A 218,697-nucleotide genomic window follows, 5' to 3' on the forward strand; every position below is an offset into this window, starting at 1 on the left:
GCCAGTGGGCGCAAACTGTTGCATGAAAGGGGTTAATTTTGGCTACAGCCTTAAGTAACTTTTATTTTAATTGACTGCACTTGACATCTGTGAGGCCAAGGCACTAACAGGCACAGTGGAAGTGCTAAGGAATAAGTCCCTGAGTAATTTGTGGTTTATCCCCAGCTTATATCATTTACCTCATTTTGGTACTGCCTGCAGCCTTCAGCTGCTCTTTGTTTGCTTAGAGTTAATAGATTTATGCCTCAGTGCCGCGTCCCTCTCTCAGCTAAACTAACTCTGCATAGGCACACAAAATAACTTCCCCCTGTGTCCTCTGCTGGTGGGTTAGAGCAGAGACAACCTGAGCACTCCGTAACTGGGATACAGCAGCTGCAGCAACCCCTGGCCACAGTGCTTTGCTGGGATGCAGCACATGCCGTGACACGAGTGACAACACAGAAGCAGTAGTACTGCTTTCAAAGAGCAAACACCAAAAATGCTGCCTATGCAGGAGAGAGCTGGGTTGCAGCTGAACTATACCTCAGCTACCTTGGGCTGCAACTACCCTGGAGCAACCCTGGAGCAGAGATGTGCAAACAGCCCCTGTGCTCTGGGCTCTGTCAGGGTTTGAGTGAAGGCAGGTTGTCGCTGTCAGTATGAGCTGCATGCTTCATCACCCTGCACCCTCATCTGGAATCCAGGTCTTGGTATTAGGAGCACAAAATGCGTTGCTGTTTTTAGATCCCACCCATTGCTTGTTGTCTTTGTGCATGCCCCTAGTGCTGCAAAGGGCTGCAGAACACCACTGGGATCCCAAAGGGGCAGCTCCTGCCTGGTGGAAACTGCCATTACTCCCTTGATGTGAACCCTGAAGCCCACCAAGAATTTCAGGATGAGGAGGTGCTCTCTGGCATCTCTAAAGGCTGTCAAGGACCACTTTCTGAATGACAAATATGATTAAGAACCAATTCATGATCCTCCTCTGGGTCATTGTGGAAGCATGTGGTATTTGGAAACCTGGAGAGCACAAAGGAGAAAACGCCTTCATTGCTTAGAGTTTCCTGATGTGATATTGAAGGCTCAGTGCTTGTAGCTCTTGTGTTACGACGTTTGCTTGGCGTTCTTGGAAGATATTTAGCTAATCAGTATAATTTAATACATTTGTATGTGTAAATATAGCTGCACAACTCCTACAATATGCTTTTGCTACAAAGCTGGCAGTTACCAACCCTCTTTCCATTTAAAACTGTGGTTTCTGGACTTTGCTAACTGCACGGATTTCAGTTTGCTGGGGAAATTTGCACTTTAAGAAAATGTGATTTTTTTTTCATACTTCTTCAGGTTGTGAAGCAAAGTTTGAAAGTGTGTCTTGGCTGCACTGTTGGAAAGCACAGCACCAGTGAGCATTCCTGGTGGGTTTTAAGCTAAGCTCACGGCTTTGTGAGGGTTTACGTACAATTCTGAATGTGAGGGGCTATGAATAATAACAGTGGGATTGAGGCAACGGGTGTAAACAATGTGAGATCTTCCCACTGGGTTGAAATCAAACTCCTTCCAAGGCTTTTGTAAAATTTTGACACAGCTCAAAGAAATGTTTTCTGAGCAGCGCGTGGGCTGCAATATTGGGAACGGGTTCTTCCAGTGTTAACGAGCAAGCATCCTGCCTCAGAAATTATATCCAAGCATTTTCAGAGCAGGGTATCTTATAAATATATTCTTTATGTTCTGATATGTAAGGTGGGCCACTGGAGGATGCATCTGTTTTCCAGCAGAGATGATCCGAACAATATGGTTTGAAGAGAGGAGTTTGAGTTCAAAAATAAAGCCTCACTATGGAGTATCCTACAAAGCAAGAAAGCCAGACACTGATTCAGAGATATCTGGGACAAGATGCATGCAAACCACCCCAGATACTAATGACTTCACTGTAGTAGCATGACTATGAGTCAAAACTTACAAGCATCCTTCATGTTTCAGACCGGTTTTGTCCCCATAAAGACAACCTGACATGCAGTCATCGAGTGAAATTTGTCTAGGGCTATTAGCTGAATTTTTGCTTGCTATTCACTACCGGCTACTCAGGCATTTTGGAACAAATGTTTTAAAATATTTTCAATATCCCATCTTGAAATTGTCAATATGCAGTTCTTCATCGCTGCTTTCAAGAGCTGGGCTTGTTCAGCCTGGAGGAGGGCTCTGGGAAGTCCTTATAGCAGCCTTCCAGTACCTAAAGGGGCCTACAAGAAAGATGGGGACAAACTTTTTTGTCAGGGCCTGTTGCAACAGGACAAGGGGTAAACTGAAAGAGGGGAGAGTCAGACTAGATTTAACAAATATACTTTTTATAATGAGGATGGTGAGATGCTGGCACAGGTTGGCCAGAGAGGTGGCAGATGTTCCATCCCGGGAAACATCCAAGGTCAGGTTGGACAGGGCTCTGAGCAACATGGTCTAGTTGAAGATGTCCTTGCTCATTGCAGGGGGGTTGGGCTAAATTCTATTCTATGATTCTGCGAAATCTATCAAGGCCCTGAAGCCGAGCTGCGGCACCAAGTTGATTTGAAGCCTGAATTTTGAAAATATAAAAATAGTCTTTTAGCAGCCTGCCTGACAGAGGCAGAGATGTTGTGTGGGCAAACTGTTCCAGAAGATGGCTGTGCAATGGTTATTAAGAGCTGCACTTCCATAATAACAGTACTGGGAGGTTTCCTTAGTAAAGAATGATAAGCAAGTTTCGACTTCTTCCTCACTGAGACCTGGAGGCAGCACTGTGTTTGGTTAGCTCTGGTGCATTATCCTCTAATAGCTAAGCAATGTATTTCACTTGAAGGATGAATAATAGAATGTTTTCTCTCCCCACACCTCCCCACCACCACTTTACTTTCCGAATAGCATCTTCCATTGTTAGTTATTGTCATTATAAACTAATTTCCCCAACCACTGCTTTAACAATCATTTCTTGACTTCTAGGCATTAAGCAAAGATTGCTGCAGCATAAGTGGGTTAATTTAGAGACTGACTTTGAACAGCATAATTGATTTGAATTTTATTCTGTTTTCTCTAGCCACTTCTCTCACTAAAAATCACAACGTGGCAAGATCTGTGGGCACAGGCATGGGCTCGAGTCTTCTGTAGGCAAAGTCCTTGTGGATGGGAGCCCTCCCCTTTCTGTGTGTGTACCTTCAACCATGCACTATGCACATGGAGGTAATCCTTCCAGGGAGGGATCCCCACTGGGCTTTATGCCCCTTCCTTTTGCCACCCTTTGCAGGGCTTCTGGTGGCGCAGAAATCATGAACTGACTCACATCTCAGCCATCACTGCAGGGGTTGGATATTACAACTGTTAGTGTTCATGATGGGAGGAAGGCCAGAGAGCTGAAAATAAACATGCTAGTATTTAACTGCTGATAAATACCACCATGTGTCTGTGCGATTTGCAAGCTCTGGGACCAAGGTGACAACTGACCCAGGGCAGCAGCCCACACAGCTCTGACATCCATCATGCTGCCTGAAGAGTTTTGTTCTCTGGCACTGTGACATCGGGCATGGGCACTGCTACACCTAGGAGGCTGCCTGCCTGCCTCTCTGTCCCCACGAGGAGCCTGCTTCAGGGATGCTCTGCAAAGGCTCGGCCCTAACATCACAGTGGCATTTCCAGACATTTAGCTGTGTTACTCCAGTACCCAGCACAGGAAATGTTGCATTTTGCCATGATTTTTAACTGGGTTTTGATTCCCGTTGTCTCCAAGACACAGGTGTGGAGCAGGGAATGCCTTGCAGACACTGCTGCAGGACCTGCAGGTGCCTCGTCCCATCAGGTTTCTGAAGTACATGCTCACCAGGAATCCCCGAAACAAGCTTCCTAGTTCACTCCCAAAGCTGTCTTTTTCTGTGTACATAGAATCATAGAATAGTTAGGGTTGGAAAGGACCTTAAGAACATCTAGTTCCAACCCCCCTGCCATGGGCAGGGACACCTCACACTAAACCATGTCACCCAAGGCTCTGTCCAACTTGGCCTTGAGCATCCCCAGGGATGGAGCATTCACAACTTCCCTGGGCAACCCATTCCAGTGCCTCACCACCCTTACAGTAAAGAATTTCCTGCTTATACTCAATCTAAACTTCCCCTGTTTAAGTTTTAACCCATTACCCCTTGCCCTATCACTATAGTCTGCTCTTGAGTTTTGTTAGCATATTCACTGTTGTTAAAGAACAAAAAGCTTTGGAATTTTAATTACAATGTGGAATACAGGCTGAGGTTACAAGAAAGCTGGAGAGGACTTTTGACAAGGGCGGGTAGGGACAGGACAAGGGGAATGGCTTTAAACTGACAGAGGGGAAATTGAGATGAGATGTGAGGAAGAAGTTCTTCCCTGTGAGGGTGGTGAGGCCCTGGCACAGGTTGCCCAGAGAAGCTGTGGCTGCCCCATCCCTGGCAGTGCTCAAGGGCAGGTCGGACAGGCCTTTGAACAACCTGCTATAGTGGAAGTTGCCCCTGCCCACTGCAGGGTGTTGGAACTAAAGCTGGAACTTTAACAGGTCCCTTCCAACCCAAACCAGTCTGTGATTTTACAAAAAATAATGAAAATACCAGCTGAGCAGCATGGCTGCAGCCCATCCTCCTACATAGCTCTGAGCTCCTAGTGCCATTTCAGCTCCTCTCAGCTGACTGCAAAGGTTTGCAAAGGTGCTCAGCATGTGCCCTTCCTGCTGTGAGAAGGGGTTGTCTGGGACATTCGGGCACTAGTTACCTCAAACACAGACCTGCTCAGTGCTAGTTAGGATCCTAGCATGAGACACTCAGGCTCATAAATATTAGCTGGCATGACTTTCACACAATGGACCTTTTGAATTCCCACCAAGCCCAACGCTGCCATCCCACTAATTTCAGCAAAGCCAGGATGTCCCTGCCATGTCTTTGGATAGTTAAACACCAGCACTTGCAGTCTGACAAGCTTTGCACCCACCACAAGAAGCTGACAGCTTGCAAGAGATTCTGTCCCAGCCTTGGTCCTGGTCCTGGCAGCATTCACATTGCAGCTCTGGGTGCTGCTTGTACAACAAAGTCCAGTGGTGGCAAGCATGAGCTGCACCAGAGCCATGACACTGCTGTGGGATTACCTGCACCAGCAGACATGTACTCACAAACCTACGCACACTCACAGACATCCTTCTATGTGCTTGGCTTTCATATTCACGCATGGCAGTGTGCTGCTGTGATCGCAGGGAAGGAAAGGAAAGGAATGGAATACAGCTGTGTCACCACTTCCCACCCTAGTGCCAAGAAATAGCAGCACTAGAAAAGCTGTTGGTACTTAGGGCTTCACACCCTTGTCCTTCCTACTTATTTGACAAAAGAGAATAATGTTGCCCAACATAATGCTATAAAATCTGGGCCTCCCAGCAACCTGGAGCCCCATTTCTAAAGACATCACAGACACTAAGGATGGAGACAAGTCATCCCCATCACCCAGCGATGCAGTGCATTCCCTTGAAAAGTCAGCTGCTCTTCAGCTGTCAGCTCCTGCTGCAGTCACCAGCCTCAGGGTGCATGCACCCTGCCTGCCCTGCTGCCTGCACATGCCACAAGACAGAAAAACACTTGCCCTTTTGCTTTTCCATATGAAACTGAAATTTTCCATACCACCTGCAATTGCAGGTGGAGTTCACGTCCACATGAACACTAGGATCCTTGCAGATATGTCCATAAAAGCATGTTTGCTACAAGGCACATAATAGTTTTACCCACTCCTCCTACTCAGTATTCTCTTGTAATAAATTCCTTAATGGTTTGTTGAGTTAGTGGAAAGAATCCAAAATAACAACATTAGCCATTTCCTTAATGTTTTGCCGGAGTAGGCACCAGCAAACTGATGTCCAGGAAACTTTTCTTCCTGATACCTGAATGACAGCTTATAGGGGTCAGCCTTGCCAGCTTTTGCTAACCTTGCTGCTTGTATTCCTCAAGAATGTCACAGCCACAAATACTTCAGTCTTTTGTGGCTCTTCATCTCTCAGGCTTTGGTAGGAGATGCACCTCTATGGCTGCCTTTAATCACTTGCCTTTTGGGTTTTGCTCCCAGCTTTACAGCTTCTCCCTGGTAACATAAAGCCAAGAAGAGAAAGGGCGACTCCAGAAGTAATACTGCTGGGCTCATACAGCACCCCTACCATAACTCCTCTTCAGTGTGGCTCAGCCACATTTGTGCCAGCCATTTGCCACTGCAGAGCTGGAAAGGGGTTGATGTAAATCACTTGAGAAGATGCTTCTCTTTCCCTTGCTGAATAAGTTGTTGTTTCAAGCATCCAGCCTAACCTTAGCTCTTGTGTTTTAGAATCTCCCTATGTAGCAGACCTGCTGCAGCACTGCCCTCCAGGTGGCCCTGCTGACATCCAAGCCCTGCATCCCATTGGGCCACATCTCAACTGTGTGTGGCATCACCTCAGCTGGGCACAGGCACCTAACAGTAGGTCAGGTGGCTTGTAGCCATCACAGTGCCTTTCCCAGTGCCTGGAAAACTTTATTCTTCTCCAGTGTACTCCTCTCCAGTCTCCACTCTCCCAGTTAGTCATACTCCCCTTCTCACATGCACGCCCTTTCCATGCAGATATTACAATTATGCAGGATGTAACGCATTGGAAGATTTCTTTTCCCTCCTCCACAAATATCTAAACTTATCCCTAACTACCTACCTAATCTGTCTATCAGATCCAAATGTCCCCAACATTTGGGGGTGTTTGGGCTTGGGATTCTGATTCAGGCTTCTCTACAGAAAACATTGAAAGGTCACTGTATTTTACTTCATCCAGCAAATGAAGCTGAAAGCCGTTCAGTGCTACTGTATGAATATACTGCCTAAAACCAATATCTACCTGCAAACAGTGTGACTAATTTGGGTCTGAAAGAGTTTTGTGTAAGTATTGTTTTACTTTTCATGTTCTCTTTACTTTCCATCACTTCTTTAAATCCCACCGAAAGCAAACTTTCTCGCAAATTGATGTCTTGCTATTTTCACTCAATGATTTTGACTCTCTAATGGCAGCAGGGGAATATGCCAGTAGATTAAACTGTCCAATCAATTGCCTTCCTGCCTGTATTATGTGCGTTATTTCCCACCGTACATATTCAGCATTGCACTCTATGATCATTAACACAGTGGGTGCTGTTAGACAATGAAAGCCAGCAGCATGCTAAGAAAAGGTTTAATGAATAACATGATATCCTTACTAACAGCTACAGAAAAGTTGGTTCAGGGAAACAGGAACTGTGTGTTGGGGCACATTGTACATGAAATAGGGTTATTTGTGCTAATAAGCGAATACTCCTTTATCACAAGGCTGGTGCTGAAATGCTGGCCTGGAGAGAAAACTGAGTTTGAGGGAAATATCCCCTTGGATCAGAGGTGGACTGAGCAGATATTACCTCCCAGCAACTCGTTTTCTATGCTATGCAGCTTAACTGCTCAGCAGGGCATTAATGCCAAGAAATTTAACAAGCATTTTTCCAGTTTCAGCACTGCCAGGTTGCTGAGCCACAATGTCACTCTTTGGTCCCTAAATTTGCCATTCAACTCTTCCCCACTGTTTTCCTCTGCTTTATGAAACAGGACAGAGTGCTGCCCTTCTTCCCAAAGAGAAGGCCAGCCTCCCAGCTGCCCAGTCAGGGCTTCTCATTCCCAACTGACACCCTTTCCCACTGATGCTGTGGTACTTGCCAGGCTGAGAAATCCTGTGAGCATCTGCTGGGCAGTCTGGTTTTGGCACAGATGGATTTGCCAAATAATAAACAGTGCCATTCATCCAGCATAGGCTCATTGTGTGACCAAGAAACACTTCAATCGAGGAAGGCAAAGACTGACTTGTGGTGGGATGGAGGTTAATTCATGCTTTAAAGAGTCTCACAGAGCAAGAAGAGGTTAGCCAGCTGTGGGCAGGGCAGGGGCATAGGGGCAGCACCAACCAGGGTTTCCACATCCAGCTGACTTGGTACTGCCTTGTGGCATCACCCCTCTGGCAAGAACTGAGAGGCTGAGGGAGAGCAGGGGAACATCAGTAACTTTGAGCTGTGCAACTGAATCTGCCCACTCCTGGATGTCTTCTCTTATGCATTTTTTCTCAGGTTTGGAATGGGCCAAGTGAAGTTTCTTTCATTGTGCCTCCTGTACAAACTGACAGGATGTACTGTTAGGAAAGGGAAGGTTGACATCCAGTCTGAACTTCTCCTTTCTTAGTTTCACCTATTTACTTATGTTTGCTTTTAATCTGCTAGTTAAGTCCCTTTATCTACATTGTTTATGGTTTTATATATTTCAAGACTGTTCCTTTGTTCCTAAGCTGTACTTGTCTCTCAATCTAACTAATACGTCTTGAAGTCTTTTCATTCTTCCTTGCAAATCAGACTTTGGACCTTGATGAATCTGTTTACTGTGCTGATCTGAATTCTCTACCATTCATCAGATCTTCTTCATCTCATAAAGAAATGAACAGGCTATTCGGGGTGTGACTGTGAAAAGATTGTATCTATATATTCCAGCCTTATTGTATGTTGCTCTGGCTATTTTACCTTGCTATGCTGCATTGCAAATACAGTCCCCTAAGATTCTTTTTGTGTCATTTCTTTGCAGGTTTATCTGATTGTGCATGTCTTAGATTGTTCTTTCTCCTCATGAATTATAATAGCTTTTCATTTTGATTGGGTTTTATTCCATGAATGCTATCTAATTTTCCCACGTTCTCTCTGTGTTTTTTAACTGGGTGAGCTCTTTCCTACATTTTAATGTCTTTCTTGTATTAGTAATTTCCCTCAATTTAATGTATCTGTGACTTCCATTAATATCTTCTTTATCCTCTATTTTAGATAATTAGTAAAAGCATAAAAGAAGAGATGCACTTTATTTAACAAATGTCTCTGCTAGTGTCCCTGCTAACCTGTAAGTCATTACTTCAACCATTTGTTTACAATGTTTAATTTTAATGGTAAGGACATTATCATTTCTCTAACCACAGCAAATGATGTTGAGATGAAGATTCAATGGGCACTCTCATAACAGGAGGAGGAGGTCATATGAGATGACCATTGCAGTCATCTTTTGTCTGCAGAGTCAGTATTACATTATGTTGTTTTGCCACAGCTGTTTGGTTTGTAATTTTGCTGTTATCTATTAACCTATCCAAATCTGGCCCAATATTGAGACACCCTTTGAGATACCCAAAGCTGACCGCAGCCCCTCCATGCCTTTGCGCTGGCTGGATCAACTCTTGTTTAAGGGCTGCCTGAGCTTCTGGCTGCAAATCTAATCTTGCCCTGATGTGCTGATGCTTTGCTCTAAGTGTTTCTACTCCATAGTGCTGCTCTGATTCCTGGCTGACCCCTTGTCTCTGCTCTGGCTGACAGATGAGCTTTGCTCTCACCTCCCAGCTCCCACTTGCCTTCCTACAAGCCCTCCACAGCTCCCTAAATCCTCACCCCGGTCACATCTCCGCACCCTGCTCTGATGGCAAGTGCCTCTTCAAAGCCCAAGCGCAGCAGGCACGGGGCAGTCCTGCACACCAAGACATCAGTCTGTGCTGGGTCCTGCCTGCAGCTCAATGAACAGCCCAGGTCTGCTCAGCCCAGCACACTGTACCCTGAGATGACTCAAACATTGCTTGGGAAACAAAACAATATCGTAAGTTGAAGCACTAGCTGGAAAACCAGCCACACTGCACACAGACCTGCCTAAACCTCTGCTGAAGCTTCACCCCCAGCTCTGCACAGCTTAACAACTGGTTTGATTGGAAGCCTATATCCATCTGCCTCTGAGGTGCCATCTCGCCCATCTAGAAGCTGCCTTGAGAATGCAAGTGCTCTCCTTCACACACAGTGGGTTTCTTTTTGTTGCTCACATACTCTCCTTTTAGAGAATAATAAAATATTTAAGTTACAAGAAAGAAAAGAAATGGAAACACATTCACTAAAACTCCAAGGGCTGGCATGCTTTGTCTTGTATGTTGGCATTTCTCTGCTTACCTCTACTGTGGCAGCTCTCTGGTAGCATGCAGCAGCTTCATCTTTTCTCTTTCAAATCCAAAATCCTTTTCTGGATGCAGGATGCAGCTACCAGCTAATATTCACTTGGATGGCATTCTCTGACAGCTGGCTGCCAGGGTCTACAAAAGCCAAGTCAGAAACACACAGGACCTCAGCTTGTGCTTTAAAATACAATGGATGTGCAAGTGCTCTGATGACACAGAGACAGGGAAAGGAGAGTAACAATCACAGAAGGTGATTTAAAAAAGAAAACTTTTTAGAAGCAGTCAGTAACTGCATTGCACTGTCCCCCTCTACACACAAAAAATTGGTGGTAGGTCCATCATTCCTGCTTCCCAGTGCTCCTACATTAACTCTTTAAGACCAGCAGTGAGCAGCTTTGGAAGTTAACATTGTCAATTTGCAGTATCAGCTGCCCCGGCAGTCCAATAACTACGATGGTGGTAACTGAACCAGAAGACCCAAGAGGGTTTCAGAAACAGGCAGGGACATTGGCTCTTAGCAGCTTTCTGACTCCTACTGTAGAACACCTTTGTTGTCCACAGAAGAGCTCTACAACTGAGCAGTGACCTAATTATTAAATGCTGCTCTTGAAGACCCTGTTTGCTGTTTAATGTCTTTTTGGTGAATTCTGCCTTAAAGGAATTTTCTTTCCATGGTCTTGAATTTTCTTAACTTTGTGCTTATGCCAACAGCCTTCAGGCTTTGTCTATACTGAGTCTGGAAATCTTTCTTCCTCCTCTCCCCAAGCCAACCACGTTCAAACACAGCACTTGCGGAGAGGTGCTAATGTGTTTTCCCAGGCCTCTCCAGACATGATTTAAAAGCTGGTAGTTAAAACCATAATGTAAAAAAATGCATTTGCAAACGATACATTTTTCTCCCACTTACATTTTTTTAAGCGGAACTATCTAATTTTCTCTGAGAAACTGAGCCAGAGCTCATTTTACTTTATGCATATCCTTGGTTATGGCTGAGTTACAATTTAATTGCACTGGTTTTTTTTTCAGTTCCCCACTGTTTAAAAGTCTGTCTGTGATGGCTCTTCTTCAGACTTTACCTGGATCACCTAATGTCCTCTCCACCTGAGGATCAGTAATGTCAGTAATGAGTTATGCATAATGAAACTGCAAGTAGTTTAGGCTCCGTGTGGAAGACGGTGCTTTCCATGTAAAAATAAAATATTTTCCTGATTTTTCACTGGCAGTCCAAGTTTTTCTGTAATATCCATTTCTTCGGACATTTTGTTCTTTCTTTTACTTAACTCTTTCAAACCACACATTTTTCTGTCTGTAACTTTAGTTTCCTATTCAACTAATATCTTGATATTCAGTCTTCTGCAGAAGAACGCTATTTTATGGTCAATTTTGCAATTTTTGGAGTTGAAATAATCTGTTCTGCCTTGCTTGGCATGCACTTAACTCCATCCTTCCATTCTGCACTTTTACATGTGCCAATACTATTTTTCCTCAGGATTAAGCTCCTCCTCTCATGCACTCTTCCAGTCACTGTTAGGCCTACCTCTTGCCAGCTTCCTGATAAACTGTGCTGAGGGGTCAAGCAAAGTGGTTACGTAATAGCATTTGTTTTGGTGATTTTTATTGTTTTCATAGCTGCCTTTAGCCTCTGGACATGGACCGCTGATTTCTTTCATATCCAGCCATCTGATTCAATGTGCTGGTGATTCCCTAGTGTTTTATTATGGCTGATCCAATGCATTGAATATAATTTAGGCTATATGTTGGATCTTGACACAGTATCTATTAGAGCACAAGCATCTTGTGTCACTGTAGGCAAATCATTTACAATGGAGAAAATAACACACTTACATATTTAGGTGTCTAAATCCTGGCATAAAATCCATCAGCTTTAATCCTTAACTCAACCCTCACTGAAACTCACTCTGCAAGGAGCAGGGCTGAAGATAACTTCCAGGGTCTGTGGTGAAAAGTTAAGCTGCAAATGTTGTTCTAACACTTTTTCTGAGTCTAGTTTGATTCAGGTTCTTGAATATGTTCAGCCTGGAATAGAATAGGTTGAACTTGCATATTAAACACTTTCTAACACGAAGTGGAACAGTTTGGAGTAAGTGCCATCTGTACAGCCTAGCCTGGGAAGTGGTGAAGAACTATCTATCATCTTCTTTCAGACCCTGCTTCTGTAAACTTGTTAATCAGTTGCCTGACTCAATGTGAATTTCTCAGGGTGACCTTATTAGGCACATGTTTTCACTGTCCCTTTTAAGGTGGCTACATGCCATGTGTGCGAGCACATATTTCTTATTTGGCAGCTAATGGCCCATAATTCGTATGCAAGAAAGAGCTTCTACAAAATATTTGCAGATAAAAATAATTTTCTTGCATGCTGTAATAAACTGCATGGGTTGGTATCACAAATAGCATAGCACCTTAAATATAAGCTTTTCACACAGGTATCTTTTGCTTGATAATGGTTGAGACGATGTTATTCTGAAGAAAAACCATTTGGTTGGTTTAGTTTACTGAGTTGATTTGCTTCCTGCATATGAACATGTTCATGCTCTTGGGCAATTGCTGTATTATTATTAATTGGATTTAGTAGGGTAGAAAAAGCATTTGAATGGATGTTGCTTATATGTGCAGAACATATAACACTCTTGAGCCCTATCATGCTGCATTTTTTAAATGGATATCCCATCTGAATGGTTTCTTTTTCCCACTGACAAGTCATTCACTGTAGTAGTGCCAGGTTCTGTCCAGTGATGGGGCTCCAGTACATGATGTTCCTTTGACTTAGCAAGATGGTTTCTCTCTAGAGCTTTGTGTCAGGGAGTAGATTCAACAGCTGGCAGACACTGTGGCACGAATTCCCAGCCATACAACTGGGAATCTCAGCGCCAGCTGTAGAAGACCTTCTTTTCCTCACAATAATGTCGCAGGCAGAATGACCTGTAAATGAATTGAGGGGAGGGGTGAGGGGAGGTTGGAACTGGTCATGTGGAGTTGATTAACTTGGTGTTTGAAAGGTACGAAGAGTACAGAGAAATAGGAAGGCTTTAGCAGCACAATGAGAAACACACACGGAACTGGTATAATTCCTAGGTGTAAGCTCAGAAAAACCTATTGACTTCAATGGGATTATAGCAGAGCACATTTTTTTTCTCAGAAATAGGAAATTAAATGAGGGATATCATCTTTGGTAACATAATAAATGAATAAAAAAAGTAAACATATTTCTCTGAAATAGAAATTATAATTAACTCTGGCTTTTCTTCCTAGAATAAGACTAGGGAAGACAGATAGGAGGAAAAATTGTAGCTCTAGAAGGCAACCATGTTGAGGTGGTCACCTGATAGCCAACTGAAGGCCAACTTCTGAAGCTACTTCCAGCCCTTTCACACAAGGTCTGAACCTCAGGTCTTCATAGAAACTTCCTCAGCACCTCCACCTTCCCTGGCAGCTCTAGGATTCTACGGGCCGTAAGATGAGCAAAGGGAGTCTTTTTGTCTGGGCTGAACTGGGGTAGCTTTTTTTTTCATAGTAAAACTTAAATATCTTGTTTTCTCAGTATTTCAGCTCTGAAGTTAGTGGGTACCGAGGTTAAAATACAGTTGTTTGTTATTAAAAAAGAAACAAAAAACTAAACCAAGAACAGTTTGCAAAAAGGAAACTGGGAAGAAAAAAAAAAAGAGAGATTGATTTAATTCAGCTACAATCTGCTTTGCTTGCAGTTTAGGAGCCCCATAGAGAATCAGGTAAGGGTGTCTGACCAGTACTGCCTTGAGAAAATAACAGAATTATTGTTCATTCTTTTTTTTTTTATTATTGTTCCTGTTATCCAGAAAATGTTACATCATTACATTTCAATGCAGAAAAGCTAATGAAAAATGCACTCAGGGAGTGGTCACAGAAATTACAAATACCTGGATGATGGATGAAGAAAGAAAAACACTCTCCTTTTCTTTCTGTATTGACTTCCCTAGCAACATAGAATAATGTTTCAGTACTTTTGATGGCTTTTTTGTTCTGCATTGGGACAAGACTAACACTGTCCCAAAATCACCGGGAACAGGAGTTTCACCCCAGTGGAGCATGCACCCCACCAACTAGGCACTAATTCTCTATAGGGCTTTGATCTGAGCAATCTAATCACCTAGTTTCATGTGTATGTGGGAGTGAAGCCTGCTTAGACGTCCTAGTCAGAGTCTTTGTAAACAAGGACATCCTTCTCATGCTCAATTTTCATGTAGTTTTGGCAATGTACTGGGTGTTTAATCCATTTTAATTTCTGCGGCTTTGAAAGGGTGTTCTGCAGGGTGTGCTGTAAGGAAGCAATAGCTTCCATTTTAGTGAAATGGTGAAATAAGATTTAATAGCAAATTAATCATAATAAAGATAAATCTTGTGGTGATTCACGCAAAGAGCCAACAATTAAAAGCAAAAGTGCAAAGGTAGTTGGTGACATTTAATCTGTCACCTTGGTTTTACTGAAGACAGATAGCTAGAAGAAGGAGATGTCCTTCTATAGGATGACCTTCTTCAGCCAAGCAAACTCCCTGTTTTTACACTGTACCCAGAGCTGTCTCAGTAGGAACTCATTCGAATGTTTCAGGCATGCTCTTGGGCTCTAAATGAGATGGGCTTCCCCATTAAACAAACAAAACCAACCAAACAAACCTCCCAAGATGTTTGTGAACACTCCAGCAAAGATGCCTTCTCAATGTGTACCATCAAACAAAAAGGCTCATGCAATGCATCTTTCTAAATAACAAAGGATCAAAAAACAGTGTGAAAAGGATTGTTGTATTCTGTTTAAATTAATAAAACAGCAGGTCCAAAGTACCTGAAAGAGAGCAATGGATAATGAGTGAAATCTGCCTGCAGTAACTGAGCTCAAGACTGCCCCAGCACATAGCACGGTTTGATAGGGCTGCTGTAAATGCCGTTGGTCAGGTTATAACTTGTATAAATTAGTCAATTTTGCACTCCCCAGCAGCTTCATCTCCATCACGACTATTATATGACAACAAGCATTTCACAAAGCAGCAGCTTCATCTTCTAGCTCAGGTTAAGGAAGGGCAGCCGGACAGCTCCAAACAGCTTAGGACATACTTTTTCCCCAGCTACCTTCCTCTGAAACTGGCAGCACTTCAGACAACAAGCAGAAGGCATCCAAGATGTCTGCTGCTCCTTGACAAACTGCCCCCCTTCCTCTCTTGCTCATCTTTTTTGCTCCGCAGCAGTACCCTACTGTGGAAGCGGAGAGGTTTCCTTCATCACAATGAGGCCGAAGAAGCCAAAGGCAAATGGCTTTTTTGTGACACCGCTGGTGCTTCTGAGCAATCACCTCAATCCTATGAATCCTGAAAATCCCTTTTTTTTTTTTTGTTTTTGCCAAAAATACCACTGGCAACTCTGGGCATTCATTATGTGGTAATGCAATAACTCAATTTCCCTGACAATTGTTTGTTTGCTTGTTTTCAGCAGCTCCTTTGCTCTTGAGCAGTAAATGGGATAAGCAGTGTAGGTAGGACATCATTCTTGTTCTCATCAAGACTAAACAGTGTGAAAAAAAAGCCCCAGTTATCACACAAATCTGCTTAAATAATTCTGCAGGTACCATGACTGAAATTACTCATGTTCTTCACTGCAGTGGCTTTGTTCTGCTTCCTGCTATAGCTCAGCCACAGACATTTGCAAAAAAAAGAGAACAAAACCAAGCATCATTCAACTTAACAACTGATGTAACATACATCAGACCTTCTTTCACAAGTCTTAGCAGCATCCTATTTGTTCTATTTGTTTTTTAAAGACACACTGCTAATGTAAGCCATGCTGGAATTCATGGGGCAACCACATTCCCTCCCTCTTCTCCAAACCACCTTCCTCTGGATATCACCATCTGCACCACCATCCACAAATCCTAGCTCTCCCTTTGTTTTAAATCCGTAACTGACAGGGTTCACAGATGACACAATGTGCATCTTGCTGCCCTAGCCTTCCCTTTCTGACAGCCATTCCCACCTCTCTCATGCTATTGTCACATATAGGAATAAACTGATAATCCAGATGAATAACTTACGAACAGCCCACCAGTGTTCAAAAGCCACCTGAGTCCTAAATGCAACTGTGTCTTAGGTGAATATTTGAGGTTTGTGTACAGCTACTTGGGACCCACTTCTGGCCATCTGTTTTCCACTCAGTCTTAATTGCTATGTAAAGAGCAAAAGCACACTTGCTGAACCTCACAGTTTTCTCTATTTTATGTTGCAAGCTGGTGGAACAGTAGGACTGTTGCTTTCTTATGAAGAAGATGCCAAACACACCAGCAACATGACATTAATTGCAACATGAGCAAACCATTTACCTGATTCTCTTCTTTTTGGTCATAAGTGCACTCAAAGCCAGAAGCTGATACAGCAATGTACATAGCTAAAAAATGCAACACTGAAGCAAAAAATAGCACATCCCTTCCCAAATCCTGAAATTTGTTTCAAAAGTTCTGCATTAACTTCAGCAGGCACAAGGAAGTTGAAAATGTTATTGGTAATATAAAGTCTTTTTAAAGGCCTGGTTAAATTCATTAAGCCCACTGACCTCTTGCTTAGTGAATTCTATGGGCCACATGCTCATTACATATAGAAGTCCAGCATTTCCGATGCTATTTAACTTACTGTTTCTCATGGCAAACAGGCTGAGGGAAGAAGAGCTTCAGGGCCAGTTCTCGATGCAGTCTTTATAATGAGGTTTTCATAACAGAGCACTGTGCATGTTCTGAAGAAAGTCTCTTACTTCTGCATCAAGTGCTGTAGCAGTCTGAATGGTGCCACAGGCATCATGATGAAGAGTGCTTTTCTGCATCTGTTCTTCCATAAAATGGGAAGTACCAACCTCTGCTAACTCAGGGAGTCCCCCAGCCATCCTGTAGCAGGTCTCCAGGCCAGTGGTCAGCCCAGACTCACAGTGCCCCTAGGCTGGCATCAGACTGGCTCTTCCATGGAAGCCATGCTCTGCTTGGGTTTGTCTACAGTAGCATTACAGTTCAGAATAGGACTGTGCTTCTGAAAATAGTTTCTTGATTCTCCCCATTTACTGTGCTTGGGTTCACACTGCCTAACACAAGGTTATTCTGCAGGAGCTAAACTGAATGATCTGCTTCAGCTGCTAATGGGCATTGGGTCCCTGGGAGCACATTATAGCTACTCTGAAATAAAAGCTCCTGAAACACATGGAGTGCAGATGTTGGGCTCTCAGCACCATTTTGGTCCTAATGTAGACACAGCCTTCATTCGCTGTTTGCACTCTCATGCATTTTGTACCCAAAGTGCCGCAATGTGCGCAAAGCAACCTGAATAATACATAAATTCTACCTAACTGGATGCACGTCTATAGTGTGAAGTTAGTGAGTAGGACTGTAAACTAGCCGTATACTAACTCTTTCAGTAGACCACTCCTAGTGGCAGTTTACTCTTCCCCAAAAAATAGTATATTCTCCTTCAATGAAAACTAAAAACCTACTTGACAGCACATTCAATTTCCTATGCTTACAAGCTTCCAGATGACAGGAATGCTGAATGATTAAATATTAATCTGGATCAACTTTCAGAGAGGTTTTGTTAAACTGTTTCAAATTTCGGTGTATTGACATTTAGAATTAAAGGGGATGTACTTTCTTTTTCTTTTTTAAAAAATAAACTGCAATTTACCATGAAAACCTGAGCTCTGAATCAGAGCCAACAGAGGAACTCAGCTTGGTTAAATGGTCCATTTAAAAAAATCCAAAACTGGTCAATTTGAATTATTTTTTTTTTCCTGAGAACCACAATGTGCATGATCACAGAGATCATACTGATATTGTTCTTCTCTCATTGTCCTTGATTTTCAGCCAAATGGCTGAGGAAAACCCTACAGACCGCAAAGCATGTAATGCAGCAAATATAATGCATTTAGGTGTGAGGCTGAATTTACACAATGAATTGTATTTAAGAAGCATTAACCCTTGAGGTTGAAATTTTGCCCAAAGCTGAACAGGATCAAGCTTAACACTGTTGGATTCTTTTTCCATCTGCCTGGCTGCCTGACCATGTCTTCATTCAGTAAGCATCGTTTCATCTCAGAGCCTTGGGTGCTTATGTTTGCTTTGAGAAACAAAACCTGATTTCCAAATAGCCTGCAGTTTATGCTCTGTATTTCTTTCCATTTATAGAATGCTTTATGCCTTAGCATTTTGAGTGGATAAATTCCGACACTAGCAAAATACCTTTTCAGCCTGAGCATGGCTGCTGGGATTGGTTATGCCAACACGGAGGCGGACATATGTTGATTTTTACATCCAAACCTTTGTATACAAGCAATTTCTGAACATGTGGTCTACAATCAGGACAGTATAGCTGCCTGGGTGTGAGGTACACTGCCAGCCACCTGAGTTTGGCAGCTTGGTCAGATCAGGGACAGTTTAATACGTAGGTTTGCATCTGCTTTCAAAAAAGTAGTTGAGATCTAACTATATATGTTGTTCTCATAAGATTCCTGTTTCGATAAAAGCTGTTAACATGTATACCTGGGTCTCATTTTCAAATCAAAGAGCCAAGTGGCTAATAGTTTCTTCCTTGACAGAACACCCCCAATGACACTGGAGATAAACAAAACGAGAAGAAAATATACACCTTTGTACATAAAAAGCTTAATGAGGTTTGTTTTTCAGGGTAGATTTGCATACACTACCTTAAAATTGAGTTTAGCTTTAATTGGAAGGTGGCCTGCATGCCATTGGTTACGACTGTGCTCCTGCAACTGGATACAACAGATTATAGAGACCCAAATTCATTGCTCTGACTCTCAGCAAAGCTGCAGTAACATAACCTGACATCTAATAAAAGAGCTGTAACTCACAGCAATATTATTTCCACACAAAAAAAGGATATGGAGTGTTTATAAACCACAGTAGCTCTGTGATGTCTTCTGTGACTTTCTTAACACCCTTTGTTTATTTGACTTTTGTGATTTTCCAACCTGGGTCATTTTCCTGAAAAAAAAAATTGAAAAATTTGCTTTAGTATAAAAAGTACATCCTGCTTGCAACAAGTACATAATTCATACCTATAGTTTGCAGAAAACCCTAAACTTTCCTTCTCATAAAACAGAAGATAAATACAAAGAAGATGTTATATTTACGTCATATATATACATGACCACTGGTACAATAGATCATTAATATTTTGCACATGACCGCTTTACTCACAACGAATTTGAAGGGAAACCTACTGTATTTTCTCCACTGCTGTCACTGATACAACTATATTATTCTTCCCCACTGCATTGCTACCTGCAGTACCGTTTCTCATCTCTGAGAACTTTGTTCGCATCAGCTGTCCTGAATGGAATGAGTTGCAGTCACACAAATAGAAGTTCAGCTTAATATTTTCCTGTTACCAAAAAAAAAAAAAAAAAAAAAAAAGAAAGAAAAACTCACTCTTACCTGAAGTGAGCAATGCTTCATTTCACTTACTTGGCTTTCCACCATCCTTTTCCCTCCCTACAGCTACAAAAATAATTATCTCCATGACAGGTACCAAAATTTTGGTACCTGCTTCTCTCCCCCTTCAAAAGCACACTCAGCAATACTTTGTGACAATTGATCAAAAATATTACAATGATAGTTTTCAACACAGTCTTCACAGAGACTTTCATTTACCTACCTCTGGGATTTCTGTCTGCTGTGAGAGCTGAGGAGTGGGAGTCAAGCTTCTAGGGGCTTCCTGTTATTCCCAAGTTTCTATACCCATCTCCACAGTCTACACACACCCCAGGTGTCCAAAATTGATGGGGTCCATCACCTTCCCTCGCTTTTTGTGATTCCTCTTTTTTTTTGCATAGGAACAACACATAAACCTCAGGTTCTGCCTGATGCCACGGTTTCTAGGCATGTCCTCTGCAAAGGCTCCCAGTTTACCAATTGGTTCCTTCCAGACACAAAAAAGACAACTTTTTACACCAGTTTACAGCTAAAACAGCCTGGCTGACTGAGGCACCAAGGTGAAACTACAAAATTACAGCAGTAATACAGTTTAATACAGGTACTTACTGCCTAGAATCATGTCCTATTTCTTTGGTCACCAGTGCAGTAATTTCTGGATTAGATGATACAAATCCTAAACCAAAATCATCATGGCAGTAATAACAACTGAGATGATAAAATAATCCAAAGAAATCAACAAAAAAAGCAATGCTAAGAGTCATCTTGTCATGAGACTAGAGGAAAAGGTAACCTTTTCGTCTTCACAGCTCTGGGATAACAATCCGGCTTTTTTTCAGGTTTCAGATAAAAAACCTTTAAGCATTGTATTTAAAGTGCTTTTAAGTTTACTACTTAAAAAATAAATAGATTTCAGAAATTTTAAACTCAATGAAAAAGTTAAACTGAAGTGCCCCAGCTTCTGTGTTTGCCCAGTCGCTGCCATTGCAGTTGCCATCTGTGGAACAGAAGCAATGGCAACACTGGTGGGATGGACCAGGAAGAAATGGGGAAACACACCTGCAAAACATTTAATTGTACTCCCTTTGACATAACTGGGACTTCAAGTGCTGATTTCATTTGGAGTTGGAGCTGGTCCAACTAGAAACTAGACGTTTTAAACTAAATGATCAATGAGGCTATACCCACACTCCCCTATAAAAAAAGCTTCTTGGAGAAAACCATAGAAATGTCTTAATTGCAGTAGGAACGCCTGACTGTAAATCAAACTCAATTGCATTTAGTCCAAGCAAGCCTCGAACAAGAGTGAGAAGGAACAGTAGCTATCCCACTCTTCTACAGGCATGGGCATGAAACAAAGCTGCCATTTTACCTTCTGTGAACCACCTTTTCCTTTTGGAAAGGAGCCTATAGCCTCACTGCTGCAGCTCTGGGTGCTGTGTGAGGCAGGGAATGGCACACACGAGGTTTCCTACAAGAAACATGAGCACAAAGCAGCACAAAAGCAACATTTCTGGGTGATGAAGGCTGGAGCCAGAGACCCAGCTTTCTGCCAAGACTGTACATATACGATCACATCCAAAACAGGTAACTGCTTCATGCAACCTTTTTTCCATCTGTTTGAAAAGGCAGAATTGTATTATTTTGAGGGTAAGTGCGTGCCATGGACACCATAAATGGCATTCTGCTATTGATCTTCACTATCACGCTTCACTATCATGAGAATTATTGCATCTAGTAAAGAATTTGCAACTTGGTGGAATTTGGAGGGAAAAATATTATTTAATACTTTGGACATATTTGAAAGTGGAATTACACCTGTACAATCATGCTCACTATTCACTTCTGGGGACATACCAACAAACACATACAAGCAGGGCTTCATTCAGGTCAAGCTGAAAGGTAACCTCTGAAGATAATAGTACCACATCAGATTGTGCACAGAACTGGACTCTTAATGTCCACAGGCTTGTCAAATTACTGGTTATGAAATAAAAGGTAAAACAAATGAATACCTTGGCGTATTTTAAGTCAAAACATTTTGACAAAATGCAAGCTATACACAAGTGAAGCTAAATGGATAAACAGAATAGGCACAGAAAAGAAAATGCATGAAAATCTCATGCCAATGGAAACACATCCCAGGCTGTCAAGCAGCAAACAATTTAAAATATTGCCATATGAGAAAGGCAAATGGTTTCAAACAGTTCTTTAGTATTGCTAAAAACAAGCTCAGATATTGCAATGACTGTCTCACTTCAAAACTCTAGTGGGAGAGTTGAGGAGAGTGTGAATCACGCTTGGAGAGCATGCAAGAAGCAGAGCCAAGATGGAGCTGAGAAGGACATAAGCAAGGTTGAATGTGTGGTCCTGTTTGTTTGTCTTTTCATAGTGCAAGAACAGTACAAAATTAGAAGGTGACATATTTAAATTAACAATTACTTCTTCAATGTTACCTTGAAAATCAAATAGCCCAAGAGCAATGAACTTGATGTATGCTGTAGTGAATGTAAGCAATAATAGTAAAAGTGTATGTACACACAAAGAGTTTCTAACATCTACAGATAGTAACAACAAAACTATATGCTGCTTTCTTTGAGACATGCAGAGCTGGCTCCTTGCAGAGACAATGGGCTGCCTGGGATTGGCAGCTTTTATCAGATTTGATGTGACGTACTCTTGCAGCTGATCCACCAACTGAGAAAAGACACTAATTAATACATCTATAATCTAAGAAGCAACAATCAAGACAGATGCCAGAACCAGCCAGAAGTTTCCCCAAAGGGGAGGTGTGGGGGGGATGATGTTAACTGGCATGAATGCCAGAAAACACAATAAATAAATTAAAAGGCGTAAAGACTGACAAAAACCTGGACCCAGGCTAGCCACAGAGACATTCTGGAGAAACTGGCAAGAGATACAGCAGGCATCTCAGGAAATGTATTTCAGCCCTTGTAAGTAAGTTGCAACTTGGTGTAGTACCGAGGGTGGTGGTGGTGGTGATGTGTACAAAGCCATCACCATTATTAAACCCACAAAAGTTAGAACCGTGATGTTTCCTGTTTGCACTGTGCAGCGGCATCCTGCGGCGCTGTACACGCGGGCAGACACTGAACACAGGCTATTATCAAAAGACTTTTACATTTTCCCAAGCGCCTGCTCGCAGATGGGAGACAGACAGGGAAATGGCTGTGCACGAACGTCTGTGAACGTCGCTCCCCACTTTCGCTCCCGAGGAGTCCTGAAGGTGCGTGTGTGCCCCTGCACACGCAAACCCCACTAGCGCCTGGACCAGGGTCCGTGCACAATCCCCATCTCTCTAAAGCGGTGGGGGCTGCTGGGCGATCCTTCTCAACGCGACTCCCCGTCGGGCTCCCGGGACGCGGTCAGGCAGCAGCTGCACTGGAGTCAGGCATGAACTCGGTAAAACAGCTCTCCCTTGTTCCACACGCACTGGGAGCTCGCTGACAGCACTCACCTGCCGGAATCAGGCTGCGTCTGCTGCACCGAGCCTGCGAAAGCAGCGCGAAGAAGTAAACTTACCTGACACCAGCAGCGCGACTGGGATAAGTCCATCGACAGGGAGAGCGCATTCGCTGTTTGAAAGTGCGTTTAAATTAAGGCTCGGGTTTAGTTTTTGTGCAACTCAACGCCAGCTGCTTGCGGCCGGGAGCTTACTGGCGCAGGGCCGCTAGCGTGAGCGTTCCTCTGAAGAGGGGATGAGATTAAATATCTTAATAACCATATTAACGCTGTTACCTCCTGGCCGCTTTGCAGCGGGGCGCACCCCGGCGAGGATGATGGCCCGCGGGGCGGATGGGGGCCAGCGCTGCCCCTGCGCTCCCCCCGCCCGGCAGCGGCGGGGCGGGAGCTCTCCCCAGGGATGGGATGGGGGGGGGGGGTGCCCCCGGCGGCAGGCGGCGCTCCGCGGCCGGCACTGGGTGCTGCGGCGGCGGGGCCGCGGCGATCTGCGGCGATCCCGGTGGAGCTGGGAGCGGGGTGCAGCGCCGGGATGGAGCGGAGAGCAGCCGGCTCCTTCCCCGATCCCGGCGGGAAGGAGGCAGTGCCTGAGGTGAGAGGGGGCCGCGGGGCGGGTCGGGGGCACCTGGTGGCGAGGGGCTGTGTCGCCCTCCCGGGTCTGTGCGGCGCCAACTTTGCTGTTCGCAGGCAGCAGCGGCCGCGAACTTGCCGGGTCCCCTCCGTGCCCCGAGCCGCGCGCGGAGCGAGGGGCGCAGAGAGCTCCCCGACGAGCCGCGGCCGCCCCGCCCCGTCCGTCCCGGTCCCTCCCGCAGGGGCTCGGCAGGACCCCGCTCCCCGTCTGCCCCCGGCCCTGGCGGCGCAGCCCGCGGGTAGGCGTCAGCCCTGGGTGGCGCGGTGGCCCCTGCCGAGGCTCCGGGCCAGCCCTGCCCGGGCACGACGTCCGGCGGCCCGTCCTCCCGCACCCACCCCGCGAACGGCGGCAGAAGGTAACGGGTCTGGCGGCGGTAGCGGGGGGGGTCGGTAGCGCTCGGGGCTGTGAGAGGGCACAGCGTCTGCTTGTGCCTTAACTGCCTGAGAATACTTTTCTGTTTGCTTGCTGGCTTGGGTTTTTGGGGTGGCGTTTCGTTTTAGTCACAGAAGCGGGGTGCGTTGAGCTGTCAGTGAAATGGCGATGGTGTGCCGGGGCACGTAACTTCACAGGAGCCCCAAATCCTTTAGTTTTTCGCTTAGACAGAGCTCCCCCTGGGTTCCCGGGTCTTTCGCGAGGTTTACACAAAATTAAGTCTTCAGTCAGGTTGCAACATCTGTGAAATAATACGTGTAGCTAACGTGACTATGAATTTCGGTTTAAACTGTAAGCAAAATGTGTTCTGAATATGCATGTCAGTCATAGTTAATGTTTGCTAAATATGTTACTAAAAATTTGAATGCATATTCTCAGTAAGATCAAGCCATAAATTGTGAAGGAATATCAAGGGTCTGTCTCTATTCAGAACCACACCATTCGGTTTTTAACATACTAGGTTCAGTGTTGGCCCTGAAAACAGGGGTTAAGATGTATCCAAGGAAGAAGGTTCTTGTCTGTAGGACCCTTGACGAGCCACTTCCAGTGGAATCTGAGTGGCGAGCTCTCCTGTTTATGCAGTGCTTCTGCTGGAGTTACTTTTGCAAGAACTTCTTACTGCACCTTTCTTTCCCGCGGGGGGAAGATTGGCTGGGTCTGTAACAGTAGCAAACCTCCACCTGAGTGCTCGTTTTAAGTTCAGCCTCCAGCACCAAAGCTATTTGAGAAGGAAAGGTGTCTTTTTGAGTCTGCTTATTTCCTGCCCCTCCACTCCCCCGGCTATTTCCATGGTTCTTAAATGACTTGAAGATGACCTTGAGAGGAAGAAGTCAGCTTTGCTCAGAGGACTTCAGGCTTCTTTTATTTGCTCTTCTTAAAGCTTCCTTAAAACCAACAAGCAGAGCATTTGGAGGGAAACCTGCGCCCCGTCACTTTCCTTACCTTAACTAAAAGCTGATAGATGTTCCCACTTGTTTTGGAAAGGTTTGTAGCCAAGCACGAAAGATCGGATTTGACACTGCTAAAGTAAAACATGAGGTAAGGCAAGGGAGGGCAGTCCTTTTTCATACATCACCCCTCATGTGGAAAAATTGGGTTAAAAACTATGTGAACTTTCTTCTTTTTTCCCCATGACACTTTTATTTTGGTGGGTTATTCGGTGTGTCTGTTTCTGTGAAAACTCAAGACTTTTGCCTTTTAAAAAATATTAGCAATATTACCATATATTTTCAGGCTGCACTCACTAGGAGATTAACAGCACTTGGCCTTGTGCCTCTGGTCTTGTGCCTAATAATACATTGTGGGAGCACTGCATTAACCGTCAGTAAATGTCTGTCATCTCTTTGGGCTTAATTACAGAATGGTTTTAAAACAGCACGCAAAGGAAAGTTTCAGCTCATCTTTTAGATGTCATACAGCCCTGTGTATGAATAATTCTCATAGTGCCTGGATCTGTTGGCAGTGGCCCCATTAAGGGAATAAAGCCCTGCTTTGTTTATGTGGCTTTTGAAGCCCTAAAATTTTGGGGCTCATTTTTTTATTTCCCTTTAGCAGCTCTGTGTTGATAAAATAGACGAGAAGAGTTGCATTTCTTTGCTGAACAGGATGCTTAGGCAGGATGGTCTTCGGATGCTCCTCGTCTTTCTCTTTGTTGTTGTGTTTGATTCTGGGAGAAATCCTTTTAAATGCCTGACTATGATTTCAGGGCAGCCTAAGAAATTGCTCCCAGGCAATTGTGCCTTACACTGAACCCAGTGTTGTCAGCAGTCAAACAGGATCAGTAATCAAGCTGGTGTTGGATGGGTTGTGAGAGATCATGGAAACATTTGTACTTCTCTAGTACAAGACCTGTCTAATTAGACAGCCGAGAGCCAGAAAAGCTGATCAGAGTGGACAGTGCTATAGCTAACCTGTGCTAACGTTGTGCAATGTTGGTACCAAGTAGGAGTGCTCAGATGGTGAATTATTCCACAGTATCGTCTTTTGAATGCTCAGCATAGCTTTTAGCTTGTGAACTTGCATGTAGACAGCTATTTAATTGCTTCTTTTGAGCAATTGTTGGAAAAACCAATCTGGATGTTATATCACTGTGTCCTCAGATTGTTTGCAAGGAAAAGAGGCAGCATTTTAAGACTAAGCTCATGATAAAAGTAAATGTTCAATTTGAACAGTAATAAGGGAAGAAAGAGAAAACTGGAGGCAGTGAAAATTCTTAAACATTTTTTAAAGGTTTAAGTGACTGAGGAACCTTTCTCCTATTTTAAAAATGACATAGGCAGTCAAAGGCCAGAGTGCTAAATCTGTGATATTGATGGGTCTCACAGGTGGCTCAGAAACCTTGTCAGATATGTGTGATAAGGACTGAGGTTGTTTCTTTGCAAGTTTTCTGTAGCTCTACTAAAAAGTGAAGAAGCCGTTATCAGCTCTGGCCATGTACCTCTTTGAACATTCAGGGTGCCTTGCATTGAGTAGCTTATTTGCTTAATTAAGCCATCAGTTTTGAGTTATGTGACTTGCATGTTTCCCTACTTAAATTAATGTCTTCATCAGATTGATAATTACACCTTTTATAATCAATGGACCTTAATGCTTTGTTTGCATCAGACCTTTTTAAGTACCTATTAATTAAGCCTGACAACTTGGAGTTACTTTGTACTGCTTTCCCAGTGTAGTCTTATTCTGTTTCACAGCTGAACCTACATCCCATTCCAGGAGGCAGTTTAGCCATAAAGGGAAGTGATACCCTGTTGCTTCTGTTTTCTTGAGTAGTGTCTTGCTTGTGGAAGACCTTTTCCTTGCTCCTTGCTTTGTTTCTTTTTCAATGGGTCTGAGATATCAAGGCAAATTAAGGTTCTGTGCAGGTTAAATGGTGAGCAGAATTAAAAAATATTATTTTGGAAGACTCTGGCACTGGTCATATTGGCTGACGCAAGCCAACTGGCTTTCTGCTGACTTCCCATGAGAGAAGGGCTGGAGTCCCTCTGCCCTTCTGCCCTTACCAACTCAAAAATCATCCGTGATTCCTTAATAAAAGCTGATGTGCTCTAGGCTGTGTGCTTTACATTTTAAATCCTTCAGTGCTTTCTGGAGCATTATTCTTATTAAATATTTACAATCTCTTTATGGTCTGTTTCGAGTTTTTTTTTTCCCTGGAAAAAGATGAGAAATATACAGTCTCCCAGCTTCTTAACTGGAACTGGTATCTTTGATAATCATTCTGGCTGTACCAGCATATTTGCTGTCTCACAATCATTTGGTGATAAAATCTAAAATTTTAAAGCAAATCAGAGGTTTGTGGTATTTTTTTTGAAATTACAGAAAACTGAGAGAACAGTTTAAATTACTGAATCAAGTCCCTTTAATGTGTTCCTAGTCCTGAGTAGAAAAGATCTCAAATGATCTCTTTCTCATTGTCTTTCAGGATTCTAAATAACTACATTAAAAATGAAGATAAGTAAGACTGTTAACTGTGATGCCAGCTATTGGTAAAAGTAAACATAAATTCACTGTGTTTGCAGAATATCTACCAGATAATGGTTCTCCATGCTCTGTGCTATTTGGTTAACTAGTGTCTTTTGTTTCACGAGCTCTCTTGGTAGCACTCGTGAAGTTTGTTGAAAACAAGGGATCCAACTAAAGCATGTAAAATTAGAGTTCTTCACAACTGGCAGGAGGCAAATCAATATTAGACAAATGGGAAGGAACATGAGCATTTAAAAGGAAAAATGTACTCAAGATTCTAGGAATATTAAGGCATCAAGATGAAACAACAATAATGTATTAAAAACATATCCTTTCAGTGTTGTTCCAAAAGGTGAAGAATTACACGTGCTGGTAATTATGGAAATTATTCTTGTCTTCTCTTTCAGAGCTTTGTGTTTCTTGAAGAAACAAATAGTGTTCAGACCGAACACAAGAAGCACTTTATAAATATCAGTGGTACGGGTTTTTTTGACAATTGAGTTAGAACTGTTTGTCTCAGCCTTCTATAAATGGCTCCATTAGCAAAATAAAAAGGCTGATACCTACTGAGCAGGGAATAATGCAAAAGATTCAGCATTTCCTATGTGTAGGGTTGTCTTGTGCCAGGGTGCCCACTGCTCACCCTCGAGTGAATAGGAGCTCCATGGGAACAGCTGTGAGAGTGTTGGTGATACCCTTCTCCATCTGAACTCTGTCACTCCCCAGGTGGGAATGGGTGCTGGCACACAATAGAACCATAGAATCATTTAGGTTGGAAAAGACTGTTAAGATCATTGAGTCCATCTGTTAACCTAATACTGCCAAGTCCACCACTAAGTTGGCTTTGCTTGGTACACATGGGATTTGAAAAAATCCCAGGTGTTGCCCTGGGAACTTCAGAAAGGAATGATAAACCTGTTTGTTTTCTGAGAAGAGACATTCTGCATATGAATGCTCCATCCCTGGCAGTGTTCAAGGCCAGGTTGGACGAGGCCTTGCGTGATATGATTTAGCATAAGGTGTCCCTGCCCATGGCAGGGGGGTTGGAACTAGATGATCTTAAGGTCCTTTCCAACCCTAACGATTCTATGATTCTATATGTGTAGCTCTTGCCATCACGTGGATTTATTTATTTTTTAAATGTTTCTAGTCGACTCATTGGAATGAGCTGAAAATGATGTTTCTCAGATGTACTGTAAAGCAGGCATCATATGTTGGCTGTGAAGCAAATTCCTCACACATGTTGTTATTTTATGCATATTTACCCCACTGTCTGAATTACAAGGTATCTGTAATTTTAAAATGTTTAAGGAGAGACTTGACAGATGAAGGAAAAAGGAGAATTAAGACAGCCAGATTTAGGATAAACCATCCTTCATGGATTTGGCACTGCTGTGATAATATTTTTTCATGCCAGGTCTTGTACACCTGAAAAATATACCTTCAAAACTTCTTCAGGTCTAGGTCATTTCTGACACTTTGGGATTTTACCTATCCAGGGTGTTGAATGGAACTGGATTCTGAATGGGAAGCTCATTTTCATCTACTTTTTTTGTTTCTCCAGTTAGAATTGGACCACAGCTATTGATTTTAAATCTTTGTCACATCCAAACAGCTTTGAATCAAAGAAAATACTGCTTTGTTACTCATTCGACTAAAAGCATGTATCCCTTAGGGCAGATCTACTTACTGTGGTGACTTTGAAGGTGTAAAAACTTGCATCACCTCACAATCTCTCCCTTTCGCCTCCTCCTCCCTCTCAGTCCTTCCCTTCCCATGGAGTTCAGCAGTACATGGATCATGAGCCCTGGTTTCCATGACTTATACTGCTGCTGGTTCAGGTGAGTTTGGGATTACTGGGCTGTTACTGGCCTGAGATGGAATGATTTCATTCACAGCTACACCCAAATTTAATCACAGCTGAAACGTCACTGAATTGACTGAGCAACAATATAATACCATATTCAGCATCAACACCAATGGGAATGTGCTGGTTTAACCACACAGGTGAAATTAATGAAGGAAGTGATACAATTCCCATTAGTGGGTTGAGGTCATGAGTGTTGTGAAGCAATGTCAGCCAGGAGACCAGCTCACTGCCTGAAATTGGTCAGCACACCGATGGACAGGTTTTTCTGCTTGTAGAAAAATGTTCTTGGGGCTTTTTTTTATATTTCTAAAAAGAGGAACACCCGTCTTTGGAAATGAGGAGACAATTGCTAGAGAAAGTGCATTGTCAACACTTGTCATTGAACGTTCAAAATAATAGAATAAAGGATAGACTGAGCTTGAGAGAAGATTAAGGGGTTTTGAATTCTTCATAGTGAAGTGCAAGAATCGTAAGTACTCCATGCTGAACAGATTGTGATGGGCAGCAGGAGAACCAGTTGTTTTCCTTCAGATTATCAGTGCAATTTGTTCAACTGGTAAAGCCAGGAAGCCAGAGCCTCCATGGAGACTCTGCAATCACGATATAAATTCATTCAACGAAACTCTGAGTGAAAACCAAGTCTCTTTAGTTTGGAGCTTTTCAAATATTATTCCAAGGCTAAAGCCTGTATGGTTTAGGATTTTACTTTACTCTGACCTGCCAAAATGAAATTTTACTTGGTTCTCAAGAATGAATTCTTTCCCTCACAAACTGCCTTTGATGATGTTACTGAGTTAAGGGGGAAGTAGTTTAAAAAGCAGATGTTTCCCAGGATGTAGAGCAGATCCTCAGAAATTTTACTTACTAATTCTGACTTAAGAAATTGTCCTGGGTTCAGCAGTAGCAGTCATTTTTGTCCTTCTTAGTAGCTGGTGCAGTGCTGTGTTTTTGACTTTCAGCCTGGGAGCAGCACTGATAACACCATTTTTTTTTTGTTACTGCTCGAATGTTTAGTCTGACCAAGGACTTTCTGATTCTCATGCTCTGCCAGGGAGGAGGGGAAGCTGGGAGGAAGCAGAGACAGGACACCTGACCCAAACTGACCAAAGAGGTATTCCATACCGCAGCACAGCATGCCCAGGATGTAGAACTGGGGGCAGCTACCCGGAAGGGATAGAGCACTGCTGGGTAGGGCTGGGTATTATTGATCAGCGGGTGGTATTGTATTCTCTTCCCTTGTTATTTCCCTTATCATTATTATTATTGGTGGCAGCAGCAGTGGTTTGTGTTATACCTTAGTTACTGGACTGTTCTTATCTCAACCCGTGGGAGTTACATCCCTTTCGATTCTCCTCCCCATCCCTCTGGAGTGAGGTGGGGGGAGCGAACGAAGGGGGGAGAGAGAGAGAGACTGTGTGGCTGATTTGTGGCTGACTGTGTTTAAACCACAACAGAAATGATTACTTTTTCAGAGATTACTTTAATGTGCTTCTAGTTAATGAAGATTATGATAGACCATCAAGATTGATGCCATCTTTTCTTATTTCATGCTTCCTTTCCTCTTTTAATTTTTTGTGGTAAATATGCAATTATTTTTTGATGGCAGGGACTTGCTATGTGTCTCCATGGACAGGCTGGTACCACTTTGTTATCATTACTGGACCTTTTACCATCTTTCCATGCTGCAAGACATTGTTGGTCAGCTGAGCAGTTAAATTTGTTTTATAATAATGCACACTGACCTAGTTCTGAGCTTACCCATATGCTCAGAATAATGACTAGTCTTACATGCCAGACCTAAGCAATCAGTGAAGCTGCAGGAAACTTGTTTGTGGTTTCTATTGATGTGTTTGGGTATGCTTACTTTGAATTATATCATTTATACAATGTCTTTCAATATCTAGAAGCACACAGTAAAATCTTGACCCTGTTACATTTAATTATGGAGACAGTTCCTGTGATATTATATGAAGTCTTAGTTTCCAGCCAAGTTTTATGTATCTTTTCCAGCTTGTCATTCTGCTGAAGTTGTGTTTGCTGATTAATGGGAAGTCATGGTACCACATCAGAACCTTAGGGACTCTTCAGCTTACAAGAGGACGGGAGCATCTCCAGTCATACCAGTTCTAGTCCAGATACAGTCAGTTTGCTACATAGTTTCCATGCCTAGAATACTTCTCTTGTTGTGTTCTTGTCTCTCATGTTTTTCAAGGTCATTTATTCAGGTTTGCCTTTGAGCTGCAGTTCTTAATGTTACTAGATGTCCGCAAAGTCATCAGAAGTGTTTCAGGAAGAAATCTTCTGAATATGACTCTAAAACCTGTGAAAACCTTTGAAAATATGTATGGGTTAGAGAAGCTGATCAGGGTTACATATGAAAGAGACACATTTTGCCATACGTTTTGCTGTAGAAAGTCTTTCTGTGGCTAGTTGAATTAGTCTTGAAGGAGGTATAAGGCTCCTTTTTATACCTACTGATTTAGAAACAAAAGGTTAGGTCCTTTGAGGCTTGGAAATGCACAGTATGCACAACCTTTTCTTTACTTGCCGAGAGTAGAAGCAGCATATCCTCTGTGCTTTTGAGAGTTCCAGCATTTGATAATTGTAGATTGTGAATCTTCCCTTTTGTGTGTATATTCTTCAATGTAAATGTCACTAAAATATTTCTTGGTTTAGTATTAAATTTAGTGTTTCCCTAAAACCCTTCTTCTAAGTGCAGCCTCTCCTGGTGGTTTTATGAGGCTTCATGCTGTGAAGGCTTCCTCTGGATGCAGAAGGACTTGAATTTGTTCTGTAGACTGCTGTTAGGAGCTCGCAATGGGAGCAATGCCTGGCTGGATGGAAGGGAAATGTTCTTCTTGGCTGTGCTGAGGTAAATCAAAGGAGCCTGCCCAGATTCACCTCTGGGTGAATTCACATCTCAGTCCTAGATATTTATTCTTGTATTTCTTTGTACTTGTACTATGGTCTGGAGTTAAAACCAGAAAAAACAACAGAGTCATGGGTTGATAATGTACTGCCCTTGGGCTAAGCAAGAATAAAACTTCTGATTTTCTTTCTTTTCTAACTTTAAATAAAAATTTGTGAAAGAGCTCACATTCAGTGCCTAAGCCTGCCAGACTTCACACTTCATGAGTAATTCTTATTCACACAAACAATCCTACTGATTGTATTGGTGTCCTGAAGCTGATGGGCTCATGTAATTAAGGGGTTTCAGGAATGGATCCTTATAGGGCATTTAAAAACCTTTTATTTATCAAATCTTATACATTCTAATTACTAGTTCAGTTAGTATACTTAGTCATGTTATTAAGTGTGTTGAATCATTTTTAATAACTGTTGTGTTTCTCTGTGAGCTCTGATTGTGACTGGCAAACATGTGTTCAAGTGCTGTAAATGTGTATGTGCATGCTTCTCAGAAATACGCTTTTTTGTTTCATATTAAATATGGCTCCATATGCAACAATTTACTACAGTTTTAAATGCTGGATTATTTTTTCCTTTTTTTTTTTTTCTTATATTATCTAGAATTAATTTATTCCTCAAATGAAGGGATCCATCTTTAACTTAAGTGAGAAAACCAGTGCTTATAAAAAGTATTGTAGGGAGCATATAGCTGTATGCATGTATCAGTCTGAAAAACCAAAGTCAGGTGGGAATTCATCATGTATAATGGCAGCAGCCTGATTCTCCAGCAGCTGAAACCTCTGGAGTCAGCATTTCCCTGGGCTTTTCTTGCCTCCTTCTTGGTTGAGAAGATTTTTCAGGCATGATCTAAAGATCAAAGAGAGCTGGTGACATGATTTTCTCCCCCCTGCTTTTTGCTTCCTTGGCATCCTTTGTTCTGATTATTCATGCTTAAATATCTTTGCAAAAAGGACAGTGTCTGTTTGTTCTTCTTTTACTCCTGGAAATACAGGTAAATTAACCAGTTATACTCTAAGAGTATTGTTTATTGCACAAGGCAATAATAATAAGGCAACAATAGCATAAGGAGTGAGATAAGCAGTAGGCTCAATGGTGGCATGTGCATTTGGTGAGCTGTGCAGGTTAATACCTGTTTAAACTCCGTTAGCATCACCCTGGAAGAAAGAAAGAAGCCAGTTACCACCATCTTGGCCTTCATGGTGTTAGCCGTAGCTTAGACAGTGTAGATTTCATCTTTGTTTCCAGTACTCTTCACCACCATCACTTCAGAGATCTCTACAGGGTCCTGGTGTTGTGCACTGCAATCCTTGCCTTAAACTTTGCCACAAGAGCTATATGAGGCCCATAATGACCTATTTAACAGGATTTTGATAATGCTTTCCTTCTCAATAACCTAGTTATTGCCTGTGTACCTTTCTTAGCTCAACCAACCTCAATTGCAGGCAGAACTGTAGAGGAGACAGAGAACGGATCTCAGGGGTATTCACAAAAATAATTTGCAATCCTGACAGAGAGCTGTACTTTCTTAATTATCTTTTTCCATGGATTTGGAATATGCCAGTTTATACCACTCTTGGCATTCTCAAAAGTGGACCATTATTAGAAAGAAAAAAGAATACGTAATTGTACTACAGAAAGATCCTACTCTACAATTTTTAAGTTATTCTATGCATCACTGGAGGTTTCAGTGCAAAATCGTGAAGCAAGAGACACAGCTGCAGTTATATTAAATAGCATAGAAAGGTACAAAAGAAATCAGACCCTTTATTTTCAGAATGTAAATGAAAATGCAGTGTTTGGGTTAGGAGCAAACTGTTCCGAAGAGCAGAAGACGTCATGATTGTGCATTATGAGGTTCTTTGAACCTTCCAGTGAATTGTCTTGTATTAGCTACTGATTTTTCCATCCTATTTCCATTTATGAAAGCTAGTAGAGGTGGCCTGACTTTGAGCTAGTCATTACTGGAATTTCAGCTGACCATTATATGTGCTCAAATAGTCATAATGTAAGTCTAATTATCCACTTTCACTTAAAATAAGTTAGTTTAAAATTGCACAGAGGGGTAATTTGTCTTTAGGTGGTACTAGGTCAAGGTAGAACAGCAGCATTCAGGCTGCTCATCCACACATCTGGCATTATTTTCTGTCTTCTGGTGTCATGAGCATGAGTTTTGTCTCTATTCATTTTGTGCATCCACTTACGCATTCACAGGGATAACAGATATCTCAAAGAAACACCTAAAGTGGCTTCACAGTCATCAGCTGCATATCCATAGGGCTGTCTCTGAAAAAAGGGACAGGTCTTTACAAGTAGGCCCAGCAATGCCTGACTTCAGGTTTCTGAATTAACTCCTAAGCCCCAGGTTTGGTTTCCATGCTGCCCACACCATACATGTGCACTGCAGGTGAGCCCTGGAATGGATCTGTTCTGCAGTGCCCTCCCATCCTGCTCCCTGTTTGCTCAACTTCAGAGTTGTGAAGCATAACCTAAAGCTTTTCTGCATCCTGCACAGCTGAGTTTCCATTCTCTGGAAACCAGAGTACTAGAAAGTCTGGGAATAGGCAGCAAAATAGGCATCTAATGGGATCAAGATACAGCCAGGCTTTGTACCTGTATGCAGAAGGCAGAAAGTGCTCCAGACTCAACATTGTTATTGTCATTTGGGTGGGTTTTTTTTTCTCCACAGGAGTGTTTCTGAACTGCTGCCACATAGCCAAGGCTGAGTGAAAGCTGTGAGCAGGTACCTCACTGAGTCCCATTAAAATGGGATGGTCTTCAGGGGTGGTTGCCTTCAGTCCTTTGAAAGGACAGAGCTGAGCCTGCTGTTTTCTTTGGGGGGGGTACCCTTGAGCTGGAGCCATGTGACTGGGAACTGAGTTGCCCTCTTGAGTGAAAACAACTGATTCTGAACATCTGGGGCAGTGCTCTGACTTTAGCTGGGTATTCCCTTCAACTCCCATGCTGAAGCTGTGCCTCTCATGCCAGAAAATCTTGGGGCTGGATTGAGAAGGCAGAGGTGAGAGGGAGCGTGATACTGTGCCCTGTATTGGTGGTGGTATGTGGCTTGCTTCTCACAGAGTGAGGATGGAAGATAATGAATGAAGGTGATAATGAAATGGGTATCCCTCTGCCACTTTGTAATTTCAGCTGAGCCAACTGATAAGTGTTGGAGTGCCAGGAAACACGTGGGTTTCCAGGGATCCAAGGATGGATTTAAAAACATTTTTATGTTGCTTATTCACCCGTGTTACATTTCTGTTACACCAGTGGGTTCTCAACAGCACAGTAATAAGTATGATATTAGTACAGTTAAGGTTAGGTTTTTGTAATTATGTAAAAGCAATTTAATTTATCAGGTTTTATTTCCCACCTGTATTTTTTTACTGTGTGTTCTGGGATGCCTTAAAGTGTCTTTGAAACAAACAATGTGGTAGCAGTAGAGGTTGTTAAAACTGCCCTGAAGGAAATTAAATGTTTTTAACAGAAAATGAGACAAAACACATTAATGAAGTGTGTGTTTGTGTGTCAGACTGGGTGCTTTCTTTCTTGCAGTTGCATGCACTGACTGATATGGTTCTGCCTGCTGCCAGAGCCTGCCTTTCCCTGGAGGGACAGCATCTCTGCTTCTTGGGGGAAGAGAGGGAAGATGTATGAGACCTGATCTCCAAATTCCATCCTTTTTTTAGTTTTCCTGAGTGGAGTGGCAGGCATGGGTGCATGAGAGAGAGTGGCAAGTCCTTGGGGCTCTGTGGAGCCAAGACGTGTCTGAAAGAATGCCGAAGTCCCTTTGGGTGGGAGAATAAGGCAGGCAGCCAGGTGGGTGGTGTTAGGACTGCTTTCTGTGACCTGTCATGGACGAGGTAGCAGAAACAAAGGCTTAGGTGAGGTTGCAAGAGGGAGGTCTTGGCTGGAGCTTCCATTTCAAAGCTTTTTGCACCTTTGATGGTCTGGGAATGTAGTGGTTGGTTGCCTGAATGGTTAAAGAAGATAGGGACCAAGCTATAGGAGCTTTGAATATTATTGCCCTAGAGAGTCCTGGCTCCCTGTGGGCACTGATGTTCTAGAGCACTTTGAAGAGTCTGCCTCTGTACAGAGGGTACTGCTCAGCCTTGATGATGTATAGTGAAGCTGTTGTTTTGTTATAATGTGTTACAAGGACAGATTTAGGCTGGGCCTAGCAGAGCTTTAGCTCTTCTCCCACTGCCTGTGGCTTCCCTCCATCTCCTCAACCCCATATGCTACTCAAAGCATATGACAGCATCAGAAAAGCAAAATGACAGCATCAGACATGGAGCAAGAGACTGTCACTTCTCCCTATCAACCACTTTGTGTCTATGACTCAGCCTGCCACGGACTCTGAAAGGAGTCTGTGTCTCCATTGCATTATGTGGTGCAGTGTGTGTGGTGCAATGCATTTGCTCCTTTCAAGGGTGCCTACAGCAATGAAAACATGTTTCAGCCCCCCAGGGTGAGGTTAGAAGGCATTAGCCTGCAACTAGATACCAGTTGTAAAGTATACACAATTTTGGGGAAGACTGAGCTAGTGGACTGAAGTACACAGAACTGATTTCCTGCAGAGAGGATGCAGATGAAGGAGGAGTAGACAGCAGCATATGGCAGTTCAGCTCTGAAAAGGCACTGTGCAAAATGGCACCTCCTTATTTAGCGGATCGGCTTCCTCTGTGGGTGCCCTAACTTCATTTTGTAGAAGACCTAATTCTCTCTTTTGATAACTGAATGGATTTGGTCTGGAAATAGAGAATCTCATGGTTCCTCTAACTGAAACTTTTCCAAAGTGGAAAGACACTGTCAGTTTAAGGCAAATAACATACATTGGAAGAGAAGTTTAGGAGGCAGCATACCAAGACTTTAGGCCAAACCCCAAGAAAACGTTTGGAAAGCATTTCAGAAGTAATAAAATGCAGAAGAAAGAATCTTTGGGATGTATATGGGGGTAAGTCCGTTAAATTTCATCCACTCCTGAGCTGGGCAAAATCGAAGGAAAATCTTTGCTTAACTGTGGACACATCTTGGAAACATCTGCATGCTGATTCTTTGAATAACCTCTTTCCTGCTTTTGAAGGATCATCAGGCTCAGGGGGGGAAGTGCAGGAAGGAGGAGACTGGGGCTTAGTAGAAAGGGAAAAGAAGTTGGGTTTGGTCTGGCAAATTGTTCATTTTATTTTCATTTGAAGCTACATTAAGCTTGATCTCATGCTCTGAGTCGCCTTGAAGAAGTCATGAAGCACTGCCATGAGATGGTGAGCAAATGGTAGTATGCCACTGACATTGATTGAAGTGATTGGGGTAGAGCCAGAAGGCCAGATACAACAGAAATACCAGATTTTGGTTTTTTATATACTTGGCCCTTTTATGGCCCCACATGATTGTTTCTCATGTTTATGAAACGAGACATACTAATTCTCAGAGCAAAAATGAGAGCAGGAGGTGTACTGAGTATTTGTTTAAAATTTGACTTTCCAGCATGTTGGTAGTCTGATATGAAAGTTGATAGCCTCGTCCTCCTGAGGAAAAAAAAAAGAAAATAGATATCAAAATAACCTGTATCCATCTACCTAATGGAAAGCAGTCAGGTGGTGTGACTTCCCTCAGAATAGCTGGAGTGTTGTAAAAGTGGTGAGAACCAATCCTTAGAAATGTTTGTTTATTCATTGGCTGGAAAAGGGAAGGAAATACATGTTTTTCTAGGAAACACTTCTGGTTTTATGATTTGTATAGCATGCTCTAGTTACGCTAGGCATTGAATGGCAGATGAAATAAGACTAGTCAAGGCTAACTAGAGAGGTGTGCTCAAAATTTGTCATTATCTCATGTCAGGGTTATAGACTGACCTTGCATCATCTTACACCAGTATTGAATTTCAGCAGACCAAATTTTGACAGCTTTTAGAAATGCCAAGGGTAATCAAATGAGATAAAACTGTGGAGGGAGAAGAAGCTGAGGGAAGATGAAAAGTGCTGACAGTTAACTTAGTAAACTGTAAGCCTAAGGGTTACACATGCCATCTATCAGTAAGAAAGAAGTCTAATAAATGGAAAGGAAATTTGATACCAGTCTTTTTCCTAGAAGGTAAGTGATTATATGAGGAAAAGGGGTGTACAAAAGGTTAACTGTAACTGTTGGAGATACTTACTGGTAGTTTCAAGCAATACAATTTGCAGAATTAGAGAAGAGAGGATGTAAAATAATATTTATTAGAGCATTAAATAACTCATAGGAAAAGGTTTTAAGAACAATAGGAGTGTAAGCCAGTAAAACAGAATGACTGAAATAAATTGTGCATCAACCAATTTTACCAGTTTGCTTCTTCTGTTTGTAGGAGCTTTTTCACATTCTGAATAGTTTTATAGACATTTATAATAGTCTCTGACCAGATTTATTTTCATTGAATCAAGTGTGATTCTTTTCATGCAGATGTATAAAGGGATACTATAGCAATAATTTGCAAAATTTAAATTTAGAATGTGTAACTTAATATGCCATATCCTTTAGATTAAATAAACAAATCTTCATCAGGCTTCTGGTTTGTATGTTTCCGATCATTCAGATATGAAAAATCTATATTTGAGCATATGCAGCTGCACTTGAAAAGGCTTTGGAATAACTGTGTAGTTAATTAGCTGATACAATTATGTGGACATAATTTGTGCTTACAAATACGGAGGTGCTGAAAGTGTAACCTTTAATATAATTTATTTTTGTCACTGTTTTGATAATTTAAAAAGCTATTAGTCATTGCTTATGGAAAGTGTCAGGAAAATGTCATTTGTTGCCCATCTATTCCCTGTGTGGTAATAGTAACTCACCAGCCCTGTTGCATTAGAGCTTGCTGCAGGAAGTGAGGATGGGGAGCAGATGACATCAGTGAATAGAGCAGTATGTGAAAAGGCGGTATGAATCTCAGCTTCTGAACTAAGTACCAAATAAATGTTTCTCAGATGAAAAGGTGATTTAAGTATTGTTTCAAAAATCAATTTGAAGGCCTGCGGGGATGAGTTTTGAAAGTAGGTCTTAGGTAAATAAATGACAAATACTGTTTCCAAAACCCAGCTTCAGTAGTCCATATTCAGCCAACTCTTGACTAGATTTGATGGCTAGAAATAACTGGGATGAAGTTCTGAACTGGGTAATAGTTGTAGGTTAATTTTTTAGAATATATGACCACATGATAGGTGATTTATAGATGCCCTACTGCATAATGTAATTATGCATGTCTCTGGGAAAAAAGAAAATGAACCTGGTAATAAGGAACTGGAACTGGTGCATGGTGAGTGGATACTGTGAGACATTTATTTGTCCATAAAAAGTATGTTGCTCTAGTGGAGAATAACTTGGAGAGAGAGTAAAGAAACTACTTAAAAGGAGAAGATATTTGCCAGATAGTAAGTAAGAAAAGATATCACAAGCTATTTATTCCTTTGCCTTTTCATTATTAGGAAAGTAGCAGAAAGGATGCTAATAGATGAAGGTGTTTATTCATGCTTTATTAAAAGCAAAGCTCAAGATCTGATTGAGGGTAGCAAGCCTTAAACACTGGTAAGGGTGTAAGTGCAGATGTTCGTAAGAGAAGTGCTCAGTAATGACTATGACACATCCAGGAGGATTTGGAGTGAAAATATCTGTAGTATCTATGAAATTCCTCCCCACCGTCTGCCTGGGACAGTTTGTCTGGGGATAGCAGAGCTCGCACTGTTCCTGTCTTTATCATCTGAAATAAAGTTCAGGAGTGTGAGATGGTGTGGAAATGAGGACACACATTGTCTTCTATCTCACCTTGTCCCCATCTTGTCCCTACAATTTTGGACTCAGTGTTCTAATTCTCAGTGATTTCTAATTCTTTGCTTTCTCTTTTTCCTCTCATTTGGTGGAACCACACAGGATTCAGTAGGTCTGCTGGAGCCAAGGAAGTGCTGGTCCTCTGTGTGCAAAACAATGGTCAGTCTGAAAATCTTTACAGGTTTATATGCCAAGAATGAGGATGTTCTATGTTGTTCTGCATCCAGAATTAAAACAAGTCTTCTTAATTAAAGGGAGGTATCCTGTCCATATTGAAAGGCTGCATCTACAGTTCGGGCATTTTTATTAGCTATGTATTTACAACATTTTATGACAGCGTAACAAACACACAATATCCAGGCACTCTGAAATAGCTACCATTTACTGTTCATATGCTCCCTGTACATACCTTATGAAAAGTAGCTTGCTTTACTGTCATGGGCTAATGAATTCAATGACCCTGGCTTTCCTTTCACTGTAACAAATTCCCAGTTGTCTTAAGGCAGTGGGAATGCAGAATATACATAAAACAGAGGCAAAAAGCATGAGATTCTAGCATATATATTACTAAAAGAGATATCTAGGTGATTAGTGTTACTTATTTTTTATTGCTGGGCTTTGATTTCATATAAATATAATAAGTGGTAGCAGTTCTAGGGTTTGGAAGAAGCTGGTGGTTTTGTGTTGTGATTCCTGACAATGCAGTTTTATTTAAAGTCTTTCTGTCCCACTTTACCAGTCTGGGATCAGGAGTGCTATTTACTATTTTTAGACGACAACGTTTATCCAGCAGCAGAAGAGGTACCACGGTCTGACATTGTTTGACCCTTTCACTGGCTTCTCTTTTGCTATTTGGCAGTCCTGTGTGTGTATGTGCCTTAAAAGTGACACATGAATATTCTGGAAAGAAAACCACAGCCCTTTTGTTACATGAGGAGCGTCGGATTTTCCATAATGCCATTGTGTGACCAAGGTATCTCCCTTCCAAAAATAAGGAATAATGTGCTCTGTTTTTCAACTTAGATACACATTCATAGTTATAAGTATGCACATATGTATTTCCAGCTGGTTCCCATCACATCTGTGTGACCAGACACCTGATCAAGCTATAGACTTCAAAAAGTTGCACAACAGGCTGGGTACATGCAAAACCAGTATCTGCAGTGATCACACTTAACTTGAGAATTAAGGAGTTATGCTCCATAATACAAATTGGTGAATATGTTCAGCTTGAAGAAGAAGCATCTAGTAATAAACATAGCTGCCTAATGTGAATCTTATCTAAAGCTTCTTCCAGAATAGTGCTTAACTTTAATTACAGAACATTTCAGGTTTACATGCACCACAACATGGTAAGAAAATCATTGATTTTTTTTTAACAGAGCTTCTGCTTTTCCAGTATCTTATCTCCATGGAGAGATCAGTTGATGTGCAGTGCTGACTTTGGATGTAAGAGTGCCATACTTTAAAAAGTTATGAATATGGAGGATTTTTTTTGCTGCCAAGAAATTAAAAATAAATCCCCAAAGTCTCTGTGTGAAGAGATTTTTAAAGGACCTAAAGGACCCTACTTACCTAGGACAGTTTTGGTTGCTGAAAGATGGGCATCCAGTGTTCTTTTGGATGTACTAGCACATCTTGTTTGGCATCCAGCTGTAACCATTGTGTCACATCTGCCTTCCTCAGGTATCTCAGGGTGTCTCAGATTGCACTAAGTGCCTCCATGCCAGCACCAGATTCAAGCTCCTAATTTGTACTGGAAGCCAGTGAGAGCGGATGACTGATTTGACCCTTGGTGCTTCCTGGCCCTGGACTCCTGTGGGCTGTGCTTGGAGACCCACAACCATTCCATGTCTCTGATTTCATGTCTGCCACTTCCCTGCTTGTTCAGGGGAATATACATATATGTGTATTTATACATATATATATATATACACACATGTGTATACGTATGGGATATTTATAGAAGGGGGGGAACACAAAATTTTGTAAGGTAATGTTTCCATATATATATAATGAAGCATGGGCTTAGTACCAGCTATGCATTTACTTGGTAATGGTTTTCTTAGCTGATATCGCAGACTAGGGTCCTGATTATGAGAGAGGCAGAAAGCTTCTTACAAGCTGCTTGGCACTTGCTAACTTACACGAAAAGTGCAGAGATTCAGCATATGCTTGGGTTAGGCTCTAAAATAATGAAGTATCTGCTTTATAGCATATTTGTCTCTGTTCAAAGCCTTTTATCCTTCAGTCATCTTCCTTCACAATGTTTCAGGAAATCACATATTTCTTTTTGATTTATTAGCTGTTGTAAGCATAAAACCACGAAGTGATCCTAGTTCATTGTATTTTATCTGAAAACAGTGCAATTTAAATTTCTTAGCTGACCACAAGAGGTTTAGCTAAGTGCTTTCTCTTTCCCACTCTCTTTTTATAAACCCATCTGTGTTTGCTCTTGTCTCATTTATTTCACACTTTATGTCCCCCCTAGAATGTGAAGCTCTCCTTTACAACCACAAAAACATCCCTATAATGACTACAGAGACACAGAAACGTATATTATGAGCTGGACTCACTTTACAGCATTGGTAGGATCTTTCCAGAGGTCCCCTGTGCTTCAGCCCCTCAAAAGCCTGAGGATTGACCTCTCTAGGAGCCAACTTCCATTGCCCCTTCAATTCCTGCTGATTCAGTTGAAGCTAGGGCTTGTAGGGTATGATGATACGCTTCAGCACAGGGTTTCCGAGACCAAATGTGGCTGCAAGTTCCTGTCAGGGTGTAGAAGTATTCTGCAACCAAATGCTTATTTCAGGTAGTTAGTTGTATGGGATTGAGTTTGGAGAGCAAAGGGAAGGGAACTGAATGAACTGGAGAGCAGCTGTTTGATCAGAGCTTAAGCTAAAATGGTTCTGTGTCAGAGCGAGCTACTGAGCCTGAATGAATTAAATAAAATGAGGTCATTTAAAGTGTAAAATAAATAATACAAAAAGAATTATGCAGTACAAATCAGATTACATGCTTTCCTTTCAAGAGTCCTCATTAAGTTGCTGTTAGCTACTTATTTACTGATCTTTATTCAGATTTTTAGATGCTGATATCTATGTTTACTTTTTACTTGATGAGCAAGCAAATGGGATATGAATTCATATTTTATGAGATGTTATTTATTGAAATTTTTCAGGAGGAGAGAGAAGGAAAGGGGGTTTTGTGCATGTTTCTTCAATGGCTCTTTTGTGTTGACAGTAGAGGTTGGCTGTTCAGCAAGAAAACAATAATTAAATAATGAAGTTTTGTTTGGAAGTAATGCCCTGAGATAAGTAAAGTTGATTAAAAAAATGAAAAAAGTAGAAAAACAAGTAGCTAAATCTGGGGTGTTCTGTTGTATCAAGGTTCTGTTGTGTTGGTACAAATATCACAGAGCTGTTGAGCACATAAGCCGTGTGCTTTAGAAACACTTCTGTTCAGTGCTGTTACTATGGAGTGAGAGGAAAGAGTTTTTGTAGAGACCAGGCTCCAGATTCTGTAGTGGATAAGATACACCAAATATTTACCAAAGTACAGACTTGAAACTGAGCTGGATTCTACCTTTTTGTTAGTTGTTATGAAACTCCATTATCTTTCTTATTTAACCAAACATAAAGCTTTTCTTCCCTAAGTGTGCTGGTAATGAAGTGCTCCAGCAAACGTGACCTGCTGAATTAGACCAGCTTATACAACTGCAGAACACCTTCTCAGGAGCCGGCTTTGGCAGTCAGGAAGCATAGTCTGAAAGAAAAAGAGGTGCAAAAGCATTCCTACACTTGGCAGTCTCCAGCTTATTTGAGAGCTTGTTGGAACTTCTGGCATCACAAGAAAATTAGAGCAGCTTTCCATTGCTGAAAGTGAAATAGTCATGCATATCCTCTTAGCTGTATAATGAACTGGCTAGCTACTGTGCTGGCCTGTCAGGTAAGAGGAGGAATGAAGAAGCAGCAAGCATCCTGGAGCTGCAGAGCAGGAGGTGTTTAACAATGCCCTTGGGTTAATTGCCTCCTAATTTTCCATTTTTAACTCATAAGCACCACAGACAGCGCGGCTCATGGAGCTGCCTTCACAGAAGGGAAAGGCTGAGTGACAGGGAACTGAAGTACCTTGAAATTCCTGGCCATCTTTCCGATGGTAATAAGATTTAAAGTATGACAACATACGGGGAGCACCCAGCAGCCTCAGTGTGTGCCAGAGATACTGGGATCTGGCAGAGTGGTTTATTGTTTGTAGCACTTGCAGAATAATGTATGCGTTATGAGTAACAACACGTCCTTTTGCTGCATGAAAATAAGTGCTCAGGCACAAACCACTGTCAGTGGTAGTGATGCTGTAAAATGAATTCCGTAGCTATTTTATCCTGGTGTTTCTGTGTATCTACCGGTATTGTAAGCAGAACAATGGTGAGCAATCCCGCAGAAGCTGAAAAAGCTCTGAATAGAAGAGAGCTTTCTCATGGAGAGCATGAACCGCTCATTTGCTAGCCCAATTGCAAAAACAATTAGCAAACAAATAACTGTCCTGAGCATCTCTTAAAGGCCTGTATTGTTTTCTTGATGTTATTTTCTTGCCCATGTTCATTGCCCCAAGAACTCACGTCATTCAGTGGTTCATATTAACCTACTGGGTCAAAACCCTCTGGAACAGAAGGGGCTGTTGTTGAAATTGAGCTTCCTACATTTCTGTCACTGAAGCAGGCCTTTGGAAATAGTGTATAAGAGTGTGTGTTTGTGACCTCTGGTCTAACAACGTTCTCCAGCAAGATACCAGTGAAGAGTTTTCGTCTATTGCACATACGATTAGTTGGCCTGTCAACCTGCCTGTAGTATCTGTTCCAGTGTGTTGAAAACAGAAGTGATTTTTGAAGGATTCAGCATGATGAAGATACTGCACATAACTGGATAGGTCATATTTTACTTGATTTTAAAGACATCCTCTTCACAGTGAATCCATTCATTCCCATTGCATTGCGTAGGTAAGTTTCTTGAAAGTACGAATTCATAGAGAACAAGGTCTAAAAAATGCTGACACTCTTGCTCTGTGAGCTCTGTGAAATGACCAAAATAATTGCATTAGAGAAAGTGCAAAGTTTTCTAATACTTATGATTCATTATTAAACATTAAAATTGAATGCTGTAACATTATCAGATGATTCTTTAAGTGAGCAAGTCTGTTTAGTGAATTTAAGCATTTCTCTACTGAATACAGCAATGGCAATTCAGTGTAGAGGGAAGTGGGTTGCTGGTGAGAGAAACTACAGAGATGCCCTAGACTGTTTAAGGCCATTTTCATCCTCTTCAGTAGCTGGGCAGCAATGGGGAATGCATCTATAACCCCAGACTGTGAAAGGCTTCTGCTATCAGCTGTTTGAGGGGAAAAAATCCAAACAATCTCATGCTTTTCTGTGAGCCAAAAGCATCAATGCTCCCACCCATAAGCTCTGGCTTTGTCATGTCAGTTTTTGTTGGGAAAGCTGATGCCACCACAGGCATCTGTCTAGGAAGAATTCAGAATGGAAAATGTCATGAAACTGACATTTTGAAACAGAATTTTATGTTAAAGTTAATATAAACACAAGGGGTGTTTTGCTAGTTATAGTATTAATTTTCATGTTTAATTCAGAAAAAAAAAAAAAGGTTTTAATGTACTTTAAGCTGCTGCAATATTTCCCATTCATCATGCTGGAAAACTGCAAAATGTAGGTGTTTCTGGGTAGACTGTGTAGAATAGAAGTGAAGGGCTCTGGGAGCTTCCTGCTTCAGGCAGGGAAGCTTGTTTGTTGTGGAAATACAACTTGTGTACAGGGTGAGATCTGGAGCAACTCCTCATTTTAAAACATATCTGGAGATTTGTGCCCATAGAGGGTAGGACAGGCGATGCTCACTGCATCAAGCAGTAGTTATGAGCCATTTGTCCTTATTCCCAGTGCTCGGTGTGTGGTATCATGCCATAGAGTTAAGTACCCCATCTGTTTAAAGGTCACCTCATCCAAGGGCTCTGGAACCGTAGCCTTATTTATCTTATGCTAAAATATGTGTGTGTTCCTGTGAGTATGGGAAGGGTTATTGGAACAAACAAGGCAGAGCTGGCAATGAGCTCTGGAGACAGAGGAGTCTAATCCCAGGTTTTTTGATGTTGACAAGGTACAGACATTGAGTGGTAGGATGGCATCTAATTCCAGTCTTCATTTATTGCTACTCTTTCTTGGAGGGGGGAGGAGGTATAATCTGCACACAGCAGAAAATACAGACAATACTCATATTCTCACAAGTCCCTTGAGAATGATTGATGGGAAAGAAGTGTGAGAAGGAGGGAAAGGGGTAAGAGGTTGATACAGTGTAGAGGATAAATAGAGATAGGATGAAGAGGAAGACAGTAGAAAAACTGAGAAATGTTCATTCTGATCAGGGACATAAGACAGGGTCAGCACATTAGGGCAAGTGGTAGAACTAAATTCTCAGGTCCAGCTTCTCCTCCTTGCGGACTAATATCTGGCAGGACCTGTCCACCCGAAGCTGTTTGAATTCTCTTCCAGCTCCCAGACAGCATAGGATTTCAAGCATACATACTTTCTGGAGAGTTTATCTGCTCCTTTCTCCTTTCTTCCCTTTTCCCTTTTTAAAAAAAGTGTTCTAATGTTCCCTGCTCTTTCAGCCAGGATTTGGAGGAGGGAAGGGAGTAGCAATTTCATAGCATTTTGTCCTTCTACCTAAGCACATTTGAGTTTGAAAGATTTCCTCCAGTCCCGACTTGATCCCAGCCCTAACGTGAGTGGGCTGTATAGGGAACGGAAACACAGCATTTTGGAGGCACGCATCCAAACATGCAATGCAGAGACTGGAGCTAGTGCTGTAGACCAAGCATGCATGATGTCTATATCGTGCTGGAGTGCTGGCACAGAAGAGTGGATGAAGCGTCCCTGGGGTCTGTGTCTGTCAGATAGATGTGATTGTTTCTGAAGTGAGTTGTCATTCAGCAAAACTGAGCACTGAGGTGAATGGGCTGCTTCAGTAGGACCCCAGTGGCAGATATGTAAAATGTCAGGTACCTTTCCCAAAGCTCCAGGATATCTTTTTTTCTCCCTCACTTCTGCTTTCACTTCCCCTCTGACAGAGTCTACTTCTTCTCTTGAACCTGACAGCTATAGCTGGAAGAATGAAAGCTATTTTAGTGGTAGCTTTTGGTCCACATCCATTCCTAAAGTTGAATGATTTCTGCTGCAGGACTAAATCTCTTGATTCTTGGAGCAAGGTGATCTTTAAAGGTCCTTTCCAACCCTAAACATTCTGTTATTTACCACAGTCCTCTTTGTGATGTCCATAAGTTGTCTTTAATTGGGCTTGAATGAAAAGCTGAGGCTAATAGGACAACTTATGAGTGGGATTCTTATGTTGTATAGCTGTAAGCATTCAATTTTGGAGTCAGAATTAAAAATGCAGGCCAAGCTATAGAGGCAGTGGCTGATCAGTGGCTTCCCCAAAATCAAGATTCTGAGCATGTAAGCTGAGAGTGTTTTTCACTGACTACATACAAACTGATCACTCTAATACTAGGCTACTGAAATAACATGTCTGAAATCAGGTGGTTTGTATCCATCCATGTGACAGCGGAAGCCGTTTGTATATTGTAATGTTTTGTTGTCAAAATGAAGACTTGTCATAGTCATCTTTGGTTTTGTTTTACTTTCTCTGTTTCTTTCCCATCTCACCTGTTCTGGAATCATACATGGTATTTCTCTTCTATCCCACTCTTTTCACTGTCGTTTCTCTAACCTGTGCTCTGTTTTGTCTGTGCTCCTCTGCCTTCATAGTGGTAAGGGAAATGGGAGCGAGGACTGCAGTCTCTTTGCCTCATGAATCTCCATTTCTCTTCCCTCCTCTCTGTATTGGAGGGGTACTCGATAGAACAGAATAGACTAGACTAGACTAGAATGAATAGACCTTGAGAGGATTGTCATGGGATAGGTTCAGTTTGAAAGCTGTGTGTCTTTCCCATCTTGCCCATTTTTTGTCTGTGCTGCTTTGATACCCTGCTCAGATAGCTGAGTTTTAAGAAGTCACAATATCTTAAAATTTGAAGTGCTTTTACAGTGTATTTCAGCGAAGGGAACTCACTGTATTCAAAGCAATAATAAAACTAGCAGAGCCTCCAAAGATCAGGCAGCAAAGCTTTTCCCTACAGAATTATTATTACTTACAATAAAAACAGAGCATCACCTTCAAACCATGTTTTGTTTAACTGTATTAACCCTCATATGTTTGTATAATGTGCTTTCATCCTCAGTGCATAGTCCCTGTCTATCTGAACAGAGATACCAGATGTGCACAGAGAGTGGTGGGATGAAGTGAACAGACTTTAGACCGGGAGCTACACTTTAACCAGAGTCTGAGGAAATTAGATTGCATGTGGAGATTTGTTTGATCCAGTTCCAGTTAACTGCAACCGTGGGTTAAGTATGCAGTCTTAAGAGTCTAAAATTAAAAAGTATTCTCTGCAGTGATGATAATAATTAACTGAAATCATGTTGAATTCAAAGGTAGACTTGTGTTGAAACAGAGATGGGAATATTTTTGAGGTCAGTACACAATTGACATATGAAACACATGAGCAAGAACATCAGCTGAGAAAAAACAATGGAGATGCATAAAATCCAGTGTTAGCTAATTAAAGCTAACACAAGGAGCAGGATGCATCTGTCTACAGTTTATCTCCTCTGCAGATGATTTCATGTAGAACTTAAAAAGCCTAGATCTACATCTAAAAACAATGAGCACTTGATAAAAGCATTTATTCGTAGAATCACAGAACCATAGAATCATTTAGGTTTGAAAAGACCTTTAAGATCATCAAGTCCAATGGTAAACCTCACACTGCCAAATCTACCACTAAACCATGTCCCTAAGTACATCTCCAGAGATGGTGACTCAGCCACTTCCCAGAGCAGCCTGTTCAAATGCTTGACAGCCCTTTCAGTGAAGAAACTTTTCCTAATACGCAGTCTAAGCCTGCTTTGGCACAACTTGAGGCTATTTCCTCTCACCCTGTCATACTTTTAAATGTTTATCTAACCAGCATTCATGCAAACTTGTGAATGGCCCTGAAAGAGACATCAGGTATGGTAAGGATGGTACAGCCATCCATTTTTTATTAGGAAAAATGCCGCAGAAGATCATCATGAACCTCTGAATGTGAAACTGGGCCAAGAGAGGCATCGCACAGTCAAACCTTTGTATTTCCAGTCAGAAATCTAGTTGCTACGTTTGGCACTAAATCAGGAATGTTAATCATCTGGGTGGGAAGCGGCTAAGTATAGAATCGCAAAAATCAGTAGGATAGATCAGAAATAAAAGATACTGGTATCAGTTTTAGAGAGCCAGCAAAACTCATGCTAAAAACTGCTTTTTCCCCTGCAGTGGTCTGCGGATCCACTGGAACACCTGAATGATAATTCTGTGATCTGCAAATACACAGTAACTAGTTTGCCTTTTCACGCTTCCAGGATTTTGGCAACAAAAATGCGACAATCTGTTTAATTTCCTGGGTGAAAGGAATAAACAATGCTGTTATCCTACACACTGTCTGACACACACACTGACAAAAGTCTGTCACTTTTGCATCTGACAGTGCTGTTCACATTGTACATTAGGCCAGCTGAGGGCACGTAATCATGACTGGAGTATATATTTTTCAAAACAGGATTTTGATGACTGTTATTTTGAAATGCAGCAGTCTAATGACAGGGCAAGAAACAGATTGGCAATTAACACCATCCTAAGTTTGGTACCACGTATGAGTCTCTTAGACTGGTCAATTAAATGGGATACTAAAATGATTAATTGTTAAGTCTCCTAAAATAAATTTGTGTATGATTCATGGAAGTACAGAAACTTCCCCATCAAGTGGCTGCCAGCTGGGGTCAAAGGTGCCCTGTTAGCAGGGTTCAATCACTGACCAAGCACGTGCAGACAGAATACATTTTAGTTTTAGGCTTTTGAGACTATATACTTTATCCACAGTTGCAGTTAACAGGAACTGGATCAAACAAATCTCCACATGGAATATCAACTCAGACTCTAGTTAAAGTATAGCTCCATGTCTGAACTTTAGCCTATCCCTCACTTTGTACATATCTAAAGTTCAGATAGTCAGGAACTATGAACTGAGCATGAAAGAATATTTTAGAAACTTGTTTTCTTGTAACCAAATGAGGGTTAATACACATAAACAAATAGTGCACGGTTTGAACATGATACTCTGTCTTTACTGTAAGTAATGATAATTCCATAGGGAAAAGTTTTTCTGCCTAATCCTTGTAGAATCTGCCTAAACTTTGCAGGTTCTGGAGGTTTTTTATTGCTCAGGATACAGATAGTTCTCTTTAGTGAAATACACTGTGAAAGCACTCTTTATTTTTGGACATTTGTGAAGTCTGGAAGCTTGCTAGCCTGAACAGAATTCCATAATTAGGGGAAGAATGCAAAAGCAAGCAGTACTTCCTCTCCCTGTACTTTATCTAGCATGATTGCCTTTGCCTGCTGTGCAACTGAAGTGTGCAAGTAGCTTCATAGAAACGATAGTTCAATTCTGTTTAGGGTACCAAGATAAACAGGCACTGAAAGCTTATGGAAGTGCAGAAAAAGTTTGGTTTGTGCTATGAAGATACAGGTAAGGATCCCATAGCTTCAGGTAGTTAGTTGGACCAAATCTCTTCTTTCTTAAAGATATCTCAGAGTTAATGCTTTTACTATATAGCTCTGGCAAGTGCAGTAACACTAGATAACTCATAACCTGCCTAATGGAGACAAATAGCTATGGACACATGTCAGAATAATTAGTGTTGAGTAAAGTAATTTGATTTGTTCATTTAACAAATTGAATCATTTCAGCTAACTACACAGCATGGTACAAATGTGATGAGGGATGTTCAGAGGAGAAAACTATTCCTTTTTTCCTTCACTATATTAATTTAACTGTAAGGGAAAATGTATGCTCACAGTATGCAAACAATGTCCAGCTTCACATTCCAGATTTTGCAACCTCTGTTATGGCCTGACTCTTCCTGGGATTCTTGGACTGGTGCAGCATCCTCCTTGTAGCTCCAAACTACTCTCCAGAGAAGCCTATCTTAACTATTCTGCTCCACCAGTACATGAGAAGCCTGCCTTTCTCTGCTAGATGGGAACATCTCAGCTAGGTGTGTAAGGTTACATCCCTGCCTCCTGTAACTCTGATGAAGAAATGGACAAAATGAAGGATTATTGAAAATTCTAGTACCTTTTCAACTTCTTGGACTATTTTCTAAGCAGGAATGATGGTGGCTTAACAGGTTAGGGGTATTAAATTTTACTGAGAATAAATACAGAAATACATAACATCCAACTTTTGGGGGTTATATAAAATATACTCTGCGTGAAATCAACGTAACTCCCCTTTGTCCTTTGCAGTGTATCTTTTTATAGGTCATAGGAGTTTTACTCTGTTCTGATTTTCTTGAACGTTTTGAGAGTGAAGCTGGCAACATTTATAGCAAACAGGTTGTATGTACATGTCTTCACAATTGTCAAAATCTAGACTGTTTTCAAAATTGCTTTTAGCACTGACTGTTTAAGAAAGCTTGCAGAAGAATGGTTTGATGCTTCTAGTTTAATTAATGTCACGTAATCTCACTTTCAATCTGTTCTACTTGGACATGTGTTGAGTAGTTCCCTTAGCAAGAGGTGGCCAAAGGAAGTGTAATGCAGCCTTTAAAGCTAGGAGTGCTTTGTCCACATTGAAAATCATCAAGCTGTGCAAAGATACCTATGTTGGGTCTAAATGTGTTAATTTGAGGACAAGAAGCAGTAGAGTTGGATATTGTTGTGCCCTAACTGGACTAGCACAGCCTGCACTGATGAGGCCGCACCTCGAATCCTGTGTTCAGTCTGGGGCCACTCACCTCAAGGGAAATACTGAGTTGCTGAAGCTTGTTAAAAGAAGGGCAATGAAGCTGGTGAAGGGTCTGGAGCACAAATCTTGTGAGAAGCGGCTGAGGGAACTGGAGTTGTTTAGTCTGGAGAAGGCTCAGGGGGACCTTATTGCTCTCTACAACTACCTGAAAGGAGGTTGTACTGAGGCAGGAGTCAGTTTCTTTTCCCAAGTAACAGCTATGATGAAAGAGACATTCTCAAGTTGCTTCAGGGATGTTTAGATTGGGCATTAGGAAGCAAGCACTGAACAGGCTGCCCAGGGAAGTGTTTAGGTCACTATCCCTGGAAGTGCTTAAAACGCATCGAAGTGGTTTTGTGGTTGACTTGGCAGTGTTTGTGGTTGGACTCGATTTTCTTACAGGTCTTTTCCAGCCTAAATGATTCTATGATCATGAGTACATAGGAAACCATACTCATGTTCAGTGTAGACAATCTCAGAAGCTAATTCCCACAAATCAGATGAAGAGATTTTTGGTTGGTTGTTGGTTGGGTGTTGGTTGCACCCCATCTGTATCTGTTCTGTATTTTATAAGCCTTGTGGGCAGGTGCTCTCTCTTCGTGTTTCCACAGTGCCTGGCAGTGACTCATAACTGGAGTCCAGGTTCCACCAAAATGCAGTAAGTACAAGAGTAACTTGGATCTCCTGTGAACTACTTTGTCCAAAGTGTTAGCTGTAATAGCATCAAATGTATGGTCAATTCCATATAAACTTTACTATTAAAATAATTGTGTGTGTTGTGAATAATAAATCATGTTACAGTAAGAAGTTGGATTGGATTGCTTTCATCCTAGGTAACGATGTCAGGTTCCAGCATGTCTTTTGACTGGAAATGGCTGAGCACTGCAGGATGGATTTGGTGACTCAACTGTCATTGGACTCGAGACAAAACATCTTGTGCTCACCCTAATCTATGTTTCATGTCTGTGGCTTTGAATTATGACACAATAACCTGTCCTCTGTCAAAGTCTGTTTAATTTCTCAAGGAAAATCTTAAAACATTAATTACTAAAAAGCCTCATGGCTTCCTCTTGCAACTGTAGTACAACTGTACTACAACTGACCACCCTTATAATATCAGTTTCTTCAGTGCAGCTGCATGCAGATCTCTGAATTCTTCCTTTCTGCTCCCCTGGCTGCATGCATTAACGTACTGGTACTTCAGAGGCACCTAATGATGATGATTTCCCAGAAAAGGTACAAGCACTCTGCCCATTTTAAAGCTCTTCTCACTGGGTTGACCAGCCTCTTTTGCCCCATTTTTCTTTCTTATTCAAGCAACTTGAGACCAGAGGAGCCACATGCAAACCCGTATGTGACTTAGGTACAGCAATACTGATAAAAAAGGATGCTGAAGAATATTTGTGTGAAGAACAGTGATAGAAGCAGGCAAGGTGAAAAGTCAGTAAATAGGGAAATAGCCCCCTCTCCACTGAGAAAATATTTCAACAAAAAAGGAGAATATGAAGAGATGCATGCTTCTGACATTTATTTAATCTTTAAAATCTTTGATAGAAATACCTGTAAAGCTCTCAGTTATCAGCTATTGACAGAATTTGGCTGAACTTGTGTGTGTGTGTATACACACGCATATGCATACATAGATGGCCAAAGAAAGTACTTATTAGTGAATAAAAAATATTTGACTCTACTTAAAAAAGAATCCGCAAGATGTATGACTCACCCTGTGTGTGATTATCAAACTGAAACATTTATACAGCATTTCTCCCACAGCTTTTTAAAATTATGAACAACGAATACAGAGTTAAATTCTGTTCTGTATCATGGGCAGCTTATTACAGCCTGTGTTTTAATAGTTCTTCTTGCACCCGTGTGTCAGATTAAATGGTAGAAATGCCAACTGGATGATAGCGTAGTATCATTTCTGGAAGTATTGGCTTTTAAAGTTAATCTTCAATGGGATGCTTTACTGTAGGCATCCGCATACATTAGATAACCTTGGCATGCAGAGAGTATTTTAAGACCCACATAATTTTGAAACACCCTTTAATGTTCATTGAAGGTCATGATACATTCCATACACATAAGATCAGAAATCAGACCTTCCAGGCTTATTTTACTTCTTGGGTTAGATGCCAAATTGGGAGCCCACAGCAATGTATTCGGGTTTTCTGTAAGGCAGTTAAAGTGACAAAACAAGCTTTTCCATGCTCCTCCACAAGCATCTGAGCCCTGGTCCAGGGCAACCACCTCACCGTCTTCACGTGCTTACTTTTAAGCTGAGATTTCCAAAACAAGTGCTGCCAATTAATAATGTGTACTATTGTGGATTTGGGGATCTTGAAGTGTAAGGTTAGAAAATTCACTTTAGTAACTGAACTCCAGCATCTGGTGCTACCAGTACTATCCAGAATCAACCTGTTAAACCACAGGCAATACTATCTATACCTACTTCTGTTATCAATTTCTATTTATCCACTGATTTATCCACAAAAAAATTAATAGATGCTTCCTTAAGCTTTAAGTTTAATCAACATAAATTTTATATCCGCAAAAGACTAATCCTCTGTAATTCAGAGATTTTGTAATAACATGCTTACATATTTTCACGTTGAGTTAGCTGCTTCTTAGAAGAAGGAAGAAGTGCATGTAAGACTAGATTCAAAGTAGTTCCATGAAATGTATCTGTCCCCTTTATGCGACAGCCTGCTACACCAGGGAGAGGAAAAAAGCAAATCCTAGCCTTGATGTCAAAACAATGTAAACTACTTCTTGTATGTTGACTTGTGTAACAAGTGAGGCATGAAAACAAAGCACAGTGCCCTGAGTGGTGACAGTGGATATTTTATCTTACCAGCAAAAAGCAACAAGAGGCTAAATCCTTAAAGCATATGCCATGCTGACAATGCGCTCTCATTGTGACAGTAATGGTATTTGCAGTCCCAGCTGCACTCAAGCCTGTGCTGTAAAACCACCCATTTCTCAGAATGCATGTTGCTGCCTTTTACCCTTTATTGGCCCTTAGCCAGATGAAGGAGCTGTTCTCTGTTGTTTGTGTTGCCCTGTATAAGCAGATGTTTAAACAATTTTTTTTGCCCAAAGTGAAATTGGAGAGATTTTGGCATCGTTAGTTCTTCTGAAATTTTCACAGTGCCAAAAAGTATCTTTAGGTGACTTTAGGCCTTTTGTATGTAAGCCAGCCTTTCTCTGACTTTTTACAAATATCCACCTTGAATGCCTTTCCAAAATTCAGTGGCTGGATCATCACAGAAATGTTGAAGCAGGAGTACCGCTTGCTGTTGCTGTGATTCAGTTGTTTGAGTGTGGTTGGTAAGAATATTTAGAGGGTGACTTTGGTCTGGGAGTAGCAGGTACTCGCTATTTTCTGTTGGGGATTTTTTTTACTAAGTCCAATGAGTTAAGAGTTAATGAGTTGATTAGGGACAAAGGAAGATGCTGCTCTGGGAGTGCATTTGAATGTGTGTGCTCTCTGTTTTTATCTAGAACGCGCTTGTTCAGTGTTCTCTCCAGGCTGAGTCATGAGATTCAAAGGGAATTGGAGAATGTTGCTTATAAATTATGAAGTAACTGCCTCATGGTTACCGTCCTGTCATGAATAACATCAGACTACCCTTCACAACTCATCTTTTTCTCCTGACTTTGTCAACTTGTAAGGTTTCTATATCCCTGGTAGTGTTCAAGGCCAGGTTGGATGGAGTCTTGGGTGACATGGTTTAGTGCAAGGTGTCCCTGCCCATGGCAGGGGGTTTGGAACTAGATGATCTTAAGGTCCTTTCTAACCCTAACTATTCTGTGATTCTATATCCCCTGCATAAGATTGTTCCCCATACTGCATTGATTCTCAGTCCAGGTCTTTTGTGTGGAGTCCCAACAGTCCTACACCAGTTTCTCATTTCCTACTTCATATTTGGGTAATTCAGGAAGTTTTGAGTGATTTGCTAAAGCGATTACATGGTAACATTTCAAGACATCCTAGTACTGCTTTAGAGAGACAGTTTTGGGGAACCTGGGTGGAGAGCTCTCAAGAGAGTGAGGAAGCAATGTGACAGGTGAAAAAATGTGTTCATGGTTTGTGGTGTGGTAAAGGAGGAGTAAGCAGAAGGCACAAATTAAATACTGAAATTATGCATAATTTGTATAATTGCTGCTAAATGTGACTGAGTTCTGCGTTACCCAGAAGTAAGAGCAACAAGTGGATCACTTTCAGCTCCTCTTCATTCTTAGGTTCAGTTTTCCATTTCAGAGCTACTGACAGGCTGCTGGGCACCCTGTCCACTTCCCATAGTCAAAACTGCAGAAGAGCCTCCAGCAGCTCCAGGATCCCAGGCAAGATCTGTGTCTCCACTCAAACCCAAGATGCACACCTCCCTGCAGGAGCTGTCATTAGCCTGAATGGCAGTCACCCCAGCAGGAGAATGAAAGCTTTTCTACCTTTTAGAAGTGGGGCTGCTCAGGTAGATATGCCCAACATAGTTTTAATCCAATTAGTTGAGGTACCAGTGGCAAATGAATCTTGGTAGCACACACTTTATGCTCAAGCACCCAAACCTGCTTAGGTGCTGGCTGCAGGCAGAATTCTTAGCTCCCACATATTCATTGCTCGCAGTACCTAAGCTTGGTGAATTTAAATTGGGAATTACCAGTATTACTGCAGTCACATTTCTGACTGTACTGTAGGTATCCTTTTTATCCACACACTGTAAGCAGCATGATAGAAATACTATGTAGATTTAATAGAAACATTACATAGATGGGTCAAAAAACATTACGTAGATGGGTCAAAATAATAATTAAAAAAAAAATTGCAAATAAGTTTCTTTATTAACTTGCCAAAATGTAAATTACCATGTATCCAAAAGACCAGTTTTCCCTTCCAGTATCCACTGATGTCCTGGATATAGCTCTAGAAAAGAAATTTCTGAATATGGTTTTGTTTCCATTCATTCACTGGCTAAACCCTGTAGAAGTATCAGTGTGGCTTCTGACCCAATTGCTTCTGACCCTAAGTTTAAGCTCTTTTCCCAAGCAACTATCAAGCAAAGATAGTCTTAAAATAATGGTGGGGGGGAGAGGGAACAGTGCCATGGAGAAAAATTTAGTGGGATTGAGAGTACAGGATAGTTTTTCATCTAGCAATGTCCTAAGTTTATTGTAACTTTAAACTTCTGTTTTACAGATTGACTCTCCAGTCAAGCTCCACATGTGTTTCTTGAAGTAGCCTCGATCTCCCTATGGACTGAACAGAAGTATCACGAAATGGCATTGCTTGCTAGGAATGCAGAGCCTGAGTTCAGCTCCTACTCCTTCAATAACTTGGAAAACCTGTGTGAAGTCCAAACCAAGAAAGGATTCTTCTACACAAAAGCCAAACTTCTGCACCCAGGGGAAGACCTGTGCTATTTAGCCCGCCTGGATGACCAGACAAGGTTTGTGATCATCAACGTAGGTGGTATTAAATACAAAATTCCATGGACCACCTTGGAGAACTGCCCCTTGACCAGGCTTGGGAAGCTAAAATCTTGCAACAATTATGATGAGATCATGAACATCTGTGATGATTATGATGTTAGCTGCAATGAATTCTTTTTTGACCGTAATCCTAGTGCCTTCAGGACAATCATGACTTTCCTGACAGCTGGGAAGCTGAGGCTTCTCAGGGAGATGTGTGCTCTTTCTTTTCAGGAGGAGCTTGTGTACTGGGGGATAGAAGAGGACCACCTGGAGTGGTGCTGTAAAAAGAGACTGCGACAGAAAGAGGAGGAGGCAGCTGAGGCCAGACTGTATGAAGGGGAGCTGGTGTTTAGTGAAACTACGCAATGTGCCTTCCAGGACAATAGCCGATTGAGTTTGTGCATGCGAAAGCTCAGGGATATGGTGGAGAACCCCCACTCAGGGATCCCAGGAAAGATCTTTGCTTGTATTTCAATCTCTTTTGTTGCCATCACTGCAGTCAGCCTCTGCATCAGCACCATGCCAGATGTCAGAGAAGAAGAAGATCGGGTGAGTTCAGCTTTTCTCAGAGTAAAGTGTGTTTTGCATTATTATCTCCTCAGGGAAGGTGGTGGGCACAGTCACTCCAGCAATCATGCAGGTATTGTGTTCAGTATTTATGATGTGGAGGCCTGGCCAGGGTAGAGCACAGAAAGCATTCTGCCACTTAATATTGATCGGGCCAAACTCCACTTTGCCAACACAGCTTTGCCAGTCACAGCAGCAGACAGCTTTACCCAACAGATTTGTTTTCTGACATCTCTAACCAGATCACAAACTAGCTGTTGTGGATATAAAAATCAGCTTTGCTTGATGCTTTGTTATGTCAAGAGCTAACAAATAGTTTTCCTTAAAAGTTACTTGAACATACCACTTTGAATGAACTCTCAGTACTCCACTGTAAAAAACACATCTAAAATATTTTGATGCTATAGGTGAGGTAAAGGGCAGGGAAGCTGAGGCAGCAATTTAACAGCAGAAACAAAGCAAATGTCCCAATTTCAGACGTGCTTAGTATTCTCGAGTGTAAGCTATGGATGCTTCATGCCCTTGAAAATAAAGTCTTATGGATATTTTGTTTATTCTTCAGTTCAACAAATTTCCTAAGGGTTTAGTCCCTTATTTGTGCAAGCAGTTCAGTTCCCTAGGATTAGCTGTATGTAGGCCAAAGAGAGCTCCTCTGGAGATAGATAGATGACATTCACATTCTCAGTAAATATGTGCTGAAATGCAATCTATCTGAGGGGTTTGGAGGATGAGGACTTTTCAGAGTTTATGGCTTCTTTAGTTTTACTCAGCTCCAAGCTTGATACTAAGTGTTTGGGTTTATTTCCCAGCCCCATGACCATTAAATGTGATTGTGAACTTCAGCTACTTCAAGTTCTGCCTCACAGCTGAAGGCTAAGCTCTCCTGAAAGCAAGAATCCTCTTGTGTGCTGCCACCAGGTCCTGAGTGGCTCATCACTCACTGCCACTAGCAGAAAAGAGAATGACAGGAAGCATTTACTGTTTTGTAGCATTGAAAGTAAAAAACCTGCTGATGGAAAATTAGTCCATAAGCTCCAGAGAGCCCCCTGCGTTTGACTGAGTACCTCAGGTGCAGTTAAACCCACCCTTTGCTTGCGATGTGTTCTTAGGTTAGATGTCAACTGAGTTGGTTGATCTGGAGTAAGAGTCATTCAGTAGAGGCCAGGAAAGAAAAGGCAAAACGTTTGGTATGTTGTTTGATATTTGGTTTATTATAAGATCTTTGTTTTAAAGGCTTTTATGATCTAAAATTTGAGGATAGTAGTGTTGCGTACTAGGTAAAACGACGTTGTCCCAATAATTTTTTTTTTTAATATTTATTCCAAAACACATCTTTTACTGTAATTAACCATCAGTGCTCCATTATTCTGGACTTTAAAGCACAAGGGATATTTTGCAGTTCAAAACTGAGATGTATTTAGTGTTTAGATGTTCCTGGGTTTAAGTGAGAGCTGAACAATTGCCTTCAGAATTACCAGAGTTTAGGTACCTTATGTTTTTACTAATGATCTGAACATAAATAGGAAGTCACAATAGTAGGCTTATATTTGTTAGGTAGAACAGGGTAATAATGAGAGTAGAGCAAGCATATGAGAGAAGCCTGGATTTCTTGGTAAGCTGGGGCAATTAAAAGGAGCACAATTTCATAGTCAAATGCACAATTGTACAATAAAGGTGAATGCAGACTTGCTCTTGCAAAAGTAGAGCGTGTAATTCCCCAAACAGGAATCTAAATATGATTTAGGGTACAAGCAACTGAATGTGATTTCCTATTGCAGCATAAGGTCAGAAAGGTTAATGTGATCCTTGAACATCTAAGGTGGGGAATAGCGATTAGAAGCTGGAAGATGATTTTGTGCCTATATGCGGCATTGGTGAGACTGACACAAGAATACTGCAGTCAGTTCTCACACTGCTTTGAAAAACTGGAGTGGGTGAAAAAACCTATAAATATTAGAGACCTGGAGAAAGTGCCATATAATAAGAAACTTGAGCATTTCCGTTTATTTAGATTGTTGAAAGGAAGGTGACTGGATTAAGCAAATAAGTGCTCTTTATGGGAGGAGGAGAAAGGTCTAAAAGACCTTTAAATTAGGAAGAGGATGCATGGTTAAAAGCTGAATCCTGATAAATTTGCATGGGAAACTATATGCCAATATTTAATATCATGGTGATTAATTACTGGGCAGTCTAGGAAGAGAATTAGCGAAATTTGGGTTTTTTGGTGTTTTCAGTTCAAGGCTCAGTGCCCTTCTGGAAGGTAGCATTCAGCTAAACGTACTCTACTTCAATCAAAAGTAAATTACTGATTTCAGTTCATGTTACAAAGGTGAAATGCTTGGAATACAGAGGAGTTAAAAATAAACCATATTTTTCTGTGCCCTTATATTCTAAAGGCACAGAACTCCTGCAAATAGGTTTTGTTCTGCCCTTTACACAGGGAAGGTCCGTGGACAGAGCAGAAGTGGTTACTTTGAGACAAACGTGGTTCTTCGGCACAGAGGACAGTTGAATAGTCACTTTTCACATAGCTGAGTTCATCCCCACTTCTCCTCCCTGGCCACTGAATTAATGCAAGTCAACACTCTATTGGAGTTGTAATTAGCCATGCCCAGAGTCATACGCAGTGACTGATTTTGGTCCTGCACAAATGGATGTAAATACCCATATAGATCTTTTCAGCCTCAATAAGGCTAGGCATAGAGTAAGGCATATGCCCACATAGAATTGCTTGTAGTATCAGAGACCTAGGCTGCAAACTCTTTGAGTATCATCCGTACATGTCTCATCAGGCCAAAGCAGCTCATCAAATAACAGGTGTGGAGAGAAGAGAATGAATTTAAAGTAATGTTAATCATCCTGAGTTGTATCTTAGTACCTAGTTTAAAATTTGTTTCCAGGGACAGCCCTTTGGTCTGGTTTTGCAGTCTCCTAACAAGCTGAAAATGTATGTGCATCCCTCTTGGCTAAGGAACAAATAAACAGTAAATACTATTTCAAGGATGCACTGTACTTGGTGTGTAATAATCAATATCAATAATAAATTTTTCATTTCAAAATTTTCAGAAAGGGAGATTTCTGTGCAAGATCTGGATTTAATGATGAAAAGTCCCCTCTTCAGACAAAATACTGCTGAGACAAAATCATAGCAAGAGCCTGCAGGCACTGAGCTCTTTCAAGACCACCACAAAAATGATCGCCAAGACATAAAAATATTCAGAGGCATAGAGTATCCTTAAGGCATTTCAGGCGTATGATGCCCCCCTTCAAGTGGGCTTCTCAACTCTCTAAACAAATGGCAGGCATCAAGTGACTTAAGGAAAGCAGCTAGAACATCACAGGAGTCTTAAACCAGTTGGGGATACATTACAGCAAGAGCTTTAACAATGCAGTAAGAGCTGAGCAACCAAAAGACATGGAGAGATTCAACTGAAAGCCAGATGGTCATCATACTAGACTCTTCATTGTTTTCTTGGTGAAAACGAATGTTGACCATTTCTATCCAAAGAAGAAATCTTTCTTTTGTTAGACTTTCTCACCACAGAGGAAATGTGGTGAACTTTGATTAACATCAAGCATTTTGTCCTGGCTCACAAAAGTGTTTATAGGCCTGAGTTCCACTGAGCTCAATCATTTGTAGCACCACAGTGTAAAGCAGGAGGAGATCAGAGTGTACTTCCTTCTTCACTGTGCTTTCTAACGGACTGGGAAAAGCTAGTCTAATTAAAGATACTGTGATAGGAAGTTACAGTTCAATAACCTTCAGCTGAAGAATGTTATACCAAAAAGAGTCATAAATAATGAAGTTAAGGATAGCTCATAAAGAAACTTGAAACTATTTAACCTTCTAAGCTTAATTTATACACTGTGCTTCAACTTTCGTATCAGTGAGGATGGGGAATAGATGAATTGTGAATGGGAGTTTTAAGTAATCTTGTGACTAAAGATCTCATTTCACAAAGGTACACACAAAAGTAATTTCAGACAAGGTTAAGAGAGTCATATATGATTCTCAACATCTTTTCATAGATCAGCTGTTGGTGTAAGGGCTGGATGAGCAATGAGGTTGGTTGAAAACTGGCTGAACAGTGAGACCCAGAGGATGGTGATCAGTGACACAAAGTCTAGTTGGAGGCCAGTGAATAGTGGTGTACCCCGGGGTCCATACTGAGTCCGTTCCTGTTCAACATCTTCATTAGTGATTTGGTTAGGTTTGTAATCTAAAAAGGAAGCTAAATATGGAGAAGTATAAGTATTCAGGGACTCAGTATGTCAGAGCATTTTGTCGAATTAATGATACCTCTTGCAATTTGAGGTACTTCTGAGTGGGGCAATGTGTCATTTTAACATTAAACTGCTTACTTATTTCAATGAAAAGTAATGTAAAGGAGTAAAGCTGTTGTTACTGATGCTTCCTCTACTAAGATAGCACTCTAAGAGTTTAGAATGAAGCTTTTCATTACGGAAAAGCTCATCTTTAGCACTTTCTCTCCTTTGTGACTGTTCATCTGGTTTTCTGCATGTAATACTGAGACGTTCTTAATTTCAATTTAGAGCCGCATGTTCATGATGTATAGATGGTTTGTTTTCATGAATGGAAGTCTTAATAAAATTGCAGCTTGTGTTTTTCCTTTATTTGTGGAATAAACTGTTCTAGAAATTACAACACAGTCAACCATGTATTTGAAAAAGTCTCCCTGCTGGTATTACAGATAACTATTTTTAGTATATAGGCACCAAGGGTGACTTTTTATAAAAGGCATCTTGGGGAATAGCACTAATTTTCCTGGGGATCATCTGAGAATGTGTTATACCATTCTCTCAGTTCTACTATTTAAATGTAAAACCCATGAGCTGTAACAATATCACCAATTATGCCATTTGATCCAATCTACTGATGTACTCAACCTCTGTGTTGTTAGTTTGCAGTTTGTGCTTGCTCCATGCAGTTCAGGCCACAGGAAAAGACCAAATAACTCAGTAACAATTGTCACCTGCCTTTTCTACAATGTTGTGCACAAAGAAGTTCCTGTACCCACGTGAGATTCATGTTCCCTTTCACATTCACATGCCCTTGCTTAAGGGATGTAGGACTCACAGCACTGCAGAGCTGTATTTTAACTAAAAGTAAGGTGTTTCTCTTTTTTTTTTTCTCTTTTTTTTTCTTTCTTTCATAAGCTTAAAGTAGGTTTTCTGCTCAGATGGTATTTAAATCAAAATAGTAACACACAGTCCAAATTACAAGTTTTGAGAGCATCCTTTACCCACAGCTTTAGTCATCAGCAATAAGTAAAAGTCTGCTTTGTTGATAATGTGTTTAATCTGCTTCATGTAGTTTCATCACTTGTACTGTGTAGTCCTGCACGTAGGTCACAAATGCTGTTCAGGCACATAGGCACATTAATGCCTCAGGCTGTGAGCTAGGTTTCTAAGCAAAGAATTTTTTTTTCTTTCTATAAGCAAGACCAACTTAGTTTATACAAGATGCTATTGCTGCATGATATCCTTAGAGTCAAAAACTGAGGAGTGACTACAAAGTCCTGCAGTGCAAGTCTGAGTCATCATAGTGTGGTCTCCCCGCTCCTGTCTGATGGTCAGAGAATATAGACATATCTAGTTGTTCTGCCATGACAGCTTCTTCAAGAGAAGATAAAGGAAACATGGTCCAGTGAGAAAATGTTTCTCTGTTCTATCAGGAGGAATGTTTCTTTCACTAAAAGTTGCCTATAGACTGGGAGGTAGGCATTTGACACTGTGGAACTGTTTGCACAAATCCCCACAGTGAGCTTGCAGACCTTCTGTTCAATTCCCTACCTCAGCAAAGTCACTGGCTGAGATGTTCATACCTGGCTTTTACCAATGCTGGGTCTCACTGCAGCATCTTTTCACAAGTTGCTTTTATCAAGCAAACACAGAAATCCGTCTGGGACCAGGAGCTGCCCTGGAAGATTTTGAGGACAGTAGGTTACAGCTGGGAACCACCTGAAACTCTCAGTAGTGTTTTAGGCTTAGAAGTCAAAAAATGGAGAGTATTTCTCTGTGCTGTTAGCTTGAGGATGAGGCAAGAGTTGAATAAGCTAAGATTCCTGTTGACTTTTTAATAACTTTATGCTGTACTAATAAACTCTTCCAGTCTACAGGATATCTTCTTATGAATAAGTAGTCGGGTCAGGTCTTCTTTTAAATATTGTATAAATATGCTGCAATATAACATTAGTGATAAATAATTAAACAGCTAAGACTCTTTGAAAGTATTGGTAACTTTGTCGCGTTGTTAAGTGGTTTATGTTTGGTGCAATGTGGCTTACCCACACATATGCTCCATATGCTCACCCACACAAAATATGCTCCATATTTAATTTCTTTTAATGCTTCTCTGGTTCCACCACCATAACTATATCTATATCTACCAGTGCGTTTATTCTCCTGACTTCCAGGTAAATCATCCAGGGAGGCTCTGAAGCAATCTCATGATAACAGTTGCTTGACCTCCAGTCATGTTTTTAAAATCCCTACAGCTATTCAGTATAGCATGCTCTGTAATGTCCTGAGGGTACAACACAGCTTCTTTACTCCGTAGATTGCTCCACTGCCTTTTGCAACAGAGCTTGTGCTCCATGATCTTATTGAGTAATGTCCTTTGTGTTCTTTAAGTGTTCTGAAAGAGTGAAATCTTTCATATATCTGTATATGTATTATATTTTTAATGTAATCTGGAAATTTCATCTCAGAGCTCCAGGATATGTAGCTGTGAATTCTGGAGGTTTGGAATGAAAGAAAGCAACCAGATTTATGTTTGGCTAGACCTCATATAGCTAGGCTGAGTTAATGAGCTGATTCCTGTGTACAGCACTTACTTAGAAAAATTGCATTAAATCATTCAACATCATAAATGTTTACATTTTCATTGCTTAAGATGTGCCCATTGAGATGAAATACAGAAGCTTTTGAAATTGGGGACTTCTTGCAGTGTTGATGGAGACATTTAGATTAAAGACAAATTAAGTTAGAAGAGTGATGATAAAAAAAAAAAGTTTAAGTATTTTTTGCAATAGATTTAAACAAAGGCCTAAGGAAGGACCAGGAGAAAACTGTGAGGTTGTTGGATTCTCTAAAGGTAAGCATGATACTAGTTCCAACTAAAACCATGAAGAAGATGGTACTGAGTACAATCGGCAGCATGTTTGAGGACAACAGCGTAATTAATTCTAGTCTACATAGAGCACCACTCATTGCTCAAACTTAGTATGATTTTTATGAGGTTATGAATTTTCAAAAAAAAACCAAACCAAACCAAAACCCTTCTGATGCAGGTACTTCTGTGAGTACTGAATTGGTGCCACTCAACATCCTTCCTTAACAGAAATGGCATTTTTCAAAAACTTAATTCTCTTGTTGAATGTTTACAAAATTTCTCTTAAATCTTTGAGTAGCAGAAAACTAATATGAGAAGTCATCATCCACTGACAGCATATGCAGAAAGGCATGCAGGTGTCTCTGGTGTTGGCCACAGCTACTGAGGTGTTTTGCTGGTGATTTGGCAGAAAATAAGAAACAATTGCAAATTAAATCTAAAGGTAGCACAGAAATGACACACTAGTCAGGGACTGGAAGTATCTGGCACACAGTTATCCTGCCCCTCTACTCTGCTCTCGTGAGACCTCACCTGGAGTATTGTGTGCAGTTCTGGTGTCCTCAACATAAAAAGGACATGGAACTGTTGGAACAAGTCCAGAGAAGGGCCACAAGGATGATCAGGGGACTGGAGCACCTCCTGTATGAAGACAGGCTGAGAAAGTTGGGGCTGTTCAGCCTGGAGAAGAGAAGGCTGCGTGGAGACCTCATAGCAGCCTTCCAGTATCTGAAGGGGGCCTATAGGGATGCTGGGGAGGGACTCTTCATTAGGGACTGTAGTGATAGGACAAGGGGTAACAGGTTCAAACTTAAACAGGGGAAGTTTAGATTGGATATAAGGAGGAAATTCTTTCCTGTTAGGGTGGTGAGGCACTGGAATAGGTTGCCCAAGGAAGCTGTGAATGCTCCATCCCTGGCAGTGTTCAAGGCCAGGTTGGACAGAGCCTTGGGTGACATGGTTTAGTGTGAGGTGTCCCTGCCCATGGCAGGGGGGTTGGAACTTGATGTTCTTAAGGTCCTTTCCAACCCTAACTATTCTATGATTCTAGGTTTCTATGATTTGAACATGGGGAGGCAACTGCATGTTCATCAGCAGAGGGTGCAACCTGTAAGTTTAGAGAGCATAGAGAACCAAAGACAAAAGACACTTCTGGGAAAATGGCCATTTAGAGACACTGGTGAACAACTGGGGTACACGATTTCCCATCTGATATGTTAGTTAAGAGGCAAACCATGAGACTTGACATACTGTGTCCAAACTCTTATCCAGTAAGTGGCTACACTGACAAAAAAAAAAGGTAAAAAGAATTATTTTAAATCTGAAAAATCTGCTTCATAGTGAGACACTAGAGATGTTTTTAGTGCAGTGAACAGCAGAATAAGAGAATGTCTCTGGACAACAGTGAACAATAACTGGAACTTGGAGTTAAACCAATGCTCTAAATAGTGTATTACAGTGGGTAAATAACAATAGAAATCCTTTTTTCTTAAGATGCTTGAGTACATCTCATACAGTTTTTAAATACATTCTGTCAGTCCTTCTAAACATTGTATCTCAGCTCGGTTGAAACTATGTGCCTGATTCATGATCCACTTGGTGAGATCCTCTGCTCTGCAGAGGATTATTAGTTCCAGATGCCCTCCTAGCCTTACAGGTCAGTGAGTAATTGCCATCCTGTCCCCAGCTCAGTCATGCAGGAGTGCTGTTCCCCTGTGCAGGAGGTGCCAGCAAGGATGCGGTATGTCTGGGGCTTTCTTGGCCCTCATGTATATTCAGACCTGAAGTCATCAGTAAGATGGAATGGACAGTCGCAGTTCATAATTGTGATTAAAGGCAAGGGCAGCCAGAAAACCTCAGAAGCCTGGAAGCTCTCTGATGAGGAGTCATATGGCATCAATCTGACCCCATGAAGGCAGCATCCTGACCACAGTATCATGTCCAGCACTGACTGCGTTTGCAAGGGATGCACAGGGGCTGAGACATGTTACTGATGGGGCTTAGTCCCAGTATTAGCTGCTGTTCAGACTTGAGCTTGTGCGTCACTCATGAGCTGGATGCCACAGCTGGAACAGGCTGCTCACCAGGGTACATGCCAGCCCAGCCCTCTGGACATTCACTGCCAGGGCCCTCGTACCCTCACCTTCCCATGCAGGCATACACATATACATTCCCTTTCTCTCTGCTCCAGTTCCTTTTCTAAGCGGGGATACAAATAGGAAATAGTGAGAATAGTGTGAACGTCCTGGCCAACCAATACATCCTGAGCTGTGCTGGAAACCTGGCACACAGGGCACTGCGTAGAGATGGCAAAAAAACAGCAATTGCAGCACCCTCCTGAAAGGTCCGCGAGTGTCTGTGGGCAGAAGCTGTGGATATTTTCTCTCCATTCACAGCTATTTGCCTTTGTACCCAAGAGAAATATTGGCTAATGCAAGGTAAGTCATGCAGTTCTTACATTCTGCACTGCTGTCGCAGAAAACACTGTTAGCTGTTGCCTTGAGCAGAAAGAGAGACTATGAGTGCCGGCTTTCATGGTGGTCAGATCCACCTTGCAAAAATTCACCCACTTTGGAAGTGCAGGAGTACAGCTGACAGCATTTCAGCGCAAGGGCAATGCGGTAGCAGACTGCCAGCTGTGACTGAGCCACTACCAGCAGAAGAACAAATCTACCCACAGGCAACATCAGCAAATCCTTCACTTGCTTTCAGATAATAGGATAAAGGGAAAGAGAAGGGGACAAAAACAGGTCTGCAAAAAAGACGTAAGAGGCAAAGAGTAAGCTTGACTCTGGCCTCCTTTCCCCCAAGAGAAAAAACAGACACCCTCAAATTTTGTATCAGATTACAGTGTCGCCGGAACCAGTAAAACTAATGTGGGTCAGTAAAATAGAATCTGCAATGCGTGGGAGTGAGGAGAATAGCTCCTAAAACTGGGATTGAAAGAAGGGGGAAATGGGGGGAAATAAGAGGAGAAATGTTTTTAAAATGCTGTTGAAAATCAGCTGTTCTATTCATGCAATTAGAAAGCAAGAGGAAGAAAGAACAAGACTGAGATTTCTTTCTAGTGTGGGACAGGCTTGACAACGAAGAAAAGAGGATGCTGTGTTTAGGAAGACCACAGTTCTACACTGTATATCTGCATGTATCTGTGAGCACAGGTAGGTGCCACCACAGCGTCATCTTTTCCCAGGTGGCGGGTAGGTGTAAAAGTGTTGGGAATGCCACTGCTTCAACACAGCCCTCTCTTGGGCTGGTCCTTTCGGAGGAGCATGTTGTCATTCCTGGGTAGCTGTTGGAACTGCACCTTAAGTGCCCTTCACGAGGACTCAGCCCTGCTCTGGTTCTGCAGTGTTTTGATTTATGTTGCCACATATGGAAGATAACCCCCATCTTTATTTTTGCAGCCCTGCAGTGATTATGAGAAGCAGGTGCGCTCTAAGTGACAAGTGCCTTTGGTTTTTCAAGCAAGAGCTGAGACTTCCTTCTCTCCAGAGCACTAGCATAATAAACACAAGCTAGGTTTATCCTCCAGAAATCAGGAGATGCGCTATTTAGAAGGTAACTGGGCTTCTTCACATAAAAGCTCAGGATCAAGCATTTGCTTAGATTTACAGAGAACAGCTTTTTTAAAAAATCATTGTAGTTTCCAAACTTTGGGGGATATGATACCTCTGTCAGAGCTAGAAAAGAGAGTGGGCTGAGAAGGGAGATTTCTAGTTCATGTAAATCAAGGGGAGAGGGATGCTTGGCAGCGAGGAGGCTTCTGATGCTTAATGAGAATCCTGGAGGTTTTTTTACTTTTAATTTGTATGAAAAAGTGGGCCAAAACTGAGAAAAACATTCTGGAAATAGAAAAGTCCAAGGTAGTTTTTGCTCAGAAACACTAGGAACATCAGTGTTTCTAAAGTGAAGCTGTTCTTTGGAGGATACCATTGCTTGGTGAAACGATCATTCTTTTTTCTGCATTACTGCCCCTGTCTATGGCAGTGACTGTGATAAATAAATCCCCTGTGCTGAGCATCCCCTTGGATTAGGCTGTGCAGGTTGTGCCCTGTCCAAGCCCAGCAGGCTGTGTGAGAGCCATGGACACACCTAAAAGGTTGTGTGACCCATGGGTGTTCTCATAGACGGGGTCTGCTGCAGGGCAGAGCTGCCAGAAGCAAGCACTAGATGGGCAGTGGCCTGTGAAATTCTGCCTCAACTGCCATGGGAGTTGATGAGTTTCAACACCTTGCTCCCATGGAGTGTGTCTTCTTGTGTCGTTGTTTTTCTTCAATTTCCAAATGTCACCGAGGGGTTCTAAAATCACCAAAGCAGACCCCAGGTACAAAACCAGTGTTTTGACTGAGAACATTTTTTCAAACAAACGGCAGTAAATCTATTCTTATTCATATTGGTTGTAATTCTCTAAATAATAATAATAGTTGCTTAATGTCTTACACACATGCACAGATGAAAGCCATGGACAAGCCAGGCAGGGATCTCAGATGCCCCAAGGCTCAGCTCCAGCAGCCTCAAGCACATCATTTTGTTTGCTAGTTGAACACTGTGGGCAGGTGGGACTTGAAGGTGTCCTCTGAGGTTAAGTGCAGTCCCCTGTTGTCCTGGGTACATCACACCACCATTTCCAGAAACTAAGAAGCTTCATCTTAAAAGGTCTTCCCTGTTCTTGCAGGGTGGCTTTTGTTGATTCTCATGTGTCTTCTGGAGTCCAGATTCTGAAAGCAGGTGTAGCTATTTCTTCTCCTGCCAACACCATCCTTTTGCTTAGTGACGGGTTCTCTTTGCAACCAGCTAGTGCAAACTGAGCATGTTGGGTCTCTCTCCTTCTCACTCCTACCTCACGAGCTGATTGCCATTACTTAGCTGATGGTATTGAATTTCCCAGCCACTCCTGAGCAAAGTCAGCTGTTGTACCATAACCAGACAGTGAGTTATCCTATTTCACTCTGCACTGGAGAGGATTAAGGAATGCTTATATGTCCCATTCTGTGGGCTGAGCTGTGGATTGTAAAGAGACAGGTAGTTGATGGAGATAGCAGTAATTTCAGCTATCAGTCATCCAGATAGACCTGAATGAGAACATTTGACGGTGCCATTAAACAGTGCTTTTCATCCCCTTGATATGCTTATAGACAGCAAACATGTTTCTTTTCTGCCTTCATTTGATGACAGTAAACAAGTCAAATGCATTTAATTGTCTGTTTTTAAGTTAGGTTTTCCATTCCACTAGCCATTCAAGTAAGCTTGGGTTACTCTCCCAACTCATTCCAATTTCAATCATCTTTGTTTGACATGGGTGGGTTTTGAACAAATGGAATCCTTCACTTACATATTTGGAACTATCGGGGAGTTCCGTATACAAATGTTGGTTGGTCTGTGTGCATGTGCGTATTTGGTAAGCAAGAAGATTGGTGTCAAGGCTTGTTTCAAGGGTGAAAACTGCAGGTTGCGAGGAGCTATGTATACTCATTGTAGTGAAGCAGATTACAAACCAAAGACATACATACAATGTGAAGGGAATACTAGCCCATGAGGAGGTCACTAGGCAGTGAGAATGGAGCAGAGTCTTAAAAAGTATCCTCAAAGAAAGTGTTATCCAGGGTACATCACTCCTCAAGTTACAGTACAGCCCCTCTGTCCTGGTGTGTGGTGTGATCAGACCGGGAGATAGAGCAGCCGGCTGCTGGAGCACATACTGTTCCTTCAGGTGGCTCCCAGCCACAGTCTCTGAGGAGTTTTAAGATGTTGGATGTCCTTACATCCCCCCATCCTCTCTGGGTGAGGTACTGTGCTGTTCCTGGTAGGTACCTGAAAATCAGGCAACTTGATTTTGTTCTGTTTCATACGTATTTATTGTCTGCTTTAATCTTAATCTGTTTCTTGCTTCTTGCAGAGTTTAGCTTTTGGTTGCTTTCCATAAAGTAGAGGCAGTTAACATTCATTTCCCTCTAACAAATACTGTTGCTTTTGGAGAAGTGTGTGCTAAAAGTGGATGTAGGTTTGAGAAAAGCTGTGTGAGAAGCAGATGTTAATGAGAGGATATTTTGTGCATCTGTAGTGCTACTTACCTGCTTTCCATTCTTCCTAGCAACTCTACTCGGGTAAAAAGAAGCAGGGCAGTGAACTAAAGCATGTATCTGCATATGGCAGGGACAGTAAGTGAAGGAGGCGGGGAAATGGAGGGCAGCCTTAGTATCACAACAGTCTTGCCTGGTAGGTAGGTAATCGAATTTCCTGTCTGTGTCTTTCTCCGTAATTCAGATGTATATACCAAATCCATGCAATCAGAGTACAGCTGTTAAGACATCTACAGCATTCGCAGGGGAAAGGTGACAGTTAAACAGGTCCCAAGGCTCAGTATTTATGCCTGAGAAAACTATGTCCTTACCTATAACATCTAATTTTGGCCATGCAGTTTGGGACTGAGGTGGTGCAAAGCAGCAGGCTGCTTGTGGATTGGGCAGTAACTCAAGGAAACAGCCTGTTCCCTCTGTGGCCTCCTGGATCATGAGTGCCATCTGTGTCTGCCACCTATTTAGTCTGCAAGGGTGGTTATAGGCTATCACAGTGCATTTATCACAGGCTAAACTCCTGTTTGCATTCCATGTTTATTTGCGGCTTCATTGGCAGAACAGACATGAGAGGCTGAAAGGTTTTGAAAAGTGGTGATTTGGGACTTTGCTGTCTTGTGATCAAAGGAAATCCAGAGAGATGTCTAAAGTAAATATTGCTACTGCCCACCTCCTTGTCTTTTCTATTCTGTGAAGACAAGTTGGACAGGAACAATTGTACAAGAGCTGCTCGTCTTGTGTCCGTAACATGACTGCAAGCTGTTTGTGACAACCCTCCCCGCTGAAGGCAAGGTTACCTTCTGTAGTAGCTGGGCTGAAGATGAAGCATGAACCAAGTTCTAGTTACAGATCAGTGTTTACAGCAAGAAGCAGAGAGCTCTTTCATGGCCCCTCGGTGACTTTAAAAACAGAAACCCTTACTTTGAATTCACAGCCAGCCAGCTTTGAGGACAGACTGTGCAGTAGCTGAATCATCTCTGCTGAGGAGCACAAGAAACAATCAGAGCAGGCTTGCTGTGAGTTCAGCCTGACCCTAGCTTTAACAGCAGATGGACTGAATTACAATCACCAAGTCTGTAGGTGGTCAGTGGTGAGGGGAGCATGCCTGAGTCTGAGGGCAGGGTGAGATGCTGCCCTTCCAACAGTAGGTCATATCACAAGAGTCACGCAGTCATCCCTGATGTGAAAATTAGCTGGATGCTTTCATCAGAAAATGGATTTTCATCAGAAAGCACCGGTATGAGCAAAATCTTCAGGGTTTGTTGGGGAGGCATGTTTCTGGGAATGCCACTGTTTTCCTGCAGTTTTTCTCAGGGAAGGCTTCGTCATTTCACTGATAGCTGGGACAAGAGACGGCTGGGAGCCAGCACCCAATACTTTAAGCAAGGATCTGGGTCTCTCCCAAGCTGGGCAAGTGCTCCAAGTGTTGGGCTGTTGGATAATAGAATGAGGGGGAGGGAGGGGTGTGCTGTCCTCTGGCTCTCCCTGCAGACATTCATTGAAACAGGTGGCTCAGCCTCACATGCAAATCCGAGGGGAACACCATGAGTGCTGAGCTTGCTCTCTGCAGCTCTATGCACAGGCTGTGGGCAGATCTTGTGTAGCAGGTTCAGGGACTTTACCTCCAGGTCCCTTAACACTGATTTCTGATGCTGTACTTGAAATTCTTGATTACATCAGAATTTTGAGTTACACATTGTTGTTAAAAAAAAAAAACAACAACAAATTGAGCTGATGTGCGCGGAGAAATACTTGAAATATATGATCCAAAAGGTTCAAATAACAAGGGGCAAGTGGAAGAGAGCAAAAACACCATTGTAGAAATGTCATGATTTTAAAGATTATCTAAATATTTTCATATGAAATGCCTCTCATGTTTGGTTTTGTAGGGGTTGTTTTCTTAACATACACGTTTGATTGGGGGGGGGAATTTTTGCTATTAGGGATAAGTGGGCAGCATTGAAACTTCTTCCTTGAAAGTACTGTGGAGATGCTGACCATGAAAAATAATGTGTGCAAAGCAACACAAGAACTGGGATGGTTAGAGGTGATCTGGCTTTTGACATCTTCTAATGCCAGAGGTGGCTGATGCTGTCAGAGCCTGCAAGAATCTAGGGGAAAATCAGAATTCCTTCTCAGGAGGCCAAAGGAAGGGTCAAGAAGTCACACAACACAGTGGAGAATTTTTCTGAGGCACAGTCCAGGCAAGTATGAGTGAAAGGGACCCTGCAAGGCAGGCCAAAATGTTTCTGAAAGGTTCCTGCAGTTTTTAGGCTGACCATAGGGAGCAATGAGCACAGCTGGATTTGAACTCAAGTGATTACCAGCTTTTCTTTTGTAATTTTCCTGTTGCCAAAGGAGCCTCTGGCAAAGAAAACGTTTCTCCAGAAGGAAGATATACTGCAGTTGGCTTTCTGACAGCAAATTTCTCCAGATCCTAGTGAAGGAGACTCACTTTAATTTGACTGCATAGAGCTACTCACTGAGACCTTCCTTCTTTTCTTGTGCCCTGAGTTAACATTAGTAAATGCCCTCAACATCTTCTGCAAGTGCAGATATTTCACCATCTCAAGTAATTTCTGCACAAGAAAAAAAAATCCTACGTGCTGTTTGAAAAAAACCCACATGTACACATATAAATAAACATGTACATCTTGTAAAGAACTGTTGTTTCCATTTATCTTTATTACACCACTGCTTTTTGTAATCAAAAGCCAAATACATTGTTTATTTAATGCCATGGTTACATAGAAGCATAGAATCAAGGTTGAAAAAGACCTTGAAGATCATCAAGTCTAACCTTTGCCCCAGGACTGCCAAGTCCACCACTAAACCCTGTCACTGAGGGCATCTACATGGGTTTTGAACACTTCCATTAAAAAAAAAGTTAGTCTTGTAACATTAGATAAGCGCAATGGGGATGTCCTTTCTGTTTGCCGTTCCTGCTATTTTTTGTTTAGACCTCTAAAAGAGAAAAAGAAGTCAAATTGTTCTGAATGCTAAAAAAGAGTTTTCCTGTGGCCCAGTTTTATAAAGCTAGACATGAAAATATCATCATAAAAATGTATCCATTAGATTACAAGATGAAGAAATCTGGTTAGTTAGAGAGCTAGCTATTTTGCTTACAAAAAAGTAAAAACCAGTATGTAGTTATTAATGTACATGTTTTATGGCCATGAGCTGGTGTAGCTTGATCTTGTTTGTGAAAATAGCAATTTGATACAGACCTATTTTGCACAGGATGCTATCCTATTTTGTTAGGACTTGTTTTTTTTCTTACTCCAATGGCTGATTAATTCCTGATTGCTTTTTTCCATCTGTGTGTGTGTCTTTTTGCACATTTTTGTTTTGTTTTCTTGAATGGAAAAGAGAAACAGCCAAGACCCTAAGCAGAGTCACAGCATCCGGTTGGACTCAAAAACGTAGCTAAAAGTTTTAGAAAGCAAAAAACCTGCCTGTTTGTTTGTTTGTTTGTTTTTTCACAATGCTGTAATGAAGGGGAAAAAGCTGCAAAGAAAAGCAGCTGCAGTTCAGAGAACCAAAGAGCATGAAATGTGTTTTTGCTGTTACTGTTTTGATTTCATGCGAGGATAATAATAGGTCATACCTAGATGATATTGAAACATGGTCCAGGGGACAGCAAGACGTTTAATTAGTGAAAAAAAAAAGGCTTCTAGCACAGGTCTCTTTTTCTGAAAGCCTATTCGTACCCTGTTATTCTCAGGACAGCCTTCGGACTGCGCCTGGCTTGTTTAGATTGCAATAGGTTAATAACAACACTGCGGAAGACTAGCACTTTGCTGTAGGTAATTATACATTTGCTGAAAGAGGGGATTGTTTCATCCCACTAAAATGAACTCTGTGTGGCAGAGCATTATTACTTGGCTCTACTGAAAGTAAACATTTCGGCATTCACGGGGTTAGCTGTCAGCTGCGCATAGTGGGAAGAGCAGAGAAAAGCCAGAGCCCAGCATCAGCTCTGGATTGGAGTGTATTTCAGCTCTTCATTACAGTGATGGGCAGCTTGGGTCTGCTGCATTGGATGACCCACGCTGCAGATCCCGCCAAGCCCCCCGTGCTCAACTGAGCAAAGGTTGCCAGGATGCTCCTGCACTTGCATTTTTGAAATAGTTCTGCAGGAAGCTTGGAGACATAAATAGCAAAGCTGTAGGTTTGTGAACCTACACAGGATAAACATATCAGAGTGTGGGAGGGCAGATCAGAGTCTTCTGAAAGTCATCTCCACTGGTCGTCACTTAATGAGCAACATTTTTTCACTCCTGTTTGCTCCCACACCGAAACTCACAGAAGGACTTTGAAGAGTTTCCTTTCCTTATGCACAAAATAGAAAGCACTGGACGAATTAGGTGCCAAATTAGCTATCAAATGCCTTTATGTCTTTGTAGGTCTATTCCAAGGCTAAATTCTACATAGGCTTCTCCGACTTTCCTTAAACTTTAGTGGCATGAAAATCAGATACACGCACATCAGAATCCAGAGCGCTTCCTGACAGGTTTCTTAAGGTGAACTACATCCTAGTTTCCATACATGGTGGTGCAAGTAGTGATGCAGCTTTCAGAGAAAGCAAATTTGCACATTGGGGTTTCTTCCTTCTTGCCATAGTGGCTGCTTTGCTCAAGCCATAGCTATTCTTCTATGGATCATCTTCCTAACATCTCAGGCTGATCTTTTTGTGATATAAATGGGTCATAGGGAAGGACAGTATCAGGAGCTGCAAATCACCTGCAGCCATTGCCCTTACATGTGAGATAAGCATGTCCTGATGAGAGATTCCCAGGCAGCAGGGCTCTGGGACAAAATTGGTGGATGGCTGGTTTCTTGGTAATAAGATGAGACGTTACAGTGGTGCAGGCAGAGTCCTTCCACTGGCTTTGACTTTGTGAGCTTTGGCTCTGGCCCACAGAGACAGATTTGTGCAGTGGTGTGAGAGCATCTTGGTTCTGTATCTGATGGGAGTGCCTGACAGCTTAAGTATGCTGTAATAGGAGCAAAGCCCCTATAAACAAAATGTTTTGTCCTATGAATGATGATTGTGACAAAAATACTTTTTATGACCAAATTAGTTTGGTGAGGCAGAAATAAATTAAGCTCCTTCTAGTTTTCACACCTATCAAAATTAGAAAGCTAAAGACAGTCTATCTGAGCTACAGTAAGCTCAGTAAGACAAGATTATCCTTCCTCCCTGCAATATGCTTTAAATCTTGACAGCAGTTTCAATAGAACAAGTAATTTTTCTCTCCCTATCAGCATGACCCTTTGGGAAACAGTGGGAGGTACATCATATGCCAATTGAAAGTGGAATACTAAAAATATCTATAAATAAAAGGCACTACAACCTTCCTTCTTGTTTAATACAAGGACCAGCTTTTTTCTGTTTTTTTGTATTGACATAGCTGTAGTCATTGTCTCAGTCTTTTAGTAAGCATGAAATGGGGAAGGTGCCTCTGCATTTTGGGCATATTGAGATATCACAAGGTGGTACATTCAATGTGATGATATGGTGTTGGTGCCAACAGTGCAGCAGCCCTTGGAACATGTATTCAGTCACTCCCCAGCATTCTGGGGAGTGCTGTAGTTAGCGGAGACAGCAAAAGTCTCATCACTCTTTTGCTGTTGTCTTTCAAAACAGGGGAAAACCTGTTCATAAACGCTTAGAGCGGGATGAAGTCAGGATGTGGTGCTGTGCAGTAAACATTTCCTCAGCTCTGCCTAGCAGAAGGCACCTGTGGTGAGCATGTGGGCAGAACCATTTATATTTATGCCAGTTTCTCCAGTGGTGAAATGGGGACCAGCTTGACACAGGCTCACCACACTTGAGTGATGTTTTATTACCATAATTTAGCACAGGAGAGCAAAATGAGGTTTTACATTGGTACCTAATGCCTGTTGCATCCAGTGGGAGTCACTCACCCCTCTAGCATGGATGGCCTCCTACATGCTTACAAGAGCTTTCACGAACTGTTCAAACTGGCTCACTGAATAAATATACACTTCCTTTAAACAAATATACCCTTGCCTCCCACTTCAAGCCCCCAGAGCATTAACGCTTTTATATGAGCATTTAGAGAGGAAACAGCACTAGCCCTATAATTGTCCACATCAAAATCTGTTTATTTAGAGAAGCTTATTATTATTCAGCTGGAGTTTGCAGAGAATTGCCATAGTATTCATGCCGTTGAATTAACAGTCAAAGAGCAGCCATCACCATCATTATTGTTTATTGCTGTTCCAGTGCACCAAGGCTAGCTCATTTATAGGCATTGTAACTAAAGAATCCTGAGTTCTCTCTTTATTTTCCACTAAGTGAGCCTGCAGGGAAGAGCAGCTCTTCCAGTGTCTCAGAAAGCTAGGGTAGGGCATCATGGTCATTAGTTGTTACAGGTGAGGTAATTTAAAAAGCTTACCTCTCCCGACCCTCCCTCTATTCTTGAGGTACTTTTTCTTTTAGAAATACTCCCATTTATCAATACTTTAGCTAAGCTTTTGACTACAGGGCTAGTGTGTTAATAAATGTTCCCTGGAATGTAAAAAATACTCTGTGTTCTGTGAATATTAGATTACTCCAAGCACATGACATAAAATGCCTTAGGTGTTTATGAGCTGGTTTTAAGCCATTTATTGATCAGGAAGGGAGGGAGGGATCACCCATTTATTAAAATCTGTGAATCCTGTACTAATTATTTCTAAAGGGTGTTAAAGGCTTGGTTAAAAATGAGGTGAGAGCCACTGGCGTTTCAGCAAGTGTGCTGTCTGGCACAGCTGGTATCACACCATACTCTTGGCAGCCTTGGATACTCCTGAGTGTTGTTGACCTGTCCTGCAGCCAAACATGTAGCTGGTAGCTCTGGTTTTAGTTACCCATTCCAGCTGCTCTCAGCAACAATGATTTACTTTGGTACCTTACAATTTATTTCACATGGTGCTTTCCTTTAAGAACTGCCACTCTGTTTCTTTAGATTGCTCTGTGGCTAAATCATTTTATCCCCCCTTTTCTGTGTTTCCCGTTCCTCTTCTCCCCAGGGTGAATGCTCACAGAAGTGCTATGACATCTTTGTGCTGGAGACAGTGTGCGTGGCGTGGTTTTCATTTGAGTTCCTGCTGCGATCCATCCAGGCAGAGAACAAGTGTGCTTTTCTGAAAACCCCACTCAACATCATCGACATCCTGGCCATCTTGCCCTTCTACATCTCTCTCATTGTGGATACAGTCTCCACAAAAAACAGCAGCAAGCCCAGTGGGGGAGCTGGGAACAAGTACCTGGAAAGAGTGGGCCTGGTGCTGCGCTTCCTGCGGGCTCTGCGCATCCTGTACGTGATGAGGTTGGCACGGCACTCGCTGGGGCTGCAGACACTGGGGCTTACTGTGCGCCGGTGCACCAGGGAGTTCGGGCTGCTCCTGCTCTTCCTTTGCGTCGCCATGGCCCTCTTCTCGCCGCTGGTGTACTTGGCTGAGAGTGAACTGGGAGCCAAGCAAGAATTCACAAGTGTCCCCACCAGTTACTGGTGGGCTGTGATCTCCATGACCACGGTTGGCTATGGGGACATGGTGCCTCGTAGCATCCCTGGACAGGTGGTAGCCCTGAGCAGTATCTTGAGTGGGATTTTGCTGATGGCTTTCCCAGTCACGTCCATCTTTCATACCTTTTCCCGTTCCTACATTGAGCTGAAGGAGCAGCAGCAACGAGCAGCAAGCAGGCAGATGCGCCAGCTAGAAGAGAGCACTGAACTCCTACGTGGTAACAGTGCACAGGAGCTTGGTGTCACATTTCCACCAACTGATGCTGGGCAGGAGGGTCAGCCCGCAGGGGACCAGGAAGCCAAGAGAAGTTGCTGACTGAACAGCTTGAAGATATATGTTGGCAGCACAAGAAGCAGTGGACAAGGAGGGTCAGTTCTACAAGAAAAACCTCCTGAACTGCATAAATGAAATGAGGGCAGACACACACACAGAAGGTTGTCTCTAAAGACCGACTTTGGATCTTAAGGGCCCTCTGAAAAGCAGCCCTGAATCCCAACCAAGTACAGCTCTGCTCCATTGCTTTCCATAGGGCTTTTCTTTTCTATTGAACAAGTGGTTTCAGCAAGCCCCAAGGAGCAGCCATTGAACGTAGCCAGCCAGGAGAATGTCCTGTGAAGCAGAGCCTGTGCCATGTGCCATTCAGTAGATCAGCCAGCATGACACCTCCTCCCTGCTCAGTGACACTCCACATGCAAGAGGGTTATGCCCCGTGCAAAGCAGGTTTGTTTCGGCAGCTCCGCCAAGGAGCACAAACCTCAGACAAACCAAGGTGTGAAGCCAGAGAAGGGCAGAAACATCCCTTCAGCTTTCCCAGGGGCTTGGTTTTGTCTGTTTTACGGATCGGGCAGTGCAGCCTTGGCCACCAGCTGGCAGCTGTGACTTGTGTGCTAGCACAGTATGCATTATTTAGTAAATACGCTTATTTACCACCCTAAGCTTTGTATCTTAGCCCCATAGCAGAAATCTACATAGACAATCTTCCAGACTATGGTACTGAATGTCAACGTGGGTTTTTTTTCCCTTTGCTAACAGCTGAATATAACAAATATCTTTACAAATCATGCCATCTCTCCACTTCCGTTAACTGTTTCCACCTCTCGTGTATAAAAACGATGCGTTTAACAGACAACTAAACCTGAACTACATGCAGCCCAAGCAGGGAAGGGTAGCCAGTGTTAAACCAGCAGTGAGTCCAAGCTCTGCATACTCTTCCTCTGTGGTGATGGCTGCGCTGACTGCAGTCATGTACAAGCAGGAGTAGTCCAAACCCAGTGAAGTTAAAGAGATGCCTTCAGTGGGTTCTGGTCCGAGCTGCAGGGTAGCAGCTGTGCTCTGTGTTAGGAGTAGTCTCTTTTTTTTTTTTTTTTCCTACTAAGAAAAAGACAACCCTGTCATCTAAAAATTAGAATTATTGTTCTGGCTTTTCTTCCTAATTCTCCAAAGATTTAAGTCAATTTAAAGGGAAAATGAATCATGGGGGCATCAGCATGCTTCTTTACTGATGCCAGCCCCTTGAGCTCTCCTGATGGAGCTGTGGAGCTGGTACAAGTCAGCATGATGTCTGGATCTTTCACTGCTCCTACAGGTGGGATAGGATCAGAGGATGGAGAGAAATGGAACACAACTGCCTCTTGCACCTACACCACCATTTATATTAAAGCCATGCAGTGTCACCCGCCATAACCTCCTCCTGCCAGGAAGAAAACAAAAGTTGATGTACTGAAGATGGGATTTGTCTGGGTTTTTTTCCTCAGCATATGTTGTAACACCAATCCCACATGAGCAAACTCCTGTATTAAGCCATTCCTTATAGGAATGGAGCAAGGGAAAATAAAAGGTTACATTTATTTTAATAAAAATTAGAAGCTTTGCTGCTGAACATGCGCCTCTTATGATTTGGTTGTGGAGGGTGGGAGGTGGTGTTTTGCCTGCTGATGTGAAGCCACGTATGCCAGTGCTGCAGCCAGAGTCCCAGGGAACCAGCTCTCTCTGGCCCACAGCAGCTCTGACATTGCTCCTTTGCAAGCACAGTCCTGAGCAGCGCAAGGGTGTCACCAGGCCAGGTTATACAGCTCCATGGTAAGTGCTGCAAGAGATGGAAGCAGCAAAACTGAGCCCCCCTATCCTGCAGGCTGCATGTGGATCTCCAAAGCCCCAGCTGTGTTGAATGACAAGCAAACTGAATGCAGCTGCATGCACCAGGGTTCACAGCCCACCAGCACTGGGAGCACATTTGCTCCTTGTGACAGGCAAGGAGGGCCAAGGGCTGGTAGATGGTGCCTGGGCTGACTCAGACTCTTGGCAAAGCAATACCAGCACTGGGTTGCTGTGACTCATGAGCGATTTTAACTTTATTATTCTTTTAATCCTGATGCAGGCACTTCTTGTATTAAGGCTTATTAAGGTTTGGCATCAGGGATACAGCTTTGCAGCTGGCTAAATGCAAACCAGCAAAATTAGTAGTGTGTGAGGGTAAAGTGTGGCATGGAGCAGCAGCACGCTTTATGGTAGCAGTTGTGTGCTCAGTGGGACCCAACAGATTCACCAGGCAAACCCTCAAGTTTACCTTTCATGGTCCTTTGGTTCAGGAACATGAGGTTTAGTGCTTCATCTCTGGTGTGAAAGCAGTGATCGTGGCTGCTGTGCACAGAGGGTGCAGAATACATCTCCTGAAGGTGGAGAGGCCCATGAGTGGCCAACAGCATTAGCTTTCTCTTAGAAGACCCGTGTTGGGGTAGACATCCTTGTAGAATAAAGAGTTTCACACTTCCCATGCTAGCAAATAATCATGAATGAATGCTGCTTTTGGCACCGCAGCAGAAAAAAACAGCACCAGGACAGCTAACTGGAGCTTAGCAGCTGTGTAGAAAAACAGACTGATGACACACACCACATTACTGCTTGTGCTCCATCAAGTTGCTATTGTTGTACAATAGTGAGTTCTTTATATTTTTTCAAAAGGCACATAATAAATTCCAGCACGCAGAGTTTTATTAAAGTGACAAAACCCACTCATTATTGTCTTGACTAACATTATGTCTGTTAGTCAAGGCCTGGCTTTTAATAAAGTTTCATTTTAGCTATTGAGATGACAGATGAGGAAACAAATACAAACCAGGAACCTTTAAATGACTTATTTCTGGAAGCTGTATAAAGTTGTGAGGCACACATTGCCAGACATAAAAGATATCCAAAGGAGAGCGAGTTTCACCCAGTGTAGCTGTTGTTACGGGTGATGCTTATTACTTCTGATCAGCCACTGAAAAAGTGTTGGTTTTGTTATTGTTGTTTCTTTTGACACAGCACACACAACATCTGCAACTATAGTAAATGCTACACTTCTGTCTGCATGCCTGCCAGTGCCAGCAGGTATACCTGTTTCCCTGAAACACAGTCTAGTGCTTCATGGTTGTAGCACACTGGTTTTGACCCAAGGGAAAAGAAATTCCTCTCTCCTACTGGACAGAGACTCAGTGCGTGTGAGCAAAGCTGCCTCTTCTACACGGTCATCTCGGTGGCAGCCCCACAGGCCTGGACATACAAATTCTGGCAGTTGGCAACAATAATCACCTGAAAACCTGAGCTGTGTTTGAGAGCTAAGGATGTGGTAACTGGTACAGGGACAGAGTTAGAGGGAATGGCACAAAGTCAAACACAAACCGTGCTCATACAGCACATGTGCACAGCCACCTCCCACCTCACAGCAGCCTCAATTAAGAAAAAGCACGTAAAAAACACATGACCCTGCTATCATCCCCTCAGCAGTAAGCCAGGCAGAGGTCACTGCTTCATGCCGATGAGGTCAGAAAAGGCATGATCTATGGCAGCCTCAAAGCAGATGCTTCATGGGGGCAAATTATCCTTGGCTTTCAGAGGGTCTGGCACCTAAAAAGCTACAGCCTTAGGAGAGTTTGAAACCTTGGAGCAGAAAAGACACAGATGGAGGGGCTGATGGGTAGAGAAATACAGTTCTGCTGACCTCTCTGAGGCTGAACAAAGCCCCTCAGTCTCCCAGCATAGCTAAGCCAGCACCTGCAAAGCCAAAGCCAAATCCACATAAACTGGGACAGAGGGGGCAAGATGGGGTCTGAAGTCCTAAGCTGTTGTTTGCTGACTGCCTTGGCTTGTTTTTATGTCCTGAATCAACAGCAAGAGAGGTCAAGACTCCTCCTGGCACAGCAGTTGGCCATGACATAACAGTTTCCACATCTTCCGTGCAGAGGCTATGAAGAGCAAGTCCCTCGGCTGTGTCCCATCTTTGATCTTCTTACACAGTTTGCATGATATCATAGAATCATAGAATAATTAGGGTTGGAAAGGACCTTAAGATCATCTAGTTCCAACCCCCCTGCCGTGGGCAGGGACACCTCACACTAAATCATATCACCCAAGGCCTCGTCCAACCTGGCCTTGAACACTGCCAGGGATGGAGCATTCACAACCTCCCTGGGCAACCCATTCCAGTGTCTCACCACCCTAACAGGAAAGAATTTCGTTCTTATATCCAATCTAAACTTCCCCTGTTTAAGTTTTAACCCGTTACCCCTTGTCCTATCACTATAGGAATTTCCTTCTTTTTAAAGCTACATAATAATCTGTTAGCAATTTCTTTTACTGTGAGCATCACAAGCATAAAAAAGTGGTTGCAAAGGTAAGTTTAGCCCAGGGTGTATGAAAGAGCAGGGAACAGAAAACCAAAATCCCTGCATCACGACCTCAGGACAATGTATGCCTTGTGCCTACTCACCTGTCAGGAGGAAAAAGCACACTAATTATTCCTACAGAAAATGCTCTAGATAAGAAGAGTTAAGAAGCATGCATCTTATAGCTGAACAAAACAAAGCAACACTGCAATTTATATATAATAGGTAATTTTTATTAAAAAAAAAAAAAAAAAAATTGTAACTGACAGAGGAAAGAAACTCCATGAAATGTGCCATACATTCAAAGAGATGTATTTAAAGTAATTGATTTCTTATTCTCTGAGGTGATCATTGATACAGATACTTCCTGACAATTAAAGAACAAAACCAAAGTTCTGTAACCTTTTGCCCTAAATTATCTTGCAAGATGAAGTTCAAGAATTCCTGGCCAAGAGTCCTACCTTGCTAAATGCCACATACAGAAGATGAATTTAGAGATAGTTCCACTGGCTTCTCTTCCAGCATTTGCAGCTGTGGTGTCAATGCAACTGGTCTGCAGAGCTCGCTGGTTTGGGTACTGATGACAGACTGAAGAAACTGCCCCGGAAAGAGTCCCAAAAGGAAAAAACAACAGTTGTCTTATCCTCAGTAATACCTGTAGTTCAAAGCCAAAGAGGTGGCCAAAAGTGTGCACTCCCAGGTGAACGTATAACATACAGAAGTATATTTCCCAAGAGCCATTTATTTCTTATATCCCCGTTTCACAGAATATTAGAAAAAAGACCACCATATACAAAAATCTTACAAGTTATTAAAAAAACCCTTCAGACCATTAAAACACACAAGAAAATATTTGTTTGCATACAGTAGAAATACAATCCTCATTAAAGCAGCATACCAGAGAAGCCAGTTGTTAAGTAAATTTTCAATTAAAAAAGACAAAAGCCCAGATGTTCCTGTAACACAACCAGAACATTGGAGAAAAGAGAGGAACAAAACATTCATAGTCTGCCATTCCGGGTATATCATCTTCATAAGGTCACTTCAGGCCTAAAAGAATATGGTATTGAACAAAGAGCATGGAGACAGCGCCTGGGCAGAGCATTCTGTGCCCTACCCTCAGAACAGCAGCTCTCCTCGGCTATGCTTTACTGATGTAGCCTCCTAATGCTTTCCCTCCAGAGGACAGTTTGCCACCAATGAAGACAGTCCAGACTCAAATCATGAGGCTCCCAAATAAAACAGGGTGGCGAAGTATCTGATTTACACACTGGAATTATTAAAACCTCAGACTTGCTGCCATCAGTAAGAAAACATGAGCTCGTGGGATAATCTTGGAGAAAAAGTGATTCTCAAAAAGCTGTCCCTGCTCTACCACCTTGCTTGTGGTCAGACAGGGAGGGAGCCTCCAGAAGAACACAGCACATGCACAGCTGTTCCTGGGACAGCATCTTGCCTATGGCTGCCTCATACCAACCACAGTGGTTTCATGACAGCAACTTGCAGATGCCCAGGGTCTTGGCAACAGTCCCTCTGCAGGTCCACACCTCCTGCAGCTGCTATACACATGCAGATAGTTCTCAGGAAGGACACAGTAACCTACACTGGCAAACAGCCATTATAGGCAACATCTACATTTATAAATAAACTCGCTGCTCTTTCAGCTTCTTCAGTCCCTCTGTTGAAGTACAGACTGCTGATTCTTCTAAAAGCCTAGAAGATCTTAAGCAACAGAAAAATAAAAACACGGACTCCTTCCTTGGGTCAAAATACAAGAAACACCCCAAAACATCAACTGGTTCTTGTTTGGCATTAAACAAAACATAAACATAAATCTCAGCCTTAACAAATTAAGCTGTCAGATGCTAGTCCTACTCCATAGGATGCAGCTTTTTCTCTTCTCAAAACTTTTTCACTTCCCCTTCTGAGGCACTGGAAGTGGAGTTGCTTCTACTTTTGTGGCTCAGTCACCACACAGAAATACTTGCCTGGCAATACTGGCAACATCCATGGCCCCTTGGTTTGTGAAAGACGTCCTACAGCCCAGCAGTGTCCTGTGCACAGCTGCAGGAGCAGTGCTTGCCCCTTGAGGGCAGGGAGAACTGTTCCCAAACCTCATCCTTTCAAAGCATGACTACTTAAGTTACCTGCAGTATCCTGTTAGCTCATCCTTTTGGCTTACTGCTTGACTGGCTGTGCCTGCTCTCAACACAGCTTCAGCATCTTCCATACTCGGACCCTCTTCATCATCTCCTTGATGTGTCCACCTGCCACACTGATCCCGCAGTGGAGGTGAACACCAGCCATTCACTCTTCAGCACACTGATGCTTTCCACTGAGTATGACAGGTTCATTTCTGGCTGCCCACCTCTTTGCAGGGCCTCCTGCCCTCACCTTCTCTGATCACCAGACACCCTTCATAAAGAAAAGTGAAAGTTCCTGCATTTGCTCTTCAATACTTCTTCCTACATCACGGAGATGGTGAATGCTAGCATATGCCACAAACTTCCTGCCAATATACAGACTTTATATTATATAAATAGGTAAAAGTTTCCGACAAAATATCCTATAATTTCTGTGATGTAACATTTTTAAATAGCATTAAAAACACAAACCATCCAGCCCTTGTGATTAAATATACAAACATTTGTGAATTGATAAGGCTCATAGGTACATATGCAAAAATAAAGTGCCCCTCCCCCACCAAGAAACAGCTCTGTACAGCTATGTTTGAAACAGAACAAGTTATTTAAAATAAAACCTTACAAGCTGGAAGTGCAGCCAGACTTTCAATTCTTGTTCTCATTTCTGCTTTCAACTCGGCAACAGAGGAGTATTTACAAGCGAAAGAGGAGCTGCCATGGCTGACTCCACAGTGCCATTGACCTGCAACCTGTCCAGCTAAGTGCCTCACAGGGCCTTGGTGCTGGCTGGGTGTGCAGTGTGGGGCACGGGCTTCTGATGAGGGTAGTAGCTGTACAAGTAAACCTGTAACAGGATAGCAATGTCCACAAAAACCTGCAGAAGTCCACAGATGGAGAACTGGAAAGGGGCTTGATTCAAGATGAAGTAAACAGTCTTGAATGTGTCCCCGCTGGTCCACATCAGCACCATCTTGACACTAGAAGACAGAAAAGAAAGAGTATTTATTGAGAAGAACTTGGCTTGCGATTATACCTGCCATGCCACAGTATGCTACCTACTTCAGCAAGGGTTTATACTCAACAGTGGGTTGGGACACCCCTTGACAAGGACAGTGTACCTAACCAAGACATGCAGCACTGTACTTGGAAGGGAAGATCAAATTCTCTACCCCACATATTGCAGCACTCTTACCTCAACAATTACAGCTCCAAATGCCTGCGGCTATGAAGGTAGCCAGCATTTCAAAATATCCCGTTGGGATATTTGACTCAGTGGTGCTCTGTAAACATGACTGCCACATGCTGACAGCACTGACCATAAGTCAAAGTAACACAGTGCATGGAAAACAAAGGCAATTCATTCCAGCAGTTACTTCTTGTCCATGCAATTTTGCGCTCCTACAAGGTGGAATAACATGTAGAGTGCTCTCTCATGCATGCACACCTTTTTAGCATCTGCTGAAACAAACACTTCTGATGAGGTACAAGAAACCATTTCTTACTGCAAAAAATGCAAAACCAAAAGAAGTCCAGAAAGACAGATTGTCCAATAACACAGAAAGAGGGAAAACAACATGCCTGCAGCTGTTACTGGAAGGATGAGCATCACTAGGGATTTTTATCAAGGACACCGATCAAAAGCAATGCTTAGGCTTCCTTTTAATAGCCATCCTTGCTTTCATCTAGCTGCACTGCTGAGCCATCCCCTGTCCTGCAGTCCAGCTCCTGCTCCCCCACATCAGAAGAAACTCTGGGGAACAGAAGAAAGCTCTTCAAATAGACCAGTTTTTTTTCAGTGCCCTCAACAAAATGTGAACAGCCAGATCCTGAAGACTGTTTCTGAGCTTCATGCACTTTAACAGGAGTGCTTTTTAAGCAGCTGGATAAGCAGCAGCGGACAAAAGCTTTGTAGTTCACAGTATGAGCATTGCGCATGATTTGTCATAATTATGAGCAATTACGTTTTGCCAGCACTGACTCCAATTCATCAAACACAGTCAGGCCCTTGCAGCAGGGTAGGACTTAATGTTCGTTTCTCAAACATTCAGGCAGGGAGCTAGCACAATTTGTATTTTGGATACAAGTACACTATGCTATTGCAAGCCAAATGCTGCAGCCCACTCTCTCCCTATAAAGAAAAGGTGGCCAAGCGCATCAGTTTATATTGCCCCATCACACTAGGGAAACGCAAGCCTTTTTTGTAACTCATGTGATGTCACTGAGTGCAAACAGGTCTTCAATCACAGAATCATAGAATAGTTAGGACTGGAAGGGACCTCAAGATCATCCAGTTCCAACCCCCTCTCAGGGACCTTTCAAAGCGAATCCACTCCCACTGTGTGGAAGTGCAAGCAAGGACATGGGGTTGAGTAAGCAGTCATTCCCCATCCAAGGTCATTCTAAAAATGTAAATAAATAATCAGAGAAGGAAAACAACTGCTAAATCTGCAACTGCCAGTTGTGCTCTGTGCACAAAAAGCCTGCACCACCTGCCTTGTGCATGTTCCCAGTCACACCGAGTACCTTACACCACACTTATGGGAGGTTTGCCGATGCAAGCAGTGGTGGGGATTGTTTGGGATTTTAATTAGGAAAGGCGATAAACTCTGAGGGTCATAAAACTGGCACCTTGCTTGCAGGCAGCCAACATTCCTCCTCCTCTTGAGTTTAAGCTTATCCATGTTTGCTAGGCAACTGATCACAATTTGTCAATCTCTGCTAGCGTGGTTGGGGACCCTCACTAAAAGCGCATGCTAAACCTGGCAGGTCAAACTAACTGCTCAATGTTGACAGAAAAACTATTCAGGGATGCCAGGAAATATCTGGATTAAGAATTTAATGTGCAAAGGATATTTGTCACATATTCCCCATGGAGAAAGTTAAGTGGGTTTTAAAAGTAAGCCCAGGGTACAGTGTAGATGTGGAGAAGATACAAGCTGTCAGAAGATGCACAGCCTACAAAAGAGTTTACTCCTCCAAAGAAATAATAAATACTGGGGATTGCAGTTCTGCAGCACCATAGAAGCCAAGCACTGGAAGCACACTTCTGCCTGTGAGACATGCTGTGCTGAGTTTGTCAAAGCAATTCTGGACTTTGCTAGGAAGCCACTTGTGAACTCAACAGCCTCCAACACCAAATGGGTAACTTGGTGCATGCTCCAGTAGCCTTGGCATGTTCCAGAGCCCTGCTATTCAGTTCACACGCACATCAGACATTCAAGGAAATCAGCATCATGATGGGGGTTCTCACTAGGACATGACAATGCTCTATACATGGGAAAACCTCAACTTGGCAAAAATGACTTAAAAAAATGTAACTGGTAGCGTAAACAGCTAATACCACTGGTCTGCCACTGAATCAAAAAAACATACATCCTTTGCTGCCCTATGGAGGAGACATTTACTCACACTCTCCACTCCCCCACCAGGCTATTTACAGTAGGAGTCGATTCTGGAAAAGTTACAGATCTTGAATATCCTTTCAATGCCCTTGAAAGAAAGCATCCTGCTCCTTTTGCTGGGAACCAGCTTGTTGCTGCATATGCTCTCTATGTTTTGCCTATGGTGTGACCACCCCGAGAACACCCAATCTCATCCGACCTTGGAAGCTAAGCAGGGTCTGGCTCAGGTCTTCTCTAAGATTAAGCAACTATTTAAGAATACTACCAAAAGATCTTCCCAGAGGCTGGACAGTCATGAGTGGCACAATGTATGGGATCATACGGGCAAGCGTTTAAACCAGTTAGCACCTCCGGTGCTTTGGAATTTCACTCCTGAACAAATGCGGAATCCAGAAAAATTAGCAGAACACCTAGACGAGGTGGGCTGTCATCCTGGCAATACCAGAGACGGATTAACTCACTGCAACGTGCTAGGGCTTGGCCAACCTATCTTGGGCAGAGAGCTGCCTCTTACCTGCCCTGGAGGAGAAAAGAGGACCAGTGTCTGTGAAGAAAGGAAGGGGTTTATTGCTCAAAAGAAATAGGAGTTTTCAGTTGGCTGTGGGAAAGGAAGAGGAAAAAGAGAAGAGCACACCTGAGCCATTCATCCACTGCTCTTAACCTCCATTTGCTGAATGAAGCTCCAGTTCCTGTAAGATGTGTGAAGCTCATATTTAACAAGCTACCAACACACCACAGGGGGAAATCCTCTAGTCTCAGCTTTCTTCCCCTGCAGGACTCTGCATGCTGCATGATGGTAAATCTGTGGGATCACAGCAACAGCATGAATCTTCCAAGGAGCCACCTGACTCAGCAGCAGCTTCAGTGCAGGCTGCCAACAGCAATGAACAAGCCCTCTGCATGGCTCTGCTCCTTTGCAGTGCCATGCACCAGGTGCCATGAGCTGGCAGATTGCAGCCTATTGGTGTTTATCTGGCCCTTGGCTTTACAGTGCAAGAGAAACTGCTGCGCTGTTAACGTAGATGAGGCTTTGCTGCAGGAGACAGTCAGGACCCACCACAAACACTGTCTGAGACCGGACAGCACAGCACAAACAGCAGCCTCATGCTGCATCTTCCTGACATCTGCAAAGCCATGTGAGCGCAGCTGTTCTGCACAGCACTGGCTACACAGCAAAGCGGGAGTTGGGAGTAAATAAATGGGTGTCTTTCCTGAAATAGCCCAAAAATAAGCTGGGGTGACATGAAGATGCTCACCCTGTTGACATGAAGGATACAGTCTAGCAGGACAGCTCAACTGTTCTTAGCACAAATAAGTGAGCGGGTTAGGGGTGAGCAGTGCCACAATGCAGTCTGGGGACACGGAAATAAACAAATGGCAGCATTTGATTGTGTGACTACAGAGATGCCAACTGGAGGGACAGGAGGCAGGAACTGTGCTGAAATAGCTGGTATTGCCAGAGGCTGAAGCAGACTTTCAGTAAAAATAGCACTTCCCAGTAATTTAAATCAGTACTGCAGTATCCAATGACAACAGATCTCCTAAAAGCAAGTGCCTTCCTTACAGCTGAGCTTGTCACAAGGAGCTGCTAATGTAGTAACAGTCAGTATCAGGTCTGTGTCAATTGCAATTGACCACAAAGAGGAAAAGCTGGCATTTTTCAATTGCTCATAAAATCTGAAAGAACACTTATTTATTCTGCTGTTGGAATTAATTCTCAGAAAGACACCATCACTTCTGATCAGATGCTAGATTAGGGATGGATTGCTGAAGGCTTTTTTTTAATATGGCAATATAAAAATGCCCTACAGTACTGCTGTTCTCCACCGCAGACAGCAGATGCCACACAGACACTGTACCAAGCTTCATTTGCAAAATAAATAAATGGCATGCTAGAAAACAGCATTCACTTTTCTCATGGAACAACCTGTTTCATTCAGGTCCCTTACATATTGTGTATTAATTATGAAGTGACGGCAACTAGAGGCAGAAAACACTTATGAGTACACCATATCTGCAGTTAGCCAATGAAGCATAATTTTTCAGGAGAATACTCCTGAAATTATTCAGATGCAGAGAGAGCTTGTAAGGTGCATTCCAAAGAGCTTTGTCGCTTCTCCTTGAGAAACTAACAGAGACCGAGTAATTTACAGAACAATGAGATTAGCTAGGTATTTAGTCTCAATTCCCTTATCCAGGACTAATAAACTCAAATCAAAGCCTTTCGGCATCTTCATTCTTTCTGCTCAAAACCTGCCTGCAACAGTATCAAGTCTCTGGTTTTCCTTTGGAGTCTGCACACACTCTGCTCAGCATTAGTCACTTCTTGGTCATTACACCTTTCAAGAAATCTGGAGAGAGATTTTTTACAAGGGTATGTACAAGGGTAGTGAGGCACTGGCACAGGTTGCTCAGAGAAGCTGTGGCTGCCCCATCCCTGGAAGTGTTGAAGGCCAGGCTGGATGGGGCTTTCAGCAACCTGGTCTAGTGGAAGGTGGCCCTGCCCATGGCAGGGGGCTGCAACTAGCTGAGCTTTAAAAGTCCCTTGCAGCCCAAACCAGTCTGTGATTCTGTGACTCTTCTTCCTTCATCTGAAAGAGCGAAAACTGCCAAAAAAAGGATCTTGTTAAAAAATATAAGCCATGAAGCCCTGTCTTCCACCTCCCTGGTAAATTGGTCTGTCTGAAGACTAGTTGCAATCATCCATCCAAATAACTTACAAACAGTAGCACATTAGCAGAGCTGCAAAGCAGCAGTCTGCAGAACACAGGCTGGTACTTAGCACAAAACCCACACAAGAAAGATATGGCAGTACTCGCTTCCCGTTTGCACTGTAGATTTTCTCACATCAATGTTATGACTCTGCATGTTTGTAGCTTAACACACAAACCCAAAAATACCCTGCAAGCTGGAAGACACAAAGAGGATCAGACATGAGACAGTGACTTCCGCTGAGAAATTCTGTAGTGGTTTGACCAAACACTGCAGCAGAAATAGCAACAGGAGGCTTGTGTTGCCCTGGTGTAATTATATCCTGCTACAGTCACACACTTGTTTCTAATTGTGCTCAGACAGTCAATGAACTCAAAAATCCTGTTATTTTCAATAAAAGAAAAATGAGTATAATTTATTGACCTTTATCTACTTTGAATGCTGCTCTTTTAGGGGGATGTTTTTTCTCTCTCTTTCTATCCCAGGCAACTGTAACTAAAAGGAAGAGAATTAGCCTGGGCTCTTTTTGTTCAAGAATCGGTGGAAGTTGACCACAAATTTCCCAGCGTCATGGCCATGACATGGGAAATGCCAGGCTCAAAAATCTGAGCTTTTAGACTGCTGTAGTTTCAGACATTTCTTCATATATATACTATCACTTGACTCTCATATATGTTTAAAAACTGGTGACAGTTCTTTAGATGACTGGGGATATAAAAGTAGAATAAAATTATTTAAGGGCTGACAAGTTAATATTTCCTCCAGCAATAAGGTACACATCGAAACAGCCTGTCAATGAGTATTTTGAACATTGCATTTGGTTTTGGGAAGCAAGCAAGATGGTACAGAAGGTGCAACCTTTTAAGCTGTTGCCTCCCACAAGCTATTTGTATGGTTATGTCTGGAAGAGAAAGCAGATTCAGTTATAACATCCTGACTCTGGAAAACTTTCAGCTCCCATTTGCAGCTCCAAAATAGTCTCCTTAGAGAAGACAGCAAGCATCTGTAACACTGCACTTCGATCACAGGCTGGCCTGCCTTCAACAGTGAAACACAGACCAGAAAACACGAAATCCAAATGCCATGGTATTTTTGATACTGCACAAAACAAACAAAAATTAATAAATAGAGCATTTGTTCATAACAAAAAGCCATATGGCCTAACAAAAAAGGAGTTCTGCTGATGCTAACCTATTTGTTTTGCCTGCCAAAAATTACTGAAAAGGAAAAGAGAAGAAAACATTGGGATCGGATATCCAAAGTGTCCAAAGTTTGAAAATGTGGAAACTAAATGTGCACACCTTAAGATGTGTCCTTCCGTGTGAGCAAGCATAGATCTTGTTTTTAAATACTGCACAGCCAGCTGGAATCCAAGCATGAAACTGTCCACCAGTCCTACGTGCTCTGCCTTGGTAAGAGTGCCTTACCTCACTTCTCAACAATTCCTCTGAGGCTGGAGCAACACTAACCATCTCCAGATGAAGTCATTTGTTCAGCCCTGCAATGCTAGCAGGAGTTAAGAGGAGCATGTGGCAAGAGAGATCCAGCATTTATTTTGGATCTCTGGAAATGAGCTAAAGCAGTTGAGTTAAAGCCACAACCATGACCAATGGATACCACAGAGGGCTGCAGCACAAGAGCAAACTGTCTGAAAGCTCTTGTGAAAGACTGTACACATCCCTGAGGAAAGATAAAATGGATGACTTCACTCTGGAACACCATCAGGCAAACAATCCCAGAAAGATGCAGTCTGAAGTGATTGCTGATGGGTTCTTTTTCAACATATGCATTTTATGCAGACTCACAAATAAAACAAAGGTTCATGGAAAATTATGGTAAGCAGGTATTTGTCAATTACTTTTCAGCATAAACTTCTGTTTTCTAAATTCCATAAAGCTGCAGGGTGTGAGGCATTTTGACCCTGCTTAGTACATCCACCCAAAAGCCCGTATGTGTTAGAACACGTCTGTCAAAGGACAATCAAGGAGAAACTACAAAGACACAGAACACGGGTCTGGTGTTGGTGGATAGTCCAGGATCACTCATATGGCCTCTGGCTATTTCAAGCAGCTATGCCTAAAGTTTAGTCTGTACATGTCCACTAACTGGTAACCCTTAACAGCTACAGAATATTTCTAGTGTTCCGCAGCTTGTGCTTCAGAAAGAGGGGCAGCAGGTCTTAACAACCTCAAACACCCTAAGTGTTTGCACAGCAGGTGGGAAAACAAATCTCTCTGTGGATCAGAGGAAATACTTGAACCACAATTTACACTAGTGCACTTCCTGCCAGGAGACACAAATGGACACTGGCCAGACTGCAAAGGTCAGGTCTGCTCAGACATGTGGTACAAACATGTCCAAGACAGGCTCTGCTGCTGCTGCAGGCAGATTTGGAAGCTTCAAGACCTGCTGCCATGAGATGGAGCATCTCTCCTCAAGTAGCAGCAAATCATGCCTTACACTGCTCAGAGTAATACAGTCAGCTGCCAACGCACACGGTAGTGTCACCTTAACATAAATGGTGCAGAGCATGCCTAAATTACACCACCCTTCAGCATCCCATGAAGTTGTTTTTGAATACCTGTCACCCCTTCCCTGTCTCTCACCTCTCGCTCAAGGCATTACAATTAATGGCACTGTAGACACAGCTGACTAATGACACCACTGCTATGCCCCACAGGGCCAGTGCTAAGAGATGGCGAAATTACGTCCCTGTGTTAGCATCACTCAGTGTATTGCTGTCTCTAGCTCTAAGTAACTTGAGACACATACGATTTGAAAAGTAATAAAAAGACAGGAGGGAACAAAGCTTTGCTTCGGCACAGCTTCAGCTGTGTATCCCAAGGCTCGAATCATAACTCTTAAATCTTCCTTTCTTCCTGTCCTAGGCAACAAAGAAATCATCAGACTCTTCCTCCAATTTAACTTGAGGTAATTTGAACACATTTTTCCTTCTTCTTCATATGGGAACTGGTACTTACTCTGAGTGTGCTTTTAGTATTAAAATTCAGTAACTGCAATTGTCACTTTAGTCAACATACATAAGGTAACAGTCCTAGCTCTAATGCCCTCCTTATTGTGGATGACGAGTGTTCAGTAATTGTCTCCAATGCCAGCGCCATGAGGACAAAATCTAATGATATTACAGTCATTACTTTTTATGAATTAATCACATCCTTCAGCTAGCAAAATCCTTCTCACATTCTAAGAAAACACAGAAGGACTGAAAACCCGAATCACACTAGTGAGAGTGATCGCTCAGGGACAAAGTCCTACCTTGCAATCAGTTTACTGCCCGGAAGTAAAGTTAAGATGTTTGCAAGAAACACAGCTCGCACTCTTCTCAAAACCACTTCACCGTTATAAGGAAATAATGTCTTGCAGCTCTGTATAAGGGTATGTCAGCACCTAAGTCTTCATACAAAATGCCGGTTTTCCCCTTTCCTTCCACATGCATATGCGTGCACAGAGGTACTGAAGTTCAAGGCAACAGTGATGGACCATAAGCCTGTGTGCAGGAAGGTTGTGCTTTGCCAGGAGGTGCCATCACAATCCAACACTTTCTGAGCCACTTTCCATGTGCAGCATCACCACTGACTTACACTGGCTGCTGAGCCCTGCTTAGGTTTAAAGCCCTAGTGCTTTAAAGCCCTGCTGTGGACAGAACTGAATGCTGTAGGGAGGAAATAAAAGCATCACAATCACATCCCACAGATAATAGCATGAAGCAAATCTTAAAATTTCGGCCCAGACTTTCTGGAGGTCAAATATCCCCTAGATATTTTCATTCCCAAACCCTTGTTTCTGCCCCTGTGCACACTATGAATCCTGCTTTAGGAAATTCTCTAATACGAGATTTAGTATCTGAAGGGACAGGGCTTCTATCATTACCCTGAAAAACCTTACCTGACAATGCCAGGACATCTTGCTTGGCATGTAATTATGTGGACATACAACATTCCCTGCCATCCTCCCTGGCACAATCCTACCTTTGAGCCTTGCTGAAACAGCTTTTTCTGACACCACGCTTTGTTTCTTCTTAAATCCCACTCAAGAATGCTACAAGCACTCCCTGTCTCAGTTTTCAGGTAAATCATCCATCCTGTCAGTCACTGCACTTCCAAATTTTCTCTGTTTGCTTGCCTCTCTGTGTCTGAAGAGCCGGGGACCAAATGCACCACTGCAGGTCAAATTCTAACAGAAAAAAAAACTCGTCTTTCTGGACCACCCTGCAAAGTAATTTCCTGGCCTAAGTTTCACCAGTTTCCTGCTGTTCTAGCTCATTTATTAACCACCTACATTACTCACCACCCTGCTCACTTACAGATCTTCATCACGGTCAGTATTGCCATTATGGATATTTGCATCCTTGCATCTCAATCTACATTTCTCCAAACCCAAGTCTCATTTTACTTCCATTCTATATTCCTAATCTCACTCAGTCCTACTGCATTGAGGGAGCATCCTGGGTTTAGCAGTAGCAGTCAATTTTTCTCCTTCTTGGTAGCTGGTGCAGTGTTGTGTTTTGACTTTCAGCCTGGGAACAGTGCTGATAACACCGATGTTTTCAGTTGTTGCTAAGTAATGTTTACCCTGACCAAGGACTTTGTGAGTCTCATGCTCTGCCAGGGAGGAGGGGAAGCCATGAGGAAGCAGAGACAGGACACCTGACCCGAACTAGCCAAAGAGATATTCCATACCACAGCATGGCATCATGCCCAGGGGGGTAACTGGGAGTTACCCGGAAGGACATGGGGTTGTCTGGGCGGACTTGTTTTCGGCGGGTGGTATCGTATTCTCTTCCCTTGTTATTTTCTCTTATCATTATTATCATTGGTGGTAGCAGTAGTGGTTTGTGTTATACCTTAGTTACTGGACTGTTCTTATCTCAACCCATGGGAGTTACATTCTTTTAATTCTCCTCCCCATCCCTCCAGGAGCGGGGAAGGGAGGGGGGAAGGAGGGAGGAAAAGGGAGGGAAGGAGTGAAAGAGCTGTCTGGCTGGGTTTAAACCACGACAGGAGACAATTCTGCAAACACGTAAGTAGATAACTTATTCCACTTACACAACCGACTGTGGTGAGTTCTGTCAAAATAATACCGGCATTGGAATTGAGGCACTTCTGTTCCTAAATTTGTTAGGTAACAGAGGAAAAAGGGCATCCTTAGAAAACTTATGTCTCTCAGGTGCCTCAGTTCTGAACTTTAGCATCTTGGCAAGACCTGACCTTAATTATGCAAAATACCTTGCATGACACTTCCTTGCCAGCAGAAAACAGAGTGCCCAAATTTAATGGAATGTGTTTTTTTCTAGCAGAAGTACATTTTCTCTTGTATTCCAAATTTTCAGGGCACAGTGAAAAGCACCAACTGAAGAAAGCACTCACTAAATATGCCAACAGTGTTTTATTCCCATTACTGTAAAGAAGCCTTGAACTATTTGTAAAAGATGAATGCTTTTGCTTTGAAGTCAACTGCTTTGAATTTACCTTTTTAACTGACAGGCTGAGGTGCCCGGGGAAGAGGAATGAGAAAGAGGTTCAATATGAACAAGAGCTTTAGCAGTCCACATTGTGCTGCACTCTGGACGATACTTAAGGGAAGTGGATACTGCTGCTCACCCTGTCAGAAGTAATGGGAGGGTAAGGGAAAGAAAGTCTCCATCACCAGTTTTTTTCACCTGCCTCTTCCTTCAGTTCCTGGAATTCTCAGATGTCTTGAGCGCACAGGATACAAAGAACTGCCTTTGGAGCCTCATACTGTGGTGCTACGGGCCTTGACAGAACAGTTCTGGGGAGGCACAGCAGGCAAGCACAGAGGTGAACACAGCACTGACCCCAGCACAGCAACCCACAGGCCGTATGCCCACAGGGACTCAAGCAAAAGTGCAGGTCCTTCAACCTGAAGCATTGATCACAGGTCTGCTGTGACTGAAAAGAGGGTGTGGAGAAGAGCAGAGAATCCATTTGCTTCCTGGGATCAGAACAAAATGTTTTCAATCTATTTGTTCACATGCTGACAGGACTCTGCCTGAGTGCACTAAAGAAAGACCAAGCCTCTTTACTTTCCTGACTTAGTAACACTTCAAAGGGAGAAGAAACTAGCAATTTTCTGAGGACTAGAGATGACTTTCGAAAACTCTTAACTTTAAAACAGCCAGATTAAGGAAGGGAATCTGATGTTCTGGTGTTTATTAGAACCACAAATGAAAAAGGGTAGCGAGAAGAGAAGCTGTAAGTGATATGCCTTACAGTTGTACAAAAAAAATGGTCCATCCAGTCATGAAAATTGTTTACTGACTACTCCTCAAACTGTTGCAAACATGGATATGTATGCAAAGTCCAGAAATTAGAAACCCCAGACTATTTTATATAAAGGCAACCATTTAGGACAATAGTAACCAGCTGATCAGTGACACGGTAATTAAACAAGAAATGTCACCAAAGCAAAACAATAGAACAAGTAAAACTTCCCCAGAAAATTGTATGAATGCTGTCTGGAGCCTCAGAAGCAATGACAACAATTTTTGCAAACCCACAGAGAAAGCTAAAGATCTGAGCAGAAAAAGCACTTAGGAAGATGAATACGATCACATAACTACAATAAATGGTAAGAATAGTTTAAAATGGACAATTTGTAAGCACACTGACAACTCTGATTAACTTAGTGCAGTAGAAAAGGCAGTGAAAATAAGGAATAGCCTATACAACACAAAGTACAAACCACTTTTAAGTAGTGCTAATAATTTTGCATTTAGCAATGTATTTCTGGTTCACACTTAAGACCTTGATTACTCCATTTGCGAGGATCCCAGATTTACCTATTAGATCCCAATTATTCTCTTGAAATCTACTTTCTCTTTTAGAACTCAGTCGCTTATGATTGTCTATACAATGCTTTCTGTAATGAAAAACCTGCTTCTCAATTTATGGGTCAGATGATTTGAATCCATAAAGCTATTCTTCTTATTTAATTAACTCAGTGGCCCCTACTTCCTATACCCCTCTTCAACCTCCTCTCTCTTGACTATTTAGTCTATAAAGCAACTACTATTTTAAGAATAAGAGTAGACATGCTTATATGAGGATTTGGAGTCTACAATCTCAAAGCCTCAGAGAAAAGAGTTTTCTCTCTTCAGCAGCTTCATTGCTGTTAGTGCCAGACTGGACACAATGCACTCCAAACTCAGGTCACCACTGTACTGGCCAGTGTTTGCCTTATGTGTATGGCACACTGAGAAGAGGAAAACTCTCATGTATGCATCCATTATCCCTACTTCTATTTCTTTGATTTTGCTCTCATCCATGCAGTTTCTCTCAGTGAGAAACAGAAGCTGGGGATGGGTGGAATCAATAGTGGTATTGCCTGCATTATCTTCTTTTAACTTTTCTTCTTTTGACACTTTTTAAGTCCTTTTCAGTTAATTTCTCTTACTGCTTCACTGAACCTCCCCAAAGAAGCACAGATATGTAATGAAGCTGCTGTAACAGATGTCAACTGCATCTAACATCTCTCTTCTATGGAACTAAATTTATTTTTAGTTAAGAAGCTAATGCATTACTAGTGCCTGGGCAGAAACACGCACAACTCATGCTACTCCTCTCTGGATTAGGGTTTTGTTTCCTTTTAAACAGCAGAACTACAAAGCAAGTAACTCACTATTCAAAAATTCCCCCAGGCAAAAAAAATCCCAAGAAACCACAGCAGTGGCACCTTTACAGCACTTGCCTAATCTCCTTAAATCTAAAATATCCATAGAGGGGGTGGCCACACATTGGTTAGCCAGCCCTGAATAAAGCCTGACATCACAGCACCTGGCTAATTCAATACAGGCAAAAATACCTAGCAGCTCACATTAATCTCCACAGAGTTTGAATAAAGCCAGGATTGGTCTCTGGCAAAAACATTGTCCTCGAAAGTCAAACGCTTGTCTTAAAAAACTGTATGAAGAGCTGCATAGCAAGCAAAAAGCTACAGAGCAGTACCAAATAAAAGCACCCCACAACAAAATTTTATCTCCCCAAGACATACCATCTTCTCCTATTTTTAGTATTATCTATAGTGAAAATGAGGAAATAATATCTCAGGATACACATTTAATGTAATTTCTCTTTCTTTCATATCTCTTTACACTGCACTTCTTTCACTGGATACTTTCAGATAAATGCCTGCTCGTAACTGGCTCACAGCTGCAGCACATGTCATAAAACACTTTGAGTGGAAAAGCATTCTTAAAATTTGCAGTTCTTGGCTCCGGCAGCTCCTGAGATGATAAATGCTGATTATTTCTCCTTCAGCAACTTGTGGTTTTTAAAACAGGATAATCACTGTGACCAGTACAGTACTGCCACAGGAGGGACTAACTATTTTCTTTATTTCATTGCACAATGATCTGATTGAATGCAATGAGGTTTTCCTCATTCAGCCTTTTTAGGCCAGATTTATCAAGACAGGCTCACACATAAGCAGAGTAACTGATTGTGCTAGTTGTATCTAGGTGGTGAAGTTTTGTGCCTTTGATCCAGTGTCAACCAAATGTGACAGCCAAAGATATGCAGAAAGGAGGTTCCTTTCAAGCAGACTGAAAACTGGCCACAGACTAGAAGAGAGACCTGGGAGCTCACAAGGGGATGACACAGCCCTTCCCTGGTGTCGTGGTTTAAACCCTAGCCAGACAGCTTGTTCACTCACTCCCAGTGAGTGGTGTCGGGCTGGAAGCAATCGAGGCCCCCCCAACCCCGGGGCTCTCCCCTTCCTCCTTCCCGGAGGGATGGGGAGGAGGACTGAAAGAGTGCAACTCCCACGGGTTGAGACAAGAACAGTCCAGCAACCAATGTACAACAGAAATCACCACCGCTACCACCAACGACAACAATGATAAGAGAAAATAACAAGGGAAGAGAATATAATACCACCCGCCAAGAAACGAGTCTGACCCAGAAGCCCGTGTCCTTCCGGGTAACTCCCAGTTACCCCCCTGGGCATGACGACATGCTGTGGTATGGAATACCTCTGGCTAGCTTGGGTCAGGTGTCCTGTCTCTGCTTCCTCCTGGCTTCCCCTCCTTCCTGGCAGAGCATGAGCCTCACAAAGTCCTTGGTCAGGGTAAACATTACTTAGCAACAACCGAAAACATCGGTGTTATCAGCACTGTTCTCAGGCTGGAAGTCAAAACACAGCGCTGCACCAGCTACCAAGAAGGAGAAAAACTGACTGCTACTGCTAAACCCAGGTCACCTGGCTCTGTCCCTCCAACCCTTCAGCTGCGCAAGCAGTCCTGAGCCAGGCATAGCATGTGCTAACCTGCACCCAAGCATGCAGTCAGTAAAGAGACAACAGCACACACCAGGAGCTCAACAACCCCTGCAAGACTACCTTGCTTATTGGGCCCATACTTCCAAGCTAACCATTGATGGCCACACTGGGGTATCACCTGGAATGTGTGCTTCTGAGTGTACAAGACACTCAGCTCAGCTCAGTCCTAATGCCAAAATTCTTTCTCGCACCTGGGGAGATTCTGCTAACCAGTGGCTCTGAAGTCCAAGCACTGACAGAAAAGAAACTGTAGCCCATGAATTTGCAGTCAAAAAGGTTCACTGTCAAGTGATTTTTACGAGCTTTTGTGAAAAACTTCCATCAAATCATAGCATGGTTTGGGTTGGAAGGGATCTTAAAGATCACGCAGTTCCAAACCCTGCCACTGGGCAGGGACACCTTCCACTAGGCCAGGCTGCTCCAAGCCCTGCCCAACCTGGCATTAAACACTTCCAGGGACGGAGCATACACAACTTCCCAGGGCAACCTGTGCCAGTGCCTCATCACTCTCACAGTAAAGGCTTTCTTCTTTATAGCTAACCTAAATCTCCCCTGTTTAAGTTTAAACCCATTACCCCTTGTCCTATCACTACAGTCTCTAATGAAGAGTCCCCCTCCAGCATACTTGTAGGCCCCCTTCAGATACTGGCAGGCTGCTATGAGGCCTCCACACAGCCTTCTCTTCTCCAGGCTGAACAGCCCCAATTCTCTTAGCCCATCTCAGCCTCATCCTGACTCACTCTGTACCAAAGGGGCTCCCAAGCAGAAAATGCCTTAAGCATCAAAGCAAATTTCTGTACATTCCCTCAACATTTCAAGCTAGAAAAGAACTTCAAGTAGCTAGTATAAGCACTTCCAAGCCAAACAAGTAGAAGGAACAAATACAACAAAGAACATGGTTTGGGGTTGGTGGAGAGTGGTTATTTGTTTTGACCACATTAAAAATCATCCCAGCAAGTTTAAAAGCAGCAAAACAGAAGTCATTTCAAAACAATGAAAGAGAAGACAGCGTCACAAATGATTACAGCACTCCGTGAACTCAATTTGCTGCTCTACTGTTCCTACAGACCAGTGCACTGATGCACCGAAGTGAACATTTTGTCTCTTAAAAACCTTTACAAGTTGCCTTTGCAATTTGGAAATCTGTGTCATTGCAGAGATATCCAGTAAACAGTATGAAAAGATAATCTAGTTTAATACCCCAAGAGTGGGTGCAAGATTAGTTTTCTGTCCAACACTTGTTTACCAATGGTTTCCTAGTCGTGACTGTAAATGCCTCCTTTGAGCTTTTTTAAATGTCAGTTACAAGCAAAAAAGTTACACAAAAATAAATACTGATGTCATTTGCTACATACATAATAATGTATTACAAAAAAGTGATAAACTAATATGTGAGTTACACTGGCAGAGTTATTTGCTGCAGGCTCAAAAAATTTTCCTCTTCATTACTTTTGCTATGCAAGATCTCTTTAGTCCATTTCTAATTATCAGTGTTGCACAGCTTGAGTTGAACTTTTATATGCTGCTAACAGCAACAGCAGTAGTTTTAAACGTTTATTGCACTAAAACGTATTTCACCTTGGAACTGTTCAGCTGGACTCAGACAACAGGTCAGACCTCAGAGGTGTAATGGAGCTCCCACTGCCTTCAGCAGTGCTGCACCAGCTACTGACAGAATCTACTCCAACAGCTGCTGTATTTTCAAGTAAAATTTAGGAAAATGAAACTGTTCTTCCTAGAAAAGCTTTCCCAAACTACACTAAGATTTACCTACACACACAAGGACACACTTACTTGTTTTACATAAGACAGACACCATACCTCATTCCTTCCGTAGACCTATTCTGGTAGTTACGGTAGAGCTGAGGAACACCTAACATAGCTTCAGTGAACACTGCAAGGAAGCCCAGCGTTTCCACAAAGAGAGATGAGTCAAGCCAGAGGTAAGTGATGTAACCGGTCACACCGGTGAAGGTCAGGACACACTGCACGTAGTCTGTAAACTTGCTCCAATGCCAGAAATAGTTCAAGTCAAAATCTGCAACAGAATAGGAACGGAAGAAGAATAAAATATGTTTTCCCAACCAGACTTCAAGTTAATCAGAGTGGAAATGAGAGCTGGGAAGCATGAGGGAGCCACTGTCAGTATCTGGAGGTAGGGAAAGATAGAAAATAAGAGGAAGGACTGAAAAAAAAAAACAAACCAAAACAACAAAACAAATCAAACTCAAAACCAACAAGAAAAATAAGAGTCTTGATTTGGAAAGCATTTTTTGGGGAGTGTTCAATAAAGAAACAATAAAACAAAGACTTACAAAATACCAAATATTTACAAAGATGACAAAGAGCAAGCATTGACCCTCAAGTACCAAACATGAAGAATTATGAATCTGACTCTAGCAGAGCTAGCATAGGAAGTGTTTCACAAAAAATTCTGAAACACTAAGTCCATGCCCCAAGTACATCAATGCAAGTGCTCTCTCTCTTAGGTCATTATCTCTGTCTTCACACTGCCTCAATCCAAGCTGCTTAGAAGGTCACCTGAAGACCACAGCTCTGTTCCCTGGTGAAATGCAGCTGGCTTGCCGTGGTACAGTTTTACTGAGGTAGGTGCAAGACTGACAAAAATTCTCCTGCAACAAGGCCTCTCACAGATATCACCACTTTTCACCCCAAGGGCAAAACAGACTTCACTCCTGCCTTTGGCAGTCCCCATGAATGCAGGGTGCACACCCAGTTCTACATCTATCAGAACAAAACGCTGTATCACAGAACACAACATCCTCTCTTGAGAGGAAAGTACAAACCAGCCATGACATTTGCTTAGTACATTAACAGAATTCCACTGAAGGTATGTAGCTGTTGTATCGATGAATAATCAAATATACAAGACCCTTATCATCAACTGTATAGCAAAATAACAACAATTTTAAATAAGAACTCTGAAATAACTGTTCATTAGTAGGTGTTCATGTCTTCCTTCCTTAAAAGCAAAGTTAAAACACCTACCTTAGGCCAACTTGATTCTGTTAATTGTCAAGACAATGAACAGGGTTATTATAACCAGCCCAAATGTGTGCAACACAGCAGCACATCACTAGAAGATTTCTGTCGCTGCCTCCTGAGCAGAAGTACAGGATGCTACACTGTTAACTCAGGCAAGGAAGACACTGACCTTCACTGAAAACAGGAACAACAAATTCAGTGAAATGAGAATATAGGCACTTAGCTGCCTGAGGATACGCAGGCATACACACCAAATACTAATGTAATTTTCTGCATCTTTTCACACTTTCATATCATTATCAGTCTGACCCTCAGATGCTCTTATTAACTAGTCTCCCCTTTTTAGTACTCTGCAAGCCCTCAAACCCTACTGTCTGCATCCAGCTGAATCATGGTACTTTGCCACACAAAGAGGAAAGCAAAACAGGACAGGAGCCATGCCCAACCTGCAGCATTGTCAGCCATCTCCTTGAACTGAATTAAATAATCTGTGGCAAAAACACTGTCAATTTAACATTGACTTTCAGTATTTTATGGCAGTGTCGCCTGGGACTCAAGAATTCAGGGACACAAGACTAAATAAAAGGTAGACCCGGCGCTGGCACAGCTCACACAGCACATGAGCATCATGCAGTTCTGGAGCTTTGCGAACGCTTCCCTGTTTGGAGATGAAGGAAGAACAAAACAGAATGAAGCAACAAAAGGAGGGCACAACACAACCACAATGGCAGGAAAAGACTATCCATTTCAATTTATGTCTATTGCATTTTCTGCAGGGGAGCAGAGTCAATGAGAACCTCTGACAAAGTAGAAGGAATAATGGACACCCAAACTCCCATTTTTTTCACTTTGCCTGATCTACATCTGCATAACATGAAATCGCAGAGGCATAACAAAGTAAACTCACACTTATTTTGACAGCTTCATGAGCAATACCAAGCAAATGATTTCACCCAACACAATAAGTGTGGCACTACACAACGCTCATATTTGCAAGAAAAGCTTCCAAATGTAAATGTCCCTGAAAAAGCGAGAGAGGCATTTGGGCTCACAATGCGGATGGAATAATGAACAGCAGAAGAGAAGGGGACAAAGACAGTGAGGTTTTAGACCATTTAAAAAAGCAACCTCCATTCTGGAACAGAAGAGCTACTGATGGCTTTTGATCAAGATGTAACTACTGCTTTTACCAGATTACTTTTTCAAACCTTCTGAGATGTTCTCAGGCAGCCTTTAGTTTCTTCACAGACATTTCTTCACAGACATCTAAAGCACTGGTCAGAGCACTTGCATTCAAATATACAGGGTAGAAAACCTGCATTTAGTTTCTAGCATGGGTCATTCAATTTTGATACAGTGTCAGGGCTGACCTGCATAGACTGTGTTTTTCCTGCATTCTCCAGGTGCTAAAAGATTTTTCAAAAAACCCACCTCTGTATACCAAATCCTTATTTCCCCAAGATCATTTTTTAATAGAAATGAAAGAACTAAATCTACATGAGGGTGTGGAAGTTTTGGAAGTTCATGGAACAAAACCAGTCGATGTTCACACAACTACTGTGAGGCCAGCTACAAAATCCATGGACCTACACAAACACTTAAACATGCAATTATCTCCTCCTACACCAGCTGTTTATGTGCATATTCAGCGCTGATGCACTGAAGTCCATTTCCATTCACGTAAGTACTAATGTCCCTGAACCTAGTATTAGGCAGCCAAGAAATCTGGTAATGATGATAATTTACTCATCATCTTTTGTTGAGTACTGAAAAATACTGAAAATTTTCAGTATTATTTCTATTATAATAACATACATAGACGAGAAAACTATCATGTGAAACAAGACCTCAGCTGAAGCAGGAGAGTTAATTATTAAGACAGGAAAGAGACTAATTCTCTTTTGCTCAAAACTATCATGGTGCATATAGTTTTCATTTCACTATACTAGGTTATGAGTAAGTTCTAGTTTCTGCTATAAATTTTGAAGAGAGGGAGAAGAAGATGAGAAAGACAAAATGAGGTAAGAACAATCATAACCTTACAGAAAAACATCTGTTTATCTTAAAACATACCAATACATAATCACCAACTGCTCTACTTAACAGATGTATTTTCCAAATGAAGAAGTCTATTTTAGGACACTCCACATTACCAAATTCTGCATTACCAACTACTTCCAGGACAAAGGAAAAGAATGACTGAACTTAAAAAAAAAAAAGGGGGGGGAAGAAATATAAAATGACCTTTCATACAGGTCATATTTTCTCTGGCCCTAATTTTAACTGTTTTGACTGGTTTGCCACGATTGCTTCTTTTTAACCAAGGCTGAAGCTTATCTTCTCTGACAAGTGGTTTCAGAAATTCAAAGGGAAAAAAATATCACATACCCATCACTTGAAGGTTTGGAAACAAACTGTGACTCATTTTTCCAAGTGGCTCCCTTCTCAGGGAGGTCCAAACATACCAGTCCTGTAACAAGAGCTGCACACTTTCAAAGAAAAAAATGTTGATTGTGCTGAGTACTGCGATAGGTGTATACAAAAAAAGGCTTTTAAATGCTTAAAAACAAATGGGAACGGTTCCTTAAAAATTAAATAAAATCAGAAAGGAGAAATAAAACCAGGAGGAGTTTTAAAAACAGAACAAAATCTACATGTGTGTGCAGACAAGTCCTGTCGTTCTCCAATACAGAGCAATCTGCAGCAGAGCTGAGAGGCAGATGTAGCCGCAGCTGTCCCAGGAAGATAATTAGAGGACACCAACCAGTGCCTTGGGCCATATCATTTGAGGTACAGAACTGAACAAAGTTATAAATATTATTACAATCATTATTCACGTTGGAATAAAATTACAAATAATAGAGACAATATTGGGATTTTTGCCCTCCTTCCCCAGCAAACATTGTCCCCTTTCTTTAAAAGGACAAACAAGAAATACCACTACACCACAACTTATTTCTATCAAACGTCATAAAATCTGTCAAATTTAAATCTGGATGCATGATCTTTCTAGTCCCTGAAGTAGGAAGGCGCTGCTTGCACAGCTCACTCCATTCACTAGCTCCCCATCCTGCCCAGAAAGAAATCTATGACATGAGTCTCTATTCAGTTAATGCAGTTCAGATGGTATCTCCCAGTCACTAACATCCTGGACTGATCTGAATTGGCATTACTGCAGTGAAAGGTACTTTATCTTATTACCCATGCCTGAGCTCTTTAATCCACTCAGTGAATTACATTTTAAACATGCTAATCCAGTGATAGATGAGATATTTATGTTTGAAAATCCCATTGATGCTGGGGGAAGGAGTAGCTCAGTAGGTTCATTGTGCAATGACTGGAGAAAAGTCTACACAGCTTGAGGGTGAAGAAAGATGAGATTAGAAGACCTCCTCTGGGAGGCACATTGCATGTCAGCTATGAAAAATGTAAAGCAGGCAGAGACAGCACTGCAAATAACCATGGTTAGCACTAGTCAAGCCAAAATGTAAGTAGTACACTGAAGATTATGGTGTGGGATATATGCCAAATGACACAAAGAAGAATCCACAGTATCAACTTTCATTTGAGGATGACACAAGAGTCCAAACAGTTACATTATTTTTAGTCAAGAAGCATTATATACTAAGTCAGCTACCATGCTAGTTCCTTTCAGGAAAGTGAAGCAAAGACTTTGACATCCTAAAAATTATTGACTGTAGCTCTCAATTTCTCTTGCTAGTTGCCTCTTATTTTGTGCCTTGACCTTTCTAATTCTGTACCTACATCTTTGTGCTACATTCACTTACACTTGTCTTTAGTCATTTGACTCAATTCCCATTTTCCATTTGGTTTCTCTTGAATTCAAGGTCAATGAAGAGCTTCCAATTGACATTCGATCTTTTCAAGGTGGGAGAGTCTGCATTTAGCCCTTTGTATAGCTTCACCAAGGAAATTCTTATGAAGGCAGATGGATTTATTTTACTGTGCTCCCTCCTGTTCCTTATAAATACCATCAGTTCATAGCCATGCACCCAAACTGCCTCCCATAATCAAACCCTTGGCCTCCTGTATGAAAAACACTGCTCACTATCTCATTCTAAGAGCATGCTAGACAGTCTCTACTCCTGAGTGCCTTTCTAAACAGATTACTGGGTAGTTAATCCCACTCCCCCACCCCATTGCAGCTAAATCTTGTGCTCTGGGAGACTGCAGTGCTCTTCACAGAACCTCCAATCCCATGGTCTAACTCTGCACGCCTGACCTGGCCTGCTGTCACAGCCTATTTCTGGACATGATCAAAGGAGTCCAGCCTGAGCAACCAGATGTCCAACACCTTTCTTAGCAACACTGGAATCCAAAACCTGAGTGCTTAGATGCTGAGAAAGAGCCTGATAATGGTAATTCAGCCAACCTAGAACAGTACAAAATGCAGTCATGGCTAGGAATTATTTCAGGTTATTATCCATGGTGGTTTTACTGTAAAATGCACACACATTTTAAGGATGCAGGAGCTGGAACCTACAGATCTCTGTCCTGCCTGTGAGTTAACCACTTGGCTACTGTGCAGCAGGCTCCCCCTCACTTGCTCTTTTGCTTGTCTCAAGAAGCTTGTGGTCTCTGCAGTAAAAGGGGTTCAGCTCTGAGCAGCAGGCAAATACTATGCCCCTCTTTATCCCAGCCTGGCAATATGGGCAAATCTTTGGACAGTTCAAAGATGCAGACTTGTATCACCAGGCTGACAAGAGAAATTGGCTCAGACATTTCACACATCGAGTGTACTAAGCTACAAACAGGCACTGCACTCGGCAGTACCATCTTTGTAGAAGTAAATTTTGCCACATCCTCTGAAAAGGACTTGGTAGGCACCTGCCACAGGGGACAAGGCCTGGGCAGCAGATTCTGAAAAGGAGACTTTTACACTTGCAGTAACCTCCAGCTGTGCCCACAGGCATTATCTGTCTCCCTGGAAATCCTGATTACAGATGCCTTGTCTCAAACCAGAAGCAGGATTACAGAGAAGCCTGCTGGCTAGCATTCCCCACCTTGCTCATTCTGAGAAGCTCTCAGCAGCAGGTCAGTTTCTCCAATCCTCTGTTCTGAAATTCCTGTTTCCCACAGGACATCCAGGAAATAACTGGGCTAACAAGAGCAGGAAAGCTCAGTATGATTGTTACCAGGCAATCAGTAACTTCTCTCACTCTCACCAACTACATAACCAGTTACGCACTTCATTCTTTCCTTCCTTCCAGAAAGAAGGAAGCAACATGAGAGATAAGCAATGAGAATTGATACATTTAGATTTTCTTTCTTCCGTTTTTTAAGAAGTGATAGAAACCTGCAAAATGCTGTCTGAAGCCAGCATTTCTTTTATACTCATTGAGACTGGAAATGGACTTGTTATGTTTCACTTGTGGTACAAAAGAGAAGAAATGAGAGCTTAGCACCAAAAACTTTTGGCTCTTATACAAACCACTCTATGGGGAAAAAAATAAAATAATAATAAAAGGAATTCACCATCTCTATAAAGATGCTAGTATCATCATTCTCCATCTCCATTCCTTCAGGCCTGTAACACGGGAATTTCTGCATCTCTGTGAACTGTTAAGTATCTGCACAGCGCTGTCACCATAGTACCTCAGCACCTCCTTTACCTTACAACATTCCCATCTACAGGTTATTGTCATCTGGTCTGCACATTGAGTAGCACCCAAACACTGTCACTTCTTCCTTTCCAGCATGTCTAATATGGGAGCAAAATATTCCAGAGGGTCTTGAACCTTCTGAAAGGTATTTCATTTGTTCAGCTTATACTAAACAAATTACTGTCATTCAATGGAATCCATTTTTGACACCGTTTAGGCCATATAGTGCCTTCCCTTGGCTACATCTAGACTGATGTCAAGAGTTTCAATAGAGCAAATCATCTTAGTATTTGACTCTCCTAAAAGCTCTAGTACAAATCCTTTAGTTAACAAAAGGTAACCACTTAGACTTTCATTTGAGAGGGAGAAAATGTCAAATCTTAATTGCAGAGAAAAAGGCCTGACTCAAATAAACCTTGAAGATTCATGCAAAGAACCTCCGTTTCTAAAAGCTCACTGGAATTTCTGGTACTTGGTGAAGGACTGTTGAACAGCTGAGATTAGAAGCTCAAGTCTGATGAAATCTCCTCCACGTCAACATAATCCCTGTCTCCCTCAGCTGTCTCCTCTAGTTTGAAGGCAAGCACTTGCCTTCAATTTCTTTGCCTCGTTTTATGTGGTGTCACCAGCTTCTAAAATCATTTATGCTGGGTCTCTGTTTTGTCACATCAGGCTCATGTTTCTTCCTCACCAACAGGGTTATTACCTGCTCTTTTTCCTCTTTCTCAAAAAAATTATACATAAGTGGCCCGAAATTTTTCCAGCACTGTCCTCCCCCACCAAGGCTTCTCACTCATCTTCCATAATGTCCCCCATCACAATATACCTCCAAACATCAGCAACTGCTCTGCCCTCCCATCCACCTCCTCACAAAAGGGAATTAGTAATTGCACTGTTAAGATTGACTCACGTTGATTGCAACTACCTAAAAAAAAAAAAAAAAAAAAAAAAATCACACACAAATGCCCTGGTATATATAAAAAAGTCAAAGAATCCACACTCTATTTCATAACACCCTGCCTTTCCCATTAATTTGTTACTGTCCTGATTTTATGGCCTTTGCTTTAAGGGAAACTTTTGAATACCACTTAGCACAGCGGTCTTGACCAGAGATCATTAGCAATAGCAACTATACCGACCATTTTGTGAACCTTAAAAAACAGCAATTAAAAAGTTACACTTAGTCTGAAAGTTTTATCCCTGCTGCTAACAACACACAGGACAAGGAAGGATGGAAACCTGAAACAAAATATTCATACCCTGGGCACCTCCTGTGCAGCTGACAGCCTTTGCCAAGCTATTCACGGTGTAATTTGCTTTGTACACAGCTTCAGTGTACAGGAGTCTCTCAGTAAAGAGAAAAACAAACAAACAAAACAAAACCACATTTTAGAGAAAAATGCAGTCACATAGACATGTAAAATTCACTTGACCTTTAACTCATCTTTCATATTTTCCATTGTCTTCCAAAAGGATGCAGAATTGTTTATATCACTTGTGCTGCACTATTACCAGCCCTGTCAAAATGTTAATTTGTGTGTTTATCTATACATCTAAATATGCTTGCATACACATATATACCTCTTCCTCACAGTACAATTACTAATGTTATAATCATTAAAAAGAAAGCAAAATTATAAAAGCAAGCAGAGGAGAACAAAGATTTTGTTCTAATACAGAAGAAGTTTTCACAAGTATGGTACTTGTGAATAAGGCTCCAACTGCTGGGCTCAGAGACTGCTGGTGAATGCCATCTGAGCTGGGAAATCCACACAGAGTAGTACAGCTCAGCCCAGCCATCTCTGCATATTGCTGCAGAGCAAATGTAACCAATTCTGGGTGAGCCAGAAGCAAATTCCTTCCCTGGTCCCCCTGAAAAAGCCTTTTTAAGTGTACTCTGGACTAGTCTCTTCCAAAGCAAATGCATTTTTTTGAGCCCTCTACATGGCATATGCTTTCAAGACTATCTTGCAGGGGGTACACTTGCAACCCCCTACCTATTTACTTTGTGCAACATATGCCCCAAACTCTGTTTTCTTCCCGAGTCTAGCTTAGAGAAAACACTACATCTGTACTCCTAGGGCAGGCCAGTAAGATTAGAAGAAAAAAAGACAGAAAACCACCACCACAGATACATACCAGTACTGCTACTAGGGCAAGGCACTTAAGCCTAGATATATCTAGGTCAATATAATTACAGGACTGTGTTTCCTCTGTGAAGACTGGCCTCCTCAGTAACATCACTACTGAAGTTATCTACTGTGCTAATGCTGCTTTTGCCTGTTCAGTATGGAAGAAGTCTCTCCCCTTTCTGTTCCAATGTATTGACTGTTCTTAGTCACTGTCTCCATGAGACTATCCCAACAGATTGCAAAAGCAGCTAATAGCCAACTTACAAAATGACTGATGAGGAACTGCAGATCATGGGGCTAGGAAAGCCACAGGAAGGAGGTAGCTGTGGCCCAAAGGAACTGATGCTATGGAAGCTATGTATCTGAAAGGTGGAGTGAAAGCAGCATAAACAACTTCAGAAACCATGTGAAACAGAGCGAGAGCATGGACTTCAGGAGAAAGTCCTCCACTCAAGGTGCAGCATATGAGTGAAATGGGAAGTACAGCCAGTGCCACAGCAGAGTTTGATGACTATGGACAGTCAATGCTTTTACGACAAACACTCCTGATTCTGCTCACCTCCTATACCAAGAGTGTCAAAAAACCCAAAGCAAGTCAAGCTAAAGAAATAAATCCCCCCCAACCTTCTACTTGCAAGAGGCGGCAGATTAGAGACAAGTTCACTCTTCTTTTGGCTAAATAACACGTTCCTATGCTAACTATAGAAAGACACTTCTTTTTCTGACAGTAATTTAAGCAGGGATGATAATAAAGACACAGCAAGAAAAAATGTGTAGTACCAAGTTACTATTTTTACATCGTTTTAACGATATCTTACACTATCCTCAGCATGGTTTATCTAAGTTATCACCCACATCCCTACCAAGCAGCACACAAAGGCCTCCAGACAAAAGACTAAAATGGAATAAGTTAAGCACTGAAGTGCAGGCAGCCTTGGCTCCAAATTCTTGTAGTTAAGAGTTACAAACTCTCTATTAAAACAGGTTAATTTATTTTGAATAGTACTTAAGTATTCTTTGAAATTAAGGTCTCAGAAGATCTTAAGACTAATAGAAACAACGTGTACTTATCATACTCCTCATTCAAAGACTGTAATTAAAGAGACGAATAAAAGTTCTTCTGAATATTACAAAACCAAGCTGTGGATTAGCCCAGATGCAGGCTGCCTCTGATACCACCATGCCAGGGATTACAATACCAGGTTGCAGGTGTAAAACAGCAAGTTACTCCCAGAAACTTCGTAAGTAACTACCAGGTAATGATTCCCCCTTCTCCCCCCTTTCGAATTGCAGATTCCAGGGGAAAACACTGAATAGCTAGTAACTTGCCTAAAGACACATGACCTCTTTTTCAGCCTTCTGAGAGCTTGACATTCCTGAGACCCTATCTCCTCTATTGTGAAGACACCACAAAAAGAAAGTATTTATGGGACTTAATTTTTTTTTTAGTTACTCAAATTATGCACACATACATGCACGTGTAGGTATGTTTACAACACAAAGCTGAACATTCTTCCTAGAAATATAAACTCCTCTACTCATTTAGGATTTTTGGGGAAGTTTAATCTTTGTTTACTGGTAACCCACCACCAGCCAAGACAAATTCTAGCCCCCAGACAGGCTGCACTAATTTGACATCCAAACAGAATAATGCCTTGTGCAGCTGCCTCCTTTGCTAAAATCATGTTATATTGTCTGCTAAACACCTCTTGGCAATCGCCTCAGTTAACCTCAGAATGACCCATTTTAGTATTGGTAGTTCAATGCTTCAAAATCACCATAAGCATGCAGGAAATTCTAGGAAGCTTTCCACTCTTTTTTCTCACTTCCTCTCTCCTCTGCCCAGTCTTTACTAAACACACGAAAATGTCAAACATGCTTTAATTATCTGAACTGCATTACAAAGATGCTAATATCTCAAAATGACTGTACAATCTACTCCATTTCATAGTGTTTCCTTTCAAATATCTATTGTAGTTAAGAATAATAGGGTAGGCTGATGAACAAGAATCCTTTTTTTAAAAAAAATAATTAGTATTCCTGGACTTTTGTTCTATGCTGGAACAAAAGTAAGACTTCAGAAAATCTGGAGAAGGATAAAGACAGAGGCAAACATACAGACAGGATTTGGGAAATAAGTTCAAATTTTTAACACCTCTGATTTGAACTAAGGACCTTCCACCTAGCTTTTTCCATGTCCTAGGACAGCACCCAATCATGAGGCTATGGCACAATCAGGTCAGGAAGGTTTTCTCTCAGCATAAATGCTACCTGTCCTGGTTTGGCTGAGATAGAGTTAATTTTCTTCCTAGAAGATGGTGCACTGCTGTGTTTTGGCTTTAGTCTGAGAACAATGCTGATAACACACCAGTGTTTGTTGTTACCAAACAGTGCTTACTCTAAGTCAAGGACTTTTCAATCTCTCATGCTCTGCCAGGGAGGAGCACAAGAAACCAGGAGGAAGCCGAGACAGGACACCTGAACCAAACTAGCCAAAGGGGTATTCCATACAACAGCACGCCATACCCAGTATCTGAACTGGGGGGAGTCACCTGGAAGGGACCGACCGCTGCTCAGGTCGGGCTGAGCATTGGTCTCTAGGTGGTGAGCAATTGTGCTGTGCATCACTGACCGTCTTTTTTGGTTTTGAGTTTTCTCTCTTTTTATCATCTCCCTTTATTACTAGTAGTAGTATTAGTATTATGTTGTACTTTATTTCAACTATGAAACTGTTCCTATCTCAACCATGGGGTTCACTCTTTTTTTGCCCCAATTCTCCCCCTCCCACCAAGGGGCAGGGGAAATGAGTGAGCAGGTGCAGGGTGCTTAGTTGTCAGCTGGGGTTAAACTGCAACACAAACAAACAACTTTGACCAAACAAATTCATTGAAATAATTTATGTGTGCGTTTGTGAAGATGTGACCATTCACCAGTGACAACCCTCACCCCAACAATCAATTCACACATTTCAAGCCAGCAGTAGCAGAAAAATCTCAACCTACCATTTCTCATTTGCTAACATTAACATCATTTAATGGATGTATATGGAGACCAAACAGGAGGAATTTCTCACACAAATTACTTTATAGCATTAGCAGGAAGAATTTATAAGGAGAGAGACCAGTACAGAGTTCGGGTGTTTGCAGACTGCCTTACTGATTACAGCACTTGTAACTGGAAGAGCCAAACAAGACAGAGCTACCCTGAAACAGAATTTCTACTTCAACTTCCCAGCTGCTTAGTTTGACCACAGATAAATCCCTGCTTTGACACAATCGGTGGTTGTTATGCAAGATGCACTATAAATCCCTGCTTTGACACGATCAGTGGCTGTTATGCAAGATGCACTTCTGAATACCAGTTTCTGAAGGTTTTGTGTCTGCAGTTTAATGCTCCACAGTCGATGTATCTTCCTCGATGTGGAAAGAAGGGTAATGGTAGTAAATTTAAATAAGTTGCTCTGTCATGAAGAGTTTGGTGTAGATGCAGGCGTGCGTTCACGAAGTGTCCACATTTCCCAGCAGAAGTTTAAGCCCCTCTCATTTCTTTCAAGCTACAGCAGGACAACTGTTCAGCTCCCTGAAGCTTTTCTCATTGTGAAGTCACCAGAATTTCCACCACCATCCTGTCTTTTGTTTGTTTGTTTGTTTTTAAAGATTTTATACACACACAAAAAAAAGAACAAGCCTGGATTTTAACCCAGATCTGTTCACTTATTGGGTTCAAAACATAATCTCACAAACTGCTCTGTCAGTAAAAAGGATTAGGAATATCTTGGCATTGCTGCCAAACATAGAATCATAGAATATTTAGGGTCGGAAAGGACCTTAAGATCATCAAGTTCCAACCCCCCCTGCCATGGGCAGGAACACCTAACACTAAACCATGCCACCCAAGGCTCTGTCCAACCTGACCTTGAACACCACCAGGGATGGAGCACCCAGCCACTGCTGGAGACAAAAGACTTTGGCTGTTATGGCCTTTATAAATATAACTACTTTTAAAAAGGACAATAAAAAAACTCCACACCAAAACAGGCAGAAGACAGCGCAGTGGCAGTGTTCACCAGTGAGATGATTCTACCACCACAGGGTACAGTCCTTTTTACCTGGCCGAGTGATACAGGGCTTTGCCCTCCACTGCTGTATCCTTTACACATCCCATACACAGGAATGCAGGGGACACAGACAGTGATGACAGGTGAACCACAAAGAAAAAAAAAAGAGCTGCAAACAGTGGTCCCATCCACAAATTCCTCATTAAATTTGTGTGTTCTTCTGTGAAGAAACAGTTTTTTCAAAGACTGAGCAGCTCTTTAAATCTACTATACACAGAGATTTAATGAGAAACTTTTAGATAAAAATATTTTAAGCCATCTCGATATTAAGTTTGCTCTGTTCGCTGAGCGCACAGTTACTTGTTCTACTACAACCTACTTGCAACAAGGGGTGAAGAAAAGCGTGAGGGAGTAAATAGCATCTCTGAGAACGCTGAGGACATGGTAAAAAATTAATTTAAGGCAAAAGACATTTTCTGAAATAACTGCTCCCAAGTTTTACATGAAAAGGGGTGAAAAGACAGGGAAAGGCAGCAGTGTAAAACCTTAATGTAAGCAAGAAGTCATTCCAAGTTTTTGGTGGTTTGTACAAAGGGACCAAAAAAATGCGGGCAAAAGGAAGCTGAGAATTTCAAGACCAGCAACTGTTTCTTTTCAAAGGCTGCTTCTTTCAAAGGAGATAAGGACATGGGAAAAAAGTTACCTAGCAACAACTGCACAGTTTGTGACAGTTACAAAGTCACAGTTACTAAAAGGTCACTTTAAGTAAGGAGGGGATGGCAAAATTTTTATAATCACAAATATGAAGGTAGTCTTTAAATTTTAAAGATAACTATGCACACATTCACACACAAAAAATGCAGCAAGCTTGCAAAGGCTACTGAAGTGTGTATAGAAACCAAAGCAGCCTATGTATTTTAGAAACAGCAGTATTGGTACTGATTTTGATGGGGGAAAAAAATCCCCAAACTCATACAACTTAAGCAAAGAAACAGCAACGTTCTGAATATTTAAAATGTTGCCTCTCCCAAGTTCTCACCAGGCTTTTGAGTTGCAATGGGTAAAGTAAAAAATGAAAGCTTTAAGCAGCTATTAAAAATGAAAAATGTTTCCATGAAATACTTCGGATCTGCCTCCCGTTGATTATGTCTCCACGGAATCGTCCAAAATGAACAAGACCCATTTCTTTAAATGCACAATACAAGTAAAAATAAATCTGCCAGAACTGAATTCTGGGGTTTGGATTTTTATCGTTACCCATGGGAGGGAACATAGGATCCTGATGCAGTAAATGTAATGCATACTGATCATGGAGCAGAGCAAAGAGAAAGTAGGGCACATAATAAATGCATATGAAAGGAGACATTCATATCTTCAGGAATAGTGGTGGTATAGTTCCCTCCACAAGGAAGAAAATATGCTGATTACTAGCAATCTGTGTGTCTGGATGGAGACTGAGTACATCTGGACCCTCACCATAAATTCATGATTCACTGAAAAATTACAACTTTTCTGCTGTTAATCCAAGAGGGTAAAGGAAGCACCTTCACATGAACAGCAAAGTTACATCGTCTTTTCCCCAACCTTGCTCAGTATCATGTCATCTCCTCATATAGACAGACATCACATCTAATTCTTTTAGTAACAAGATAACACAAAAATTTGAAGTTGAAAATACTTATTCTGAAAAAGAAATTGAAATTTTAAAATGTGCTTAGGCATGCTCCTCATGAGGCCTATGTTTGCCACTCTATTAATAATCATTTAAATCACTGAGCATCTACTGCAGTTTTAATGAGTCAAATACTGAATCTAAAGAATTACAGGCTGATGCACTAGAACCAGATCTTAGACAGCTTTATCTGCTTCTGCAAGAACAATTTTTTCACTTTTTCAGTTTAGCTTAATAAAAGTACCTCATTTATTCAAACAGTAAGAAACTGACTGGGAAGCAATTAATACTTGCTCTGTTCTGTGTCTTTAAACGGTGACTGAAAGTATGAAAGGATGAGATGACCACAGAACAAAAAAATAAAATCAGTGAATGAATTTTGCTAAAAATCTATCTAAAAATAATGCCTACTTCATTGGGGTTTTTTTTTAAGCGCATTTCCACAAAACGGTACTTCAATACAAAACACTGCATTTAGGTTTTTTTTAAAGTTGCTCCACAGTTCTGTTCAAATCAGTTTTCAACCAAAACAACCTTCCTCATCCCAGCTTCACTGAACTAGTCTTCAGAAGTCAAAGGGAGATGGTTTAGGCCTTAAAGCAGGAATAACTGTTCGTGCGATAAGACTCTGAAGTGAATTCAGGAACTGATACGGCTTTCAAAAAAATCCTTCCACCTTAATCCTGTCTCTTCCTTGACACAACCTCCTATACAACCCTCCAGCAGTCCAGGCTGCGACCTCGAATGTGGCTGTAAGCTAAGCAGTGCTCAACACTGCATTGTCACACCACCAAATGTCTAAATATTTTGTCGCAATATCTAATGTAATCACCTCTTCTGAAATATTCATTTAGGGTGCATAAAATAGTAAAAAGTATCAAGCCAAGGAGATGGGAGAATAAGATGATGTACTGCCTGACTTCGAAAGACTGCCATGTCTCAGGATGAGACAGAGGATGGGCACAGGAAAAAGATACTTAAAACACAGAGTTCAAAAGAAAGAAATTTCTTATACTGTCAACAGTACAACAGAGCAGGAGTGTTTAGTTAATAACTTCTATACATACTCAAGTCTGTGCTACTGCAGCATTCCCATCAAAGAGCCTCCACACGAAATGCCAATGTCTGTGCCATTTTCCATAATGAAGCCCATCTCCTCAACACACAGGAACAGAACCAACAAATAATTCACTAAAAAAAAAAAAAATAATCTTCTCTTCAGCATTTGTAAGTCATTCTTTGGGCACCTGTTAACCACCAAACATCAGAAGTGACAATCTCGCATTCACACCAGAGGGGTGTTTGGTTTTTGTTCTTCAGCATGCCTTGGGCCTGCAGGTTCATAAAATAATACCAAAAAGAAATAAACATGAATAAAAGTAACTGTGGACTTATTGCCGCCACAGAAAATTAGTAAGCGAAGCCTAGCGAGGCAGAGGTGCTTTCCATGATGCACTGCTGATCCCAACACCACAGGTGGCAGTATTCATCTCAGGGATTCAGGTCCTTCTCAGACAATGGAGACAGACCCACCTGCCTTCAGCTTCTGTGGATAACTTGGGAAGTCTTGGGTAGAACAAGACAGGAGGCCTTTTTCTTTCATGGGAACACTGAGATTTCAGCTGTTTCTCTATTCAGAGTCAGAAGGAAATCATAGTCTCCCAGCTATGTACATTCAAAGAGGGAACATGAGTACTTAAATAGCATAAGGGCTAGTATGCTTCCTTCAGGCTCCCACCGGGGCCCCTCTCTCCTGCCTGTATCTGGCTTCCCAGGGGACCGTCAGAGCCGCTTTGCTCAGACTAATACACTCGAAGTTATCTGTGCAAGCCGGAACCTCCACCTCAGTCTCTCGCATCCCATGTGAGTGCCATGATACCGGCTTATAGCCTGTACAAGTGGAGTGTTTCAGCTCCAGTCTTGACAAGGCTAGAAGCATTCAGGGACAGAGGCAGGCACAAACTAAATGGGGGTGAGGGCAAAACTGCACCAATTGCATGCATCCTTTTTGTGATTACAACAGGGAGTCAAGAACATACAGGAAAGCAGGAGCACCTCAGTCCCCCTGCAGAGATTCATCCTCACTTAGCAATCCCACGCAACACAGACACGGAGAACCTAGGTTCCACTGCTGAGTGTTCCTGCCTCAGAGCTGGAATATAAAATGGAATTTCCTGTTTCATCTCCCAAAAGTGAACAGCCCAGGAAGACTGGCTAACTGGAATGTAGCAAAGGTCTTTCTTCTTTCTCACTTGAAACCTAATACACACACACACAGTATACACAGTATGCTAGAGATTGGAAGGGACCTCAAAAGATCACCTAGTCCAATCCCTGCAGGAGCAGGAACACCTAGATAATGTTACACAGGAATGTGTCCAGGCGGGTTTTGAATGTCTCCAGGGAAGGAGACTCCACAACCTCCCTGGGCAGCCTGTTCAAGTGTTCTGTCACTCTCACTGAGAAGAAGTTTCTTCTCAAGTTTAAGTGGAACCTCTTGTGTTCCAGTTTGTACCCATTACCCCTTGTCAGAGTTTGAAACCCCTTTTCCAATAGCTGTATCTTTGGTGCATCACTATTTGCAAAGTAAGAGTAGAGTGGGGGAAGAATGGCAATCTTTCAGTAAAATAAAGTTAACCCTAATTGTTTTCAGCCAAGAAAATGGTCAGGTAGTGCATTACAGCTTAAAAACACAACATTTGCATTCAAATAGAAAAGGGTTTTTTTTCCTTTCATACAACAGTGAAAATGGCAAAGCACCTATGCTTCAGTGGTAAGTGCCTTTCAATGTGCAGCATAAGGAAACATCTTGTTAACATGTCATTGTTTATAAATAAGAGCTTTCAAAGCATAGATTTATTAAATATATTCCCTATTTCTCACTTAATAGAAAGTATCAACTTCATATTCCCAGTGCACTTTAAGTAAAAGGCAGCTAATAAAATATACAGGATAAAATGTAATGAAAAATTAAATCAGGCTGAGTGTAACAATCAGATTCTACCTTGAGCATCACCTCCACAAACAGTTCATACGCACATTATGCCAGCTCAGACAGCCTACTGTAACCCCAGCCCCTTGTAACACCATTTTAATTGGGACCAAGTGAAAGCTGTCACCCAGCTCAGCACTTCAAAGTATTAGACTCTGGGTGATCTCATTGTCCATTTCTCCCACTCCATATACTGCAGTGGGTATGGTTATTTCAGTAGGCTTATTTCCAACAGACTAAATCTGTAAACAGAAGCTGAAGTCCTGAGCAAATGAGGCCCACAGGGCTTCAACACATGAAATGAGCTTTCTAGGGTGACAACATATCTGTCTTTCGCTTGGAGCCCCTGTTCAAGAATGAACAGCAGAAACTGAGTGCAGTCTATGCCCTCATCTTCTTCCAGTCCAGGACATAACTCTTGATATGTTGACTCTGCTGATGTGTTCATGTGTTAAACTGTTGATTCTACGCCACTTGCATAAATGTAAAGATAACATTATTTTCAAATATATGAAATCTACAAAACATGGATGTGCCAGGATCTATAACAAGATCCTAAAAACATGATGCAGTCAGGATTCTTTTCCCTAGCAAGCTGTCTAGACAATCCATTATGTCTGAGCACACAGCACTGGGCAACAGCAATTCTTTAATCACACATCATGTCATTCAGTGTTACAAACCACTTAGGGAAAAGAAAAAGATCTATCAACCTATCAATGCATCTGTACTAACAACTAAAACCACCTCAGCTTAGAAGTTTATTCTGAAGTCTGCTGAGTTACCCTTTAAATGTTTCATTATTTACACCTTTTGCACTGAACTGGCAACTTGGCCATCATCTTGAAAAATCATCATTTGTCTTCTAACTTGTTTTGCTTACAGAAACTGAAAGACATCAGACAAGCAGCAAAGCAGGATGTCACTATGAAAGCCAGACAAACAATTCTCAACATAGCTTTAAACTTACCTATTGCCTTCCTGCATTAGCAATGATTTACTGTGCTTTCATTGGTAAGGTCTGCCCTCTACAGTTCCTAAACCCAACTAGCAAAGCTGAGGGAGTGAAGCAGTACCCACAGAACAGGAAGGTGTGTCTGAGAGCACCTAAATTGATAGATTTATGCAAGTCATGGGATATAGATGGGAAGCATCTGAGGGTTTTGAGGGTGCAGGCTGATGCCTTTTGCAAGGCTGCTCTATCATCTCTGAAAGGTCATGGTGACTGGGAGAGGTTCTCTATGACTGGGGGCAAGGAAAGTAAAAAAAAAAAATTAAAAAAATCACACCTATCTTCAAGGAGGAAGAAGCAGGGAACCACAAGCCAGCCAGCCTACCCTCATCTCTAGGATGATTATGGAACAAGTCCTCGTGGCAATCACTTCAAAGCACATGAAGGACAAGAAGGTGACTAGGAACAGACAGCATAGATTTACCAAGGGCGAACCATACCTTATGCAACCTGACTGCCTTCTATTATGAAAAGACTGGCTTTAAAGGCAAGAGGAGAGCAGTATATGTTGTTTACAGCACCTTTAGCAAGGCTGTTGAGTCTCCTACAGTATCTTCATTCGCAACAACTTCAATTGTTGTTTTGAATCTTCAAAACACCAACTGGTAAGCGGTCAACAAAAAGGGTAGAAAATTGTCTGGATCATCAGGCTTAAAGAATTTTCCCTCCCAAAGGAAAACCATACGATTTATGACCAGTCAGAAGACAGCCCACAAAATATCACAGCACTGTTCACTACTAGGGCAAGACTCCAACATCTTTTAACAACCTGGACAATGGCAAGTTCATGAAATTCAGGTGAGTGCATCACAGACTGAGGGACAGCATTACTATTCAAATGGCTACTAGTCTGGAGATACAGGCTGACAGTAATACCATGAAGTTCAGGGTTACTGCACAGCTGGGAAGGAGTAACAGTACAGCTGCTAGGGGCTGACTTGCTAGCAAGCAGCTTTGTAGACTAGTGGAGGGTAGCCTAGCAGACAATTTAAGAAGAATTAAGCAGTGTGTCCTTGTTGCAAAGGCAGCTGATCACTTACTGGGCTGTACAGTTAAGCAAGTGCATGGCTAACAGACAGAGGGAAGTCTTTATTCCTTTCTATTCACTACCAGCAAGACTGTACCTGGATGGAGTTCCCAAGTACAAGAAAGGCATACCTACTGGAATGAGCCCAGTGGTGGGTCATCAAGATGATCAAAAGGCTGAGGTACATGGTATACATGAAGAACAAAGTTTGTTCAGCTTTAAGAAGAGAGGCTTCTTGCTGCTATCTGAGAGTGGACATATCTGGACATAAAACTTGCCTGTGCAAGGCCCTGAGCAACCTCATCCCTGCTTCAAGGGACCACATAACTCCTTCCAAACCAAATTATTCTATAACCTAGTTTAAAGAACAAATCTTACTATTCAGATCTAGATGTGACCAAGTATACAATGGCATGTGACAAGCTAAAGAAGTCTGAAACTGCACAAGCTTCTCACACCAGCTAAAGTGAAGCAGCACCTCTGTGCATAGGTGTTCCATGCAGGAATAGGCAGACAAACGGGCTGTATATGAACATTTAGATGTTTCACCACTAATGTCATTAAAGCATCTAGTTAGTCTGGCTCCAACCACGAAGGAAAATTTTATTTCAAAAACTCTGTTTTTTTCACAATTTCTCCAGTTACCACCGCAGCCCTGACAACAAGATCAGTCTGATCTCCCAGGTTCCAAGCACTGCTCAGCAGGCAAGGTTTGGAAACCCAAGAGCACCCTCGTGTGGCTAGATGTTGCTATGAGCTCCCCTTCCTCCAGTTAAATTACACGCAGCACAAGCAAAATCCGCATTTTATTCCCAGGTTTACTTCCCCACCACACCACCACCAAGAAGCGGTATTTGTGCCAGAAGTACTGCCACCACACAGTTCTTCCAACGGACCCTACTTAAGCCGTCTTCTTTCCACAGGACTACAGCTTGGTGACAGGCCTCACAGAGGCTGCTAAAAGGGCACCACAGCAGTCAGAGCCAGAGAGAAACCAGAGCAGTACATTCCAGAAACAGCGCTGAGCTTTGCCTTCTGATACCTCTTGGTAATACTGCTCATGCCAAGCTGGAGAGCCACCTTCACCATCACCCTCTTTTCTCCCAGTGCTAAGACAGTTTTTCCTCAATTTAAGAAAAAAAGGAATATAAGTTCCTGCTAGCAGATAAGGGTTTTTTCTTTTCCCTGACCACTTCAGTTTTGTGGGGGTTTTTTGGTGGTTTTTTTTTTAAGAGAGACTGAATGAACAGCAGCTGTACTTCTCTTTCCCAGCTCCCCAAACCACTGCAGCATGCACTTCATGCTGCACGGAAAACAAAAGGCCTCACCACTGTACAAGCCTCGCTCACTCCACCTAACCTGCACCCATGCCCTGCCTGTCCATCCCCTTTTTCCTTTTAGCCAGTAGGCTTTCAGAATAGGCATGGGCCCTTTACAGGTGTCCTGGGTTCCCAGGACAACAGGCTACATTCAATTTGGCAGATCACTGAAGTAAATAAAAAGAATGGCTTGCTCCCATTCTCATGCTGAAGCCATGCAAAAGCAGTAGCAAGGCTGATACAAAAGGAGGGTCCAGCAGGCCCTTAACTCAGGTCTGAACAAACTGTTCTACCACCAAATAGCATCTTACTGAAGCCATTATGACTCAGTAAAGATTTTACAAGTCTCTGTCTAGCTGTTTTCCCCACCACCCATAAGCTGCTTAAAGGTAGCTAAATAACAATTATAAAATGTGGTAGCCTCAAAAATATAACACCATCCTCCAGGTCCCCTGCCCTGATCACTACTAAACCCATGTAACACCTTCTAAAAGGGATAGAGATGCTTATGGTCTGACTACCACCAATGACAGGAACCAAATGAAATAATGTGGGATGCAAAACATTGCAAAGAAAATACAACTAACAAAATTAAGAACACAGTGTATTTCTGATTACTGTAGAAGTATTCTTCATTAGCTAACATATATATATATATATATATATCTCCTACACCAAAATGGAGAAGTAAAAGAAACAAAAGGATGGTATTTTCAAATTGCATGTGGGGGTCTCATAGAACACCAGAGGGAATATTTTATTTACAGTCCCCAGTAGCTCAGATCAGAAGAGCCCTCTGCAGGACATTAAGTCCAGTCTTCTGTTCAAAGCTAACCTCTTAAAATTTAAAAACAGAGCACATTTCACTTTACCAAGAGGTACTTTGGGTCTCTCAGATTAAGAACGGGTAGATTTTTAAACTACAATGATGAACCAGTTTGACTACAAGTTACTGTATGCATTACAATAACAAGCAAAGCAAAATGTCATTGCCCACATGAGGCACGAGAAAAGGATAATCCCTTCAGCTATTAAGGCTTTAGAGGTTTCAGTTTAAGAACCAAAAGAAGCTGCAGGTGGCAGCTCCAATTTCTCAAACCTTTTGAAAAAACAATTTACAATGACCTTCCAATGCAGCCCTTAAAGTCCAAGAATGCTACTTACATTTATCACTGAATGTAAAATATTCACAATAAATACTCTTTAATAAATTCACTCCGCATTTCATCCATGTTTTTGTGGTTGTTCTTGCATCCTGCCTATGCTGGCTCACTTACTGAACAAGTGATCACAAAAAATATGAGCAGCATGCTTAGGAGGAGGAAGAGGGGATGTTTGGAGTTAGGAAGTTTGTCTCTGCAAGTAACTATTAACCAAGTAACAGTTGCTTCCCAAGTAACTGTTACCCTGCTTTCCTGGAGATGACTGTACACCTATCAGCCAATGGAAGTAGTGAATGAATTCCAAAGAAAATAAGCTTCACCTGTGCACACAGCCCTTGCTTTACCTGTTAAACTATCTTTATCTCAAAAAGCAAGTTTTCTCACTTTTACCCTTATGATTCTCCCCTCCCACGGTGGGGGAGTGAGTGAGCGAGCAGCTACATGGGGCTCAGCTGCTTAGCAACAGCCCACAACACAGGGACAGGCATGTTACTTCCTGTAGCTTTACTACAACTACTGACATTATGTCCATAGCTCATTAATGCAGCAATACACCTGAAATCGTCTTAAGACTTGGAAGCTATTGCCTCATACTTACTCATACAGGTAATGTCAGTCTCCTCCCTTTCTATTGCCAAGTTCAACCATGTCTCCCAGGAGAAAAAAAACAGCTGGTGATCACCTTTATTCTCAGGCATCCCACCATTTGCCTCTAGCATTTAAATGTGCTATATGCCATGCATTTCCAAAGCAACCTGCCCACCTAGATCCCTCACCACAGCATCTGTCAGTCTGTGGACAATTTATTGCAAATCTCCTTCTCCCCTCCTGGATCTCCCACACAGGCATGTGGGCCAGTGTTCTCCAACACAGGAAATCAAATTAAAAGAAAAGCCAATATTGCACTGTGGTGAGGAATGTACTTTCACACAGAGCTCTATGTTCTACCCTGTAACAAGCACACAGGCATGCAGCAAACATACCATACTCATGCCACCAGCTCACCGTGGAGAGGGGGGGGTGTTTCTGGTCTCTCATGTCAAGGAAACTGCAAACTACCAGTCAGAGGTCATAGGTGCACGGAGGCCTCAACAATCATAAATTACTGTTTGGTTCCTCCCTTCCCTGCTGCCTTTGCTAAAAGCAAAATATCTCTCCGAAATATAGAATTTAAGTAGATGAATTTAAATTTAAACTAATAAGAAACAAAAATTATGTATTTAAAAAACCAAAAAGATATTATAGCTTTCAACTTAATTATTCACTTACAACGAACTGAAAAATGCCACTTCATCTTTAGAATCCCCATTTCTTATTTTTGTCTCCTGAAAAGATCCAAATATTGATGCAGAGAAAGATGAGGGAAAATAACTGCCCCCACCATACACAGAACTACAACCAAAGTGCCAATGTAGCCAGGTACCATTTCCTCTGGCAAAGCAGACCAGAGTTCCTCAACAACTAGAACCCCATTAATACCAAAAAAAAATCCATCCTTTTGGCATCCTAGCCACACAGACACCATTATAACCCAACTCTCCTGGATACCCTCCCCTGAAGATCAACAAAGGCACTCTTGCATATAATGCATATAATCCTGGAAAGAAGGGATCTAAATCCCTTCAAGTCTGTGTGCAGTTACGCACACACAGTGGTGGTGTGCATCCTAGCAACAGCTATGATTTCGTTATGTATTCAACTACACAGCAGCTGTACAGGGAACTCAGCTATTAGAAAGTGTGGTGTAAAAGTCACATAATTTCAATGAAACCAAAGCGCTACCCACAACTGCCTAAGGGAAACTGGCTCTGCACTCTGCTCAGGACGTCAGCACAGGGACAGAGAAGCACATTGTGCGTATTATTGACAGAGCACCCACAGAAAATCACAGAGCATACCTGCACCCTTGCAAGCCAGACACCCTGCTGGACTCAAAGGGAGCCAGAGCACCAATTAAATAAAGTTCACAACCTTCATGGCCCATGTAGGTGAGGCACTCAGGCACATGGTTTAGTGGTAGACTTGGCTGGCAATGTTAGATTTACAGCTGGACTCAAAGATTTTTTCCAACCTAAATGATTCTAGGATTCCATGCAATGTGTTAGTGCTGTTCTAGAGTATGCCAACAATGTATCACAAACCAACTGACACCCCCAGCTAAGTAAAGACTGCAGACAAAGGAAGAGCTGAAAGTGTGAGTTATTCACAAGCCTGTCACACTGCCCATGGAAACCATGTAGCAATGACTGTACCTGCTTAGTTCACATTATCATCATTATTTTGCAGATACTAACTCTGTGACGTTAACTACACAGACATCTTGCATTTTTTTCCCCATTAAAAAAAAAAAAAGTAGTTTTAAATATTTTTTGCAAGAGGTATTTGGTGAATCTAAGTTTCTGTCACTTCATTACTACTTTTTAAAACTTCATGCTAGTTGGATAACTTTCTGTTTTGGCTAAAGTTCAGGGTTCAGTAACATGGCAAGTGTTAAAACCAACTTCAGAGAAGGAAGGAAAAACTTAGTGACCATAGAATCACCACAGAATGGTTTGTGTTGGAAAGGGTCTTAAAGCTCATCCAGTTCCAACCCCCTGCCACGAGCAGTGACTGCTTCCACTAGAGCAGGTTGCTCCAAGCTGCGCCCAACCTGGCCTTGAACCCTGCCAGGGATGGGGCAGCCACAGCTTCTCTGGGCACCCTGTGCCAGGGCCTCACCACCCTCACAGGGAAGAACTTCTTCCTAATATCTCATCTAAACCTACCCTCTGTCATCACAAAGCCATTATCTCTAGTCTACCTAGATCTACCAGAAGTGTCCTTCAAGATGTTTAAACATCAATTCAGAAAAAAAAAAAAATAAAAAAAAAAAAAAAAGTCCCATTCACTTTGAGACTTGCCTGCCACACCACTGAGACCAGTCCAAACTTCAAAAGATACAGCCTCTTGGGAACAATGCCTTGTTTAGTGGTTTTGTTACTTCTGCCCCAACAAACTCCAACACACACATAGCTCAAAATACATACAGGAAACTTGTATTTTTAGTGTAACAGATTAAGACATTTATCCACATTTATTCTAAAACATCTCACCAAGGGTATGGGGGGGGAACATGACGAATGCAGCTTTGCTCAGTCTCTGCAGCAGCCATCAAATGCTAGCAGGTACTAGGTAGAACTAGATACTTCCATTACAAAAAGGGAATAAAGTATTATCCCTTCAGAACTGGAGCTACTTAATTCTTTTTTATTTCTTCCTTTCCCCAGAAAAAGGGGAATAATTTTATTTCTGTATGAAATCAGGAAACCCTACACTCTGGGGTCTACAACACTGTAAGTTATTTTACTTAGGTCAGTGAAATTGCAGCTCAGTGAAACTGCAGCAACCTTCCCTCACTCAGCTCTCCCCTTCTCCCCACTCTCAATTCCCCTCAGCACTGACTGCTAGAAAGTCAGTTTTCAGAGTCATGTGCCAGATAAAGGCTTTTTCAGATAACATGTGGATAAAGCAGTGGCATTAAGTGGCTTGCTGGATTACTGACAAGGAAACGTACCTAAAAGCAATTCCAGACAGCACTGCAGGAGCTCAGTTACTATTAGTACAGAGGCATCAAACAAATGCCTCAGTATGCATCTAACAAGTTGAAAATTCATAGACTGACTAGTACACCTTCAGATGAATAGTTCTACAACAAAACAGTGTTCATGGATAGTCAACCTTCAATTACAAACACAATATACAGTGGTTTTACTTTGTAATTGGAAAAAAAAAAAACCAAAACCAAAAAAAAATCATAATATAATGGTTTCTGAAGCCTCAAAAGATATTGAAGAACATTTTACACCACTGAAATAAACAGGTGAACTGAAAAAGCTGATTTATTCTTCTAGGGAAAAAAAAAAAGTTTAATCAAAACTCATTAAAAGACATTATGAGAATGCACTGTCAGGTGGAAATATGGCAAATACTCCCCTTACCTAATCTCTATGTGATCTTCCCCAGAGCTGTAAGAAAACACTGCACTGCAGGACATAGCTCAGTGAAGCCCTCTGTAAACTGAAGTATGACTTCAGCTGTGACGTAAAGCATCATGCATCCTACTCTTTACACAACCAGGATATACATACATTATGTTGTATGTACAAGATAACCAAACACCTCAAAACATTTCCTATTTGTTTACACCCGTAAGAATTACCACATTTCAACATACTTGCGCAACCCAGTCTTTAAAATCCTGTGCAGTAGCGCAAGACTGACCTGTTTTTCTTAGTGATAATTCAATTCATCCCATTTTGCCAAGCAATTCCAAAATGAACTTGAAGTAGTATTTATTAACCAAATATTTCAAACTTAAAACAGTTGGATTAAAAGGTAAGGTGCTTTTTTCTACAAGCCTCAACATTTTAACCTATAAACTACCAAGCACATCACTTTTTAACAAAAAAAAAAAAAAGACAAAAATATCTGAAATTAGTAAAAGATCACATCAGTTACTTATTTCTGTTTGATTTTAACTACTTGCTTTTTTAAATAACCCACTCAATCATAACTAGGAGCACAGACAACTCTTTCTAGGTCTCACACTATAAATAAAGCATTAATGAATACTAGTAAAAGACAACAGGAATATTGGCACAAGGAACACAGGACCGTTTAAAGGTTACATTCCATCGGTTAGTGTTGCAAGCCAGTGAGAATGACTACAAACTAGAATTAAAGACAAACAGAAAAACAAAACAGTTTGATACCAAGTCCAGGGGGAAAAAAAAAAAATTTGGTTTGAAAACACAAAAGGAAAAGGTGCTTTGCAAAATTCTGGCATTGGACCCAAAAAGGTAAATTTCCCAAAGTGTGTATTTTGCCCCTAAATCTGAAAGGGGAGACCCAGAAGATGAATCATTAAAAGGGAGTTTAACCTTAGCAGGAATGGCCATATGCCTTCAAGAAAGCACTCAGGTCAATATTACTCTTCAGTAGTCTCCTCAGAGCTAACTCCAGTCTAATTAACTGTGTGTGTTGACAAATACAGAAGTGAAGGCTCTCCTTCGGCACCAGTAATATTCTTCTTTACCTTCTATTTTTTCAGTTGACCCCTTGCTAACTCGAGTATTGCAACACAGCATAACTTAGTATAAATGTGAGATTCTGACTCAGTTCAATTAAAATCTGTCCAGAAGTTTACTTTGGGAACTTTTGTGTCTCTAGTCAACATAACTTCCCTAGTGCTAAGCCTCAACTAATTTAAAACAGAATTACCATGACTTGAATAAACTGTCTTTCCAAACTACTAAGAGTTGAAAATACTGCCAAGCTGGTTTGTACCTAATATTTTCTCTTCCTTAGGCAAATTAAAAAGCATAGATTCCAACTTTGAAACAGAAGATTGGAAGATTTCACTTTAAGTGTTACTAATTCCCAAGTACCAATGTTGAGGCTGCTCTAATGAAAGAGGAATAAGCCAGAAAATTTCACAAGGATGCAGATGTTTTGCCTGAACATGAAGCATTGTGGGAAATTTCTTTAGTAGCATTCTGAACAACACTAAAATATACTCCTGTATTTTCATAGTTTCCTTCAGACTCAGATCTGGAAGAGGAGAAATGTGAGTCCAAAGAGACAGATCCCTGTATCATGTAGTATTTTGCTTGTCTAGCTCAGGGAAGGAAAAAGGAAGGTATCATTGACACAAAACATGGTGAATTCCACTGTCTTCAGAAAAATGGTTTCTGAAATAAGAGCTGAAAGCATCTTTTCCTCTATGAAGAAAGTTAAAAAGTGGAGAAGGGAAAATTTAAAAACAAAACAACAACAATCAAAAAAAAAAACCACCAGGTTTTAGTATGTCAAGAAAAGGTAATGCAAACATTCTTTATGGAAATGACCATGCAATCATTTCAAAAAATGTTTACAAAAAGTAGCAAAGCATGAAATATGTAGTCAAGGCGACAACTTCATGCAGAATGGGTTTGTCCAGTACATACCCAGATAGGATCTCTTGGGAGGTGCTTTGATTTCTTCATCCTTACTATCTGCAGCTACATAAAAAACAGTAGAGGGGGAAAAATTAAAAAAAAAAAAAAGAAAATAAAAAAGAAAAAAAGAAAAAGGAAGGAAAGACAAACAGACTTGTATGATTAAATACAACAGTGGGTCTTTTAGTTATAGTTTAGTCAGTTAGTACATTTTGCTTATAAAAAAGTTATAGCCAAAACAAAACATGCCAGAAATCTTAGTTCCCATGCTTTCTATAAAACTCCCACCCCATGATGTTGAGATAGGGTCAAGCGGTAGGAAGTTCCAAAACAGTCTCAATGCACAACCCAATAGCAATGTACCTGTGGGAGAAAATGAAGGCTTAAAACAGTGAAACAGACAGCTTAGCTTTTTCTTTATCTATGTTTCACAACCAGAGAAAACAAGCTGTTATCTCAGCAACACTGAATGTGTAGATATATATGTATAATCAGCTAAGCCAATACAGTTGCCTTGCCTCCCATGCAAAATGCTGTTCTAAAAGTTTCAGAAAACCTGCACTTTAGTCAATCATATGAAAGACAAAGAAGACACCAATCTGCATGCTAAATTCTTTCACTCTAGCCTTCTTCCACCAGCTGAAAACCACATACTACGCAAGTGTGCTTTCCAGTATCAAAAACAGAGCTCTTCAAGGGATCAAAGTGCTATAATAAGACACAAGTTATAAAGCCGATTAAGACAACCAGCAGTTGGAAGAAAAACTGGATGAGTGAGCAGAGGAAATCGTCTTCATGTAAAAACACAAGAGCCCATGTTCTACACAGGGAGCCTGGGCTGTATATAAGAAGAGACACCCAAAAGCCCATTTTTAACAAATGCTGTCCACTGGTTTTCAGTATAGTTTATACATTCAGGGAGCTAGAAATCTGTCACAATGTCTTGGGCCTGAAATGAAACTGATTCTTTGCTGGAGAGGTGCAGAAGGCTTATCTGGGGAAAGAAAAAGAGGGACTTGCAGAGAGTGCCTGTCCCTCCAAGAATATGAAATGACTGCTCTGGCCTGCCAATGTTTTCAAGAGTGACCAGATGTTTTTAATTATCTTTATCTTTGAGCACCTTGCTTCAGCTTCCTCTTGATTCTCGAGTCAAGACATAGGATATGCACATTTTGCTTTCAATATTTAGCTCTCTAGCATGGTAGCACCATCATGCCCCAGAAATACTACAATGCTTTGAACAAAAACAACTACAACAAAAGAAACTGCCACTGAACCTTTCTGTACTGAGCCAACAACATAGGGTATATACAGCTGCACAGACACTAATTTAAAAGTGGGCAATGAATAATGAGACCTGTTGTGATAACAATAATGGCACCAGGACATTTGCATTAAAGCAGTCAAGATGCAATTAAAGTGGTGTTAAATAAAAGACAAAAGATGAGGAAGTATTTTTTCATGCCTGCTGATTTAATCTGCAGACTTCTTCATATAGATTTCAAAGTATTCATATATGCAGGAGAGAGAACTGTACTATCATTGGAGGTTTTAAAATAAAATTGGAATACTTTGTTGTTTTCTTGCTTGGCTTAGTTTGGTTTTTGTCATGTCATGTGTTGTGTCCTCCCCTCAGTTCAGAACTGTTAAAAACAAACTACACAGTCCAAGCTTAATAAAACAGTTTCATACATAAAGAGGACTTACTCTGCCTTCAATCAGCACATAATAAAGTTTATGTATCCAGAACAAAAAGTCAGAGTAGCACAAGATGAGCTCTGCCACTTTCAACTTGCTTTCACTGCCAGACTAAAAAAAAAAGGAGGGGGGAAGAAGGAGCACAAAACAGGCTAGAGAACATAGAACAAGCTTGTCAGGATTAGGAAAGACTGCTCCTTAATGCTTCAAGAAGTTTTAAGTAGGTTCCTTCTGAACTAGTTATTACTAAAGGGACCTTAACTGTGAGAATAATAAAAACAGGAGAAAAAAGGCAATTCCCACATAATTCAAAACACACTGGTAGACATATACTAACAGAGTAGAGGGGAAATATCACATTTAATAGTAATGCAAGAAACCAGCAAGCCCCCTTCCACTGAAATATTCTACTCATTTTCTAAATATTTTGGATTATTTTGAAGAAACATTCAGAGGTAGGATAAAAATTAAAGAAGAAAAATGTTTAAACTGAAGACTAGCCATGTGAGAAATAATAAACTATATTACATACAGAAATAGTGCACCTTCCCCTCAGAATTCTGCAAGGTTAATCAAAAACACTGACCTCAAACATAACTTCTCACTACCCCAGCAAGCTATGAGGAAAGAAAGTTAAGTACACAGACTTATCAGCTTGCATAGATCACCATAAAAATCGGGAGATAAGATTAGTATAGGATTAGAAACATCGATCTCACTCCTACTCATATTGTGCTTAAAACACAAATCTATCTTTCTGTCTGTCTTAAAAAGGAGCTTTGTACACATTGATATACTTATTCTGAGCCATCGTGCTACAGCTGGCCTTAAGTAAAAAGAAAAAAAAAAATAACAATCACAAGTAAGAAGACTTTAGTTGCTCTCAAAGTTTGTGGGAGGAGGCAAGCATTTCAATAAAAACAAATAATAAAGGTCCCTAAGTAAGTAAAATCAGTCTCTCTAGCTAATTAAACATATAAACTGAGTTTCAGGAAAAAGAAAGGGGTCAAATGGCTTAATGCAACCTTGAGAACTTTCCATTACCTGGTAACAAAAAGACTGATTATCCTTTAAGGAGACTGTATGTCTTTCAGGGAGAGTTATTTAAATAGGGCTACATACTAAACTGAATAGCCTCCCTTTCTGTTCAAAGGTTACCAAAAGAGCCTGCAAGACTGTGTGTGTAAATGTGCACGAAGATCATATCCCCTCAGAAAAGGCAAACAGAGAAACCTTTCTGCCCCTTCAGAAAATGCTAGCATAGAGAGCAAAGGAGGGAGAAAGCATACATGCCCCTCCCAAATGCATTCTGGATTTTAACTACTGCTAAGTCTAGCTGGAAGTCATTCATCCTGGCAGACCAAGAACCACTGTGAATGCCACAGCTTGTGTCTGGGAGCTGGAGTCCAGCTCCCATTCCACATGAATTCACTTACCTGAATAGTTTCACAATACAAAATGAGCAGGAATTAAAGTTGCTTCCCTAGCTATTACATAAATTACCGTACTGCAGAGCCAGTAGCTACTGCCTTCTAATGATGGCTGTGGATATCTGGAACTGGATCAGACCCTCAATTATTAGGGAGTGAGGGAAGAGAACAGATGGAGAGAATAAATTATCCATCCCTATTGGCAAAACAACTGACAAAAAGCTGACAGCATTAATTCTCTTCTTGTTGTTAATAAGCTGTAACGTAAAATGCTAAGTCAAAGTAAACAAGGAGAAACACAAAAACTACTCCTCTTGCATTTTTTATCTGGGAAAAAGAAAAAAAGCAGAGAGATTCCACAAAGCTTGAACATCAAACAAGGAATTCTACTCTGGCCCCAACTGGAATTATCAATGCCTAAAAATTAACAAATAACCAAAATTAAAAAAACACATGAAAATTCCCGTAAACCCCCAAACTAATCCCACACTAAAGCCCAAAGAAACAGTATACAAAAAGACATAGTTTGGCAATCATGATATGATAGCACCTCCTATTTTGGAAGCAAATAACTCTGTAAGTAAAAATTAAATTATGTACAAAAGCAAGTATTTGCATGCAAAATAAAATTTCAGGTAATAGTGTATGATCATACCCAAGAACTTAGTACAAAGTACAGGTGAAGAAAATAACTTCCTATTCTGGCCAAGATCTTAAAAAAAAAAAAACACAAAACAAAACAAACAAAAACCCAAAACACAAAAAACAACAACATAAAAAAATCCAGGCTACCACAATGGCATAACAGCCAGCTCTATATTCAGGACATGGTGTGAAATATTAAGGAGAACTCTGATTTCTAGACTGAGCCAAGACCCATCTGAAATAAAATTACAGCTTTACATATTTAGCCCTCAAAAAGCAGTTTCAAAAAAGAAGTTCAGGAAGTGCTACACCGAATTATCAAGAGAGGAGACTGGACTGCAATTCAGAGAGAATTTTTATCCAAAGTAACAGTGCACCATGCTTTCAAAAGCATTTATCCTGCAAAAAGACAGTTCCCGTCACTAACCTGCAAAAGAGCGGCGTTTTATGTTTAGCTCATTGGACACGCGTACTTCAGTGCACAGTTTCAGCATCAGTAACATAGTAATGATCATTATAATGCTTTGCCACAACAGAGGGGATTCAAAATGCCTTCCAAACCTGAAAAAAATAAGAAGGAAAAGAAAATATATAAAACGTCTCAAAAATGACAAGCGTTGTACTCAGTTACTTTCATTCTTTGACCCTAAGCACCTGAAAAAGGAAATCCTAACAGTAACAGGTATGAAAGGTTGAGGAAGAGAAAGTTACCAACCCAATCTAGATGCACATACAGTAAGTAGCTCAGGGTCATACTCCCCTTGACAGGACTATCTGAGAACTTTATTACAACATCTCTGTGGACTGATCCCAGAAATTCTGAAACCAGAAGCTTAAGTCTTTATTTCCAAAGCTAGCAGCAAACCTATTATTTTGGAGAATCAGATTCATTGATTGGTCAAGACAGTACAGAGAGACCAGTTATGTTGCATTAATACCAGTTACGTCCTCTCCACATACACACTCTGTATATTTCACAAGGACTTCTATGCAAAACTTACCTTTCTTAATTTTTCATTTTAAGATGAAGTCATAAAAACAATAGCACTTGCCCTATAAAGAAATAAATACTCACAGCTATTAGCTTGCTAGGTTTAATATAAAATATTCCTACAGAGTGGAAAGATCAGGTCTGCAAAACTCACCAATCAATTAATAAACTTGTGTCTGATTTGGACCACAGCTGGGGGAAGCCTAAAGTATGTGGGAACTGAAGATACATCATTTGTTCTCTCGTGCCCTCCCCCAGTGCAATTTCTGCTTGCTCACAGAGGATGCTTATAATGTGAGCAGGTGGGAATTACTGAGCCCTTCTTGCACATAAAACAGGAAGGTGAACTTGGTTTGTGGCCAATCTTGATTGAAGAGCTTACCCTTATGTGATTGCACAAGGTTCTGTCACAAGAAAGTAAGACTCTTCAGTGAAGACCAGTGATGCTCCGAGCTCCTCTTTCTGCATTACTTGAAAGCTCAGCAATCTGCACCAGACACATCCAGTACGCGCATTAAAGGTAAAGGATGGAAGTATTTCATGTGCAGTCCTCAAAGTGTACTAGATTTGCTGCATGCATATCATGGTGAGCTGCTTCTCTGTGCTCAGTTCAGCCAGATTTTATACCTTGAAGACAGAGAAGGCAGCGTGGAGACCTCATAGCAGCCTTCCAGTACCTGAAGGGAGCCTATAGGGATGCTGGGGAGGGACTCTTCATTAGAGACTGTAGTGAAAGGACAAGGGGTAACGGGTTAAAACTTAAACAGAGGAAGTTTAGATTGGATATAAGGAGGAAACTCTTTCCTGTTAGGGTGGTGAAGCACTGGAATAGTTTGCCCAGGGAGGTTGTGAATGCTCCATCCTTGGCGGTGTTCAAGACCAGGCTGGATGAGGCCTTCGGTGATATGATTTAGCATAAGGTGTCCCAGCCCACAGCAGAGGGGTTGGAACTAGATGATTTTAAGGTGCTTTCCAACCCTAATTATTCTATGATTCTTTGTTGAGGAAGGGATTTGCTGAAAACGCATCGCTATGCTCCCCAACTCCTTCAGCCTACATTGTGAGGCACAGGCTTTCTAAACTTCCTCACAGCACTGTTATCAAGGCCATTCTCCAACTACACCATGCTGCTTCGCAGGCATGGCAACCACTGCCGTCCTCTTGACAGTTCCTGGTTTATAGCACCCTGGCAAAATATAATTTCTTGAGCTTGGGCTACTTTCATGGTAGAGCTACACAGCAGTAAAAACCAATTAGGTTCACCATTGCATTCTCACACAATACTGCATTTTCACTATAGCCATTTCACCAGAGAGATTTCTTGTTATGAGTCAACTACTAAGGAAAATAGGAGAGAGACTGGAAAGCCCCTGACTAGCTTCCTTGGAAATCCTCCTGTGCAGAACATCCAAGCAGCCCACAACAATGAAAAGAGTCAAGTATTTCCTGCCTAATGGGATACAGCTAAGGAAAAGTATGACACCTTCAGCCTCCACACCACTGTCAAAGGCACAACCAGAACCTACAGGAAGAATAGCAGTTCCATGTACTGTAGTCCCTCCTTCTTTCTACCATCAATGGATTTGTTGCAGGCCACATGAGACCTACTAAAAAAAAACAGAAGACCCTATGAAGAAGAGAATAAAGAGCATGACTGCTGCATGTAATCAGAGGCAGAGCTCACTCTGGATAAGGCTTTCACTCTACTAGGAAAATGCAGGGGAGAAGAATGAAAATTTGGCCTAGACTAGCCTATGCCCATGATCCCAAAGCTCATTCAGCCCGCGTTGCTGACTGTGGCCAGCTTTCCCTGAACTACTGGAATTCACTTCTCCTATATTTGCCTTTTATTCAGGGAATAAGGAAAACAAATGTGGGAAAGACTTACCCAGAACTACAGAGCACTTAAAACTGTTTACATCAGGTTCAGAAAAAACATCTCCAATTACAAATACATTTGCATGTAAAAAGATAGTCATGTATATAAGATGTGCTGAGCTAACAGCACAGTAAGCTAGAAGCTGTTATGATGGTAAATCCAGCCACAGGTCACTGCAAGGTTAATTTCTCCCTGCTGATGAGATTACTTGCAATTCAGTAATGGGTGACTCACAGAAGTATTGCTTGCAGTATTAAAAGCCACCCACTACAAACACACCTAAGTATGGCCACCTGCTGTCTGATCATAACAATTTGCCATCACCACAGCCTTACCGGAAACAAGACTGGAAGTATTGCTACAGATTGTCTTAAAAACTGAAAAGTTAAAAAAAAAAAAAATAAAAAAATAGTAAAACAAAATTCACAACACATGAGAGGTAAACTGTTAATCTCAAAATCCTTATAGGGTCTTCAAACAATGCACAACACCTAAATATTTTTACAACCCTCCAGCCAAAGACAATAAAGATTACACAACAAAACATACTCACATGAAATACACCTCCCCAGAACCGAGTCTTGCAGGTAACAAGACCCTCTAAGCTAGGTCACGTCTACAGGAAATCAAACAGCTGCCATAGAAACCAACAGGCAGAGAGCAAACAGGAGATGACCTGTGCAACAAGACTGAGAAGAATACCAGCATCAAGAACTACAGTCGCATTCTTGAAGCTTTAAAAGTAAAGCCAGTACACTCATTTTGCTCAGGATCACGGCAACAAACACCACTCCAAGCTGCTTACTCTACTTTGCATTGATATTAGGGCCTGTCAAAGCAACACTAATCCAGTTTAAGACTCCTCAAGCCATCCTGAGCTAGGAGCACTCTAAGATGCAAGCCCTGCAGGAAGAGCATGCTGTTCCACGTTCTGTTTAGCTTCTGCCTTGCAGATGTTTCTCCTATCTTTGCCTAAGCAGGAGCCGGGAGAGTAGGAACTTTAAAGTACATTATAAAAGATGGAAGAGCCTTAGGATATTAGAACAGGCTTGTGGAAAAGAACTCTGAAGTCCTGGAATGAGGGGCTCACCATCATTATTCCACATTTTCACCCACAACTACAATAAAGAAGTTCACTTAAAATTAACAGTGACATATGGAGTATTCAGCAAACTCAGACTTCATATGTCTGACTACAAAGAGACAAAGAGGTTTTTTCACTGTTTATTTAATACTGTAAAAACAAAAGAACTCTAATGTGCAAATAATGGGGGGGATTTATATTTTATTAGTATTTCAGCAGCCTTAAAATGACTAATGCACATTCAGGGTGATAAACAGAAGTAAACATTCAAGTCAGAGCAGAGACTAACTCGTCATTGAGAAAACTACATCATTTCATCAGTATGATTCAATCCCATTGCAGTAACCCTGCTATTCCAGTCCTGGGCCTCCTCAAAACAGCAAATGACAATTGTGCAAAAGAAGCCCAATCTAGACTGAACATGAAAGGACTGCTCATCTGAGACACCTCTGGAAAGAAACTGACTGCTGTTGGTGCAACTTCATCACCATCTCCCTCACCTACACTCCTGGATGTCAGAGACACCGTTCCACTCACTGCAAAAGTGGAAACCTCTGAAGTTGCTATAGGCCTCACTGACCTAGGTCAACTTTTCCAGCTCTTTGGGAAGTTACAGATTCTAAGGCAACATAGAATGCATGCAGGATACTGCACACACCACCAGGGCCATGACATAATAGCCCAAGGTAGCAGCATGGCAGCTGTCTTGAAAGACAGCCCATTAAAATTACAGAACTTAATCAGCAAGAAGAACAAGGAACAAACTAGTTTTACAACAGGATCTTATGATACAAGTTTCTACTTGACACATAAACTGCCAGGACTTTATGGAGCATCCAAAACAAGCTTCTCACTTGGCATACAAAATCCTACTTTACAGCTTTACAAAAGAGCAGTGTATTTTATCCTTGTTCACTGGCATTTATAAAAAGGAGGAGGAATTGCATAACACTTTTGCTCTCAATATCTGAGCAAGATTCCACCAGCAGACCATATGTAATCTAATCTTTCAAAGTTGTAGTCATTCTGTCAGCTTGGTTTATAGCATCATCCCACCTTCCTCACATGGTGAAAGCTGGCAAGATTTATTTTAGTGACAGGAGTCTTAAAAGCAAAAGTTTCTCCTTCCCACAGGAAGTTCTAAAAACAGATACCACTGGCCCATTCTCTGAAGCCAAAGAAACACCTGACAGCAGGGACCTGATCCCCAGGTAGGACTGCAGGTTTTACAGAAAAATAAATACGTAGGTATCTACCCCAGACAACAGCAAATCTATCATTTTCCTATAAATTAACTTCAGCTGCATACTTGTCTCAGTAAACTTCTACTCAGAACAAGAAGCTTATTCCACTGCCTCTGGCACTGAGAGCTCTGAGTTCTACTAACATTTCAGTTTTCATAGCCCATTTTGTTTCAGGTGAACTGAAGTGTAATGGGTAGAGGGTTACCTTTGTCCAAAAATAATACACTCCATAGTTTGTATCTTTTCCCTGACAGTCAGAACTTGTTTCCAGTTTGTCTTAAGCCAACTGTTTTATGAGAACAACTCCAAAATTGCACCACTTTATTTTCTGTTGTTTGGATTTCTATGACATTGCTGTATGAGGTTTAGGCCCGCAGAATTGCATCTCAAAAACTTTGGAAAGAATATTCCTGGAAAATATACAAACCGTATTATACTACTACATAAAACATTTTATGGACTGCAAAACTGAAAAAAACCTCTGGGAACTGAAGAGAGTCTAAATACTTTTGGCTGAACTTACTCAAGTTACATGTAAAAATGCCTACTGCTGACTTCTAAGAAATCTGCAGTTCCCTTTCCTCTAGGTATTCTGATTTTAATATTAAAAGACATCACAATTTATCTCACCATAAGCTCTGTATTAAAAATATAAGGGAGAGGGAGAACTCACAAGTAAGTTTTTCTGCATCCTCCACCCCCAACTGATTACACAACTCTCACCCGCCTTCTTGTTCCTGTTCCCAACCATGACAATGCAAAGCTAGTCAGCTGTCAGACTGCAGGCCACATGAACCAAGAAGGTATGTCTGTCTTGATCACAGCTGAGTTCAAATGCCACAGTAGGCTTTGAAGCCAGCCCACAGCTTCAAAACAGCCTAGGACAGCTTATCCAAGGTGATCAACCACCTCAAAAGCCACCTCATCATTAAGACTGTATCCAAGTATCCCTTGGATATTTTAGTAACCAGTCTTAAACAAGAAATCAGAGCCGACTCTAGCAAGTACAGTAAGACACTGCCTAACAAAAATGGTAATGAAGTGTTCTATTAAAAATGCAGAAAGGAAACAATTTATATCAGATTTTCCAGAGCATGCCAGACATCTTCATAAGTATCAGAACTACGAAAGTGTTGAGCTCTGCACTGCCTCTTTTGCTTTACCCACAGCAAACCTTCTCTAGGCTCACCAACCCAGAAACTGAAATGAGTGGAGAGCAAGAAACAATGACCTATGGGGTCTGGAGAAGACAGACAGGAGAAGCAGTACTGACAGGGGCAGGACTAGAACAAAGAATCAGATAATACCAACCATAACTCATGACAAGCAGCTACACTGGCACCCCAAAATAAATGCTGCTTTGAAGTGTTACATAAAAATATAACAATAAATTATTACTAAAAAATGAAGTTAATGTAATATCAAGTCTACTCATAGCACAAAATCTACTTTTCACACTGCTAAGTGGAAACCTCATTGTGTGATGCTGTGAACACAGTCTACTTTTTAAACTAGTTTTTTTCCAGACTCCTCTTTAAAAGGACCAAAGACTTCACACACAAGCAACACACTGAGCTACAAGTTTGCAGTCAAGCTTCTACTTTCTTTTTTCTAAACAAAAGTCTTGCATGCATAAACAAAGCAAAGTGGAATCATGCCCATTGCTATCCATATGCAGTTTTCATTCTTGCAGACCAGTGCACTCCCACTACTTTTCCACAAAATTCTGGCATATAACTCATTGTTGGAACACAGCAACACACATTAGCAAAAGCAGAAATCTCTCTTTAAAGATGATACTTTTGAGACATTGTGTAACAGAGGAGCATGAAAAAATTATTTAATAGATAACGTGTCACTGTCATTGCCAGTAAACAGAAGTTCTTTGAGCACACCCTGAAACTAAGGCATTAGGTGGAAGACAAGGAGCAGAGGCATTGCACTGAATCCTCTTGACTTTAAAAGATGGCTTACCATTGCAGACAAATTAATTGGAAGAAGAAAATTTGTGAAAACAGGTAATGAAACAGGACTGTTATCCTTGATCTCTTGTTTATTTGGTTACTGTCACAGCGCAATACACCAGCTGCAACATTACTGACACATAAAACATGCCAAGAAGATTAGATAGCAAATACTCTATTTGGAGGGGAGATGAAAGGTCAAACTTCACCCAGTGCAAAACAGGACATTAAAATAAATAAATACACACACACACACACACACACACACACCCCCGAGATAACTATGAACAGGTGTAGTAACATATGGAATCTGACAATTCACAAATAGGAAATGAGGGAATTACCCCCATAACTGAGGTGAACAAAGTACAATAGGGCCATTTGGGAAAGCTAGGCCTGCATCTGTTAGGAGTGACAGAGATACAGCAAGACTGGCACTACTCAGGAATGAAAACCATGGCATAAAAGGCAACTGTCTGTTCCTGTTGCCTATGGATCTTGGATCTGAAATACTAACATTCCACAAGAATTTATGAGATTCATGGAAAATCTGGAAGTAACAACAGAAACAAATTATAGAAATTCTCTGAAGTAAAAAAAAAAAAAAGACAAAACCAAACCATTACAAAAAAAAAAAAAAAAAAAAAAAAAAAGCACCAAGCTACAGGAAATAATTAAGGCCTGAAAAAGAACACTATTAGAACATGAAAGTTTTTAAAGCCTGCCACTTTAAGTACTTATTTTTGGATCAGGGTGGAGGGAAGTCTGGGGGGATGAATCTGGCATAATTCATACACTTAATAACCAGGGATAATGAAGAGAAACAAATAAACCAATTGAAAACAGCAGCTATATTTCAGTAAAGTTTTCAGATGACAGACTTTGATTAAGGTCTGGACTGGTTTGCTAAATGAAAGGAGAAGTGGTGTTATCAACTGGTACTTCAGAAGTCAGACTGCAGAAAAATTGTACACAAACAAAATTACCTGTAGGACTGTTCTGTTCCAGCACAAGAATGGATCATATTATTTAATAAACAATCATTAAAAGTAAAAACTTCCAATTTCTTCCACTGAATATTACATAGACAATTAAAATCATTCTGCTGTTTTTGTCAAATTATCTAAAGTGCTGTGCCCCGGATGTCATCAGCCATAGGTGACATTAAAGAGCGAACACAAAAATTGAACTGCCAATATGCTCATGAATGCATTCTAATCATGTTCACAGAAATCAGAGGCTCTTGCTCTGCTATTTTCCCTTAATCATCCATACGCCCAAGGATAACACCCACCCTTAGCTGCTGTTTTCATGACTTACTGGTGTTTATAGGGATGCCTAATCTTTTTAAGTAAAGAAACAAACTATTCTCTCTCAAGGAACACTGAATTATCATTATACAAGTCTTAGATCTTCCAGTTCAATAGAAAGAGACAATTCATTGTAAGTACAGAAATAAAAGTTCTGCAGGCCCCTACCTGCAACATTTCCCCATTGAAACGGCTGTATCACAAGCCAGCAGCACACCTTCCACACTACCCCTCTGTGCACATGCTGCATCAACCCATTCTATCCCATCACCGAGCTCCAAGATGACCAGACCCTACAGAGAGTATGCCTCAGAGAGTGATACTATTATGTGGCTTAAATACTCCACTAAACACACCAGAAAAAAAACAAAACAAAACACATAATCCTATCAATATAACTCAGTTCTATTGCAAAAAAAATGACAAATCTTTTAACGTTAACATAAATTTTAACTTTTCATTACTCATAGTATTTATTCTTTTGCTCATCTCTTAATTACATACACTTAAAGTTAATTCAAATTAAAGACCTTTCAGTTCTTCAACAGTCCAATCCTCATTTCAGAGATGTAGTCGCCTGGGTTACCTAGAAACCATCAGCAGCTCTGTTCAGATACAAATCATTTGTATATTTCAACTACCTCCAGTGAAACAGAAAATAGACAATATCTGTTCCTCAAATTGTTAAGTCGGGCTTTTTGCTTCTCCTCCCCAAGCCAGTTCCCCTACTTCCCTTCTGCTCTCTGCTTTCTCCAACAGCTGCTTCATACACTTCTCCCCAGGAAAACATAAATTCAATACAACAAGGAGCTCTGATCTAGCTATGACTCCTCAGTTTGACTGCCAGCGGTGGAGATCCCGTTCTCTCCCCTCCAGCACAGGACTTATATGTTACATTTTGCTGCGGAAGAATCCAGGAAGCAACTTATACTTAAAGAATCAGAGGAGCTTTAAAAAGAAAGTGGAAACCAACAAAATGACATAGCCTGTACCTATCAGTTCTCTGTGGACTGCAACACAGTATTTTGTAGTCAAAAAAGTCTTAGAGTAACTGTCCTTAGTTGCAGTAATTTCCCAGACCATTTTATCTCTTTTTTCAAGTACATTCCCAGTGTTGTAGCATCTATACTATGAGAAGTAATGAGGAATATAAGTTAATAAAATTAATTCATGGAAGTCATGCCCCCAATAACATTTTCTTTGCCCAGCAGCACAAGACCTAAATACGGAAGCAAACTTGCTTTTAAATATTGAAAGTGGTTTTAAAAACAAAAAGGATTACTCTGAAAGATAGCCCACTTTTTGCCTGCTTATCAAATAATGGATATTTCCTTTTGTAGTTACGCAAGGAGATTTAGAAGTGAACCCCCTCTGAAGCCAGGTGGCATCAGGGAAAATGCAAGGACATATGGCAAATATCACAGCGACGTTAATACCAACTAGATGCTACAACAAATGTGCAGGACCAGGGTCCTCATTCTGAGAACAGAGCGGGAAAGGCAAAGGAAATATCAAATACAGTCAGCAAGGAAAAAAAAAAAAAACTGATTAAGAATAATCTTCTTTATCAACAAATTAAAAAGTTACATCTTGCAATCAAAGCACTAATAATCAAATCTGGCAAGGGTAACAGACAGGACTCTTAAGACCAGGTTATTTTATCCAACACAGATTCATCCACTTATGTATGGACAGTATTTTGATCTTCAAGAGCACGGTCAAAGCACGTAAACCACATTATTTCCCCAAATACTGCAATTCAAAGCTTTGTAACTAGCAAGCAAGAACCTTTAGGACCAACAGACAGACACACACAAAACCAACTTACCAAAAAAGTATCCGCAAAATGTTTGCGACCAGTAGCACTAGGCAGACGTAGGTGGAGAAACCCTCAACGTTCTGTGTCCGGCGGATGTCTCTGTACTGGGGAATGTAGGGCACCACGCCGCCGAACACCATGGCCCCCGCAGCACCCCACGACACCAGCTGCTGCATTGGGACCAGCAGCCACTCCAAGCCACCCGCCTCCATGGCGGGAGGAAGCGGGGAGGCTGCCCCGGGGGGTGTCACGCTGAAGGCTCGCCTCCCGCTGCAGTTCCCCGGCGGAGGTCGGCTTTAGCCACGGGCGGGCTCCCGGGCGGGATGCGGCACCATGTCTGCGCCCTCTCTCGCAGGGCCGGCACCTGGGGAAAGGAACGGGGCGTGAGCCTGGCTCGACCGCGGGGCTGCTCCAGCCGCTCCCCGCCAACAGCACGGCACTACCGCACCCCGACCACCGCCCTGCCACGGGCGGGCCGGGGACACCTCTGCTCTGTCGCCCAACCTGCCGAGACGCTCCCGCCCTCACCCGAGCTCCCCACAGGGGAACCCCGGCTCTGCTACGGCTCGGGCACGACAGCCGCCCCCGCCCCGCCGCTGAGGCGACCTCCGCCAACGGCCGGGTTGAGGTGGGCACGGACACACGCCCCGTCCGCCGACGCGCACACACGCCCGCCCCTAACCGGCTGCCAGGCGTTTCTCTGAGGGGGCCTCCCTCCACAGCCCGCCGGGGGCTCCCCGCCGCGCACCGCTCAACCGGAGCCACTCGAACGCACACGCCCGGCACCGCCGCGCCCGCCTCCCCACCTGCTCCGGCCACCGCCATGCCCCCTCCGCCCACCACCGGTCCTCAACTAGGGGCGACGGACCGGCGGCGGCGGGCCCCGGGCGGTCCGTGACGCCACAATGACCAGCCATCCCATCCGCCAATGAGTGACGGGGCCGCCCCGTCGATTCGGCGCGCGCGCGCGACGCTGCCGGTGGCTGCGGGCGCGGGCTGTGGGGCTAGCGGAGCACTGGTGACCGGGCACGGTGCCGGCCCCGCCGCCGCTACCCGGGCCATGACTGCTCGGCCGCCGTCACCGGTGCGTCTGTCGCGGGCACGCACCGGACACGCGAGCCGGTTGCCCCGGGATGGCGGAGGACGTACCTGGGGAGCCTTCCTTCCGCACCCTGTTCTTAAACGCTGTGCCAGACCTCGCTCCCCTGTCTCTGACTTGTTCCTTTTGCTTGAAAGTTACGGGAAGCTCTGTCACGCCTCATGGAAATCACTTCTCAGTGGCTCTCAAAATTGCAGCCGCTCCTTAACTGTATCCAACAGCTGCAATTGACACATCTTCCTGAACAGAGAGGGGTTATTTCCCTGCAATGGTACAGATAAGGGTGGCAGGGGGCAGGAAATCTTGCATTTTCCACCCAAACTGATCAGCAAGTCTTTACTGCTGTTGGCACTGGGCCAGCAGAGTATCACAGAGTGGTTTGTGTTGGAAGGGACCTTAAAGCTCATCCAGTTCCAACCCCCTGCCATGGGCAGGGACACCTTCCACCAGACTGGGTTGCTCCAAGTCGCCGTCCAGCCTGGTCTTGAACACTGCCAGGGATGGGGCAGCCACAGCTTCTCTGGGCAACCTGTGCCAGGGCCTCACCACCCTCACAGGGAAGAACTTCTTCCTCACATCTCATCTCAATCTCCCCTCTGTCAGTTTAAAGCCATTCTCCCTTGTCCTGTCCCTACCTGCCCTTGTCAAAAGTCCCTCTCCAGCTTTCCTGTTGGCCCCTTTAGGCACTGGAAGCTGCTCTGAGGTCTCCCCAGAGCTTCTCCCAGCTCTCTCAGCCTGTCCCATATGGAGGTGCTCCAGCCCTAGGAGCATCCCTGCAGCCCTCCTTTAGGCTCTGCTTGAGCAGAAGTTCAAGTGCTGCATCACAGATACGACAAAGAAGTAGACAGCATGGATGCTGCATCCTCAAAGGGCTGCTTGAGGTGGTGGCAAGCTTCAATGACACTAGATAGTTCATCTGTTCAACCTTACAAGTGGCTGCGCAACAGTCTTCAAATCTTGTTCTTTGGACTCCCTGTAACACTTTGATGTATGTGTATATGCTCCTGCTGCTCATGCAACAGGTGAGAAATGAGATGGGGTTTCCTGCAACTGAATGGTGTATTATTTTGTGTGGCATATCAGCAACTGTAAACATTTGTTTTGAGTCTTGAATGGAAAGGAGCTGAATTAAAAATAGAAATCAGTATTTGTTTCAGGGCTTCCAAAGCCTTTTACTTCTGCATAGCAGCATCTCACTCAGCCGCAATCATTTCTGCCACCTGGCAAGTTTTTATTGTGTACATGCAGCAGAAGAACCTGCACATTACTGCAGAGTGTATTTTTCAAAGACCATTTTTGGTGTACTATCACACAAATATCCAAAACACCCTCCTACACCAATGAGGTGGCCATTGATAACATTAAGATTCATCTTTCCTACAGGGAAGCAGTAGCTCCACTTTGTTTCACAGGCCTGAAGGTTTGTTAAAAATACACAGTGGAAGTCTTTAATTCTGATTTTTGGCTGAGGAGCCTGAAGTTCTTGATTTCAGAGCATCTGGCTCATTTAGAGAGAGTATAACAATCAAAGTATGTATAAACTGCATCATTTAAAACATTTTATTATTTAATGGCTCATATTCCAGATATCACTTGTGCATTGTTATAATCACATAGTTATGTCAACTTCTTATCCAAAACTTCTTGAGAGCTCTTGCCACATTATTTTTCTTAAAACACATAGGTCTAAACAAGCCTCAGGCTGAAAATAAGTGTACCGCCGATTAGGAAGCCAACTTTTGTTCCTGTAAATATAAATGTTTTGAGAAAACATTGAGAAATCATCTTGAGAAAATAGAGATTTTAAAGTAATGGCTACCTACATAGAAGAAACTGCCCAGGCTGACACCAGTTCTCCAGGTTAGCTTCCAGAATAATTCCAGGATACTTCTAAGTCTATGTGATAACAATTTTCATACAATATTAAGATTCTAAAGTACTCAGCTGGAAACAGACAACTGCCTTTCATTGGGTTGCTCACTCTGACTTGAAACTGTAAGGGTAAAGATGCTGAACTACAGCAGCGCAGCATGTTACTGTGTGACTGTAGTTCAGCTTTAGTCAGTGAAAAATGTCCATTGATGTAAGATAAACTGACTAGTGATGCCAGACACTTGGTGGGGGAGGAATGACAGGTTGGCTTGAACTCCTCCAGCTGAGCAACTGCACAAAAGCTTGTGCCAGCATTAGGGAGGGACCTTTTGGGTCTCAGAATACTCTAAGCAGCCCGGGGCCAATTTCTTTGGCATCGATGACATCCTAAAGTGTTCACTGATTTCAGCAGAATATATAACCAAGCACACAGAATATCCAACTGTAACAGACCCAGCAAAACTCTAGTAGGAGAGTCCCCTGGAGAAAATTTATCTAAAGTTTAAGCTGTAACAGGTGGCTGAACAGAGTCTTGACTCATGCAGGAAAACTTCTGCAGGTCTGAGTGCAGCCAGATAAGAATGCTTCGCCTTGTGAAGCTTGACATCAAACTAATTTTCAATGTACTTAGTAACTGAGAGGGAGCTCAGAAGGACCACTTCCTCGGTGCAAAATCAGACCTACCATAGAAGCAGTACTGCTTCACTGCCACACAGTAATCCTTTGGTTCCGAGTGAGAAAATGAACAGGTGCATTTATTTTTCCACATGGACTGGCAAAATTCCCCTTTACAAAAAAAAACAAAAATCTCCATCTGTGTCATGGTGTGCCTCCTCACAAGCCATAACCACCAGTGCAGCTTGTGATGGCTGCATCCAGCTTACTCTGGACTTGGGGATGGACAGCAACATGGTAGCCAAGGACTGCCTGGAATGGTGACCAGAGGTCTTGCTGGTATGCAGATATGGCTGTAAGTCAAACATCATACTTTATAAATAGCGGACAGCCAAGGGCCTGTGGAGCTCTCCTGTACAGCAGTGGGCTCCACGCCAGGATCTCCCCTGGAGTAGGAACACATCTCAAGGTTACTCCTCAAGGTTGAGAGGTTCCTTGGCTCAACAGATTCTTGGTAAGTGATTAACAGCATGCTAAACTTTGAAATCATAGCTAAGTGATACAAAGGGTTGATTGCACATATATACCCTTCAGATATAAACCTGAGAGTAAGTCTGGAAGTAGGTGCACTTAGACTCCTCTCTGAGGAGTTTAGAAAGCAAAGGAGTCTTTTCTGACCTTCATGACCCAATGCAAGAGCCTCCCTGACAGTTTTGTGTGACCCTGTCCTCTATGCAGTAAATAATCAAGTGTACCTTGCCACTGAATCTTGTGAAACCACACTCACCATTTAACTTTGTTAACTCAGTGGTTTATATCAATAAAGTACATTGATGCTTCTCTCTTATGAGTGAAGCGCATGACTTCATTTGTGACAATTTGGTATAATTTAACTACCTGTTCAGAAAACAGAAGCAGATGGTATGTTTCACACCAGGTCTTTGAGGACTAATATTGATCTTTTCATGACAGCTGCTGTAAGAGAACTGAAATGGAGTATGTGAGCAGCTCTAGCCACATAGTTCCAAACTAGGTCCTAGCAGTTAACATTTTGGCGACAGCATAGTCCTTAAACCTCCAAGAACTTTGATTTATTAAGAAATCTGGTAAGATAATACCAGTTAAGAAATGTTCCTACGTTATCTTTGTATACAGTTTAAGCAAGCTGAAAGGGGTGAGCGGATATGGCATGTTTACAAATTCATTTTATGTATATAAATATTTAATGTATATATATAAATATATATATAAGGTTTTGTTTTGCAGTTAAGTCCACTGAATTAGAAGAGCAAGCAGAGGCTTGTTTCTACAATTGGCTCCGTGTAGCCATATTCCTAGTAGAAGAACACTAGGTTAAACAGGACACAGGAATCAACCACCCAAGTTTTAACACTGAAGCCTTAGCTGCCTCTTTGCAGCAGGAGGAGGGCTGTTGGTACTTCACTCGTAGCAAAAATAGGAGATTGCTGAACGTCTTCTAACCAGTCTGTTGTCCTGTCAATTGATTTTGAAAGATGAGTATTAAAATTATTTTATATTCTATATACCAGAAATGCTGTTGCACTGAAGCAAGCATAGGAAGAATTCCCTGCAAGATGTAGGCTAAAGACATTTCAGATAACCTTTAAGTCACTCCTTGAACGCATTGTATCATAAATGTTGTCATAAGGATCATGTGAATTCCTAAGTAGCCAAATTCCCTTCAAATATCACATTATATCTCACTGTACAACTACAAACCTAGTAAAATCAAAAAGAAGTATTCACCATGCTGCTCATGGAAAAAGTAAATGGGCCTTAAGTACCTTGAAATTGGCTATTCCTACCAAGATGTATTATCACTAAATCATCATCCTCTTCTCTCCACTTTTGATTTGCTAAAGCACCCCTACTACAACTGGTGGCAGAGGCTACCTCCTGTCCCCTTTGAACACTGGTGAGCCCCTGTCTTTGCAACTAATGGACAAAATCAAGCTCAGGAGGTATTGTTCTGTGGATGAAGGGATAGAAAATGGATCCAGGCGTTATCGCCTTGGTCCCGCTTAAGCCTTGGTGAAGGAAACACCAGGTATTAATGCCCTGGTCGGGCTTAAGCCTTGGGAACTGTAAAGAGAACAATGAAGGGTAAACATTGGTTAGCAAAACAAAGCAGGCAGTTTGCAAGATAAAGCAGGATGTGCATCTCAAAGACAGACCAAAGAGTGTGAATATTTGTAACCCTCAGTAGTTTTGCTAAATCGGGATGATAAGGGAGTGAAAGAGTGGAAAGTTACTGCTTAGCACTTAGTAGACTATAAAAGGGATGGGACAAGAAATAAAGGTCTTCAGATTTCACCAGAACTGGAGTCCGTCTTTGATACGCCATATTGTTCTATTACACATAGTTGATTCTACAATCTTCACCAGTTTATCTTCAGCACTGGTCTTTATAAACAGAGCAGTGAGTATGGAGCATGCAATGGAACTCCCTCTCCACTTCCAAGGGGGACCTCTGACAAACGTGCCCAGTCTCCAAGCTTATCTCTTAGCTCTGCACCAGGGACTGGGAATCAGGATCATGCAGGCTGAGCTGCTTAGACTGCTTTCTGTACCTAGGCTGCTACCATCTCCAAAGACAAATGAAGAAAAAGTCCCAAATGAAACATGACAGTGCAGCACAAATCAACCTGAGAGCTGGCAGAGATACATGAACCATTCTTCATTACAGCTTTGAAAAACAAACAAGGTTCAGGTGAGTGGAGAAATAAATAACGACATATCACACAAGACAATAAGTTGAACTGGAACTGCTTAACCGACACCCTGTTCTTCTGTCAAACAGGTCCAGATCTCCCATATGCTCTTCATATGCCATATTGCATTGCCGCAGGGTCACCTCAGCAAGCTGGTTCCAGCAGAGGAGCCTGCAGGCAGCTGCTGCTCAGCACCAGCCATCTGCACATCCCTGCCCATGTCTAACATTGCAGCCAAAAGTTCTCCTGTCAACAACCTTGAGGAGCTGTTTTCTCACAAGAAAATATATATTAGTTTGAAGGACCAGAAATGAGAAACATCTCCAGAGATGGGACCTGCACAGTGTGCCATGGGAAAATTCATTCAGGTTCTATCCAGTGCTGAACCAATGCATGATGCCCATCATTGTGGCATAAGGTTTACTCACCATCTACATTCTTTTTATTTTATTTTATTAAAAAGGCTGTTAAGTATACCTGCACCATAGAATCATAGAACGGTTAGGGTTGGAAACAACCTTAAGATCATCTAGTTCCAACTCCCCTGCCATGGGCAGGGATGCCTTACCCTAGACCATGTTGCCCAAGGCTCTGTCCAGGTATCTTCCTCTCTCCCACACTTCACTCCTCCCCGGGTCAGCATATTCACTAATTACAGGATCACTGCATTCAGCAAGAAGCTGCTGATACTGGGAAGTAAGATGAAAAAGAGGGACTGTGTTAGGCTGACCCCAAACAACACTGAAGCCCTCACCTAGTCACTCACTCACATCCCCCCCCAGCAGTATTGAGGGAGAGAATCAGGAGGGTGAAACAGGGAAAAAACCCAAACTCTTGGGTTGAGATAAAGTCAGGTTAATAAGGGAAGAAACACAACACAAATGAGTAAGGCAAAGGCAATCACTCACCACCTCCTACCAGCAGACCAATGCAGAGCCAATCTCCAAGCAACAGCTATTTTGGAAGAGACTACACTACCCTGCAGCCCATTTTTATTGCTAAGTGTGATGTAGCATGGTCTGGCATGTCCCTTTGGTTAGTTGGGGTCAGCTATCCTGGCTGTTTCCCCTCTCACCCCCTTGCCCATCCTTAGCCTATTTGCTTCTCTGTTTTGAGAAACAAAGCTGGCCTTGATGCTGTGCAAACACTGTTCAGCGATACCTCAAACACTGGTGCACTATCATGTCACAAATCAAACACAGCACCATACAGGCTGCTATGGAGAGAGTTAACTCCATCATGGCCAGACCCAGCACAGGGAGGGGAAATGTAATTTGGGAAATCTTTAAACTGGCTTTATCTCTGAAGCACAAGTGAGGGTGCAAGTCTCACCAGAACTATCCCTAGCCTTCCCTGATTCATTTTGTCTCCCTCTTGATGAAGCTGTGGGGTGGCTTGGAAGCAGAGAAAACAAAAATGACAAAGAAACTATAGCTTCAGCATGATTCAGAACACCACCATGTGATCTGAGGTCAGCAGCATTACAGCACCCAAACTAGTCTTTCTTTCTCTGTTCCAGGATAAGGCCAAAGTGTGTCAGGTGACATTTACACACTGGTTTGCTTCTGTTAAGCTCAGCATCTGTGGTACCCTTAAGAACAACTTCTATGCATCAGAACGGAACAAAAACAAATTTACGCTGCCCTTACCAGGAGCCAAAGGGGAGGGAAGGGGAAACAAAGCCCAACTTTATTGCATGAGTAACACTCGAGTCCAAGATAGTAATCTAGATGAGACAGACACAAACATTGCAGTCTGATTTTTCTGAAACCCCAAGGAGCTGCAGTTACAGGTCCTTTTGGACTAATGGAACATTGATCCCAGAGAAGAGCTGAACATACTCACGTGTCCTCTGCGCCACTTCAGCAAGCACCAAAAGTGCTTTAAACACATCCCCTTCTGATCTGGAGTCAGACCACTAGCCCATGTCACTGAAGCCCTTCCCCTGCCTGTGGAGGCCCAAATCTCCACTGCTCTTCCACCCAGGTGACACTTGTGCCAGCTTATTGCTGGCAGCATCCCTTGGCACTCTCCAGTCCCTCTATGTCCTTGTCATTTCAAATGCCTTTTGCCAGGCACACTTGGAATATGTACCCACAAGACTCCTGCTGGCAAACACATTTAGTACTAAACAGAGTAGGGGTGGGAGGGCCTCCTACAGCAGCCAAGCTGCATAGAATACCTGTCATACTCTCAGCACCCACCCTCTGCCACAAATGTCTTGCAGAAGAAAGCAACTGAATCAGGCAGACCACTGTCAGCAAAGGTTTCAGTCTTAAAAGCATATTTGCAAAGGATCTCTGTTTCAGACAAAAAAGCACAAGATTTTTCTCCCAACAAAAATAGCTGAAGAATCAGATTTCCACATCCTTGGGGGTTTGTATTAGTGTCATTGCTCACTGATTCAGACCTTGCTGTTAAGAGTATATATTGTTTATCCTACACGTGACGTTCCTGAGAGTTGTTTCCCGTATTTGCCCAAATCCACCCATGTTTCCTGCAACCACAGTAAGTGGTAAGTTGGTAATTCAAAGTGAATTTAAAATGTACCTGAAACACTCTGCTTGTCTTCTCTGGGATAAATTATCTCTGAAGCATGAACATAGTGCAGTTTGCTCACAGAAAACTTTCGCCACGGTTCTTTACAGCTTCTGAAAAGCAAAACGTGCATCTTCAAAGGAAGAACTCCTTTGCCCAGCTTCTAGCACAGGCTCTTTCACCAAATTTTGTAGAAAATCACTCTCTCCATCACACGCCCTGCCACAACCCACATTTAATCTCTCTGTACAAAACACATTCTGCTCTGGCCATGAGGCACCTGGAAGAGAGCAACACAAAGCTGTGGGACCTGAACACATGGGGTTGGATCACTGTCCTTGTGCTGCCTTGTCTTGCCCTCACAGCAGAGGCAGGCAGAGCTTTGCCTCTTACACGCTGTGATTTCTTCAAGAAAGCTCCACAGTGCACATATGGCACTGAGCATAAAGAGTAAGACTGCAGGGTGATTTGAATGCAGCCTCTAGATCCAGTGTCAGGCATGCCACCAGTGAGCTACAAGGATGGAGAAACAGACCCTGTTCCCTTTTCCACTGGTGACACACACCTCCAGCTCCCTCCTGTAGCCTTTTAGAAGGGGAACTCCTCCAACTCCATTGCCCAAAGGCTGTAAGGAGCAAGGCTGGGGCAGAAAGCAGCATGGGAAGTAGCACCTCTTACCAGCCGTGCCTGGGAAACAGATTTCTGGATTGCCATATAATAATTCCATCAACAGCAGGTAGAGAGATGATTTCACACAGCCACAATTTACACACAACTCTTCAGAGAGCAAAAGGAAGCCATCACACCACCCTTTGTAGTCAAAGCCGTTCTGCTCCTCCTACATTTTATCCTCAATGCAGAACACTAAAGGGAAAACTATACCCTGTTTTCTGTTACAGGTACTTAGTGATAACATGATATCCGTGGTACACCCAAGGAACTTCTGATAAGGAATATCCTTAACCCTGTCAGTTTTATTTATGGAGAAACTTGCAGAAAGAGGCTGACAGAACAAGTTTCATAATATGAGAATTGGTGAGCAACAGTCCCAGAAAGCAGCTCATTCACTGAACGCAGAGCACCGTGATCAGGGATCAGGTTTCCTGACCGCTGGAATTACCCTTTTCTCTTCAAAGATACAGAGCCTGAAATCTGAACCATGCACAAACACCCAAGCTTTTAATATTCACCTCAAATGACTTGTCTTTCAAAGAAGCACTAGGGTGTTCAGGCACCATTGACCCGAATGCCCTTTCCCCATGCCCGAAGCATTTGCATTCCTTTCACCACATCTTTCTAACCTCTTAAGTAACAGCAACTTGTTACTTCTACTGATGTTACCAGATGAAAGAGAAGCGATGTCTTCACCAGTGAGTATTCCAGTGGAACAAGCTTTCAGTGAACTACACTATGCTGAGTCAAGAGAAACAGGTAAATGTTCATAGTTTGCTTGCAAGAGCCATCAGTACCATTTGGGATTCCAGCATATAAAAGCTGATGACTTGGCAAAGCCAGAGGCTTTTTCTGCACATTGTGTCCCTCTGAACAATGACTGCAAAGTGACACAGGAGAAGCTTCTTAAGAGAGAGGGAAAGACCAAGCACAGCATGACTCAAAGACCCAACCCTACAATCTGGTAGCAGAAATACCATGCCTGTGGTGCAAGAACAAGCTTGTATTTAGCCCTTTTTTTCTTTAGAGAAACCTTCTACAATTGACATGGCCCAGGAATACTTGCCTTCTTGTCTCCTTCCATGACTATATTTCCTGTTTCCTTTCCTGCCACACATGTAATATTAGGGTGTTTCTCCCCCCCCCCCCCCGATGTCCTCTCTGTGTCCTCACATCCATTCCAAAGCAGGCCAGAGCTTGGAGTACATGACAAAAGGATTCCTGACCCCTGCTTTATAAAATCTTACTTGTCAGCAAAGAGAAGAGGGAAGAGACTTTATGTAACATCCAAACAGTAAGAGCAATGCATTTCTGCAAACCAGTTCTTTTGCCACTCCACACCGCAGGCTTTTACAGCATGGCATTGGATAGTAGTGTCATTGAACTTGGAGCTTAGGACTATAAATATTTAAACATACTTTTACTTCCTGTCCTCCCTCCAGCATTGGAGGGACTGGAATTTCCCTAGGAAAGAGCAAGAGAAACACACTTTGGGTATCATTTCAGCATAAAAGCACAATGTAAAGATTTTACAGCACAGTCCCATGATTGTGAAACAGGATGGAAACAGATGGCTCCCCAGCCTCTAGGTCACCCTACTTCTTATTTTTACTTCATGTGCTTCATAACAAGAGGACATATGTAAATTGAATGTTTCTAAAGTCTAAGCTTTTTACTGGAAGAAACTAGCATCAGCCATGTTTTGCCATGGAAAATTAATTTATATTGTCAAATCTTTGCTTTTGTTCCCCAAGACCTGTTTTGGTATTAATTGCCAACATGAACTTCTTGGTACCTTTTTAGTAAATGAAGTATTCCTTACTTTTTGCAGTAAATACTTTCATGAGCACCAGTAAGACTGGTTGTTTACTGGTTCTCAGGTAAACCTCTGCTTTTGAAACAACAAAAGCTTTCTTTGTTGGCTTTCCTTAGTGTGTGGATGCATGCCTAACATGGATTAATGCTTTTAAAATATGGTGCACCTTCCCAGATTTCAGACCCTGGAAATGCAGGTAACAGCTCAACACTGAAAAACAGAGCCCTCTGAGGAGGGGGAAATAAGACGGCAGCAGAGAGCACTAGTTCTATTTTAAATGAATTAAGTGTTAAGCAAAGTCTTTTTGCTCTTTTCTATTCTTACATTTTCTGAACTTTGGAACTTTTCCATTACAGTTTTTTTTTGGTTTACAGACACTTCATTTTTATTCCATAAATCCAACTGCAGACCATTTGCCCAATTCTGCTCAAGATTTGAACTCGGAGGACCATTCAAATTAGCTGTGGAGTCCACAGAGTAAAAGAACCAGAGCTCTGGAGGGGGAAATGCATGGTGAAATATTGACTTCAGTCTCCTTCACTCTTTTAATTATCTTTATTCCATTGCTGGGCTGGCTGGATACCATGTTATTTTGCTCCAACCCCCCTGACCTGCCTCACAAACAAGGGGAGCTATTTACAAAAAACCTTTACCAAGTAATGTTTGTTTTCAGTTGAACCCTAACCTAGGCACTGATAAAATGTGGTGCTACAAAGTTTTAGTGCAATTCTTGCAAACTCGTTGGCTGTGTAATGCTTGCTCCTCCACATTTGCAGCTGTTTCTTCACCCCTGCAAGGTCTTCACTGCAAATAGGACTCTATGACTTTGTTTGAGATATCTGGACACAAGCAGACAGGTTACCAGCAGTAAAAATAGAAAAATAGTACAATTTTACTACCTAGCCCTAAGGGAAATGAGATTAGCAATGAATAAACAGATAAGAAGCAACAACTGTTACTTCTTATTTATGCCACAGAACAAAATAAGCTATGTCGTTGCACCTATGTGGCTACATACTAATGCAAAACATATCCTTATGCCTATTATTGTTCAAATTGTTTTATCTAGAAGCTTTCTAGAGCAGTAACACTGCTGGAGCACTGAAGCTGTACAAAATTTGCTTGAGTTTTCTTTCTACAGTGAGAAAGATAAAGAGGAAAATCTGCAAGACTGGGAACATAAGGATGCAGAAAGGAGAAGCCAGGCAGCAATGCAGAAGTTGGCTTTGATGCCAAATATCACCATAGAGATTAACATGCCTTCCCAAATGAGGTGGGGAAGGTCAAGAAAGAAGATAATTAAGTTTTTTAAGAAGGATTCTAAGTGGTAGGCTTATAGGAGATAATCTTCCAGTATTTGAGGTCATTTCTAACTCAGAAACTTTGCGGATGAAAGCATTGTTACATGTTTGGTGTATCTATAAAGTAATAGGCTAAGGAAAGCTATTGCCCAACAGTAATACTCTCCTAACCATATAGCCCAGTACATTAAAAACATCTCCATTTTACATTAGGCAACAGTTGCGGCACTTGGCCACCTGTGTACACAACAAAACACATCTGCAGTAGATGCACCAGGAGCCTTTTATGCTGTGAAGCTGCGAGGGATGACCTACATGCAAGCACGACTGCAAGAGGCACCGCCCAATTTATGCAGATAACCTTCGGTCTTGTCTCTTCAGACATCCTGGTGCAAGGAATTCCCAACACGCACGGTGTTTTTACCACTCTGTGCTGCAAAACTAATTACATGTTAAAAAGGAAACAAACCTTAAAACCAAAACACCAAACTTAAACTTTGCTGGTATACAAGCATTTTTCTTCACTTCAGCCCCATGAAATCGTAAGAAGATCTCTGAAGATCAAACTCCAACATCCTTATTTAGTTATTACCCTGTAGAACTACGATTTCTTTGGGAATAAAGGAACAGGGCTTAATCGTTCATCCTCTTCCCTCGCTGCCTCTCCCGCCGGCGGCTCCAGGCGGGGCACTCACCTGCCCGCCCCGCCGCAGCCAGGGAGGCGGACGGTGGATCGGAGCCGGAGCCGATGGCGGCCGCCGACCCGCCGGGCGCCGGAGACCTCTCGCAGTTGGTGAGCCCGGCGGCGCGGAGCGGGGGCCGAGATTGGGGCCCCGTTTGCTGCGGGGTTCCGCCTGCGTGGGCGTCTGCCCGGCACCGGGGCCGCCTCGCCTGCGGGTCCTCCCAGACAGGCGAGCGGAGAAGGGCAGGAAGCCGGCGGAGAGGGGCGGGAGGACACGCGTCTAGCGGCAGGCACCCCGGGGCCCCTGCATTCTGTGTTTCTCTGTTTTTCACCCGCAGGCGGAAAACCTGCTGAATCAGCTGCAGGAGAATTTCCAGGCTCTGACTGAAAAGATAACGCTGAGAAATATCCTCTTTCGGGCCGGGTTACTTAGCCCCACGGGACGGGTTTCACGCTCCTACGGCTGCGGCTGCCCCGCTTGAACCGGGCCCGGTACTCCGCCTGCGCGCTGATGTGAAGAGGAGCTTTGCCTTTTAATGTCTGGGCGATTTTTTTTTCCCTTAGCCATCAAATTAAAACGTAATAATTGATGTTGCGAAGCGCTATGATGTAAAGACAGACGAATTGCCCCCAAAGCCCGTTTTTACCCCTTTACTCTTAGTAAACCCTAAAGACCTCCTGAGCACAGGAAGATGCGCCCTGAAAAGGAGAAAATCATACCTGAAGGTGCTCTGAGCTTGCTCATTAGAAGTACTTGCAGAAACCACCTCTACTTTCTGAAATGGAGAATTTATTACATTTTCCATTTTTTCCTGAAACTCGACCTCTCAGGAAGTGGCTGCTTTAGTGCAAGAAAATAATTATGTTTTATATGATCAGAATATCTAGTGGAAGGTGGATTGGAACTGGATTGTCTTTAAGGTCCTTTCCAACCCAAACCATTCCATGATTTATGAATATGAGCATAATGTTTTATGTAATCAGAATACAAGCAGCACTCATACTCTGTGTAGGCTGGCTGCATGGAATCACCTAAAACAGTTCTTCATAAAGAAAGCAATCTCTTACACAGAAAATACTCCAGCTTGCTCATGGGGATACAGGAAGGCATTTGAAAAGAAGAGGAACATAAATGCTTATCTCTTATCTGTTGTAAGAGGAAGTGGGCATACAACCTTGTCCATGCTTCATCTTGCATTAAATGTAAGAGGCTGAAGTATGTGGAAGAAAGCTGCTTGTTTTTCTCACAGAAGAAAAAAAAAAGCCCACCTTACTCTAGATTTATAAAAAGTTATCTTTAACATTTTACTGGAAGAAATGGGTGAGCGCATTGATGACCTTGAGAAGCACGTTGCTGACCTGATGACAGAGGCTGGGATAGAAAACACCGATGAAAAAGTAAGAGTAACGAAACTTACTTTTTACTGTGTTTTAGATATTTCCACTTAGTTCTGAACTATGGGCAGCTCCTAGCATGAAAATACTCTTTATTAATCGTACCTTGTATTGGTACTTGGATTTTAAAGGATACTGCAACTAAAAAAAAAACCAAACAAACAAAAAACCCCACAAAACCCAAAATTATAAATATTTTGGATTTCTTTTTGCCAAGAGGAAAGAATGCTACCAAGTTTTCAAAAGCAAAACTAGCTTGCTGCATCTCTTCCGGCTGAGTGCCATATACATGGGGTAGTGCATACTAATCCCAAATATAAAACTGAGGCTGTACATCTGGAATAAAATGTGCGTGGCTTAAAGCGCTCCTGCCCACCATTCCTAGCCCTCAAGTAAGCTAACCTAGCTGACTGAGGATTCTCACTGGTATAAATTTATGTACCTCTGCTTTTAAACCACTTCAGCTTTCCAGCATGGCTCAGAGACCACCACTTAAATACATTCACCCCAAACACAGCAGTAGTTTGTTCTTGCAGCAGTAAGACGAGGGGTGGAAGAAGCAAGGATAACTTCAGTGGTATTGCCAGATAGTCTGTAATACAAGTTCAGGATTGCATGCTGGATTTTATATCACTGTCTGCTGCAAATACCACCCCCACTCACTCCCTTATGATGCCCTGGTGTGCTTAGTATTTACAAGACAGTATTGCTTCCATGTTCTGTGGGTGCCAGTAAGGTCGTCTTCCTGTTGCGGCATGCTTTCCTGATTCAAACTTGACACATCAGTTACTCTTTGTCATTTAGAGGCTGCTTACCCAGCCAAAGACAAGAATGTAAATTTACTGAAGTAATTTAAGCATCTGTTTGTTCTGATGCCTTTTTTTTGCGTGTGTGTTACGAAATAATTTTTAGAAATACAGAAAGCCAATCCATGAAGATGTATTTAACTGTACAGAGATCTTCCTATTTTTATGCTGAATCACATTCATGATTAAATCACTAACCTACTTACTGTTTCTTTGCAGCAATGAAATGGGATGTGATCAAGAAAGACAAAGGGAGAACAGCACTGCACTGGATTGGGGAGTTCACAATGGGTGTTGCTAGACATGAAAAATGTTAATTAACATGCTTGCATCATGTCATGATAGTTATCTCTTTAAAAAAAAACTACCAAACCTACTGTCCTGTAGAAAGCTTGGTTTATTCATCTAAATGGGATGCTGTATTTCCTGTCATAAAGAACAGCTAGTTTCAGGGAAGGCAAAACCACTATTTTGGATAGAAAACTATATCCTACATAGTGAACTTGTCCAGTCACTAACTTCTCCAATGTATGAAAATGTATTTCATTTATTTCTATAACATTAAAATTTCCTTATTTTTTGTTGCCTTTTTAAGTGTTCTCAGAATAACAAGATGCTTCTATGACAAACCTTTTCTCATTGCATGTGCCATTTTGACGTTTCTTTAAATGTTTTACACTACACTAAATATACCTTATTTGATGTTACTACAATGGTGTCTTTGCAAAACTTCAAAGGCATATAGCCTGTTCTGCACTAGAAGATATGGCAGTATTTCCACAGATCAGTTGTACAGCTGTTTTCACAAGCTCACTCAAAGCTGTGCACACCTGTGCAGATAACATCATCCAGGTATGTATATTATGCCTATTTAATTTATTTAACATTGGACATTTTGATGAAATGCCTATTTTAAAGGCTTTGACATAGATAAGGAATTCTAGTTACCAAATGTGTCCTGAACAAGACATGGCAGAATCAAAGAAAATAGGAAATCTGTACTAACTTTAAGGTTCTTGCACACCAAAACATTGGCACTTTTTGCAGGAAAGCTTTTGTTTGAAACTTAATGGGAACCTCTTACAACAAATGTAGAAATTGAAAAAAAGTAGAACAAAAATTTGAAGAAATTAGAATAGAAATTGAAGAAAATAAAAATATATTACCTCAACAAATAAAGGATGTTTTTTAAACCTTCAGCAGGTGTTACTATTAAAGAGTCTTCATTAATATAAAGAACTCATTTTCATTGGTGCTTTAATCAGTGTAGATTGGCTAGAAATGTCAAACTGGGGAGGAGGAGGGGAAGGATTAAATTCTTGAGGACAGGCTGAAGGAATGGGCCAACAGGAACCTCATGAAGTTCAAAGGCAAGTACCAAGCCTCACCTCCAGGACAGGGTAAACTTATGCTGCAGAACAGTTGTAAGAGGCTAGCTGTCAGGAAAGGAGTGTGGCAGACAAGCTGAACATGAATCAGCAGAATGCCTTGGGCTGCAGCCACATGCTGGTCAGCATCAGCAAAAGTAGAGCCAGTAGGACATTCCCCTCTGTTCAACTCCTGTGAGACCATACCCAGAATACTGTGTTAAGTTTGGGGGTTCCCCAGTTCAGGAAACATATTGTTATGGGGGAATTTAAACAGACAGCCACCAAGATATGGTGAAGTACAAAGCATACAAGGGTTTGAGAAAATGCCAGTAGTTCAGCCTTACAAAAAGACTGTAGCTTCCTGCTAACAACAACTACCCTATGGTAGAGCACAGAGAACAGTTAAGGCTCTCGTTGGAGGTGTTTTATGTAAGAGAGTTACAGACACAAGCTGGAATGCAGAAAATTCCAGCTAGATGCATGGGACACTTTTTTTCAAGTACGAAGGTGCTCCAGCAGCAGAACAGGCTTTTCAGAAAGACTGAGGAATCTCCATCCTTACAGATATTCAACACTGGACATAGTCCCAGGCAATCTGATCAAGTGTGATTTACTTTGACTGGGAGGTGGATGGCCCCTTCCAACATAAATGATTTCATAATTAATAGCAACTATAAATAAGATTAACTTAAACAGAAACTGGGAACCTGTACTTTACTGCCTCAGCTTAGTCTAAATCCTCTAAAAAATGAACTTTACAGTAAAAAAAAAAAAAGCATATTTGATTTTGTCTTGTGACCTGTGCTTTTGGTCCAGTTTCTATCTCTTTTCTGCATAGTCTGGCTTGTTTTTTTCTTCATCCCACACATATGCATGTATCAGTTAGAAAAGCAACACTGGCTCCATGACGACAAAAACTAAAGTGGTCAAAAATGGACATTTTAAAATACATGCCACAGTGTAATCAAATCCAAGTCTCATGAGTATATATGCATTTTAGTATACCATCAGTCAAACCAGAGGTCAAATGAGAGAAAGCACATCTCATCCTTACTTCAGCTGTTGACTATGCAGCCGGCTCCAGAACTGCGATTACCCTTTGGCACTGCAGAATCTACTAAGTACTTCAAAATTACTACCATATGCATAATTATCATGAAGAATCATATCCATCACCACAAATCAATTTAGTTGATTGGGGCGCATGCGTGCACACAGTCAACTTCTTTGAGTTTTTTTCCTCTGAGCTAAATATTAATAAATGCATCTTAGTGGTTTAGTCTATTTTTAGTGGATACAGAAGACCAAGATACTATGCAAGAACATTCCAACAGAAGTGATGAGCTTTTATCTTCAACATTATGACTTTGCATCCAATTGAATTTGTTTTCTTTCTCAAATTTAATTATCTAAAGAAAATTAAGGTGAATAAGTGGAATTCACTTTATTTTATAAAAAGTTGTAGTATAGTTTTACCATCTATTTATGTACAAAAGAAAACAAAACCAGTTGAAATTATTTTCTGCAAACAAGCTTTTTGTTTGTCTTACATAATGCCAGAAGGACACCACAGAGTAAAGTCTTTAAAAATTAAAAAAAACCACCAACAACCCAAAATTAATCTACAGCAAGTACTACTGCAGTCAGACAGTTCCAGGCTTTGCATCTTCTTCTTTTCCAAATGAAATTCAAACCTTTTAAATAATTCAAAATATACTCAAAGTTGAAGGAGTTGTTAGGTTTGCTTTTTTTTTTAATATATATATATATGTACACACATACACAAGAATAAACTTAACTGGATGTAGGGTTTAAAAAAAGGCAACCCTAAAGAAAAATCAGTATCTGTATTTAGTGGAATAATCTTTTGGTGATACCACCAAACCTCGACCTTTGCGGGCTCCTCTATAAACAGTTTCTATAATGTCAATCATCTCTTGCTTATCTTCCATTGCCCAGTTGATCTTGTTGTTATTACCTGTACCTAAATCAATCATGATGTGTTTGTTCCTTTAGAGGAAGAAAAAAAAAAAGCAAGTTAATATTGTATTGTAATTCGGACAGAAACTTCCTATCATCCCCAAGAACATTTTGTAGGATTCAAATGAAGCCCTTATAATATAAACGAGCTTGCAAAATCATCTCAAAGAAAGAGCAACCACTCCTGTCACTCAAACTATTTCTGAAGCTAGAATAATGACTGCAAACATGCCCCCAAGATTGCTACCCAGTGCAATTATTCTTTAGCATATTCCTCATTGCCTGTATTTATTACTCACTACTGTATAACATCAAAGAGAGTTTTACACTTCTCAGGTGCACATTATGGCTCATCAACGTAGATACTTTAGCTCCAAAACCAACTTAATGCTTTGGGTGTATCTTTAAAGCAAGTTTAACAAGCTTGACTGCCACATTACTGCAGTATTCTACACAGGGAGCTTCAGACTTAAAACTCAAAACAATGGATAACAAAACCAGCTTTCACTATCAGTAATTTGTACTCTACCATTAAAACACTGTTACTAAGCTAACTGAAAAACAAGCCATTTTCCTATTTAATTGGATTACTCTCTTTGTAGAGCAATGAAAATATAAACATCAGTATACTAATATGCATTTAGAAATTATTTACTGCAAAACTGAATTTGACACACCAAAAATTTAACTGCTAGAACCATCAAGTACCTGAAGAAAAACATGACGGTACAGGGATCATACAACTCGTACATCTTGTTGAAGTCTGGTACTTCAGTGATATCCACAAGATAAATAACAGCAAAGTTTTTTACCTGAACAGAAGACAGGAAATATTAAAGTATTATATAACCAAGTTTTTGATTATTTGTACTACCAATTAAAAGACAAACTTTCATTATTTTCCAAAAATATTAAGTTATAAAATCACAGTAAACAAGTCTTGCCATTACTTTGAACCACAGCCACCAATTAACATAAAAAATATTCTTAAATACAGCCAAGATGTTCATTTCACATCCAGCATTAACTGAAAAGATACTATGCTAAATCAGTATCCAGAGAAACAAATGCCCTTTTATATATAACTGAGACCTTGCAGTGATATGCACAGCTCTAAACAAGTAGAATAACTGCTTTGTGCAAGCCAAGCTGGCACATGTTGCCTCTGTCATCAGCTGCTTATAGACTTCACAAACTTAATGATCTAAAATGCCCTAGAGTGCCCGCCTTCGAGCATTTTTTCCCTCTAAACCATCTGATTTGTTTAACAAGACTCTTAGAGTGAAAATAAAACTGATAAATTTAATAATAAAACCTAATAGCTTTTCTGAGGTGTAAAGCTAGAAACAGAGCTTAAAAATGTAATTGATAATGAATAAAAGATCTTGATGAGAAGCTATTCTCTGGGCAATTCTGGTAAAATAGGCTTTCACTTTGCAGAGTTACTGAGTAAACATAGAAGAATCCCTCCCCTTTAATGTCATAGTTAAAGTCTTCATTCGAAAACCAAAACCATGTCACATTTTTGTTTCCTAAATGTAGCATACTTGACCTGAAGTGGAAGTAGGAGAAGTTTTAGTTTCTAAACTTAGCTCGTACATGTACAGGCATCTAAAATTGCACAAGCATTTAACTGCAAGGTGTATTACCAAATGCTCATGCATTATACCATCAACGCACAACATTGTTTACCCTGTCCAAACGCAATTTCAGTCCTTTCCACCTCAATACACAAAATTACCATCCTGAAATTAACACGTTGTCTAAGATTTACGACAAACTTACTGTTTGTCACAGTACTTCCTACTTGTTAATTATGCTATCAAATGTCTGGAAATGCTTTGATGAGTTTAACTTCTGCTTATGCAAAGATGTCTTATTTTAGTCCACAAAACAGGATTAGGCTGCACCAGAAAAGTATTATATATGGTGTACCCTATACATAAACATCCTATCAGGCACTTTAATTGAGAAAGTATGGAGATGTTTAGTTACAAAAAAACCCCCAAACAAACAAACCACCCAGAAGCATCAGTAAGTAACTTTTTATGGACTTCTGCTTCAAGAGAGTTGGTACATTATAAAAAATCATCACACTTCAGTAAGTATTACTAGCAAGGAAAAGAAAATTTCTTCTGATGTGAAACAGCATTAAAATAGTTCTTTTATGCTTTTTCTGTGCTTTTATGGAGCCAGTTAAACCCTAGACTCTGTCAATCCAATGAAAAGATCCCATTTAAGCCATGTTCCAACACAGGCAAGAGGAAAAGCCTTGAAAATCTGATTTAGTCATAATATCAACACCCTCTGAAGTGATCATTTGTGCCCATTAAAGTTTTATATGAGAGATTTCTAAGAAATGTAATGGAATGTTCAGAGTTAACAATTTAGCTGAGAAGCGACTGAAGTTACTCCCTGGTTAGCCTTAGGAGGCAAAAGACAACTGTGCATGGGTTGTTTGCTGTTGTTCTGGGGGATTTTTTTAAAGCCAAAACCTGAAGAGCCATTTTCATTTCCTCCTATCACTTTTTAACTCCATGCGGCTGGCATTTTCAGCAACAGTAGCCCAGCTCTGCCATGTAGGGAAATTTCTACAACACATTCGGCAATTCTGGCACACTACACAATCTTTGAACAATTATTTAATTTGGAGATCAGAAAATAATTTTAAGTTAAACTAAGCATTAATACAACATTCTTAGGACCTGCTCTATTCACTGAAAGATTAGTCCAAGGTGATTGTATGTTGCACCGGAAGGCCACTACAAAAGCACTGCTACACTGAAAGATTACTTCCACATAGCACTGGAACAACAAAACTTTAAAAGTTAATTTTACATTATTATACATTTAATTTAGTTGAGCTGTTTCAGAATCAGAAATGCTTGTCATTGGCAATGAACAGTAACAGCCTAAGAACTTAAAAAAGAGAACTAGACTATTCAAGTCTAAGATACTACATGAGTTACTCAAAAGGACTCAAGGATCCCTCAAATCACCTTTGCACAGCACATACACAAGTTACCACCAAGTATCTCAGACATTAACTGAATCTTCTTTCTCTCCTACCTCCTTTTATAGAAGTGAAACTGATGACAGTTGCCTACTCAAAAAGCTTGTATGAAATCTAAAGCAGACCTCAAAGCTTCATACAGACTCTCAAATTTAAATTTGGAACTTTTACAATTGGCTCTGTTCTTTCCCCCTTGCTGGCTTAATTTCCTATCTGACAAGATTAACCACAAGGATGTGCTTTGTTGAGTTTGGACACTGGCTGCCAAGGTTGCTTGTGATATGGGTCTGGCCGTGCAACACTTCAATATATGCAGCCGCAGGAGGCTGGGATTCAGGCCTAAGAATAAACTAGATAAAAACATGGATAAGAGGCTAAATACAGAAAGGTGACGCAGAAGTGCTGCAGTGACCCTAATATCTACTTGTCTAGACATCACCACGCCAGACAGGGTAGACTTGTTACCAAGAGGTACTTTATTTCAGCAGAAGACAAGCCCTGCAGAACTACTCAAATGTGTCTTTGCACAGTACTGACCAGTTCTACAGCCTGAAGACACACTTACTGTCTCAGACACATTAGAGCCAAGATACAGAAGTACTGAGCCAGCTTCACAGCAGTATAGAGCAGTATCCCAGATGGCTTCATATGCAGACAGCTCTGATTCACAAGGCTTTACTTTAGGCTTCATTTTAAGCAAAAGCAATTTTACGTATTCATGGATTCAGGCTTCTATGTATGTTGGATCTATATGTGAACTAATAAGTCTGTAAAGACAAACCAAAGCTTAACCTCTCCCCATCCTTTGGGACGTGAATCTATTTCCCAGACAGAGTTGTCAGTTCAAAAAACTACATTCTTACACAGAATAAGCTTGCTATCGTTTCAAGGCAGCGGCTGCTAAGAGGTTCTCTTTCTGAGTTATAACTATGGATATAATATGGAGGCCTCAGAACAAGAATTAAATACAACTTGGAGCAAGCAAACCGCTCTAAATAAAAGCAGTTGCAGTTGTAGCAACTGAGACTATATTAACATTGTTAAAATAAACCAAAAATTTACTGCCCAGAAAATATGCAACAAATCTTGTGGCATTTTAGAAGTTGAATACATTATAACACAAACTCATTCTGAAAGTACTTAACCTTGTAAAATACAGTGTATCTATAGGATTCTTAACATCAGATACAGATTCTTCAGTCTGATCTTGATACAAGACCACACACTTTGCTGGTAAATAGGAAACAGACTTAGAAAAAAAATCATATGCCAGATTAACTAAATCTCACTTTTCCTCCGAAGTTTTCCCTCCTGACTTTCTTCATTAGAAATGCCATTCAAAAAAGAAGTCATGCATTCCTATAACATGAGATTATTACAGCAATATCTGATCAATGACTAGAAAGAATGGTAACAATCATGAAGTTTCCTTAAATTTCTGTTAGGGGTAAGTAATACTTTGCTGTTGTTGTTAAGATTTGGCTCCTATTAGAAGCAAATCTCACAAGCATAACATTACCTTATGGTCCAAAGTGTATACAGCAAATACCTATGAAAATCTGAGACAAGATTCTGTTTTCTCATCTTGCTAACCAGTTTTCAGACAATGTTTTTTATGTTTATATGTCTTTATAGACAAGCAAATCAGAGGGGGAAAAAAAAGGTGCAGGAACTGAGATTAGCCTTTGCAACAAAACATTCAAGTTGAAGGCGTCTAGCAGACTTGCATTACTGAACTGAAAGAGGCTGCAAACACAGTACAAACTTGAGAGTCTGTACTGTACATATTTATTTGAATTTTTTTCTTGCTAATTTTGCTGCAAGTTTAGGTGACAAATTTCCTGGGGAAAAGAGAAAGACATTATACTGCTGAGAAAAATGCTTACAGCTAATAATTTTGAAAACTACAGACATAAGTAAATGGATCAACTTTAATTATAAGCACCAGTAATTCTAATACCAATATGCTTTTTTTTATAGCTTCCTCCTCCCTGCCCCCCCTTCTTTTCTTCTCTCACTTTTCGTTCATGTAACCTTAGCAGAAAGGCAGAGGCACAACTAATGTCTGAGCAAAAGCCACAGCTATTCACACTTCTGATTATAGTTAAATAAAAGCAGAACATTTGAACAATCCTCCCTAAACCCATACTGACCCATCTGTTAAAGTAAGCTGGTTTCACAAGAGGTTATCCAATTTACAGTATTCAGTCCTAGATAAATCATGGGTTTAAGGTATTTCCTAAAAAAAGTGGTATTAAAGTAATTTAGCAGCCAAAGCCCTGTGTTTCAGGGGACGAAGTTTTATAATTGTGAGCCTTCCTTAAAAAAAAAAAAAAAAAAGGGTATGTTTTTAAAAAAGGTGTTCAGAGGAATTTTCTGAAACTTAATTCCTAGCTTTTTGGTTGCAACCCTGACAAAGCAAAAATCTAACATCTTACAATTGTCATTTGTTTTGACACTGAGTGAAACCTAGCTTCTTTTTCATTTAACACAGGAGGTGGAACAGAACATTCAACTCTAAGTGGAGCACATTTCAGTGAAAATAAACCTCTTTGTATTTTCATACAGTGTTCTAGCTTCCTTTCTCCAAAGAGGATACAGACTGAAAAATTACCATTTTTCTACTGTAAAGTACAGATAAATATTACTGCTACCCAAAAATACACTGCAGATTGAAAGAATATTGCACCATGGTAACAAATGTAAAATATGGCTACATTTTCTTCAAATGTAGCATGCAGTTACAGCATGTTAACGTTCTGTAATATTCTCTAGTATAAACACCTGTACAATTGGAACTTTTACTCACTCTTTAAAACAGCAGAGATCCAAACATGGCTTGTAAGCAAGAAGATGAGGAAGGATCTCCCCCTTTAATTTGCCATTTCTGCAGAGGGAGATTTTTAGATAAGAAGTTATATTGTTCTTTCTTCCCCCAGTCACCCCTAACTGCCAATATGTCTGCTGTATCTTGCCAAAAGATACTTACAGTACCTGAGCATAAGACACTCCCAACACGTTAAACACAAAACAACTAAACCAAATCATGTCACAACTCCTTACTGTAATCTATCTTAACAGTTAGCTATAGGTTTAGATCTTTCATTGTAGGGGGCTTCGAGACAGATGTTCATTTACTTAAAAATAGCACTAAACCAGAAAGGGGTACACCACAAAAAGAACTCGATATCAAGTTATGCAGTATGTGCACAATTTTACATGAAGATAGTCAACTCCTTTTCCTACCCAAGTTACTGGCTTTTTCCCATCATTTTCTATGTGATCTAGTTAAAGAACAGCTATCAATTTCCTACATCTATTACTATGCAAAACCTTTACCAAATACATGAAAAGGCAAACTATAGCTAATTCTGCATGTTAATAGTTCAAGTTTTCCTTCAAGATCTATCTTCCCTATGTGAGTGATCAGCTTTCAGCAGGCTTTTGGTTTCTGTCTGAGAACAGCTTCAGAGCTTGGCTCCTAAAATTTACTTCAGCCCATACAACTCAATAGAATGCCATCTGTCTCCATGAATACTATCACTGACAGATTAATCAACATCTTCCTGCGCATTTTAGGATGTCACAATTTTTAAGAGTCAAAATGAAAGTAACTTTTCAAGTTGTTTAAATGGAAATCAGAAGCTACTATGCATTCTCATTGTAAAGTGAAAGTGCTGCATTATCTAGAACCACAGCAGTTCTGCTATCAAACACTTGTTTCTGCCTGAATGCTGACGTTCATTAAATGATGGATTATTAACGGGCAATTTTAATTTCAGAATTTGCAACACTCATTTCCCCACATTAAATACTACAAACACCAGGGTAGTCAATGACTTTAGGAGTCGCTCACAGATCAATCAAGCAACTTTCTCGGTGCCTCCTAAAGCTGGAATACCTTTCCAGAAACCGAGTTATAACCTGCCTCAGGCTTTGTATAAACCCTTTGAAACAGCGCAGAAAACAATCGCCTGACATTACAGCCCCAGTTTACCTTCTCAGCAATACTGTACAAGACTTCATCCATCTTCATGCAGGTCGGGTCCCAGTCATGCCCAAAGCGGATGACCACGACTCGGTCCTCTTCCGAGAGGATGGCCTGGTCCACCTGCCAGCCATTGTGCAAGTGCGGCAACATGTACGACATCCTGCAGGGCGGGTGGCGAGCCTGCGGGACAACAGCGACCGCCCGGGAGCTGACAGACCGGCCTGCCTTCGCGCGGTACCCCCGCCACACTCCCACAGGCCTAACCCTCCATTCAGCGGCACAGCAGTGCTGCCATCCCACTGGGGCCCTGAAATGCGCCGGCGGCCATCGGCGCCAGGGCCGGGTCCCCTCACCCCCATCCCTGCCCGCGCCCCCGCCCCACTCAGCCGCACGCCGTACGCGCCGCACCCCTCGGGCTTCCTTCTCTCGGTGAAACGGGAGGACGGAGGCACAGCGTGAGAGGAAGCGGAAATAACCGCATGTCTTTCCCGCTGCCGGGCACGCTGGGAAAGGCGCTTTCGGGACGGGGTTTCCGTCAGTGGGCGGGGCAGAGCGCGTCGAAGGGGCGGGGGGGGGGTGCTTGGACCGCGCCACGCCAAGTGTGATGGGGGGCTCGGAGGGGTGGTGGGACGGCTGGGAGCACTAAATAGGGAGTGCTTGAACACACTGGGTGAATGTTTCAGTTGAAGTCATCGGCCGCGAAACGTGGGCATTTCAGCGTTAGGTTACAGAACTGAGCTGCCTGTTAAGATTGCGCATCCCAGGCCGATCTTGCTTTCTGGAGGGCTTGTATGTTATTCTGGTGCTGTTATTCTTTACTGTGAGGGTGCTGAGGCTGTGGCACAGGTTGCCCCGAGGAGCTGTGGCTGCCCCATCCCTGGCAGTGTTCAAGGCCAGGTTGGACGGGGCTTGGAGCAGCCTGGTATATTGTGAGGTGTCCCTGCCCATGGCAGGGGGGTAGAATAACTTAACGTCCTTTCCAACCCAAACCTTTCTGTGAATCTACAATTCTAATCTACACCATGCACTCCTTTAAAAGGTTAGCTTGCAGAATAATATGTGAAACGCATATTTGCCACTATAAAAAATCCACACAAACTTGAGCTACGGCTTGGGGAACAGTCCTAGGACAGTAGCATCAATTTGTACCAAATTACTTGGCCCTAGAACTGCGGAGCTCTGCAAACGCTATTAAACCCTCGGTTTGTGAGCCCTCTTTCTAGACAACTCAGTGCCGACAGCATGAGAGGAGAAGGCAGGTCGTCTCGTCTTGTTACAGACAAAAGCACTTTGACCGCAGCTGCCCCCATAGAAGCAGCCGCTGATCCCCTACCCAGACCGAAGACCAGCCGGGGCTGCAGGGGCAGCGCGGATGTGCCCCGTTGGGATCCGGAACTGTGAGCTGCCAGCTCCGCCCGCTGCCCTTCAGTCGAGCTGCGACAGGAACACCGGAAAGTAAGTAAGAAACAAGCCCCGGTTAATTCTGCGGTGGTTACTTAAGTAATTCACTTTCTTCTATAGAGAAGTTAGTGGGATGGATTTATTCTGGGTAGCGTATGCTGTTGGCTGCAACTTGAAACAGCTAGGGAAAATTACATAGGTTTATTTCATACAATCATAGAATCACAGAGTGGTTTGGGTTGGAAGGGGCCCTAAAGCTTATCCAGCTCCAAACCCCTGCCACAGGCAGGGACACCTTCCACCTGACCAGGTTGCTCCAAGCCCCGTCCAGCCTGGTCTTGAACACTGCCAGGGATGGGGCAGCCACAGCTTCTCTGGGCAACCTGTGCCAGGGCCTCATCACCCTCACAGGAAGGAACTTCCTCAGATCTCATCTCAGTTTCCCCTCTGTCATCTTAAAGCTGTTACCCCCTGTCCTGTCACTCTCATAGCAAAATCATTTTGCTATGATTTGGCTAACTCCAAAGTGATACAGCAAGTAAGTGGTGAGTCACACTCAACAAAAGAAGTAAGGCCACTTCAAGTTAATACTCAAATGCAGTCCTTTATATTTGTTACTTGTCTCAATCTGAGTCATATTTTCAAAGTTTTCTCTGCCATGCAAGCACCAGAATTTAGTACACATACATTATATCAGCGTTACATGTGATTATAGATGTACGCATACATGGAAGTATATAATCTTACGTAAATAGAAACTGTGAGGAGCAACAGCTTTAAAGAAGAGAGTTAGCAATATTGCAGATGATACTAGTCCAAAACCCAAATTGTCATATCCTTAACAGGTGTTACATTTAGCACACTGGACAAGACATCCAATAACTGAGTAATAATGCTCAGAAGCAAAGCATTCAGTCTGTTAAAACCAATTCCCTTGATGTTTGGCCAGTCAAATTTGGCTTGTAAATGTATTCATCCAGCTATTGCTTTTCATGGACATCGCTGTCACAGGAGAAGTCCTGTGGATTACAAACAGAGGTACAAGACATACTCCTGTAGTGCTGGAGGAAGAACAATAAGTGCTTCTCACACCAAGGTTGGTATCTGGAGAGCCCCCTTACCTCTAAAAGGTTCCTTTAAATGTTTTTAGTTTACTGCTATCAATGATTTTTTTAAGATTGTACCTGGACTAGCAGAACCCAGTTCTTGAACCAAAGCTGTAGTCTGTTAGTGACTCATGTGAGCATCAAACATGGCTGAAATTGTGGTGAACTAGCATGTCTGCACTAATGAAAGATTAATTAGGCTCAACTAGCCTGTTTCTAATGCACCAGCTGGTTTGTTTAAGGCTAAACCAGCTCTTCCTGCTGAGACAAGGGGGGTCACAAAATTACAAAATGGAATATATAAACCTTTAGAATCAGTTTTAAGTAATGTTAAGTTTGATGGCTTTGTAACAGTAGCAATGGAAAATTACTGAGGTGCATGATACATAGAAAAAAAATAGAGTACAGCTAGAGAACATACTGAGAATTCTTGTACAAGATAAATCGTTATAGTTGATGTAGTTTTAAGAAAAACAGTCTAGAAGAACAGTATGCAAGGATAAGAAGTATCTGGGAATGGCAGGTGTCCAGGATGGGTTCCGGTTAAACCCTCTGATAAGTAGGAGGACAGGAGGATTATTATGTCTGTGGTGCTAACAAACCAATTAAGCAGGTATAAGCATCTACTGCGCATGCTTCAAAGGCTGCCAGAAGTGATGAAGATTGTTGGAAGAAGTAAACGACCCTCAGAGACCACCACGACAATTCTGTACGCATGCGGGGAGCTTTCTGGAAAATAATGTAATCCATACGTAACCTCATGAATATGTATGTATGCCCAGTGGCTGTAAGGGCGGCTTGCATAGCAATACAGAGACACACGTTAGGAGGAGCTATCCCCCGTGTCTCCTGGCACCACAATAAAGAATACCTGCTTGTCAGCTTGAAAACTTTGTTGGCAAGTTTGTTCCTGTAGTTTTCTCCGAATCACTGCGCTGCACTGTGGCTTCCTCATGGATCACCTGTCTGCTTGTGAAGTTTAGGAAGTGCTTCTAAAATTAATGTAGATCTGACTTTGACCTTCGTAAGTGATGTAGTGTAATGGAGGAGAGAGTGGTGATGAAAGCAAATGGTGTAATACAGTGCTGCCTTACAGCATAAGGTTTAGTTGATGTCCAGTCTAAGTAACTTGCTGCAGGAGCATCAGTTGTGATTATCAAGAAGCTGGACAACACTCACAGTATGACATCAGATCTTGTCTTTTATTCTGTGCGTAATTCACTCTGGAATACGAATCTAGTTTATCCTTCTAAGGTCATGTTGTGTAATACTGTAAAAGATAACACAGATTACAGCTGGGGAAATGTGCACAATTTTCACAAGCATATGTGGGTTCAGCATACTTCAGTTGGCAAGAAATAGATATATTTAAGAACGTGGTATTCCTTTGCAATATGCTTGCACTATTCATCTCATTGCTTTCTTTGCTGCTGTTCAGAACCAGTGTTACCAGAGACACTGCTCATGGTGAACTGCAGACCTGTCCTGACATGGAGGCTCTTTCTAGCCCATGTATGGCAGCAGATGGGAACTGAGGCAGAAATGCAGGTCAGGGCTAGGATAAAGAAGCGGTGTTGCTGATGTTGAGGTTGTAAGCATTTAACAGCTGCAGTTGGGATAAGCCTGAGTTTGCTCAGGAAAAGGGAAAATACAATTTGTCAGAAGCTTTCAATATGCATTGATACTTTTTGTTACAGGTTTGAATTCTGGTTACTTAGTGAAGGCTTGTGTAAAAGGACTGAAGCAGCAGAAAATCTCTGCCCAAAATTGTGTGCCCAGATTAAATCAGCACACTTGTGAGAAGTCAGTCTGATTCTGTTAGAGCAACGTCAGGTGTCCTGGACCCAAGTCTAGAACACAGTATGTGATAGAGACCTAAAGTGATTGGAGCACAGCAAACAGAATTGTGAGAAACTAAATACAGCTGTGTTTAAGGCATGCAGCAAATCTTCAGCTACCAATTTTTGTAGCTGTAAGGGCTACCTCTAATTGGGCATATGGCTATCTGTGGAGCTCCTATCTTACTGCAGCATACAATACATTTGCACAGTATTGCAGAGAGGACTAGGCTCAAAACCATCCAGCAGGAGTAAAGGTCTAAACAACTCCTTAGGGGAAAAGTTCTAGTATTGATATCGGAATAGACTCCACAACTTGTTAAAGTTGTAAAGTAAGTATGCCTTTATTCAGCTGAAGATGCACGGGGGATTACTCCTCCAAAGGCATGCAGGCCTCAGTGTTGTTTTCCTCTACATTTATCCTCTAAAGTTCTACATATGCATTAGGTTACACAATACGCCTATACATATTTATGTCCTATTCCTGCTTTGTATTATAATGAGCTCAAAGGTCTTCTGCTCATACGCAGTGCCTCCTGGGGGTTGTGGGCAGGGGTCTTCAGATGAAGTAAACGAGTCTTCCTCTGACCTGAACTTTTCACCCTTGGTCCTCTCACATGCTCCTTAGGAGCCTGGATGAGTCTGGTCTCTGTCCAAATGGTTTTTGCTAAAACTTAAGTAACTGTTTTCCTTATTAAGAGGTTATGTTCTGGTACTGCCTGGTAAAGCACGATAGGTATTTGCTGAGCGATACGTCTGTTAAGCAAGCTATGTAACTTAAGCAATGCCCCCTTGTACAACCCCCCCTGTACAATTTACCTAACCCCCTTGTACAACCCCCCTGTACAATAGTCCACATCAGTATGAACAACTCTGTTGTCAGTGGTACTTACCATGTGGTCTTCCCCACTGGTTCAGCATGGAGGCATGGGTATGCTAAATTTTGCAAGAGGTAAGTTCAGGTACAGATCTAGATGTTTAGAGCATTGAAGGGCAAGCAGCCTGGTAGCTGGCTCTTCATCATGCAAATTTCTTAGGTTTAACCCATTCCTGACAGATGTTTGTCAGACCCATCTGAGCCTCAGTGCCTCCCTACGCTATCTGCAGCTTCACCAAGTATCATCAATAGGCAAGAAACTTTGAGTAGCTTTCTATCAGCCTTTGTTTCATACCACTGCTTATAGAAATGAATTTGTGGATAAGGCTGAGAAGCTACTATATTTGTGTAAGATCAACATTGATTCAGGACTAAAATGAAACTGTTTGAGAAGAACACCTTGTAGGACTGAGTTTAGATTGAAGGGGTGGATATTCCTTGGTGTTATATTCTAAATCAGCAGTTAGTGAAAACACTGGGAAGTTGTCTAATGTACCACTAGTACCAAGGGACTATGGATTTATTCTGTTCATTAAAGGCAATATTGAATTCCATCAGTTTCCTGTCTTACAGATGTGAATTTAAATTATCACTACAGCATCACTCCTTTAAGGGTGTTCTCCTAAACACAGGAATATTTCTTCTATTCCTCTGTTGCAGGTCATGGCAGAAGACTTGCCGGGCGTTTTGATTCTGGATATAGGGGGAACTCATGGTGTGCTAGAAAATCTTGCAGTGCTTTTGAAGAAACACTTTCACCTCATCACCATGAAGGAGTTTCTTGAAAACAAAAAGGAAATGAGCAAAAAAATCCAGTCTGTTTTTGTGTTTGAGTGCAGGCCAACTATTGACCAGGAGCTTCTAGAAAGCCTGCCTAATTTAAAAGTAATTGGAAACTCTGGGGTTGGAGTCGATCATTTAGACTTGAAAATGATTTCTAACTTTGGCGTAAAAGTGACCAACACCCCACATGCTGTGGCGGACCCAACAGCAGACATGGCAATGGCTTTGATGCTGGCCTCTGCCAGAAGACTAGTAGAAGGTAATATTTTACGTTTTCCTGGATCTTAGTTACTTCTTTGGCATATCTCACTTTCACTGAAACAGCTGATCTGCCTGAATCAGTATTTGGGGTGTTTTTACAAGGAAAAAATATTCTGAGGACTCCATTTTCAGAGGTTTGCTTTTTCTGTGTCCCACTTCTTTTTTTAAGGCGATAGTGACAAGAGTAAATAAATTATGCACTTTAAAGTCACTTGTGATACCCTGTTTGTAATAATGTCTGAGGCTTGATTCTCCTCTGGGTGTTTACTGGGTGGGTTCCTTATAACAGTAAAAACTGAATACAGAGCCCCAAATCAAATGTCACTGCTTCTCCATTTCCTGCTGGAACAAGTGTTAGACGTTACAGGGAGGTACAAAGCATTAATGGCCATGTCCCCAACTCTAGAGCAGTAATTAGTATAACTGTTCATTTTTTTCCTGCTTCTGTGAAGAGTTTTTCTAAACCTATGGGTTGTATTTCCAGGAGAGCACCATCACTATTATTGAAAGAGCTCATAATCCTTTTGACAAAGTTATTCCAAACTGTACCACCGACATTAGTTTGTGTCCTCAAAGATAGGTCCTTTCCCCACATGCCCTTGCTATGCAATGTGTTTCAGGGAAAGGAAGGTGTCAGTAGAGGCTATCACAAGAAGCTGCTTCTGTCTTCAGGGACTCATAGTCCTTCTGTCACTGCTGCTTCCCCCCCCCCCGCCCCCGAGCATGAAGTAGCACCTCTTCCTTGTGATGTTTTCTCATTATTGCATCTTGCTGGACCTCAAGTTCTGTATAGAAAAGCTTATTGAGATCCCTGGCTAAGCTGGAATTTGCAGTCTTCACATCTATTCAAACAAGTAGGGCTGCTTTGGGTTGTGATACAGGAAAGAATTGGTGAAATTTACCAAAGCCAAAAAAACACCCCAATGAAGTCAATGCTTGCAGAGTGCTAAGTGTCAAAGAAGGTATTTTTGAATTTCCAAGAAAATACTCCAGCCACAGAAGAGTTCCTCCTAGCACAGTACTCATCACAGCATCTCTCCTGCGTTACTGACTCTAGCCCCGGCTGCAGGGAATGGCACCATCCAGGCCTTTCTATAAACTGGTCAGAATTAGCAAGGATTTTTTGTAAGGGGTGTCCCACAGCCCCACTGCTGTGATGGTGAGAAACTTTGTCTTTCTCTCAAGCCTACGTTTATGTTCAGTTTGTACCCATTTAGCATGTATTTACATTCAGGCTGCCAGATTGCAATTTCTCCAGACACGAAGTGTTTTGCTGTTGACTGGCTGGGTGTGGAAGTAACCAGAGCAACGCTTGGGATCGTCGGGATGGGCAGCATTGGGTACAAAGTAGCTCAGAGAGCTAGAGCCTTCAACATGAAGATCCTGTATCATAATAGGAACCGGAGGTAAAATCATGTGGTTTCTGCACATAATTAGGCTGTAACAGAAGCCACAGCTCTGCTCTGTGTCCCTCATCTTCCTAGACACTTGTGATAGTTGTAAGCAGCATGAGGATTACCCGCATGCCACCACTTCCTCACTTTGGCTCCTTACTGCTTCCCTTGCTTGGGAAGTAGCTCCCTTTGCCTCCTGCACTGACTCTTCCCTGGTTAGCTAATGGCAGTTAGGAACAAGGGAAGTGTAACCCTTCTGGAGATGTCCAAGCAAACCAGGCCTTATGCCCTCATTGTGCCTCCTGTCCTGCTGGACTCTAGGATTCTGACAAGATCCCTGGCACACCCAGCCAATCACCCACTCCTCAGCCCAGTCAGATCACTCATCAGAACAAATTGGCATAGATGCATGAGAAGAGCAGGTTCTGACTGCATCCCCAACCTCCTATGCCTGATATTGCCTACATACTTTTCACATTCATTACTCCTTCAGTGTCCCACCACTCCTTTTGCCTCTTTTTAACCCACATCCTTCCCACCTCCTTCCACCATCTATACCTTTCAACATCTTTTTCTTACCTTGGCCTAAACCCTCTTGTTCGCTATGCTGTTCTTTATTTCTCCTAGGGTTGATTGATTGTTAAAGCCAGTTAGAAGTACTTGTGTCAATTTGGGTGTGCGTGCATTTTTCCATCAGGAGAAAGGAAGAGGAAGAGGTAGTTGGTGCCCACTACTGTGAGAAGATGGAAGACTTGCTGCAGCAATCTGACTTTGTTATGTTGGTTGTGAACCTGACTCCTGAGACTCACAAACTAATTGGGAAAAAGGAGCTGGGGCTGATGAAACCCACAGCTACACTAATAAACATCAGCAGAGGTAGGACAATCTAAAAGCACTGTTTGTGACTGCACAGTTAAGGTTGTGTTTTTTTCTGATTATATTGACATTCCCCCCTCCAACCTCAGTCTGTGGTATCTCTGTATTGTTTGAGTCATGAAGTAACTGGCAGTCTACAAATTAATGACTTTCCATAGAACAGATGCCAAGTGTTCAAAGGTCCTATAGAATTTATGGATACTCAGTAGCTGTTCTGTTATCTTAGCCTTATACTAAACACAGTATTTTTTTCATTGAAAATAACTGAAAGGTTTATCATCACTGATGATGAATGGGATACCAGGAAAAACTTAATTTTCATTTGACACAGCTATGAAGAAAAGAAACCTCACATGTGATTACAGATCTGTTGGCACTGAACAAGCATATGAGAGAGATTATAGTTTCAGTAAAGAAAGCAGAGAGAAAAGAGTGGAAAGCTTGTTTATAATACAGGAAGTCAGTGTCTAAATGAGAAAAACACTGAAAGTGGTCACATCCCAGGAAAATCCTTATTAAGTGGACCATAATCATAGAATAATGGAATGGTTAGGGTTGGAAAGGACCTTAAGATCATCTAGTTCCAACCCCCCTGCCACAGGCAGGGATACCTCACACTAGACCATGTTGCCCAAGGCTCTGTCCAGCCTGGCCTTTTAGTGCTGCCAGGGATGGAGAAGACCACTTCTTTGTGCAGCCTGTTCCAGTGCCTCACCACCCTCACATTAAAGAACTTCTTCCTTATATCTAACCGGATAATCCTTCTCTAATTAAAGATTAATAAATCTGTTCTTTGTGGTTAATGGTTATTAGAAAAACATGCTTTCTAACAAGACAAAATTCTGTAATTTTTCTCACTAGACCGTTGAGATCTTTCTCCTCTTCCAGGTAAATACATGCTCATTAACTCATCATACTAGCAAGATTTCATTACAATACAGGTGCAGTTATTGATCAAGATGCGTTGGTAGAAGCTCTCCAGAAGAAGATTATTAGGGCTGCTGCTCTGGACGTGACACACCCTGAGCCTCTGCCAAGGTAAATAAACCCGTTTTCAATTCTGTTAATCTGAAATGTTTTAAACTGTGTGCCAGAGCGTGCCAGATCTTGACCTCTGTGGGGAGTCTCTCTCACTGTTTTAGGGCAAAACCTCAGCCTGTCTTACTGTTATAGATGGCAAACTATTCACCTTTCCCCCATCTGTCAGTTCTTTGCTAGCTTAACTGACAGGCAAGGCAACAAAACCAATGGAAAGGTAGAAGAAATGGGTAGGCAAGCTTCCCAAGCTTTATGGGGTTCTTTTATGAGGGCTTGTGGCCCTTTTATGTCAACATGCCATTGCTGTTTCCTGATGTTCTGTTCTTAACAGCTAGCATGGGATAGCTGCAGAGTAAATTCCCTATGTAACGCATTCTGTTGTTTCTGTTTCTTGCAGAGATCATCCATTATTAAAATTAAATAACGTCATCATAACCCCTCACATTGGAACCGCAACAGTCCAAGCTATCCATATGATGGCAGAAGAAGCAATAGCAAATATGCTGGCTGTTCTCAATGGCCAACCCATTCCAAGTGAAGTGTTTCCCAAGTGATCTGTGCCAGAGGATATTGCTAAACCTCATACGTATGGGAAAGCACTATATCTTACAGTACCACTTTTAAATTACTGCAAAGCTGTCATCTCACTAGACTTGATCTGTACTGTTATTTACAGTTCTGAAAAATAAAGTGGAAGTAATAAAAGGGATTTGTTTGAAGATTTTAAACTGAGCAGTTATGCACTTTGATGTCTTCAGTTTGTTACTTCAGTGAATACCTGTGTTCTAGTACTTGCTGCTACATGATGATAAGCAAGTACACCAAGCAGTTTGTGTTAACACTCTCAAATGTATTAAAGGTGAATTAAGCATTAATTCCCTGCTGAAATTTGACTGTATCCTGAAACACTTTTCAGCCAATATTGCAATGTTTTTATACCAAAACACTAAAGGAAGCAGACTCCTTTGAAACGATCATAGGCCTAACATTTTCTAATGCAAGAAGAGTTCTGCTACATCTACATGTTACATCAAAGCAAAGCTAACCACTGAAAATGTGTCTTTGATTTTCCTGGGGAGATCCTTTGAAAAGCAAATTCCAAGAGATTTAGTTTCATCCAAAGATGATGATTTTATCTTGACTGGCCATAAAACAATGATAGATCCACCACTGAAATCACTGGGGTGAGGGTACAGCCTAAAGCAGAATTAGTGATCAGTCCTAACTTGCAGCCCAGGGCCAAGTTTTTTCTTGCAGTCTTTTCCTCATGAGCAAGCAACAGAGTCAGAAAACAGTAAATGTTTGTCGCCTCCATAAGATCAGGAAGCCTTTCCATTATGCTGCAGTATGGTCAGGCTTCTTGAAGGAATGGTAAAATCAAGTTTTAGCACAGGAATTGTAAACAGACCTACATTAGACATTCAGATATAAATAAATAGTGAAATACTGCTAACAAGACAGCAGCAAGTATTGCTATACGGGATTCCAAGATCTTCAGCCCTTGAACAGCTCTCTGCGCTGCTCTTCCCAAAATTCCTATGGAAAATCAATGGTAGCTGTAAATGGTCTTTTTTTTTTTTTTCAGGCTGTCAATTCACAACCCTCTGACAAACAGATGGTCAGCAATTCCTGAATAAAAAACAAATTTTAATCTGAGTGCATAAGTCCTTCTTGGAAAACACACTCCTAAGTATCTGTTATTTTGTTAATTCATGATAGCCTCAGGAGAAGGCACTGCAGTTCAAAAGTCACTGGTGTCTCTTCGAGGACTGGAAGCTGCAAAAATCTCTGCAAGGAAGCATTTAAAAATTAACCTGGTAACTCAAAGTTCATGATGAAGCTGTGCAATCGGTTTTCACAAACTGGATTTGGTCCAACATTTTTCTGAACTACTTAAACATTGTAATTTGTGATTTCAGGGTAAGGAAGGAGATCTGTTGCACCAGACTACTGATGGTCTGAAACTAAGTATTTGATGAGAAATAATTGTGTGTTATGAGCCTGTTGGCAGTGATACAAAACCTTACAGACATGAGGGACAGAACTTGCTCAGATTTGGATTATGTGAATACCCATGTGTGTGTGTATAATTGGTAGTATACTTAAAATAACTGCTTTCTTGTCATTCTTGTTTACTTCCCTATCTAAATATGTGGCTTATAAGGTCTTGTCATAGGTGCCATGAAACAGGACATGAAAGTGATTATTCTTTAAAATGTTTTGGGAAAAAAAATATGTCTTTCTTCTGACACTTTGTGTCCTTCTTTTTTGTGCAGATCATGGGAGCAGGAGAGCTGCCTGGGCTTTTAGTGAATTAAGTTGGTGGCATACATGGGATGTCCACGTGGTGTTCCTGAAGAAACATTTCTACCTCTTCATCATGAAGGAGTTCCTTGAAGACAGAAAGCATACGAGCAAAAAGGTCCAAGCAATCTTTTTGTGGTGGCACAAACCAGTCATTGACCAAGAGCTCCTTCAGAGTCTGCCAAACTTGAAAGTGATTGTGAATTTAGGAGCATAGATGGATCGCCTGGATCTGAAACTTGTAGCTAGCTTTGGCGAGAAGATGGCTCATGCTCCATGTGCTGTTCCCAACAGCACAGCAGGTAGACTAGTGGAAGGTAACATCTCAATTCTTTTGTGGCTTCTAAAGATCAGTCAAGATCTACCTACCAGTAACTTGACTTTTCCTACAATTATATGCAGTGCATGTAGTTTCACATAAAATGTGAAAATCTCAATATGTTGGGTTAGCACATAGAACAATTGGTATTTTTACATATTTTATATATAATAAATATATATAAATTATTACATTTTACACAAACATAGATAACATATATTTCAACAAAGTATGAGTAAAATCATATGAGTTCAGTTTTCACAGGTCACCAGCCTGGGTTGAAAATACTTGGCAGAATTTAAACACATTTGATTCTAATACAGTGTTTTGCTTTGTGGACCAAGTGTCCTTCGAAGCTGGAATACTTTTTTTTTTTAGAAGAAATATGGCTGTGGACTTAGTTTCAGGTGAAGAGCACACTGAAGTGTGCTTCCTACATATGAAAACTTTAAATTTCATCACCTTCTTCAGTGACTATGACATTTGGCTGACAGCAGACATGCTTCTTGATGTGATAGCATTACATTGTTACAGACCAAAAGTGGGGGATGCCAAAGATTAGATGATAGCTGCAATCACAGGCTGGAAGAAGAAATTAGAGTGTGGGAGGCAGCAATGGATCACAGTAAGGGTATATGCTGAAAGCTGGGCCTGACAGAGGCATGAGTATATTCTCAGGGACTGAAACGGATTTGTGCAGAATAGGGGAGTTTAAAGGGCATGAGAGCAACGAGGCAGTTTGCGCCAGTGTCTGCTAATAGCAGCCTTTCTATTAGATTGGACATAAGGAGGAAATTATTTCCTGTTAGGGTGGTGAGGCACTGGAATAGGTTGACCAGGGAGGTTGTGAATGCTCCATCCCTGGCAGTGTTAAGACTAGGTTGGACGAGGCCTTGGGTGATATGGTTTAGTGTGAAGTGTCCCTGCCCATGGCAGGGGGGTTGGAACTAGATGATCTTAAGGTCCTTTCCAACCCTAACTATTCTGTGATTCTATCATTCTATTTTCATCCACAATTTTTTCTTGCCATTTTCACAAATAGACGGACCCTTGGCTTGGTTAGACTTGCCTCACCCTAAATTTGTTTCTACCTCAGAAGGAGGAGATAATTTAAAAGTGTGATTAATTTCTTATTCCATCTACATAAACTGTCCCTGGTGGCGTTTCTGATAGCTCTGCCCTGGCATGACTATGTTTTATCCTGAGGTGGTTTTTGATGCTTTCATAATATTCTGTTCTTATGTTTTAGAAGAGCTGGCAATATTAGAAAACTGAAATACCACCTTGATAGCAGACTAGTAAGTGCTGTCCCTGCATATAAGTTTATTTTCTGTCTTGTAGAACTATACAGAATTTTGCAGGTTTAACAGATAATCATGGAAATAACTGAGTAGTGATTTTTAAGGAAGTCGCACTTCTCATTCCAAGGAGAATGGCAGAGGTGAACAGAAACCCGTACTTAGTCTAAATAGTAAATCCCGTATCTAGTGTTATTTTCCACATAACATTTCCAAACATGGTGGTGTTACTAGCAATAATTATTTTAATTGTTGGTGCAGAGCAGGGCAATATTTTTCTAGTTTAAAGCACCAAAGAACTTTTAGGGGAGATTACATCAGAAGGCTTTCTGCAGTATGGTGAGAATAAATGCGAATGTCACACGCATGTGGCAGAGAAAGAGGATGTATTAGGTACCTATGACATTACAGAAATTATTGCTATTTAAAATTGTGTGATTGTAACCTTTAAAAATGTCCTATAGTAGTACAAGTGTTGTTCCTTTGTGTTGGACCCCATTCATTTCTCATATTGTCATATTGCAGTGTTTTTTTTGCAGGTTATCACATTGCAATTTCTTCAGGTATGGAGTACTGTGAAGGCAATTTTCTGGGAGTTAAAGTTACTAGAGCTACTCTGGGGATCGTTGGCATGGGCAGCACTGGGTATAAGATTGCTCTGCAAGCCAAAGCATTTGAACACAACAGGACACAGTGGTAAAAATACGTCTTGACTCTAATTGCAGCAGAAACTCCCTTTTAGATAGTCAGCATTTACTTTTCAAGGAATTATATCAAGAATGTAGCAAGAAATGAGGGAACAGGATCAAGATTAAAACAAGAGATAAAAACAAATGGTTACCTCAAATCGGTCTTGTAAGGAGCTACTTGGTAATTAAACACTTGGAAACTTAATTTAGGTTTTATATCAGAAATTCCAATGTTTCCTAGACATGTGAGCAGAAAAAGGAAAATCAAGCTTATACCTTTTTTATTCTTACCATATCTTACTGTAGTGCCACATAACTCTACCTTTTGTTTACTTATTCCCCGTTTTTTGAAGTTGGGGAGTGATCTTGTTGAAACTGAATTACCGGAGAAACTAGAAAATACATGCTTGGCACAATATGAAAATTGATTAACTTGCAAACTGTTCTTGAGAAAACCTTGTTTCTCTTCAAACCAGTAGGATTTTGCCAAGTATTTAACTGGATTTCACCCTTTATTTCTAGTCCTTCCTATCCTGTGTATCTGGAAATCTGATCCTTGTTAGAGATTTAGCACAGGGGCTAAATATTTTCATGACTGATGCCCTGAAATACCATGTGATCCCTTTTTACCCCACCAGGAAAGAGCAAGAGGAGCAACCTGTCAGTGCCTCTTACCGTGAAACGATAGCTTGCTCCAGCAGGCAGATTATGTAATGGTGATGGCAAGCCTGACACCTCACTCATAGTCTGATTGAGGAAAGAGAGATGGAGCTGATGAAAAGCACAGCTCCTCTTACTGATATCAGCTGAGGTGTCCTTTAGAACCATTGACTGGCCTGACAAGAAAGTATGAGCTGTCTCCAGTTGTGTCACATGCAGCACCTCCCTGCATCCACTGCAGGCCAGATCAGGCATGGCAGAAATTCCTCTCTCTCACCTTCTGTTCTCTTTTCATTCTCAGATTATTACCTGCAAATGGCACTCAGAGACATTCTTATTCCAAATGAGGTGTAGCAGTTGACCAAGGTCCACTGGTGACTGCTATGCAGACTGGTAATCTTGAGGTGCTACCGGGGCCTCTTCTTTGGATGTCAGGTACCTGGAACCACTGCCATCTCTGTTTATTTCTCAGAAAGGATGTGTGAGCCATGAATACAAATGGGATGTATCACAGATGTTGAGTTTGATAATAGGCCAAAAGGAAGGCTGGGTGCCAGAAAACAGCAGGAGAGGGCCTGTGTGCCCCAGGGAGTATTAAACACCCTCCATAGAATCACCATAGCAAGCTGCAGCAGTGCTTCACTTACAGATTGCGTTAACTGAAAGTGCAATTTGCCCTTGAATGGGTGGAAACTACTGGGGTCTTCCCTTCTTGGACCTGCTGCATTGCCCCGAGATTTCCCTCCCAACAGGCTTGTTTCCCAACACAAGGCTGAAGTACTGCGTATCTTCTGGGCCCAAAGGCTACTTCTGTAAAAAACACACCTTTACTAGAATGGTGTTTCATGTAGTTAACTTTGATGGCATTTTGGCCTGGGGCATATTTGGTTATATCTGTGTGCCAGGACATCACTATTCATTATCTGAATTGCATAAGTATAGCTCAGACCATTGTGTAGGGTTAATGTATCAGGAAGGCTTAATCTCTCTTCTGACATAGTTCAAATTCCTATCTAATGACAAAAGTCTGTTTCTGGACAAAAGAGCCCAGTATAAACTTTTTGCATATACTTTTGATGTCCAAACTTAGCTAAGACAAGTTATCAGGTTCTGTGGATGTAAGTGAAACTTGTAAATTTATATTTAATTAACATTATATATAAATACAGTGCAAAATCTAAAGTTGGATTTCTCTTTATTTGGATGAACAACAGTAGATACTTATCTTTTTTTCCTTTCTCCCAGATATCATACATTGTTCCAATTAAATAAAGTTATTATGCCTCACCTTGGCATTAAAGCAGATAAGGCCACCTACATGGTAACAGAGGAAGCAATTGAAAACATACTAGCAGCTCTTCATTGCCTACCCATACCTTGTGAAGTGCTCCCTAGCTGATGTGCAAAAGAACATCACAGCTCTCTTTATTCTCTTCCCCCTCATCAGCTTTAAAGGTTTTTATTCTTACGTTTTGCTCATTGAGAGAAACCTGTTCCAAGTGGGAATGAAAAGCCCTGGCTTGGTCTGTCACATGTCATTAAAAAACAGCTTTTACATTTTAATTTCCTCACAATTGCGCTTCTTGGTAGGTTACATAGTCCTAAAGAAAATGTCATTTTAGACTACATAATTCACTTTGTTCCCATTCTATTAGCTATCAAAACCAACAAAGTAAGCTTTGTGGCTAGAAATATTACTAACTTTCCATGTGGAAGTCTTCATTTAAACTAGCTCCTGAGACACAAAATGCTGAGGTAAAAGTCAGCTTTCAGAAATGTACTCAGAATCTATTTAAAGGAGACTGCATTTTGGAAGACATTTTAGATAACTAGCACTAAGGAAAATTAGTCTTGAAGATGAACATGCTACCATGTTTGTAATACTAAATTTATGTGCAGTCTACCTCCAGATTTTCAGCTTTCTACAAATATTTGGACATACACCAGGAGCCCTCTAAGCTTCTAGCACCATTCTGTAAATTAGTGGGAACACAAAACACATACAGCATTAAAATGAAAATCTATGTTTTGTATCACTGCTTCTGGACGTTCACAAGAATAACTATATTTGAAACAAGATACAACAGGGAGCTTCACTACTGTTACTGCAATTACTATAATAGAAAAAGTCAAAATCCCACAGCTTATCCTCTATTAGAAATAGCACCTGTATTACAATTAATAATTCAAATCCCACAGGAAAAAGTACTCTTTCAACAGAAGAATGCTTATCCACCTCACTAAAGCTTTGTAAGAAACAGTCTGCTGTCCTCTCAGTTGTGTTTATGTACTCTCTGTTGTCTTAATACAAGTCCAAAAGACAAGTAAACCAGTACACAACTTGTACACAAGTGACAGTGCTATGCATTTTATTATATAGTATGACTTTACGAATAGTATAATTTATCAGTAAAATTGATAGCAAAGTTGCCATTAAGTGCAGCTAAGATTTTGCCTGTAGTCTCACACATCTTTACAGAGCCATTTCCACTTCCTTTTACTCGCTGAAGATAGCCACTATTTGGAATTCCACAGACAGAAAATCATCACTTGTGATGCGGAGAAAACCCCAGGAACAAACTCACCAACAAAGTTTTCAAGTTGACAAGGAGGTGTACTTTATTGTGGCGCAGGGAGACATGTGATGGTGGTCTTTGAGGGTCGTTTACTTCTCCCAACAGTCTTCATATCTCTGGCAGTCTTTGAAACACCAACTTAATTAACATTACAGACATAGCAATCATCCTGTCCTTCTACTTATCAGTTAGTTTGCCTGTGCCCATCCTGGACATCTGCTAGTCCCAGATACTCCCCATTCCCAGGTCCTGTTTTTCTATTCTGTTTTTCTTATACTTTTGATACTAAGGTCCTAAGGACCTAAAACTATATCAACTACCTTCAAGCACCTCAGTTATTTTCTATTGCAATGCGATCAAACTTAACATTACTTAGAACTGATTACATTTTGTGCTTTTGTGCCTCCTTGTCTCACTTGAAGGACAACTTTCCCGAATGTTCTCCGGAAGCAACTACCTCTCTTGTCAAACTACATTGTGTTCTGGTTTTGGCTGGAGTAGGGTTAGTTTTCTTCCTAGTAAGGCTATGTGGTACTTAGCTTTCTGCTGCAGTTAAATTGCAACACACTGCAAAAATTGGCCCTTTGTTTCCTGCCTTTCCTTGATCTATGAATATTTATTAAATAGTATCAAATTAACAGTTAAGGAAACCTTCCTGTGCTGTTAGATGCTGTTGCCCATCTCCTGTTAGATGCTGTTGCCCATCTCTGCTATTCTACTTAGACTGTGCTTGGAAAACACAATAAATGCAATTACTAAAAATGGATCAAAAAATGCAGTGGCCACATGAGCAAAGATACCATCAATTACAGTTCACTCCATTAATTCAGATTTGTATTAATGTTTTAAACATTTTGATGAGTGAAGAGTACGTGATCTGGAATAAAATGATGCTGAAGTATTCTAATGGGAAAGCTGACTTGCCTATGGCAAATAGATGGGTTAGTGATAATATTTCATGATGGTTTAGAGCCAGTGAAAAAAAATGGATCACTTGGGTTAGCCTTGCCTGAAACATCAAACCCATGAATGCAGATCTCCTGCCTCTACTTTTTTTGTCCTATGAATCCTGATCACAGCAACCTGGTCTAGTGGAAAGTGTCCATGGCAGGGGGGTTGGAACTGGATGAGCTTTAAGGTCTCTTCAAACCCAGACCAGTGTGTGATTCTGTATAATATTGCTTTATGACACATAGCATAGACATGGGAAATGCATGTCCTTCTCCAGTTTCATGTTTCAGCTAGTCTATACATTCCACCTGGGAAATGTACACATTATATTATGCAAAAGTCTTTTGGGCTAATACAATACTTCAAAGGTTCTAAGAAACAATCCTAAGAAACAATTATTATGCAAGCGACTTATTAACACTGCAGGCATCTGTTTGCCCTGCAGTATCACATGGACAACAACAGCAATGTTTAATTATGGGAATGAAGATCACAGGCTGTGCATCACTTCTTTCCTCACACCCACAGGCATGTATTTCAGAGAACTCTGTCACAAAACTGGTATAATAGATCCCCTTCTATAACAGAAAATGAGCACTGCAACACTATGTAATTCAGTTTCACATACTACATGGAGGTCTGTAAGGTACTCTACAAATTAAATCTACTTAGAACATGATAGTGCACTGGTGTAACATTCATCTTGGTTTACCTTCATCACACTTGGCTTGCAGTAACCGTGATTTGGTTGCTGCCCACATTGTGATATTCTGGGCCTCAGTAATTTGAATAGCTCTTCAATCACTCCTACTATAAATAGTTCCCTGACCTCTTCTGTCACACATGTTGCTATACAGATACATTACTTACAGAGATATATCAGCTGAACCATAATGTGAAAATTAAACGTTCAAGTTACACAAAAATACTTCGAAACCATCTGTTACTCTCCACATACAACCACATAACACATCCATTTTCTTGCCATTTCATATGTATGTCCTGAATTTTTGCTTACAAAAAGAGTAACATTCCTTTGACTATTATTTTTTTACCTCCTCTAAGTCCTCATTCATTTTGTTCATTCAAATTTGTTGATTTGATATGCAGAGAGAAAAATGACCATGTTGTCCTTCCAAAGTTGGGAGGTTTTTTTAACCTTCACTACTAAAATATGGTAGACGTTCTTCCTTGCTTCATGGCAAGAATGACTTGGGTCTTTGAGAGGGCTTTACAATGGTCCCAGGTACTATAACATGAGCAGTAAATTAAAGGATTACCCATTATGTCTTATCAGCAAACTTGGAATCAGTTGATGGGAATGGGTTTGTCCGAGGTTTTTTAAAGGGGAAAATTCAAGTATACCTACCTAAGAATCCAGTGAACATGCTGTGATTTGATCTTGCTAGGTAATGAATTTTTGCTTTACTTGTCTGAACTTCAAATCCATGTAAGCAAATGATACTCAAAAATCATCACCAGGATAATTAGAACCATTTATGCTTTGGTATAATTATCACAACATTTTATTATGCTTCATCTTTCCATTAGTCATTTTATAGAGGATTTGGTGTTAAACTTGACTGCCTTGATGTTGAGCATATCAAAATGTGTTTGATAGAATTCAAGAAGGCACGATTTTGTAATCCGTTCTTTTCCAAAGCAGTACAGGAGTCAGGAGAGACAGCAGCACATAAGGGCTGGTTATTATATGAAGGAAAAGACCTTCATGTGTGCAATGAAATCTGTCACTGCTGTCTGCCCATCAAAGCCAACTGATTCTTCGTGCCACATGAACTCACATGCAAATAATGTCGTGACCAACAGAGACCATACAATAGCTGGTATTCAGAGATAGTATGCAAAGAACCAGCATGCTTGATGTTAATGCAAAATCCCTGATTATTCTGATATCATTAGGAGCTTAGAAACACAAAACATATAGCACCTATCAAGACAGACTTAGAGAGTTTGGCTTGTTGAGCCTGGAGGAGGCTCAGAGATCTCAGAGCAGATTCCAAACAAGAAATCTGGAGAGGAGCTTTTAACAAGGGCAGGTGGGGACAGGACAAGAGGAAATGGCTTTAAACTGACAGAGGGGAGGTTTAGATGAGACCTGAGGTAGAAGTTCTTCCCTGTGAGGGTGGTGAGGCCCTGGCACAGATTGCCCAGAGAAGCTGTGGCTGCCCCATCCCTGGCAGTGTTCAAAGCTGGAAGGCTACCCCATGCCCTCCTGTGTCGGACTGAGCCCTGTGGTCCACAGCCCAGCTCCTCCAGTCCCATGAGCAGGGTCACCGGGACAGCTGCAAACACCTTAAGGAAGGGCTCAACCCGCCCTAAGGCTGGGAAAGCAGCCACTACTCCAGGCTCTGATGGCTAGCAAAATGGGGGAGAACGGGGCCGCTGCCCTTGTAGTGAGCTTGGAGTGTTAGAAGCCCACATGTGCTTGCATAATGTCCTGCTTAAGCTTGTTAGTTATTTAGCGCAGTGCTGTTCCTACGTACATCACAGCCTGCTCTGAGGTCTGGCACTGTGCTTCATTTTATTGTACTTCATTTTACTGTGCCTTTTAAAATTCCTATCCAACTCCACTGCATGTACCCAAGCTTCCGCCTCCAACTTCACCACACTTCCTCTGCTGCCACTTTGTTTGTGAACATTGCTGGCCCTGCTGTATGCGTGACCACTGTGCCCAAAAGGATGGTGAGAGAACGGTATGAAATCTGAAAACAAGAGTATCATCTTTCTTACTGTAACCCAGGTCTGGTTGTGGATCAGGATGCTTTGGTGGAAGCCCTTCAGAAAAAAGTTATTAAGGCAGCCGCTTTGGATGTGACGTATCCTGAACCCTTGCCAAGGTAGGAGATGTATTTAGGTGAAGTATAAATGAGTGTATGTATGTGGTTTTGGTTCAAAGTAAGTACAAGTTTGTGAGCGTGTGAGAAGTTACACAATCTTGTTAGCAGGAGTACATGATGGACGTGCACTGGTCCTACCAAAACAATGTCCCCAGTCCTTCCATCCTAGCCAAGCAAATTTCACACTGACTCATTTGGAGGATTTGTTGCATAAAAAACCCACAAGCAAGGCAGCAGTTTGAACTCCACTAAGTATGCTTTGGTCATGCAATTATTTTTTATTCTTCGTTATTATTTTAAATACTTCCCTGGCCCCCTCAAGGTGATGAAATAACAGATGAATGCTCTGTGCGTGACTGGCTGAGTACTTATTTTCCTTTTCCAGGAATCACCCCTTGTTAAAGCTGAAGAATATTATAATAACTCCTCACATTGGAAGCGCCACCAAAAAGACACGCCGCCTAATGATGGAAGACATGACAGAAAGCATACAAGCAGGTCTTATAGGTCTTCCTATCCCTAATGAAGTATTACTGTAAAGCGGCCTCCATTTAATGTGTCATTAGTGTTTGTCCTGGTGTGATGAAACAGTAATTTGATCACTCTTCATGCAATTATGCCTGGTGTGTATATACAGATCAAATATAATCATTCTGGTTTCAGCTGGGTAGAGTTAATTTCCTTCCTAGTAGCTGGTGCAGTGCTGTGTTCTAGCTTTAGTCTGAGAACAATGCTGATAACACACCGATGTTTTAGTTGTTGCTCAGTAGCACACACTTACTCCGATCACGATTTTTCAGTCTCTCACGCTCTGCCAGTGCGGAGGGGCACAAGAAGCTGGGAGGGAGCAGAGACAAGACACGTGACCCAAACTAACCAAAGGGGTATTCCATATCACAGCACGTCATTCCCAGTATATAAACTGGGGGGTGTCACCTGGAAGGGGCTGAAGACTGCTCAGGTTGGGCTGAATATCAGTTGGCAGTTGGTGAGCAATTGCATTGTGCCTCACTGCTGTTTACTGGGTTTTTTTCTTTCCCCTTCTAGTTTTGTCTTTTCTCCCCTTGTTATTTTCCTTATCATTATTAGTAGTACTATTCTATTGTACTTTAGTTATTAAACTGTTCTTATCTCAACCTGCATGTGGGTTTCACATTCTCAGTTCTCCTCTCCATCCTGCCTGGATGGGGAAGAAAGAGGGGGTGTGAGCGAGCGGCTGCGGCTGCATGGTAGTGAGACACCTGCTGGGTTTAAAACATGACATTAGTGAATGGCTTTGATTTATTTAAATTACCAAAAGCCATTCTGTGCGGAAAACCACAGTATTTTGTCATGAACTTCAATGAAAAACTCAAGTCTAGAGTCTTACACTGGTGTAATTTATTTTGTAACACATTTAATTATTTTCGCTCACATCCTCTTTAAAATGCCCATCAACGTTACAGCTAATTGAAGGATGGTTAAATCGTATTCTAGTGTCACCGACGAAGTACATGGCACAGCAATCTGTGTGGGGCTGGTGGACCAGCTCATCCTGATGCTACGGCAGCAGTGTTTGCCCTTGGGGAGCAGTTTGCAAGGCCTTGCTGGGGAAACGCAGCAACCAGCCTTAGTTCCACTTCCTAGACATCTCACCCACCTTAGTAACAGGGCCTGGCTATGTGTACGCATGAGCCTCCCCGCAGCTCGGCTCCTCTCTTCCCCCGCGGGACGAGCAGAGCTACTCGCAGCCGCCCACCGGCTCCCGCTGCCGTGTCGCTGCAGGCCCGGGCCGCGGCGCCGCGAGGGGGAGCCGGCGCCGCCGGAGCAGCCGCCACGGGGAGCTCTGCAGCGCCGAGTCAGGTCGGGCCGGCGGGGTTTGCAGCGGGGTGGGCTGCTGGGCCTGCCCTGCCTCCGCTGGTGCGGGCAGGCGGTGCTGCCGGTGTTGCTGCGGCCTGGCAAGCGAGCACCGGGCCGGAGGTGCCGGTGTCTGGATACTGGGAAGCTCTTCCCTGTGAGGGTGGTGAGGCCCTGGCACAGGTTGCCCAGAGAAGCTGCAGCTGCCCCATCCCTGGCAGTGTTCAAGGCCAGGTTGGACGGGGCTTGGAGCAACCTGGTCTGGTGGAAGGCGTCCCTGCCCGTGGCAGGGGGTTGGAGCTGGATGGGCTTTAAGGTCCCTTCCAACCCAAAGCTACTTTGTGATTCTTCAACTTTCCCCCCCCCCCCATCATCTCCTTTCCTTGCCCTTCACCCCAACTGCCGGCCCACGGAAGCAAGTTGGTGGGCGGCCGCAGGCACCGGACCGGCACCGCGGAGCGCCAGCGGCCGGCCAGGCAGCCCTGGCTTGGGCGGCCCCACTCCGCCCTCGCCCTCCTACCGTCCGGCCCCGCTGTTGGGCGCGGCGGCGGCGAGCGGAGCCGGCGCTGGTCGGTGTTGTGTGCTGCCCGGGGCACCGGTTCTCCTCCGCGTCTCGGCCCACGCCGCAGCCCCTCGACGGGAGGCCGTCAGCACCTTCGGTAGGACCGGGGTTGCGGGGCTCGGGTGTCTCCCGGGGTCTCGGAGCCGCGCTCGAATTGGCTGGGAGCGGGACGGGGACAGTATCATGATTTCTCCCGTTCCCTCCTTTGCCGTGCCGAGCCCTGCTGCCCACAGCCCAAGTCCTCCAGTCCCATGAGCAGGGTGACCGGGACAACTGCAGGCGCCTTAAGGAAGGGCTCAGCCCGCCCTAAGGCTGGGAAAGCAGCCGCTACTCCGCGCTCCGGCGGCTGGCGAAATAGGGGAGGACGGGGGCTCTGCCCCCGTCAAGCAATGGGTGGGCAGCAGCGGCGCCTTGCTACAGCTGCCCTGGGGCTGCGCATCCCGGCGTGCTCAGCCGGGGAGAAAGGGCTGCCCATTGGTGTCTGCCCGGTATGCGATAGCCTGTTCAGCACCACAGATGCTGTGGCTCTGAGTGGCCAAAGAGGCAGCGTGGGGGTCTCTTGTCTTTAACCTGAGATAATAGAGTTGGTTCTTTCCAGAGACAACAGAGTGAAGAGTTGTCAGGACACCGAAGGAGACTGAGGCAAAACAAAGGGTAAACTTATGTTCAGGAAGTTAATTGATACCTCCAAAGTCCATAGCTCAAAAATTATAGCTCTGTTCTATTAAACAAGACTTTTTCCTGAGAATGCTTATTAATTAATATGGTTGCATGGGTGGCAATCAAAGGTAGAACTTGGGGGCTAAAAGATACTCTCCCACTCACATGGTCACATTCTTAAATTACCAAGACTTCAACCTTTAAATACTGAATAGTGATCAGGATAGCATCTGGTAGCTCTTTAAGTGTTAGCATAGCTGGTGTGCCAGAAACAATTAACAAGATAGTATAAAAATTGAACATCCTTCTGAATAACACAGGAAGAATGCAATAAGAGTTGAGCATGTGAGTATCTTTAGCCAACTCTGTCATCAAGTGGGAAAACAGCACATAATGAAGCCGATCAACTCCTGTTTCTTCAAAGAAGGAACAATGGGTCTCCTAAGGATATGTCTTTTTGGTCTCTCCTTGCTTTAGTAGGCCATGGAGGGTCAGGAACTGCCTTACGTGCTCATTGACTGTATAGGAGGGAAGCATGGAGTATATGAAGACCACGTTGAATTTCTGGAGAAACATTTTCATCTCATCAGCATGAAAGAATATCTTGAAAACAAGAAATCTCTCAGTGAAAAGATCAGAGCTATTTATATGTGGTATCACAAACCAGTTATTAATGAAGAGCTGCTCCAGAGCTTGCCTAACTTGAAGATAGTTGCAAGCTCTGGAGTGGGAATAGATCACTTGAACCTGCACCTCCTATCCAGCTATGGTGTGAAGGTGGCCAACACTCCATTTGCAGTTTCCACTGACACTGCAGACTTTGGGATGGCTTTGATGCTGGCATCTTCCAGGAGACTTGTGGAAGGTAATAACTGAAATGGTTTTAGTCTTTTTCGAGAAAAGGTGACCTTTCAAAACAAGCAGTTAGCAAGCCTGTGCTGATGCAAAGGTAAGTTTAAAAGGAGAAATAAAGGAAAATAGAGGGATGAGGAAAAAGTTAAGACAAGCCTGTCATGTTGACAATAACTTGCATGCATTGTGTACCATTTCCAAACAGATATATCAGCAAGGTAGGTGTGTTCCTTCTTCAGACAGCCCTAAATTCAGGCCTCTTCTCCCATAGCCCATAGCCACTGATTCATTGTACTTCTTTACTGCAGTCCTTCCTTTTCAAGTTTTACTAAAAGGGGATTAAAAGGAGATATTTTCAAGTAGGCTTGAATCCTGTCTTTGCCAAACTGACATGTATCTGAGTCATTATTATGAACAAGCTGTCCAGAAATCCCTCCACCATGCTCTGTGTTTCTTTTCTGGGCCAACTTTGTTGTTTCTACAAGACAGCTGGGAACCATATTTTGACCTTACTGAAAGTCTTGATGATAATACAACTGATTCATCAGTTGCACATCAAAGGAAGATTGCTGCTTTGGCCTTAACTTCCTTGTCTGCCAAAGAGGGGCTGGGTATGTTTCTGTCCTTAGCAAGAAATCAATGTCAGACATCATGTTAACAGTACATTATCTGCTTCTTGTCCAGAAACACAACAATAACAACCTAAACCATTCTATGATTGTATGATTGTTGCCATTCCTGCGCTTCTGCCTTGCTTTATGATAAAAAGTCAAAAAAGCCCTGCAACCCCAAACTAGTAACCTGATGCCAGGACATTCTTTAAATGACATATTTTCATCTTTTCCCTCCCCCAAGGCTATCAGATGGCAGTCTCCCCCAACACAGAGTATTTCCCTGCAGACTGGCTGGGGGCTGAAGTTTCTGGAGCAACCCTGGGGATCGTGGGGATGGGAACCATTGGCTACAAAGTGGCCCAGAGAGCCAAAGCCTTTGAGATGAAGATTTTGTACCACAACAGGAATCAGAGGTAAAGCAGGTTGCATCTCCCATGGAAAGTATTTTATCACTGCTTTGAAGCGTTTTTTGTACCTTTCACTATCAAACTGATCTCCTGTTTTCTCTGTGCAAGATTAAGACAATGTGCTCTCTGTATTATTCTTACTAAATATTGTGCCAAGAAGCAGGAAGAGCCACAGATCATGGCCAGGTTCACACAAAAGTCCAAATCATCAGGCAAGCTCACAGGGCAGAGGCCAGACAGGGGCTGAGGAGAGCTGGACCAGCCCTGCTGAATCACTGGGACAGGAGCTAATAGCCCGAAGGGGACCTGCCATGGGGCCCTGGGATGTGGGGAAGCAGCGGGACAGGGACAGCCAGGACTAGTGGTGTCCTCTGAGCCATGACAAAAAGTCTCTGCTATATTACTGTCGCTTTATTTGGGGTGGCAAAGTACATATATACCTGCTGCAACATGGTAATTAATTTCCCAGCTTATACGGAAACAAAGTCAGGAAGGAATGGGAGAGATACATCTCACTGGTCTCCCTGAGCCTTCCTGTCATGTTGGTGACACTGTAATAGACTGAGGAAAGGAGAAGTAATCTGGGAGGATTTCGCTCCCAGATTTAACCTTTTTACATTTAACTTTTAACGTGGTTAAAAAGGATGTAACCATGCCAAGTGCAACGTCTTATACCTGGGCCGGAGCAATCCCAGGCACAGCTACAGGTTGGGCAGAGAAGAGATTCAGAGCAGCTCTGCGGAGAAGGACTTGGGGGTGTTGGTTGATGAGAAACTGAACATGAGCCGGCTTCAGTGTGTGCTTGCAGCCCAGAAAGCCAACCATATCCTGGGCTGCGTCAAAAGCAGCGTGACCAGCAGGTCGAAGGAGGTGATCCTGCCCCTCTACTCTGCTCTCGTGAGACCTCACCTGGAGTATTGCGTGCAGTTCTGGTGTCCTCAACATAAAAAGGACATGGAACTGTTGGAACAAGTCCAGAGAAGGGCCACGAGGATGATCAAGGGGCTGGAGCACCTCCCGTATGAAGACAGGCTGAGGAAGTTGGGGCTGTTCAGCATGGAGAAGAGAAGGCTGCGTGGAGACCTCATAGCAGCCTTCCAGTATCTGAAGGGGGCCTATAGGGATCCTGGGGAGGGACTCTTCGTTAGGGACTGTAGTGATAGGGCAAGGGGTAACAGGTTAAAACTTACACAGGGGAAGTTTAGATTGGAGATAAGGAGGAAGCTCTTTCCTGTTAGGGTGGTGAGGCACTGGAATGGGTTGCCCAAAGACGCTGTGAATGCTCCATCCCTGGCAGTGTTCAAGTCCAGTTTGGAGAGAGCCTTGGGCAACATGGTTTAGTGTGAGGTGTCCCTGCCCATGGCAGGGGGGTTGGAACTAGATGATCTTAAGGTCCTTTCCAACCCTAACTATTTTATGATTCTATGATTCTAACTCCTGTGACTTAGGTGAGGCTGGGACACAGGCAGAGACATTATCTCACCCTTTCAGAACCAGCTGACAGTGAAGAGCTGGATTTGCTAGCCTGTTTGCTTTCTTCTAGATGAGGTGTATGTGCCCTTCATAAGTGCTGTGAGTCCCATCAGGCCCTTGCCATCTTTTTATCTGTGGGAATCTAATGGGAGCTGGGCAGTACTTGCCACAACTTTGTCCTGATGGTTATGGAATGCACCAGCAGGTCCTGCAGCCTGTTATTTCAGTGAAGCAACACTGATGCACAGAGCAGGTTGACTGTTGCTGAAACAAATTTCAGAAGACTTAATCCTGGCCCTGTCTTGTGGCTTTCTTCAGTAATTTACAGATAAGTTACTTTACAAAGGCAAGGGAATTCACGTCAAATATCAGTCTTGCTTTTGGGCTGGAAAAGAAACCCCATCACATGCAGAAGCTGTGACACAAATGCATTTATTTATTGTTTATTCAGTGCATTCACATGATTCTTGCATGCATGATTCTTTATGTACGTGATTCTTTACACGCATTTCTTGCTTGCCCTTCCACAGGTAGAGCACTGCACAATTGTGTGTAGTGCACTTGGTATTGTGGGAAACAGTGTGACATACTGAGTTTCAGGCAGATAACAGTCTAACTGCTTTGCATTATGGAGTGAAGAAAATGATTAAGAAACCTTTTACCTAAAGATGATTTGAACTTTTTTCTTATTGCTTACTGCTGGACTTAATTTGGGGTTTTCCCTTTCAGAAACAAGGAAGAAGAAAGTGCCATTGGAGCTGTTTACTGTAAGAAGATAGATGATTTGCTCCAGCAGTCAGATTTTGTGTTGCTGTCTGTAGCCCTGACTCCACAGACACACAAAATGATTGGGAAGAGGGAGCTGGAGCTGATGAAACCCACAGCTACGCTGATAAACATCAGCAGAGGTAGGATGCACAATAAACAAAACTGCATTATGGTTTGCTGGCATAAAAAGTCCTGGGAAAACCCAGTCCTATTGAGTGTCTCTCACTCTGAAATTTTTGGTAAATTGTCTTGATTACTAGATTATTTAGATCTCCATGGACACATCTCAGCAAAACTTTTAAGCATTCTGTAATTTTGAGCAAGTAGGTCTCTAAAATGTTAGTGAGCTTGGAGTGTTAGAAGCCCATGTGTACTTGCATAATGTCCTGCTTAAGCTTGCTACTTATTTAGTGCAGTGCTGTTCCTACGTACATCACAGCCTGCTCTGAGGTCTGGCACTGTGCTTCATTTTATTGTACTTCATTTTACTGTGCCTTTTAAAATTCCTATCCAACTCCACTGCATGTACCCAAGCTTCTGCCTCCAACTTCACCACACTTCCTCTGCTGCCACTTTGTTTTGTGAACATTGCTGGCCCTGCTGTATGCGTGACCACTGTGCCCAAAAGGATGGTGAGAGAACGGTAGGAAATCTGAAAACAAGAGTATCATCTTTCTTACTGTAACCCAGGTCTGGTTGTGGATCAGGATGCTTTGGTGGAAGCCCTTCAGAAAAAAGTTATTAAGGCAGCCGCTTTGGATGTGACGTATCCTGAACCCTTGCCAAGGTAGGAGATGTATTTAGGTGAAGTATAAATGAGTGTATGTATGTGGTTTTGGTTCAAAGTAAGTACAAGTTTGTGAGCGTGTGAGAAGTTACACAATCTTGTTAGCAGGAGTACACAATGGACGTGCACTGGTCCTACCAAAACAATGTCCCCAGTCCTTCCGTCCTAGCCAAGCAAATTTCACACTGACTCATTTGGAGGATTTGTTGCATAAAAAACCCACAAGCAAGGCAGCAGTTTGAACTCCACTAAGTATGCTTTGGTCATGCAATTATTTTTTATTCTTCGTTATTATTTTAAATACTTCCCTGGCCCCCTCAAGGTGATGAAATAACAGATGAATGCTCTGTGCGTGACTGGCTGAGTACTTATTTTCCTTTTCCAGGAATCACCCCTTGTTAAAGCTGAAGAATATTATAATAACTCCTCACATTGGAAGCGCCACCAAAAAGACACGCCGCCTAATGATGGAAGACATGACAGAAAGCATACAAGCAGGTCTTACAGGTCTTCCTATCCCTAATGAAGTATTACTGTAAAGCGGCCTGCATTTAATGTGTCATTAGTGTTTGTCCTGGTGTGATGAAACAGTAATTTGATCACTCTTCATGCAATTATGCTTGGTGTGTATATACAGATCAAATATAATTGTTCTGGTTTCAGCTGGGGTAGAGTTAATTTCCTTCCTAGTAGCTGGTGCAGTGCTGTGTTCTAGCTTTAGTCTGAGAACAGTGCTGATAACACACCGATGTTTTAGTTGTTGCTCAGTAGCACGCACTTACTCTGATCACGACTTTTCAGTCTCTCACGCTCTGCCAGTGCAGAGGGGCACAAGAAGCTGGGAGGGAGCAGAGACAAGACACGTGACCCAAACTAACCAAAGGGGTATTCCATATCACAGCACGTCATTCCCAGTATATAAACTGGGGGGTGTCACCTGGAAGGGGCTGAAGACTGCTCAGGTTGGGCTGAATATCAATTGGCAGTTGGTGAGCAATTGCATTGTGCCTCACTGCTGTTTACTGGGTTTTTTTCTTTCCCCTTCTAGTTTTGTCTTTTCTCCCCTTGTTATTTTCCTTATCATTATTAGTAGTACTATTCTATTGTACTTTAGTTATTAAACTGTTCTTATCTCAACCTGCATGTGGGTTTCACATTCTTTCAGTTCTCCTCCCGATCCTGCCTGGACGGGGGGAAAGGGAGGTGGGGTGTGAGCGAGCGGCTGCATGGTAGTGAGATACCTGATGGTTTTAAACCATGACAATTATGAACGCAATTGAAATTGCCCATCAACATTACATCAAATTGAAGGATGGTTAAATCGCATTCTAGTGTCACCGATGAACTACATGGCACAGCAACCTGTGTCTCGCTGATGGCCCTGCTCTTTCCTGATGCTCCAGCAGCAATATTTACCTTTGGGGAGCAGTTTGCAAGGCTTTGCTGGGGCAGCCCTTAATGGAAACGCAGCAACCAGCCTTAGTTTCACTTCCCAGACGTCTCACCCACCCTAATAACAGAGCCTCTGCCCAACTGTACCTGCACGGGGCTTGGCTCTGTGTGTACATGAGGCTCCCCGCGCAGGCGGGGCCACCCGCAGCCACCGCCTCCCGCCTCCCGTCGCCGAGTCGCTGCCAGCCCTGACCGCCGCGCCGCGAGGGGGTGCAGGCACCGCCGGAGCCGCAGCCCCAGCCACGGGGATCTCTGCAGCGCCGGGTCAGGTCGGGCCTGGCCGGGCCGGGCCGCAGTGGCAGCATGTTGGGCGCTCTGGCGGCAGCTAGTGCGGGGGTGCCGCGGTGGTGCCGGGCGCTACACGGCTCCGCTGCCCTGGGCGGCTCCAGGAACCTACTGTGGAAAATGCTCCGGAAAAAGAAGTAGGTGCGGGAGGCGCTGGCTGGGCAGCGGGGCCTCCCGCCGGGCTGGGCCGGGCCTTGCTGTGGGGTGAGCGGCCGCAGCCGGCCGGGCTGCTGGGTCTTCCCTGCTTCCGCCAGTGCGGGCAGGCGGTGCTGCCGGTGTTGCTGCGGCCTGGCAAGCGAGCACAGGGCCGGAGGTACCGGTGCTCTAGATACTGGGAAGTTCTTCCCTGTGAGGGTGGTGAGGCCCTGTCACAGGTTGCCCCGAGAAGCTGTGGCTGCCCCATCCCTGGCAGTGTTCAAGGCCAGGTTGGACGGGGCTTGGAGCAACCTGGTCTAGTGGAAGGTGTCCCTGCCCATGGCAGGGGGTTGGAGCTGGATGAGCGTTAAGGTCGTTTCAACCCAAACCAGTCTGAGTCTTTTCTCCACCTCTGCATGCAGGTTCAGCCGCGGATGGGGAGCATTGCTCCCTGCACCCCACCCTAGTCTACCTGTTGTGGGGAAAACTACCTGTGGGCATGAAAACCTGTGTGTTGTGTTGTGCCTTCGGGTGGGTGGTAATTTAATTACACAGGGAACCCTTTGTTTTTCTGTGCTGCTGAAAGATAAAGCTGTTTTCCTTTCCTTTTCCCCAAAGAAAGAAGTTTTGGTATGACAGCCCTACCCTGGGATCTAAACTGGTAAGTGCAAGCTTCTAAGGTGCTGTGTTTGTCTGTGCCAGGAGGAACAAGCTTGTGCTTCTGCCATTGTGTCTGACTTTGAGAAAAGCATTTTCTGGTGGAAATAGCAAAATTCTGTAATGAACACTAGGGCTCCAGTTTCACTATGACATGCCAGGATAGCTGTTGAGAGAAGCCATTCAGCTCCCCATGGCTTTTTCCTCTTCCATGCTGATCTTTCATTCACACGAGATCCAGTGCTGTTTTAGAATCATAGAATCAGTTAGGTTTGAAAAGACCTTTAAGGCCATCAAGTCCAACCACTGACCTAGCTAGCACTGCGAAGTCCACTGCTAAACTGTGTCCCTAAGCACCCTGAACACCCTTGAGCCTACAGCAGAGAACTGATCCAGGTTAGAAATTCTGTATACCAGCTTAGTTTTACTTTTATGGAAACCAAGTTTTTATGTCTGTTTTTCAAACAGGTGCTGCTTTTCAAGTTAATGCATGCTCTATTTTAGAAAAAGGATTTATTGACCTGTGTAACTAGCTACAAAAAAAACCTAAAACTAAGCGGCCTTGACTGTAATACATGAAGGTCAAAGATTTTGTGAAAAGAAATATTCTTTATTGAAACGTGATATATAAGACCTATATAAGACCATCACAGCTGCAGTAATGGCATTCTAAGAGCATACTTAATAAAATGTAAAAAAATGTATGTTAAATGCTTAATACAAATACAAGTTTGCAACTACAGATTAATGTGTTGTGGTTTTGTTGTGTTTTAAAGATGTGTAAACCAAACACGTTGGCCTCCATAATGAAAGCTGACCAGATAAAAACTAGGAAAGAAGATAACATACGCTTCAGAGTCTTGAATGGTCTTATTCATAAAGCTGTGGCAGAGATGATGGCTACCTGTGAAGTTAATCAAGAACTTTATGATCTTAAGCTGGAAATCTGCAAGGCAAGTGCTAAAGCTTCAACTTGTTTTGAGCAGCTCTGACTACACCTTGGCATGGCGGGCCAAAGGAGCTCCTCTGGGTGTTGTGATGCTTGCAGGAGTTCTGCTGCATTGCTTTTGATGTGGCAGAGCACATCAAGATGAGGCTCTGGATTCATTTTGCAGACTAGGAGAACATTGCCATTGTTGCACCTGGCACAGCAGACCTTTGCCATTATAATTGCAAATGCAGCTAAGGCCAACTAAATAGTGATTCTCTTAGTATGACTTAGTTTTGTTACTCAGATATGTAGTATTTGCCTTACCCTTTCTGAAAGGGGAGCCTGGTTTTGCCAATAAAATTGTATCTTTCTCAGAGCCTTTTTTATGCAGCTGTGTGAGGGTTGATACCTCCTGGTGTTCCTCACTAGCATCACTATACAGGCAAAAGACCTAAGTGAGACATGAGCTGCCTTCAGAAAAAAATGCAAGGCTAATAAAATGGCATTGGCAAGCAAAGTTCAAGAAGGAGTTAGAATTTGTACCTAATTGTCAAATTCATGGTTTGAAAGGGACGTAAAAGTGTAAAAGTAAAATTCAGGAACTAAGTCATTTTCTGCATTCTTGTTTGTTGTAGGTTTGTTTGTTTGTTTTTTTTTCCCATTTGCAGTTTTATCTGTGTTTGGCTTAAAAGTTTGATGGACTTAGAGGCATGGAAAACCAAATTGCACCTCATAGCTGGTTTTGCCAGCTGAATTCATTCTGTCTTCAAGCATGTGATTAAAATTACCTGGGCAATGTGAATATTTTGGCTTTATATGTGCAGTGTCCTTCATATAGTACTTCTCTCTCTCCTGGGCTTTGAGGATTGCTTGTCTAACTTGGATGGCATGTCTGCACTTAAAAATACTGGCTGGTGAAGGCAAGCCGCAGCACTTTCATTGCTGTAAATGAAACAACTTATAACACAAGAGATGGAAAAAAACAGCCTTCTTTCAAATTTAGTGCAGATTTTATTGTAACTGTGTAGTGCTTGGGAAGAGTTTGTGCTGCACTGGGATGTGGCTGAGAATGGATTTATTGATTTATTCTAGAGCTTGATTTATTCTAGAGCTGATGCATGACATCCTTGTCTCTAAATTGGAGAGACATCAATTTGATGAATGGACCACTCGGTGGATAAAGAACTGGCTGGATGGCTGCCCGCAAGGAGTTGTGGTCAACAGCTCAGTGTCCAGTTGGAAAACAGTAACGAGTGGTGTCCCTCAGGGGTCGGTGTTGGGACCGGTGTTGTTCAACATCTTTGTTGCTGACATGGACAGTGGGATTGAGTGCGCCCTCAGCAAGTTTGCCGATGACACCAAGCTGTGTGGTTCAGTTGATACCCTGGAGGGAAGGAATGCCATCCAGAGGGACCTTGACACACTTGTGAGGTGGGCTGATGCCAACCTCATGAAGTTTAACCATGCCAAGTGCAAGGTCCTACACCTGGGTCAGGGCAGTCCCAGGCACAGCTACAGGTTGGGCAGAGAAGAGATTCAGAGCAGCCCTGCGGAGAAGGACTTGGGAGTGTTGGTTGATGAGAAACCAAACATGAGCCGGCTTGAGTGTGCGCTCACAGCCCAGAAAGCCAACCGTATCCTGGGCTGCATCAAAAGGAGCGTGACCAGCAGGTCGAAGGAGGTGATCCTGCCCCTTTACTCTGCTCTTGTGAGACCTCACCTGGAGTATTGTGTGCAGTTCTGGTGTCCTCAACATAAAAAGGACATGGAATTGTTGGAACAAGTCCAAAGGAGGGCCACGAGGATGATCGTGAGTATGAAGACAGGCTGAGGAAGTTGGGGCTGTTCAGCCTGGAGAAGAGGAGCCTGCTTGGAGACCTCATAGCAGCCTTCCAGTATCTGAAAGTAGCCTATAGGGATGCTGGGGAGGGACTCTTTGTTAGGGACTGTAGTGGCAGGACAAGGGGTAACAGTTTCAAATTGAAACAGGGGAAGTTTAGGCTAGATATAAGGAAGAAGTTCTGAAATTCTTTACTGTTAGGGTGGTGAGGCACTGGAATAGGTTGCCCAAGGAAGTTGTGAATGCTCCATCCCTGGTAGTGCTCAAGTCCAGGTTGGACAGAGCCTTGGGTAACATGGTTTAGTGTGAGGTGTCCCTGCCAATGGCATGGGGGGGTGGAACTAGATGATCTTAAGGTTCTTTCCAATCCTAACTATTCTATGATTCTGTGATTCTGGTCTGATACCATTACTTCCATTATCAAAAGAAATAGAATCTTAGAGTCATAGAATAGAAGGTACCTTAAGATCATCTAGTTTCAGTCCTCTGCTATGGGCAGGGACACCTCACACTAAACCATGTCATCCAAGGCTCTGTCCAGCCTGGCTTTGAACACTCACAGGGATGGATCATTTACCACTTCCCTGGGCAACCCATTCCAGTGCCTCACCACCCTCACAGTAAAGAACTTCTTCCTTGTATCACAGTATCACAGTATGCTAGAGATTGGAAGGGACCTCAAAAGATCATCTAGTCCAATCCCCCTGCCAGAGCAGGAACACCTAGATAATGTTACACAGGAATGTGTCCAGGCGGTTTTGAATGTCTCCAGGGAAGGAGACTCCACAACCTCCCTGGGCAGCCTGTTCCAGTGTTCTGTCACCCTCACTGAGAAGAAGTTTCTTCTCAAGTTTAAGTGGAACCTCTTGTGTTCCAGTTTGTACCCATTACCCCTTGTCCTATCATTGTTTGCCACTGAGTAGAGCCTGGCTCCATCCTCGTGACACTCCCCCTTTATATATTTATATACACTAATAAGGTCACCCCTCAGTCTCCTCTTCTCCAAACTATAGAGACCCAGCTCCCTCAGTCTTTCCTCATAAGGGAGATGCTCCACTCCCTTAATCATCTTTGTTGCCCTGCGCTGGACTCTCTCCAGCAGCTCCCTGTCCTTCCTTGTATCTAATCTAAACTTTTGCTGTTCAAGTTTAAACCCATTTCTGTAATCCATCAGAATTGACTTTTTTTCCATATGAAAAGTTAAAATTACATAATAATAACAGGTAAGAATCATGCTTCAAGCCTGATACATCAAACTTTTATCCACTTGATAACACTGGTTGTGGTGATGAAGAAATGGCTTGTGTTAGATGGGGTTGTTTGTGTGCTTATATTAGACTCAGCATGGGAGATACGTTGATCCTGCAGTAGAAACAGCTGGTTAATTATCATGGTGGGTTTTGGTTTGGTTTTTTTTAATAAGTGGTGGCTTTCCCAAGGGAGGAGCTATTTGGTAGTAGGAAAAACCAGATTCTAGTTTGTTTTTTGGGGACAGTCCATCCTCTCTAGGAAAGAGTAGCACTGTTGATAGCAGACTGTGATGCAGTTTTCATTTCTGGGAATACTCCGATGGCATTGTCTTTTTCTGGTGATGTATGTGGATACCTATTTGTTTGAAGTCTTGGTTTCTGGACTAGATGATGTCTGAACTGTGCCTTCCAATGGGCAGTTTATGCTTTCTCCTCCCTCTTCCTTGGCTCCTTCCTTTGGTTGAGCCAGATAGGATGTTAGAAGCTTGCTAAGTGTACTGTCATAGTGAGAACCTGTTGTGAAGGACAGTGCTAGATGTGATGAATGATAGTTTCAGAAATCTTTCAGAATCCAAGTTGTGCTATTTTCAATTGCATGTATGACATGTAGGAATATTATCTGTTAGTGAGCTACAGTTTCAGGCACTGAGGTTCCCATTAGGCTTCAGGGCTACAGAGACACTTATATTACAGTGGCATGGAGGGTCCTCTTTCTGTCAGTATCAAAACCATATTATGAATGACAACAAACCAGGTCCTTCTTTAGCAGAAATGTACACTTCCAACTGTATTCCAAAGCACTGTCATTCTGGACAATTTGTGATGGTAACACTGTCATGGTGAAGAAATGGAGCACTGTCAGTAACATACAGGTGTTGGCAGACTTGTCTGTTTAATTTCAGTTGAAGGGGAGGTTAGGCAGTGACCTCCCCAAATAAAAAAGTCCTTTCAGGTACTGAATGTAAGTCCTATTTGGTGTTAAACTCTTAAAGGCACCATATAATTATGGTTCTTAAGAGCAGAGATGGAAGAAGAGATTCTCCTAACAATTTACATATTCAGTTTGGATCACTGTATGCTTATTCACAAATTAAAAGACTTTGCTGTGTATGAAGTGTGCTTATACATATAATTTAAAAGAAACATTTGTGGTTTTGCAGGTGTCACTGGCATCAAACTTTTCAGCCTGTCGTGTGTACTGGAATCCTACTGCTACTATGGAGAAAGAAAGTTATGTTGAAAGTGTACTGCAGAAAAGTGCTCCACGTATACGGTACTGCTATGGGGCAGACAGGTCGCTTCATAAATTCATAGCCATGTATTATACCATTTCTTGAGTATTTCAAAAATCTGTATCTGACCTGTTAGGATGCTTTCGATTTTTAGATATTTGAGTCAGAGCATCTCTTGTGAGATGCCTCACAGGGAAGGATGGCTGTGTCACACCAGCTGTGTATTCTCCTGCTGGAGCACTGCTGGCTTATTTGGCTTCTGTGCTTTCCTAGGATTGGACTGGGCTGAGTTGAAAGAAATAAGAGTCTGGATGAGGTTTTACTTCATTATACTAGTAATGGTGTGCTGGACATGGCTGTACATGACAGTAGGCCAGAATATGATGTTGCTCAAGAGGACTGGCAATTGCAACAAATAATTCCTTACAGATTCACTGGGCAATTCTGATCGCTAGGGACAATTTGGACTTCCAGAAGGGATGGCTGACATTACAGAAATTCTTTACAGTACTGATACCAGAAAATAAATTATGGGATGCTGCCATGTATTGTGCTGCTTTTACCCATTTTTGACAGAGGGTCCATTGGGTTTTCAGGATATCGGAGAGATACTTACTTCTCCCTCTTTCCTTGGCTTACTTACCCTGTGCTATACAGCCAAACTGTTGGAGGATCAGGACTTCATCCAGTGGGGGAGGTGGCATTGAAGCATAATGTAGAGCCATTTCCTTACCCCTGTTTCCCTAGGCTGTATAATTCCTGCTGCAGCACAATATCTTTTCTACACCCAACACCTTCCGCTTTTTGAGAAGGAATGTTGCTGGCTGGGAAGAAGATGAGGGAAGCCCTTGTCAGTCCTCCCCACATCTAGCATGTAGGACTAGTTGTCTTGCCCTGCTGTGAGGTCTTCATCCCCCACTGCTCTTACCCCTACAGTGGGGATAAGGAAGCCAAATGAAGTGGGGAAAGACCTGTGCCAGCTTGTGCATATAGGAGACAAATCTATCATCAATACTCGGTGGGATCTGTAGCTAGTAGTTTTTATACATTATACATTCAGAGTTGGGATTCTGCAGTGATGTGTTGTTTAGCACTAACCTGAATGGATAACCATCAGACTGCAGGTTTTGCAAACCGTATACTTAAGTTTGCAGTACTCTGGAATTAAAGTATTTTACTTGTCCTGGAGGTGCTGTTCTGTTACTTATACTGGTGAATGCTTTATTTTTGCCAGGTATCTTCTGAAGAGTCAGCAGATTATAGGAAATATGCCCCCAATAGTATTTGTAAAAGACAAAGCAGCTGCAGCTGTAAGAGAGGTAATTGTAATATTTGACTGAATGTACAAATATAATGATATGCAAACATGGTGACTTAGCATGGCATAATGCTTAGGAGTATGGAGAGAGCTGATTGTTCCGTTGCTCTACCAATCTACATGAAAAAGCAGTCATTGTCTATATCCTTTCCTCTTCACATTCCAGAGCATTTAGCAAAGAATCTTGAGTGACGCTTATCTAGAACGTAAGAGCACCCTTGTAGCTATTGCCTCGTGAACACTTTTTGATGCTAGTATAAAAAATTCTGAAGTGGAGTTTTCAGAGAAGATTGTAGGCCAGATCATCAGGCCAATAAAGAAATCTTAAAAGCCGAAATTATAATTTTAAGGAACAGTAGAAGGTAAGCAGTTGTCTTTTGCCTTGTATAGATGATTATAGGAATGAGTTTTAAGGAGCTGTCTTCCACATTTTAAATGTTACATGTCTTTAAAATTCTATTGAATGTAATCAGTGATTTTTACTTTTTCTTTACCCCAACTAGCAAAGTGCAGATCTTTGCATAGAGGATGTAAGCTCACTCATACTACTCCCCCCCCCGCCTTTAAAATTCATTAATTTTTCACATTTTCTGTCAAGGTGTTGATAGTTTTAAGTAGTTGAAATATTGCTAGAATAATGACGTTTTCTAGGAACTGGCTGTCATTAGGAGTGTGAAATGAGATCTCTGAAATAGAGAAATTTCCAGAAGAGAAAGGTAACACCAATGAGTAGAATTTCATCAAAAATGTCTTCTCAAGCTGTTGAAGTGAATGGAAAGAACATTAGTTGAAAAGAGCGTGTTCACATTTCTGTGCCCTGAAGCACCTTATTCTTAGATGTATTACTATTACAACCAATTACTGTTAGTGACTTACAGGCTCATGTAGCGTGTATTTGCAGAGCTGGAAGGGATAATAAGGGCTTCAGACTATCTGGAAATGCAGTGAACTGTTTGAACTTTCTGTAGTCAGAAAAATTCTGAGTTTCATGCCAATGTACTGATCCATAATGCAAATGCTTTCCACCTGAATCGGTGTCAACAAAAAGCACAAGAACAGAAATGAAATAAACACTTCTGAAAGCTGTTAATATTCATTCTTATGCTCCCCATAATCAACACAAGAAATTATACACAGGTAATGAGTGATTATAGAAGCGCTTTGTCATTAATATTACCCTGTTACTAACTTATGTAGATGGAAGTACAAATACGTACTCCTGCAGGTCCTGCCTTTCAGTTCTGTTACTGTGGGGCCTGTTCCATTAATCACTGTTTCTCAAGCTTTGTTAAATAACCACTTACTATTTTTGAAGAGTTTTGAAGAAAACCCCTGGGCTGCCTTACTTTCAAGTTCAGTGCATCAAGAAAAATTAACTACTTCAGACAAGTAAAAACCCTCCTTTAAGCTTTGTCAGCACTGGGAAGCACCTAGATGGACCATCTTTTCACACTTTGCAGAGCATCAGATTTATGTAATCCACAGATTTGAGTAACAGTGCTTGAAATAATGTAGCTGAACCTGTTTTTCAAGTATTGGAAGACAGGGAAGGACCATGCAATTCAACTCCTAGTATAATATGTGCAATTAGAAAGGAAGTAATGTAAGGAAAAGTGCGAATTAAAATTTCGAATGAGATTAAATTTTCACAATTAGGTACAGTCTCTAAGCACTGAATATACTAGATTTGTAGCATTTACTGGTTAGTCGCCATGTTAAAAGGGAGTTGGGAACTCAGTATTTACAGGTAACAGAAGTACAAACTTGCAGAAAGGGGGAAGAAGTGAAAAGAGTCTTAGTGTAAGGATGTTATGAAAAAGAATTCCAAGACTGAAGTAAGACCAAAAAAAAAGAAAAAAAAGGAAAGTCACATAATCCCCAGCCAGCTGTTAAGAAAGTATGTAAGGCAAAAACTTTGTAGGAATCCCTGAATCAGTTACACTATTTGACACAAACTTCCTAGGCAAGAAATATAAGAGGTTCTGTTGAAATGGAGGAAAATACTATTTTGGAATGGACAGTATTCCAAACATGGAAAATAATATTTGCTGTTAAATACTTGTCTATTTCTTGTGTAGGTGTGAACAAAGTAAATTTGGTACAAGACTTCTCATATGTATTGTTTTCATGTGTTTACAGATTGAGGAATTATTATCAATTGCTGATTTTGGACCTCCAGAAGCAGAAGAAACATCTCAGAATGATTCTAGGTGGGTTTTTTTTTTTTTAAATCAGAATTGTACAAGTATCTGTTTTCATCTCTGTTGGCCAACTTAGATTGGATATTATTTGACAGAAAGGACAGAAAGTATATTTTAATTAGATGTGTACATTAGATTTCAGCAACTGGTGTTACGAGGAAATAGAATGTAGAAGAGCGCCTTTTTGGAAAACCTTACCGAAAAGGCATCTTAGCTTTTAAAGAGATCAGTTAGGCCCTTTTATTAGCAGAAAAGGCTACAGAATAGCCTAGGACAAAACTACTATGTAATTATTACAGAAATTAAATGGAGAGGATGACATTTAATTTTGTGGCTTTAGCTTTCTTTACCAAAGTTATACCCATTTATTAAAATGAAGGGAAAATGCTTCTTATATGCTGAGGTTTACATTCATATTGTAGTGCAGACACATTTTTGTAGGCTATTTTGTCATTGATTCTTGTGCATTGGTACCTTGCTGCAGAACACAGGTTTGCAAATATGGAAAGGAAAAGTCTGTTTTCTCATATATAAGCGGACCTCTGTTAAGCTGTGGAGCTATGTTACAGCATAGTATATATGCTTTCAGAGGCAACTAACCCATGGGGTGGTAGCAGAACACAGTCTTAGAAATCAGCTGTGTTTGTTGTCTGTACTCTGAGTGATGTAGTCATCAGATCTGTTACTTCAGACACATTACTTGTTCTGGTATTAGTATCTTTACTTTTATAAGGGAAGTATTTTTAGAATTTGTAAGAATTCAACACTTGATATGTTTTTGGTAATTAAATTGAAAAAAAAAAGCAGCTTTGCATCAGTAATACTTGTTTCTTGCTGGTAATTTTCTCATGAGGATAAAAGCTATATGTTTACCAGTACTCCTCTCCTTGGCCACTTTTTTTCTGGTATAAAATTAATTTGTTATACATGCCTTACAAGTTTCCTGACAAATCTTTCTATGTTAACAATAAGTAAGCTAATTCAGCATTCTCGTGTGAGGGACTTTTGGCTATTGAGGGATAAGGCTGAACAATCTATTAGAATGATGATTCTGTGGACTGGATGTTCTTGAAGCCAGCAGCCGGCAGTCTGTTGGTGGAAATGCCTTTTGTCACTTAACATCTTACAAGACGGTTCATCAGATGCAAATCAGAAAGAGCTTCTTGGGAGGAATTATTTTGACAGACTTGCCCACAGGGCACTGCCATCTTCCTCTCTTTGCATTTTGTGTAAATACTTAAATCCATACTTAATGCTTAAGCATTAGTACTTAATGCCTAAGGTGCTACATGCTGTCATTCATACATCTGTCTGATGTGTTTGGGCTCAGGCTGCTCATTCTTGCTTTTTGGAATAGCTCTGAGAAGTCTTAACTTCCTTGGGGCTCCCAGGTCGAGTGCTCATTCTGTTATCTATGCACACCTTTTCCCAGAAACAAGCAGTTTCATCTGGAATGTAGTTGCTTTATTGGCTTCCTCCCATTAAATCTGTTGACATGCTGAAAGGCTTACACACAGCCTGTCCTTGGGGACACAGTACGGTGGTATCTCTTCCTTCTTAACGTAGGAAGGACAATGCTGAACACAGTGCATTAATAAAACTGAAAACTCCCAGTTATTTCTGTGTTACTGAAGTTGTCACAATTGCATTGTCCCTTAAAATATACATGGGGGGGGAACCCACAACATTTGTCTTCTTTTCCACAGTAAACTGTTCTCTTCAGCGGCTGAATCTTCAGAGCCACCCATGCGGTCTAATCTTTTTGGTATTGATCATGAACTGCTGAATAAGCAGATAATGGACTACAAAAGACAGAAAGTGTCAAGAGATACAGAAAGCATTGCCTGGACAGAAGAGCAGGAGCAGCAGCTTTCTAAGATTCGAAAGAAAATGAAAAACAAAAAAACAAAGAATCCTCCTGATGATGACATTACACCACAGAAATACTTAATGGACAGATACGAAGCTGATTACTGGGACGATAACACTGAATCAGTCTCAGACTATGAGCTGGAGGATGAATTGCAGGAAGATGTAAATGAATTGGAGGCAGATGATGGCAAAACTATAAGTCAACCTACTGATAATCCAAAATGAATTGAAAAAGCCACTCCCTTTAAAATGGAGACTGCCAATAGCAAAGAAGACTGCTGCAGATACTGAAAGATGACTTTGGTACAGCCTGTTTATCACTTCCTCTTTCAAACTAATAGGTTTGTCACACGTGGGGAGATTGGCTAGCACAAGGTATGTAAGAAAGGAAAAATGCTATTTGTGTCATTTTGTTAAGCAGCTTTCAAGCTGCTGCAGTTGTAGGACTTTCAACCGGAGAGCAGATTTGTTAATAACAAAATAAACACAGTGGAGCACTGAGCTAAAACATCTTGTAATTCTGTTACTGCAAATAAAATCAGGATTTCTGTATTGAAATAAAATGTCTTTTTTCAGTCATCTGGATAAAAATAATCACAAAGTGATTGTGTCTGTTATTCTAAGGTCAGGAAGGAAGAGGGAAGCAAAATAATGACAGTGGCATTCAAAGAGCAGCCTTCAGCACACAGATCAGGACAAGTTATTCTCCTGAGGACCTAATCTAAGGGGGGAATTCCTTCCACAAGAAAGTGAAACTCACTGAAATTACAGCAAATATACAACTCTCAAAGAAAATAAATTTATTTACGTTAATATTCAGAAATTTACAGTTCTGCAAAGGGGAGCTGCATCCAGAAAAGAATGGAAAACTGCTCATCTGTTGGGTAAAATTGGTCAGAGCATTGACCGTGGCTGAAAAAAATGTATTAAAACCTCAAAGGCAGTGAAAAAGCAGCAGGGAATAGAAAAAGCAGCAGGGAAGAGCAAAAGCAGCAGGGAAGAATGCCCCAGTAACTTTGAGATTTGGAAATGGATGGAAAAACATATAAAAAGTGAGATTAGACCTTTCTGGCTCAAAGCAAGTAAAAAATAATAGCATGAATGTATAAAGGCAGGAGGGCTGAAGCTTCAAAAGAAGTTATGACTAACAAGGTAGTAAAAAGGAATTCTACCAGAAATAACATTTAATCCCAGTAGTTAATAGGAAAGTAAAGAGAATGCAAGGGAGGGTGCACTACAGTATGTTGCTCTAGTTTTTCAAAAAGATTTAAAAGATGCCAAGTATAAGCTCCAGAATATAAATAGTCTAAATGATTCTTAGGTTGGACAGAGTAGTTCAGGTCAACATGAACACTGAAATTCACTGTATTCACAATTTTCAGTGTGCCTTGTTCAGGCTTTCTAGAAATCCTTTCTAATAGGACAGACGCACTTTGAAGCAGATGCTTTAGTTTGTTTTCCAGTGAATGAAGATATTTCAGAAACTGTTCATGTGCAGTATCACTGTCACTCAAAGCTAGCTGGGGCTTTATTGCAACTTGCCAACAAATTTCTTAACTTTTTTGAGTGGACAACAGGAACCTGTTAATTGGTACTTGCTAAATGAACCCACAGAATACTAATGTCTCCATCTTTAGTTTCTGCTGTATAAAATGTGGGACTTTCCTAACTACCTAAAGGCTAAAAAAAACAAACCAAACCCAACCCAAATTAACACCCAAAAACCCTACATATTAAGCTTTTGAAAGAACAAAGAGAACAAAGTTGACTGCCTCTGCTTTTTAAGTTTGGACATATATAAACTAGGTTTGCAGTTCATAGTTTAGTTTTCATCTAAAATAAACCAAAATCTTGCTCACTGTCAGCCTGTTGTGGTTTAACCCATAGACACCTAAGCACCATGCAGCTGCTTGCTCATGCCTGCCCGACCCAGACGGGATGGGAAGGAGAACGGAAAGAATGTAAAACCTGCAGGCTGAGATAAGAACAGTTTGGTAATTGAAATAAAGTAAAATATTAATAACAGTAATAACAGGACAAAGAGAGGAATAAAACTCAAGAACCAGAAATGATGCACAATACCCACTGACCAATACTCAGCCCAATTGAGCAGCAATCAGTCGCTTCCAGGTAATTCCCCCCAGTTTATATACTGGGCATGACATGCTCTGGTATGGAATAGCCCTTTGGCTAGTTTGGATCAGGTGTCCTGTCTCTGCTTCTTTCTGGCTTCTTGTACTACCAGTGTGATAGTAATCTCACTACATTTATAGCTGTAAAAGACAATAAATTGAATGCTACACTCTATCTGAGCTGTAAGAACTATGATCACTTGCAAAATTCTTTGATTTAGTTTTTATGTATTAAACAATCACAGCTGGGGAAGGAACTTCTGGGGCCTTCAGACCCAGTCCCCAGGTTGCCCAAGGAAGTTGTGAATGCTCCATCCCTCACAGTGTTCAAGGTCAGGTTGGACAGGACTTTGGGCAACCTGGTCTAGTGGAAAGTGTCTCTGCCTGTGGCAGGGGATTGGAACTAGGTGATCTTAAGGTCCTTTCTATCCCAAACCATTCTATGATTCTATGAATTTTTCTGGGGAGGAAGCTGAACTCTTTCCAAATATATTTCTTCATCTAAATTGTCACAGTCCTGATACAATGGAAGAGCCACAAAAGTGCTTACTTATTTTCTTCCCCTCAGTAACACAATGGATTTGAAGAGCTGACACACAGACTTGTATGCTTGTTGCTAGCAGTGCTAGCTTTGCTCGGTAGATTCCAAATGGTTATCTCAGCCTATGGAGTGTGTGCCTCCTTAAAGAAATAGCAAAACAGAATATTCAAAAGCAAACCAGTAAGCAGTGATAGGCTGACATCACCTCATTAAGACACATGAGAGTCAAATGGTTCATCACTGCCTCTGACTCATGTCACGTGGTCTCTGCCATGGGGCAGGACCTCAAACACAGTGAAAGAGACTTGGGAAGAATCCCAGGGCATGAAAGTGGACGGTGGAGCTCAGAGCAGGCAAACAAACACAGTTACGCTGTGCTGCGAGGTGCTGCACCAAGCACTTGTGTGCTACAACATAAATGGGCAAACCCTGAACTGGAGACCTGCTTGGGTTTTCTTACCTTTCTTTGCAGCCCTGCTCCCCTCTTGGCAGCAGTCACTGTAACTGCTGAACACGACTCAACAGCTTCCCGGCAACTAGGTATTGAGCCCCAAACATCTGAAACTGAGAGCAACATCACCATATGCCCCTTGTGGTACGTAGGCTTACAAGAGCCCTTTTCATCTGTCATCAAAAAACAATGAGGTTTGCACATAAGTGAGGAAAGACTGCCCAAGACACAGTTTTCTTACAGAAGAGTTTAGGGTAGAAGCAAGAAAGAACTACGTCCTGCAGAAAATGCATAGGCTGGATGTGCATTTCCAGCACAGGCTGGAAAACGCTCCAGGCTGGATGCAGTTGTTCACCTCATCTGTTACTCGGATTTCAATCCATCCTGAGAACTATGACTAAACTGAAGCTTCCCCTTCCCAAGTGGGAATGGGGTCTTACTCCTTGCTGGCAGGAGACCCCCACCTCTGTGGAGAAAGGGAGGCAAGGAGAGGCAGGCTGTGGGGCTGCTACAGGGCTACTGCATCCTGCTAACATTACCTTGCTTCAAAACTGAAATCTAAATTTGGCAGTTACTCAAAGAGTCTTTGGTGAAGGACATGATTTCAGCAGCTGATGAGCAAAACTGTGCATATTTGGTCGATGGAAACTCAGTTCTAGTATTTTTCTTCTTGCCACCTTTGAGAGAGCAAGCTGGGACAAACTATGCGCTCACCAGAGTTGAAGGTCAACAGTAGACAGCCAGATGCTCTCTGTGCATCATTTCATTTTGGATGCCTGAAATGTAGCTTCCTTACTGGTACCTCTGACTGATTTGTTTAAGGTCCTGACATTTTGTGCATTTCCATTTCTGTCACAGCAGAAGCAGTTAGTGGGAGTCAACACTTGCTGTTAGAACCGAAAGGAATGCTTATCACTTGGTCAGTCCAGACTCAGGCTGACATACACCCATTGCGGTATGACTCCTGGTAACTGTTTCCATCTTGTGGGATGGAAATCTTGAAAAATCATTATTCTGAGTGCATCCCTTATCAAATTCTTACTTTTTTATTTATATTGATAGGCTGTTTGCTGGCAGATTCATAGGACACTTGTCATGGTAAATAAACATCGCAATTTGCAAGCACAAGTGCCTTTCAGTTTTCTGAACTATGCCATTCTTTTGGCTTTCTCATCTTTCTGAGGAAATTTCCAGTAAGTTTAAGAGTGCGATGGGATGCTGCAATCCCACTGAAGTGAGGCAAGATGTGCAGAGGCAGAATGGAACTGGTCTGTAAAACCACACTGGTCTAACACTGTTGTGTTCATTCCTGATTTCTGGGTCTCAGTGGTTTTGATATCTGAATATGAGCCATCTCCTGGGGGATTCTTATCTGTAACAAAGTTTTGTTTGGTAAGTTTCACACTTATTTTACAGAACTGTTTTTTTTCCTTTTTAATTTTTGAGGCTACATTCCCATCTTACCTTATCTTTACAGATAACTGGCTTTGACAGTATTTATTTTTCTTTTCTCTCTTCAGCAGGTCAACAATTTCAAGGGAAGCCACACATTATGGAAGAGTTGATGATCTATGGCTGTATAATAGAAAAGAAAAAGGAGAATTCACTTCAAACCACTGTTTTCATTCACCTGCCATGCAGCCTGTTTAAAAACTGACAAAGTTCTCTGAGTAACTGCAGCTCAAAGACAGTTCATATTGGGTTAGCATGGGTTATCTTGTCCATGCTTACAGTTACTTATATCTTCTGCAATTATCTTGAGAAATTTTTAATACTTCCATTAAATAAAAGAAGAAAGGTCAAAAAAAAAAAAAACCAAACCCATGAGATTGAAGTTTGGCTTAATACAGCTGAACAGATTCAATCGGATTCAATGTCAGCAAAGGAGGAGTGGCATGGTGATGATTACAAAATGTGTATTCCTTCAAAGCGCATTGCCTAGGGGTGGTTGAGAGTAGCATAGTTCTGATTATGTTTTTAATACCAGGAATGTGTTTGGAGCTGCTAATATGAAAGCCCTCCAGACATATCATTTGTTCAGCCTCCGCACAGATCTCTGGCGTTCTCATTCTACCTAGCTGCCTGGGAACTTCATGAAGGAGCTATGTTTCGTATCTAGATGGCAGACTCTGGATCTGTTCCAAAGCTTAATCCAACTATCAAAGACCTATTTACAAACAGGTACCAAAGCTGCTAGTCCCAAAGTGGGGGGGACAGTAGGGTGAACAACCATCAGTGAGATAATTAGTGTCAGAGAAGTTCATGTT

General features: G+C 42.0%; 7 protein-coding genes, 2 long non-coding RNA genes and 1 pseudogene across 28 annotated transcripts; 7 read left to right on the forward strand and 3 right to left on the reverse strand.

Annotated features, from left to right (window-relative positions):
- Positions 1-16,183: 16,183 nt before the first annotated feature.
- Positions 16,184-23,264, reverse strand: LOC134163322 (uncharacterized). The gene is made up of 2 exons (XR_009964701.1): positions 23,013-23,264; positions 16,184-19,019 (listed from the first exon to the last, which is right to left on the reverse strand). It is a non-coding gene; the product is annotated as an uncharacterized LOC134163322 (long non-coding RNA).
- Positions 22,631-80,684, forward strand: KCNG2 (potassium voltage-gated channel modifier subfamily G member 2). 5 transcript variants are annotated; one of them, XM_062618081.1, is made up of 4 exons: positions 23,420-23,541; positions 35,959-36,088; positions 57,216-58,039; positions 78,308-80,684. In XM_062618081.1, exons 3-4 carry the CDS (start codon positions 57,296-57,298, stop codon positions 79,118-79,120), a joined length of 1,557 nt encoding a protein of 518 aa, XP_062474065.1. In that variant the 5' UTR covers positions 23,420-23,541; positions 35,959-36,088; positions 57,216-57,295; the 3' UTR covers positions 79,121-80,684. The 5 variants fall into 5 exon arrangements, with proteins under 5 accessions (XP_062474063.1, XP_062474060.1, XP_062474065.1 ...); XM_062618080.1 differs by lacking the exon at positions 23,420-23,541 and adding an exon at positions 23,573-23,935; XM_062618079.1 differs by lacking the exons at positions 23,420-23,541; positions 35,959-36,088 and adding an exon at positions 22,631-23,075.
- Positions 80,685-84,848: 4,164 nt separating this feature from the next.
- On the reverse strand, positions 84,849-158,427 carry SLC66A2 (solute carrier family 66 member 2). 3 transcript variants are annotated; one of them, XM_062618082.1, is made up of 6 exons: positions 158,404-158,427; positions 145,073-145,427; positions 135,200-135,333; positions 131,009-131,062; positions 102,842-103,058; positions 84,849-86,569 (listed from the first exon to the last, which is right to left on the reverse strand). In XM_062618082.1, exons 2-6 carry the CDS (start codon positions 145,273-145,275, stop codon positions 86,359-86,361), a joined length of 819 nt encoding a protein of 272 aa, XP_062474066.1. In that variant the 5' UTR covers positions 145,276-145,427; positions 158,404-158,427; the 3' UTR covers positions 84,849-86,358. The 3 variants fall into 3 exon arrangements, with proteins under 3 accessions (XP_062474066.1, XP_062474067.1, XP_062474068.1); XM_062618083.1 differs by lacking the exon at positions 158,404-158,427 and adding an exon at positions 145,870-145,979; XM_062618084.1 differs by lacking the exon at positions 131,009-131,062.
- HSBP1L1 (heat shock factor binding protein 1 like 1) lies at positions 158,358-161,185 on the forward strand. Its single transcript, XM_062618088.1, has 4 exons — positions 158,358-158,501; positions 158,729-158,795; positions 159,700-159,788; positions 160,811-161,185. The coding sequence occupies exons 1-4, from the start codon at positions 158,457-158,459 to the stop codon at positions 160,814-160,816; spliced, it is 207 nt and encodes a 68-aa protein (XP_062474072.1). The 5' UTR covers positions 158,358-158,456; the 3' UTR covers positions 160,817-161,185.
- Positions 161,186-163,793: 2,608 nt separating this feature from the next.
- On the reverse strand, positions 163,794-171,508 carry TXNL4A (thioredoxin like 4A). Of its 2 annotated transcripts, none has more exons than XM_062618085.1 (4): positions 171,354-171,508; positions 170,952-171,125; positions 164,650-164,753; positions 163,794-163,971 (listed from the first exon to the last, which is right to left on the reverse strand). In XM_062618085.1, the coding sequence occupies exons 2-4, from the start codon at positions 171,102-171,104 to the stop codon at positions 163,800-163,802; spliced, it is 429 nt and encodes a 142-aa protein (XP_062474069.1). In that variant the 5' UTR covers positions 171,105-171,125; positions 171,354-171,508; the 3' UTR covers positions 163,794-163,799. The 2 variants fall into 2 exon arrangements, with proteins under 2 accessions (XP_062474069.1, XP_062474071.1); XM_062618087.1 differs by lacking the exon at positions 171,354-171,508 and adding an exon at positions 169,764-169,841 and having other exon boundaries at positions 170,952-171,088.
- A 779-nt stretch (positions 171,509-172,287) lies between these two features.
- LOC134163335 (probable 2-ketogluconate reductase) lies at positions 172,288-181,251 on the forward strand. Of its 6 annotated transcripts, XM_062618121.1 has the most exons (7): positions 172,317-172,400; positions 173,192-173,442; positions 176,828-177,209; positions 178,446-178,617; positions 179,303-179,481; positions 180,423-180,519; positions 180,917-181,251. In XM_062618121.1, exons 2-7 carry the CDS (start codon positions 173,239-173,241, stop codon positions 181,071-181,073), a joined length of 1,191 nt encoding a protein of 396 aa, XP_062474105.1. In that variant the 5' UTR covers positions 172,317-172,400; positions 173,192-173,238; the 3' UTR covers positions 181,074-181,251. The 6 variants fall into 6 exon arrangements, with proteins under 6 accessions (XP_062474108.1, XP_062474111.1, XP_062474105.1 ...); XM_062618124.1 differs by lacking the exon at positions 173,192-173,442 and having other exon boundaries at positions 172,288-172,400; XM_062618127.1 differs by lacking the exon at positions 180,423-180,519 and having other exon boundaries at positions 172,314-172,400; positions 180,917-181,078.
- An 837-nt stretch (positions 181,252-182,088) lies between these two features.
- LOC134163111 (putative 2-hydroxyacid dehydrogenase SERP1888) lies at positions 182,089-185,140 on the forward strand (annotated as a pseudogene).
- Positions 185,141-191,866: 6,726 nt separating this feature from the next.
- Positions 191,867-193,310, forward strand: LOC134163338 (uncharacterized). Its single transcript, XR_009964702.1, has 2 exons — positions 191,867-192,174; positions 192,560-193,310. It is a non-coding gene; the product is annotated as an uncharacterized LOC134163338 (long non-coding RNA).
- A 1,199-nt stretch (positions 193,311-194,509) lies between these two features.
- Positions 194,510-201,270, forward strand: LOC134163333 (probable 2-ketogluconate reductase). Of its 7 annotated transcripts, XM_062618119.1 has the most exons (7): positions 194,520-194,669; positions 195,171-195,226; positions 195,713-196,097; positions 196,940-197,111; positions 199,308-199,486; positions 200,037-200,133; positions 200,519-201,270. In XM_062618119.1, exons 3-7 carry the CDS (start codon positions 195,716-195,718, stop codon positions 200,670-200,672), a joined length of 984 nt encoding a protein of 327 aa, XP_062474103.1. In that variant the 5' UTR covers positions 194,520-194,669; positions 195,171-195,226; positions 195,713-195,715; the 3' UTR covers positions 200,673-201,270. The 7 variants fall into 7 exon arrangements, with proteins under 7 accessions (XP_062474098.1, XP_062474104.1, XP_062474103.1 ...); XM_062618114.1 differs by lacking the exon at positions 195,171-195,226 and having other exon boundaries at positions 194,510-195,060; XM_062618120.1 differs by lacking the exon at positions 195,171-195,226 and having other exon boundaries at positions 194,516-194,669.
- A 532-nt stretch (positions 201,271-201,802) lies between these two features.
- On the forward strand, positions 201,803-213,776 carry RBFA (ribosome binding factor A). 2 transcript variants are annotated; one of them, XM_062618128.1, is made up of 7 exons: positions 201,803-202,007; positions 202,624-202,666; positions 203,439-203,615; positions 207,844-207,956; positions 209,150-209,234; positions 211,373-211,443; positions 213,141-213,776. In XM_062618128.1, the coding sequence occupies exons 1-7, from the start codon at positions 201,889-201,891 to the stop codon at positions 213,529-213,531; spliced, it is 999 nt and encodes a 332-aa protein (XP_062474112.1). In that variant the 5' UTR covers positions 201,803-201,888; the 3' UTR covers positions 213,532-213,776. The 2 variants fall into 2 exon arrangements, with proteins under 2 accessions (XP_062474112.1, XP_062474113.1); XM_062618129.1 differs by lacking the exon at positions 203,439-203,615.
- Positions 213,777-218,697: the final 4,921 nt, after the last annotated feature.

Source organism: Pezoporus occidentalis, unplaced genomic scaffold, assembly GCF_034315485.1.
Source record: "Pezoporus occidentalis ecotype Australia unplaced genomic scaffold, CSIRO_AGI_Poc_V1 ctg2, whole genome shotgun sequence".
In the NCBI taxonomy this organism is placed as follows: Eukaryota; Metazoa; Chordata; class Aves; order Psittaciformes; family Psittacidae; genus Pezoporus; species Pezoporus occidentalis.

Coding starts and splice junctions, on each gene's coding strand:
- TXNL4A (XM_062618085.1), bottom strand. CDS start 171,104: ATGTCGTACATGTTGCCGCACTTGCACAATGGCTGGCAGGTGGACCAG. Junction 164,754..170,951: donor TGTACAGTATTGCTGAGAAG/GTAAACTGGGGC, acceptor TCTTCTGTTCAG/GTAAAAAACTTTGCTGTTAT. Junction 163,972..164,649: donor ACCGTCATGTTTTTCTTCAG/GTACTTGATGGT, acceptor CTTCCTCTAAAG/GAACAAACACATCATGATTG.
- HSBP1L1 (XM_062618088.1), top strand. CDS start 158,457: ATGGCGGCCGCCGACCCGCCGGGCGCCGGAGACCTCTCGCAGTTG. Junction 158,502..158,728: donor CCGGAGACCTCTCGCAGTTG/GTGAGCCCGGCG, acceptor TTTCACCCGCAG/GCGGAAAACCTGCTGAATCA. Junction 158,796..159,699: donor TGAAAAGATAACGCTGAGAA/ATATCCTCTTTC, acceptor TTAACATTTTAC/TGGAAGAAATGGGTGAGCGC.
- KCNG2 (XM_062618079.1), top strand. CDS start 57,296: ATGGCATTGCTTGCTAGGAATGCAGAGCCTGAGTTCAGCTCCTACTCC. Junction 58,040..78,307: donor TCAGAGAAGAAGAAGATCGG/GTGAGTTCAGCT, acceptor TCTTCTCCCCAG/GGTGAATGCTCACAGAAGTG.
- LOC134163335 (XM_062618121.1), top strand. CDS start 173,239: ATGCTCAGAAGCAAAGCATTCAGTCTGTTAAAACCAATTCCCTTGATG. Junction 177,210..178,445: donor TGCCAGAAGACTAGTAGAAG/GTAATATTTTAC, acceptor ATTTACATTCAG/GCTGCCAGATTGCAATTTCT. Junction 178,618..179,302: donor TATCATAATAGGAACCGGAG/GTAAAATCATGT, acceptor TTTTTCCATCAG/GAGAAAGGAAGAGGAAGAGG.
- SLC66A2 (XM_062618082.1), bottom strand. CDS start 145,275: ATGGAGGCGGGTGGCTTGGAGTGGCTGCTGGTCCCAATGCAGCAGCTG. Junction 135,334..145,072: donor ATTTTGCGGATACTTTTTTG/GTAAGTTGGTTT, acceptor TATTTTTTTCAG/GTTTGGAAGGCATTTTGAAT. Junction 103,059..131,008: donor TCCCAAGAGATCCTATCTGG/GTATGTACTGGA, acceptor ATTCTGTTGCAG/ATTTTGACTTGAACTATTTC.
- RBFA (XM_062618128.1), top strand. CDS start 201,889: ATGTTGGGCGCTCTGGCGGCAGCTAGTGCGGGGGTGCCGCGGTGGTGC. Junction 202,667..203,438: donor CTACCCTGGGATCTAAACTG/GTAAGTGCAAGC, acceptor TGTGTTTTAAAG/ATGTGTAAACCAAACACGTT. Junction 211,444..213,140: donor ACATCTCAGAATGATTCTAG/GTGGGTTTTTTT, acceptor TCTTTTCCACAG/TAAACTGTTCTCTTCAGCGG.
- LOC134163333 (XM_062618114.1), top strand. CDS start 194,824: ATGAGCAGGGTGACCGGGACAACTGCAGGCGCCTTAAGGAAGGGCTCA. Junction 196,098..196,939: donor TTCCAGGAGACTTGTGGAAG/GTAATAACTGAA, acceptor CCCTCCCCCAAG/GCTATCAGATGGCAGTCTCC. Junction 199,487..200,036: donor GCTGATAAACATCAGCAGAG/GTAGGATGCACA, acceptor ACTGTAACCCAG/GTCTGGTTGTGGATCAGGAT.